The sequence below is a fragment of the Delphinus delphis genome, chromosome 15 (assembly GCF_949987515.2).
Source record: "Delphinus delphis chromosome 15, mDelDel1.2, whole genome shotgun sequence".
NCBI lineage: Eukaryota > Metazoa > Chordata > Mammalia > Artiodactyla > Delphinidae > Delphinus > Delphinus delphis.
This window is the reverse complement of record NC_082697.1, coordinates 61,537,923-61,777,723: the sequence shown is the minus strand read 5'-3', so window position 1 is coordinate 61,777,723 and position 239,801 is coordinate 61,537,923. Positions and strand designations below refer to the sequence as shown.

Below are 239,801 nucleotides of genomic sequence, written 5' to 3'. Positions count from 1 at the left end.
GCATTAGCTAATTTGTAGCCAACATCCCAGGAAGTGGGTATGATTAGTCTCCTTTTGATGGATGGGAAAATCAAGGCTCAGAGAAGTAGAGCAATTTGTTCAAAGCCATGTAACTATCCAGCATTCACCCCCAGTGCTGCATTTTAATAGAGCTGTGTAGATAACCAGGATCCTGCAATGCTGTCCTAGGTGGGAAATCAGAGTTGCAAGGGTACCACAGATGCATTTGTAAGAATGTTATCAAGAACCAGTACAGCAGGGTGATGGATAGAGATGTCACCTTGCCTGGCTGAGCTTTTGCTTTGCTTTCTCAGATTCTCTTTGGGAATGAACTTCCTGGATTTTGTGAAAGCTACTTCTTTTCTCTCTCCTTGGGAATACCTCTTGAATCCACAATGAAGCCATAAAAAGGCTTATTGGGTTGGGTGGCTGTTAAGAAACCCTTACTCTCCAGACAATGGATCCTTTGAATTGGAAAAACTTCTAAACTGACAATTTTCTCAGCTTCAAACAATTGTCTCACTGGTACCCATGAAAAGACCAAACTAAAAAGTGGATACAAAGAAATATAACACCCAGCCTTTGGGACTCTCTTAATAAGATGGAAGAACAGAAATTAAATTTAGAACAAAATTAAAAACCAAATGTAGCATAAATTGCCCCTTTCTCTCCCTCTTATACACCTCTTATCCCCAACAGCCTGTCCTTGATCCTCTAGAAGACCTTTTGGATCTACGGATCCCTGGTCTAAACCCCCATCCCCTTTCACGAAGGAAACAGGTGGCCAGAACTTTTCCCAGGCCCTCCTGCAAATGACCAGGAAGTAGCTCAGCTGGAGGCTAATAGTCAAGATTTGATAGGTATGATATTAGAGGCTGTCTCTTCTAGAGTGAATTGGCCTAAAGTTGAATTACGCACTCAGAAGGAAGGAAAAAAATTAACATCAATTACTGTAGACTTCTGATAATAGACAAATACACTCCAAAACTCTTAGGAGAAAACTTGCATTCTCTCTATGTCCCTTGAACACCTTACCTTGTCCTTGAAATGTAAATACTCCAGGAGGTATCTAAAACCATGCCCACTGGGCTTCCCTGGTGGCGCAGTGGTTGAGAGTCCACCTGCCGATACAGGGGACATGGGTTCGTGCCTCGGTCCGGGAGGATCCCACATGCCGCGAAGTGGCTGGGCCTGTGAGCCTGTGCGTCCGGAGCCTGTGCTCCGCAACGGGAGAGGCCACAGCAGTGAGAGGCCCGTGTACTGAAAAAAAAAAAAAATAATAAAACCATGCCCACACTTGCTTGAGACTAAAGAAAGAGGATATTTTATTTATTTATTTATTTTTCTTTCTTTTTTTTTTTTCTTTTTCCCCTCGCGGCTTGCAGGATCTTAGTTCCCTGACTAGGGATTGAACCCGGGTCCACAACAGTGAAAGCGCTGAGTCTAGCCACTGGATCACCAGGGAATTCCCTAGTTTATTTTATTTTTGAGGGCTTTTAAAAATACAGACTGCTGGGGACTTGCCTGGTGGCGCAGTGGTTAAGAATCCGCCTGCCAATGCAGGGGACACGGGTTCGAGCCCTGATCCGGGAAGATCCCATATGCCGCGGAGCAACTAAGCCTATGCACTACGACTACTGAGCCCGCCCTCTAGAGCCTGAGAGCCACAGCTACTGAAGCCCACGCGCCTAGAGACTGTGCTCCACAACAAGAGAAGCCACCGCAACGAGAAGCCCAAGCATCGCAATGAAGAGTAGCCCCCACTCGCCGCAACTAGAGAAAGCCCTCACGCGCAGCAACGAAGACCCAATGCAGCCAAAAATAAATAAAATTTTTAAAAATTTAAATTAAAAAAAATAAAAATACAAACTGCTAAAAGGGCTCTCTTGCCCAAACTCTAAATCACAGCCTCCTTAAGATTACAGCTGACCCTTGAACAACATGGGGATTAGGAGCACCAACTCTCCAAGAAATCAAAAATCCATTTATAATTTTACACTCATCCCTCGGTATCTGCAGTTCCACATCCACGGATTCAACCAACCATAGATCATGTGGTTCCTGTGCAGGACGTGCAGGCCCATGTCTAAGTGGACCTGTGAATTTCAAACCTGTGTTGCTCGAAGGTCAATGTACTTGTCAAGAGCAAATACAAATCTTCAAAACCTTCTCCACAAATATTACCAAAAAGCTTTAAAGCAGGTAACCTTCACTTGTTACTTTGTCTAAAAGAGTCTATAAACAGCCTGCTTTGGTCATTTCTTAGGTCCTATACCTGTGTGACCTCTGTATGTACAAAATTAGATTTGTTTATCTCTCTCATGTCAATTTCATTATTAGACCAGTCAAAATAACCCAAAGGGGTAAAGGAGAAATTTTCCTCTCCCAAACAGCTGTGTGACCTCTGTGACCCTGAACAAGGTCCTTGACCCTTCTCTGCTTCGGTTTTACTGTGTATAGTCTCATGATGATTGGAGCTCAGAGAGGACACGGACGCCCTAACTGAGATAAAGACTAGGAAAGCTGGGAGAGATTTTGGACAAGACAGCATCTTTATCCTACATTCTTTTCCAGCATGAAAACGTCCTTATTGTGTGGATCTGTAAGTTCATTATAACAACCACACATCATAGGTTTGTCTAGCCCATCTGGAATATCAAATAGTCTGTCCACTTGTTGTATGAATGAAACATACATTGTGAAACCGAGCAGGACCCTGTGGGGCTCCCGGCTACAAATCCTTTCTGTGTCTCCCGTTTCTTGTTTGTAGGAAATAAGCTTCATTCAGTCTCCTTGACCTTCCCTGAGTTCCAAAAGGGCAGATATGGGAAGGGAGGGAAGGCAGGAACAAGGGAGGAGCAGTCAAGAAACAATAGTGCAGCCTTGGGGCAGCGTCCTGGTTCCCCCTCAAGGAGTATATATATAACAATATCTTTGAGTTCTTCTGCAGAATTATGGCCCCCACATGGGTAGAGGATGGTAAATTCAGGCTGAGCATGAGATCCCTGGAGTACCACCCTGTTGCCTCACCAGCAACCAATCAATAGAAAGTCACACACCCTGCAGCCCTCATGCCAAATTTTGCCTATAAAAACTTCTCCCCCCAAACAATTGGGGAGTTTGAAGTTTTTGAGCACAAGCCACCTGTTCTCCTTGCTTGGCCCTGCAGTAAACCTTTCTCTGCTCCAAACTCTGACGTTTTTGGTTTGTTTGGCCTTACTATGCTTCAGGCACACAAACTTTGTTTGGCAACACTTAGACTTGGCATCAGACTGAATGGTCAGGTCTCAGTCCAGCTGTCTGACCTGGGCAGGTCACTTTGCCTCCTGAAGCCTTGTTTCCTCATCTCATCTTTAAAGCAGGATAACAGTATACTTACCTCCTGGGGTAAAGTGAGGATTCAATTACATAATACATGCAAAATGTCTCACAGTGTCTAGTAAGAGGCAAGTATTTAAAAAATAAGTCACTTCTATTTTTAGCACTGTGCTCAGTGCAACAATATTGCAAAAAAAAAAAAGACAGTAGCTGTTTTCCTCCTTAGTGAATCAGAAGGAATTTGAATTCCCCTGGGATTCAGACCCATCCCTTTGACTCAGCAGCTTAGATGCCATAGTCTCGGGGGCTGTGAATGACTTACGTGCAGGCATGTCGTATTTTCAAAAGATGCCTTGACTTTTCTGTTGAGGATAACGTTTCTAAAAAGTAGCTGTCTCCAATTTGTAAAATTCCATCTGCACTCCCCACCTCACCCCCATTCTCCACACAGCCTTTCCTGCAGCTCCTAAGAAAAGGGACCCTACCAGGAGGGAGGCGACTAAATCTTGGTAAGGGACTTAACTCTTTTGATCTCAACCAGCAGCTTTGGTCCAGCTGGGATTCTCTGATAGAATACATCAGCAAGAGTTACCTCAAGAATTCCTTAATCCTTAGCCCTCTTGGTAAACAAAGCATTTGATGAATTTATTGCTCATCCATCCCTCCAAAAATGTCCTGTTGGCAGTGGCTTGAGAATGTCATTTTACCTGGCAGATTCATTTTACTTCCTCTAAAGGACTTACATTAATTGCCACTGCCTCTTCCTACCCCCCAACATTCCACTCTAAAATCTCCTACATGGCAACGTTCCAATGTGCGAACTATGTATATGCCACAGTGCAGAAATCAGGACCTATGATCTCCGTGGGTTCCATTTTCTTAGTCCCTCTGGAGGAGAAGGGCTGGGCTGCAATCCCCACTCCACAACTTATGTTGTGGGTCATTTACATCTCTGAGTCTCAGTTTCATTTGTAAGATGAGCCACCTTTCAGGACTTCATTCATTCAGTCATTCTACAAATACTTGTTTTACCAGAGAAGAGCAAGGTAGGCAAGGTTTCTGTCCTTCAAAGCAGTCCAGTGTGGGCACCGGACGTGAAACAGAGTCTCCGTCCAGCCTATGTAGGTGGCTCTGCCATGGTGCTGGTGCAGGGTGGGGGAATTCTGGGGCGTTCTGAGGATGACTGTGACTTTACATTCCTGCCGCTCTCCAGGTGCAATGCAGGAAATGCCCTAAACTCTGGAATTGCTGAGTGATGAGTCATCAGAGAACCGGGGGAAGGTAGGGGACCAAGGGCAATTGGAGCTATCCCTGGTCTCTGGGATTGAGTGGCAGGTTCCCAGAGAAGCTGACTCGGAGAGTGAGGTTATTAGGAAGTGAGATTATTATTAGAGAGGGCTCTTGGGTTCAACACCTAGGGAGGGGGATCAGGAGAGGGGAGGAGGAAGCTGGGTCCCAGAAAGGCCTCAACCTACCACAGGAAGCTCTGAAGTTGAGGGGTCCCCACTGAATTGTCCCAAGCTGTGGTGCGAAGTCTGGACCTTTATACTCCAGCATGGGCCAGGCACTGGAAGTGGTCTGCCCTCAAGAAGGGGCATGACCTTGAGCCTTGGTTGGGGAACCAGGTGAGGTACATCTCTATTTGGAAGCCTTCTCCTATCTCTATATTCCTCCCTTTTCTCAGCCCCTCCCAGCTCCCAAAATAGATGAGAAGAGAAACCTATTCTAGCCAGATACCACTTAGTAAGAAATGAGATATAAAATGAGATCTGAAGAATGAGTGGAAATCAACTAGGAGGGAGAGGAGAGAGCAGGAAGAAGTTTTCAGGCTGAGGGAAGGGCATATGCAAAGGTCCAGTGGTAAGAGCCGGAGGTGGGGGGCAATGGGAGGGGCAGGGAAGAAGTGCCTCTGGTTCAGGATAACTGAAATAGCTGACCAGGGGTCAGTGGACTTGAGGTCGTCCTGACTCTGCCATTTACCTGAAAGTTACATAAACTCTCTAAACCCCAGTTTCTTTATGAAAGGGGATGATATACCTGCCTCCCAGTTTTTTTTGTTTTGTTTTGGTTTTGGTTTTTGGCTGCATTGGGTCTTCACTGCCATGTGAGGGCTTTCTCTAGTTGCGGCGAGCGGGGGCTACTTTTTGTTGCGGTGCACAGGCTTCTCATTGTGGTGTCTTCTCTTGCTGCGGAGCACGGGCTCTAGGGGCTTAGGCTTCAGTAGTTGCAGCACGTGGGTTCAATAGTTGCGGCACGTGGGCCCTAGGGCGTGCGGTTTCAGTAGTTGTGGCTCACAGGCTTAATTGCTCTGAGGCATGTGGGATCTTCGCAGACCAGGGATAGAACCCGTGTCCCCTGCATTAGCAGGAGGATTCTTAACCACTGAGCCATCAGGGAAGTCCCAGTATTTTTAGGATGACGTGAAATAACATGCACACAGTAAGGGCTTATAAATGTTGGTTGCTCTGTTTATTATTAATGGATATTGCTCTGAAAATAATAATGGTCCATTTGTTAATAATATACTCTTTGCCTAGAAAAATCATAGAACAAGAAGTCAGGACAACTCAAGAACAAACTTTTTATTAAAGGATCAGATTGAGTATTTTATGCTTGTGGGCCCCATTACAAGTGGTCTCTTACAACTACTCAACTCTTGTAGCATGAAAGCAGCCACAGACCCTACATTAGAAAGTGGCGATGGCTGTGTCCTAATTGGACTTTGTTTACAGAAAGAGGCAGCCAACCCTGGAAACCAGATTATTAAAACCCCAAAGCAAGTCTCTGTGGTTCGAGAAGACATTTCAGGTCCTTCCTCTATGTACCCTTCCTTCCCTCGTTTGGAATGCTCTCTGTACACATCAGTTACATATATTGGGTTGGCCAAAAAGTTTGTTCGGCTTCTCTGAACGAACTTTTGGCCAACTGAATATTTGCATCAGCGTACAATATCACATAATGATAACATACAAAAAAGTGAGCTGCAACAATAAAATTCCCATTTTGTCATCATAAGAGCTCGTGAATTCAGATTGAAGTTTATGAGCTGCCATTTATTGCACTTGAGGTGGTCAGTTGCAATGATCCTGTGTCAAGAAGCTGAAACTCCTCATTGCGATGATGAAGAATCGTTCAAGAACTCTGCATTTCCTTCAATTGTCCTAGCTTGGTTTAACCCAAAAAGCAAAATCTGAGACAAGGAGTTATTGTGGAAATAGCTTTTTGCAGGGAAGAATTCTGAGAAACTGGAGTGGGGGAACAGTGACAGTGAACTTGGGAAGAAGGTGAAATCAGTGCAGTGGTGACTTACTGCTCTGGGCAACTAGGGCTTAATCCCACTGGAGACCTTCTAGGGAACTATGTAGAATATGTCTCATAAATGTCCACCTGAGACGTGGAGTATTCACTGGCTCCCATTGGTCAAGGGAGGTGTTACTTACCCCCCCACACTTCAAGAATTGAGCATGTCAAGACCCTTAATGTGGTCAAAAGCAGGGCTATCAAGTTTCACCTGCACACAGCTGCTTGTGCACAGTAATGTAAACACATAATTAAAACTTTAAATCAAAATTACTCTACGGATTAAAGAATGTCTCTCTCTGACCACTGACCCCTAGCTATCCAGTCTTCCCCAGGGGCAATTTTTGTTTGTACTTCCTTGTATATCTTTTCAGATGTGTGCTATGTATAGCTATTGCTGAACCAGGTTTGTTTGCCTGATGTGCCACAAGCCAAAATGCTGAGGTGCCAAGGTTTGCAGCAGAAAAAGGGTTTATTTACAAGGTAGTCAAGTGAAGAGACAGGAGAACAAATCTCAGATCCACTTCTCTGCAGGCGAGGGGCTTGAGATATTTATGGGATAAAGAAGAAGGATGGGGCTTCCCTGGTGGCACACTGGTTAAGAATCCGCCTGCCAGTACAGGGGACATGGGTTTGAGCCCTGGTCGGGGAAGATCCCACATGCCGCAGAGCAACTAAGTCTGTGCGCCACAACTACTGAGCCCACACACCACAACTACTGAAGCCTGCGCACCTAGAGCCCGTGCTTCTGCAACAAGAGAAGCCACCACAATGAGAAACCCGCACACTGCAATGAAGAGTAACCCCCGCTCGCTGCAACTAGAGAAAGCTCGCGTGCAGCGACGGAGACCCAACGCAGCCAAAAATAAATAAATTAATTAGTTAATTAAAAAAAAGAAGGTTGGTCTTAGATATGGGGAAAGGTGATTGGAGGTAGGGAAAATGTGAGGTAATCACTGTTCTACACAGACGTATTTGAGTTACACGCTTTTTCATGGGATGTATGTTCAAAAATGGAGGCACTTAGCACGATCCGAGGGTGGCATTTTTGGCCCTCTGACATCAAAAGGTTATTCATCAGACACCCACACAGGCCCAGTTTTAGGGTTGGTGGTCCCAACCAGTCTTAGCCTGATTGAGCTTGAATAAGACACAGCTGACTCCAAGTTCCTGGAAAACAACTCAGGCAAACATCTTATTGTTTAGGCTTCATGAAGCTTGCTGCCTATGCAATTTGAACAAAATAATTAAGGCAAGCTTGCCTAGTGAAGGTGGGCTACAAGCAGAGGGGTTTTTAAGCAAGCTGTTAGACAACCTCAAGAATTTCTATTAGTGACCAGTTTCTGTTAATCATATGAGGCACAGGATGTTTCAGGATGAGTTGGGTTTTTGGGGGTTTTTTTGCCCCAAGCTTCTCTCTCTTTATTTTTAGGTATTAATTTTTTTTATTGGAGTAAAATTGCCTTACAATGTTGTGTTAGTTTCTGGTGCACAATGGAATGAGTCAGCTCTATGCATACCTATATCCCCTCCCTCCTGGACCTCCCTCCTCCTCTCCCCCCCCATCTAGGTCATCACAGAGAAGGATGAGTTTTTTAATTATATGAAGAATGGTTTCATAGGTAAACAAATAGTATTTTCCCTTTTTTAAGACCATCGGTGACATACTACACACAGTCTCCTGTACCGTGCTTTTAAAAATTTCTATCTATTCATCTTTCTGATAATTACATATATATGTTTAGAGCTCCCTCTTCTTTGGAATGACTGCATAGTATTTCATTTACCTTAATTTACTTAACCAATCCCCCTACTGATGATATTGTTATTTCCAGTTATTTTTTAAAAGTCAAGATGATTGAGGTATACATGCGGTAGTGTACAGCTCTATGAATTTTGATAAACATATACAATCATGTAGTCACAACCACGATGCAGAACAATTTCATCACTCCAAAAGTCTCCCTAGTGCATCTTTATACATAGTCATCCCCTTCATTCATCCCCAGCCCCTGGCAACCACTGATCTGCTCTCTGTACCCCGCCCAAAAGGACTTTCCCTTTTCCAAAATGCCATATAAATGGAATCATACAGGATGCAGCCTTTGAGCCTTGTTGCTTTCACTAGGCACAATGCATTTGAGATTCATCCATATTGTTGTGTGTATGAGTGTTTGGTTCCTCTTTATTTCTGAGTTATATTCCATGGTACAGATATACCACAGCTAGTTTATATCCATTCACCAGCTGGAAAACATTGGGTCATTTCCAGTTGGGGCAATCACGAATAAATCTGCTATCATTGCATACTAGTTTTTGTGTGGACATAAGTTTTTATTTCTCTTGGGTAAACATCTAGGAGTGGGATTACTGGGCTGTATGGTAAGTGCATGTTTGACTTAATAAGTACTTGCCAAACTGATTTCCAAAGTGACTGTACCACTTTGTCTTTCTACCAGCAATATATGCTAATTCACCCGCATTTGGTATTGTCATTGTCAGTTGTTTTTATTTCAGCCATTCCCATAGGTATATATAGAATTTTGTCTACCGCAAACAGTGCTACAATGAATATTCTTATACACATATCCTTTAAAATCGGGTATGAGTATAACTGTAAGATATAGTCTTAGAACTAGAATTGATGGGCCAAGGATGTGAAAGGTTGTTTAGGTATGCTAAACAGCCTTCTGAGAAGGTGGGGCCAGTCTCGTTGCCTACGAGCTAGGTATGGCATTGTGTTGGCCAAAAAGTTCATTCTGGTGTTTCCGTAACATCTTAATAATACCTGTTTCACCACATCATCACCAACACAGTGTATTACCCAATATCACTACAATTTTAAATGAGATTTCACTTTAGACGACTGCTCTATGCGTATCTATCTCATAGGGCTGTTGGTGAGGACTTAAAGTAGAGTTTTAAGAGCAGGGCCTGCCACACACAGAGTGGCAATGGAGGTTAATAGTTATTGTATGATTACCACTATTAATCATTATTATTTGCCTCTCTCTCTCTGAGTTCCTCATCAGTATATTCACAAACGCTTTTTCCAAAGAGCTCAAACGTTCTGCCTACGGAATTTAGTTAATCCTCATAAATCTCTTCAGATGCTGGCTAGGATTTCAGGCACTGTGGGCTTTACAGAATAGGGAAGTGCAACAGGATAGCACTGTTCTAAGGTTACAGAACAGATCTGTGTCCCACGAGGTCAAAATGAGTCGAGTTTGGAATAGGAATGGGTTCCTCTAGGTTACAATGGCTGTGAAGCTTTTTTTCACTGCCATCCACTTTAAGAAATACACCAGGAACCAGAACACACATATAGACCTGAAACAAAAGTTTCAAAAACAATACTTCTATGTTTTCTATTTGTTCCATTCCATTTTATTGAAAATATGTTCATTGGGATATGCTAATAGATTTCAAAATCTACTATTGGGTTAAGACTAGTAGTTTAAAAGGCAGTGTTCTAGGTCAAAAATGTTGACCTTTCTGGGAATACAACTGGAATCATAGAACCTCACACTCAGTTTTGGGTACATTATTCCCTTGTTCCTTTTTCTTCATTTCCTTGGGACGCTAGAGCTTATTCGTTCATCAATCTTCACAAATAGCTCTTGGATTCCTTATGTGCACTGCCCAGTATTAAGCGCCAGTGGAGAAAACAGGCTTTGAAGAGCAAGAGGCCTGGATTCAAATCTCACCTCCACCATTTGCTGGTGATCTTGGTTACGCCTCTGCAGTCTTAAAACACTCAGTTTCCTCCTTTGTGAAACGTAGTAGTAATAGAGAAATTAATGTCAACGCATGTAAAGCACTTATAAGAGTGTCAGGCTCATTCATAGTAAGCCCTTAATACACTGGTTCTCAAGGAGTTATCCCCAAGATCAGCAGCATCAGCATCATTTAGTAACTTGTTAGAATGGAATTCTCGGACCTCACCCCAGATTTACTGAATCAGAAACTCCAGGGGTGGGGCCCAGAAATCGGTTTTAACAAGTTCTCCAGGTGATTCTGATGCATTCTCAAGTTTAATACCTGGTAACTATTAACAATTAGTACTTGAGGCTGCTGAGGTGAGCAGTGGGCAAATTATGAAGGCTAAAGTTAAGCCCTACGGTGCCAGCAAGGCTCCTGGTAAGGTTCCAACCTGCCTCAGCCCGGGCTTACCCTCCCTCCTCCCTCAGCAGGGCCCGCCTAGTGCACTCGCTGATTGGTGGGGTCTCTCTGGACCGTCACCCCATCCAACCACGGAGAACGTAAACGAAGAGGGGCGGGACTAGGCGCGGCGAGAGCGGCGAGCCTGTTGGCTACAGGCCACGCCGCGGGGCGGGGCGGGGCTGCGCGTGCGCACGGCCTAGGCGCGCCCGTGTGGGCCGTTGAAAAATGGCGACTGTTGCTGAGCTGAAGGCGGGTGAGTGCGAATGGGAAGCTTGCCGGCTGAACTTTGTCGGCCTTCAGCCTGTGAAAAGGATGGGACGAAATGAGGGTGCGCGGAACACTAGTCAGCCTTTTCGCGGGTCGTTCTGTGGCGTCAGGGCCTGCGGAGCGTCCAGAGGGTGTGGCGGCCGCCGCGCGGGGGCCCTGAGGGGATGTGGTTGCATAGGGACAATGTTTAAACCGGCTTTGAGCTGGAGGAGGAGTCCCAGGATCCCCAGGTACCTGAGAGGTCTATAGTTCTGCACCTTGGGGCTCTGGCGCATCCTTCTGGACCTCGACGGGGGCGAGGCCGTGGGCCGGGCCTTTTCCTCCGGGCTGATGATTCCAATGTCTAAACCACCATTGTTGGTGTTCCGCACAATCCTAAACCATTTGCTTGCTTATGTCATTGCGTCCATACAACCACCTGCGAGGTGGGTCGCGATTTTCCAAGGGGAAAAAGTGGAGGTAGAAAGGTGTCTGGCTTGGCCATTCTCCTGTGTTTTTAGGAAAAGTTCCACAAAGGTTCGAGCCCTTAAGCTGAGAACGTTTGTACACCGTTAGTTTTGACGCAAATGTCCAAACAAGTAATAGTAATTATAGTTATTAGCCATCGAGCCTTATGTGTCAGGCACAGCCCAGCGCCTGTGTTATCTAATTTATTCTGTGTATGAACCTTATGCCCATTTCATAGATTAGGAAATTGAGGCGCTGAGAGGTGAAATAGATCGACTAAAGTAATTTAGCTATAAAGAGGCAGAGTGAGAACCTAGAGATGCTGCACCAGGCCTGCAGGTCTTAGTTACTGAGTGATACTGCTGCCTGCCTAGTAAAACCAGTTACATTTTTCAGGGAATTTAGGCTCTAAATCAGTGATTCTTAGAGATTTGGTGGGGAGAGTATGATTTGAGAATATGATTCAGGAATTATTGATCTAAATGTATATTTGCGGCCCAGGACTGATGAACAATCATTACAAAGGCATACCTCTATCCACAAGGACAGACTTGACATGAATTGGTGAACTCTCTCCCCAGGAAACACATATCACCTGTACTATTGCATGCAACTTCTGAGGATTTAAAGATACGTTGGAATATAAACCAGGTTAAGAAGCTCTTTCCAAAGAAATTGTCATGGTACAGTGTTTTAATAACCATGATAATAGAGGGCAGATCAGGATGATACGGAACCCTAGAACTCTCTAGACAAGGGATGTCCTACACAGATGTAGGGAGCCCTTTATGCTTTTCCTGCATTTGTCAGCTCTGAATATAATTAGTGTTCAAGAGAAACCCATTGAAAATGCTTGCCAATCAATTATCTTATATGGGCTTTCACCTTTTTAAAGCACTTTCCCCTCACATTTTTCCACCTTACTTGGTTCTACCTCTGAGACATAGAACGCATGTTGGAGAAGACAAGTGAGGCAGGAGTTAGTGATCTACCGCTGAGGTAGTGATGGGACATGCTGGGTTTCCTAACTCCAGCTTCATTAATTCTCATTTCTTTGCTGAGTACAAGGCTGTGCTGTGTGCAAATACAGAGTAATTGGGGGGAAAAAATCTCTCCGTCTAATTTCTAAAGATGGAATTGGAGAACAGGGGTTCAGTTATGATCCCAACATGATAAAGCTGTACCTGCCTTTTATGGGCCTGTTGCACAGTCTGACTGGGTGATAACTACTCTTAACACACCTGCAAAAAAGGTTGAGGGGATGAATCTACATATAAGGGCCAAGAAAGGTTAAAGTCTAGTCCAGATTGTATCTCTTTAATCAACAAAACCTGACTCAGGTTTTTGTTGTTTATCAAAGCTTAAAAAAATTTCATGTCCATGCCTACTTGGATACACTCCCTGGGCTCCTTTTATTTTATTTTATTTTTGGCTGCATTGGATCTTCGTTGCTGCACGTGGGCTTTCTCTAGTTGCTGCGAGCGGGGGCTACTCTTCGTTGCAGTGCGGGGACTTCTCATTGCGGTGGCTTCTCTTGTTGCGGAGCATGGGCTCTAGGTGCATGGGCTTCAGTACTTGTGGCTTGCGGACTCTAGAGTGCAGGCTCAGTAGTTGTGGCACATGGGCTTAGTTGCGCCGTGGCCTGTGGGATCTTCCCGGACCAGGACTCGAACCCGTGTCCCGTGTGTTGGCAGGCGGATTCTTAACCACTGCGCCGCCAGGGAAGTCCCTGGGCTCCCTTTCTGAATTGTCATTATTGGGGTGTACTTATTTATAGCATAATACAGTATTAAACTATATTTATTACACCAATAGTATACAGCACAGTATTATAATGCCTCTAGGCAGCTCTCTATTCTAGGCACTATGGGTGAAATGTGTTAATTCTCTGGAGTTGTTATTTAGCTATTAAGGACAATGTGAGAGAAAAAAAAAAAAAAGGTTCCAGACCACTGCAAGGGATGATGCCAATTCAGCCCTATCCATATTAGTATTTATAGCTAAATCTCATTATCATAACTACTGATATTTGTAATAATGACCCTTGCTTATCAAGAAGTTAGATTACATTCAGCATATATATCCCTGATTCCTTGAGATGACATTGATAAAGTTACATGTTAGATTTCTAAGTAGGCTTACAATTTCAAAATCTTACTGTTTTAAGGAATTAACTCATAATTGCCTTTAAAAAACAAACCCCCCAGAACAAAAGCCCACCTTTTTGTTCAGAATGGGCCATTTCCCAAGGTTTCGGGGTATCAGTTTTTATACAAAGGGCACGACATAGTCCTTCCTTTTTGGAGTGTACTTGTTATCTTTAATCATCTACTTTCTGGACCAGAGGGTTTTAGTGACATACAGAACCTGTCTGCAGTGACAACCATTCTTGAAAAGATATGAGACACTGGGAGATAAGTTCAGGTCCCAGTAAGCTGAGTATATTTCTCTCCCCCTTTTCTTCTTCACTAAAGAATGTGTATCAGTCTGTAGCCTCTGACAGTGATGATGTTGGAAGGATAAATTTGCATTTGCTTAAATATATTAAAATAGTAAATCATCGCAACTCAGGAACTTTATTTTTTATTACAAATGTGGCTTGTGGTAGCTAATGTGATGATTGTTCAGTTTGTCATAGAGTATAGGTTGAAAGTGCATGTTATGCCATTTACCTTTTAAGCATTTTTCTTCAGAGTTTGGCTAAGAATGACAAAATTCCTTCTGTAACTGAAGCATTAATATTTTATATTTAACAGTTTTAAAGGACACCTTGGAAAAAAGAGGAGTATTAGGGCATTTAAAAGCAAGGATTCGAGCTGAAGTTTTCAATGCTCTTGATGATGAAAGTGAACCTCGACCATTATTGTCTCATGAAAACCTTCTAATTAATGAATTAATTCGGGAGTATTTGGAATTCAACAAATATAAGTATACAGCATCTGTCCTCATAGCAGGTAAGAGGTTATTTATTGTTAGTTACCTGATATGAAATCTGCCTCTTCCCTTCTCCCAATTCTCAGAAAGTGTTTAGCCTAGAAATCTAATTCCATTACCAAACAGTATCATCTGGGACATGACTGGAACATAAAACCTCCCATGGGCTCTTTCCATAGCTTGAACAAGTGCTTGTGAGGTTTATTGTATTATAGGGGGAAATAACTCAATAAACACTTAAACTAGGTGCATACTTTGAAAAATCATCCATAATTCCTGGCACTGACAATAAATACTTGTTTACTGGTATTGAGAATAAACAATTCTTTACATTTTACCCTATGTGCTGTCCGTCTTTTTTCTATGTATATGCTTTAAAAATACACACACACAGATTTAATATATATTCTTTATTAAAAAATATAAAACATTGGGAGATAAAGCCTCAAAATATTGCTACCATGTATTGATCAGGCACTGTATACAAATGTATGTGAAAGCATGATATCTAAAAAGGATTAGATAATCTATAGAAATTTCAAATAACTGTGTTGTACACCTGAAACTAATATAATATAATATTGTGAACCAACTATACTTAAATAAAAAAAGAAATAAGAGGTCAACTATACTTCAATTAAAAAGAAGAAGAAAAAAAAAAGAAAAGGATTAGGAAGGTAAACTCCAAACTCATTCTAGTGATGGGAGGGAGAGAAATGGTATTGGGGGGAGGGAGTCAACAGTTAAAAAGAAATTTATTTTATCTGTTAAATTTTATTTCTTAAGAAAGCAAAAGAACTGGAAGAATATGCACAATAGTCAGGATCAGCATTGCCTCTGGACTGGGGGAGATGAGGTTGGGAGGATGATCAAAAACACCTTGCATGTACATAACTTGATTCCCTTGTTCAAGGTGTAATCTGTGCTTTAAGACTGTTTGGTGCCTTGGAGATATGCCTCATCAAAGAAAAGAGATCATGAAGTGGATTTTGGAAGAGAGAATGGATTCCTTATTTGTGATGCTGGAACTTTCCATTCGATAGATCTTTTGTTAATATTCTAGATCTTTTATTTAATGTTAACTGAATGTTAATACCTTAACTGAATAAAGACTGATGATCTTTATTGGTTTAAGGATCTTCAATATCAGTATCTTCACTTTCTTCAGTTTGTTATAGATGGCTATATAATACATTAATAATCAGAAAAGAAGAATATGAAAATATCATCAATTAGATGTCTTGGACTTGTGCTTACCTAGAATGGAATATAATGACATAGTCAAGTTTCTACAGTGTCTTGGCTTTTTAAAACAAAAAATGAGGTAAAATTAACATATAAGATTCTTTACCATTTTTAGTATATAGTTCTATGGATTTTACCAAATTCATACAGTTGTGTAACTACCACCACAATCACAATCACGATATAGAACGTTTCCATCACCTCAAAAAATTGTGTCCCTTTGTAGACAACCTCTTCTACCCTCAAACCCCTAGCAACCTCTGATCTGTTGTTTTCTGTACCTATCATTTGCCTTTTCCAGAACATCATATAAGTGAAACCATGCAGGATGTAGCATTTTGAATCTTTTTCCTTTCACTCAGCATAACACATTTGAGACCATGCTGTTATTTTTCCACTCCGAATAGCATTCCATTGTATGGTTGTATTGATGTATCTATTATCAGTTGATAGACATTTGGGTTGCTTCTAGTTTTTGGCAATTATGAGTCAAGCTGCTATAAAACATTCATTTACAAGTTTGGCCGAACGTTGTTTTCATGTCTCTTGGGTAAAGAGCTAAGAGTGGGATTGCTGGGTTGTGTGTGGTAAGTGTATGCTTACCTTTATAAGTGGATGCAACATTTTGTTCTCCTACCGGCAGAGTATGAGGGTTCCAGTTGCCCTGTGTCCTTGCCAGCACTTCATATTAGTGTTTATTGTACTTTTAGATTTATTGCCACCAAATGGATATCAGCACTGTCATGTATTTAATTTACAGGCTTCTTAGAAAATAGGACTTCTGAAGTCTAGTATATAGAAACAGTATTTTCCCAACTCAAAATTGGGGGATTTAAAAAATAAATTTATGTTAAACTGTATTAAAATATGCATTTAACAAAGTGGCTATTCTGAAAGTCATAAAATCACACACAGTTGCATCTGCCTTGGCGTGTGCCATCATTCTTCTAAAATCTGAAAAATGTGTATACCTCGTAAGTGTGGTTTTCATCAAAATCCTATTTACTTTTTACATTAATAAAGACTCAGTGTTTTATGATTTTCCCCCCAGAATCTGGTCAACCCATAGTTCCATTGGACAGACAGTTTCTCATCCGTGAACTAAATGCATTTGAAGAATCAAAGGATAATACAATGTAAGAAGTTTTTTAAAAAAATAAGTTTTCAGATACTGTTGTATTGGAGTCATAATTGCATAGCAGTGGTTTTATTTCATTTTAATTCAGGAGGTATTTATTTGGGCCCAGTGTGTATCTAGCACACGTCTACGGTGTGCAGCTGTGTGTAGGTGCTAAATGCCTGTGGTTTCAGAGGACTGAGCACCCCTGCTTTATCCTAAGGGTCACGTCTCTTGGCTTCTTCATCCATCCTTTTGTTTTTTACCTGAGGCTTTGCTCTATCAGTTGTTTTCTTCCTCACATTTAACTCTTCCTCCTCACTGCTTCCTTCACTTCAACTTGGGAATGTACTCAAATCTCTCCTCTCCAAAAAAACCTCTTAACTCCTTTTTATCCCTGAACTTAGTGAAGATCAACCCCCTGTTTTCATTTTGTTATTACCCCCTCTTTTGCCTTCTCTGCATTTTAAGTTCTCCCCTCACCATTTGTACTGAAACTATGCTCTTGAAAAAGAGTGACCACTTTCTAGTAGTTTCTTAGTTTTTTTCCTACTTTAGTGTTTCTTAAACTTTTTCTAGAGGATCCCTGAATGGCAGAAAAAATTGTACCTAGGATGCCTGGGAACATAGATCAAAGCACCTTTCCCCTGGTAAGAAATTTCTTTGAAGTCTCATGTTTTCTCTTTCTAAAAGGTTTATTGAATTTTTTCATTCTACTTCATGATATAATTATTTTTACCATTAAAATGTTTTAAATGACATGCCAATTAAATTGAACTCTCCCTCAAATCTTTGTGTAAAATTAGTGTTCTGGGATCATATGGCACCTGTACTTTGTACCAGGCCCCTAGCACTAAGAGTGGATATATATCTATTTCCAATTTGAGAAGCTCAGCTTTACTTGAGTTTCTGCAGTGTTTTGTAATATTGACAACTCTTCCTTAAAACACTTCTGTCATTTGTCTTTTATGACCCTTTACTGTCTTGGTTTTTCTGTCTCCCTAATGGTCGTCACAGTTTCTTCATTGGCTCCTTTAAGGTTCCTTTAAATTGTGGGCATTCTCCCCCAAGTTTTGTCCTTAACTTTCTTTTCCTCTTGTCCCCCTGCCCACTTTTCTGTGTAGTCTTGAGTCTTTAATGATGTCTCCACGCTGGTGACTGTGCTTTAAATCTTACAGAGCTCGTGAATTACGGGCCCACATTTCTGCTGGCATCTCAAACTCTGTGTGTCCAAAAATCAAGTCCATTATTTTCATCTCTTCAAGCCCCCCTCATAGCTTCCTCATACAGCCATTCAGGTCTTCACCTGAGAGCTCACTTGCACTTCCGGCTCCTTACTTCTCCACCAGTCATTTTGCGAGTCTCATCAATTTGGCCTGTGCAGTAGCACCTGTCTGTCCTCACGACCTGTGCCAGGCAGTTCAGGAGGCGTCTGTCCTGTTTCTCTCCAGTCACTTTCTTTTCTAACTCATGTCACGCTGCCAATAGTTTGCTTTCTGAAAGCAAATGTTGCTTTAAAGCATTTCCATTGAAAAGTTTTCAGATTTCAAAAAGTAATGTGGTCCATATATGGTGTAGGCTCCAGTGGAAGTCTGAAGTAGCATTAATAGTCACATTAATATTTTTCAGTGAAACTTAAGAATTTTCACAAAAAGTAGATAAAGTGTATAATAACCTTATATTAGGTCAAGCCATGCCACCAAATGAGTTTGTGCCAAATTTATGAAGAAAATTAGTTTTCAGAGTTTTTGTTTTTCAGAATTGCAAATAAGGCATTGTGAAGCTGTACTTTAAAAACATTAAGTAGGATTTTTGAAAAAAGAAACCTTAATATTCATGAAGCTGCAGGTTAAATGTGGTAGTTTTATATTTTCTAATATGTCTTAAAAATTTTAAATCTTAAGTAAATTTTATTGTAAATTTGGAAAACAGAATTTTTTTAATTTAAAAATCTTCTTTGACCAGTTAACACTTTGGGAAACAATGGTTTAAAGTAGACGAAGAGACCTATTTTATATTCCTGTATGAAGCTTTTATAAGAGCTGAGGCATCTTATTAAATAGAGAAACTCACTCTCTTGGTTTCTTTGTGGTATGGAAAAATTGCTTTTGTGTGTAGTTGGTTATTTATTGCTGTATAACAGATTACCCCAGAAGTTGGTGGTTTAAAACAACAGACATTTATTATCAGTGGAGAGGAATCTGGGCGTGGCTTCTGTGGCTGGTCTCACTCAGGAGATTGCAGTTAAGATGTTGACCAGAGATACAGTCATCTGAAGGCTTGGCTGGAGCTGGAGGATCCATTTCCATGTGGCACATTCACATGGCTGCTTGTCGGAGGCCTCAGTTCTTCACTACATGAACCTTTCCACGGGACAGCTTGAGTGTCCTCATGACATGGCAACTGACTTACCCTAGGGAGAATGACCAAGAGAGAAGGCAAGGAGGAGGCCGCAATGCCATTTATGACCTAGACTCTAAAGTTGCAAGTGCTGTCACTTAATGCCTTACTCAGTTCCTGAGAAGTGAGTTCAGCTCACACTCAAGAGGACAGCAGTTAGACTCCACCTTTTGAAGGGAAAGGATGTCATACTTTGAACCATCACACCTGCTAATAAGTAGATAGATTATCTCAAAAAGACAGTCCATTAAATTGATATTTTCAACAGTGATATTGGAAACAAGGGAAAACCACTCTTTATTGTCATCAGAGCAGCCTCCATTGGTGCAAGGGCACTAATGTAAATCTCTAGGCAGCATGCTGTAAGGAAAAGAATATGGGACTTGGGGTTCAAGTGTAAAGTTTGTTGACTATCTAAGCAATCTCTAGCAAATCCTCAGTGAGCTGTGGTTTTCTTATTTATAAATTGGAGATGATGATTATGATATCACAAGGTAAAGATAAAATGAAGAGAGAGAAGAGTGTTTTGTAAACTGTAAAGTAGCTTTTAAAATACTAGTTCTTGCCCGACTCCTGTATAGCTTGCATTTATATACCATTTAATATGTGCCAGGTATGGTTCTAAGCACTTGATATTTATTAACTAATTTTGTCCATAACTGCCCTATGAGGTAGAGACTATGCTTATCCTCATTTATAGAGGAAGAAACATTTATGAGGCTGGGGACGTTAAGAATCTTGCTGAGGTCAAGTGGCAGGGCCAGGATTTGAACCCAGGCAAGGATTTATTAATCCAATAAATATATATTGAATAGTTGTTTTGTATCAGACCATGTTAGGTAGTGGGAAATCTTATACTGGACTTCGGAGTTTAAAAAAAAAATGCTGATTCCTGTGCATTGATTGAAATTGTATTTCAGCTTAGGTGAGGTTTAACTTGTTAGTGTTTTCTCTGGATTTTAAAATTGTCTTTAGAGTTAAATGGTACACTTAAATTTGAAAAGGCATGAACAAGTTTGCAATTTGGATAATAACCATGCATCTTTTTTCTTTTAAGTCTGGTGAATTACTTGGCTATTTTCGTGTCAGAGGCTACCTTTTAAAGAGTAGATATTTTTAAGCTTTTCCTATTTATTCAAATTGAATTGATTTTGATTTTCTTCCTGCTATAGACCTCTTTTATATGGAATTTTAGCTCATTTCTTGCATGGAACTAAGGATGACATCCAAAATACATTTCTGAAAGGGTCTTCACTTCAGCCTCCAAACCCAAATCTTGGCAGACAACCTAATGGAAGAAAGCAAATGGGTATGAGTTTTCTGAGACTTATCATTTAGCTATCAGCAAGTATGTTTTCTTCCTATCTGTTTTTATCTTTGGAACAGTTTTTCCTAAGATTTTGAGTCAAAGTTTAATTCCATTTATATCCAATATAGTTAGCCCGTGTTATTTATCCTCAAAAAAACAATGCTTTTCAGAATGAGAATCTTGTGAGGGGTGGGGAGATGACTAGACAAAATTCTTAGATATAATTTCTATAAAGAAGTGTTGAAAAACTTGATTTTCACATAGATTTTGTACTCTTTGGAGTAGCTTAGATCCTTAGCGTACTGAAGAAGGAGCTTTTTATCACATTATCAATTTTTTCCCCTCTAAGACTGAAAAAAGGCAAGATTGCTGAATATAGATAGAGCAGTCAGAGGTTTATGTGTTGTCCTTTGCATTTTCAGGATTCCTTTCTTTTGAGGGGGTGGGGGGAATACTCTTTGTGGTAGTGTTGTAGTTATCTATAAATAAATTCTTAGGAGAACAGCTCATATTTCTTTTAAGAATGCTCACTCTTCCAATGAGGTTTCAGTTGTTTTGATTATATCAGCAGTAGAACCTCAGTTTGATAATCTAAATTGAATGGTTTATAGCTCAGTGTTTCCAACTGTGGTTGAGAGTTGATCTCTCTTTTTAAGGATAGTCATAGGTGGGGCTCAGGCAGCTGATTATCAGAACAAATATAAATCTTTTTTTTTTGAACCTGCACCCTTGGCAGTGAAAGCGTGGAGTCCTAACCACTGGACTGCCAGGGAATTCCCAGAACAAATATAAATCTTGACTGTTGAAGTAAACTTTTAAGAAACATCTAAAGTGCAAATTGTCTTTTGCAGTTTTCCTGAACTGCCATGAGCAATATTGATCATGTTGGGCTTCCCTGGTGGCGCAGTGGTTAAGAATCCACCTGCCAATGCAGGGGACACAGGTTCGAGCCCTGGTCCGGGAAGATCCCACATGCTGCAGAGCAATTAAGCCCGTGCACCACAACTACTGAGCCTGCACTCTAGAGCTTGCGAGCCACAAATACTGAGCCCACGTATCACAACTACTGAAGCCTGCGTGCCTAGAGCCCGTGCTCTGCAACAAGAGAAGCCACCACAGTGAGAAGCCTGTGTACCTCAATGAAGAGCAGCCCCTGCTCGCTGCAACTAGAGAAAGCCTGTGAACAGCAACGAGGACCCAACACAGCCAAAAACAAATAAATAAATTTTAAAAAAAGAAAGTATTTAATTGCCTTTTGAGATAATTGCGAATATTTAAAAAAATATATTGATCATGTTAAATACTTACTCTGTCTCTTAGATCTGAAAGCAAAATATTTGTGAATCACGGTGATCTCTTGAAGGTTAGTTCTGACTTTACTAGGAGTTATCCTTCTATATATCTTAGAATTCTAAGTCCATGGAACATTGGAAAAGAAATCATTCCCGTCTTCTTATTTTAGTTGAGAAAACCAAGACTAAGAGGTTCATTGACTCATCTAAAGCCTGTAGCTGATCATTTTTAGCAGAATCAACACCCTTGATTGCCATTCCTGTACACTTTCCACTTAAAGAATATGGAGAAGTTTTCTTAGTTCCTTTTTCAGGTATTGGTAAGGAACTGTCATTATTGCCTACTATTTGGCAAGAACTTAAAAAACAAAACAAAACACACAGTACAAGAGTAAATGTCTAAACATCAGTAGTATAATGTGAAATTCCCTCTAACCTCCTCCCTCCTTGCCTCTCCCTAACGCCTTGATTTCCCTCCCCTCCACAGAAGGTAGTGCTGTTAGCAGCTTGGTGGGTGTCCTTCAGGAGTCATTTCTACATATTTAAATTTATATGCACTGTTCCTGTGCATATTATTCCTACAGTTTGCTTTTTTCACTTGTTTTATCAATTTATGTAGATCTGCTTCTACCTCGTTCTTTCTGTAGTATTCCATAGTACTATTGTTAATCACTCTTTACTGATCTACTTTTGTATCTTTTTTTTTTTTTTTTTTTTTTTTGGCTGCATTGGGTCTTCATTGATGCGCATGAGCTTTCTCTAGTTGTGGTGAGCGGGGGCTACTCTTAGTTGTGTTGTGCGGGCTTCTCACTGTGGTGGTTTCTCGTTGCAGAGCACAGGCTATAGGCGTGTGGGCTTCAGTAGTTGCAGCACGCGGGCCCTAGAGCTCTCAGGCTTCAGTGATTGTGGAGCACAGGCTTAGTTGCTCCGTGGCATGTGGGATCTTCCCGGACCAGGGATTGAACCCGTGTCCCCTGCGTTGGCAGGTGGATTGTTAACCACAGCACCACCAGGGAAGTCCTACTTTTGTATGTTTTAAATTTTTTGCTTTTACAGTATTGCAGGGTAGCATTAGTATTTTTCTTATGTGGATGCCTAGAAGTAGAATTGCTGGTTCAAAATATATGCATATTAAAAAATGTAGTAGATATTGTTTAATTCCCCTCCAAAAAGGCTTTACCACTTTACATGCTTGCCAAGAATATATGATAATGCCAGTTTCTCTTTAATTGTCACCGGTGGATATTGTACACATTAACACATGTTAACACAGCAAACCCATGACGTTGGTATTTTTAGTTCCAGTTGGGTGGGTGGGGGCAGGGTGTGCTAGAGAGGATGCAAGAGTCCTTGGGTTACCTTGGCTCCTGTCTGTATAAAGTGCCAGAGACATCAAAGATTCGAGTTCAGCAAAGCTTTGGGTACCTATTCTGTGGAAGACTCAGAAAGGAGAATGAGTGCACTAATAGGAGAACAGTGATATTGCAAATTATTTTTCTTGATCATCAAAAATGTTACTGACACAACAGGAACCTCGTGCAATGAATTGTGAAGAATTGTTAGCCCCAAATTGCATTATGTTTCAGTAACACATTTAGGCATTTAGGCATTCCATTTACTTTCTCAACTCCAACTTATTGTGTGAAAGATACATAAGTTTTATTTGACAACATCGAGACGTTATAAAGGTATTAAAATAATTATTCTTCAGATTATATACCTTCTATCTACACAAAGTCATCCAGCTGAAATATAAAACACTAAAATTAAATTCTCTTTTATTTGAAGATAAGTCCAAAGCCTGCCATCATGAAAGCACTTCTTTTATTAAAGCTTTCAGAGTACAAAAAAAAAATGAAGAGGGTTTATATAACAGGCACACTCACCTTTGAAATGGTAGCCAGTTCATTAATGCTGCTGATATTAGTGCTTGTAATATTGAAAGCAAGGTAGTTTTTGCTATAAATAAAAGCCCAGATATTTTATAATAGAGAAAATCATTATCAGCTCAACATTATTGCACATCTATGAAGTACATGAGTGACATACTTAACTCTTTTATAACACTTCTCTAGAAAACCTAAAATGGTTTTGCCTTAAGGATATTGTTGATCTTGTTCTTCCAGCAAAGTTGCCTAACACTGAGGGGGATGAATTTTCCAGACCTGTGGTAGTGTTAGCACTCTGCACTGCCTCTGAGGATGAGGGGCTGCTCTGGACCAGCAAGACTGTGTGTACAGCAACTTGTCCTCAGAATTAGCAAATCTAGTGTGCATTTTTGGTGCTACAATTGTATATTTCTAACAACTTGTCTAAATTTGTATTTTTTTGTCTCCTGTTATCAAAATGGTCATTAAAAAGGTTTTGTATTTTTACTTGTAAAGAGTGTTTGGGGAATTGGGGGTTAGGATTGGGGGGGTTCATGTTTTCTTAGGAATTTAGTTTGTGCATCACATTTTTTTCTTTCTTTTTTTTTTTTTTTTTTTGGCTGCGCTGGGTCTTCATTGTGGTGCGTGGGCTCTCTAGTTGTGGCACGCAGGCTTAGTTGCCCCATGGCATGTGGGATCTTAGTTCCCTGGTTGGGATCTTAGTTCCCTGACCAGGGATCAAACCCATGTCCCCAGCATTGGAAGGTGGATTCTTAACCACTGGACTACCAGGGAAGTCCCTGTGCATTGCATTTTTGTCGCATTGGATGTTAAGTCTCTTTAGGTTCTTTTAATCAAGAATACTTCTGCCTGCTCCCCTCTCGCCCAGGACAAAAGAAATGGAGCATACATACCTAGGGCCCTTTCTTTACTATTCTGGAGCACAGTGTGTGGTCACAGAGGCTCTGGGCTCCTCTGAACCTGCATGGAACTTTCTTGTTTTGGGCTGAAGAACATTTTCTACAATTTCTCGGGGGGTTTTCTGATTTTGGTAGGAAGTTGTAAACCATGCTAGTTTTCTTCTTGCCGCAAGAGGGTGCTGCTGGGAGGATTTCTATTTGAAGAAAAGTTTTTTGTTTTTTGTTGTTTTTCTTTTTAGTTGAGCTTTGGCATCCCTCAAAATACTAATTGAATACACAGTCCTTTCTTGTGAATTCCATTCCTTACATACAGTGTAAGTTTGTAAGTACTTATCCATGGGTTTACTCCAGGGTGTACTCTATTCACTTACAAAAAAATAGTCAGGAAACACTTGTGAAAAATTAGAGTGAGTCCCTAGTACTAAACATTTCTGATTTCTTCAATAGGGTTTTTTAAAAAAAACCCTTTTATTGTCCTAAGCCATCTAAAGAACTCAAACAATATTAAATATATAACATCCTATAATGTATGTAGATAAGTCTGCCTGCTGCCCATTTTTACTTGGGATGAGTACTGACCTTTGCTTCTGTTCATTGCAGAGGACCACCTACAGAAGGAGCAGGGGAGGAGCGCTAACACTGAAAACCTGCACACTTCTCCCGCAATGAAGAGATGACATTTCCATGTGGGGCATTTTTTATAAACTTGTATGCATTAAATAACTTATTTATCCTCCTAATGTTACCAGAATTCATCACTAATATTTGTACTTTGTGGAAATGTGAGTTTCTGCAAAACCTTTAGCCCCTTGTGTTTTACTGCATTTGTGAATAAAAGCTAACTCTGTCATCTAGCTTACCAGATTTGACTTGAAAGAAAATGTGTTGTTTTTAGGAAGATTTTAAAGGCCCCTAAAGTTTTGAGAAATGAAAGGGTTTTTTAGTTCCCTATAAATTCTTCTAAAAAAAAATCAGGTCTTTATAGCCATACGCTCTGTTCTTTGTTTGGCTGCACCACATGGCTTCCAGGATCTTAGTACCCCAACCAGAGACTGAGCCCAGGCCCCCGCAGTGAAAGCACTGAGTCCTGACCACTGGACTGCCAGGGAATTCCCTGCTCTGTTCTTTACCATGGCACATTAATGAAATTTCCTTCAGGCTGGAATTATGTGGATTTATAGGAAAATTCATTCATGTTTAAAAAAAAAAAAATTTAAAAGAACACCAAAACCAGAAAAAACTATAATTCCTATAAAGTTTGATTGTTTTTGGGGGTGGAGCTAGCTATTTTTCAGATAACCATTTATAATTAGGTTTAAGTATCTGAATTACTACCTAAATTTGAACATTGAAACTTGGTAACGACGTACTTTTTCTTTCCTTAGACAGTTTGGTTTCTCCTAGAAGATTTAATTAAAAGGTGTGTGGGGGGGAATAATTCTTTTAATTCTGCTGTAAGTAAACCAAGAGTTTATTACGTGAAGAATGTGGAATAAACATGAAGAGACAGGCTTTATGAGAAATACCAGAAAGTACCTTTTAAAAGATGGCATTGTTTAACCTCCATGTGGCCTTCAGTTGTGCAATTACAAGATGAGCTATGAAAGGGCCAACTCTTACTTGTATGGGCTCTGAGTGTCTTATTAAATGTCGATTTTTATTCTTGGGGTAGAAAAATAGTAAGAGCTCTTATAGTGCCATCTCTAAAATGCTACTTTGATATTCATTGACATTTTTATAATATGGAGTCTTCAGACTGATTTCACTGAAAACAACAAACTATTATAGTAGACACCTGATTGGCACAAATCATAAGGTGTATTCAGAACAAAACTGCATGGGCGCCTGTACACTGACAACATTTAGCTTAAACATTTTCCACAGGGAAGGTGATAAGCGCTGTAGTTGACAGAATTGGCGTTCTTTTCAGGGTATAGATTCTGTGCTGCTTTTGGAAATTATTGAAACTTGATTTTATTTTTGGTGCTAGTCAGGGTTCAGTCCTTACAGATTAACCAAGAACTTTTATCTGAATGCAGAAAATTATTTAAAAAATTGCCTTAAACCATACTTTACAAGTCAAAGGATTTTGAGAGGCCCTATTGGTGGGCTAAAATTACATATACAGATGTAGAAGTATTATAAGGGCTCATTTCCATTTTTTAAATGAAATCTATAGTACCTGATTACACTTATGAATTCCATTGTATTGTATGGGGAGTATAAATATCTGAATTATTCTCAGAGGATTTAGTTTACATGCAGGGCTGTTGGTAGTGGACACTGTTTACCTCAGGAATTGCAATCATGCAGGACTGGGTTAAGAAAAAATGCTGGAGTTTGTCATTTTGGATACTGATATAAAATCATCAAAATAGAAGCTAAACAGAATTGTCACATGTAGTCTATAGCACATTTGTATGCATTATTCTATAACTGGTTTGTACCTAGGCAACTTTTATACTTTCAGTGTATCATTTAATAAAAAAAAAAAAAAATTCAAGCAACTCACCTTTGTGCAAAGGGCTTTCCTCTGACTGTTCTGTCATCAAGAGGTGTCCACTGGAACCAGAAGAAGGCTTGGCGATGGCTCCCTAGGCCTTCATTCGGGATCTCCAGGAACCTAGTTGTTGGAGGGTGCATAGTAAGGTTGAGGGTACTTGGCATCAGCCATATCACCCCGGGACAGTTATTCTTCATAGGTGGAAGTGGTAGGGGCTGGTGGTGGTATTCTCTGAGGGGACAGTATCATAATGTGTGGGGCCACATATGGCTTGAAAAAGTGCATTTAGTAGTAGTTTTTTTTTTTGGCCATGCCACGTGCCTTGTGGGATCTTAGTTCCCTGACCAGGGATTGAACCCGGGCCCTGGCAGTGAAAGCTCCGAGTCCTAACCACTGGACCGCCAGGGAATTCCCATATGTTCTAGTAGTTTAAATAGGTTCCTGAGCTGAGACACTTAAATTCAAGGAAGGAAAAGACAAAAATAAACAGAGGACCCATCAAACTCTTCTCACGAACTCATAAATTAAATTAGTACATCATTTCTGGTGGTTTTCATGAGGTTGTTGGGAGAAGTTATCCTCCAGACATGCTCCAAACTCCAGGAGAAGCTTCAGGAGAAAACTTATACAAAAATAGGATGGGAATTGGACTTGAAGAGGGATTTAGGAAAAGTAGACATTTAAAACTTTGGCAATGTAAAAACTCGGCAAGAGCAGAGGTGGCGTTTGAAGATGATAAATTTAAGCATAGCATATATGCTTGCTTAGAATAAACTAATAGCTTTATAATTATGTGCAAGAACACATTTATATATGACTCACATGCCTGTATGATTATGTAAAATTTGATGTGTTCTTTTAACCTGAAGCCAAGTGTACGTGAATGATTAACATTTTGTGAAAATATGCCTTTAAAGGCATTTAGGGCAATGCTTCCCAGCCACTTGGCATTTCATTTTTGTAACAACCATTCTGCAAGGATTGTGTGGTCTTCATTAATTTTTGTTTAAATGAAAGTGGGGTAAAATTATCTTAAAAAAATAGACAATTTTGTAAAGCAGTTTTAGGTTCACAGCAAAATTGAGTGTGAAGTACAGAGTTCTCACATACCCTCTGTCCCCACACACTCACAGGCTCCCCTGTTATCAACATGACCCCCGAAAGTGGTACATTTGTTACAATCAGTGAACCTACATTGACCCATCATTATTACTCAAAGTCTGTAGTTGACCTCAGGGTTCACTCTTGGTGCTGTACAGCCTATGGGTTTGAACAAATGTATAGTGACATGTATCCACCCACCATTACAGTATCAGTAGTTTCACGGCCCTAAAAATTTTCTGTGCTCTATTCATCGCTCCTTTCTCCTCTAGCTCCTGGCAACCACTGATCTGTTTACTGTCTCCATAGTTTTGCCTTTTCCAGAATGTCATATAGTTGGACTCATACAGTGTGTGGCCTTTCATATTGTTTTCCTTCACTTAGTAATATGCTTTTGTTTCCTCCATGTCTGCTCATGGCTTGATAGCCCATTTCTTTTTAGTGCTGAGTAATATTCTGTCATCTGAATGTACCACAGTTTATCCATTCACTTACTTAGAAGAACGTCTTGGTTGCTTCCAAGTCTTGGCAATTAATGAAGAAAGCTGCTCTAAATAACTGTGTACAGGTTTTAGTACAGACATAGGTTTTCAGCTCATTTGAGTAAATCCCAAGGAGTGTGACTTGCTGGGTCATATGGTAAGAATATGTTTACTTCTGTAAGAAACTATAAAACTATTTTTATTGAGAATTTTAGGACTTTCCTGATAGAGAATCCGGAGTTACCAAGACACCGGAGCTGGAAACTGGTGATAAAGGAAAGAGCACTGCAAGTTACTGTGTGATTCGGTCTTGAGCCTGGAGAAACGTGGGGGCCATGATGAGTGAAACCAAGTGCTTCTGCACAGGAGAGTTGGAGCGGAACCGTGCTTGTAGTCGGGAAAGATGGCCCTTTATTCGCAAGGAGGCAGAGTCCTGTGCAGATCTTGAGCTGGATGACTCGAGTGCTGATGCACTTTTAAATAATTGTGAAGGACAAGCCATGCTTGGACCCAGTTTTTTTTTTTTTTGCAGTATGCGGGCCTCTCACTGCTGTGGCCTCTCCCGTTGCGGAGCACAGGCTTCGGACATGCAGGCTCAGCGGGCATGGCTCATGGGCCTAGCCACTCCGCGGCATGTGGGATCTTCCCGGACTGGGACACGAACCCGTGTCCCCTGCATCGGCAGGCAGACTCTCAACCACTGCGCCACCAGGGAAGCCCCCCAGTTTTTGATGTTATTAGAAACTGGAGGGAATCATACTTTGGAAGTTTTTGAACCTAGTAGCAAAATCAAAGCTATTTGATTAAAAAAAAAAAAAAAAAGACGCTGAGAGTGGAATTTCCCCACTGCTATCTTGTTCCATGAGTTCATGGAAACTCCCAGTACCCAGCGCCTCACAGAAGACATGCCAGGGAAACTTACTTGACAGTCACAGTAATGTTTTTTTGTTTTTTTTTGTTTTTTTTTTTTGTGGTACGCGGGCCTCTCACTGTTGTGGCCTCTCCCGTTGCGGAGCACAGGCTCCGGACGCGCAGGCTCAGCGGCCATGGCTCACGGGCCTAGCCGCTCCGCGGCATGTGGGATCTTCACAGACCAGGGCACGAACCCGTGTCCCCTGCATCAGCAAGCGGACTCTCAACCACTGCGCCACCAGGGAAGCCCCACAGTAATGTTTTTTGAAGGTAACTTTCCCCCTCTATCTTTAACCGGCTTTTTGAGCCATGAGAAATAAAATGGAGGCATCTGATTTTGAAGATTCAAACATCTGAGCTTCTGCATTGGACAGATATTTATTGAATGACTATTATGTGCACACACTGTCCCTAAGTACTTCTAGAGTATACCAGAAGGGTATGAAACACTTTCCATGTTGAGGCAAAGATTCTGACCATCTGTGCTTTGAGAAAACACAGGCTCAGAGAGGTTCACTGACAATCCTGTGGCTGCCTGGCTGGTGCTTAGCAGATCATGAGTTAAAAACCTCAAGAGTTCTCACCTACTTACCCTAGACTCCATCACAAAGGCAAGGTTGGGATCCCTGCTCTACCATTAACTAGCTGTGCTAAATTGGCTGATTATTTCACTCACTGAACCTGGTTTCTCCACAGCAAAATGGGAAAAAAAAGTTTAAGTACTTTATAGGGTTGTTATAAGGATTAGGTTCGATAATGTAGTACAATTCAGTGTCTGTTATAAAGCCTTCATTTATTGATAATTTATTATAATTATTTTCTTTTAAAAGTTACCAAATTCTTTAAAGAATCAAATGCACCCCTTTGGAATATCGTTAACGCCTCCAGAAAAGTGCCTGTTTTTACTCTGAGGCCAGCAAGTTAAGACTGATGGCCTGCTCTGGGTTATCTTTCCAGGATGGGAAGGGGATGATCAACTTCAGTTTTTCCCCCTTCCTATTCTCTGCTCCACATCAGCTCTGTACTAACGCAGAGAGGATTTCCACTCCTTTTACAGTGCAGACATTAAAAGGCACGTGGGGAAGCAGTGCATTCATCACTTTCTGAAGAACTTAACCCCTAACGTCCCAGCCAACTGAATGTTGGCTGTTTTTGACTCTCTGACTTAGGCCCATTGTTGGGTAGAGAGCTGGGCCTGCGTGTTTTCAGGGGTGAAAAGCAGACAAGATGTTGGAGGGATGAAGGGACCGAGAGGGTCTGAGATGCAGAACTCTACAGAGGAGACTGGTAGCCTGCAGGAAACAGAGGGCAGGACAGGCCCTCACCATTATGACGTCCCCCAGGCCTGGTGCAACTCTGCTTGGTTTCATGTTTGTTTTGAATAATAGCAGCTAACATGAAGCAGTGTACTATGTTCATTTTACATGGATCATCTCAAGGACTGTTTACAAACAGCTGGGAAGTGAAGAAGTGACTGATGTTCCTCCCATTTTACAGGTAGGGAAACTGAGGCACAGGGCCAAATAGCTAGAAAATGGCACTGGCAGATTCAAACTTAGTTATCTAACCTCAGAGAGGAGTCTTTAGCCTCAAGGCTAATTGTCCTGGGCATTTCCCCTTAAAGTCTCTCTTGGAAGTGAATCATGGCAACAGTGGGCTCTGGACCCAGTAAGGGCTCAGGCAAATCCCTTCACTCCTCCAGGGCCTCAGTTTTCTCACCTGCAAAATGGGGGTATTAATAAAGGCCCCCACCATCACCCGGCCTCGTGGCTGGGGGAGGGTTTGTTGGATAAGACTGGGGCGAGTGCCAAGCACAGAGCCTGGTAAGGGTCTTCCAACATCTTTAACCCTGTCTGTAAACCCTCTGGCTGGAAGCAGCTGGGACCCACGGGGGACTGGGGGCTGCCCCCTTCTGGCTCTGCCGGGAGCAGAAGGGTCCCCTTCCCACCCCGCTGGTCTCGGATGCCACCCCCTCAACCTCCGCGGGGCGCCGGGAGGCCGCTCGGCACCATATTTAGTCAGGGGGAGCGGCAGCCCCGGGCTGGTTTGCGGCGCTGGGAATTCCTGCAGGAAGGAGCCTGAGCCTGCCCTTTTTGGGTTGTCTCCCGCCCGCCCGGGTAGGGAGGACCGGCCGGGAACCTCGGAGCCGGGCCAGGCGGGGAGCGGGGCGACCGGCTGCCCGCAGGTCCCCGGCCTGGCGCGGGGCCAGCCCACCGCCGCGGCTTCCTTTTATGGCCTGTGTGCGTGCATATGACAGAGTGGAGAGAGATGGAGAGAGATGGAGAGAGCGAGAGAGGGAGGGAGATCTGGAGCCAGAGACACAGAGACCAGAGACAGAGTGAGACAGAGGGACAGAAGGAGACAGCGGTGGGCAGAGTGACGGAGACATAGAGAGAGAAAAAAGGCAGAACAAGACAGAAACGGTGATGGAGAGACACGGTGTCAGACACACAGGAGGGGGTGGGGCGGACACGGGGTAAGGGAGTGGTACTAAGAGGGAGGGAGAGAGAGAAAACTTTCAGGCAGCTTCATTTTCAAGAATTTCTTCGGGCGGGGAGGAGCAGGTGAAGAGAACTTTCAAGAGTGCCTGGCACCCACATTCTGTTTGGATCCTGACATGCACCTTGCAAATTACGTAATTATACACAAACACACACACACACACACACACACACACACACACTTTTCAGCTTCGGACACTGAGGCTCAGAGAAGGGAAATGACTTGCCTGAGGTCACACAGCCAGCGAATGGCACACCAGGACCTGAAGTCACAACAATTGGGCCTCTTTTTTTTTTTTTGCTTGTGGGTGGAGGTGGGGATGCCAAGTTGGGAAAAGTAAAAACTTCCCCTTTCTGCACAATTCCCAGCAGAGTTGGGGGGTCTTGCCTTGTACTTTGCAAAGTTCAAAAAATCCCCTTTCCCCACCCTTCACGCAGCACGGCCAGGCCCTTTCCAGGTAGTGGGGGACGAAGAAAAATGGCGAGCGGGGAGAGGAGGTGTCAACTCGGGCCCCCCACAGTTCCCGCCACGCGGAGGAAGCGGTTAAAGCCCGTGAGGCTAGAGCTGACTCAAGGGAGAAATTCTCAAGCATCCCCTATAGACGCCGGCCGCTCAACCCCTTTCTTTAGGGACCCGGAGTCTCGGTGACTGTCCCAGAACCCGGGTCAGACACTGGCCCCGAACGCTTCTGCCCACTGCGCCTTTCCCGGGAGCCCTGCGGCCCCCCGCTCCCCCCTGCGCCGCCGCCTGGGTGCGCCCCTCTACGGGCGCCGCGACAGGTGCGCGCGAGACCTGGACCAAAGCCGCGCTTTTCGGACCCTGCAGGTGGCGCTGCGGAGGGAGCAGCGCGAGACTCACACCCACTCCGCCCCCTCCACCGCCTCCCCTTTCCCTCCCGCGGGCAGCTCCGTGTCTATAAAGAGAGGCGTCCCAGGCGAGCGAGAAGGTTTGGACGCCCCTGCCTGGGAGGTGTGCCAGATAGGAGCTCTCCATCCAGTTTCTTCTCCGCTCTCCCCCAAGTTGGAGATCTGTAAGTATGTGGTCCTGGTGGGGGAAGGGAAATTGAGTAGAGGGTTTAAGGATCCTAGAAGACATCCTACAGGGGCTGGGGAGCAGTGAGGAGCATCTGTTGACCTCTTCTTAAGGACTATGGGGCTGGGGGTTCACAATTTTCATTTCTCTCTGCCCCATCATCCTAGATTTCCCCCAAACCAGCATCTCCCAAGGTAACCAATGATAAGTACCACCTTGGGGGTACTTATTAAAAATAATGCCCGGGCCCAGCTTCGGTTACACTAGAATCTTCAGAAAAACTGTTCCCTATATATATATGAGTCCCAGATGATTCTTGTTATGAGGCAAATCTGAGAGATGTGCTCCCTTAGAAATCACAGAGGTCTGGCTTGAACAGCCAGGCTTCTTTTATTCTGGCCACAAAAAGGGTGCAGCTGAGCTTCACTGAAAAGTTACTTCCTATCACATAGGCAGGCAAAGTATGGCTTCCAGTGGAGCTTGCTTAGTTCTGTTAATTATATCAGTTAAAAACACATGGGCAGAAAGGGGAGTGTTTTTTCCTCACTCTAGAGGATGCCTGCTGATAACCCTTGGGTGATAAGCTGGTTATGATCCAGTTTATTTATTACAGCTTGATTTTCTTCCAGACACCCCCCCCCCCAGATTTTTAAAAATCTCATCCAGGTTGACCACAAGGGCCTCAAATACTCAGAAGGGTGCCAGAGTCCACATTTTCTTACAAAGTCTGCAGGTGCATTAGCAAAGATTGGGCTGGGATTTCCTGCAGAGCATCCAGTACACATGTTACTCTCATGTCCTACTAAGTGGGCAAAGTGAGAGAAAGTGGCTACTGCCTGTTGTATGTTCTCTCTCTGCACTGAGAGCTGGTGGGGATTTGGCTGCTTGAGGAAAGGCACCATTCAAAGCCATACTTATCAAGAAGTAAAAGTAAATATTTAGAAACCCCAAGAAAGGGAGCATTTACTACAGTATTAAGAATAGATAGATTAAATTGCAAAGTGGCCATTTTATACAGAGAAGGAGCTTAAAGAAGCAGAACTGAAAGTCGTTAGATAGCAGTGTGTGAAATAGGATATTGAAGATCCATGGAAGGAAATGCAGTCTTTCCTTGGTGCTTTCGCATTGAGATAAACTACCATTGACAGAGCACTTACGTGCCATGCACTGTAGCACCGTTTGACTTAATTGATCTCATTTAATCATTGCAACAACCTTTTAAGGGAGTCATCATGATGCCTGTTTAGTATACAAGGTAGCTGAGGCTCAGAGAGGTTAAGTAATTTGCCCAGTGTCTCACAGCTAACAAGTGGTGGATCCCATTCCTGTGTCTGTCTGATGCTAATTCTATACCCCTGACCCCGCCATCTTTTTTCTTTACCATGAACAAAAACTCTGTTGGAATCAGGTTTCTGATGGGACCAGATGTGTCCAGTAAGGCAAGTGCTTATCATCTCTTTGAAGAAAACATAAACTGACTTTTTGCAAATTTAAAATAAAATGCACTGTTTGTCCCCTGTGGCGGGGTCATCTAGTTGGCCCGATGACTAGATTAGGTGGGCTGCCATCCCAAGAGTCCAAAACGTGAACTAGCCGGGCCTTCCTCGAGAAGCTTCTAGGGCTCGTAAACACTGTGTATCTTATTATCATGTCTGAATTAGACGTGTTATTCCGTACAAGGTATTTGTTATGGATTTGTTATCCTTACTTTTCTGTGTGAGGGCTGAGATTGAGGCAAACATGCCCATTTATGGTAGCGTTTTCCATGAGGCCATCCTCGGGCCCCCTCACAAATTAGCCTTGTATTGCAGCTTTGTTGGTCATGCCTCTGGAGATTTCTTTGCCCTTGTCCTTCCCCTTTGGGAACAAGTGGGGGAGTCCAGAGGAGAAAACATTTGGGAGGAAAGGGGGATTACCTTTCCCTACTCTCTCTTATTTGGAAGTTTTATTTTTGGGGTGGGAAAGTTGTCTTCTCCTTTCCTCGGTGTATTGAATCCAAACAGGTGGATTTTATGCTGTTAGGCACAACCATGTACTTCTAAAATTGGGTACACATTAGATTTTTCTGGAAAACCACATCCAATTTTAAGTCCACTGGAATCCGAGAACATCACAAGCAAATTTAGAAATCATGCAGGTTGACCTTCCCAAACCTCAGTTTTCCCATCTATAAAATGGGGCTCGTGAGAATAGCTAATGTTAGTTGATCACTTTTGCTGGACAACACACTGAATCCTTTACAGGCATCATGTTTCTAAGTCTTTACAACAGCCCTTTGGAATGGATGCTATTATTATTGGCCCTGTTTTACAAATGTGGAGTCTGAATAACTTGCTCAAGATAGCTCGACTAGCCAATGAGGAAGACAAGATTCTATAGACCTAGCTCTTTCTAACTGCAGAGCCTAAGGGATTGCCCTTTTGGGAGGATTCAAGGGGATCATGCATATGAAGGATTTAGCAGTGTCTGGCCCCTGGTGAACTTCTGTGGATGGTTATTTATAACATACATGACCAGAGACCTTAAGGATCTTGCTCAGTGTAACCCATCTGGTACTTGGCAGAACCAGGAACCCTATGGTATAGTCTTTCCGTAAAAGAGAAACTTGCCCTTAATTTTCTTTTTGTGTAATGTCTTTTCATAAACTCAGTTCCTATTCTTCTTCCACTCGAACATAGACCCACTTCCTCACCTGTGTCAGGAACATGACTGATACGAGGTTTATTGGCCCTTTTTTAATTCATTTAGGGTCTCGAGGGCATCCTTTAAGAGCTCACCTGTGAGTGGGAGGAGCCTGTCTGGCTTCCACGGTGACTCTTTTGCTACCAGGGGTCTCTTCCCTCTACCCCTGACCTTTAAACACAGTTAACTATGGCCACACCATGGGGGAAAGGCTGAGTTTGGAAAAGGCCAAGTCGGAATTTGAAGGAAATTTTTGTTTTGTTCTGTTTTGAATAGTTGCCTTTGAAGAAACTTTTGTAAGGGATCAGATGATGGAGGAAGAAGCTAGCGCTGCCCGTTGTTCCTGCAGGGGGAAGTTGGGTGTCTCTGAGTTGCATCAGTGATTTGGGGGTTAAGGAGGAACAGCCCTCATCCAAGTCCCTGAGAAAGGACCATAGTGCTCGCCTCCTGCTCACCCATGCAGGCTTGAACTTCCTTCCCTCTGCTGGTGAAGCATGCAGCAAACGATACAGAATCACAGAAGGGGCCAGTGTCTGAGACCCCTGTGGGTCATTATAGCCATTCCCTGGTCTCCAGGTAGAATTCCTGACCCTCTTTCTCCTTCCCCACCTCTCCGCTCTTCCCCATCTTTGGATATTGATATAAACATGGTTAATGTATTCTTGCACATCTTTCCAAAACTTTTCTATGTCAAATCTTCCTCTTTTGCACGAATATTGGCATTGTAAATTAGGTGTTTTTTTTCACTTGATTACATATCTTCATCTTTCTATATCAGCACATTGTGATGTTTCTTTTTATCATCTGCATAATATTCTATTATGTGGAAGGATAGCATCTTACTGAAACAACCTCTTATTGAAACATACCAGCTTCACTCCACCATATAAACAGGACTTCAGGGACAATCTTTGTGTATCTATTTATGTCTAATTACATGAGTTATCTGTAGGATAAATTCCCAGCAATGTGATTTGCTAAGTTACAGAGCATGCACATTGAAAATAGATAGATATTGCTAAACAGTCCTCTAAAGACATTGTAAATTTAAACTTCAAATGGGCATATAGGAGACTACATTTCTTTTAAGTTGTGGTAAGCCAGAGTTGCAAGACACAAGACACAGTAGGGCTTTTAGGGCCAGAAATGGCTAGTTCTCTCTAATCCTCAAAGCATCCTCCGTGAGAGCCACCAGACCTCTTGTTAACCAAGTTCTCTTGGGGAGGTAAAAATAATTTAGCTTTACTGATTATAAGAACTTCCTTCTGGAGGTACTTTAAAAACAGTATTCTAATGAGCTAGGCAGATATCAGAAGCGGGTGCAGCTGGTGGGGGAGTGGCACGGGGACCAGTCCATGCAAGGAAGTTCAAGCAAGGAAGAGACTTTTTGCTAAGAGTAGATCAGGTGTCAGATCTGGGTTCAGATCTTGGCTCCAACTTTTACAAGCAAAAGACTTTACTTTCACTTACCTTCCAGGACCTCCATAGCCTTATAGGAATAATAAATAATGCCCACCTTGCTGGACGCTTAGGAGACATAGCAAGATGGTGTATATAATAGATTGCCTGGCCCGATATCCCATGAATAGAAAGAGCACAGTGATAATTGTGCCTATTATTAATGACAGATTTAGAGCCCCGATTACTCGTGGGGACAGTTTGGGGCTTGGAGATCCGGTGCATCTGGGGGGCCCACCCCCTCCCTGCTTCCCTCTCCACTTTGGCTCCTCCCACACCTGGGCCAGACCTTGAAATAGTTGCTCCTCTGCAGAGGTCCCGCCAGCTGGTGGTTCGTGTTCTAGATCAAGCCCAGAGGGTTTTCATTTTGCCTGCATGGCATTCAAAATGTGCAGTGATTTAACTTTAGGGGTGGGTATTTCATTCCTAAATGCAGACTTCGGGGTCTGTTGGAAATCTGGCAATGCAGGGCCCACATTCTCACTCACCCCAACGGGAGTTGAGAAGCTGCCACGCTCTTTGGGCAGGACCAGAGGGCTCTGTCCAGCCACCTCCAGCCTGGGTCACCTTGCATTGCTCACCTGACCCCAGGGACATTTGGGTTGGTGTCTCTGGTCTAAAATCTTGGCAGTAAAATACTGAGGGAAGCTGTTAACTAGGCCTGATGATGTGCAAATCCTGTTACTGTTTGGGCTCTGGGGTATTTTATTCATTTTCCTTTAATACAGAAGCAGAAGGGGCAAGATCTTTTACCCCTGAGTTCCCCTGGGGAAAATAAAACCGACGCTAAAACAAGCTAAAATAGTTAAACATTCTCAGTTGGTTCAACTTCAACACTTTGATCTGGAATCACAGTTATCATAAAATGTTACAGCTAGGGGCTTCCCTGGTGGCGCAGTGGTTGAGAGTCCGCCTGCCGATGCAGGGGACACGGGTTCGTGCCCCGGTCCAGGAAGATCCCACGTGCCGCGGAGCGGCTGGGCCTATGAGCCACGGCCGCAGAGCCTGTGCGTCCGGAGCCTGTGCTCCGCGACGGGAGAGGCCACAACAGTGAGAGGCCCGCGTACCACACACACACACACACACACACAAATGTTACAGCTAGCCAGCCCTCCACATTTCTGTCCCCAAATGAAAAGCACAAGGCCCAGAGAGGGAGAGTAACTTGCCCAGATTCACCCAGCAGGTTCGGCGCAGAACGGGGACTTGTAACCCTGTGGTCTTACAGAGGCTAACGAACAGCTTGTCTGCGCTCAAGGAACGAAGCTGGGTGTTGTTGGTGAGGAATACAGGACTGTGTATGGAGCCGACGCACTCGGCAGTGTCAGGCGTTGCTAAGGCCATTGATCATGAACTGTAGGTAGTATCCGTCAGTCCTGTATAATGATCCTGAAGGTGTCCTTTCAGCTCTCAGAGCTGATGCAGGACATTGGACGGGGGGTGGTGGGGGAGGAAGGCTTGAGAGGAAGAAACCAGGTCGGTGGGGAGTCTCCTTGAGGTTCGGCTGTCTGGGTGTCTGTCTCTTTTCTGCTCTCATGTGCCCACACTCCACCCATGTGACCTTCTACACTTGGCATTCCAGGTTGGTTGGGACAATTTTTTCCCCCAGGGGACATGTGGCAATATCTGGAGACATTTTTGCTTGTCATGACTGGGGTGGGGAGGGTGTGCTACTAGCATCTATTGGGTAGAGACCAGAGATGCTACTAATGGCCTTAAACTACACACGACAGTCCCCCTCCCCCCCCCACTCTCGGCCTGCCCACCACTCCCCCTCTGCTACATGGCTTCTGCCCACCATTCATCCCACCAACAAAGAATTATCCAGCCCCAAATGTCAACAGCCCCAAATGTCAGCGTGCCGAAGTTGAGAGAAGCCCTGCTCTAGCAGCAGGGAGGTGCAGACCAAGTTTTCCTTCCATTCAGTGCATGGAGAATTGTGCTCTCTGATCACTGCTGCCGTCTTGCAAACTGCTTTGCGTTCCCCCCTGTGCCTCACCTAATGTCTGACCTGACACTTTTTGCCTGATTGTCCACTACCCCAAATTTTAAAAACTCAAGGCTCTGGGTGCACGCTGAGGCAAGTCCTTGCGGCAATAAAACCAAGTTATCTGGAGACTTCAAGGTGCCGCAGACCGATGCGGGGTGTGTCCCGTGTGTGTCTGTATTTCTTTCAGTCCTCAAGTTCTCTCCCTATTTCAAAGAAGGTAGACAAAGCAGAAAAGATCACTTTGAAAGTATATCTTTATTCAGATTCCACCATAACTAGCTGTGCCATGATGGGCAAGTTACTTAACCTCTCTGTGCCTCAGTTTCCTCATCTGTAAACCAGAGGTAATGGTGCTTCTCGTAGCCTTTTCGAGGGGATTAAATGAGTTAATAGCTGGCATTCAATAAGATAGAGCAGCAGCTATGATTACTAATATTAATAATATTAATTTGCTAGGCTCACCACATTTTCTCAAGGACAAATCTATGGGATTTAATCAGTGTTTGGTGGGAAAAGAGGTCTGTGGCTAAATGTTTTTGAGAGCCATGGGCTCAAAGGAGTGAAATAGCTTTCAGATGTCAAGACCTCGGATATCCCGATGGGAGTTCTCCCTCTTAATGATGGGGTAGGTAGATGTGTAGCGCTTTTCAAATGGATTTGACCACAGAATCGATTTCTTTCTCTTTTTTTTGGCCGTGCCTCAAGGCATGTGGGATCTTAGTTCCCTGACCAGGGATCAAACCCACGTCCCCTGCATTGGAAGCACAGAGTCTTAACCACTGGACCACCAGGGAAGTCCCCAGAATTGATTTCTGAAGAGTGTCTCAACCTCTCTGAATCCTGCCCCACCCCACCCCAAATATTTTGAGGGATTAGGGTTCCAAGGAACACACTCTGAGAAATGCCATTCTAGGGTGAAGCCAAGCTCCTCTTCCCTTTTCCTTCTTTCTTTTGACCAAAACAGATTTCACACATCGTGACTGTCAGGCTTCAAAGACATGAGAAGCAACCCAGCCTCTCTCCTTTTTCTGGACAGAGACTGAATCTTTGTGCTTGATCTTCTTTGCATTTTTGAGTCCTAGATTAGGCAGGGTTCGTGGCAGTGAGGATTCCTCTGTCCTTTTATTTTTCTGTTGTAGTTTTTGCTTTTTTTTCTGATTTGTAAGGCAACTCAGCAACATCGTAATTAGAAAGAGCCCACTTAGCTGTCATGCTGCCCTAAACAAATAAAACATGTCTCCCCACCCTCCTGAGTATACTCGGCTACCATTCAAAAACTTTTCGTTGATTGTACTTATACTACAGAACTGCACAATTAAGTGCTTAAGGTGGTGAATTTTATTATGTGTATTTTACCGTAATTAAAGATAAAAAGAAAAAAAATTTTTTTTCATTGAAGTGTACTTTATATCAGAACAGTACACCTCCCTGTGGGTATGCAGCCCGGTGAATTTCCACAAAGTGGGCACACCCATGTAACTGGCACTCAGATCAAGAAACAGAACATCAACCCCACACACCCCCATCACGTCCTACACTTCCAGTTACAACATCTGACATCTACCACCTTAGGTTAGATTTGCCTGGTTTTGAACCTCATATACAGGCACACCTCATGTTATTGCCCTTCACAGATACTGTGTTTTTTTTTTTTTTTTTTTTTTTTACAAATTAAAGGCTTATGGCAAATCTGTGTCGAGCAAGTCTATCAGTGCCATTTTTCCAACAGCATTTGCTCACTTTGTGTCTCTGTGACACATTTTGGTAATTCTTGCTATATTTAAGGCTTTTTCATTACAATATTTGTTATGGTGACCTGTGATCAGTGGTTTTGTTGTTGCTACTATGACTCGCTGAAGGCTCAGATGATGGTTAGCATTTTTTCGCAATCAAGTATTTTTAATTAAGGTGCGTATGTTGATATAATTAGACAGTCGACATAATGCTGTTGTACACTTAATAGATGACAGCATAGTGTAAACATAACCTTTATAAGCACTGGGAAACCAAGATATCCATGTGACTTGCTTTATTGTGATATTTGCTTTATTGAGATGGTCTGGAACTGAGCTCGCAGCATCTTCACGTCCTGCCTGCAAACAGAATCACACAGTATGTCCTTCTTGGGTTTGCCTTCTTTCACACAAGTGTTTGTGAGGTTTGTTCTCATCGCGGTGTGGAGTTATAGTTCACTTTATCTGATTTGGGTCCCATTTTGAATGTTTATTATGTGCCGGTCACTGTGCTAGGTGCCTTAAAGGGTCGGTTCATTGATTGCAAATACTCCACTGAGCTTCTGACAAGCCCATCAAGCTTGTGTAGGAGACAGAAGAGCACAGGCTTCGAATCAGACCTGGGTTCGGATCCCAGCTCTGTCACTTTTTTTTTTTTTTTTGCGGTACGCGGGGCTCTCACTGTTGTGGCCTCTCCCGTTGCGGAGCACAGGCTCGGGACGCGCAGGCTCAGCGGCCATGGCTCACGGGCCCCGCTGCTCCGCGGCATGTGGGATCTTCCCGGACCGGGGCACGAACCCGTGTCCCCTGCGTCGGCAGGCGGACTCTCCACCACTGCGCCACCAGGGAAGCCCAGCTCTGCCACTTTTTAGCTGTGTGACCTCAGGCAGATTCCTTCACCTCTTTGAGCCCCAGTTTCCATGTCTGTAAGGTGGAGCTGACCGTCAAACGGAACTCCTAAGGCTGTGGTGGTGTCGCTCGATGATCCTGCATGTGAAGGATTTAGCCCAGGGCCTGTGAGGAGGCCAGGGGTGTTAAGTATCACTGTTCGGTGTTCAAAAAACTCTGTCCTGGGTATGACATACAGCCAAGTGGGAGGTGGTGTGATATTGGCATTGCTTACATGTAGAAGATAGTTTTATAAATTTTGCGTAGTAATATCTTTCCTTTTAAGGAAAATGTCAGTCATGAAATAGTAGACAGAAGAGTTTAACCCTCCTGCAGGTACTCCATCATGAGGCTCCAGCAATTACACTGGGCCGATCCTGGCTCCACCCAAATTTCCTCCCTGCCCTGATTATTTTGAGGTAAACCCCAGGTTTATCATTTCATCTATAAATACTATATGATTTTCTTTTTTTTTTAATTTATTTATGGCTGCGTTGGGTCTTCGTTGCTGCCCACGGGCTTTCTCTAGTTGCAGCGAGCGGGGGCTACTCTTCGTTGTGATGCGTGGGCTTCTCATTGTGGTGGCTTCTCTTGTTGCAGAGCATGGGCTCTAGGCACGCGGGCTTCAGTAGTTGTGGCACACAGGCTCAGTAGTTGTGGCTCGCAGGCTCTAGAGCTCAGGCTCAGTAGTTGTGGCCCACGGGCTTAGTTGCTCCACGGCATGTGGGACCTTCCCAGGCCAGGGCTCAAACCCGTGTCCCCTGCATTGGCAGGTGGATTCTTAACCACTGGGCCACCAGGGAAGTCCCTTCACGATCTTCTAAAAGGAAATACTTCTCTAAAAGGAAAGGACTCTCTAAATAGGTGAAATCACAGTACCATTTTCACACCAAAGAATTTAACCAATTCCCTAGGATAAAACATATTGAGTCAGTGTTCAAATTTCCCTGATTAGCTCATCCATTTTTCTTTTCGGAGGGGTTGTCAAGTAAACTTTTATTTTTCTGACAATTACATTCAGTTGCTCAAAGATTTTCATTTAAAGGGTGGCTTTTTTTAAAAAAATTATTTAATTATTTACTTATTTGGCTGCGTTGGGTCTTCCTTGTGGTGCGCAGGCTTTTCTCTAGTTGCAGCGAGCAGGGGCTACTCTTTGTTGTGGTGCGCGGGCTTCTCAATGCGGTGGCTTCTCGGAGCATGGGCTCTAGGCATGCAGGCTCAGTAGTTGTGGCTCACGGACTCTAGAGCGCAGGCTCAGTAGTTGTGGCGCACAGGCTTAGTTGCTCCACTGCATGTGGGATCTTCCCGGACCAGGGCTCGAACCCGTGTCCCCTGCATTGGCAGGCGGATTCTTAACCACTGCGCCACCAGGAAAGTCCCTAAAGCGTGGCTTTTTAAGACAGCAAAATGTACCTTTATTTCTGATTTGCTCCGTGTGTGGATGTGCATGTTGACAGGATAGGGGAGTTCTTTCTCTGCCTCTACCAGTGTTTGTCTTTTATTGTACTTGTTAGACTTTTTCATTACGAAAATTTTCAAACATATGCAAAAGTGGAGAGAACAGTATGACGTACCCCTTGGTTCCTGTCACTCACCTTCCATATGAGGCCAATCATTTCACCCCCACCCTCCTCCCATTTCTTTTGTGGGTCCCAAAGTCCTTTCTAATCTATAGGTTACCCTTTTTAAAAATAATTTACCTGTTAAAGAAACTGAGTCATTTGTCCTATGCTTTCCCACCTTGTGGGCTTTGTCACATGCCCGTGACCTTGTTTGGCATGTTCCCTGTGCCCCGCATTTCCCTTAAATAGGTGTTAGATCCAGAGGCTTTGTTGGCTTCGGTCCCCCACCCCACCCCATTTTCCTTTTTGTAAGAATATTTCATTGGTGGTGGTGGCACTTCCTAGAGCAACCCCTCTGGAGGCAGGTAACCTCTGATCGACTTTGTTTTTGCAATGTTAAGGTTAATGAGTAGGTATAGGTGGTGCCAGCCTGATCCATCCATTATAAAGTTTGCCATCTGCTTTTCATCTAATACAGTGGGTCTGAAAGTGTGGACCCCAGGCCAGCATCCTCAGCATCACCTGGGAACCGGTTAGAAATGCAGGTCTTGGGCTCATCCCAGACCTACTGACTCGGAAGCTCTGGGGTGGGCCCAGCCATCTGTGATTCCACAACTGCCCAGGTGAAGCTGATGCACAAGAAAGTTTGAGAATCAATGGTCTGATGTTTTAGCAACATTGTGCCTTTGTGCCTCATGGCGGTCAGTGGCCTCCCCAGCCTCTGGCAACCAGTGATCTGCTTTCTGTCACCATAGTTTTGCCTTTTCTAGACTTAACACATTAGTGGAATAATAGAGCATGTAGACTGGGTCTTGCTTCTTTCACCGAGCTTGCTTTTGAGATTCGTCTATTTTATGTGTAGTTTGTTCCTTTTTATTGCTGAGTATTCCATTTATTCATATTGTTTTTAACCTAAAAAGATATCGGAAATATCTTTGCATGGTCCAAAGTCATCTATTGTGTTATTCCGTTTATATGCAATGCCCCGAAAAGGCAAATCTATAGAGACAGATAATAGATTAGTGGTTGCCGAGGGTGGTGGGTAGGAACAGAGAGTGACTACAGACCAGCATGAGGAAACCCTTTTGAGATGATGGGAATGGTCCAAAATTTAGCATCATGATAAATGCACAGCTCTGTAAATTTACTAAAAATCATTGAATTGTGCATTTACAATGAGAGGATTTTAAAGCATGTAAATGACAAATAAATATGTTAAGATGAAAGGGAAAAATCTTTTTGTTAACAGTGAGGCCCCTCACTGTTGTGGCCTCTCCCGTTGTGGAGCACAGTCTCCGAACGTGCAGGCTCAGCGGCCATGGCTCACTGGCCCAGCCGCTCCACGGCACGTGGGATCTTCCGGGACCGGGGCACAAACCTGTGTCCCCTCCATCAGCAGGCGGACTCTCAACCACTGCGCCACCAGGGAAGCCCAATTTATAGTCTTTTGATGTTCAAAAATTGTGTGCAAATCTGTAACCAACATTAACTCTATGAATTATCACTTTTATTATTTCTTCTTTTTTTAACATTCTTTTTTTAAATATTCTTTTCCACTATGGTTTATCACAGGATATTGAATATAGTTCCCTGTGCTACACATTAGGACCTTGTTGTTTATCCATTCTACATGTAATAATTTGCATCTACCAACCCCAAGCTCCTAGTCCATCCCTCTCCCTCCCCCTCTCCCCCGTGGCAACCACAAGTCTGATCGCTATGTCTGTGAGTCTGTTTCTGTTTTGTAGATAGGTTCATTTGTCCATATTTTAGATTCCACATGTAAGTGATATCATATGGTATTTGTCTTTCTCTTTCTGACTTACTTCACTTAGTATGATAATCTCTAGCTGCATCCATGTTGCTGAAAATGGCATTATTTCGTTCTTTTTTATGGCCAAGTAGTATTCCGTTGTATATATGTACCACATCTTCTTTACCCATTCATCTGTCAATGGACATTTAGGTTGTTTCCATGTTTTGGCTATTGTGAACAGTGCTGCTATGAACATAGGGGTGCATGTATCTTTCTGAATTATAGTTTTGTCTAGGTATATTCCCAGGAGTGGGATTACTGGATCATATGGTAATTCTGTTTTTAGTTTTCTGAGGAACCTCCATACTGTTTTCTATAGTGGCTGTACCAACTTCCATTCCCACCAACAGTGTAGGAGGGTTCAAAAGGGAAAAATCTTTGCGTGGCATAAATAAGTCTACATCTTGAATTTTGGGTGGAATTATAGGATTCTGTTGCCTGGATGCTCTGTAATTTAACAAGGCACTCACTGAAGGCCGTTTGGATTGCTTGCAGGTTTTGCTGTTCCAAATAGCACTGCAATGTACATTTTTATACATCTGTTAGCACTTCTCAGTTTCCTTAAACTAAATTGCTAGAAATCGAATTGCAGGTCAGGGGGTGTGCATGAATTTTAGGAACTTTCCATCTGTAAGCATGATGTATGCAGAGGCCCGGACCCTACACTCTTGACAACACTGGATATTATCAGTGGTTCTCACCTTAGCCAAGCTATGGGTGAAAAGCAATATCTCACTGCTTCAACTTGTATTTCTTCATTTACTAGTGAGGCTGAACATCTTTTTCTTATGTGGATTGGCTATTTGAAGGTGTTTTTAAAGTATCTATTTTTGTTGATCATAAATTTAATAAAAGTTATAAAACTGTAAGTATGGCAAAAATACGTAATAGAAAGTATACCCATGTTCAGAGTAGCATTATTCACGATAGAGAAAATGTGGAAGTAACTCAAATGTCCATCAACAGATGAATGGGTAAACAAAATGTCATATATCCATACAATGGAATATTATTCAGCCTTAAAAAAGGAAGGAAATTCTGATTCATGCTGCAACATGGTTGAACCTTGAGGACATTATGCTAAGTGACATATGCCAGTGACAAAAGGACAAATACTGTATGATTCCACTGACATGAGGTTCCTAGAGTAGTGAAATTCATAGAGATAGAAAGTAGAGGGCTTCCCTGGTGGTGCGGTGGTTAAGAATCTGCCTGCCAATGCAGGGGACACAGGTTCGAGCCCTGGTCCGGGAAGATCCCACATGCTACGGAGCAACTCAGCCCATGCATCGCAACTACTGGGCCCGTGTGCCACAACTACTGCCTAGAGCCCGTGCTCCACAACAAGAGAAGCCACCACAATAAGAAGGCTGCACCCTGCAACAAAGAGTAGCCCCCGCTCGCCACAACTAGAGAAAGCCCACGTGCAGCAATGAAGACCCAACACAGCCAAAAATAAATAAATAATAATAATAAAAGATAAATTTTAAAAAACAAAACAAAAAAGAAAAGAAAGTAGAATGGTGGTTGCCAGTGGCTGGAGGGAAGAGGCAATGGGGAATTAGTCTTTAATGGGTGTGGAGTCTCAGTTTTGCAAGATGAAAAGAGTTCTGGAGCTGGATGGTGGTGATACTTGCACAACAATATGAATGTACTTAATGTCACTGAACTTAGTGTCATAAAATGAGTAAGATAGTATACTTATGTATATTTTACCACAATAAAAAATTGGCAAAAAAGCCCATAAAAAGTAAAAATCCCTTCATAACTATATTGATAAGTGCATATTTCTCCAGTCATTCTGTCTATATGGATTCTAAATATTTTTAAATAAAATGGGTTATTATACCTACTATTTTACAATATTCCCTATATTTCATTTTTAAACAGTTTTATTGAGATATAATTTAAATACCATACAATTCACCCATTTAAACTGTACAATTGAATGGCTTTTAGCATATTCACAGAATTGTGCATCCATCATTGCAGTACATTCTAGAACATTTTCATCACCCCCAAAAGAAACCCTGCACCCCTTCGCTGTCACCCTCTAATTCTCTCCCAGCTGTTGGCAACCACTAATCTACTTTCTATCTCTATGGATTGCCTATTCTGGACATTTTGGGTAAGTGGAATCATATAATATGTGGTCCTCTGTGACTAGATTCTTTTACTTAGTATAGTGTTTTCAAGATTCGTTAATGCTCAGTGTATATCGGTACCCCATTCCTTTTTATGGCTGAATAATATTCCATTATATGGAGAGGCCCCATTTTATTTATCCATTCATCTGTTGATGGACATTTGGGTTTTTTTTTTTGACACTTCTTGGCTATTAGAAATAATGCTTCTATGAACATTCACTTATGAGTTTTGTGTGGAGGTATGTTTTCATTTCTCTTGGGTATATACCCAGGAATGGGATTGTTGGATCATATGATAACTCTCTGTTTAACCATTTGAGGACCCCCCTTTTATTTTCACAGTAAACTATCAGACTTGGATATCTTCCTGTGTCAACACACCTTGACATACTTCTTGCATCTTAACCCCTGGATAGCATTTCATTGTATGAAAATATAATGGTTTATGTACCCATGCCATGTTGATGGACAACAGGCAATGATGGAGATCCTTTTCTTTTTTTTAAAAATAAATTTATTTATTTATTTGTTTTTATTTTTGGCTGCGTTTGGTCTTCTTTGCTGCACGGGCTTTCTCTAGTTGCGGTGAGTGGGGGCTACTCTTTGTTGCAGTGCTTGGGCTTCTCATTGTGGTGGCTTCTCTTGTTGTGGAGCACGGGCTCTAGGCACGCAGACTTCAGTAGCTGTGGCACGTGGGCTCAGTAGTTGTGGCACGTGGGCTCAGTAGTTGTGGCACGCAGGCTCAGTAGTTGTGGCTCGTGGGCTCTTGAGCATAGGCTCAGTAGTTGTGGTGCACGGGCTTAGTTGCTCTGTGGCATGTGGGATCTTCCTGGAGCAGGGCTCGAACCCGTGTCCCTTGCATTGGCAGGTAGATTCTTTTTTTTTTTTTTTGAAGATGTTGGGGGTAGGAGTTTATTAATTAATTAATTTTTGTTGTGTTGGGTCTTCATTTCTGTGCGAGGGCTTTCTCTAGTTGTGGCAAGCGGGGGCCATTCTTCATCGCCGTGTGCGGGCCTCTCACTATCGCGGCCTCTCTTGTTGCGGAGCACAGGCTCCAGACGCGCAGGCTCAGTAGTTGTGGCTCACGGACCTAGTTGCTCCACGGCATGTGGGATCCTCCCAGACCAGGGCTCGAACCCGTGTCCCCTGCCTTAGCAGGCAGATTCTCAACCACTGGCAGGGAAATTCTTAACCAGTGCACCACCAGGGAAGCCCCTGGAGATCCTTTACTGAAGGGCCTTTGGGTTGTTTCCATTTTTTGACAACATAAGCCATCCTACAGGGAACACCTTTGTACTCTATGGAATGTTTCTGCAGACTGCATTCCCAGACATGATGAGGTGAGGGCTTTATCTGTCTTTAGGGCTTGGTTCTGGTCTAATTCTGACCCTGTGGCCTTATTCCCCAGGAGATCAACCAGGCACCATGGCACAGAAGGGCCAGCTCAGTGATGACGAGAAGTTCCTCTTTGTAGACAAAAACTTCATCAACAGCCCAGTGGCCCAGGCTGACTGGGCTGCCAAGAAGCTGGTATGGGTCCCTTCGGAGAAGCAGGGCTTCGAGGCGGCCAGCATCAAGGAGGAGAAGGGGGATGAGGTGATCGTGGAGCTAGTGGAGAATGGCAAGAAGGTCACGGTCGGCAAAGATGATATCCAGAAGATGAACCCGCCCAAGTTCTCCAAGGTGGAGGACATGGCAGAGCTGACGTGTCTCAATGAAGCCTCCGTGCTGCACAACCTGAGGGAGAGGTACTTCTCAGGACTCATATACGTGAGTATCTTGGGGCAGCCAGTCACTTCTTGCTGGCCTCCTGCACCCCTGAGGGAAGGGAGAGGCTTGGAGATGTCTTCGGGGTGCAGGTTGGGAGGCTGAAGTTTTCGATGAGAGAGGCTGCATGGTGGGATGGAATCGTCCAGACCTGGGTTCCCATTCACCTTGCCCTACCTAGTTCTGTGACATTGAACAGGTTATTTCACCTCTTGAAGCCTCAGTTTTCCCATCTGCAAAATGAGAACAATCACCCTCCCCACGTAAAGGAGATCCAAAGATTCCATGTAATCCCATAGGCGCTTGGTCAGTGCTCAACGGATTTCAGTGAAGTAGTTCCCTGCTCTTCCTCCATCTTGGAAATAAAGAAGAGCTCTTAACCTCCTTGGGAAGGCTGGTCAATCCTGGCAGTCAAGTAGGTAGGAGACATGAGGATCTTGGTGAGGTTTGGTGGAGGCCTTCCCTGTCCCAAATGGGAACGCCTAGATTGACCTGGACTCCTCTGGGTTGACTGTGCAGATCAGAGTGCACTAGAGCTGCACTGTCCAATATGGTAGCCACCGGCCACATGTGGCTAACTAAATTTAGATGTAAACTAATTAAGCATCAATTCTTAAAAGTTCACTTCTTCACTTGTACTGGGCTTCATGTTAAATGCCCAACAGCCACCTGTGTCTAGTGGCTGCTGTATACCTGTGACAGCACAAGTGTAGAACATTCCTATCACTACAGAAAGCTCTGTGGGACAGTCTGGACCAGATGATGTGTGACTCAGGGGTACAGGTTCCTTGTGGGGTGGGCCAGCTCCCCAGGATATAGAAGGACATGGTAACCCCATTAAGCCAAACTGGTGGGCAGAGGGTCCCCCAGTCCAGCCTTTGTCTATCTTGCCTCTCAGAAAGGGTATGTTAATCCCTTGGGCAAGTTATCTAATTTCTCTGAAATTTTGTTTCCTTCTCTATAAAATGAACACAAGAATAGTACTAGCCTCATAGACTGGGTTACTCTGAAAAGAAAGCACTTGGCATGCTTCTTGGCATGTTGTAGGCACTCAACATGCTAGGTGTTGTTTTTGTTAGTTTTGTTGCTGTTATGGTAATTTTTGTTATTACCAGACAGATGTTCTTGGATTCTCTGCAAACTTATGGAAACAGTCACCTCCATCTTTAGGCCCTCTGGTCCTGCCCTTTGTGTTTTACCATGTGAAAATTACAAAACTCCCTTGTCATCTCTAAAATTGTCCTGCAGACGTTTTTCCTAATTAGGAAAATAAGGCACATTTGTTCCAAAAGATTTGGAAAATTCATAAAAGCACAGTAAACACAAAAATCAGTCCTCCCCCAGAGATAACAGCTGATAAGATGTTGGTGCATTCCCGGTGTTTCTATGTGAGAATAGTGCGTGTTTACATATTGAAAAGCCTGTGCACCTAGGCTGGGGACCTGCTCTTCTTTCTACATATAAGTCAGTGATGAGCATCCCCATTGCTCATTCATAACGCCAGAATGTCCCTTTATGGGCTTTGTGACCTATCCTATGGATGTACCATAATTAATGATCTATTCTTCTTATGGATTGTTCAGAGGGGGTTACAATGGGTTTTTTCTTTTTAAAGAGCCAAGGGGGAATGGGGGAGCAACTCATAATTCTATAAATGCCTCCTCTTTATCTCATTTAATTAGTACAACTCCACTGAATGAAGTATGCTAGTCTGTAAGATGGGACGAGCATACTTCATTCAGTGGATGTTGTGCTAATTCAAGCTGAGGCTCAGAGTACTAAAGTCCCTCCAAGGATAGTCTAAGATGCTCTCTAAGCAGGGAAAGTCCCTTTTGTCGAACTCCTTGTTTGGAAGCATTATCAACCTGGGGCTCTTGGCACAGAGTGGATATTTCTAAGGACACCAATCTGCAGGGAGTAAGAGGGGAGCGGGTCTCCCGTCCAAGATGAGTCGTCTTCATCCAAGGAGGTCAAGGATGGGCCTGGATATGAATCTTGCCTGCTATGCTCTGACACAGATGTTTGAGCCCCAAATAGAAATCAGGAAAAATGAGGGGCTTATGAAGGTCCCAAGACCCAGACTATCTTCCGACAGCAGATTAAAACATGAATCAAATCTTCAAATTCCTGCTACGCTTCTCTGGACAGATTAGATGAAAAGCCTTTCAGTCTTGTGACCACACGTCCACTCCTGTCTCGTTCCTTTCTGGTCAGTTTAATCACTTAAATAGAAACTGTTGTCCGTGACAGAGGAGATAAAGGAGGACGGGGGTGGAGATGGGGGGCACAGCAAGTTATTCACCCGGCGCGTGATAGCGGAAGGCGCAGCAGCCCTTATTACGGGTGGGTGGCAGGTGATGCTCAGGCAGCTGGCCGTGGCCGACTTTGCCCTTGATAAAGAAGAGAACGTTCCCTTCCATTCTGCAAGGCTCATTTCGAACAAGGCACTTTTGCTCAGGTCCTGGCTGATGTCTTGTCCTCTCGGGTCTAGAAGAGGTAGAAGCCAGAGGGTCCCGTCTCCTAATCTTAGAGATGCAGGTTCTTGCCTGAGCTGCCAAGGATCATTGGCACATGTGGGGCGTGCATGTGGCTCTGATCCCTGGTCCAGCACTCTCTTGCTATCTTGGCTGTTGCTGTTGGCTGGCTTCTCTCTGCCTGGGATTTTTCATGACTGCTTAGCAGTCGGCTCTGTCCCTGGTGTTGGGCTGGGAGATGAGACAAGGGTTTCAGGCACAGGGAACTCAGTGAAGAGGTGGGCCTTGCTTGTACTGGCTACCGTCCCAAGTCCCAGCTCTCTGGCGAGAGTGAAGCTCACATCCCACCCTGCGCACGAGGTGACCGAGGCAGAGAGGTGACGAGACTTGCCTGGGGAGGGACCGGATCAGACTCCCCTGCTTCCCTCTCTGTGGGATGCTGAGAGTCACAGGGCCCAGTCCTCTCCCTGAGGCTGATTGATAACTGAGGGGAGGAAGATAAGGCACACTTGAGCTGGATGCAGGTGTGTAACATAGATTCTACAACGATGAATGGATGAAGGAAAGGTGGTAGATACACCGTACGATGTAATAACCCTGCTTTAAAACAGAAGGAGATCCTGCCATTTGTAACAACATGGATGAACCTGGAGGACATTATGCTGAGTAAAATAAGCCAGAGAGAGGGGGAAAATCCCGCAGGATCCCATTTACATGAGAACCTAAAATAGTCAAACTCAGAGAATCAGAGAGTAGAGTGGTGGTTGTCAGGGTCTGGCGGGGAGGGGGAGATGGGGAATTTCTTATTTATGTATTTATTTGTGGCTTTTTCTTGTGTCTGTTCACAACTATCTAACCACTCAGACTTAAAACATTTTTTTTGAATAGACAACGCATGCAAATAGTAAATAAAATAGTATATAAGGGTATTTTAGAACTTTTCCTTTCAACCCCATTCCTTACCTTCTGGTTCCCCTCCTTAGAGAAACCGTGGTCACCAGTTCCTTATGTAGCGTTCCAGCAATATTTTATACATATAGAGGCAAATATATGTATATTTGTATACATACATATGTATTCCTTTAAAGGGCAGTGAGCCATAGTTATTGAGCCAGTCTCCCACTGATGGGCATTTAAGTTGTTTCTAGTCTTTTTTGCCCTTTAAAATCAAGGCTGTAGCAGATCACATTCTTGATGGACCAGGTCTTTCTCTAGGATACATGTTCAGAAAGTCATGACATTGCACTACAACCTGGTAAAGAAAGTATTGTTATCCATTATTTTATAGATGGGGAAGAAGAGGCTCAGGGGTTTGGCCTCTTGCTCAAGTCACACAGGCAATGAGGGCAAGGCTGAGGTTCAACCAGGCCTCTGTGACCTAAAGCCTGCATCTCTTCCACCTTCCCCCACTGTTCCTCATTTCTGCCGGAGGCCTTGGGAGCTCAGGGCTCCACGGCTGACCATATAAAGTGTTAGGGAAAAAGTGGACTCACTTCCTAATACGGTCACAAGAGGGAAACCCTTGGCCTGCAGCTGGGACCTGCTGTGGCACCGGGCCCTGAGATGCCGGCTGGGACATGGGAAGCGGGGATGTTGAAACCTGAACTTGACCAGCTGGAAAGGGGCCGGTGGGGATGGGGAAGCAGAAGCACAATCAAGTGCAGGTGGGCTGGGTCAGGTGAGACCAACCAAGTTGGAGCAATGGAGACTGAGACTCCAGATTCTGAAGCCCAGCTTCTGTGTGGGGTGTGCTGCTGCCTTCCTAGTCCTTCCTGTAGGGCCACTGTGCCCCGGAAAGATGTGCTGAACTGGACAGAGATTCAGATCTGTCTGGAAGCATGGATTAAGTGCTTGCTGTGTACATAGCACCAGGAGGTGTCCTAGGCAGACAGGAGGAAGGTGATATTTCTCCTTCAGAAGCTGATGATGGAGTTGGGAGAGCCATGCCTTCCTTCCTTCCTCCTTCCCTCACTCCCTCCCTTCTTTCTTCTATTCATTGTATTCAGCAAATATTTACTGAGTGTCTGCTATGTGCCTGGCCCTGTGCTGGGTGTCAGATATATGCTGGTGTGCAGCTTGCAGTCCAGGAGGGACATTTAGACTGAGCCCTGAAAGAGCAGATGGAAATGGCTCTGGGAAGATCAGGGAGAAGTGTTCCAGGGAGAGAGAACATTCCATGTGAAGTTTCCAAGGTGGCAAGGTTTTCATCATCATGAAACAAAGGGAGCACTGGGTGGTCACTAACATTTATTGAGCCCCTATTACATACCAGGTACTGAGCTAAATGCTTCACGAGGGCTATCTCACAGCAAACCAATGAAGGAGCTCCTATTACACCTGCCCATTTTGCAGATGAGGATAACTGAGGCTCAGAGAGGCTAAGAGACTTGCCCAGGGACACACAGCCAAGAAGTAGCAGAATGAGAGCTCCAACAATTCCTTGGTAGTCAATCCTATACTCTTAACCACTGCCCTTTACTGCCTCCAGGTCCCTGGAGGGGTGGTTAGGGTTGTAAATGATACATTCTGGAAAGGACATGGCAGTGGCAGTGGGCATGGCCTGAGAGGAGCTGGAGGTGGAGTTGAGGCCTGAAGAGGAGGTAGGGCTTGGTTGACCTTCATTCAAACGATCGATTGTTTGTTGGGCACTTACTCCATGGAGGCCCCAAGCTGGGGAGCAGGACACAGATGAACAAGACACACAGGCCCTGCCCTGGAACAGCTTTGCCACCTGTTCAACGAATGTCTATTGAGCACCTACTATGTGCGGACCAGTGCAAGGCCCCGGGTCACAGAGACGAAGGCAGCACTGCCCCTGCTCCAGGGAAGCTTTGTAATTAACTGACCCCTCAGGCATTCATTTAGCAGGCATTTAGTGAGCACCCACTGTATACCTGAGCTGGTTAGCACCTTATCTGTTAAGTCTCAGTGCTGGGAGTACCTCCCCACTGAAGTTTCTCTGAGCACCCCCATGTGGGTTAGGGCCCTCCCTTCCTTGCTCCCATAATACGCTGGGCTCCATCCTTGTTGTTATGATGTTAGTTTTGAACATCCTTGTCTCCCTTTTGATCTGGGGGCTTTTTGAGGGCAGGAATGATCATTGATTTATTTGTCTCCAGCATCTAACACAGACCTGGTATACAGTAGGTGCTCAATAAGTGGCTGATGGATGTTTAGATAAGCCTTATGTTGACCTCACTCTTGCCCTTTTTGGGGAGTGGTGAGAACCTGGGGGATTACTCCCTCCCTCCCCCACCAGTCCTGTACCTTTTCAGGAACATCATTCTCCCTGTGCCTGGGCCCAACGCTCATCATCATTGTCCCTTAGCAAATGGTGCCCTGGAGGGAGGCTCCCACTCTTCAACCAGTTGCCAGCATGACTGAAAGCCCTTTGTGGGCAGGACCTTGTGTGTTTTGTCTTCCAGTATAACCCCAGAGCCTTGCACAGTGTGAGGGCACACACAGAATGAATGAATGAGTAAATGAATGAACAAATGATCTATTGTTTCTGTAGGACAGGGATAGGTCTACAGCCTTATGGACAGTGTCCACTCCTCGGAGTGGGCCAAGTTGGAGCTCAGTGCTGCCAGGGTCTTGCTGGGTGACTTTGGTCAAGTGAAAGTGACTTTGATCACTGCTCTGAGTGAAACCCAGTGATGGAATATCTGTTCCTCCTCCTTTAGTCACTTCTCGGGGGAGTTGGAGGGAAGACATGCTTCCTGGCCATTGGAGCCTTGGGCTGCACTGATGTTATTGTTTGGAAAAGCAGTTCCTGTGGGACAGGTTGGTGCCTCCCTCCTGGGCTGTGACCTCAGCCCATGGGAAAGGCCAGCGTACAGTAAGAACCAGGACAGCGCCTCCCCCAGGCACAGCACGGCAGGGTGTGCGAGCCTCTTCACGCCCGTTCCCTGTTCTGTTCATTTTCACACGCTCCTCTGCGCTTGGTAGGGCAGGACAATTTTTTTTTGTTTTTTACATCTTTATTGGAGTATAATTGCTTTACAATAGTGTGTTAGTTTCTGCTTTATAACAAAGTGAATCAGCTATGCATATAGGACAATTTTTTAAGATTAATTAATTTATTTTTTTGGCTGAGCCGTGTGGCTTGCGGGATCTTAGTTCCCCGACCAGGGATTGAACCCGGGCCCCGAGCAGTGGAAGCCCCGAGTCCTAACCACTGGACTGCCAGGGAATTCCTGACTTTTTTTAAAAAAATTGTGATAAAATCCATATGATATGGATTCACCGTATTCATCAGTTTAAAGGAAGCAATTCAGTGGCAGTAATACACTCACTCACAGTGTAGTGCTACTATCACCACTGTCTGGTTCCAGAACATTTTTATAACCCCCCAAAGAAACCCATTCCAGCTAGCAGTCACTCCAGTTCCCCCGTTTCTGCCGTCCCTGGAAACCAGAGATCTGCTTTCTGTTTCTGTGGATTTGCCTGTTCTGGGCATTTCATATAAATGGAACCATGTGATACGTGACCTTCTGAGTCTGACTTCTTTCATTCAGTGTAATGTTTCCAAGGTTCATCTGTGTTGTAACGTGTCAGGAGCATTCCTATTTAAGGGCAGCTGTGTTCATCACCATTTTAGAGACAAGGGAGTGTGTGCTTTGTTCATGGTCGAGAGTATGAGCTCTGGGGTTAGCAGTCGCGATTTTAGTTCCGAATTCCCCAGCAGCTGTGTGACCTGGTGACCTCACGGAGCCTCAGTTTCCTCATCTGTCAAACGGGCAGCAGGGAAATCATAGTATCCCTGTCACAGGGTGGATGTGAGGATTAAAGAAGAAGACGACTGTGAAGTGCTTAGCTCAGTGGCCGGCGCACAGTAGATGCTCCGGAAGTGGTAGATGTTATTTAAGCCCACGAGGCTCAGGGAGGTGAAGCAACAGTGGTGAGAGTGGAGCTGGGATCTGAACGCAGAACTTATAAACTATAACACAGGTGCCCTAGAAATCCAGTCTTGCCCCTTGCTCCTCTTCCCCTATATCCAGAGACAGTGATGCCAAGAGGTTCCCACTAGGACTCTGAGCCTCAGTTTCCCCCTCTCTAAAATGAGACTCTGAGCGCATCTGTCTAAGGCTGCCACTGTGAGGATGAAGTGAGAAAATGCACACGGTGGTGCTCAGACAATGCAGGTCGTGGTGGGTGTTCTCATGGCCGGACCCCCACGGGCTGTTTGTCCCTGCTGGGTTCTGGAAATAAGATGGGTTCTCTGTTTGGCAGACGTACTCGGGCCTCTTCTGCGTGGTGGTGAACCCCTACAAGCAGCTGCCCATCTACTCGGAGAAGATCATCGACATGTACAAGGGCAAGAAGCGGCACGAGATGCCCCCCCACATCTATGCAATCGCTGACACGGCCTACCGGAGCATGCTGCAAGGTGAGCTGCCCGTGGGTGCATGGAGCTCCTCCTCCTCCAGGGAGCCCACCAGGGCTGCTTACAGTCACGCCCCGGGCCCCTCCTGTCCTGCCTGACTGCAGTTCTCGCCAAGAATGCGGAGTTTGGCAGGCAGCACTGGGCCTCAGGAGGGCTGTGACTGAAAAAGGGAAAAAGCAAACTGAACATCTGTGTTTGCGGCCCGGGAGGGCAAAGGAGGGCAGATAGCTTGGGCAAATATGGGCATGGGCCCGCTCTGGCTTCCGCTCCAGAGCTCGCTGTCCCTCCCGGGCTGCCCGAGGCCCTGGGCAGGCCAGCTGTCTGGAAAATGGTAGGATGCTCTCACCTGGGAAGGGAAGTTGGTGGGGAACAGCCCTGGGGCTGAGCCAACCAGATGTGGATTTGCAACCAGCTGTCACTCACACCCTGCGGTATCCTATGCAAATGTCTTTTCATCTCCAGCCTTAGTTTCCTCATCTGTGAAAAGAGAGTGATAGGATCCATCTCTCAGCTTGTGGTGAAGATTGTAAAACAGGCTTTTCCACACTGAAGACCTTTGCGTATTACCTCCATGTTTATGTATTATTACTATCATTAATAACTTTTACTGAGGTAGAACATACATACAGTAGAATGCAAAAAGTGTACAAATTCAGTGTCCAGCATAAAATTAATTTTTACATGTCTACAGTTGTATAATCACCACCCAGACCAAGATGGGAAATAGTTCCAGAAAGTTCCCTCATGCCTCTTCCCATAAATGGAATACCTCCTCGTATAAATGGATCTGGTCTTGAGATACAGGAGTTCTGCCCTCCTTACACTTGGGAAAGGGCAACAGAAAAGAGCTTTGGCAGTTTTAAAGCTGTGCACAATTGTTATGTGATTTTTAGGTGCGAGTAGTCTAGAGGTTGTAAGCCGGCAACTGGTAGGCTGGATCCAGCCCTCAGATAAGTTTGGTTTGGTCCACGTGGAGTTTTTTATTTTTATTTTTTTTTAACATCTTTATTGGAGTATAATTGCTTTATAATGGTGTGTTAGTTTCTGCTTTATAACAAAGTGAATCAGTTATACATATACATATGTTCCCATATCTTTTCCCTCTTGCGTCTCCCTCCCTCCCACCCTCCCTATCCCACCCCTCTAGGTGGTCACAAAGCACTGAGCTGATCTCCCTGTGCTATGCGGCTGCTTCCCACTAGCTATCTATTTTACATTTGGTAGTGTATGTATATATGTTCATGCCACTCTCTCACTTTGTCACAGCTTACCCTTCCCTCTCCCCATATCCTCAAGTCCGTTCTCTAGTAGGTCTGTGTCTTTATTCCCCTCTTACCCCTAAGTTCTTCATGACCTTTTTTTTTTTCTTAGATTCCATATATATGTGTTAGCATACGGTATTTGTTTTTCTCTTTCTGACTTACTTCACTCGGTATGACAGACTCTAGGTCCATCCACCTCACTACAAATATCTCAATTTCGTTTCTTTTTATGGCTGAGTAATATTCCATTGTATATATGTGCCACATCTTCTTTATCCATTCATCTGATGATGGACACTTAGGTTGCTTCCATGTCCTGGCTATTGTAAATAGTGCTGCAATGAACATTGTGGTACATGACTCTTTTTGAATTATGGTTTTCTCAGGGTATATGCCCAGTAGTGGGATTGTTGGGTCGTATGGTAGTTCTATTTTTAGTTTTTTAAGGAACCTCCATACTGTTCTCCACCACATGGAGTTTTAAGGATACCTAAATTAGTTGCCAACTTTTAAAAATTTGGAGATTTTACATAAAAAGCCAGATTTCTAGGTTGTTTTGAAAGTATTGGAACGTCTGGCAACATGTGATCCCACCTGTCAGCTGCCCCTTTAGAAGGGGTATGAGTTCTCCAGTTCCCCAGTTCTCACCTGGCCTGATGCACTTGTTTGTGTTAACTGCCTGGCCCCTGTGTTTGACTTTGCAACCCCTGGAATATCTTCCTCCAGGAATGTTCTGAGTTGGGAATTGAAAGGAGCCCAGTTTTGGAAGCTCCTGAGGGCAGAGATCCAGATATGCCTAGGAGATATAACCCCCCCAAGGTAGAGGGGCTCAGATATAGTTCCCCAAAGGTTACTGACAGGGTTAGCCAAACCCCACAGGTGCGACTCAAGCTGGACCACTCCAGACGAGAGACTACCATTACCTCCAAAGGCCAGAATATGGAGCCTTGCAAAGAGGGTTGTGGAGATAAAATCTCAGGTTTTAAAGTGATGACTCTTGGAGTTAGGTATGTGTTTTTGTGAAAAAAAATCATTTGTGGTCTCCCTTAATGGAAAAGTATAAAATGGTGGTTCACACAGCTCTTTGCAAAGCTGAACATCACAAAGTTACAGTGCTTATATCATTTGGGGTGCTTTTGCTTGCGAGAAACATAGCAACCAATTAAAGTGGCTTAAACAACGGGAATTTATTACCTCACATAGCAAATAGTCTGAAGGTTGATGATTTCAGGCTTAGCTAATTCAACAGCTCAAAACCAGACTTTTTTGGGATTTTCTTGGCTACTTCCTCATGGTCACAAGATGGCAGCCATAGCTCCAGACATCACATCCTCATGTGATAATATCCAAAAGCATGAAGGACGTGGAGGGTTAGGTTTTTTCCTATGCCTCTTTTTTATCAGAGAGGAAAACCTTTTCCAGAACCTTCTCAGAGCAGGCATCCCTTATGCCTGATTGGCTAAAACTTGTTCACAGGCCAACCTCTAAACCAATCATTGGCAAAGAGGACTGTAACATTTATGATTGGTTTGGACTATTCCTGGTTCTTTTCTGGAGCTGAGGGAGCTCCCACTAAGCACATTTTATATGAATACCAGAATGAAAGAAAATTTCATTAGCAAAGAGGAAGCGGGGAGTGACAGTGAAGCACTGCCATAGTGCTCTTAAAATATATATGTGTAACTTTTAAAAAAACTTGAATCTTTTATATTGATTCTAGAAAAAGTAAAACATATATTTAAGCAAAAGAGAATATACCAGCACCCATAATTCTATCACCCAGAGATCACCACCATTAACCTTTTGCTATGAAATCTTCATACACTAACTGAGCTGGATGGCATGAAATGAAGGACGTTTTGACTATCTGAAAATAATTGGTTCCAGAAAAAAATCACTTAAAACAGGCACTGTAGATTAAAGGGGAAGGGGGCTTGAGGGGCTTGAAAAATGACACTGCAAATTATGAAAACAGGCTTATTTATTTTACATGTAATAGGAATTTGGTGGTAATTTCAACTAGATGCTAATTCTTAGATTGAGTATAAAATTAATTCATTTTTTTGCCTTAACTTTTTTTTGGACGGAACCATGTGAGAGCATAAGACACCATTCTTCATGTCATGCTTGCTTTCTGCAGTGTAGGGTAAGAGGGTAATTTTTGCAGACTTATTGGAGAGATCACCACTTTTGCCACGGGCTTTTACTTATTTGGCGTTTAACACAGCGCCTCAAAGCCCCTGTTATGTTCCCTTTCCCGATGACTCTCTGATATTTGGTTGTGAATTGATCTGACTTTCTGTGGCCTTTCAGAGGGCATGGACATGTGACATTGCACCTTCAGGGAAATCAACAGTTTTGCGGAGCTGCCACTTCGTTGTGTTTGTATCAAGACAATGGATGTTGGCACCCAGTAGTTGGCAAGGTGAAGCCTTTGAGTCGGAGGGCAACAGTGATGCAGACCAGAGAAAGATGTTTCAGTGGGTTCTGATTTCCTAAATAGTCGTCTCATTGAAGAATATTTTTGTGTTGTGATAACTTTCATCTCCCTAGACAACTTCCCATCCATGGGGCAATGTTATACTCTATACCGGGACCCCTGGGGCTGATAACATTTCATTCCTTTTAGGCCCTATATTTTAACACAGAATTATATAGTGAAATATAAAATTACTTAGAAATTTCAGGGTCTTCCCTGGTGGCACAGTGGTTAAGAATCCGCCTGCCAATGCAGGGGACACGGGTTCATTCCCTGGTCCAGGAAGGTCCCACATGCCACGGAGCAACTAAGCCCGTGCACCACAACTACTGAGCCTGCGCTCTAGAGCCTGCGAGCCACTACTAAGCCCTCGTGCCACAGCTACTGAAGCCTGCACGCCTAGGGCCCCTGCTCCGCAACAAGGAGAAGCCACCACAATGAGGAGCCCGCACACCACAACGAAGAGCAGCCCGCACTCGCCGCAACTAGAGAAAGCCCACGCACGGCAACGAAGACCCAACGCAGCCAAAAATAAATTAATTAATTAATTTTTAAAAATAAAATTACTTTGAAATTTCAAACCTCAAGAGAAAATGACAGCCATGAGCGCACAGAACCATAAAAGATAAACTCTTTTTAGATTAAATGTTAATCAACAGCTGCTACGTATGTATTCCTTTTGGCCTTACCTGGTGCTTCCTGGCAAATTAGTGATGATAGACTGCAATGGAAAAAAATCCCTCCCCCCCAAGAAAAAATCAAGGAGAAAAATATAGGCTTGGGAAAAATAATTTTTTTTCTCTAGAAAGTGGGAATTTGGTTTTTGTGAAGGAACATGTGGGCTCAGTTTGTGACTCTATTGGTGAATGTTGCTATTCCAGGCTGTACAGTCATTTGGCTTGAATCATGCTGAACTTTCTATCTTGGAGGTGTCAAGCTAGCAGCTGTGGCTTCCTCCTCAAGTCCTCTGTGGAACTGGCTGGAGTGTGAAGAGATGGGGTTGGGAAGGGGTGGAGAACACGTTCACTGAATACAGAATGAAATGTTTAAAATATGTGACGTAGATGCTTAAGTTCCCGAGGACCCCTAAACTCCATAAAACCCACAAACTCCATCCTTGTCTGCCTGCTCATCACTGGATCTCTGGCATGTTTGCTGGTGCCTGTCGTGGAGTAGCTGCTCCGTTAATATTTGTGATGAATGAAGGAAGAACTCTCAGAGTTGTTTAAAGAAAAGAACCAACCAGGGTCAGGATGGGGGGGTTTGTCTTAGAGGGGTGGGGAGTTACAAGCCTTGATGGCTTACTAAGAGGGGAAAGGGGATCAGGGGTGGCGTTCTGGCTGAGAATAGTAACAGGGGAGTTGGGAATATGGTAGGGGATTTCTAAGACATAATTTACTGACTACCCCCTCCTCAAAGGAAGCCAAGCCCCTGGGGAAGAAGAGGATGGGAGAAGTAGGCATTTAAAGATGCAGCTTATATATGTGTATGTGTACATGATGTCGTGTTTACTTTTTACATTCCCAATTTTTTTCTTTTTTTTGGAGAGATGATAGATTAAATTCAAAAGCTGAAAATTCTCACCTTTCAACCCTTGTGCACTAGACGCCTAATTTCCCTCCCCAGAGATAACCGTGGTTTCTAGTTTATTAGATATTCTCCTAGAGATATTTTCTGCACATGTGTGCAGATACATATCTATTTCCCTCTCCCCAAGATTTCCCCACAAATAGTAACATTCCATATGCACTGTTCTATAGGCTGCTAGAGTATTACATGCCTAAAGGGATTCTTTGTTCCTTTTTCCCATTTTTAGTTTTTATTTTTAGTGAAGGTATATGTGAAGATGATTCAGAGTCAATTCCTCAAGGTTTATTAAGGAAAATAGCCCTCCTTTGTTGCTTCTCTACTTTCCCCTTCTCCAGGGGTATCCATTATCAACCCTTTAACTGATTTTTGGATAGTTACCTCTGTAATCACTAAAAAACTTGAGTATATTGCTCATATCTTAATTTTTCCCCTGTTTTAGTCAATAGCCTATTGACTTTTCTTTCTTTCTTTTTTTTTTTTGCGGTACGCGGGCCTCTCACTGTTGTGGCCTCTCCCGTTGCGGAGCACAGGCTCGGACGCGCAGGCTCAGCAGCCATGGCTCACGGGCCCAGCCGCTCCGCGGCATGTGGGATCTTCCCGGACCGGGGCACGAACCCGTGTTCCCTGCATCGGCAGGCGGACTCTCAATCATTGCGCCACCAGGGAAGCCCTAGCCTATTGACTTTTCATCATGGAACATGAGGATTTAGCTCAGTCACTCCTTTGCTTTGCGCCTCCTGTCTCCTCCCAGCACACATGCATTTGCGCCCTATCTCATAGAATCCCAACATAGTTTTGTATTAACATTGATGAAAACTATATTCAGAGTTTACATTATTATGACTGTGTAGATGCTATTCACAGCTGAGCTCTGCACTGTCTTGTGAATGCTTTTCCGATACAATTATTCTTTTCCCTGGAGTTAGTAATTGCCTTTTTTTTCCCAACTTGATTATCTATGTACTTAATCACTAATTCTACCCCAAATTTTCCTTCAGAATATGTTAATCTCCTTCTAATATGTCTAGCTATGTGTTCAAGATCCTATTGATAGCTTCTCCATGAAGGTGATCGCTACTGGAGTCTTCTGACCTGCCCTGGCTACCTTCTATGACTGGTAGCTGACATTTGGGATCTTCTTTTATCATTCTTGGAATACCCTTCAATGCTCTCATGGTGGATTCCTTGTTTCCTAGTTTCCAGGTCTCCTTCCTTGATTTACTCCCTGTTTAAATGGAACACTTTCTCTAGCAGCTTCTCAAGAAAGGATGTATGTGAGGCAAATTGAGATCTTGCATATCTGAAAGTCTTGATGCTTCTCTAATATTTAAGGGCAGTTTAGCTGGTTCTAAATTTTTAAGCAAGAAATAGTCTTCTTTCAGAATTTTTAAGGCATTGCTTCATTAGCTTTGAGATTCAGTTTCATTTTTGAGGAGATAAAAGCCAATCTGGGGCTTCCCTGGTGGCGCAGTGGTTGAGAGTCCGCCTGCCGATGCAGGGGACATGGGTTCGTGCCCCGGTCCGGGAAGATCCCACATGCCGCGGAGCGGCTGGGCCCGTGAGCCATGGCCGCTGAGCCTGCGCGTCCGGAGTCTGTGCTCCGCAACGGGAGAGGCCCACAACAGTGAGAGGCCCGCGTACAGCAAAAAAAAAAAAAAAAAAAAAAAAACCAATCTGATTCTTGATCCTTTGTGTATGACCAGTTTTTTCTCCCTCTCTGGAAGCTTTTTTTTTTTTTTTCCTGACTCTTCTTTATCCCCCTGTTTATGATGGTGGAATCTGGCATGTGTCTGTTTTCAACCATTGCGCTGGAGACTGAGTGGACCCTCATAATCTATAAACTCACATCCTTAAATTCTGGGAAATTTTTGTGAATTACATCCTTAATGATTTCTTTCTCTTTGTATTCTCTCTCCTGTTTTTTTTCTAGATGTTTTCTTATTTCCATAATGGAATTCCTAGATTGTTTTTATGATTTTCATCTTTCTCGTCTCATTTATTTTCTGGGCAGTTACCTCAACTTTATCTTATGAACCTTCCATTGAGTTCTCAATGACTGCTTTCATTAAAAAAAAAAAATTCCAAGAGCTTTGTTTTGTTTCCTGAATGTTTCTTTCTTATAACATTCTTTTTTCCATGTATGTCCCTTTTCTTGGAGGGTACTTTTCCACAGGTAGGTCTCTGTTTCCTCCAAGAGGCATATTTTCTGTTTTATTTGTTTTAATTTATGTTTGTCTTATTAGTGGCTTTCTTCGGATGCTCAGTGAATTGTTGGCTGTCCATTCATCTGGGATGCTTTAGTGCATGGGCACCAAAAGGTTGATGGCAGCTCCGTGCTTGCAGGAGGAGGTTGCTCGTGATGAGCCTGGCTATGGGCGGGTGAAGCTGGGCTGCTCCATCGGGGCACTTCTGCTGTATCTTTCAGTCTCTTTTCTTGGGCTGATGAGATTCTTCAGAGAAGACTTGTGCAATCTTCTGCCTGGAGGAGAAATATCTGTCTAACATCATTTTGAGGGTCTAGTTGAGAAGAGGCTGAGGGTTTCAAACTGTGGGATCAAACTTGTGTGTTACTCTCCTGCTGTCAGTAGGGTCCCTGGTGTCCCCCAAGACAGAGACCCTCTATTTCTTCCTCTCCAGAGAATAAATCTGCCCCCCTTCTGTGGGTTGTGGGAAGGGCAGTCACTTGGCTGCAGGAGTGTAGAAGGTATCTGGAGTATCTAGCAGCTTCTCAAACAGACATTCAATCAGTCCTTGTGGGTTTTTTTTCCCTCTACCCCTTTCCCAAGGCCCCGGGGGCTGCCAGTTACTGAGGTTTGGGGCTGGAGGCAGGGGGCTCTGCTTCTCCACTTTCCCCACCGCCAGCTTAGACTTCTCTCCTGGGACTGTCATCACTCATCCTGTTTGCTGGCTTCCCAGGTTGTGCTGCTGTTCTCTCCTCTCCTGTTCATTTGAACGGCTTCATGTGTTTTTGAAAAACCCCTTTACTGTCACTTTAGTAAGGTTTGGGGAGGAAGAAGCGCTAAATACCTGTGTTCAACCCACTATCTTTTTTTTTTTTTTAGCATCTTTATTGGAGTATACTTGCTTTACAATGGTGTGTTAATTTCTGCTGTATCACAGAGTGAATCAGCTATACATATACATATATTCCCATATCCCCTCCCTCTTGCATCTCCCTCCCACCCTCCCTATCCCACCCCTCTAGGTGGTCACAAAGCACAGAGCTGATCTCCCTGTGCTATGCGGCTGCTTCCCACTAGCTATCTGTTTTACATTTGGTAGTGTATGTATGTCCACGCCACTCTCTCACTTTGTCCCAGCTTACCCTTCCCCCTCCCCATGTCAAGTCCATTCTCTACGTCTGCATCTTTATTCCTGTCCTGCCCCTAGGTTCTTCAGAACCATTTTTCTTAGATTCCATATATATGTGTTAGCATACGGTATTTGTTTTTCTCTTTCTGACTTACTTTACTCTGTGTGACAGACTCTAGGTCCATCCACTTCACTACAAATAACTCAGTTTTGTTTCTTTTTATGGCTGAGTAACAGTCCATTGTATAGATGTACCACATCTTCTTTATCCATTCATCTATCGATAGACACTTAGGTTGCTTCCATGTCCTGGCTATTGTAAATAGTGCTGCAATGAATATTGTGATACATGACTCTTTTTGAATTATGGTTTTCTCAGGGTATATGCTCAGTACTGGAATTGCTGGGTCATAGGGTAGTTCTATTTTTAGTTTTTTAAGGAACCTCCATACTGTTCTCCATAGTGGCTGTATCAATTTACATTCCCATCAACAGTGCAAGAGGGTTCCCTTTTCTCCACACCCTCTCCAGCATTTATTGTTTGTAGATTTTGTGATGATGGCCATTCTGGCTGGTGTGAGATGATACCTCATTGTAGTTTTGATTTGCATTTCTCTAATGCTTAGTGATGTTGAGCATCCTTTCATGTGTTTGTTAGCAATCTGTCTGTCTTCTTTGGAGAAATGTCTATTTAGGTCTTCTGCCCATTTTTGGATTGGATTGTTTGTTTTTTTGATACTGAGCTGCATGAGCTGCTTGTATATTTTGGAGATTAATCCTTTGTCAGTTGCTTCATTTGCAAATATTTTCTCCCATTCTGAGGGTTGTCTTTTCATCTTGTTTATGGTTTCCTTTGCTGTGGAAGAGCTTTTAAGTTTCATTAGGTCCCATTTGTTTATTTCTGTTTTTATTCCCTGTCTCTAGGAGGTGGGTCAAAAAGGATCTTGCTGTGATTTATGTCATAGAGTGTTCTGCCTATGTTTTTCTCTGAGAGTTTAATAGTGTCTGGCCTTACATTTAGGTCTTTAATCCATTTTTGGTTTATTTTTGTGTATGGTGTTAGGGAGTGTTCTAATTTCATTCTTTTACATGTAGCTGTCCAGTTTTCCCAGCACCACTTATTGAAGAGGCTGTCTTTTCTCCATTGTATATTCTTGCCTCCTTTATCAAAGATAAGGTGACCATATGTGTGTGGGTTTATCTCTGGGCTTTCTATCCTGTTCCATTGATCTATATTTCTGTTTTTGTGCCAGTACCATGCTGTCTTGATTACTGTAGCTTTGTAGTATAGTCTGAAGTCCAGGAGCCTGATTCCTCCAGCTCCGTTTTTCTTTCTCAAGATTGCTTTGGCTATTCAGGGTCTTTTGTGTTTCCATACAAATTGTGAAATTTTTTGTTCTAGTTCTGTGAAAAATGCCAGTGGTATTTTGATAGGGATTGCATTGAATCTGTAGATTGCTTTGGGTAGTATAGTCATTTTCACAATTCAACCCACTATCTTTTGATGGAAATTCTCTCACACCTTTTCCAAAGAAGCAATAATGGTGATAGTGGATTTTTATTGTGTGCTTCCTATATGCACAGGGCTTTCCAGAAATAATCTCCATTCATCCTTCCCACAAACCCACAAGGGAGACAGGATCAGATTAGAACCTTTAAATTAAGCCCTGAAACTATTACGGTGCCCACACATGTAATCCAGAATAAAAAGAACACTAAACTATAAAGTAATGAAAGCCAACAAAGTTTTAAATTTTCCCATGACATTTACTATGATAGTTTTTAAGACGTAGCAAATATTGACTCCTTTGAAATGTTCTTTATTTTTACCTCCCTCCCTTCCTTTGCTTGTGGACCTATGTTTACATGACTGGTCAGATAATCCAACCCTGGAGGCAGGTGCTATTTTTAGCCCCATTTTATTGCTGGGGAAACTGAGGCTCAGGGAGGTGAAGAACTTGACACATGAGTATCAGAGTGGATTTGGACTTGCTTTATCAAACTGCAAAGCCCAGGGCTTGCTGGACAAGTGGGTGATGCTGAGCTGCTGCACAGGCCCCTCCTGCCCCATGGAAGGCTGTTTGCTCCTGCAGGACTGTCTCCTTACATCTCAGGGGGTTAGTGTTGAGGGCCCAGCACTTGGGAAGCTGACGTTAGTGACTTCAGCAAATTAGCATGATGAGTGTGGGGAAAGCATCACCAAAGCTTTCCCGACAAAATCCACTTTGGATCTCCCACCGCCCCTCTGTGTGTCCCTGGGGTGAGGGATGGTGTGAAAGGCAGATGAGATTTCATTCTGAGGATGAGAGGAACCGTCAGGATCTGTCACTGGAAGTGTTGTGTCCTCACCTAATTAGCACCCAATGGCCACTCTCAGGGGATTAAAGAAAAAAACAACAGCTACAGACTTTTATCAGCCCAGGCTCTTGGCTGAAGCCTCTTCAGGCTGCAGAGAGGTCTGTGGGAGTGGAGTGATCCAAACTGCACTCTCTGCTTTGCAAGTTCCCACACTCAGTCTGAACCCTCTGTCCATGGCCGGCAGGCACTGGGGGGCTGGCTCGTGCTCCCCCAACTCCCAAGGGGCTCCCCTGTAAGCTCAGCAGAGACAGGAAGGGCAGCGATGCGCATTGGGCTCTCTGCCCCGTAGATCCTGCCTCCCTTGGCCGTTGCCGGTCCCCTGCAGGACAGCCTCCCCATTTGACAGACTGAAGAAACTGAGGCTCAGAGCACTGAATGGCTTGGCCCCCGAGCTGAGTGTCAAACCTGGCAACGTCACCTTTTGCCACCCTGGAAACATTCTCTGAGGCAGTATGGTAGATAGTGTAGTGCTATTACCCCCATTTAACAGATGAGGAAACTGAGGCCCCAAAAGGCTAAGGGACTGGCTTAGGCCTTATAATTAGAAAGGGTTGAACTTGGCCTGATACCCTGTCCTCCTGGGACAGAATCACTGCCGTCTGTAACCACGTCACTGGCTCACTGTTGTAGAGGACTGAGAGGATGGAGTGGTAATGATAAAAAAGCTAATAGTAATAGCACTTATTATGCTTTTGAATGGGCCTTGGGTATTTTTAAGCTCTTTGTGTGTCCAGTCTCATTTCATTTTCACATCCCTTCCTGGTGAGGAAACTGATGCTCTGAGTTGCCTAAGAGGTGGAGCTGGGAAGTAATTCCAAGTCATTTTGCTCTTGAGACTGTGTTCCTGTGACACATCCCCAGGGAGGGGACCGGTTGCATGCTTCTCTGCCTCTTGGAGACTTTGCTGCAGCTCTCTGCTCAGCATCTGGCCTGGCGGTGTGAGGGATGCTGGCAGCTCCATCTGTCTGGCCCCATCTGGTTGGCCCTCTGAGGTATCATGAGAAGATCACGTTCTTAGGTAGGAAATGAGGAAGAAGGATCATCTGATTCTGATGAGCATTTTACGGACTGCCCATGGTGTCTCACACAGATGGGAAAGAGCTAAGGAGAATTAAATTTTTAAAATAAGCAGTAAATATTGAGTTGGAGAAGCAGATATGCTTAAGGGAGTGGATTTGGGAAGTTCTGGCTGCCACTTGGTGATGGTGTGTTCCTCTTGGGCTATGCAGGCTCCAGCCTCCTGGCTCTGTGTCCTCCCAGCCTCAGAGAGAATCTAGCTCCATGTTCCCTTTTTTGTCCAAAAGTATTGATTGAGGCCTCACTGTGGGGAGGCTTGTGGTGGAGGACACAGTCTACTGAGGGTTGCAGATGTTAATCAAATCCAACCACAAGTACATGTGTTGTCGGGAAGCTCAAGGGAGCTGTGAGGTGGACCCTGGGACCTGTCCCAGGCTGGGAGGGCAGAGGAGACCTCCTTACGAGGTGACATGTGGGCCTAAGGGAGCTGATGGGACACACGAGGCTGTGGGGCTGGAGCAGAGAGGAGGACACAGAAAGTGAGAAAGTGGAGGTGGGAGCTGTGGCCCAGGAGGCCACCGGGAGGATATCCATCTTTGGGTACCCATGCCCCCTTAGCTGGCCAGTTCCACTATTAAAGATGCCAGAGCTCCATGCGGGTCTGGAAGAGTCCTGCTGGGGTCCAGCACAAGGTCTCAGAGTACCTCTGCCCACCCAGAATCTCTTCCTCCCCACGCTGCTGGGGGGAGGAGGGTGGAGAGAGGAAAGCCTGGACTTACAGAGCAGAGGTTTAGGGAGTCGCTTTGGAGCGGGTTCAAATCCCAGCTTTGCCAAGGCGCCCACTTCTCTGTGCCTCAGTTTCCTCATTTGTCCCATGAGGAGACCCCTATCCAGGTGGTTGTGAGGGTTGATTTGGACAGTGCCTGGGGAGTACAGCACCAGGCAGGCAAGTGCAGGGCCTGAGCTGTCACCTGGCTGGGCCCAGGGTGGAGGCCCAGCACTGACCTTGGGTCTGGAACCCTCCGCATCCACCTTTGTGGGTGGGATTAGGGAGGGAGCCACCTTTCTGCACTTGGTGGAGGCCAGATCCTTCCCTGGTCGGGGGGGGAGCGGTGACCCTGCAGGGACCTGGGCTTGGCCACCTCCCTCTCCACGGGTCCCACAGCAGCCTGGCGCGGGAGGGAGGAAGGGAAGCTGCCAGCCCGGGCTGCTCTCAGGCCCAGCTCGGTTTTGTCCTTTTATGGTCAGCCTGCAGGCCTCTGGCTCCCCAGCCAGAAACCACGAGCTGGTGTCGGGATCAGGCCGAAATAGCTGGTCTGTGGGGAGCTGGACGTCTCCTGGGAGACTCAGGCCTGGTGCGGGGGAGAGAGCAGGGAGCCCTTTCTGTGCTTGGAAAGCTCCCCCGCACACCTGCTCATCAAGGCCAGACCCCCGGCCCGGGAGAAGGAGGGAAGACAGGCACGTTTGGGGCTGGGGTGTGAGGTGAGGCAGACTCCAGGGCTCCGGGCCCGGCAGCTCAGCCAGACGCAGGCGGTGCTGGGATGCGGGCTCCAGCCCTGCCATCTCTGCTCTCGTGCTGTGCTCTTTCCCATCTCTGACTTCCTGTGGCCTGGGCCCTCTGCTTGGGATGCTCTGCCTCCTTGGTGCCGTTTCCCCTGCGGATTCCTACACCTCCTCCTCTGTGTGGCTCAGTTGTCCCCTCAGCTGCTAAGAGGTCCTGTCTGTCTCTTGGGGAGCGTTAAAACAGCCCTTCTGTAGCACTTCTGGCATATACCCATTGTGGCATTTGCCCACATCTTGCAGTCCGTTCTTTGCCCATCTGACCCCCACACTGGATCATAAGCCTCTCAAAAGCAAAGACTAAGTAGGTCTTAGTAAACTTTGTGTTTCCAGTGCCTGACGCATAGTATGGGCCCTGGACTTGTTTGCTGAGTGAATATGTGAATAAAGGAAGAAGCGCTGACTGTGGCTTCAATCTGAATTGCCTTTCTGAGAGAGAGAGAGAGAGAGAGACAGATTGAGAGAGAGAAAAAAATGATTGGTTGAGACTGATTCAAATCAACAAGCATTTCCTGAGTACCTACTATGTGTCAAACATGGTCCCTGCCCCCCTGGATCAGACACAGCCCTTGGACCTCAGGAATTCATGGGCCAGTAGGAGAAGCATTAAAGCAGTTTTGTCAAGTAAGCAAATAAATAAATAAATAATTTCAGGCGATGAAATTATACAGTTATTTTTCCCCCCTAAGGAGAAGATAAAACAGGATGATGGGATCAAGAGAAACTGAGGGGGCTTCCCTGGTGGCGCAGTGGTTGGGAGTCTGCCTGCCGATGCAGGGGACACGGGTTCGTGCTCCAGTCCGGGAAGATCCCACATGCCGCGGAGCGGCTGGGCCTGTGGGCCATGGCCGCTGGGCCTGCGCGTCCGGAGCCTGTGCTCCGCAGCAGGAGAGGCCACAACACTGAGAGGCCCGTGTACCACAAAAAAAAAAAAAAAGAGAGAGAGAAACTGAGGGAGTGGCTCTGAATGCATGGTGGTCAGAGCTGACTCCATCTGAGGATGTGATATTTGAACTTGGATATGAAAGGTGAGAAGGAGCTGTGGCCACATCAAGAACCAGGGAAGAGCTTTAGAGCAGAAGAAGGAGGCAGTGCAAAGGCCCTGAGGCAGGAATGGGCACAATGTGCTAGGGAAGTGCCAAGAAGGCTGGTGTGGCTGGGATGTAAGTGGGGGAGGGAAGTAACCAGATGAGGTTGAGAAGCAGCAGGAGCCTCCCCATAGACTATTACAAGCCCATTTAATATCAGCAACAAAGACTGTATGACATGGTCAACGCTTATAGTCAAATGTTAAATGAAAAGGACTAGAAAATCACGCCAACGAATGGCATCCATTGTGTAAATCACTCTAAACCTCTATAAAAAATGATGAAAAGGAGATATATCCAAATATTAACCATCACAGGGTAGGGGGATTTTGTCTTTGCCAAGCTTTCTGCAGTTGTTGTGTACTAATTTTGTAATCCAAATAAAAAATTAATACCTTATTTAAGAAAAAAAAGCAGTTTTGTAACTTGAAAAATGAATAGATCTGTATGATGTTTAAGGAACCAGATCTCTTGATTTAGAGGTGGTGTAAAAGTAACATTGTTTTGTAAAAAACTTTTATTGTGGTGTCATTTATATACCATAAATCAATCCATTTTGATATGGAATTCACCAGTTATTGGTGAATTTACAAGGTTATACAGCCATCACCACAATCTAAGTTTATCTTTCTATCATCCCAGAAAGAAATCTTGTGCCCACTTGTGGCCTCTTATAGTGACTCCCCCATTCCCACTCCCAGTTCCACCCCGTCACTACCTACTTTCTGTCTCCATAGATTTACCTCTTCTGGATATTTAGTAGAAATGGAGTGAATGATACAACATGTGGTATTTTGTGACTGACTTCTTTTCCCTAGCATAATGTCTTCAAGGTTCATCCCTGTTGTAGCCTGTATCAGTGCTTCATTCCTTTTTATGGCTGAGTAATACTCTATTGTAGAGATAGACCACATTTTGTTTATCCATTTACCAGTTGGACATTTGTATTGTTTCTACTCTTTGGTAAAGTAGCATAATTTTTACTAAGATGAAAAAGAAATATTCTGCCTGTCATATTAAGGGAAAATGGTCCATTACCATTCCAAATAATCCTTTTCTCCTAAAAAGTATTGAGGTGAAACAATGATCATGGTGAGGTTAAGTGCTACGATGGAGGGAATCTTTGGACTATGGGAGCCAGGGTCACCACTAGAACAGGTGGTACATTTATAGAATTAGAAAAAGGTACCCTTTTCTCAAGGCATCTTTCTTCCGTCTGCTGAAAGATGGTTGTAATAAATATACAAATCTACAGTGACCAGTGTGAATGGTTCTCCCTTAGAGTTATGCAGTGTACAACTCATACCACTGTCCATGGCAGCCCTGGGGGTGATGTAGAGTACAAAGGCCCCCAACTTAGCTCTAGGGAGGTATGGAGTCAGAGAAAGTATCATAGAGGAGATGACTCTCAGGGTGACATTTCAAGAATGGATTAGGGTATATACCCCAAAGAATTGAAAACAGGTGCTCAAAAACTTGTACTTGAATGTTCATAGCAGCACTGTTCACAATAGCCAAAAGCTAGGAACAACCCAAACACCCATCAACAGATGAGTGGAACCATAAATGTGGTCTGTCTATACATTGGAGTACTACTCAGCCATAAAAAAGAATGACGTTCTGATACATGTTACAGCGGGGGTGAACCTCAAAAACATCATGCTAAGTGGAAGAAGCCAGACACAAAAGGCCACATATTGTACGATTGTATTTGTGTGAGATGTCCACAGTAGGCAAATCCATAGAGGCAGACAGCGGGTTGGTGGTTGCCAGGGGTTACGGGGAGTGGGGGATGGAGAGTGACTGCTTAAGGGATATGAGGTTTCATTTGGGACTGATAAAAATGTTTTGGAACTAGACAGAAGTGTGAGTTGCACGACATTGTGAACGTACTACATGCCACTGAATTGTTCACTTTTCCACGGTTAAATTTATGTGGTGTGAATTTCACCTAAAAGGGAAAAAAAAGAGAAAAAGAGAATGGATTAGGCGGGTAGAAAAGTGATGAAGATGGTGCTCCGGGCAGAAGGAACAGTGTGTGATAAGCTTGAGGGGGAAACTGCTTTGCACATTGAGAGACCTCTGCTCTCTCGCGTCAGACACGATCTCAAGCTCAGGGAAGGAATCAGCTAGGAAGCCCGGGGAAGCCCGGGGAATCAGCTAGGAGCCCTCCTGCCCATAACCAACCAGGGCACAGTTAGCTTCCCACGCTTGGAGCCGGTGTGTTTCCGATGGGAATGTCCCAGGCCGGAGGTCTCCTGGCAGCGCCCAGTGTGGATCCGCCCCGGCAGCTGCCCAGCCTTTCCCTGGAGCCCGCTCCCTCTCCTGGGGACCTGGGAGGACAGGCCTCAGGACAGGCATCTGACCCTATAAATCTCTCGTCCTCTGGATGTAGGTTTCCCAAGGCTGCTGGGAAAGACTGCCTGTCTCCCTGTAGCGGATAGATGGAGATAGCCCGTCCGTCTGTCCATCTCAAAATCATTCCTTAAAATAGTACAGGCTCTGGGCCAGCCCCAGCGGGTTCTCTCTCTGCTTGGGTGCTGATCACAGGGTGCTGGTTCCTGCATGTCTTGCCTTTCTGCCCCTTCCTGAATCCGTTTTGAACTGGTTTCCTAGTTTGCTCTGGTCCTCAGCAGACTTCTCCCTCCAGGTGGAAGGTGGAGGCACAGGCATCCACATTCCCTCGATTCCAGTCCAAGGAGCTGGGTGTTGTACCAGCACAGGGTACCTCCCTCCACAAATTTCTTGTGATGCTGACCTCTGTCTCTCTCCAGAGTGTACTGGGGAGATGAAAGTTTTACTGTTTTTATCTTGGAAGGAAATGCCGCCAGCGCATGGTTGTGGGTTATCTGAGGAAGACAGAACAAAGCCGTGGGCTGGAAGCAAGGCCTCGGGGATCATGCACCTCAGTTTGAGTCCCCGCCTGCCACTTCCTAGCCGTGTGACCGTGTTCATTATCTAGGGCTGCCGTACAAATGGCTGCAAACTTGGTGGCTTCAAACAACAGGAGTTTGTTCCCTCATAGTTCTGGATGCCAGAGGTCTGAAATCAAGGTGTCATCAGGGTTGGTTCCTTCCAGAGGCCCTGAGGGAGAATCCAGTCCAGGCCCTTCTCCTCTTCTGGCTTCAGGCGGCTGCCAGGTCCTCGGCATCCTCACCTTGAAGCTGCATCCCTCCAACCTGCCTCCTCCTTCACGTGGCTTCTCCCTCTGCCTCTAATTCCCCTCTCCTTTCTCTTATAAATAAGGACACTGGTCATTGATTTAGGTCCCATCCTAAATCCAAGATGATCTCATCTGGAGATCCCTAATTAATTACATCTGTAAGACCCCTCTTCTAGATAGGGTCACCTTCTGAGTTTCCGAGTGGACATTTCTTTGGGGGCCACAGGTCAGCCCACTGCAGTGACCTCGGGCAAGTCGCCTCACTCCACCATACTGCCCTCATCTGTAAAGTGGCCGTGGTGCCAGTGCCCAGCTCAGGGGTTGCTGTGAGGGTGGAATGGGTCACCTTGCACAGAAGGAGCTCAGGGGGCCCCGCGGCACAGTGCCTACTCTGGAGGTGGGCGCTGCTGGGGACGCTGCAGGCAGGCAGCTGTTTCTTTCCTCTCTTTCCTAAGTTTCATGGTCATAATGGGCTCCTTGAGAGCAATAAAGACTATTTTTACATTACCCATTTTTGGTGAGATGCGGGTACGGTCATACATACTCATAGCATAAACACGAGCGGGACAGAAGGAGATGGAGTTGAAGGGAAGTCTCCCTCCTGTGCTGGTTCTCAGTCCCTCAGACCCTCTCCTCAGGGACAACCATCGTTGGGGTGTCGAGTAGCTTCACGATATATCCAACATATACAAGTATTTGAAGGTGTGTGTGTGTGTGTGTGTGTGTGTGTACACCTTAGGTATGTATATGTGTGTGTGTGAACGTATATCCCTCTTTTTAAAACATAAAAGGTGTAATGCTATGTCACCTAGTCTTTTATTTTTTAGCTTACTATGTCTTGGAGATTGTTCTGCGTCAGTCCATGACGATCTGCCTGGTTCTTTTCAGTGGCTGCCCAATGTGCTGCTGTGTGGCCCTACCAGATTTTTTTTTTTAATATCTTCTATTTCTTTCTTTATTTTTGGCTGTGTTGGGTCTCCGTTGCTGTGCACGGGCTTTCTCTAGTTGCAGCGAGCGGGGGCTACTCTTCGTTGCAGTGTGCGGGTTTTTCATTGCGGTGGCTTCTCTTGTTGTGGAGCACGGGCTCTAGGCATGCAGGCTTCAGTAGTTGTGGCACGCGGGCTGTAGAGCGCAGGTTCAGTAGCTGTGGTGCACGGGCTTAGTTGCTCCGTGGCATGTGGGATCTTCCTGGACCAGGGCTCCAACCTGTGTCCCCTGCATTGGCAGGCAGATTCTTAACCACTGCACCACCAGGGAAGTCCCCAGATTTTTCTCTAAGTTAATTTTTAGTTTATATTGGAATATAGTTGATTTACAAAGTTATGTTAGTTTCAGGTGTACAGCAAAGTGATTCAATTATACATATGCATATATCCATTCGTTTTCAGATTCTTTTCCCATTTAGGTTATTACAGAGTATTGAATAGAGGTCCCTGTGCTGTACAGTAGGTCCTTGTTGATTATCTATTTTATATATAGTAGTGTGTATATGTTAATCCCAGTCACCCAATTTATCCCCCCCACCCATGCCCTACCAGATTTTAAATACCAAAATGTATTTTGCTAGTCTGCAGTTGATAGACTGGTTGAATGGTTTCTTTCCGGTCCTTTGCTTTCGCTGATATTCTTGCAGTGACCAACTTAAACGTCTGTCCTTGGGCACACGTGTGGGAGTTTCCGATGTGGCTCTCTTGAGGTTTGTGGAGCAGCCCATGAGTCGTAGCAGGAGGCAGGGATGTAGGCCTGATCGGAATCAGCACAGCTGGACCGGAAGACGGGACTTCGTGGTCATGGAGAGTCCTGATGCCAAAGGAGGGGCCGCCTCTTTCCTGTGGCCCTTCTCCCTGCGAGGGCTGCCCCTGGCCCTCGGCTCAGAGGTCAGACTTGCCTGAGGGGAGCCTCTCCAGACCCCCTGAACGTGGCCCCTGCGGGCAGCTGTGGCCCTTGCTACCAGCTCAAGGTGGAAAAAATGAGAGTCAGAAAGAAGAATGAAATAGCCTTTTGGCTCTTCTGCCTTTTGTCCTGAGGATTGGGCCCTGCCAGGCCACCAGAATGTCCATCTGTTATCTGAGGGGATAGAGGGCAGGTTGTTTGGAGATGGGCATAGGGTCCATGGAGCTTGCACAGTCATCTCATTCATCTGACCCTGGAGTGGACCAGATCTTCTTTATGTGATGTAAATCTGCCTCCCTCTCCCAGATATGGTCATGACTATCCTCTCTGGTCCCCAGTGATGCATAGGCATGGGCTATTCCAGTCCCATCCATCCTCCCATCCTTCCTTCCTTCCTTCCTTCCATCCATCCATCCATCCATCCATCCATCCATCCATCCTCCCATCCTCCCATCCTTCCATCTAACAAATATAATTGAGCACCTGCTATATGCCAGGTACTTGCGATACAGTGTTAAACAAAACAGACAAGCCCCCTCTTCCCCAGTAAAGCTTGCTTTTCAGCACAGCGAGATAGACAAACACAAGAGGTCACTGCAGATGGCTCTAAGTGATGTGAAGGAAATAAACAGGTTAATTGCCTGAGTGCCCTGAGGCAACTGCCTGCATCCCTGTGGACAGAGACTTAAAAAAGGCCTCTTGGAGAGTGGAAGCCCTCAAGATGATGGGAAGGCATCACCCATGGCAAAAATTGGGGAGAGAGCATTCCAGACAAAGGCCCTGGAAGGGAAGAGTGTGTTCTCTGTGAGGAGCAGGTGGCTGTTTAGGAGCTGCGCAGGGGTAAGGAGAGAAAGGTGCCAGTGAGGCAGCTGGGTGGGGACACATCAGGCCAGACTTCGTAGGCCATGGTGGGGAGACTGGGGGCCACTGGGACTAGCCAGCTGGTTTTGACCAGGCCGTGGCTGATCTGACTTTTTTTTTTTTTTTGCGGTACACGGGCCTCTCACTGTTGTGGCCTCTCCCGTTGCAGAGCGCAGGCTCTGGACGCGCAGTCTCAGTAGCCATGGCTCACGGGCCCAGCCGCTCTGCAACATGTGGTATCTTCCCAGACCAGGGCACGAACCCATGTCCCCTGCATCGGCAGGCGGACTCTCAACCACTGCGCCACCAGGAAAGCCCCTGATCTGACTCTTTTAAGAAGATTTTTCTACTATAATGCAATAGCACCTCACACCTGTCAGGATGGCTGTTATCAAAAACCAGACAGTAGTTAAGTGTTGATGTGGGTGTGGAGAAACTGGAATGTTGGTGCATTGCTGGTGGGAAAGTAAACTGGTGCAACCACTACGGAAAACAGTATGGTGACTCCTTGAAAAGTTCAGCAGAATTGGCACATAATCCAGCCATTCTGCTTCTGAGCATATACCCCAAAGACGTGAAAGCAGGGACACCAACAGATATGTGTACACCCATGGTCATAGCAACACTATTCACAGTAGCCAAGAAATGGAAGCAACCCAGGTGTCCATCAACAGATGAATAGATAAACAAAATGGGGTGTATCCAATGGACATTTTGACATGTGCTGCAACATGGATGAACCTTGAGGAAACGATGCTAAATGAAATAAGCCAAACACAGAAAGACAAATTCTGTGCGATTCCACTTACATGAGACACTTAGAGTAGTCAAACATCGTAAAGACAGAAAGTAGAATGGTGGCTGCCCGGGGCTGGAGGGAGGAGGCACTGAGGAGTTACTATTTAATGGGGATGGAGTTTGCTTGGGAAAATGAAAAGGATGGATGGTGGTGATGCTTGCACAACAATGTGGACATGCTTCATGCTGCTGAACTGGACACTTTAAAATGGTCTCCATGGTACATTTTATGTATGTTTTACCAAAATTTTAAAAGTTTATAAGAGAAAAAAGAAGACTCCTCCGGCTGCCCTGTGAGAACGGCAGGGGCGTGGGCAGAAGCAGGGAGATGGGAGGGGAGGATCTGGGCCTGAAGTGATGGTTCTCAGACCAGGTGTGGCAGCAGTGATGGGACGGATCTACGCTGATTCATGGGAAGCAGATCCTTCCATCCCCGAGGCCACTTCATGCCCCGGTTTCCTTCTTGTCACCTTAGACCTTAGGTGGTAAGGCTGCTTCTCTGGCCTGGGAAAGAGGCCTCACTCCTTCCCTTGACTGGTCCCTGCTGGTCTCTCCAAGCTGCCTTGTCTCCCAACGCCTTCCCTAATCCAGCAGAAGCCTTGGCCGCTAGGGATCCCCGTTCCATTTCCTGTGCCCCATCCTGTATTTGGAACAGCAGAAAGTGCCCAGACTCTGATGCATGATGCTTCAACCCCCAGGTTGGTCCCTGAAGTGGCTGCGTGACTTTGGGTTACCTGACCTCAGTTTCCTTAAACTTAAAAGGGTTAGGATCAAAGACCACACAGGGAAAGTGCCAGAAAAGTGTATCTGGCCCATAATAGGTATTCAATAAGTAGTAGGTGTTGGGTTCAAATCCTGCCTCATCCACTTACTGGCTGTGTAACTGTGGGCAAGTTTTAAAATGTCTCTGTGCCTCAGTTTATTAATCTGTGAAATGGGGATAAAATTGGTCTGTCTCATAGGATGTACGGGGGTTGAATAAGTTAATACAGGCAAATGATTGAAATAATGCATGACACAGAGAAGGTGCTAAGTAGTAGATACTATTATGTAGTATTTTCAGGGTCTAGCATGGGGAAGAATACCTGGTAGATGCCCTAAATGCATTTGTTGAATGAATGAATGAGTGACTCAGTTTCTTGTGTGTATATTGAACTTCCCCATCAAGAAACTCATGTCTTCCAGGTTTGGAGTTGGCTCTTTTCAGTGCTCACCAAGCTACACCTTCTCTGTGTCAGGGACTTAGGGTTCAGGGGCTGGGGATCCAGAAACTGAGGGAAGCGGGGTCCAGAACTGGATACTTCTGCCTATGAGCGGTTCATGGTTCTGTGGGGGCAGAGACACAAACAAAGAGAAAAAAACCAGCCTGGGACAGGGCGCTCGGGCAGCACAGGGGCTGTGGCAGTGGAGACATCTGTCTTGGGGATGGGCAGGAGCCAGCGACAGCTCCAGGATTTCTGTCTGGGAGGGTCTTAGAGGCAGCAGTCAGGTTATCTGATGGAGGCTGGGGGCTTTTCTTAGGGCTTCTTCTCTCTAACAAGGTTGACTATTTGTGATAGCTTAGGAGCGTTGACAGAGATTTACAGCCAAGCCTCCCCCTGGCTCCATCACTGTGTGGAAGGCTTCTTAGAAGAGGTGTCATCTTTGAGACGGAGGGAAATGGGCAGGAAAGGAGAAGAGAAAGGCCTGCTAGGCAGCAGGAGTAGCCTGAACAAAGGCACAGAGTGCGTTTGGGGGTTGATCCGGGTGGGGTTGCTGGGGAATTAACAGTGATGGACATAGAAGTACCAAGGCTGGGGAGGCAGGCAGGCAGGGCCGCTCACGGGAGGCCTCGGATGCCCCTTCTGGGCCTCATCTGAGGACACTGGGGGCCGTGGACAGCTTTTCAAAACTGCTTTATTAAGATAAAACTTGCAAACCAAAAATCCTCCCAAGATAAGTGTAAAATTCAGTGATTTTCAATAAATTGAGTTACGTAAGCATCACCGCAGTCCAGCTGACAAACCCCAGAATGATCCTTCATGCCTGTTTGCAGTCACCCCAGCCCAGCCCCTGGCAACCACTAATCTACCTTCCCTCTTTTATGCATTTACCTATTCTGCACATTTCTTATAACTGGAATCACACAATATGTAGCCTTCTGTGTCTGACTTTTCCTTAGCATCATGTTTTGAGGGTCATCCATGTAGCCTGTATCGGTACTGCATTGTTTCTATGACTGAATAATGTTCCATTGTATAGATTGACCACATTTTATTTATCCATCCACCAGCAGATGGACATTTGGGTTGTTTCTACTTTTTAGCTATTATGATAACGCTGCTGTGAACATTTGTGTGCAAGTCTTGTAGAGACACATGTTTCTGTTCTCTTGGGTAGATTCCTAGGAGCGGAATAGCTGGGTCATATGATGAATTTATGTTTAACATTTTAAGAAACTTCCAAAGTGGAAGAGGGTTAAGAGGCAGAGGGATCAGGCAGTTCAGCGTGTCAGAAAGATTACTCTGAGAAGGGGTTTGGAGGGGGATGTCACAAGATCCCGGGAGATCTTTGATCATAAGAGGCTGAGGGTTGTGATGGTGGGAATGGAGCAGGGAATGGAGTTAAGAAATGCCTGCCGCTTCACCATTGCCCGGCAGAAGATGTGATGCTCTGCTTTCTCAGTTATGGTTAACTGGCTGATGACTAAGGTGTTTAACCTTCCCCGTGTCCCTCATAGGGGATCTTGACTCCACCCGCTAAGGCCACTTTAAGAGCAGTAGGTGATCAGTAATGTCTGCTTAATCACGTTTAACCTCACGATGCCCTGTGCACCCACCAGGGTTCTCTGGTGGTTAGCGACAGAGACCTTATCTAGAAAAGGAATTTCTGGAGGAGTATTGGGGAGCTCACAGATGGGGTGGGAAGAGTGGGGAGCCAGCCTCAGAAAATGTTAGAAAACGGGGCTGTTTGGGCTCTGGGGGCAGGAAGTGAGGCCCCCTCAGGGCCTCCGTTGTGCTTCTCCATCCTTGATCCAGCTCGGAGTTTGAGCTCAGAGATTCTGATTGCCATAGCCTAGGAAACGTTGTTGCCTCTTGGCTGGGGTAGCTTGTGCGTCAGTCCCACCAAGACTGTACATGATGGCGGGTTGGGGGGGTTGGGGGGCAGGGAACATGGATCCTTAAGGACCATAGGATGCTCTTCTTGGAAGAAGAGGAAATGGATACTGGATTTTCAAACCAAAAATGTCCACTACCCCATATTCCAGATAAAAAAAACTGAACCATGGAGAGGTTAAGAATATTTGCCCAAAGTCATAGAGGTGGGAAGTGGCCAAGTTGGAATGCCAGTCTGTCTGGATCCAAAGTCAGTGTTCTGTCTGTGACCTAATCTGGGCAGAGTGGGTCTCCTGGGACCCTCCAGAGCTAGTGGGGCAGGGATTCTCACTGCCTCCTGAACGCGTCAGTCTCCGATATCTTTCTGGGGCTGCCTCCAGGACTTCAGGGGGTCGGGAAAAGTATCTAAAAGAGCCCTGCTGCCCTCTTGGCTTTGGTCTTATCCCCTATGACCTGGGCAATGAGCCCAGCTGGCCCCTTGTCGCCCCCAGGGGGGCCAGCATGTAGGAGCTTAAATGGGAGGCCTGGGAGGCACCATATCCAGGCGCTCAGCTCAGAGCAAATTCTAACTCATGGCTCTTTTTTTCTTTCTGTTCTCAGATCGAGAGGACCAGTCCATTCTCTGCACGTAAGTGGAGCTGCTTTTTCTTTTATTTTTCTAGAATCAAGATCCAACCTATTAAAGAAAAAGGTCCATGAGAACAGGGCTCTTTGATGTGTTTGCTGTTCCACGCACCCCTAAACTGCCAGGGGTACCTGGTGCCGTCTTGTTCTGCGCCACCCCCTTTTAAAAACCAGCATTTATTGAGCACTTACTGTGTGCCAGGTCCTGAACTAAATATTTTACAGACAGAATTGCTTCTAATTCCATAACAGCTCTGTGAAGGTAGATGCCATTTCCGTTGGTGAGGAAGTCTTGGCTTGTGTTAAACAGTCACCCTCAAATTTCACAATTAGTAACCACATTGTGCCATATTTGGTGGCTGGTGTCATTATTTCTTTGAAGACCTGGATACATAGTCAGAAGATACTAACTCAATTTAGAATCATTCAGAGGGTTTTCAGTGTTCAGGAAAATCTCTCCTGTGGTGGGCAGAATACAGGTATCCCTTGGAAAATTTGTGGACTTAGTTCAGACCACTGCAACGAAGTGAATATCACAGTAAAGCGAGTCAGGCAGATTTTTTGGTTTCCTAGTACATATAAAAGTTATGTTTATACTATACTGTAGTCTATTAAGTGTTCAATAGCATTATATCTAAATAAACAACTGTACACACCTTAATTAAAACATACCCGTTGTTAAAAAATCTTAACTATCATCTGAGCCTTCAGGGAGTTGCAATCTTTTTGCAGTAGTGACATCAGAGATCACTGATCACAGATCACCATGACAAATAGAATAGTAATGAAAAAGTTTGAAATATTACGAGAATTACCAAAACATGACACAGAGACATGAAGTGAACAAATGCTGTTGGAAAAATGCTTGACACAGTGTTGCCACAAATCTTTAATTTGTAACCAAACACAATATCTGCAAATTGCAATAAAGCAAAGTGCAATACAAGTGCCTGTGATGGTCCCGCCAAGGTCTCCACCTCCTAATCACCAGAACCTGTGAATGTGTCAGGTGACATGGCAAAGGGGAATGAAGGTTGCCACGGCATTACAGTTGCTAATCAGCTGACCTTAGAATAGGGAAGGGATCGTAGATTATCCAGGTGGGCCTAATGTAATCACAAGGTCCTTACAAGTAGAAGAGGGAGGCAGGGGAGGAGTCAGAGGGAGATGCAGTGTGAGAAGGACTTCACCCACCATCCTGGCTTTGAAGATGGAGGAAGCCCAGGATGAGAACAGCTTCTAGAAGCTGGAAAAGGCAAGGAAACGGGCTCTCCCCTAGTGCTCCCAGAAAGAAACACAACCCTGCTGACATCTTGGTTTTAGCCCAGTACAATCCATGTCAGACTTCTGCCCTCCAGAACTGTAATATAATCAGTTTGTGTTGTTTTAAGTCGCTACGTTTGTATAATTTGTTACAGCAGCAATGGGAAACTAATACACCCTCCTTCCTTCTTCACCTCTACACCCACTCCTGTCTCACTCACTATTCAACAGATTGAATGGGTCTGTCCCACTGGTGAGTACTTGGCGTATAGGAATGAACCAAAAATAAATGACTTCTCAAGAGGGAAGACAGACACTAAAACAATAATTACACACTTCCCTTTGGTACTGCTTGAATTTACTGTTTGGTCCTGTGAAGGTACTACCTTTTCAGGAACTAAAAAAAAAATACATACACATTTTAAAAATCACTTAAAGAAATGTGTAATTACAAACTGAAAATTATGAAGAATGAGACATGTAAGGAACTAGGAGAATGTGTAAATCAGAGAAGTTCTAACTGGGGAGAACACTAAAGGTTTCCCAAAGAAGTGATGCAGAGATGATGAAGAAAAGAGAGGAATAGTTTACAGCATATGCAAAGACCCTGAGGTCAGATAGAGCGTGTTCTATCGGAGAAACTGAGAGATCAGTTTGGCCAGAGTGTGTCTCCCAACAAAAGCCCTCTGTCTGAGAAGAGGCATTACAGGACATTTAGGACTGTGGTTGCAAACTCAAAGGCCAATCAAAGTCAACCAAGTACTGTTAATGTGTGAAAAGTCCTGGGTGTAGCACAGTAGGGAATGGTGGGGAGTGTGGTGAACAGGAGAAAATGGCCCATCTGAAGGGGGGAGCTGCTACCCATCTCCTGTCTACTGTTGCCAGGGGAGAATGCAGGTCCAATGTTGCCAGACTTTCCTACATTTCAGTAGAAGCTGGAAATCTAGGTTTCTATGTGAAATATCAAATTTTTAAACATTGGCACCTAATTTACATGAACACATATACACAGATCTCCAGCCAAATAAAGTCCATTTGTGGGCTGGCTTTGCCAATGGGCCACCTGTTTACAACCTCTGTCCCAGAACTTTGGGCCAGGAAGGGTCCTCAGAGATAACTGAGACTGCACTTCCTGCCCCCCCCAACACACACACCTGGTCAGTTACGAGCGTTGCAGGAAATTTTCATAGAGCATCAAAATCGGGAATGATTCATATTATTTAATATGAAAGTGGATTCAAGTTGGTCTCTGTAATAATATCTCCCTTTCATTCACTTGTATTCCAAATATTGCTTTGAGGGGGTGGGGCGGCGGCAGGGTGATAATTATGGTGGAGAATTGGGTCAATAGCACACAGACAGGCTGGTTATGGCCAGCGTGAGTTGTACGTGTCAGGGGTGGTCATGGCTGTTGGCGCTGGGGTCTCATACTGTGCACGTAGCTTAGAGAAACCAACCACGCCCTTCGGGAGGAAAACTAGCACTGGCGGATCTAGTGCAGGTGAGGTCACCACCATCCACCCAATGGATGTGTTCCAGAGTGAGGGTGAGAATAGACATGGGACTCTGCCGATCCCTCCACTGGTCTCGTTCCCCTGTGGCCCTGACGGTGTGAGCATCTCGCCTTGCCGAGCCCATTCTCTCCCCTGCATTGTCCGTATTGCACACTCGGAATCCCTGCATCTAGTTGGCATTTATACACAGAGGCTGCTTTAGAGGGGCATTGCATACCAAGTCACAGATGCATTGCTTTGAGGATGTTTTAAGGGATTTTTCAATTTTACCTTTCTGTGGTTGATTGTGTTGACTTACAGGCTGTTGGTCCCCAGCCTCCATATCAAATGTGACTCCACTTCTCTGCAGGTCTCATTAGAATCTAGGGTCATCCATGGAAGGGACTGTCCACCGAGTTATGTCATTGAAAGCCTCCTTAGAGTGAGGGTTACAAGCCAGACCACCCGGGTTTCGATCCTGGCTCTGCCTCTCACTAGCTTGTAGCTTCAGGTACAAATTTAACCTCTCCAGGGCTCCGTGTTCTCACTATAAAGTGGGGAAGTAAGAATGATGATAATGGTACTTAATGGTACTTAATAGGGTTGTTGTGAGTGTTACATATATATGTGTATGTATATGAATATGTATATGTATATCTATATATACAGACACACATACTCATATATATGACTACTATGTATATAGCTGACTAAGAACCAAGCAAGCCCTGTAAGCTAGATATTCATATGTCATGACTAACATGTGTGTCCTGGCAGAGCAGAGAACCCACTGCTCAAGTCCAGTTACCTCATTTTTATAGAGGAGGAAATCAGAGAGGTCATGAGATTTGCCCAGAGGCACACAGCGAGTTTTTGTCAATAGTGAGACTTGGACCTAAATTTCTTGAGGCCGTTGGAGGGCCCAACCCTCATTCGCTGGCCTTCACTGATGAGCCAGCCACAGCCCCACCATCCCCTGCCCCACCACAGACTGTGGCATCGGGGCTGAGGAATGGCTGGCATCTTTCGTATTTAGCGCATCTATCTGGAGGAAAAGAGCTGCAGCCTGTCCGCCCTGGCTCAACCACTCGGGGTATGAGCTGAGACCCGAGTGAGGAGAGGAAGCAAGCCCCGAGGAGGACTTGGGGGAGGAGTTTCGGGTGGGGAACAGCAAGGGCAAAGGTCCTAAGGTGGGAACCACTTGTGTTTTGAGGGTCGGAGATGGTCTGAGTGGGTGGGGCGCAGGGAGGAAGGAGAAGGGTAAGAGGATGTGGTCGGGGACATGGTCATGCAGGGCCTTGCAGGCTGGGGCGAGCGTATGGACAAGAGGTTAGAGCAGATCTTTCTGATCATTCAAGGAGGCCAGAGTGCCGCTTGGGGATAAGCACTGATGCCCTAGGGTCTGGGGGACTGGGACTCAGTGGCAGGAGATGCTGTTGTCAGGTGACTCTCCCATTCAGGGGAGGCAACTCAGGCCAGCAGGTGCCTCTGTCACTCTCCCTGGGGCCAGTGCTGACTCTTGGAAAACTGCAGGCTTCCCAGGGGTTTGCCTTGGTTGCTTCACCCACAGCCTGCCTTCGCTCCCAACCAGGCTTCCTACTTTGACCCCACCTGCCCTCATCCCTTCCACCCTGTTTCTGAAGAAGAGGGAGAAACACTTTCTGGCAGAGGCCCACAGGGTTTTTAAAGGTGTTTTTGATAACACAGTGTAGTGTTGAAGGGGCGCAGATGCCTCAGGAGAGTGGCCGCTGTGCTTAGCTGGCGAGGCTGTGGAGGCACAGATCTAGGTTTGCTTTCCCGCTGTGCTGCACGCCAGCAATTTGTTCTTGGGCAGGTTGGTTAAGCCTCCCAGCCTCAGTCTCCTCATCTGTGGAATGGGGGTATCAGTTGTGCCCACCTCCCAGGGTTGCTGAGAGAATTGAAGGAGCTGTGTAGGGGGCAGCTGAGCACGATGTTGGCACAGTGCAGGTGCCCGTGATTGCAGCTGGGGTTCTGATGCAGCGCCGTGGTTAGTATCAACCAGAGTTCTGCTGAGCCCTGCTTGCTTGACCATGAACTGCGTAAAACCACCTCAAATACGTCCAGTGTGGGCTCTGTTAGACCTCTCTCCACAAACGTGGCTGCACGTCAGTTCTTGGGCCATTAGTTCAAGAGACGGATGGCCTGGCTTCACCCCCAGCAGCTCTTGACTCAGTGGATCTGGGGTAGAGCTGGGGAAACCTGTGTTTTTATCTAGTGTCTTGGGCGACTGTGAAGCTGCAGGGCTGGTCAGCAAGCTGGCAGGGATTGGAAACACTTGTCAAGGGTCGTCTACACAGGGGACTCTGAAGGGGTGGCTGTGTCTGAGCTGTGCACCCCCGTCTGCTCTGGGTGGGGGTCTAGAAGTAAGCCAGAAAGAGAAAAACAAATATCGTATATTAATGCATATATGTGGAATCTAGAAAAATGGTACAGATGAACCTATTTGTAGGGCAAGAATGGAGACACAGATGTAGAGAACGGATATGTGGACACAGAGGGGGAAGGGGAGAGTGGGACAAATTGGGAGATTAGGTTTGACATAGATACACTACCATGTGTAAAATAGCTAGCTGGTGGGAACCTGCCGTATAGCATAGGGAGCTCAGCTCGGTGCTCTGTGATGACCTAGATGGGGGGGTGGGAGAGAGGGAGGTCTAAGAGGGAGGGGATATAGGTATACTTATAGCTGATTCACTTCATTGTACAGCAGAAACTAACAAAATATTGTAAAGCAGTTTTACTCCAATAAAAAAAAATTAATTAAAAAATTATTTAGAAATTCAAGATCGCAACATCAGACCATTAAATCAAGCACAGGGCCCTCCTCAGTATTGTCCCTGTGGGACTGCACAGGTCACACACCCATGAATCCAGCCTGGCTGGGGGCTGAGGGGTTAAGCTGCCATTGGGTACCTCCTTCCAGCCACTGAGGCTGGACTGATTAAAAGGACTTGGCGGGGCTTCCCTGGTGGCGCAGTGGTTGGGAGTGCGCCTGCCGATGCAGGGGACACAGGTTCGTGCCCCGGTCCGGGAAGATCCCACATGCCGCGGAGCGGCTGGGCCCGTGAGCCATGGCCACTGAGCCTGCGCGTCCGGAGCCTGTGCTCCGCAACGGGAGAGGCCACAACAGTGAGAGGCCCGCGTACCGCAAAAAAAAAAAAAAGATCAATTTCCAACTTTTCATGCCAATTTATTGACAAATTAGAATGAATACATGGCAGTCATTCACGAGTAAATTGATTTGAAAAGAAGATCTAAATGGATTATTATTAGTCTTTAAGAACTTTAACTCAGCAACTTAATTTCCAAGGATAAGCTACACGGATAGTTTGTTCCTATAACAGCTTAGTGTCCACCGTCTTTCACTTAAATATATCAAGACTGTTTTCAAGGTTTGATGACAACCTCTAGTCATATAAACTATATGCCACAAGAGTTTGTCTATTTCAAACCACTCTCCTTTTTGCTTTCTTGCAGAGCTAGACATTCCGAATAATCAATGCTGACCAAACCTTCATACGGATAGCTGCAATATAGCATTTCATTCCAAACACCTGTTAGAGCATAATTAAAATATCCTTTAAAAATCAATCTTTTCTGAAACTATGCCACTCAAAAATCGGTGTTTATGAAGCAAGGCTTGTATGATTTCAGTTGCTTCAAACTGTGCCCTCATGCTGGCAGTGAGGTTTTTTGCCTTTTGTTGCCAATAACAAATTATAGTCCTGAAGTTATAAAATATCTAACTTCCTCCACAACTAATGTGATATATTTGTAAGACTTGTGTTAAATAATGTTTGAAAATAATTTCATGTGTAAAAAAAGAAAAAAAAAGTGTAGTGGGCAGAACATGGGCTCTGGTATCAAGCAGACCTGCATTCAAATCTCACTCCTCTATTCCCTATCTGTGTGATAGCAGGAGCAGTTATGACCTAGAACACTACTTCAACCTCTCTGAGCCTCAGTTTCCCCAGGTGGGTGATGGGGATAATCAATGACTCCTTCATTAGGTTGTTGGATTAAATAAAAAGATTTCTGAGCCCAATAACATAGAGTAGGTTTTCAAGAAATATCAATTCCTATTCCCCATTCCCTTCCTCTGACCTTAGAAAGCAAGTTCCTAGAGGGTTAATCCTGTGTCATGGAATGACTTTGTGAAATGTCATAGAAAGAGTCCTGACTGCATTGGAACCAGAGACCTGATTTCAATGCTGTGTGTGCTCTTGCCTTGCTGTGTGATCTAGGGCAAGTTGCTTACCCACTCTGGCCCAAAGTTCCTCTTCTGTAATAACATGAAAGTGATATGTCCTACCTTCAGGACTGTGGGAGGGGAGGTAAAGGAGATAATACATGTGAAACAATTAACATAGGACCTCCACTCCCCTTGAAAAGTCAATTCTCTCCTTAAAATTAAAGAAAAAAAAATTTTTTGGACTCAATTGTCCTCCTCAAGAAAATAAAGATAATGCCTCCATGGCTCCCATTTCACAAAGTGCCTCTGAGGCCATATGAAATAATGTGACCATTGGGAATAAAGGCCATTAGGAAAGGGGAGAGGACAGTGTTAATATCGTCGTGAGACGTGGAGACATGTTTCAACCTTCCTGGAGATCAGACACTTGATTTCCGGATGGTGACCCATGGGGTTGCGTCTGACAATTCAGGGCACATGTTTCTTTCTCTGCCTCCCTCCTTCCCTCCTCCCTCCCTCCCTCCCTTCCTTCCTCTTTCTCTCTTTCTTCCGTTTAGCCATGTGCAAAGTGGGCCCTTGGCAGAGCAAGTTAATTTCTTTATTTCCTAATTAGGAAAAAGGGCAAGCACTGCACTAGCGCTGGTGGCAGTGGTTCAGTGTGGAGAACCTTGAACCGACCTTGGGGTAGACAAATTCAGACTTAAAAAAAATTAGTGTGTTTCAGAATATTCAGTGACCTCAGCAAATGAGAGTCTAGGCAAAGGAAGGAAAAACAAAAAACAAAAGAAAATCAGAGGAGAGGACAAGAAGGGAGGAAAGATTTGGTTGAAGTCATCTTTCCCTTTCACTGAGAATAGTGGGAGTCAGAGGCAGTGTCTGGAATCCTTGGATGAAACAATTCCACCACCATGATCTCCAGTGGCCAAGAGAGGTAGCTGGGTCGAGAAGGCCATTTAATCCACTGCTCATATTCTAGGAGTACTCTTTTGATAAGACAGACAACACCCTGCTGATCTAAACTTATCAGTCATTTACACTTTAGCATGAATTACTTCAACCAGGTTTATTCTTTGATACTTGACTGAGATCATTAGCTAGCCACCTGACCATTAGAATGGGGTTCTCCAGAGGATGAAGGGGCTTATGTCTGTCCAGTGGCTGATGGGATAACCAGTTCTTCTCCTTTGTCCCCTTCTTCTTCTTCTTCCCCTTCTTCTTCTCCTTCTCCCTCTCCCCACTCCCCCTCCCTCTTCTTCTCCTTTTTCTCCTTTTTTGTAAGGGGACCTTCAAAAAATTGTAACTTATATCCTGTACTCTGAGAGGTACTTATGTCCTTCCTGGAAGGCAGTCTCTTGCCTGATCATTCCATCTCTAACAAGGCTAATATTGTCTTTTTTTTTTCTTTATAAAATTTATTTATTTTGGGCTGCATTGGGTCTTTGTTGCTATGTGCAGGCTTCCTCTGGTTGCAGGAGCAGGGGCTACTCTTCGTTGCGGTGCATGGGCTTCTCATTGCAGTGGCTTCTCTTGGTTGCACAGCGTGGGCTCTAGGTGCGTGGGCTTCAGTAGTTGTGGCAGGTGGGCTCAGTAGTTGTGGCTCGTGGGCTCTAGAGCACAGGCTCAGTAGTTGTGGTGCACGGGCTTAGTTGCTCCGCGGCATGAGGGATCTTCCCAGACCAGGGCTCGAACCTGTGTCCCCTGCATTGGCAGACAGATTCTTAACCACTGCACCACCAGGGAAGTCCCTAATAATGTCTTTAAAATAGATAATTTGCAGTAAAACTATTCTGTATGATACTGTAATAGTGGATACATTTCATTATACAGCTGTCAAAACCCATAGAATGTACAACACCAAGAGTGAACCCTGATGTAAACTACGGACTTTGGGTGATAATGATGCATCAGCGTGGGTTCATTGATCGTTGCAAGGGTACCACTCTGGTGGGGGATGTTGATGGTTGAGGAGGCTGTGTATGTCAAGGGGCAGGGACAGGGGCGTATAGGACCTTTGTACCTCTGCTCAATTTTGCTGTGAACCTAAAACTGCTCTAGAAAACGAAGTATTTATTTTTTAAAGTAGACAGTTCCAAATAAACCTAAGGTTGGACCTTGTTAGGAAAACTCAGTTTTCTCTTTTACTCTTTTCATCTACATCCTTTCCTGCATCCTCTCGGGAGGAGTGGATTGAGATATGGAGCGGGGTTTGAAAACCCAGCCCAGCTCTCTGCCAGTGGTGGGCAAGTCTCCTCCCCTCTGGGAGCCTCAGTTTCCCCATCTGGCAAATGGCACGGAGCTGTGGAAAAGTACCCACAGAACACCTGTGTGGGGCTGTTTCCGGTGGGTCACTTTTCCCGTATCTTTCAGAGGCGAGTCTGGAGCTGGAAAAACTGAAAACACCAAGAAAGTCATCCAGTACCTGGCCGTGGTGGCCTCCTCCCACAAGGGCAAGAAGGACACAAGTATCACGGTGAGTGGTAGTTCCTGCCCTGTGGCCACGACTTAGCAGATGGGCCCCCAGGCTCGTGGGCTGACCGAGGGAGAGACAGCACCGTTAAGAAGGCCAGGACTTGGCGTTGTAAGGACTCAGGGCTGTGCTTCACTGCCCCTCCCCAGACAGCTCACCAGAGGGCTGCTTTTCCTCCTGGGTGGGCCCGTTTGGGTCTAGGTGATTTCTCGCTTTAGCCAGGATCATCTCCTGAGGGGTCCTGTCCTGTGAAATGAGAGGAGGAGTCTTGATTGACGTCAAAGCTTCTCAACCGTGGCACCGAAGTCATTTTGGACTGAGTAATTGTGGGGCTGTCTTATGCCTCGGAGGGTTTTAGCAGCATCCCTGGCCTCTCCCCACCGGAGGCTGGTAGCAACCCCTGCCCTCAGTTATGCAACCAAGAATGTCTCTAGGGACATTGCCAGGTGCCCTCTGGGGGGCACGGTCACCCCTGCTGGAGAACTACTGCCTGAACTGAATCTCTGGAAATTCCCTAGTGTTGAGGGACACCTGTCATTCCTCCATGTGTCCCTCAGATGGGAACCCCAGGGGATGGGAACATTGGTGTCACTCAGCATATGGGCTTTGGTCCAGTGCCCTTGACCGAGCATCTACTGTATGCCGGGCGCTGCCAGGATGGGGTCCAGCGATGAGGCTGCGAGGCACTGTTATTCTAGCTACTGAGCTTTTGGACTCGTGGGAAAGAGAGACAGTCATCAAATAATCATACAGATCAACCCGTGGTGATGCAGTTTGATTAAGGCCTTAGAAGGAAAGAAGAGGCTGTTTCTAGAATCATCCCTTCTTGGGTCCATCCCTCTCTTCCTCCTCCGTCTTAGCCCTGCCTCGTCTGTCCCAGAGGAGGCGACAAGCAATGGGGCTGCTTGAAGGACCTGCCAGTGCCTCTGTGTGAAGGTTTGGGGTGGGGGCAGGGGAACGGCAGAGCGGAGGCCTGAAGAAGGCTTGGGGTGTCACTGGTTCCTGCCACTCTGGATCTTGCTTCTGGGGCTCAGAGGCAACACTGGAGCAGCCACAGCGGCCAGTTTGTCTGGAGGCCCTCGGAGATCTCGGGTGGGCTCTGGTTGTAGCCTGGGGAACCTTCCTCCCTCAAACAGACGCAGGAAACCCACACTGTCTCTGGCACCGTGTATGGGAACAAATAGCGCCAAAGTTCACGTGGCAGTTAAACACCACTTCCCACCGCCTTTCCTTTTCCTAGAATAGTGATGATAAGTAATAGTAATACTTAATAATAGTAACTGATCTTTATCAAGCAGCTGCTATGTGCCAGATACCTTTTTCTCTGTGTGTGAGAACACATCTCAGACAGCATCTCATGAGACACAGTTTTAAAGACTGCACCTTGGCCCCAGCAATTAAAAAACTTTGAAATGTCTGAATCTCTAAGAAATTAGAAAAGACAGCGGCAAAACAGAAAGGAAATTGAATCCAAGAAAAGTTGCTGCTTTCCTAGTTGGAGAATCTTGGAGAATCCAGGCTGTCTGAGCGGGGGGGAGATTGAAATCGTATATTCTCCAGACCCTGATGTACGTGTGATGGAAATAACACTGACATTTGTTTTATACTGTATTGTTCAACCACAGCAAGGCCCATCTTTTGCCTACGTGAGTAACTGGGAGTGTTTTCCTGGTGTGTACGGGAGGCACGGAGTGTGTTTAGATGTGCATGCTCCTGTCGCACCCACTGAGCCCCATAGCTGATGGTAGAATGGGCTAGATCCCCGAGTTTCACAACCCAAACCTACAAACTCACTGAAACACCGTCCTGCGGGCGTCCAATGTCAGTGTGGGGCGTGGGGCGCGTTGCCACCCGCAGGACCCATTGGACTTCCCAGGGTTGACCTCCAGCCGGGAATGGATTTCCCCAGTTCAGAATGGATCTCATTACCCTTCCCACCAATGTGTCCGCCACCGGTAACCCTGACTGGAAGGCCCTGGAGACGTCTGTTCCATCTGGTTGAGCCTTGAAGGACCTTCTGGCCCTAAAGCTTCCCTGGCTTGATTGACAGTCAGTTAATGGCACTGCTGTGGCATGCCTCTCTCCCCACTCCCTGCCATCATCCCTAAATATCTCCCCTGAGCCCTGTCCCCTGTGCACTGGTGTGTCCCTGTGCATGTGTGTGCAGTGCGTGTCTGTCTTTGCATGCCGGTTGCTTGACCCAGGGCTCCAGAAATGGGAGTCTTGGTGTTCACGAGGCACTAGCTTTGGTGGCATGGTAAGGCCCCAGCTATTGCGACACACAACCGGGTCCTGCTCAAACCTCTGCATGTGTAAACTCATCTCTAACTCAGAGCTTGGGGGCTGGCATACGGGTCCCAGCCTGGGAGAGACCCTCAGATCAAGAGATCCTAGCGTGTGCTAGGATCACGCTCAATCCATCTTAGTTAGACCTGGGCGGCAGTGTCATGGGTGAATCAGAAGGAGAATCAGGCTTCTCATATAGGATCTGCTCCTGTGTGACTTTGGCCAAGTCACTTAACTTCTCTGGGCCACTGTCTCATCATCCGTAAAATGAGTGGTTTGGACCAGATCTTCATGTTCAGAGCTCTCCAGAGAAGGATCTTTTGGCCCCAGCAGCTGGAACTCCCATTCTAGGAAGGGAACTTTTTTCTGGGGATATTGGGACCCCAAGTTTGTGTTGACAGAAGTGACCCCATTAGTCTTCTTCCTGCTAGTCAAGCAAAGCCCTTTGCTCTCATTGTAAATTTCCACAAGTCCCAATTATGGGGATTCTACTGTGGCTGGGATTTTCACAGAGATGACACTTTTTTTTTTTTTTTTTTTTTTGCGGTACGCGGGCCTCTCACTGTTGTGGCCTCTCCCGTTGCGGAGCACAGGCTCCAGACGCGCAGGCTCAGTGGCCATGGCTCACGGGCCCAGCCGCTCCGCGGCATGTGGGATCTTCCTGGACCGGGACACAAACCCGTGTCCCCTGCATCGGCAGGCGGACTCAACCACTGCGCCACCAGGGAAGCCCAGAGATGACACTTTTATCTTCTTTGAGAGCTGTGAAGGAGGAGGGCATGTGAATAAATAGACACGTAAATTAGTAGCTTCCTGTTCTGTTCCTTTAGGGACAGCCACCCATGATGCCCTCCTGGTGTATAGAGGAGCAGGAAGAAAGCTGTGCGCTGCCTTTTCCCTTCTAGAACCTTTCCCAGGTTCTTTTTAGCCCAGCCCAACTGCCCTGAAAAAGAGGACAGGGGAACCAGCAGAGAAAACAGGAGAAAACCCTCAGGACCCGTACTTCCCAGGGTCGGCCTGGAGGAGGAGCTGGGTAGGAGAGCCGCTGAGCCAGTCTGCAGCCGCCGTGTCGTGGGGATAGGCAGAGAGCAGCTCGATGCTTCCTGGCATGATTTACCTTGTTGGCCCTTTCCTGCAACAATTAATCACGTGACCGCGTTTGTGCACAAGAGCCCCTCAGAGGGGGCCGATGGGCTGTGTACAGTCTCAGCTGCATTTAACCTGATGAATGGAGCTCAAGCAACCTGCTTTGAAGCTTTGTTCTGCAGTCGGTTTGAAGTATTCCCGGTGGGTTTTGCGCATTCCTTACTTGTCTTCCATAGGAGACTTCAGAAAACTGGTCCTGAGAAAGGAAAAATTGCAACTATAAAAAGAGGCACTAAAACCATCAGAAGAAGGGTTGTAGTGATTTAGCTTGAAGAAAGCTGCTTGTCAAACATAAGCAGCAGCAAGACTGTCGTGTACAGCAGGGCAGGCTGTGCACTGCACAACTCCATGGATTCACTATGATGTAAATGACATCCTGGTGTTGTACAGTGTGGCAGTTCTCAGTGGCAATGATGTCACATAGATGAGCAGGCCCTATCTAGGAAAAAGTGGCCTTCCTAGGTGATGTCCTTACAGATGTCCCAGCTATAAGAGAGCTCAGACATTTGTTTCTCTTCTGAAATCCTTGAGTAAATCTGGACATTAGCATTGGGGGTCTCAGATGGGTAGGTGATAGGATAGGAGAGAACCCGTGGGTTAAGGGCAGAATTTTGTGACAACATCTGTCTATGGCAGAGCTGTCAGTGTCTACGTCACTTTCTCCAATAACTAGATGTGAATGAATTTTAGGGTGAGCTGGAAAAGCAGCTTCTACAAGCAAACCCCATCCTGGAGGCTTTCGGCAATGCCAAAACTGTCAAGAACGACAACTCCTCACGATTTGTAAGTAGGAAAGCCACATGGGTTTTCTGGAAAAGGCTTGGGTGCCCTGGTTTCCCCTCCTGCCTGAGAATGCAGAGTATGTGTGTGCAGGGACGTCTGAGGCTGAAGGGATGGAGGTGTGCATTGCAACAGCATTTTGCTCTGCATCTCCAGTCCTGTCTTGACCTTACCACCCTGCAAGTGCTCCAGCCACTCACTCCCTCATTCATTCACTCACTATTCATTCAACAAATATTCTTTCAGCATCTGCTTGCTAGGCTCCCTGTTAGAATTTGACATTCATAATTCATTCAGTAAATATTTACTGAGCACCTAGTAAGTGCTAGACACTTACACCCAATACTCATTTATTTATTCAGCAAAACATGCATTGAGTACCTACTATGTACCAAGCACATGCAAATTTCAATAAACATTTATTATATACCCACTGTCTACAATCATTCTGGCAGGCATTTTTACACACACCATTCTCTCTCTCTCTCTCTCTCCGTTTGGCTCATTTTCATTAAGCGCCTACTGTATAGCATACCCTGAACTAGACAGCAAACAATTCAGACATGGTTCCAGGCTTCACAAGGCTTGTGGCCTAGTTGGGGAGCCAATAGTCAATGATGCAGGACTTCCCACACAGGCTTTCCCAGGTTCCAAGGCCCCCCCCCCCACTTTCTCACCTGAGCCTAATGGGGGAAGGAGAACTCTGAACACAGGTGGTTGATGACACTTACACAAAAATTATCTTGTTGTACAAAAGAAGTGGGGGCCTCCACTCCATAGGAGAGTCAGAAAGATACTTTTTTTTTTTAAGAGGAATGATGCTTTTTTAAAAAATTATTTTGTTTATTTATTTTTGGCTGTGTTGGGGTTTTGTTGCTGTGCGTGGGCTTCCTCTAGTTGAGGCGAGCAGGGGCTCATCTTTGTTGCGGGGCTTGGGCTTCTCATTGCGGTGGCTTTTCTTGTTGTGGAGCGTGGGCTCTAGGCGCACGGGCTTCAGTAGTTGTGGCATAAGGGCTCAGTATTTATGGCTTGCGGGTTCTAGAGTGCAGGCTCAGTAGTTGTGGCACATGGGCCTCGTTTTGCTCCGCAGCATGTGGGATCTTCCCAGACTAGGGCTTGAACCCGTGTCCCCTGCATTGGCAGATGGATTCTTAACCACTGCACCACCTAGGAAGCCCAGAAAGATACTTTGATGAGGAAATTTGGAGGAAAGACTGCATCTGAATTCCACTAGTGAGGAGGCCCCTGCTGATTTGTGGGTGCCCCTCTGAACTGTCAGTCACCAGATGGGACCCTGTGAAAAACTCTTTGTAGAAACCTCTGCCCCGCCCACGTAGAGCTGCTCTGTGGGTATCTCTGTGTCCTGCATATTCACACGCATGGGCCCCAGCCTTGTCAACCCCAAGACCCACTTCTTATTACAAGTAATTATGCGGTGTTCCCTTTCCTTCCCTGAAAAATTAGAGTCATAGATAACATCACCTACTACACACATCAGATTAAAAAAAAAAAATAGCACAATGCCCTTGCTATAATATGAAGGAGAAATAAAACAATTCATAATTAAAATGTGCATTTCAGCATATCAGACCACATATGAAGACACAATGAGCTAGTCCGACACTTGCATTTATATCCAGAATCACTGTGACCTTGACAGCTACAAATGCAGGCTGAGACGAGGGGGAGTTCGTCCGGGGACTGAAGCCATGGGATGGGATTTTCCAGAATGATGACATACTCTTTGGAAAGCTCTGAACCAAAGAACAATTTGCTCTCGAGTTACATGGATATGACATTCCTACATGAGAACAACATTAACATTTTTTGTGTGTTTTTACCTAAAACACCATTAGGGTCTAGGCTCAGCTAATTATAAACAGGTTTTTCACCTCCGCGAGTGTCAGGTGGGACATTTGGAAGTCATAGGGTAGGTGGCTAATGCTTGGTGTCTGGGACTCTCTCGGTCATTGCAGGATGCCCAGCATCCTTGGCCCCTGTCCACTAAGAGCAGTAGCTGCCACCGTCATGTAACAATTCCAGTCCCTCCCCCAGATTTCCAAAATCCCCGTGGCGTTTGTGTTGGCTGCACCAAGAAGCACTGCATTTGTGCGTTGTAACCCAGTGCAGTTCCTAGGATGTCAGTAAATGAGAGCAAATTCAAAGTGAATCCCTGCCATGTCCCCACTCACTGGTGCCCCAGGTCTTCTCGGGAGGAAGGCAAGATGGCTCCAGGACCAGCAGGCTCCTCTGTTACGGTTGCAATAGCGTTCATTGTCCTGAATCATTCTACTGTCTGTCTCGCTTCCTGATGGAGAAAGAGTGAGGGTTTTGTCGAGGCCCAAGCAAGCCTAGGGGACGGTGCCTCCCACCACGTAATCACGGGTGGGTGAGGGCGGTAAGGATACGATCCTTTGTCAGCTGTTAAGAAAGCAGGAAAAGGGCCGGTGCTGCCAGAGGCGGGACCTGGCTGTCCTGGGTTCTGTGGTTCGGCTGAGGCAGAAGGCAGGTGGATTGGCATCTTTTCCAAGTGGAGAGATCTGATGGGCTGCGGGGCTGGGGGCATGGCCGAGCCCTGCCTACAGAGCCTCCTATGCAGGGCCTGCTCAGATAGCGCGGCTCCCTGGCATCACTGTTCATGCTCACCTGCCCCAAAGAAGCGGTTTAATTCGCAGCTGGATGAACTTGGGCTTGATTGATCATGGAGGCCCAGCGTGTTTCTGGGCAGTGGGGCAGCAGGGGAGGCCTCCAGCCACTGGGTGTGGCAAATGTGCCTTCTACTCATGCCTCTACCTCTTAGGAGCACTACCACACTGGGCAGGTCCCACTAGCTTTCTTGGCCTCAGTTTCCCCACCTTTAAAATGGGGAGAGCTATGATGGGCTGAGGGTCATTGCAAGAGCAAGTGAAATTGATTTGAGAAAGTGTTTTCTAAGTTCCTCTGTCGCCATAAGGCCCTCGATCTTCCCAGCTCAGGAGATGCTGACCTGTGAGATTCTTGAGTGTTTGCAAGAAGCTCTCTCTGGTTTTCTTCTTTTTCCCTTGAATCCTCCCTGACTCCTCTCTCCCCACTTGCCTGCAGCATGAGGGTGAGGGGCTGAGGCTGGGGAACCCACCGTGAACTGTGTTTTCCTGTTGGCAGGGTAAATTTATCCGCATCAACTTCGACGTCACGGGTTACATCGTGGGAGCCAACATTGAGACATGTATCCTTTGCTGAGCCTGGGCCACCTGGGACTCCCACCCTTGGTCCCACCAACCTCCTGCCCAGAGCCTGAGGGGGGCACAAGAGCCACCCCTCTCTCCCCAGGCGCTTGGGTACCATCCAGAACGAATCTCCCCTGGGGTTGTTTTCCCCTAACAGCAAGCCTTGTAGTGTGGTGGTCCCCAGGTTTGGGGACCTCAAGCAGCCTGTGTTTGATTCTGAGTGGACCTCTCCCTAGCTGAGCGACCTTGGGCTAGTTACTCAACCTCTCTGTGCCTCGTCAGTGAAATGGCGATGATAATAATACCTGCCTCATAGAGGTGTCGTGAGAATCAAGTGAATTCATTCATGTAAAGCTCTTAGAACCGTGACAGAATAAGGGCTGGTTGAGCATCGGCTATCGTGAGAACTTCGCTTCATCCTTTTCGAGCCAGGGTCCAAGGCTAAACCCGGATCCCTTGTCCTTCTTAGGAACAGGGCGGCTTCAGCCCACAGACAGGACATCAATGGAAACAGGACTTTCCCAGAGGAACAGCCTGCTTCTGGCAAAGCAAGCAGGAAGCTGTTTCTGTAAATCTAAGGAATCAGAATCCCACCAGCCCACCAGTGCCACCTGTGCTCCTTAGCACCCCAGAGGGGGCTCAGGGCGTGGCTGGGGTCAACTGACCAGGCCCCATCCCCACCTCCCAGAGCTGGGCAGGGATTAAATGAGATACAGCCAAAGACACCCATATTCTCCTACGGGGGGATAAGGAGACCATAAATAGCCTCGTGTGGGCTCAGAACGGGTATGGCCACCAGCTGAGTTCTGGTTTTCAGAAGTTTCTGGATTTGGGAATTGCAGATGAGAGTTTGTGACCCTGTATAATAAGAGGCGTTGGGAGGAGAAATTAGTCTACATGACCTGACATGACAGAGCGGGGGTGGGGGACACAGTCTAATCCAATGGATTTGGGAGCACAGAGAAGTGATCATTCATTCTTCAGTGGTTAGGGTTTTGCAGATTTTGTCATAGTCAAGTAGAGCCTGGTTCTTACATGGGGAAATCCACCTGGTACAAGAGCCCAACCACCCATGGGCCTCCCTACCATCCCCTCCCCCCATGGCAGAACAGCTCTCCTTAGATTGATTAGTGGGTCATGTTTACAGTCTCCTGAGGCTAGACAGCTAGGCAGCTGGGTCACGGTCACACAGCCAGCCAGAACTGGTACCCAGCTCTCGAAGCCCAGCCCCTTGTCTGGGGTGGTTTTGGCTACCGCAGACACTTGGCGTTGTCACTTCCTAGCTCTGTGCTCCTGGGAAATTGAGCCTTCCCCGAGCTTCCCTGGGCCTCAGTTTCCCTATATTGAAAATGCAAATAATATTCGCACTTAGCTTCTAGGATAGTTTGTGAGGTGTAAATGAGAAAATGCACGTCAAACATTTAGCACAGGGATTAACGAATCATAGAGGGTGTAATTATTTTTACTCTGTAATATCTAAAGACAGCTCACTCTGCAGAAGAGGAGTTGGTGACGGCTGCTGGGGAAACATCTCATTTCATGCCCCTCCCATAAGTCTTTCATCCTGGAGTCCTTTGACTCCTGTCTTTTTATGCTTTTTTTCCCCCACTCTGTTCCCCTCACTTCTCCCCGGCACTGGGGCCTGCCAGCAGCACCCAGTGGTCTCTTTTGGATCTGTGAGCCAGAACTGGAAGGTCAACTCATGTGGACCAGGCGTGGATGGCTTGACTCTGCCCCAGCAATCAGACTCTTCAGAACACTCCAGGGAACCTCTCCCGGGTCCTGGAGATTTCCCCTCCAGCAGCTGGTGTGACAAGGATTGGGGAGGAAGGTCATGTTCCCACAAGAGGTACACGTGGTATCCCTGGGATTCTTAACTCCTCCCAAACCAGATCTGCTAGAAAAGTCACGGGCGATTCGCCAAGCCAGAGACGAGAGGACGTTCCACATCTTTTACTATCTGATTGCTGGAGCCAAGGAGAAGATGAGAAGTAAGTGATGAGCAAGGACGTGTGTTGGGAGATCTCAGCCCTCCCTTTCATCATGATCCAGGGTTAATCGATCAGCTGTTAACACAGAGTCTGAGATCCTGCCAGGGAAAGAGCTACACATCTCTGGGCAGCATCTCCTTTGTGTGAGTGAGTGTGGCTTCTGTTCAGTCATTCTCATTTACTGAGCACCTACTATATGACATAGTAGATGTCCATTTCAGTTAGGCATTAAATAATTCATTAATCAAGCCCAGTTAGACTGGACGACATCAAGTCCAAATAGACACAATCTGTGCCTTCCAGGAAGGGAGAAAGACAATTGCCATATTTGCACGTTTACAAAAGTTGCAGGTATTTAAGAGGCATTCTGATTGTATAAGGAATTTGGAAGGGCAGTGGAACCAAGCACTTTTCATTATTCCTGTTTTGAAAATAACTTTGAATTGACCTTTTTGTAGGGCAGGGGTCACCTATATTTTTCTGTAAGGAACCAGATAGTAAATCTCTTAGGTTCTGTAGGCCACACGGTTTTTGTCACAACTACTCAGCTCTGATGTTGTAATGCAGAAGCAGCCATAGGCAATGCCTAAACCAATGGGCAAAGCTATGCAATAGAATTTTATTTACAAAAACAGGAATGTGCTGTAGTTTGCTGCCCTCTGTTGTAAGGAAAATATTTTTCACATAAAAACTATATACTGTATACCAGACTCCAATAGGAAATTATACATTCTAGGCGTGTAGAAGAGTTAATCTACTAACTGCAAAGAATATATAAATCACAGCTGAATAAAGGAGTATACCAGTCAATACAAGTACATAGTATGGTCTACATTCTAGTAATAAGTTTAAGTCCTAAATTTTAGGAGAACAGTACAAATTTTGCTTCCCATCAGTTTTGTGACCCGGGGTTAGTTATTTTGCTTAGAAAATTACCAAAAGGATGTGTGGGCTGGTACCTTTGCTGTGATGAGGTGTATTGCAATGTTCCACCACTAGGGGGAGCAGCGTTCCTTATTTAATCTTGTTGCTTGGCATCTGGAGCAATTTTGGATAAAAGAGGGGAGGCGGAATGGATGTTAGTGGCACATAGTTAAATTAGCAGATATAGTGCAGACACGATGGCGTGGCCCAGAGGGAAGCGTTTATATTTTTCTTCCACCTCTTTGGCACCAAAGTCAACAATTTTGTTGTTTGGTAACCTGGGTTCCAGTTTTGTGCTCTGCCTCCAGTCTCCCAGAAATCAAGAGAGGATAAAATCAACAACTGAGATCCCTAGGAACCACTTGTATGCTTGATGATAGATCTGGGAAGAGGTTAGGCTTTTAGGGGGAGTCAAATATTTCCACATGTATCCATGGTCTGGATAATGAAATCTTGGCAAAGACTCAAATCCTTGTGACTTTAATCAGGCATTTCAGTTAATCCAAAGGCTTAATTGGTGTCTCGGGTCAACTTAACCTCAGCTTTATCAAGTAGCTTCCTAGTGACTTGACCCAGGAAAACCCTTTGTTTAAAAAGAAGAGCATCTTGCTGAATTCCCTCCAAAAGTATAATCAAATCCAGCCTAATTAAAGATTGATCTGGAAGAGGACACTTGATATATTGGACAGTGTCATAAAAGCAAATAGTATAAGAAAAAAAGAAGGAATTATAAATTTGGGAGAGAAAGGGATGAATAACAACAAAGGAATGTAACTACAGAGTATGACTTTTCAGAGAATAATATTTGATAGATGTCATAAACAAGGAGTTGACAAATGTTTTTACTAAAGGGCCAGATAGTCCATATCTTAGGCTTTGGGGATCATTTTTGATTTGGTTTTTCTTGCAACTACTCAACTCTGGCTGCTATTGTAGCATGAAAGCAGCCATAGAAAATAGACAAGGAGATGGGAGCAGCTGTGTTTCAATAAAACTTTTTTTTACAAATAAGAACCTGCTGTATAAAAAAATAAAAATAAAATTCAAAAAAAAGAACCTGCTATTTAAAAATATAAATAAAATAAAATTCAAAATAAAAAGAGCCTGCTGTGTTAAAAAAAATTAAATTTAAAAAAAACTTTATTTACAAAGATAACCAGCAGACCAGATTTGCCAATCCCTAACATAAGCCTTATCTACTGATTCAGCTAGAAATAATTTGAGAAGAGGGAGGCTAAATGGTAAGAGCAATTGTAAGAGCACCAAAGCTTTTTTCCACCATAGCAGGAAGTCAATGGATAATATCTAATTTTGACATATCCAGAAATAGCCATTAATATGATATATAAAAGTAATATATAGTAAGCCTATTACATAGAGAGATAATGATAACTACCAGAAAAAAAACAGTTAAAAGAGATAAAAGCAGTTATTGTAGGGTAAGGTAGGAGTTGGAGAAAAGATGGAACAAGCAATTGGTATTTTTATTATAAACCTTTAGATAGTAATTAATTTTTTCTCATAAATATATTTATTAAGCTTAACATGTTTGGTGAAGATAGGACAAAATCAACTATTACACAACATATATAGAACAAAAATCACAGTGTTAATTAGATATTAGATGTCCACATATGTGGTAAAATCATATACAGCTAAAGAATTATTTGATTATTAAAGAAGGAAAAAGTGGGGTGATTCAGGGACAAATGCTGATGAAGGTTGTAAAACGAGGGTGCCTTTTTCCTCCCTCGGGATGCTCGTCAAGTTCACATTAAATTCTGTTTGATCAGTGTTGACTAGAAGCTGCAAGTTTCATTTCTCAGGCTCTTAGTACGAGCATCATATCAATAGCTCAGTCATTGATTTTAAAAATCCATGTGTATGTGTGATTTTGATAAAAGTTTAATAGATGGATGGATAAAGATTAATCTAGCTTTTCAGAGCTTTGTTTCTGAAGGCAGGGTACTTTTGGGCAACTGAGATAAAGGTGTCTCTTCCTCTGGGTAGATGCAATGTTCTGTCAGGGGTCATGGCTTAGCAAGTGGAGCCAACAATGGATTTCAGCTGCCAGGCACTCTGGGGCAGTGCACAACCTGCACCACTGTATGAGGTGGATGATGGCTTCTATGCAATGAAGCAGAAGGAAGGTTTAAACTGTCCAAGTCTTGGGAAAGGGAAAGAAATTATGATGGGCCAGACCCTTTACCAGGTTCCTGTCTCCTGTTCAAAATAGAAGTGTGCCTTCCTGACCACCACCCCGTCTTCCTCTCCTTCTAGATGACTTGCTTTTGGAGGGCTTCAACAACTACACATTCCTCTCCAATGGATTTGTGCCCATCCCGGCAGCCCAGGACGATGAGATGTTCCAAGAAACCTTGGAGGCCATGGGGATCATGGGCTTCAATGAAGAGGAGCAGCTGTGTAAGTCTTCCCACCTCGAGGCGGGGTGCTGGTGAGGAGAGCGAGGTTCCTGCTCTCGATACTGATACCAGGAAAGCTTTACCAGAAGTCCAGGCTCTTGTTCAACTCGTCCAAAAGAGTTTGGGCAAGGAACACAAGGCACTAAGGAAAAAAATAAACACACACCGACATACACACACACACACACACACACACACACACACATACACACACACACAGACACACACGTGCACACACACATACTGAGGCTGAGTAGCAAGAGAACAAAGAAGTTTATTTAGTGCAGAAGTGAAAATTACATACTTAAAGAAGAGTGTGGGCATCCTCGTGAGTGAGGGGTGCCCCGCAGGGTTGTTGATCCCCCTTTTATCTTATTTTTAGCCCTTTGAATGGGTGGGTGTTTTTGATTAGGGGTGGAATGTTCATTGAGGGGGAAGGTTGAGGTGTGGCCTGGATTACACCAGGTTGCATCAGCCCCCAGTCTTGTGCATTTTTCTGCAGAAACCACTGTACCTGTGCTCTAAGAGATGTTTTCCCTTACATTTTCCTTCACTAGTCAAGCGCCACGGGTGAAAAGTCTTATAGGGTCATCAGCAACCTGTGCATTTTTATTTGCATGCTCTACAGTTTTATTGGTCAGTTTCTTGTTCAGATGTTACAAAATTTCTGTGTTGGATACCATTCCTCCATGCGTCATGGCCTCGTTAAATGCAAAACAAGGAGGTGGCTTTGCCTTCTGCCTAATGCCTATACATGAGGAGGCTGTCCTTGGGCCCGGCCCTGTCTTTCCTGCCTCAGTACCACTGGAATTAGTTAGGGACTTTTCTCTGGTCAGGACAGATTTCTGCTCTCTGAATTCCCCACTCCCTCAAAAAAAAAAGGAGAAGGAGAAAAATTAATATTACTTTAGGTGGTTTATTGGTGTTTTAGAAAGGTGGCTGCATGAGTTATGGCTCTTTTGGTTACAAGTGACCAAATTGGCTTAAGCAAAAAGGAAAATGATTCACTCATAGAGCTGAAAAATTCAGGGATAGTGGTTTCAGGAACAGCAAATTCTAGGGACTCAAAGAATGTCTTTAGAACTTGGTCTCTCAACAACATTGTCTTTAAGTAGGAAGTAGTTTCTTGGCAACAAAATGGCTGCTGTGGCTCCAGCCCTTACATCCATTGGTTTTATGTCCAGCAGAAATGAGCAGAGTGGATTCCCTGCCTGCACCCCTGAATGGAGTCATATTGCCTAGGTTGACATGCATATTCCTGAGCTACTCACAATGAGCCAGGGTTGTTGAAAGCTCTGTTATGTCTCTTTGTTATGGTCTCGATTCCATTCTTGGAGCTGGAGGTAGAGAGGTTGTTGGCCTCATTGAGAACATGTAGGTGGAGGGGAGGGTGAGTAATTGAGGCAGTCGGTGTACTTGGGTTCTTCCTGGAAAGGCAGTTCTGGTGATGGACCAATATTGATCAATATCATCAACCAATGACCAAGAAACACATTTCGTCCTGAGAATAGGAAAGCTCATAGAGATATTTCTGGTTTCCATACTGTGCAAGAAACACTTTTTCTTCTGGGTTAGATATGCCTCAGTACTCAAGGTTAATCTCTTTTGGGAACACCAGGACAAGATTGTGGAAATTTTCGCTTTCTTCCCACACCCACACCCCTTTGGAGCCCCAGAATAATGGCTACAGTTGCAAAAATGAAACTTATAAGGAAGGGCAGCTCCTTCAGAGATAACTTGGGGCCCAGAAAAAAGAAGACTCCATGAATGAGATAACAAATGGGTGGTGTTTGTGGATTTTGGCTAGGATCCTACTTCAGAATCCAGTGCTTACAGCATCCCTTCCTTAATGACATCAGCTCTCCAAGAATGATTCATTTTATTTGGAACATGAGTCAGTTTTTACTTCTAATCTTTGCTTTAAAAAAAGAAAATACAACTGATGATTAAGTACTTGCTGTAGGCCAGATATTTGCTAAATACCCTCCCCCTTTTTTTTTCGGGACTTCCCTGGTGGTCCAGTGATTGGGACTTCGCCTTCCAGTGAAGGGGGCGAGGGTTCGATCCCTGGTCGGGGAGCTAAGATCCCACATGCCTCATGGCCAAAAAATCAAGGCATAAAACAGAATAAATATTGTAACAAATTCAGACTTTTTAAAGACTTTAAAAATGGTCCACATCAAAAAAAAATCTTAAAAAAAAGGAAATTAATGGGGTGGAAAGGGCCATATACACAAATAAACAGATAGCGACATCATGACAGGTACCTGAAAAGAGATACAAATTACACTCAGAAGTCCAGAGACTGTAACAAGTAGCAGAAATATCATTTACATAATTGTGACTTTAAGTACAACGCTCCATGGGAAAGCAATGGCATAAGAATTTCAGATCCACTGTAATGAGAAACACAAGTTTGTAGGTGACCTTTTTTGTCCCACAATGAAAGGTCTTAAATGTCAGGGTTATATTTCCTTTTTTTTTAAATTTAATTTAATTTATTTTTTTATACAGCAAGTTCTTATTAGTCATCAATTTTATACACATCAGTGTATATATGTCAATCCCAACCGCCCAATTCATCATACCACCATCCCCACCCCACCGCGGCTTCCCCCCCTTGGTATCCATACATTTGTCTTTACATCTGTGTCTCAACTTTTGCCCTGCAAACTGGTTCATCTGTACCATTTTTCTAGGTTCCACACACATGCGTTAATATATGATATTTGTTTTTCTCTTTCTGACTTACTTCACTCTGTATGACAGCCTCTAGATCCATCCACGTCTCAACAAATGACCCAATTTCATTCCTTTTTATGGCTGAGTAATATTCCATTGTATATATGTACCACAACTTCTTTATCCATTCGTCTGTCGATGGGCATTTAGGTTGCTTCCATGACCTGGCTATTGTAAATAGTGCTGCAATGAACATTGGGGTGCATGTGTCTTTTTGAATTACGGTTTTCTCTGGATATATGCCCAGTAGTGGGATTGCTGGATCATATGGTAATTCTATTTTTAGTTTTTTAAGGAACCTCCATACTGTTCTCCATAGTGGCTGTATCAATTTACATTCCCACCAACAGTGCAAGAGGATTTTCTTTCCTCCACACCCTCTTCAGCATTTGTTGTTTGTAGATTTTCTGATGATGCCCATTCTAACTGGTGTGAAGTGATACCTCATTGTAGTTTTGATTTGCATTTCTCTAATGGTTAGTGATGTTGAGCATCCTTTCATGTGTTTGTTGGCAATCTGTATATCTTCTTTGGAGAAATGTCTATATAGGTCTTCTGCCCATTTTTGGATTGGGTTGTTTGTTCTTTAATATTGAGCTGCATGAGCTGTTTATATATTTTGGAGATTAATCCTTTGTCCGTTGATTCGTTTGCAAATATTTTCTCCCATTCTGAGGGTTGTCTTATCGTCTTGTTTATGGTTTCCTTTGCTGTGCAAGAGCTTTTAAGTTTCATTAGGTCCCATTTGTTTATTTTTGTTTTTATTTCCATTACTCTAGGAGATGGACCAAAAAATATCTTGCTGTGATTTATATCAAAGAGTGTTCTTCCTATGTTTTCCTCTAAGAGTGCTAAATCCCCTTTTTAAAAGAATGTACCAGAATGTTCAGTTTTATTTAAATACTAAAAAACTGGAACAAACCAAAATATTGATTGATTGAAGGCTTATTTAATTATTTGTTGACCTTATGAAAGAAAGCAACGGGACCTTTTAAATGGTCTTAGAAAGACATTGCCTTACGTGGAAATGCTTCTAATATATTTAAAGTGAAGACATCAGGGAACAAAGCAATGTGCTAAATGCTTTATATGCATTACTTAATGTCAAAACAACCCTAAGGGGTGGCCATTATTACCTCAATTTGCAGGTGAGGAAACTGAGGTACAGAGAAGTAAAGGAAATTACCCAAGCACACACTGTTGGAGCTGGGACTCACTCAGGTCTCATGAATCCCAAGCCCCACTTTATGATTCACTGTGCTCTGTTTTTGTCTGTGGGAAGGTGGGTTTTGTCCTTTAAACTTAAAAAAAAAAATCTGTGTCAGAACCAAGGTATTGAAACCAAGGTTAAGAGGGGCCCAGAATGTTCTACAATGTGGACTCGCTTTGCTGGGTGATAAGTGATACAGAAGCCCACCATGAGATGGTGGTCTCTTCTCTAGTCCCTTTCAGTTCTTCTGATGACTTTCAAAGAGAGGAGCAGTTTGGCACCTACTAGGTCTTCAGCCCCTCCCTGACACTTGCTAATCACCCTTTTAACCCTGGAGAGTAGACCCCAGGCCCAGCACCTTGGGCAGGCCCTAGCCTCTTGCTAGCATTTGATAGTATGGTTTATCTTTCCTGTATTTATTTTTATAGGTGTCATCTATTTATGGCAAGGGAAGCTGATTTTTCACTTAAGATAAAGTTTTCTACTTAAGTGAATCATAGGAAAGAGAAGTGAATGTAAAGAAAAATGTTAAGTAAATAGTAGAACAGATGGTATGCCTGTAGAACAAGCATTAGGATGAGGGTGTACAAATGACTGACACCCATGGGACACGGACTTAGACCAGTGTGTATACCAACCTTGATTATAAATCTAGGGCTACTCCCAACCCTCCCCAAAGAAGCCAAAGGAAAATGGGGAGCTGACGGTAGTGTCAGGCCTGACCCCTGGAGCTGCATGAGGTTCCAGGTGACCAGTCTCCTCTGGTTCCTGGACTTCAGCAAGGGAGAATTACTTGCCCTAGATTGCACAGGGAGCTAGGAACAGTGTAAGACCATCATAATCATTGTGACATCATAGCAACTACTGTTTATTGAGCACTGCCTGGGTTTAGGTGCTATGCATTTAATCCTCATGACAAGCCTATGAAGCAGGTGGTTTTATGGGCCTTCAGATGGTGAAATGGGCCCAGAGAGGCTAATACCTGACTTGAAGTCACACAGCTGCTACCAACATGGCCAAGATGCGAACCCCCGGCAGCTAACTCCAGCATTGTCCTCATATCGTCCCAGGGACTGTCTAGGTCCATTTCCAGGTGTCAGTCATTCACAATTGATGCCGCTTCTGGGTTTCATCTGTATCATCATTGTTTGAATATTTTTATGCCTAGGGTGGATTTCTATAGCCCCATCCACTCTGGGCTTTGTCTAAACAACAGTTCCGTACAATCACTAAGTATGTGTCCTGGTTATACAATTTGAAATAAATTAGAATAAGTACCTAACTATTGAAATGTTTTAAAAGTTTCACATACCACCTATAATCATCCACCCTGTGTACATGTGGTACGTCTGCCACATGTTGGGAAAGCCTATTTCCTGTTCCTCAGTAATAAGGGTGGCGTATTAGTTTCCTGAGGCTGCTGTAACAAATTACCACAAACTTGGTGGCTTAAAACAACAGGAATTTATTCTCTCATGGTTCTGGAGGCCAGAAGTCTGAAACCAAGGTGTGGGCAGGGTTGGTTTCTTCTGGGGGCTCTGAGGGAAAATCCATCCCAGGCCCCTCTCCCGGCTTCTGTGGCTGCCGGCAGTCCTTGGCTTGTAGACGCATCACTACAACCTGCCTCCTTCTTTACGTTTCCTTCTGCCCTGTGCATCTTCTCTTCTCTCTGTCATCAGGTCACTTGTCATTGGATTTAGGGCCCACCAGATCTCATTTAATTGCATCTGCAGGGATCTTTTTTCCAAATAAGGTCGCATTCACAGGTTCTGGATGGTCATGTCTTTGGGCGGCCACCAGTCAACCCACTACAGGTGGCTACTTCTATTTAGCACCTACTGGGCCAGGCCCCTGGTTTGCAGCATCTCTCCTGATATAAACGTTATGAAGCAGGTACTGCTGTTACCCTCTCCATTTTGCAGATGGGGAAACTAAGGCTCAGCAAGGTGAGGCTGGACTTCCTAACACTAGAGTGCATGCTTTCAACCACTGCCCCAGACTGCCAGCCCTTGGCACCCTTGCTATCTGGGCAGCCCTCTCCACTTTGCTGTCCACCAGCTCTTGTGACCTGGGAGTGGTGACAATTCTTTTGTTATTTCTGTGACAGTGCTATCTATACCACAAAGTGCAAACCAGCAGTGCCTGAGCCCTCAAGAGAGATTGGCCTCCACAGCCATTAAAGTTGTCAATTTTAAACCTGGGTAGATTTCACATAAAAATCTGGGTTTCCATCATCTTTGGAAAAATCAGAAGCCTGGCAGCTCTGGGCTTGCCTCCCCCGCAGCCATGATTGGAGTAGCAACTCTCCCCTTTCATGCAGGGTTGTGGCCCCCGTGAGTCCCCACAGTCCCCATCAATCTGCCTTGCTCATTTAGACCAGTGGTTCTCAGCTAGGGGTGAGTCGGCCCCCGGGGGATACTTGGCAATGTCTGGAGACATTTTTGGTTGTCCCAACTTGGGAGAGGGTAGCACTACTGACATCTAGTGGTTAGAGACCAGGGATGTGGCTAAATAGCCTATAAGGATGATAGGATATCCCCACAACAAATTATCTGGGCCAAAATTTCACTAGTGCCCAGGTTGAGTGCCGAAATTCACTGCTTACCCAGGCTCTGCGGGCATTCCAGCAATCCTAATTTAGACCTGCAGTTTAAGAACTGTGAGTATTGGTCTTGACAGTTTACTGACCCCCTTTCATAGATGGTAGTAAAGAAACTGCCTCAGCTGTGCCCTATAAGCAGAAGCTCTGTTCATCTTTTGGGTGTGGATTTTTGCAGTGGTGAATGGGAGCATATGGGTGGCTGATCTAGGCCTTTCTCCTCCTGAGCTGGGCCAGGTGTGAGGACAGCTGTTGTAAAAGGTGGTCACCGCTCGTTTGGCCTAAGGAACCGGAGGAGGCTGGAATCTCTAGGTTTTGTTCTTGGAACACAGTGATTTCTTCTTGGAAATCCTGGGCGATTTGCACCTGAGTTAATCTAAAGCCACGCATCTGCATTAATCAATCCTCCCTCTATCCATCCAACCAACCAACCATCCATCCATCCATCCATCCATCCATCCATCCATCCATCCATCCATCCATCTTCCTCCATCTATCTATTCATCAATCCATTGATTGATCCATCTATTATCTATCCATTCATTGATCCATCTATCATCCGGTTTCCTTCCTTTCATCCATCCATCAATTCATCTTCCATCCATCCATCTTCCATCCCTTCCCATGTGTCTGAACACACCTGTGTAACTAGTACCTGTTATAACTAAGAGAACATGAATACCACCAGACCCCATGAAGCTCCATCTTGTAGCGTCCCCCAGTCAAGGATGACCACCATGCTAACTTCTAACAGCATAGTTTTGCCCGTTCTTGAATGTTCTATAAATGGGACTTATATGATATGTTCTTGTTTACATTTGGAGTCCTTTGTTCAGCATTAGTATTTGTGAGATAATACAGCAATCTTGTTGTTTGTAGTCATAAATCATTCAGTCTCCTTGCTGTATAGAAGAGGTTGACAAACATTTTCTGTAAAGGGCCAGAGGGTAAGTATTTTAGCCTTGGTGGGCCATACGATCTCCATGGCAACGGTTGAACTCTGCCAGTAAGCATGCAAACCGCTATAGACAATATGTAAGTGAATGAGTGTGGCTGGGTTCCAATAAAACTTTATTTACAATGGCAGGCATTGGGCCGGATTTGGTCCACTGGCTATAGATTGCCATCCCCTGCTGCATAGTATTCCACTGTAGGGCACGGTTTTTAGCAACCATCCAAAAATATTCTGCTCCTCCCAACGGTTTTTAGCAACCATCCAAAAATATTCTGCTCCTCCCAGCCAGGTTTTCTCCCCTCTTAGCAGGGAATTGGGGTGCTTTGGCTTTCTCCTAAAAGCTCAGAACTGAGTCTTTTTAGGGGAAAGATGTAGGCTGGCTCTGGGTCTTCAATGACCTTTAGACTCCAAACCTTGGTATTGGCATTTGTGTCTTATCTGTACTTCTCTCCTCACTTCAGCCATATTGAAGGTGGTGTCATCCGTCCTGCAACTTGGGAATATTGTCTTCAAGAAGGAAAGAAACACAGACCAGGCGTCCATGCCGGATAACACAGGTGCTTGCCGCTTTTTCATAATAACTGATGACTTTGGTGATGGAAGGGAAGGTCACATTGTCTTTGGTTATTTTTCTGGATGAGGTTATCTGGGGCCTTAACAAGAACTAGACTAGATTATTATCACTTAGTTCTCTCTTTTTTCAAACTTTTCACTGCTTAAGATCCTACGTGGAAAGTTCTTGAGTCAGAGAGTGGGGGGAAAAACTAAGTTTTGGATCAGACAGGATCCTTAGGGAGTGCCTCTTCTAAAAACCCCACACTCATTTGTTTTATTAAACAAATATTTTTGAGCACCTGCTATATGCCGGGCACTGGGATACAGCAGGAAATGAGACAGGGACCACCCCATTTCTTATGGCATATATGGTCTTGTTGGGGAGACAGACCTCACGTTTCCCTGCAGTTGGGATTGTTGGATAAAATAAAGGATGCCCAGTGAAATTTGAATTTCAGATAAACACTTTTGATAGTAAGTATGTTCTAGGCAATATTGGGGACATAATTATACTAAAAAGTGTTCATTGTTTATCTGAAATTCAAGTTTCACTGGGCTTCCTATATATTTTTCCTAAATCTTGACAGCCCTACCTGCAAATAAGCAGTGTTTCGTGTTTTGAAAAGATGGCCTGGCTACCACCATGCTTGTTGGCGGCTGATGTAAAAGGATGACATAAGTTCCCAACGTGCTCACCTGTGGCCTCACATCGCCGTCTCAGGCTGTATATTGGGTTGCTTTTCCAAGCTCCCAGTTTGACTGCCAGTTGTTTCTTACGTGTTACACGCCCAGATATAGCAAGTTAAAGGAATCCTCGCTCTGAGGAGAGACCCTCAGGGAAAGAGAAACCAAAAGAGCACCCTTGAAAAGAGATGGTAAAAAATCCTAAAACTACACTATTTATCGTCCACCTCACACATCCAAACTATCGTGTATCACTAGTCTTCACGTTAAGGAAGCAGCTAATGGACCTTTTTTTTTTTTTTGGAGAAAAAGTTTTTATGCAGAACTACATGAATACAGCAAGAACCCACATGTTCACCATTCAGAATTGACATTTGTGAATATTTTCAAATACATCTTTGTCTTTAGAATGAAGCAAAACACAGTATAGAGAAGACTGACATCTCTTATTCTCCCAACTGAGTCCCTGAACCTCCTGGCAACCACAGTTGTACTGTACCACATACCCTTCTGGTTTTATGTTTATAATTTCACACACATGTATCTGAACAGTATACAGTGTTTCTTTGTGAGTGTGTTTTTAATTTACATGAATGATGTCACTCTGTAGGCATCATTCTGCAACTTTTTTTTTTTTACTCTGTACTCACAACTGTCTAGATCAGGGTTTCCTAACAGTAGCATCCCCTAGTGTGACAACCAAAAATGTCTCCAGATATTGCCAATGTCCCATGGGAGCAAAATCATTCCCAGCTGAGAACCACTGGTCTAGAGAGAAAGAAAAAGCCAGGTCATTGCTTTAACTGCTATTTGGTATTCCATCTTATAAAAATACTGTGATATATTTGTTTGCTCCCTTATGAATAGACATTTAAATTGTTTCCAATATTTTTTCCACTACATACACTGCAACATATATCTTGGAATGGTGGAACAAATGCTTATTGAATTTAACTATATATCATGTTCATACCTACCTCATTTAATCCCATTGACAACCTAACAAGGTACCAGATAGCTGATCCTTTTTGTAAGCAAGAGCCTGGGAAGCTAAGTAGATTTTCCAAAATCACATGGCTAGGAAGTGGGAAAGGAGCAAGGATTTGAACCTAGTTCTGACCCTAAGCCCCCAATTGGGGCCCACCTCCAACGCAGCCCCATCATTGCCTCTTGTAGCCAAACACTGGGGGTGAGGTCACGAATGACAGCAGTTTTTAGGACTCTTTCATGCTATGTTCACTATCATGCTCCATCTCACCAAGGAAAAACCAAGGTATCCACAGATCACAAATCTCCCATGTTATGTGCCTTCTTTCCAAGCCTGCACTTTTGTGATACACTTAATATGCTTCTTTTCTCCATCCAGCTGCTCAGAAAGTTTGCCACCTCATGGGAATTAATGTGACGGATTTCACCAGATCCATCCTGACCCCACGTATCAAAGTCGGGCGGGATGTGGTACAGAAAGCTCAGACAAAAGAACAGGTAAATGATGCCTTTGCCATTTATTCCTGCACTTGTCATTTATTCCTGCAGAATCTTCCATCCGTCCAGCCCTCTAGCCATCCATCCATCCATCCACCCATCCATCTGTCCATCCATCCATTCATCTGTTACCTAACAAAACTTGGGTCCACTCACCAGCCACACAGCAAAGCCAATTTGCTGACACTGAGTTGTGGTGAAGGAAAGTACAGAGTTTATTGCAGGTGCCCAATGAGGAGAATGGGTGGCTCATGCTCAAAAGACCTAAACTCCCTGGTGGCTGTCAGGGAAGGGCTTTTATTGTTTTTGTTTTTGTTTTTTTTCTTTCTGCGGTACGCGGGCCTCTCACTGTTGTGGCCTCTCCCATTGCGGAGCACAGGCTCCGGACGCGCAGGCTCAGCGGCCATGGCTCACGGGCCCAGCTGCTCCGCGGCATGTGGGATCTTCCTGGACCGGGGCACGAACCTGTGTCCCCTGCATCAGCAGGCGGACTCTTAACCACTGCGCCACCAGGGAAGCCCAGGGAAGGGCTTTTAAAGGCAACATTTGGGGTCAGTGTTGCAGGGGGCATGACTTTCTTCAGATTGGTTTGTGGTGAGGTAACAGGGTGGTGTTCCAGGAATCTTAATCATCGACCTTCTGCTTCCGACCAGTCTGGGTTCTATGCACTTGTGTATGTAGTCACCATCCTCCACCTGGGTAGGAGTCTTAGTTCCTGCAGAACAACTCAAAGACTGTATCCCATTCAGATTGTTATGTGTATCCCTTGAGGAGGAACTAGGACTCTGTTTTATCCCTGCACTATTGTTTCTTGACGGCTTTTCCTTTGTTTCTGCATTCCCTCACTTCCCTAATGAGTAACTCCTTGAATCTGCTCTTTGGAAATCAGGGAAGGCTTAGGAGCCCTTTTTCTACAAAGAAACAGGGGACATGGAGGGGCTTTTGTACCTGTCAAGGCCCCACAGGGTCCTGCTCAGTTTTGGCCCCCATCCCCGCTCCAATCCTGAGTGGAACAGGTACAGTACGAGAAAGGGAATAAAATTTTGGATAGAGAGATTAATCATAAACTTGGCAGAGGAACTCGGTTTTAGGGGGACTTGGTTTCACATCCATCCATCCACCCATCCATCTTTGTATCCCTCATCTATCCAATACTAGAATAATCAAAGTCCTATGTCAGGTTTTGAAGATACAACACTGACTGCATAAGAACAGCAGAGTTCCTCACTCCTGACCTCATCTTGAGCTCTTAATTGAAGGTACGAGGTCTGAACTAAGTTTTGGAAAAGACTGTATACCCTTTCTAGAGGCAGGACTGACCGCCTCTAAATGATCACTGGGATGGAGCAGACTCCACTTTGTTCCAGGTCCCTCTGACAGGAAGTGATTATTATTCACATTGTCATTCCTAGGTCTGACCACTCCGTCCCTCATTGCTGGTTGTAGAGATGGTATAGTTTCCTTTTCTTTGTTTATTTTTTAAGGACTGATTATAGGTAGAGGGAAAATAAAAATCCAGGGCCACCAGCCAGGCCCATGTGAAAACACAGCCCATTGGGAGTAACCACGTCCTCTCGCCCCCCTGTAGGCAGACTTTGCAATAGAGGCTCTGGCCAAGGCCACTTATGAGCGCCTTTTCCGCTGGATACTCTCCCGCGTGAACAAAGCCCTGGACAAGACTCACCGGCAAGGGGCTTCGTTCCTGGGGATCCTGGACATCGCTGGATTTGAGATCTTTGAGGTACAGCTTGGCAGGCTCATGACAGACATGGTCTCGGTTCTCTGGAAATTAGCTTCCACTTGGAGAAATCACTATTTTGGAGAAAGGCAGGTGGCTACTATAGGGTGGGAGGCTGTCTAGTTACGGTTAAATCCTTAAGGGTGTAAGAGACAGAAATCCAATGGGGATTGTATTGGTTTCTGAAACTGAGGCCAGAGGTACAGCTGGATCCAACAGGCAGGACCTGAACTCCTGCCATCTCCCTCTCTCCGCCATCCTCCACCTTGGCTCTATTCTCAAGCAGGCTCTCCCCTCATGGTGGCAAGATGGCTGCCACCGCTCCAGACTGCCTCTCAGTTCCAACCAGTTCCAATTCTTTCCAACAGTTCCACCCAAAGTCTTGGAATTGAGTCTCATTGACTCCTACCTGAGTTGGGCCACATGTCACCTCAGAGCCAAGCACTGTTTTTCGGGTCTTTCAGTACTTCATGGAATGTAACATGCCTCCTGGATCCCACTCCCATGGGTTGGAGGGAAGTTCTCAGTGAAAGGGAAGATGTTGAGATTGACAGATATTCCAGAACATATCTACTATGGAATTACTCCCTCTCTGAGCCTCAGTTTCCACATCTGCAAAATGGGGTGATGAAATACCTTACACGGTTATTCTATCCATAAATTATTGTGCAGATGGAGATAAGCATCCTTAAAACCACGTGTGTCCGTAAAACCATGTGACATGAGAATAAGTAACTTTTGCCAGCCCTCATGAACCCTGGGCAGCCTTCATTGGGGCCTGAGACCTCTCTGGGTGCTGAAATGGCACAGCAGGCTTGTGGAAGGTGTGTCCGGCGTGGGGCTTTCTCCAGCACGGAGCTTCTCCAGGGCCCCAAGTCCTCTGACTTGTACCGTGATGCTCACGGGGCCTCCCCTGGTGTCATGTGCTCAGGTGAACTCGTTCGAGCAGCTGTGCATCAACTACACCAACGAGAAGCTGCAGCAGCTCTTCAACCACACCATGTTCGTCCTGGAGCAGGAGGAGTACCAGCGCGAGGGCATCGAATGGAACTTCATCGACTTCGGACTGGACCTGCAGCCATGCATTGAGCTCATCGAGAGGCCGGTAAGGTCCCACCTCACACTCGCACGCAGCCGGCACGCGGACCCTGCACACTCTCCATGGGGCACGGCTTCCCCCATCACTGAGTCCCAAAAGCCTGTACACTGAATCTTTGTGAACTAAGTCACATTGTCCCTTGACTCACATTTTCATATCAGCGGTATTTCTTTTTTTATTCCTCCCCTCTCCTCCCCTCCCCACCACGCCCATCCCTCCCCTTCCCATCTCTCCCAGTCATTCATTCCCAAAGTCAAGAATCTTGGTTTTTTTCACTGACCCATCCCAAACTCCTAGAACCATGCACATAATAGGTACACAAGAAATAATTATTGAATGACCATTTACTGAGCACCTACTATGTGCTGGGCCCTCTCTTTAGGGGCTGGGGATGTAACAATGAATGAGATGGATGCAGTCCCTGCCCTCCTGGAAGAGCGGATAATGAAACCAAACAAAAGAAGCAACTAAAACCCCTGATAAGGCCAACGGGGAGAGTGGTTTAGGAGTGCCTGCTTTGGACAGAATAGTCAGGAAAGGCTTCTCTGATCTGAGTCCAAAAAGTGAGGGCCATTCCAGCAGAGAAAATGGCATGTGCAGATCTGGTAGTGCTCTTGACACCTTAGTTTAAAGTGTCTCAGCCACAGAGAAGCACTTTACTCAAAGGAACCCTTAGGTGAATTTATACGTAAAGGAATGCATTCCTTTGCTAGAACTCTTTGTGATGTTGTGTGTGTACTGCCCACGAGGGGGCAGCAGCAAGCATGTTCTGTTGGGGCTAGCCCTTCCCTAGTGCTGGTCCACTGGGCACATCATTCTTTGAGGATAGATTGGGGGAGCTGGGGTCAAGGGCATAAATCCACCTTTATATGTAGGTAGATACAGTAATGGAGCCTATGCATGTGTTTGGGTGACCAGCTCTTCCTGGCAAGCCTGAGGTTTGGGCATCCTTGCTATGGTCTGCCCTGCTTGTCTTCCACAGAACAACCCTCCAGGTGTGCTGGCCCTGCTGGACGAGGAGTGCTGGTTCCCCAAAGCCACAGACAAGTCCTTTGTGGAGAAGTTGTGCTCGGAGCAGGGCAACCACCCCAAGTTTCAGAAGCCCAAGCAACTCAAGGACAAAACTGAATTCTCTATCATCCACTATGCCGGGAAGGTACCAGCTGAATGTCCCAGGGGTCTCTCTGTCCCAGGGGACCCAGGCAGGATGCTCAGAGTAGGAGCAACTTGTGAATTGCAGAACCCAAAGACATCTGGTATAAATCAAATCCCAACCAAGTCTTATACATGATTTGTCTAAGCAACAGTAAGGGACAAGATATAGAGATATAACATATAATAGAAAGGCTAAGGTATATATAATACACGTATATTAGAGATATAGAATATATAATGTAGTGGAGAGGCTAATATATATGTTGTATATTATATACATATATGAGATATATAATATAATATATTAGAGAGGCTACTGTATACAGCTATTATATTAGCCTCTCTAATATACTCCAACCTCGGTGGCCAGGCAATTCTTTCTTGTATAGACTCTAAATCCTTCCTGCTACAAGTTAAACCCAACAGGAAGGGCCAACTGGAATGGGGTGACCAATAAACCCACTTTTGAGTCCAACAGGAGTCTCCTTTATCATGCCCTTGGGTTTGCCATTGCCAGCCTGTGCCACCCAGGGAAATCTGCGATGGCTGTCTTCTTCTTCCTTCTTCCTCCTTCCTCCTCCTCCACCTCTGTCATCACTGTCATCATGTCATAGCTCTTGATGTACAGGACATTCCCCTATGGCTCCTGAGGGTCCTGGATAATGTAGAAAAGACAGAGCTCAGTCTGACTTGAAGAATCTTAAGAGTATTTTATTGACTCCCCAGTATCTTCACTGGGGACAAGCAATGCCCTAAACCAGGGATTGGCGAACTACAGCTCAGGTGCCAAACCCAGCCCACAGCCTATTTTTGTAAATAAAGTTTTATTGGCACACAGTTTAGCTCAGGCCTGGCCATCGCAGTTAAAACCTACATCCTGTAAGAGCCCACCAGAGCTATTTTATGAGGTCCTTTCCATTTCATAGTCAAAATAATAAAATTAAAAAGAGGTCCCCAAATTTAATTTAAAAACCAGATTGTTGTCAAGCCTTCACTGGATGAGAGGGGAACTTTGGGTGTGAGGGGAGGGTATTCACCACCAGCAAAGCTCCACACCTTTTGGAAATCACAGGCATCGTGCTGGGCTCTGGAAAAGGGAGGCTGCCAGAGGAGGCTTACTAGGAGAAGGCAAGGATAGAGACGAGGCCTTCCTAGCAAAGGCTACCATGGCTGATGCCCTACTGTGCGCAGAGTCCTTTAAAGTTCTGACCTATTGGTCTCTTCATTGATGTTTGTGGATTCCCATCATGGCAACCACTAATGTTTCCTCTCTGACCTCGGAAGATCCGGGAGGGAAACAGGAGGACTGGAGCCCTGCCCTTAGTTCATAACTGAAGCAGGAGCACCTGACCAGTGGGGTGGTCCTTGGCAGGTGGACTACAATGCAAACGCCTGGCTGACCAAGAATATGGACCCGCTGAATGACAATGTGACTTCCCTCCTCAATGCCTCCTCGGACAAGTTTGTGGCCGACCTGTGGAAGGACGGTAAGGCCCTGCCTGCTGAAGCAGGAGGACTGAACTCCCTCCAGCCCCTTCCAGCTGCCCCTGATTCCCACACCTGCTCCCAGGAGGGGCGGGCCTTTGTGCGGTGGGGGAGAGGGCAGTGTTGGCAGGTGCTAATGATGTCTGATTGACACATTCAGCAAATTCCTGAGGCCCTCAACCCCACGCCTGGACCCCAGGGAGAAGGTCCTGAGTCAGGGCTCAGGCACTGATGGAGGAAATATCCTAGAAGGCATGTTGGGACAGAAGGCCCCTCTGGAGTCAGAAAGGCTTAACTGAATTCTCTTCTCTGCCATGTACCAGCTGTGTGATCTTGGACAAGTCACTTGACTTCCTTAAGCTTCCCTGTCCTCATTGCTAAAGCCAGAAAAAAAAAAAAAAATCCCCTACCTCCCCTAAGATTATTGTGAGGGTGAAATGAGATCAGTGGGGCCAAGCTTGACCATGCATCAGGATCTCCTGGAAGGCTTGTTAAAACTCAGACGATCGCTGGGCCTCCTCACAGGGATGGGGCCTGAGAATTTGCATTTCTAACAAGTTCCTGGGTGGTGCTGATGCTGCTGGTTTGGGGACCACACTTCGGTTCCCTTTAAGAATTAGAGAATGGACAATCCAGGTGAAGTACTTAGCATCTGCTGGCCCATAGTAGGGACTTAGTATATATCGGCTGCTGCAATGACTACTAGGGGTGGTGGGCTTTACTGCTTTTGTTCCTGGACCTCGGTGCCCACAGCAGATTTCACTCTTGACACACAGCCTGTGGGCCTAGGGCCTACAGGACTGGCTGCCCTTGCTTTAGGCATGGGGTTCAGTTCTGCCAACATTTCCTGGGTGTCAAGGCCCTGGGATGGGGTAACAGCATCTCAACCTGGGTCATACCTCACACCTAGGACTCATGATGAACTCAGCAAGTCCTTCCTTCAAGGAGCCACAGTCTTGTGGGAGAGGCAGACAAACAAAGACATTATTACATGAAGCCTAGTTGAGCACAAGGAGCAGAAATGGTGGGATCTAATGCCAGTGGGGTTGAACCCCACAACACCATCAACCAACTGGATATAATTGACTATACCTGTAGTCTGTGTTGTCCAACAGCAGAACACATGTTCTTCTCAAGCTCATGTGGAACATTCACCAAGATGGACCACACTCTGGACCCTAAAACACACCTTAACAAATTGAAAAGAATAGAAATCATATAATGTCTGCTCTTAGACCACAGTGGAATTGAACTAGAAATAACAGAAAGAGGGCTTCCCTGGTGGCGCAGTGGTTGAGAGTCCGCCTGCCGATGCAGGGGACATGGGTTCATGCCCCAGTATGGGAGGATCCCACATGCCACGGAGCGGCTGGGCCCGTGAGCCATGGCCGCTGAGCCTGCGTGTCCAGAGCCCGTGCTCCACAACGGGAGAGGCCACAACAGTGAGAGGCCCGCGTACCGCAAAAAAAAAAAAAAAGAAAACTGAAAAATCTGAAAATATGTGGAGCTTAAACAACACACTTCTAAATAATACAACGGGTCAAAGAACAAATTTCTTTGACCCATGTGTTATTAGAAGTGTGTTGTCATTTGTTAATTTTCTCAAGGGAAATTTTAAAATGTTGAACCAAATGAAAATGAAAACACTACTTATTAAAATTTGTGGGATACAGCAAAAGCTGTGCTTTGAGGGAAATTTATAGCAATGCCAGGATTGGGCTTGGTATGTGCAGTACCTGCTGGGCCAGTAGGAGTCTCTCATTCTGTTCTGAAAGAAAAAGAGTCTTGGTGGTGATGATAGTAATAATAATGATAATAATACCACCACCCACTCTTTGTTGCTTTGTTGAGCCCTTACCAAAGTGCCAGATTCCTATGTTGGAGTGTTTGCTATGCCTTCTACCCAGAATATTCCTTCTCTTGATATCTGCCTGACTACTTTCTGGTCTCTACTCAAAAATATCAGTTTATCAGAGAGACACCCCCATCATGCTAAGAGATCACCCCCATCACTCCCAACCCACCTTAACCCTGCTTTATCTTTCTAAGCACACCTTCACCACCCAAAATATTATATACCTACATGTGTGATCATTGTCTTCTCCTTCCATTAAAATATCCATAGGATATGAGCTGGGGTCAGGGGGACACAGGGTCTGTGTTTTGTTCACGTCTGTATGCCCAGGGCCTGACACACAGTAGGCTCTCAATAAATATTTGTTGGTGGATGAAGGATTGAAGGCAGGCAGGGAAGTAAGCACTTCACATGCCTTATTCGCTTATTCCTGCCCTGGGAGGTAGATGCTGTCATCAACTCCATTTCATAGAAGGAGAAACTGAGGCACAAAATGACGCTAGGCCAAGGCAGTGGCAAAAGCAGGATTTACTCCCACGTCTCTGTGACAATGTCAGAGAGAATTTGTTCTTTCTGTCACTTAGGAGCTCTCGGGGTCTCAGAAATAGATAATATAGTACTTGGAAAGCAAAGGCCCCTATGCCTCCATTTACCTGCCTCTAGAGGGAAGGTGTTGGCTGGCAGAGGAAAGAATGGGGAATGGTGCCCACAAGGGAGCAGGGGACCTGAGGCCTCAACCTTCCAGGCTGGTCCCCTGGCCTGCTGTGGAGGTTCAGGTTCCCTGGGTGGGCCGACATCACCCTTCATGTGCCCACAGTGGACCGCATCGTGGGCCTGGACCAGATGGCCAAGATGACGGAGAGCTCGCTGCCCAGCGCCTCCAAGACCAAGAAGGGCATGTTCCGCACCGTGGGGCAGCTCTACAAGGAGCAGCTGGGGAAGCTGATGACCACGCTGCGCAATACCACCCCCAACTTCGTGCGCTGCATCATCCCCAACCATGAGAAGAGGGTGAGGCTACCACCCGGCTCCTGGGGGGTCAGAAGGTCCCCCCGGGACATCATCAGGGTCTGTGGGGAAAGGGAAGGCAGACCAGGGTACAAGCGCTGGAGGAAAGCTTGACCACCACCCCACCACCCCCAGGGCTCCATCTGACATGGGTAAGAGGCGCTCATTTCCCAGCCTGGAGGCGAAAGAAAGCAAGGGAGGAAAGGAGAATGCACCCGGGGACCTTGGGCCCTGGAGTGGCTGCACAGGGTATCAGATCACTCATTCGTCCATTATTCCAGCTAATAATTACTGAGCTCCACTTGTGCCAGGAGCTGGGGATACGGTGCTGGATGAATTATTGTCCTTGCCTGCAGGTTTCTTATAATCTAGGGCAGGGGTGCTTTAGCTGGGGGCAATTGTGTGCCCTCCCTCCGCCGCAGGGGAGATTTGGCCACGTCCGGAGACATTTTTAACGGGGAGGGGGCAGTTACTGGCATCCAGTGCATAGAAGCCGGGGATGCTGCTAAACATCCTTCAGTGTGCAGGGCAGTCCCCCACCACAGAGGATTATCCAGCCCAAGATGTCAGTATTGCTGAGGTTGTGGGAGAGGTAGACAGCTGACACCCATGATGTTATCTGGGTAAATTACGAGAACACCAAAGAGCTGGGGCTCCCACTTGAGACTGGGGGCTCCGAGAAAGCTTCTTAGAGAATGGGAAGTTGGTGATGTTGAGAGCAGCGTGGGAAGGGCACCCTAGGCAGAGGGACCAGAATAAGCAAAAGCGTGGAGGTGAGAAATGAAGGGTCTGGGCAAGGAAACGCTAGGTGGGTCATTTTGTGTTGACGTGTGACGGTGTGAGGAAGGGATTGGGAAGAGCTGAGGCTGGAACTGTGGGTGGGGCTAGATTGTGGAGTTCCTGTGGGTGGACCAGAGCTTGGCCTTCCTTCTGTAGGATGCCATCAGGGGCTTTTAAAAGCAGGGGTATGTCATGATCAGATTCACATTTTAGAAACCAAATAAGGGGATAAGAGAGTCAGGACAGGGTAGGACGATAGTATGAAACTGTTGTGATCATTGGGACAGGAGAAGATGGGGGTGAGTAGATGGCAGTGACAATGGTAGTGGAGAGAAGTGTATAGATGGGGAGATATTTGGGAGGTAGGAGTCATAGAACTGGTGATGGACAGGAAGTGAGGGAGGGAGAAGTGACGAGGAGGAAGCCCCAGGTGATGCTAGTGCCACCAAGTACGAGAGGTGGCACCAGAGCCCTCAGCTGAGCTCTCACCTGGTGCCCCGTGATCCCCCATGGCCTGGCGAGGTGGGTCACCAGGCCTGAGATTTGGGGCTTGCTGCTCCCCGCGGCCCCGGCGGCCCACTGCCCTTTGCGTCTTTGCAGTCCGGAAAGCTGGACGCCTTTCTGGTGCTGGAGCAGCTGCGGTGCAACGGGGTCTTGGAAGGCATCCGAATCTGCCGCCAGGGATTCCCTAACAGGATCGTCTTCCAGGAGTTCCGCCAACGGTGAGCCCACCGGGGCCGGGCACGGGTGGGGCAGCGGGTGGGACGGGGGTGAGCAGGCTGGGTGGAGGGACAGACGGACGACAGAGATTCACTCGGTCGGTGACTCCTGCCCTGTGTCTCAAGCTATGAGATCCTGGCCGCAAACGCCATTCCCAAAGGCTTCATGGACGGGAAGCAGGCCTGCATTCTGATGGTGAGCCCAGCCCCAACCCCACCCCAAATATCCAACTGCAGACCTCCCAGCCTCTGGCGGTACTTCCCGCAGCTGCTCCGGGTGGGACCCTCCTTAAACACACTTAACCCCTGGCCAAGTGGCATAGCCGAGAACGGGAACTCTCATCCTCCTTCCTTCTGCAGATCAAAGCCCTAGAACTCGACCCCAACTTGTACAGGATTGGGCAGAGCAAAATATTCTTCCGAACTGGCGTCCTGGCCCACCTAGAAGAGGAGCGGGACTTAAAGATCACCGACATCATCATGGCTTTCCAGGCGATGTGTCGCGGCTACCTGGCCAGAAAGTAAAGACCCACGCGCTATCGCCTCCCTGCAAACACAGACCAGAAATACAAAATTTCGGGGGCTTTCTGGCCTCATGTTCTGATTTTCTGATTCTAAGAGGCCATCTGCTCTAAGATGCATCATTGATTGAATGGCAGCCTTTTCTTGGGGGAGAGAAATGCTACCACTTTAAATATATGCACTAGTTGTAAGGGCAGGGCAGGAAGGAGTTAAGACCATGGGCTCTGGAGAGTTAGACGTGGGTTCTAACCCTGGCTCCCCTACTTATTTGCTGAAGAACCTTGAGAAGGTTACTCTACCTCTGAGCCTCAGGAAAATGAACATAATCATTCCTGCCTCATAAACTTCTTTTAATGAGGGATCAATGAAATACTGCATGAAAAGGGTTGAGAACAGTGGCTGGCTATCATTTCAGAAATGTGAGAATATGATAAAGTGTCTGAGGAAAGAGTATTTGTGTCTATACCCCTATGTCCAAGTGGGACTCATAAGGCAAAGTCTTAGAAGGCCTGATGCCCCCTCTGTTTTGGGAATCCTGGGGGCTGGGTGAGGGCTGCAGTTCCTCCATGAAACTCACACCCCAAACAGGACACAGGGGCTGGCAGAGTAGCTCTTGTCCAGGGCATATGTCTTCAGGAGGTACGGACCATGCACTCATCTGCAGAGCCCTGACTGTGTCAAGCTGATTCATTGTCAAGTAGACCCAGGATGGTCAAGGCCAGATCTGGGGAGCTCTTGGTCCAGGGACAGACCTAAACTGTTAACTTTCATAACTAAATTCTCTGTTGCCACCCCTCCCACCTCCAGACTAACTGGGGCAATTTTATTCTTCAAATTCACCCACATCCAAGATGGCAGCCACAATGGCAGCCACACAGAGGCGAGAGGATGGTGCTCACTGTTCTGTGGTTTCTCAAACCCAGTAGCCCTTAAGTAGGAAGAGTGCTGGTTCTGTGTCAGGTCTGGGATTTTAAATTATCTGAGGAACGGATAGGTTTGTCAGACACTCAGCTTTGGGGAAGATGTGGCACAGCTGAGGGTGTAGGACACCCCTTAGGAATGGTGTAGCATAGATCAGTTTCCTAGGTGTTGTCAGGACCACAGATCTGAATCCAGGGCATTTTGTGGGCCTTGGGTCTTCCTTGTCCACTGAGAAAGGCTCTGGTCTCCAGATGGTATACTTTTGCTGATGCTCAGAGCTTCCTGGAGAATCTGGGCTGGAGAGAATGGGGGACGTCCTTGTACAAGTCACTAAATCACAGGCCAAAGAGAAGCATCCTGCCTTCGGGATGCCGTGACAACACAGTGAGGTGTGTGTGGAGCCAAGCAGGTCTTCTCACAGCTCCCCTTCCCTCTCCCCAGGGCTTTTGCCAAGAGGCAGCAGCAGCTGACGGCCATGAAGGTGATTCAGAGGAACTGCGCTGCCTACCTCAAGCTGCGGAACTGGCAGTGGTGGCGGCTCTTCACCAAAGTGAGTGCCTCCTTCTCCCACCCCCCACCCCCCTCCCAGTCCTTGGTCTTCACTTGGACGCTGTCCATGTGGAACTGGAGGTGATTGACAGCAGGTGTGCAACTGAGGGCTCGAAACCAAACCTTGCCCTTTGGCGATTCTCCGGGCCTGAGAAAGGCCCCCTCTTTGGCACATGGGTTACAGCCATGACCTTAACCCAGATGCAGAGCCTTTCAGTCACCGCGAGGATCGCCTATTGCGCCTTTAGAGCCCTACCCACTTCCCTCCATAGCCCCAGCAAGCACGAATCTGTTCTCCCTTTCTATAATTTTGTCATCTCAAGGATGTTATATAAACGGGGTCCTTCAGTATGTCACCTTTTGAGATGGGCTTTTGTCACGCAGCATCATTCCCTGGAGATCCCTCCATCCAGCTTGCTGTGTATATCCATTGTTTGTTTCTCTGGGTACAACTTGGTCTTGCAGCATCGCTGGCTGTCATGAGCCAGTCGTGCAAAGACTTGCTCTGCAGGGACAGACATGGCTTTCTCTTTGGTGCCCTTGAGTGTGTAAATGGGCACTGAGCAAGTATGTATTGAGGAACTACTGTGCACCAGACACATGCAAGGTGCTAGGGGTGTCCTGGCCTCATGAATATTCTAGTCAAGTGGGGAAGCAGACGGGGTCAGCACAGGAACCAATGCCCATGGCAGACTGGGGTCATTGCAGGAAGGAAGCCACAGTGTGTCTGACAGGGGCTCCCCTAGTCCCAGTCAGGGCTTGAACACAGGAGTTAGGAGTCAGCTTGGTGAAGAGCAGTGAGGGGAAGCTGCTTTTGGAAATGTTCATCCCCACTGACCCAACTTCTAGAAAACTCTTCTCAGAAAACCATCTGAAATAAAGAAAATCAAGAATGAAGGGCATTCATTTTCAAGAGCAAAATTTCCGTGCCCAGCCCTGGCAGACTGACTCACACCAGCTCATCCATCAATGGGATATTTTTCAACCATTAAAAATGATGGTTATCTAAAAGTCAAGTTGTAAAGCTGATGGGACAGCATGGGGTGATAATTATCTTATAGCTTTTAGTAATCAAAGCAGCAAGTAGGGAATTCCCTGGCGGTCTAGTGGTTAGGACTCCACGCTTTCACTGCCAGGCACCTGGGTTCAATCCCTGGTGGGTGAACTGAGATCCCACAAGCCGTGCAGTGCAGCCAAAAAAAAAAAAAAAAGCAGCATGTAACACTGGGCAGCGTGATCTCAGGTGTTTTTTTTTCATGTGCAGGACAATGCTGAGAATGGGAGGTCGGATGTAGGGGATTTTTCTTTCCTTTTCTCTCTGGAGGGAAACATATCAGTTTGTCAGCAGCAGTTCTCTCAGGATGGGACTAAATGGGGGGAGGGGAGACTTTCTCCTTTCACTTTGCACCTCTTCCCATTGCTCTAATTTAGGATTTTTCGATCTCAGCACTGCTGATATCTTGGGATGGATAATTCTGTGTTGGGGGGGGGGGCTGTCCTGAGCATTCTAGAATGTTGGGCAGCATCCCTGGCCTATATCCACTAGATGCCAGTAGCATTCCCCACCCCAGTTGTGACAGCTGAAACTGTCCCCAGAGATTTCCAAATATCCCGTTAGGATCTGAGAGTGGAGTAAAATTGTCCTTCGCTGAGAACCACTGATTTATTTATTATGAGAGTGTTTCCCTTGTGCCACGAAAGCAAGTGACGGGCTGACCCTCTGTGCGCAGGTGAAGCCCCTGCTGCAGGTGACGAGGCAGGAGGAGGAGATGCAGGCCAAGGAGGATGAGCTGCAGAAGACCAAGGAGCGGCAGCAGAAGGCAGAAAGCGAGCTCAAGGAGCTGGGGCAGAAACACGCGCAGGTACCGGGCCGGGAGCCTGGCCGGGGCTGTGGAGGGCAGGACGCCTGCTCCTGTGGGGCTCACGGGCCGTCTCCCCACCCTCTGCATGCAGCTGACTGAGGAGAAGAACCTGCTTCAGGAGCAGCTGCAGGCAGAGACGGAGCTGTACGCGGAGGCCGAGGAGATGCGGGTCCGGCTGGCAGCCAAGAAGCAGGAGCTGGAGGAGATCCTGCATGAGATGGAGGCCCGCCTGGAGGAGGAGGAAGACAGGGGCCAGCAGCTGCAGGCAGAGCGGAAGAAGATGGCCCAGCAGATGCTGGTAAGGCACTGCAGGGGCAGCCCTCGGTGGGTACGAAATCCCTTGACCCTCACGGCAGGCCTGTGAGGTGCATCTGACGTTGTATGTCCCCTTTGGACAGAGAAAGAGACTAAGGCTCGGAGAGAAACCGCCATCTGCCCACACAGGTCTCCTTGGAAGCCTGCTCAGTTCTACTGCCCTGCCTTTCATGTGCAAACGCCTTTCTTCCTAATAGCAACCCTGGATGAGGGGTAATTGTGTCAGTAAGCTATTGTTGCAGAACCAAAACACCCCAAAACTTAGCAGCTTGGAAATAGCAAACATTTATCTCACACAGTCGTGACTCTTGAGAGTGGCTTAGCTGGGTGATTCTGGCTTAGAGCCCCGTACAAGGTTGCAGTCAGGATGTCAGCCTGGGCTGCAGCATCTGAAGGCTGGACTGGGGCTGGAGGACTCACTTGCACATGGCTCACTCACACGACTGTAGGCAGGAGGCCTCCGTTCCTCACTATGTGGGCTTCTCCATAGGGCTGCTTGAGTGCCCTCACAACGTGGCGGCTGGCTTTCCCCAGATGGAGTGAATGAAGAGACAACAGGGAGGAAGGTGCAAAGCCTTTTATAGCCTAATCTCTGACTTATACACTCCATCACTTCCTCTTGATATTATTTGTTAGAAGCAAGTCACTAAGTCCAGCTGACACTCAAGGGGAGGAGAATTAGGCTCCACCTCTTGAAGGGAAGAGTATCAAAGAATTTATGGACGTATTTTTAAACCACCATGGTATCTACTATCCCCATTTTACAGAGGAGGAGACTGAGGCTCCACAAAGAAAAGTGGCTTACCCAAACCTTTTCTTTGTGATGAAAGGAGATGGCAGAGCACTGCAGGGGGCCATCAGGCTAAACCTCTGTATCCATGAGTCCCCAGAGCTCCGGGAGAGTGACTTTGTTTTAAGCAAGGCTGTGATTCTTTTCCTTCCCCCACAAAGGACCTGGAAGAACAGCTGGAGGAAGAGGAAGCTGCCAGGCAGAAGCTACAACTTGAGAAGGTCACGGCTGAGGCCAAGATCAAGAAACTGGAGGATGATATTCTGGTCATGGATGATCAGAACAATAAACTGTCAAAAGTGAGTGGGGTTGAGCGTCTTTGTTAAAATGACAGGCTCGTGAGGGCTGAGGACTCCAGATGCCTTCCCTTTTTAGTCAGAGACAAGGTATTGAAGGCTGAGCAAGTAGTTACGTCCAGCATTGACGTGGCGGCCTTGTGACTGCCGTCTGGATGCAGGTGTGCCATGGATGGGGTCCCACCAGCACCAGGGCTGCCACGGAGCAAGTCTCAGAAACACCACGACCGATGGAACCCCCAAGTTATACAAGGGTGGGAGGGCAATGTGCCTGGGATTCAGGGGCCCCTCTCACATTCTCACCGTCCATTTGCAGTTGGTAATAGGGGAACCAGCTGTCCTGGGACTGAAGGGTTTCTGGGATGCGGGACTTTCAGCCCCTAAGACGGAAATGTCCCAGTGTAAACCAGGATGACTAGGTCACCCTAGTCAGTAACCACTAAGCAGCCCCACTGAGGCGGACTACCTTTAGTCCTTTGAGCTGGGCACCGACTGCGAGCCAGTCCATGTCAGGTGCAGGGCACACACAGTGGAGGAGGACCCTGTCCTCGTAGGGCTTATATCCTAGTGAGGCAGCAAGTAGATAATCATACACGCAAACGTTAATTGCCGTTGTGATCAGGACTCTGAAGGAGGTGTTCACCATCTTATAAGACCAGAGCACTAGGGGATGGGGGGTGGGATTCAGGGGAGGCTTCCTGGAGGAAGTGACATTTAAGTGGAAACCTGAATAGCGAGAAGCAGTTAGAAGGAGAGGGGGTGGAGGCACATCCCAGGCAGATGGTCCCGTCTGTGCAAGAGCCCTGAGGCTGGGAGGAGCTGGCCTGTGGTAGGAAAGGAAAGAGGGGCCCCCTGGCTGGGACATGAAGTTGAGGGGTGGAGGGGCCTGAGATGAGGAGTAGTCAATCTTTGGAAATTATTATTGTAAAGGAACTTCTCTTTCCCCGTTGAAAACTCTAGGTTGCATTTGGTTATAATGTGGGCTTTCCTTTCAACTGTTTATCTGGAAATTACTAACAGTGAAATGTAGACCCTGGAGAAAAGGAAAAAACGATATTTCTTTTTCTTTCCCCCCAAAGGAGCGAAAACTCCTTGAAGAGAGGATTAGTGACTTAACAACAAATCTTGCAGAAGAGGAAGAAAAAGCCAAGAATCTTACCAAGCTGAAAAATAAGCACGAATCTATGATTTCAGAACTGGAAGGTAAAACGGCTACCCAGTGATATTTTTTTTTGTTTTTTAAAAAATTATATATATATTTATTTATGGCTGCATTGGGTCTTCGTTGCTGCACGCGGGCTTTCTCTAGTTGCGGCGAGTGGAGGCTACTCTTCGTTGTGGTGCGCGGGCTTCTCATTGTGGTGGCTTCCCTTGTTGTGGAGCATGGGCTCTAGGCACGCGGGCTTCAGTAGTTGTGGCGTGCGGGCTCAGTAGTTGTGGCTCGCGGGCTCTAGAGCGCAGGCTCAGTAGTTGTGGCACACGGGCTTAGTTGCTCAGCGGCATGTGGGATCTTCCCGGACCAGGGCTCGAACCCGCGTCCCCTGCATTGGCAGGCGGATTCTTAACCATCACGCCACCAGGGAAGTCCCCCAGTGGTGTTTTGAATGGACATTTTAAAAGTAGGAATATCAGACAGGAAATTTGAGAATGGAAGATTATTGCAGGAAGGGGACAACCCTATCCAGCTGCCTGCTCACCCTTAGTGAACACACACGTTAATTCCAGAAAGTGCTTGTCACCAGGACTGGCTTTCCTTCCACAAGACAGTGGTGCCGGCGGGACAGTTACCAGTGAGGGGGATGTGTGAGTGTGAATTTCCTCCATGTGAAATGCCTGAGCAGAAAGGCTCGTCCTCCAGGGGTCTCTCTGGTAGTGTCCACCTCCTGAGGGGCCCTGGCTTTGTTGTAGTGCGGCTGAAGAAGGAGGAGAAGAGCCGGCAGGAGCTGGAGAAGCTGAAGAGGAAGCTGGAGGGCGAGGCCAGCGACTTCCACGAGCAGATAGCCGACCTGCAGGCGCAGATCGCTGAGCTCAAGATGCAGCTGGCCAAGAAGGAGGAGGAGCTGCAGGCAGCCCTGGGCAGGTAGCGAGGCTGGCGGGGCAGGTCCAGTGTGTGCTGGTGCCCTGAGGGCCACTGCCGATCTGCGGGGGCCTCGGTCTTCCTCCTCCTCCTCCAGGCAGGCTTCCACCTCATGCTAGGTGGCCCAGGCCAGGCCTCCCGGGTGCCTCCCAGTCCTGCTGGCACCTTCAGAACTTTCCCTTTGAATTTCTTCTCTTCCTCCCAAACTCATCCTCTCTTCTCCCACTGTGTCTGCCTCTTGGGTGCCCAGCCTTTGTCGTCTACACCCCAGCTCTGGATTTCTGGTTGTGCACGGAGTCTGTTCTGTTGGCACCTCAAACACCACGGGTCTGAGGCTGAGAGGACCCTCCTGTCCCCCGCCCCCTCCTTCTGAGGTCCTTCTTTTTGCGAATGTGTCTCCTCCCTAGCTTTTACCCTCCTTCTTGTCCCACACACAGCATGCAGCAGTCCTCAGAGTCTGCCCGTCCCCTGAGGTGTGTCCCACACCCTTTCCTCTGTGCCCCCTTCTCCCAGCTCTGAGCTGGATTCACTCTGACGGCTTCCCCCCGGGGGTATTACAGCAGCAACAACTAATGGGTATTAGCCTGCTCACCGTACGCTAAGTTCTGCTCAAGCAGTGTCTTTGCAGACACTTGGCCAGGTATGCAGCTGTTACCTCCATTCACTGAGGAGGAAGCTGAGCCAGGGGAGGTGAAGGGACAAGTGACAGTCACCCAGCTTTTGAGAGACAGGCTGGGATCCATTCTCTGATTAATCCCCTGGCCAGCTCTCCCTCAGCCCGTTTGTGCCATGTGACAGTACAAGGGTGATGGGCCATCTTGTGCCTTCCCTCCTGAGGGTCCCTTTCCATCCATCGTGGGCAAAACCAGAGGCAGCTCCACAGTGGTCAGGAGGGAGCTCCCTTCCGTGCCATTCAGACAAGGCTCCCCATGTCCCACACTGACCCCCAGTCACTGCCTCCCCCGGTTTTAACATCCCCCCGCCCCACCCCCAAGCAGTGCCTGGCTAAGAGCTTTGCATGTAGCAGAACTCAGATGCTGAGCAGATGGAAGAAAGAATAAACCAGTAGTTGCCAGGGAGGAATAATTGTCTAACATTCAGAAAGCATCTATTAGGCTCCTAATGTAGACAAGGCACCTTGCTAGTCTGGGACAGCGCTTTGTATTGTCTATATCTCTCTGTCTCTGCCTCTCTCTCTCTCTCTCTCTCTCTCTCTCTCTCTCTCTCTCTCTCTCTCGCTCACTCGCTCGCTCACACACACACACACACACACACACACACACGTGCAGCATGACCTGTTTTTTTACATCAGCCCTTGGAAACCACGTTTCTGCATAAGCCTCCAAACCGTCCAGCGTGGCAAGAAGTGGTCTGCTGTGTCTCGGGACATGAGCGAAACATGTTTTGATATGTATGGAACCCAAATGGCTGGTTCCATAAAGCCATTTTTGGCCACATTGTGGGATGGATAGCAGGGGGCTCAGGACCCCAGGGTCTTAATTCTGGGGATCCGTCCCCGGCAGGCTTGATGATGAAATCGCTCAGAAGAACAATGCCCTGAAGAAGATCCGGGAGCTAGAGGGTCACATCTCAGACCTCCAGGAGGACCTGGACTCAGAACGGGCTGCGAGGAGCAAAGCTGAGAAGCAGAAGCGGGACCTCGGGGAGGAGCTGGAGGCGCTGAAGACGGAGCTGGAGGACACGCTAGACAGCACGGCCACCCAACAGGAGCTTAGGTGAGGGGCCCCCGCCCCACTGGCCCGCCACGCTGATGCGACGGTGGAGAGGGGCAAACCCGAGCAGATCCTGGGTCATGGGGTTCCTCAGGCCCTACGTTTATCGGCCTGATTGTACTTTGCTTTAACTAATATAAGCATGCTTACTTTTAATCTTATTTTGCATGACAGTCAGAGGATATACTCAATTAGAGAATGATTTGAAAACTGTAGGAAAGTAGATACCAAAAGCATCACCCCCAGTCCCACCACAGTTAACATTTTGGGGGATTTCATTCCTGTCTTTTCCTGTGTGTGTTAAATTTTCAAAATAATATTTATTAGATTGGTGTCTGATTAAAGAGTCACTGCAGGCTAACAGCCAACAACAACCAAAAAACACAAAAACAAAACCCACCATAAGAACGGGTCACCTGCCAGATAATGAAAGTTACTGCCTGACTTTAGTGAAACTAGATCGCTTATTCATTCAACAAATACACAAATGTGCTTTGAGTGCACCCTGTATCAAGCGCTAACATGGAGAATTATTTCCCACATTTTGGGTTTTGTGCTACATCACTTACCTGGGCCTAGAAGCCAGCACAGTGTTCTTCTCCATTCCCACTGGCCCAGTGCAATGGCTCAGAGCATGGGCACAGAGTCAGACTGTTTGGGTTCAAATTCTCGCCCTATCACAATGGTTTCAACAGCTTGGGCAAGCTGCTTACTTTCTTAGCTTTAGGTTCCTCATCTATAAAATAGAAACGATGATATTCTTGCCTCTTAGGGTCACTCTGAATATTATATGAGATGAACTTAGGTCAGGGCCTGGCATATTGTGCATGCTCAGTAAATAAGAGCTAATGTTAATATTTACGGTACAGTTTGCAATTCACTTTGCATTCTTCCAACAATATCATGTGCTGTATTTTGTGTATTTGTTTGCCAGCCCTGGGAGATTCTGGGCAGGTAGCATGCTCCTTGTTTTGAGGAAATTCCAGGTCCAGAGAGGTTAGGTGACTCCCCCAAGGTCACTCGGGAGAGCGCTCGTTCTTCTGCACAGTACTGTCTGAGGTGAACCGCTGTCTCCTCCACCGCCAGCCACTGTATTCTTCCTGTCCAGGGCCAAGAGGGAGCAGGAGGTGTCGATGCTGAAGAAGGCCCTGGACGAGGAGACTCGGTCCCACGAGGCCCAGGTGCAGGAGATGAGGCAGAAGCACACACAGGCCGTGGAGGAGCTCACTGAGCAGCTGGAGCAGTTCAAGAGGGTGAGTTGTGATGCTTTTTTTGTGACAACAAAATATCAAGAACAATATGTCAACAGCTTCAAATAACTACATACCAGTGTCTATACTGAGACCAATAACAAGCTACAACAATTCGAATGAGAGTGATGACAGCCAGCATTTATTAAGTGCTTACTGTATATTCTGCTGATTAATCTTCACAACCACCCACTGGGATAGGTACAATGAAGCTCAGTTTACACATGAAGGAACTGAGGTCCAGAGCACCTAGAGGTGCTAGTCAGCGAGCGCCCAAGCAGTCTGGCTCTAGGCCCACTTCTTAGCCTCTCCAGGGTAGGGTCTACTATACGCTGCTCTTATGGATAAGCAAAGTTTAGCACAACTTCTGGGAAGGTAGCAACACTGAGAACCTTCTAGCCATCTTCATTTCTCTGCAGATCAGAAGAAGACTATCATTATTTGATTTGAGTAGCAAGACAGCTCTCCCTGCTGTAGTTTTTTTTTTTAATTATTTATTTTGGCTGTGTTGGGTTTTTGTTGCTGTGCGCGGGCTTTCTCTAGTTGCGGCAGGCGGGGGCTTCTCCTCGTTGCGGTGCGCGGGCTTCTCATTAGGGTGGCTTCTCTTGTTGCAGAGCATGGGCTTTAGGCTCACGGGCTCTAGAGCGCAGGCTCAGTAGTTGCGGTGCACGGGCTTAGTTGCTCCATGGCATGTGGGATCTTCCCGGACCAGGGCTCCAACACGTGCCCCCTGCATTGGCAGGCAGATTCTTAACCAGTGCACCACCAGGGAAGTCCGCAGGTGTAGTTTGAGAATGGCTAGATCTAATCTTTCTTTCTCCCATGGTTGGCTACTTGGGGTATATGGGACTTGAGACAGTTAAATAGCTCTACTCTGAATGCTTCGTATCGGGAACTTTCTCTCCCTTTGGAGAATTTCCTTGTATTTCCTTCCCAGGAGGGAATTTTTTTAGCTTACGACATCCTGCCAGGTTGCTTCCCTAAGAGTCTGAATTATACCATCCTCAGCGCTACGGCTTCCCCCCTGCACTTTCTAGATTAAATGGCTGTTGCGTTACCTAAAAATTGTTGGAGTTTGCATTTGTTTCTATCGCCAATCAAAGTAAATGTTCTTCTATGAGCTGGTTCACCACCGGTTCTATCAGAATCTCAGAATTTTCCCGTACATTTAAATAACGCCAGCAATCCCTCATACGGCACTGTTTATATGCCACTGTTCCAAAGTTTTACGGACACTGACTCATTTAATTTCACTTGTGACCTTTGCTAAAATGCAAATCTCCAGGCCCCACGCTGAAACGTGCTGTGCCAGACTGAACACCCCTCATGCTCCAAATGGAGAAGAGGACGCCTGTTCATGTCCCCTTGTCACTTGTCACATGGGGTCTGAATATGAATCTTCAGCATTCTGTCCGTTCTCTATATGTGTTGGATAAATAAGACCTTGCTAATTTTATCTACAACATGTATTTCCCCTTTTAATTGTCTTCCCTTTTTTATGTTCATAAGTTATTTTTTATTGTGATAGAATCTGAACCCAAATGGGCTCTTCCCACCTTCTGAAATAGTAAGGCCTCCAGACAGTGGTAAGGTGTGTGTGTCCCTCTTACTCTGTGTTTGGAAGAGTGGGGCCTGGAAAGGTAACTGACCAGCACCGAGCCAGGTGGCTGTCAGAGGTGAGCAGGGGCTGGAAGCCACACCCCGGATTCACAGCCTGGCCTCTTTGGAAAGACTCAGTTGTTCACGCCACCAGCAGACAGCATCCACGTCTGACCTGTATAAGAAAGAAGAGGCTGGGAACGCCTGTCCACCATCTCAGGAGCGTTGAAAAAGAGGACTATTTGACCTCTAGCAACTTTTCAGATTGTTGGGAAAAAGTTGTAACATCATTCCTATCTTGAATCCCCTTACATGTGTATAGCGTTGCCACCATTCTGGGAAAAAGGTTTTTGGGGAGCCCAGATCCCGTGAGGTCCCCCAGGGTCCTTGCTCATCAATCTGCACTATTACCCTAAGAGGCACTTTGTCCCTGTCTGAGGTCCCAGCAGCTCTTAGTCACACCTGGAACAGAGGAATGGCTTCTGAGGCTGCCTGGACACTGCACAGCACCTTCCTGGGGCTGAGGATGAGCCCACTGTTGCTTCCTCTGCTCTTGAGACCCACACTTCTCTCTTGCTTCTTTCCTCCTCCCTACAGCCCTGGGAGAAGGCTCCTCCCTTCTTCTGCTTTTTCCCAAAATACTTTTTTTCTTGGAGAAACTCATGCACCTACATGAGCTAGTTAGATAAAATAACTTTCTCTAAACTTTCACAGAAATGGCAGTGTACATTTAATGATAAATCTGATGGACAATAGGGAATGGTGGGGACTGGGGCCAAGTGGAGTGTGATTGCCCTATTTACAGGGCTGGCTGCTATGTAGATCCAGCTGACTGTTACCTTGGAGGAAGGCAAGACCTCTGTTTCCAGATCTTTAGTTTGTTTTTTTGAAAGTCAGACTTACAGAGGTATATGCAGCAAAATTCACCAATTTTAAATGTATAGTTCAATAATTTTGACAAATGTATTCATTAGTGTAACCACCACCTAGCCATGAAATAGAACATTTGATTTTTAAAAAGAGAAGCTGGGAATCCAGATTTTTATGTGGTATTTCTTAATTAAAATGTTAAAAGGTACTGCATGGATTAAACAGGACAGGATGGCAGGGTTGATGCAGCCCAGGGGATGCCAGTTTGCAACCTCTGAGCTTTAGGAAAATGGAATCCAAAAAGTCTTACTGGTGATTGTGTGTTCTTCACTGTGTCGTGTCCCTCCCCTGAGGCAGGGGGCACAGGTCCCTGGACTTACTGAGGGAGGGGAAAGGAAAGAGAAAGAACCCCCGACAGCACAGGTCCCTATCTTAAATGCTCACTCAGCCACGGCTGTAACACCTTCCCTCCCCTCTGCCTCTCTGGCCAGGCCAAGGCCAACCTGGACAAGAACAAGCAGGCGCTGGAGAAAGAGAACGCAGACCTGGCTGGAGAGCTGCGTGTCCTGAGCCAAGCCAAGCAGGAGGTGGAGCACAAGAAGAAGAAGCTGGAGGTGCAGCTGCAGGAGCTGCAGTCCAAGTGCAGCGATGGGGAACGGGCCCGGGCCGAGCTCAATGACAAGGTCCACAAACTGCAGGTGAGGCAGGCTTCGCTGGGACCGACCCTTGAGGAATGAGGCTCTTCCGGGTAACAAAGCCTCTCTCGTGGCAAAGCAAGTCCGTTTCCTCTAGTTACATTCCTTGGGGAGATGAGATGGTCGCCCTATTCAATTTAATGTTTAAAAACTCTCTTCCACTCATTCAGTGAGTATTTATTGAGTGCCTGCTGTATGCCAGGCACCATGTTTAATCCTGAGATACAAGAGCAAGGAAGCAGACAGACACTGTCCCTGCCCCAGGAGAACTGCAGACTAGTGGAGGGTAAGACGTTAATAACCACATAAATGAATGTAAAATGATGCTGGAAAGCAGAGGCATATAATGCAATAAGTGTAAATAATATGGGTGCCTGGGCTGCAGGAGGAGGGGTCAGGAAAGGCTTCCCTAAGATGTATAGTCTGACAGGTAAGAAGTCTATCTACTTATAGGCAGAGGGAGCAGCATGTGTAAAGGCCCGGCAGCAAGTGGGAAATTAGAAGAGATCACGTAAGGCCAGTAGAGCTAGATGCCGAATGGAAGGGGAAATGTGGCACAAAATAGGATTGGAGAGGTAGGTTGTGGCCGGAGGACACAGGGCCTTCAAGGCCCCATTATATGTATGTTGGTCTTTACTCTGAGTGATGGGAAACCACTGATGGGTTTTAAGCTGAAGAATGACATGGTCTGGTTTTCTTTGGTCTTAATTAGCTTTGAATAGACATTTGGCCTGACCTGCCATTCGTGGGATATGGCCCCACCTCTGATAAAGATTTAATGCACCTAGAGCCTGGGATGAGGGTGCAGGGCAGCGTTAAGTATGAATTTTTCCACATGCAGTTGGGCACAGGGGTTTTGCTATCCTAAGACAAGCAACGTCCTGAAGGAGTGGAGTCAAGATCATTTACATCCTTACTGTAAATGGGAAGAGAACAGATGGTGTGCAGGTATCTCCGAAAGGACTTGCTCAGAGATACCAGCTCCTGGAGTAAAAGGCAGAGGAAAGTTAGAAGGCTTTTACCTTTAGTGTCTGCGTCTTTGGTTTTGCCACAAGGGTCAGTGAAAGGGCAAAGAGCAGGGGTGAAGAAGAGGGGTGGTAGGGACAGGACCCCTGGAAGTGTAAGTGCCACCTGCAGTCCCTTCCCCCACTTTAGGGAGTGAGTGAGCCCAGAACATTGTTCAGTGTCTGGAGCCTCAGACCTGCTGCTTCATCTTTGCCAACCTTGGCAAGGATCCAGGATCCATTTAGAGGGATCAGGGCCCAGTCAGCACAGTCTAACTACAGTCTAACAGGGCTCTAACAGGGTCCTAGAACCAGAGTCTACAGCCAGAGATTGCAACTTGTACGTGATGTGCTTCCCTGGGGGGGCATGGAGTGACCATGACCAGGCCGCCTAGCTCATGGGTATTTTGCAGTGGATACCCCAAGGCCTATCACTGAGTACAAAGGGCTCCTCTTAATGAGGATCCTGTTCTAGAGGTTCCGACTAACCAGTCTCTCGGCACCCTCAGAATGAAGTTGAGAGTGTCACGGGGCTGCTCAACGAGGCAGAGGGGAAGGCCATCAAACTGGCCAAGGACGTGGCATCCCTTGGGTCCCAGCTCCAGGACACCCAGGTGGGTATCGTGCCACATCAGCCAGAGGCACCTGGGGTACGACCTTCCTGGGGGTGGGCCGCTAGACTTCCATGTGTCATTTCCATAGGAGCTGCTTCAAGAAGAAACCCGGCAGAAGCTCAATGTGTCCACCAAGCTGCGCCAGCTGGAGGATGAGAAGAACAGCCTACAGGACCAGCTGGATGAGGAGATGGAGGCCAAGCAGAACCTAGAGCGCCACATCTCCACTCTGAACATCCAGGTGCCCCTGCATGTCCTTGCGTTTCTGGGCCTGAGCCCTTAAGGGTAGATCAGTGGCTCCGATGTGATTGTGGTAGAATGGTGGCGCCATTTTGATTGGCTCGCTGGCTCCCCCTGCTGTTGCGTTTCTTCAATGAGTCGGTGGTCTTTGCTTCTCAGGGGCGCAGGGATGGGAATCCCTCACCACCCTCCTCTCACCCCACCCTGGACACTGCCATTTCAGCTCTCCGATTCGAAGAAGAAACTGCAGGACTTTGCCAGCACCGTGGAATCCCTGGAAGAGGGCAAGAAGAGGTTCCAGAAGGAAATTGAAGGCCTCACCCAGCAGTACGAAGAGAAGGCAGCTGCTTATGACAAACTGGAAAAGACCAAGAACAGGCTTCAGCAAGAGCTGGACGACCTGGTCGTTGATTTGGACAACCAGCGGCAACTGGTGTCCAACCTGGAAAAGAAGCAGAAGAAGTTTGATCAGGTAGGGGCTAGAGGGCCCTCCACTCTGCTCATGGACCCTGGCTGGGGGGAATCGGGTCTGCAAAGTATCCAGTGTGGCTGCTGCGTGTGTGTCAGCATCCCATCCAGGCTTTGCTGGATGCGAATGGAAGCCTAGCCTGCTCTGTGTGAAACAGTAGTTAGGGCTTCTTGGTCAGAGGGAGGAGAGTGGCAAAGCCTCAGTGACTGTGACTTTCCGGGTCCCACCACCATAAGGGCCATCTAGAAACCCAGTCATGCCTTGGGCTCTAGCCCTGATAAGGAACGAGGTTTACTGATTTTATTACTAAGCGAGTATTTACTGAGTGCCTGCTGAGATTTCCAAGTAATTTAAAGGATCTACCCTTGAAATACCACTGTTCCCTAACATTTCATCACAGAGAGTCTTGAGCACACAGCAAAGCGGAAAGCACTATACCGTGAACACCTGTACACCACCACCTGGCTTCAATCATTAATGCTTCACCACGCAGACTTTATCACACACTATTTATAAGGGTGTATTGCATCTGTCATTTATATCTTTTGGATGCATTTCAAAGCAAATTACAGACATCTGTACATCTCCCCTTGATACCTCAGCATTGCATATAAAAACTAGGGTTCATTTTTTAAAGTATCTTTTCTTCCCTTGAATACATACAATGAAATGTGTAAATCTTAAGCATACACTCACTGAGTTCTGATAAATGCATACACCTGTATGACCCAAACCCCGAAATACCAACTTTTAATATATGTTACTCAGATTTAGTAAATATGATTTGGTTTACAAGTGACTTGGGATTTATTCCAAAATTCAGTTTTGGGATTGTACTTTGGGATTCTTCCCTCTTCTACCAACCATCCCTTCCCTGTGCTGACAGCTTGTCCTCATTGCTTCTAATCTGCGGTCTCATTACCTGGCCCAGGGTCTGAGGCTGCTTTATTATTTTCCTGTCGCAAACAGTGGAGAGTTTTTGTGTTGACTGCTGTTTGGGAGTCCCTGTTACTTGCCTGTCTTTGTGGAATTCTGGCAGTCTGGGTTTTGGATGTTACGGCGTGTACTGCTCTCTCTTTCAAAAGCTGAGATTAACGTCAGTATGGTGTGTTCTTGGAACTGCTTCTCCAGGCAGAGGGGGAACTATGTGCAGATCCATCCACCACTCACCATTGCCCTACCGCGGCTCATAGGCTACTCTTGTGAGCGAGCGACTGTGGCCATGAAACAAAAGAATAATTGGACTCTGGGAGGATTAAATGTCACCCTGACCTCGGTCACAGCACATTCTAACCAACATGGGCAGCGTCAGTGACTTCCAAGCACAGAGATTCAGCGGATGCTGGCTCTGCAGAAGGTTGACCTCGAAGTCGGGGAGCAGTCTTATTATAAACTGTTTGCTTAGACACCTGACTTCCTTCCACCTGCACCAGGACACAAGGCTTCTTCCCCATATTTGCAGTTCAATGCAGCCGACCCTCAGGCATGCCTAGAGCTCACCTCTGGGTCTTCTGCTGTGTTGCAGTTGTTGGCTGAGGAGAAAAACATCTCTTCCAAATATGCGGATGAAAGGGACAGAGCCGAGGCAGAAGCCAGGGAGAAGGAAACCAAGGCCCTGTCGCTGGCACGGGCCCTTGAGGAGGCCTTAGAAGCCAAAGAGGAGCTTGAGAGGACCAACAAAATGCTCAAAGCTGAGATGGAGGATCTGGTTAGCTCCAAGGACGACGTGGGCAAGAACGTAAGTGGCTCTTCATCATCTTTGCTTGTCTACGTTTCACCCACCCACTCTCTGTGCTATTTATCAGTCCACGGGGGAAGGAGGGGGCTCCATGCCTCCTTCATGCTAAGGAATACTCAGGAATTGGAAGGAGTCCCTCAGGCTGATGCAAAGAAGGGGCCTGGTTGAGAACTGCATTTGGGGGTGGGTTCTGAGTCAAGGGTTCCGAGAGGATGGCTCTGGTCTGGACTCCTGGTCATGCATCTTGAGAGTGGCAAAAGCCATCTCCCTGACCTGGATGAGCTGTCCCTGGGGGCTGCCCGACCATCTTCATGACGTCAACCCTTACGTAAAAGGTCCATGAGCTGGAGAAGTCCAAGCGAGCCCTGGAAACCCAGATGGAGGAGATGAAGACCCAGCTGGAAGAGCTCGAGGATGAGCTGCAGGCGACAGAAGATGCCAAGCTGAGGCTGGAGGTCAACATGCAGGCCCTGAAGGGCCAGTTCGAGCGTGATCTCCAGGCCCGGGATGAGCAGAATGAAGAAAAGAGGAGGCAGCTCCAGAGGCAGGTAATCTGTGAGGAGGAAGGAAAGGGGGGAAGGGGAGGTGGGGCGGCCTGCTTCCTTCCTCCCACCTCCACTTCCTGGCTTCATGGAGACTCTGATCTCTCACCTTTGACCTGGGGATGAGAAACCCACCTTGCAGGTGGTTATGCAAACCTGGGCGCTGGGAAGGGATCCTAGGGGCGGCCTTGCCCGGCAGCGCACGTCTCTCTCCTTGCTCAGCTTCACGAGTACGAGACGGAACTGGAAGACGAGAGAAAGCAACGTGCCCTGGCGGTGGCGGCCAAGAAGAAGCTGGAAGGGGACCTGAAGGACCTGGAGCTGCAGGCCGACTCGGCCATCAAGGGGAGAGAGGAAGCTATCAAGCAGCTGCGAAAACTGCAGGTGGGTGACGCCCCAAGGGCCGGGCGCGCGGGGGAAGCCAGGTCAGCAGCAGTGGGAGGACACAGGCCTCCCTCTGTCGCCAGTGCCTGGTCACCTGGTGCTTTTCCATCACCCTTTAGCTTTGGGGGCTGTTTCCTGCCCTGGGGAAACATCAAGGGGGGGCAACATTTGGGGGGGCAACATCAGGCATTTGGCTGCGGCCCCCAGATCTCAGCACCGCTTCTTAGGTCTGCGGAGCCCATCCAGAACCGTGCCCCAGGCAGCCACCTGGCCACGTGAGGCTGAGGGCTCTGCAGTCAATCGTGGGAAATCCTAGGGTCGGCACAGAAAGGTAATTTGGGCAGCAGGACTCGGTGAGTAAGGACCTCTTAGCTGGTCCCGCCTGTTGACCACGCAGGCTCAGATGAAGGACTTCCAGAGAGAGCTGGAAGACGCCCGCAACGCCCGGGATGAGATCTTTGCCACGGCCAAAGAGAATGAGAAGAAGGCCAAGAGCTTGGAGGCAGACCTCATGCAGCTACAGGAGGTAAAGGCTTCTTCTCGCTGCGAGAGCCCTGATGGGGATGCCGTGATAGCAGCCCCGGGCACCCCCAGCTTGTGCACCCTCGTCCAGCATTCCACACGGGTGGGCCCCATAGCGAGGGTGGGGAAAGACACAGGGTTTCCTCCCTGATGGATCTGCAGGCCTCCCCCTGAACTCAGAGGAGGCCGAGCCATTTTAGAGACGGCTGGGGGCCAGGTGACAGGAACGGGGTGGATTCTCGGGTGGGCTCAGCCCTTTCCGGGCAGACAGCAGGTTTCCTTGCTCCCCACCTGCCACCGTCCAGGATCTAGCCGCGGCCGAGAGGGCTCGCAAGCAGGCAGACCTGGAGAAGGAGGAGCTGGCTGAGGAACTGGCCAGCAGCGTGTCTGGAAGGTATGAGCCTCATGGGGAGAAGGGGGTCCCTAGACTCAGATGATGAGGGAGAGGCAGTCAGAGGAGAGTCTCCTGGACCCCATTTAATGCTGAAAATGATAGAACGTTCAGCTGAGCTTATGACAGGGGTCATGGGGTTCTCCACCCTATTTGAGGGTGTAGCCAGTTTCACTCATTCGGCATGGCGGGGACAGGGAATCTGGGGACGTCGGGGAGGAGGGAATTGATCCTCATCCCAGGCCTGGCTTTGCTGACACCAATTGGCTCTCCACTTCCTGCTATGTACCTTTGGACAAGCCTCTAAGCCTCTCTGAACCTCAGTTATAAAATGCGGCAACCCTGAGGCATCGCTTCTCCAAGAGAGGAAGCTCTCTAAGCCTCTGAGTGGAGGCTGGAGGCCCCAGAGCGGCTGCCTTTCCCTTAGGAACGCGCTGCAGGACGAGAAGCGCCGCCTGGAAGCCCGCATCTCGCAGCTGGAGGAGGAGCTGGAGGAAGAGCAAGGCAACATGGAGGCCATGAGTGACCGAGTCCGGAAGGCCACACAGCAGGTGAGGCCGGGGCGGCCAGGAGCAGGGCAGCACATGCCTCAGATCCGCCCCGTCCCAAGCCTCACACGGCTTCAGGACAGGCTCCTGTGTGCCAGGCCCCGGTGGGGGTGGACGAGAATGCGAAGGCGGGAGAGTAGGGACCCAGCACGTCTGCTCCCGAGCGTCCACTCCCTCCCCTTCCGGTCACACCAGCACCCCGCCTGCAGCACCTCCTTTGGTGGCTCCCTCCAGTAGACGATGCTCACCCACAAGGGCCTTGGCGGTCTCCTTCCTGCTCTTTCCTCAGCCCCCACCTTACAACAGTGAGCACTCAGTGACGTCACTGAGCGCCAGCTCCATGATGGGCGCTGGGGGCCCATCGTGTGACCTGGGCGCCTGGGTGGCACCGGGATGCTTTTCCTGGAAGAGCTGCCTCTTGAGCTGGGTCTTCAAGGATGGCCAAGAAAGAGCTGGCTGCTGGAGGGGAAGGAGGAGGGCTTCTGGGTGCTCCAGCTCCAGGGACCTGCGCAGAGGCCAACGAAGGCTGGGGGCTGCGAGGCGGGGGGAGCCGTTCATCTCAGTGCACCGTCTGGCACTTCCCAAGCCCTCCACCTGGTGACCTTCACCCTCCTCCCCAGGCCGAGCAGCTCAACAATGAGCTGGCCACGGAGCGCAGCACGGCCCAGAAGAATGAAAGTGCGCGGCAGCAGCTTGAGCGCCAGAACAAGGAGCTGCGGAGCAAGCTGCAGGAGATGGAGGGGGCAGTCAAGTCCAAGTTCAAGTCCACCATTGCGGCTCTGGAGGCCAAGATCGCACAACTAGAGGAGCAGGTCGAGCAGGAGGCCAGGTACGGTGGGACCAGTGCCCGAACGACAGCCGGCTTGCCAGTGAGTGGCGGGGATGTCGGGGGTCAGTCAGCCTCTCTGGGCATCATTTCTGGCTGAGAAATCAGCTCAGTGGTACCTGCGCTGCAGCTGTGTTGGGAGAACTGAGTGAGAACATAGGAAGGTGCTGTGCCCTAGCCTGGCCTGGAGTAAGCCTCTGAGACATTAGCTGCTCTAAGCAGCATGACTCTTCAGTGATGTCAGCCAGACTTCCCAGGAGCTCATGTCACTTTGCCTAACGTTGTGTCTGCAGGATGTCACATTAATGGGTACACAAAACATCCAAATCATCAGCCCACAGACACATGGGAAGGCTTCTCACTTAAGTACGGTCCCTGAGCTGTAAGGTCACAGCACATTCATGACCATCAGATAGGGTCGGGATCCTTGCACTGTTTTTGCTTTCGGTGGTGGCTTTACGGATAACTCACATACCACACAGTTCACACATTTAAAGTGTACAGTTCAGTGGCTTTCAGTGTACAATTCATAGGCGCACGCTCACCGTCAACTGCAGAACGCTGTCATCACCAATAAGCAGCCCTGTATCCTTAACCATCACCGTCTATTTCCCATCCCCAGCCAACCACTGATTTAATTTCTGTCTCTGTTGTCTATTCTGGACATTTCGTCAAGTGGGATCATACATCACGAGGCCTTTTGTGACGGGCTTCTTTCACGGAGCATGTTTGCAAGGCTCCCCCATGCTGTAGCCGACGTCAGCACTTCATTCCTTTTCATGGACGAACATTATTCTCAGGATGAGCCCTGATTTGGGCTCAGGAAAAGTGCCCACCGTGGGCCATGCTGGTCTGGTTTACACACCGACTGCTAGGGAGGCCCTCCCCATCCGAAACATCCCCACTCCCCCTGTGTGTGCAGAGAGAAACAGGCGGCCACCAAGTCGCTGAAGCAGAAGGACAAGAAGCTGAAGGAGGCCCTGCTGCAGGTGGAAGACGAGCGCAAAATGGCAGAGCAGTACAAGGAGCAGGTAACCCTGCCCCGCCCCCTCCCAGCCCCACAAGCCCTGCCACAGACCCCCCTGACCCTCGGGCCTCTCCTTGACAGGCTGAGAAAGGAAACACGAGGGTCAAGCAACTCAAGAGGCAGCTGGAGGAGGCGGAGGAAGAGTCCCAGCGCATCAACGCCAACCGCAGGAAGCTGCAGCGGGAGCTGGATGAGGCCACAGAGAGCAACGAGGCCATGGGCCGCGAGGTGACGGCGCTCAAGAGCAAGCTCAGGTGAGGGACCAGCCCCGGGGGCCTCATCTCATGGGCTGGCTGCACGGGTCGGCCTGAAGCCTCCACAGTGGCTCAGAGCCCCTTTCCCCAAAGCCCTCGTGGCTTTCCGGCTCAGCATCACGTATGCAGCACCATCGTGTGCTGGACGTGGGCGGGGCCCAGATCACAGGGGCCCTCCCTCTGAGCAGCACCCCTTCTGTCCTAACAACCGCTCCCATCCCATCCTCCAGGTGAGGAGGAGGAGGCGGCAGTACCTCCATCTCCTGAGACCTTTCTTCGCTGTGTCATCAACAGCTGCAGAATCCCTTCTCCCTTAACCTCTTTTCTGGACTTTCTCTTCCCCACCTTTCCCTGACTCGGCGTTTCTCTGCACTACTGCCATTCAGGGCTGAATAATTCTTTATCATGGGCTGCCCTGTGCACTGTAGGATGTTAAGCAGCATCCTTGGCCTCCAGCCACTAGATGCAGTGGCACTTCCCCCAGCGTCCCCCGGGGGGGCCAGCACCCACAGTTGAGACCCTCTGCCGTAAGTGGACTGCGGTTGTTTTCTCTCCCACACCCCTGAACCTCCGAGCCTGAAGGGGGTGGATGCTCCCCCGCTCCTCAGGGCTCCTTCCCATCCCCTTGTCCACCTGGTTCCCTGAAGGTTTGAGCTCCGTGCTTCCTATCACACTCGCTCACACCCCACAGCAGGTGGGTGATCCAGCCTCTCAAGTCCACGACCTTCTCTCCTCCAGGACCCTGCCACTCCCCGGGCATTCCCAGTAACTCTCAGCCCTAATGTGACCATCAAGCACCCATCATCTGCCTGCCACCACGTTTCTTTAGCTCACTCCCTCTGTCTCCGCCGGGGTCTCCAACCCCTCAGCTCATCCTCTCATCCTCTCGCAGCCCCACCGACTCCATGGTTATGGTCGGCCTCTCCCACATCCTCCACACTCTGGTCTCCCCTCCTGCTGTGTTGTGCTGACTTGGTTAAAACACAAGCCAAATTAAGCCCAACTGCCAACCTTCTGCAGCTCAAAGCAGTGTGGAAAAGCAAACAGGTGTGCTGCCACTTCCGCTGGAAACTCTAAGTGGCGGAACCAAGCCGACCTCACTTAGTGCTGCCTGGACTTTGGCCTCCCCTTCCTCTCAGTCCCCGCCTCCTCTCACCCTCCCCCATCCTCTCAGCCCTCCCCACTTAGGCATCTGCTTTTCACTCTCCCTAAACTTACTATCCCTGTCATCCTCACTCAGCTGATGACTTTACTTCCTGTTTAATGGAAAAATGGAAACTATCATGAAGTATAGACAAGCCCCCACTTCCCTATCGACACACCTCCCTACATCTATGCTCATTTCCTCTGTTTTTTCCCATTTCTGTGCTCAACTGTCCAGCACCAACTGAGGTCCACCCCACCATCAGACCCACCCCCCATCTTGTTTAACTGAGGACGTTGTTCCTGAAAGTCCTACCCTTCTCCCTTGTGATATGTTCTCTCTCACTGAGTCATTCCATTAGGTGAACAAACCTAATCCCCCTTCCCTGCTGTTACCACAAAACTCTAACTCAGTGGTCAGTCCTCAGTCCTCACCTGACTCAGCAGCATATGCTATAGCCCATCGCTCCTCTTTACTGGGCCTCCCAGATACCACCCTCACCTGGTATCCTTCCTACCTTTCTGGCCGTGTTTCACCTCTTCTGCTGGTACCTCATCTCAAAGCCCAGTTGCTGTTGGTCTGCCCAGGGCGCCATCCCGGTCCTCTCTCCACCCCTACTGCTGCTCATTCCTTAGGTGATCTGAACCAGCCTGGTGGCTTCAAAGTTCCATCTGTAGCTAGTGACTTCATAGTTTATCTCCAGCCCAGACTTCCTGGGATTCCAGACTTCCTTGACATTCCCATTCAATGCCTAACAGGCAGTTCACACCTAAACATACCCCAACCTGGGCCCTGACTGAACCCCTTCACACCAAAACCAGCTCTTCTCACAATCCTCCGCAGCTGAAAGTTGCCATTAATCCAGGCCACAAACCTTGTGCTCATTCTTTATTCTTCTCTCTCCTTTACACCCTGCATCCACTCTGTTGGGAAATCTGGTCAACTCTCCCTTAAAAAATACTCTACATCCAGAATCGAACCACTGCTTGCCACCCTGGTCCAAGCTACCCTCTCCTCCCACCTAGACAACTTTCTCAGCCTCCTTGTGGGCCTCTCTGCATCCATGCTGGCCCCTTATAGTCTGTTCTCAACACAGAAATGGAGCTGGATCACGTCCCTCCTTTGCTTGAAGCCCTCTATGGGGGCTCCACCTCACTCACAGCCAAAGTAACATCTTCACAATGGTTAGTTCCACTAGGCCCTACGTGATCTCTGTACTCTGCCTCCTAAATTACCCCTCCACCTCCACCGCTTCCTACACTGCCTCAAGGCCCTTGCACTGGCTGCTCTCTCTGCCTGGAATGCCCCTCCCCCGGCTTGCTGCACTAGCTGGCCCCTCCTTCCCTGCCTGCAGGTGTTCACTCACCCATGTTACTAGAATTTCCTACCTTACTCTTTACCGTTCTCCTCTCTCTTACCCACTTGTCATCATGGAACTTGCTATTTCTTTTACTTATCTCGTACACAGTCTGTCCTCACTCTTGGCCTGCGAGCCCATGAACACAGAGGCTTTGTCTGCTTACTCGTCCCCAGTGTCTGGGATAGTGCTGGGCACAGAATAAACCTTCAATTGTTGAGTCAGAGGTGATGTTTCTCCAACCTCAGGCATTCTTGTACCACCTTTGCCATTTTGCCTTACCACCTGTACTTCTGTTGACTTGATGTTTTCTTTGAAATTAACTATTTAATCATACATATGTCTATTTACAAATGAAACCTACCACCCCTGTACTGTTAAACCAGCATGCCGTGCATCAACAGGTCACAATGAAGTTGAAACAGTGAAAACTAAACAATAGTGAATTCTAGCTATTGTGGCCACAAATTGATGACTATGACCTGAAGGCAGACTTCTCAGTTAGAAAGGGAATGACAAGACATTAGGACCAAACAGATTTTCTGACATAATCAGATGTATTTAAGAGTGGAAAAGGGAATACCTTTCTCACTGTGCACTTCAGCAGTCCAAGGGCATACCTAGGAACCCTCTGCAATCACCCAGCATCTCGACTCCAGACTCTGAGAACCACTGCACGAGACAAGGGGAAAGCCCAAACCCCTTTCAGGAGGGGAAAGAGAGCAACTGGCTCGGAGCACAGGGATTTGGGAAGGAGCCCCCTGCCCGTGCAAGGTGAGGGGTGGTGCGTCCCCACGGCTGGACCCCCCAGCACTTGCTCGGCTGCTGACTGGATGCTGCCCTTCCTCGGAGGCGGGCTGAGCAGTGGGAGAGCAGTCAGCCACCCCAGCTCTCTCACCCTTTTGTTGTCCCCGCTCCCTTTCTTGGGACCGATGATTCTTGCAGCACATGCCGACCACCCTCTTTGGGTTCTGCCCCAGACAACGACCCTTCTTGGGCTGTACAGGCTGGCATCGGACTAACCATTTTTTACAGTTAATATGAACACGCACACAACATACAAGTGGAAGACGGGTCCTACCTTTTCCACCTTCTCTGAGTCCTCTAGATGTACAAAAGCACAAAATCAAGCACTAGAGCCTTGAGTGAGGTGGGCAAGCCTAGCCAGCTCCTCAGCGAGCAAGAAATTATAGAGCAAGTTTCACACAGTTTTACCAGGCAGGTAAATCTCAACACAAGCCCTGCTTAGAGCCCGAACAACGCACCTATCACTCCTGACACCACCAGGCATCTCCACAGGAGCCGCCCAGGGTGCCCACCTCTACTGTCTTGCTATGGGCATAAAAGGCAACGGACGGAGTAATGATACTAAAACGCGAGGCTGCTGCGGGCTCCTTGCCCAGGTCTGTTCAGGTTCTGTTCCCACAAGGATATTTTGGACTAGCTTACTCAGATTCCTTTACGTTCCTGAACAGATATGCAGAATGGGAGGAAGCCACCTGAGTTCTTCAGAGAAGTTCTGAAGGACAGAAATTTGCTTTTTAATTGGGGGAAAAAAAGGCTCGTCCTTTTGTGTGCCAGGCTCTCTGAGATCTCGTGGCTTCAGGTGCTCCACCGTAAGGGTGACTTAAAGGTGCCTTTAATTATTTAATTGAAGCAAATGCATTGATGATTAAAATTGCACTTGAAAAAAAAATGAAAAAAAAAAAAAAATTGCACTTGAATGGGAGGATGGTAACCACCGGGGACTCTCTCTCTCTGTTTCAGAGGCCCCCTCCCCCAGGAAACTCCGCAATGACTCACCAGGTATCATGCCTGCAGCTTCGCGGCTCATGTCTGTGGCTCTTGGTTTCCATTTCCTTTCTGCCAGCCTGCCCCCCCCCCGCCCCCCTTTTGTGGCCCTCGCAAATTCCCGGGATTCCTACAAAATCTGAAGGCCTAGATATCTTAGTTCAAAACTTTAGTCTTTTAGTCTTTCTTCAAAACCAACATCGACACAAGAAGACCTCATCGCTTTACCCATTTTCCTTCCTTCCTTCCTCCCTCCCGCTTTGGCGTGTGACGTGGCACTGATGTGGCCTGTCGCCGCGTGCTGAGGGTTTAGAGGCTGCGTGTGGCTTGGATGGCTCTTACCTGTGTGACAGGCCCCTAATAATGAAGAGGCCATGGCTGTGCCGTACTCCCTCGTCTGGCTCAGACACCACGCTGAGCAGATATGCCAGCTCCACTGTCTGGGTACCATCCTGGAGAACGGCTTCCATCCAGCTGGTCTGGTTCACAAGTCAGAATTAGCAAAGCACAGGGTCACGGTGGCCGCAGCCCAGCAATGTGCCCCCCAAGGTGGGGTTTCCACACACGCGTGCGAGGGAAACGAGCTCTCACCCCGATGTCTCACTGGGGTTGCGTGGGGCTTGAGCAAGGGCCAGCTGCTAACTGCATCTTCAGTGCACGAGGGCCACAGCGGCCACCACAGGGCCGGGCGCGGTCCAGGCAGATCCTTTATTGGAGGTCTCATGGGCACATGTTCACGGACTGGGGATGGACACCCAAGACTCAGGGAGCGCACAGGGCCTTCAAAAGACAGGGTTGAAAGGCCGCGACTTCTCTGGGATCCTGACAGTGTCCTCACACATGAAGTGAGGCACCTGGGGCCTGGCTTTCACCTCCTCCTCGAGAGACCCAGCCAGCCCTGCCGTGTGTCTGTCTTCTCTCTTGGAGAATCCCGCCTTGCTGTCGCTACCCAAATACTTAAAGCTGGATGAGGTCTTGGCAGGAGTTTTAGGCGGGAGCATCACACCTCCAAGACACGGCTTTTGAGTAGTTTTTCTGCCAGCGCATCCCGATCACGGGATAAGCTGGAGTCTAGGGTTGGCTGGGGTGTAGGACCCACCCGTTGATGGAAACTGAGTCCTTGCAAAGCAGCAGGTGCTCACGCTCTTGTGCCGATCCCTGGGATGCCAAGAGTACCTTAGATACGTTTCTGAGTCCATGAATAGAATCCAAGTTCTCCAGGATCAAACCCTTTAAGAAAATTTTAGAGGGGTCCTTTACTTCCTGTGACAGATATAGCCAGTGTCAACCTTTGCCTAGGATTTGAAGCCAGTTCCTTCAAGAAAGGCCCCTGAACCAGAACAGACCGGCTTCGGGACTGGTGCCCACGCAGGGGGCTTACAGGGACCCAGGCGCGATTGATTTACTTCTTAGATCAAGGGAGCGCATTAATCAGTTAAACTCCTCTAGTTAGCAAATGCAGACTCTTCGGAGACACAAAGGGAGCCTGAGCCGCTGTTTCCAGCTCCAGGCCATCCCATCCAGTTTTGAACCTGGAGGGTTAGACACGGAGGAGAGCTGTGTGGATGGCTGCTGAGCCCTGCACGCCGGGACCCTACTTTGTCCCGAGTTCTTGGAGAACACAGTGCTAAAGAAGGAAGAGACTTTCAAAGAACCTCTAGAGACTGAGTGATAGAAAGTTAGTTCCAAAGGAGCTGGAGGACTTCCCTGGTGGTCCAGTGGTTAGGACTCTGTGCTTCCACTGCAGGGGGCACAAGTTCAATCCCTGGTTGGGGAAGTTCTGCCTTTGAGGTGCGGCCAAGAAGAAATAAATAAATAAAAGGGGCTGGAGGCCTAGAAGCTTCCCTCTGATGGGAGTGAGGCTGACCCAGGTCTTTAGTCAGCAGTAGCTACTAAGTATTTATTCTTGATCGCTGCCCCTTGGGAAGTACCATCCACCGTCCCCAGAGGGTTTTACCAGCCCGGGTTCCTCCCACCCTTGGACTCCAGAAGGCTCGTGCTGGGAAGCCCCATGTCAGCGATCAGGAAATCTCTGGGCCTTGCTTATGCCTCCTGTCTTACCTGAGTTGCCCCCTTTGACTAAAGAACTGACGGGCTGGGTTCACTGGGATGGGCTCACCCTCGTGGCTTTTCTGTCCATACTTCGTGTGGCGAAGCAGGTCGTTTTTGTTGCAAAAAACTTGCTTTCTTCTTAGACATCCTAAAATGAGTGAAGACCTGTCAAACAGGGTCAGATGGCTGGAGCCCAACACACAACATTATTTGTTGTGGTCGCTGAAAAGAAGGCAAACTTTCCTTCCAAACAGTGGAGGTTAAGTACAGGCGGGTCTGATTTTTCCTCCTCCTGCCTGCCCTGCCCTCCTATGCAAAGCCTTACTTCAGGTGACCAGGGCAGGCCCTGTGGGAAAAGGGCATCCAGAGCACGGAGGAGAGGAGATGGGAGCAGAAAGGACAGAGAGAAAGGGGTGTCCCACCAGCTAGGGCTAAAAGACACCCTGGATTAACATGTCTAATGTTTTTCTGACAAATATTCATTGAGCACCCGTTCTATGCCTTGCACAGTGCCTGCCATGGGGCGCCCCAAACAGGCGAGATCCCTGCCCTGGAGGAACTCAGAACAAGAATTCTGCTCCATAAAAGCAGAGCAATGCAGTGCCTTTAACCAGACAGCACCCTTGGCATCCATGCAGGGACCTCCTTCCCTCTCAAGGGTTGGTGGTCATTCTCACCTTCCTACAATTCAAAACCTAAACCCCTGCCCCCTTTTCCTTCTGAAAGCAAGGAGGTACAGACACAACAGGTCCCCCTCATCCCTGCTCCACAGTGTAGGAATAATCCCATGAGGCCATCACCCCCACTTGCCTTTTTTCCTTCTTTTCTAAACAGAAATCCACAGCCAACCAGAATCCTGTGGGTCAGCAAATGACCAAGCCAGATACTTTTTAAAGCAGATGGTCCTGCTTTGAAAAACCTACTTTGCCCCCATTCCAGCTGATTAAATGCACCCATATGGGTCAGGATTTGTTCACTTCAACCTGAATATTTGCGTCTCATTCGAGTTTGTTTGTGTTTGTTTTTTGCCCCGTCTGAAAATCTCTTCCAAGCTCGAGGGAGATTTCTGTACTAAAGAAACATGCGTTTTCTTAACACCCACAGGCGAGGGAACGAGACCTCTTTTGTTCCCTCGAGAAGGTCTGGAGGACGTAGAGTTATTGAAAACGCGGACGGTTCTGAAGAGGATATGGACGCTCGCGATGCAGACTTCAACGGAACCAAAGCCAGTGAATGAACAACTTGCTCAAAACAGGACAGAACCAAACCCAGTGGACTCCTCTTAGCACCGTCTAAATCCATTTTCAAACTCCAAACATCACAGACACCCCTCACGATGAATATAAAGACCACTACCCTGCATTCAGGGCATCAACTTAAGTTTGGAACGATGTACCGAAGGAGAAAAACCCAACAAGAGACACAGACACACCCACTCCCTCTGCCGAGAACTGTGCAGAGATTTTGAATTTTTAGAAAAATATATCCATGGTAACTAATCACTGGCAACTTAGTTTACATGAATTGGGGAGAAAGTCACCACGATGGGTGCCACTGTCCCCACCCCCAGCCCTTCCTGCCCTGTGGACTCTTCCATCGTCCCGGTGGGCCCTGGTTTGAAAATTCTTCTTCCCTCCGGTTCCCGCACATCAGATGCACACAGTTCACCGAGACCAAGTGCCTTCTGTAGTCACGTGAATTAAAAAGGAGACGCCGCTCAAACGGCTAAGAGCAGGAATGTCACACTGTTTTATATGCACCCCAGCTGTACTTAAGGACACCCTCACTAATAAAAGGTTATAAATCACTAGAATAGAGTTGACTTTTCTGTTGTTTTCTAGAGAAAGAGGACGGGGTGGGGGGGTGGCCTCATTTAATCCTCATGACAACCCTATCAAGTCAGGGTTATTATTTCATTAAATGGGGAAACTGAGGCCCAGGGAGGTGAGATGAATCGTCTGAGACCCCACAACTGGCCAAGAGCAGAGCAGAGACACAGAGTGAGTGTGAGTGAGGGGCTCCTCCACACAGGAGGTGGGTGGCTCGAGGCCCAGGGAGTAGGACCATGCCCGGGAAGAACATATTTATAAATCAAAACAGCACGTATTTAATGTGAAGAATGTGAGTTCCTTGAATGTTTGAGTTAAAACACAAGACTTCGCCCAGCAGGGCTCGACAAACTTTTCCTATAAAGGCCCAGAAACTTGAGTATTTTAGCCTCCATCATGGTCTCTGTCACATTTTTGTCTTTTTTTAAAAAAATTAAACCACCCTTTAAAAATGTAAAAACCGTTCTTGGCGTGAGGGCCATAAAACCCAGGCCTGGGCCCGTCCCTTCCTTGGCCTGCATGTCCTAGACAGAGGTCCCTGGCGAAGTTTCCACTCAATACATATGATTCCATACACCAACTCCATGGGATCAAACAGACTGAAAAGAGGGGAATTACAGAAACCAAGGACGCACTGAATGACCAAATGCGAATACACCCTGAACAGGACATGCACGTGTCCCAATACAATTCTAAGAAGCTGACTCGAAAGGAAATCTTTAAAAAAGTAGTTTTTTTCATAGTCACTTGGTTAAAAAAACAAAAGTTTTTCATCACCAGATAGCAAACACAGAAGCACAAAGGCAGCAGCATTTACTGACCACCACAAACTAGCTGAAAATCAGTTTCTCTTGATTTTATTGTTCTTTTAAAAAAATAGAAGTACATCTTTTACCAATATAGGTTAGAATGTTGCCAGGGCAACGAAGTGGGCACTCAAGTTTAATTCTCTGCTGAATTTCAGTAGCATTTGAAAAGTTCTGTTTTCAACTCAAGGATATTTTTGCTGTTCTTTTGGAAAAATAACTTAGTAACAGAAGGCCGTTAAGCTGCACGCACGCGCTGGAATTCATGTGTTCTTTTTACTTGCGTCCAAATTGTGAGACTGCCGTTCACAACCAGCAGGGATGAGCTGCATGCCATCTGTGTGGAAATCCTGGGTTCGTTTCTTCTTTAGTAAGGAACCTCCCACCGACAGTCTTGGTGGTTTAATCTTATCCGAAGGTCACCCCAATTATTTCACCAAGGCTTTGAATGAAGTCCTGTTCTTAGGGGCTGCATTACCAAGGTCATCACACCCCAGAGACCCTAAGGGTCCTGAAGCAGAGGTCACCCCCAGGCCAGGACAGAGGGGCTCAGGACAACTTACAGCCAGGATTGGTCTAAAGAGGACACAGAGTTTCCACTGACCTGGTCCCACAAAACGTACTCTGAAACTCAAGCATGCCTCTAAAAGACTCAGTGAGAGGCAGATTAAAACGTCTCAGAGGTACACCACACCACAGTTTAAATAAAAGGTACATGCCTGTTCTGTTCTTCACCCCTAGATGTGATTTCAGTGCACTGATCCCTGCTGTGCCAAAGAGCACCGGAGATTTTGTTCTGGAAGAAGCTCCAGCAAAGTGGGGGCCGGAGTGAGCCTGAGATGGGCTCAGACCCCACTTTATAGGTGTCCCCGGTCATGAAAAACACCTCTCAAGACCAATCAGGACTCAGGTCTGCTGAAAATGATGGAGCAGCCTCAGCACCCACGTCGCCATTTCCAGAGGGTCCGCTTTGTCCCTTCCATTGGCAACACCCCGACAAGGAGGCCAGGGGTTATGAGATGGCATTTCCTGGGGACGACCACCCGGGGCCACAGGCGATCCCCACTCCCCACCGTCACTGGCTAGTGCGACTGCTTGCTCGTATATCTCAAACTAACTTAAAAAAAAACAAAAACCTAGTTTAAAGAGGGAAGGAGGATAAAATGACTCCTGCACAGACACCGGGGCCTTGGCTTCCGTGGATTTCCTAAAGCAACATCTTGACTACACCCTGGGCTGACGGCAGCGATGGTGAGGAAATATTTGAAGGCGGCTTCCCAAATTCCAGGCGTTTTCCCAACCTTCAGACAGAGCAAACCAAATTAGGCGGACATTACAGCTGCTATAGACTGGCTAGCACGGGGCCCCACAAAGTTATAAGAGTGAATATCAAGGTCGGGAGCAGTGTCTCACTGGGTCTCAATTTTCTCTCCTGTGGAATGAAGAAAAGGACACTGGCTATCTAGGGCTCACATGCCCAAGGCCACGCAAAAAGCCCAGTCGCAGAAGACGCTCCAAAAAAACACCCACATCTAAAGGTCCGGAAGTTATGTGCATGCTGGGGAGAACGATTCTTCATTTCCTGTCCTCTGTCTGCCACTGATCGCTCCCAAATTTACGTGGCCTGGGGTCCAGTGAGATAGTGGCGCATCTTACAGAATTCTAGAATCTGGAAGCTGCACTGATTTTCTTCAGGCAAGAAAATAAATGAAGCTGTTAGAGGTCAGATTTGTGTTTTCCAATCAGGTGACTGGCTTCAGGAATCTAGTCTGGCTGATTCAGTTTCCTGAAGGTTCTAAAGGTTAAAAAAAAAAATCCTCTTTTGGGGGAAGCAGAGCAGTGTTTGAAGCTTGAGTCTTAAACAAGGGAGTGATTTATACAAAGGACATTCTCACAGCATGACCAGAAGCTGGGGCTGCAGAATCAAGTAATAAAAATGACCCTCTCCTTGGCCATTTGCCTAAACCAGCACACACACCACCTAACTCTGTCTTAAGGGATGGAGTAGAGGATAATACCTCATTGACATAATCCTGCGACTTTGAAAAATGGCTATGGGTCAGGGGTCAGAGGCTCCCGGCTGGAGAGGATGGGTTCTCCCAACACTGAGGAGGAACAGTAGAAGGTACTGACCCTTTGTCACCCAGAGGCACGCTGGTGCTGCCTGGCCGTCTGTCGCCGCCGTCTCTGTTCTTGCTCCCCCACCCTGAGGCTGGGCCACTGGGTCGGTTTGGGGACTGATCATACACGAAGTTCCGGCAGGAAGCAAGTTTGGACTCCAGAGCCTGGAGAGAAATACGCTTTCTTGTCTCAAGCTGAAGACAAGAACTCTTGCCTCTCACCAGAGACCATACACATAATAATAGCTTAAGACAGTGGTTGTCAAACTGGGTTGTGTGTTAGAATCCCAAAGCGTGCTCCACCCCATCACCAAATTCAATGTATGTCCAACTCGTAGAACTGGTAGTCTAAGATATTTAGGAGCTTCCAGAAGAGTCCCCAACCCGACCTATGATTTAAGTCTGCCTACAAGAAATATGAAATCAACTTTTGGAATCATTCACTCTCTCCGCTACCTTGTAAAACATGCACCACGTGGCAGGAGGTTTGAAGGACTTGCCTCGCTGTAAACAGACCCTCTGGAAACCAAATGGGTACTGAGATCACCCTGAGCTTCTGTATACTCTAACTAAACATAAAAACCTGCTTATATAACAGCGATCCAAAAAAAACAAAAGCCAAAAGGAAAAACATAGAAAACGAGCTGCAAGCTTCTATTAACTCTGAATGCATACATTCTGGTCAATGACAGACTGGCAGGACTTAAACTCTGTGGCTTTCCAGGCATCACTTTTAAAACTAAGAAAAATAACTACAGAGAATATCTATGTGATTTCTTAAGCACAAAAGACTCCTTCCCTGGAATTAACATAAAACCTATAAGGTCATGTTCTCTGCCCTAGCCTTTCAAGATTTTCCCTTTAACTCCCTGAGAAATTAAAAAAAGGGAAGGCAGTTTTCAAATGTCTCTCAGTTTTTTCAAATTAAGAAAAAATATCATAGATACCATCCGAATCTCCCAAATTGCCAGGGAAAATGGTACAGGGAAAGAAAGATATAGCCGGGGGTCAAAGGGTGACTCAGGGTCACAGCCCGGGTGTTTGTCAGAAACAACACCCATAGAAGCACAGCGACTGTAAGGGACACGAGAGCCAGGGTGACACCTGCACCTAATGAAGCCTCTGCCAGAGGGGAAGCAATAGGTAAGGTCACCCCTCAAGTCTCCTGAAGACAGAAGACACCACACGGACCCTGGGGAAGCGCCGTCTTACCCCCACTTTCCGCAGCAGGTCTCCCACAATGTTGAGGGCAGATATCCGGGCCGCTGGCGTGAGGGGGGTCCCCCCAGTGGAGTCGTCCAGACCTGCGTGTGCAAAAGGACGCACACATGACACCAACACACACTCAAAAGTCTGCACTAACGTCTCTGAACGTGAAACCTGGGGGTGGGCAAGCAAGCCCCTCTGATCCCAACGCTGCCCTGTTTCGGTCAATGGTTTGTTGCCTAACATAACAAGAGCATATCTGATGACCAACTTCTTGCAGCCTTATAATGACTATACTTAATATTTATCTTTACCTGCTATTCTTTTTAAACAAAATCAAAACAGGCCCTCTTAAACTTCTAGGAATTCCATACAGTTAATTAACATTAACAGCATCTGAACAAGCCCCACTGGTAAGGGTTCTGCTCCTCAGAGCCTCCTCTCTCTTCAAAGCAGGGCTCACGGAGCAGCAGGACCAGCATCACCTGGGCGCTTGTTAGAAACGCAGGATCTCAGGCCCTGCCCAGACCTGCTAAATCTGAGGCCCAGCTGAGTCGTGTGCTTATTCAAGTGTGGTCTAGCCTGGGATTGTGGAAACCTCACACTCTCTTCATCCTGGGCACAAGCTGAGGGACAGGGAGCATGTGGTGGTGTAACCCCAGGAGCTGGCCTGCCATTTGCCAGCTGCGTGATGTCAGGCCAGCTCCTTAACTCAGGGCCTCAGTCTCCTCACCCATCACATGGGGACAGCACTTGCATTACTTGCGTCTTGGGCCATGGTGCGAATCCAGTGAGGTCATATGTAAGTACAAAGCACAGTAAGCAGAGGGACTGGCATATCCCACGTGCTCAATAATTGTCTATTTTTATTATTTACTATTAAGTGGCCCAATCAGAGCCTCACAGTTAATCAGTCAGCAGAGGGGCTGGGGAAGAACTCAAATTTCTTGGTTTTTACTGCATAGCACAGGTTATGCTGGGTCCAGTTCTAGATGATGTATTGCTGGACCCACAGAATCCTTTTTAAATTTTTTATTTGGTTACTGAAACTTTTAATTTGGGAGATTTCATATTAGACAAGAGGATTTCTGGCTTCTGGTGAAGAGTGGAGTGTCTGCTGAGCCCACACCTCTTGCGGTAGAAGCAGAGTGGCAGCTGCCCCTCTGGATGAGGCTTCCATTCTCTACTTTGCCGCAGACTCCACTACTCCCTATCGTCTTACATCCAAGAGGCTCCTCCCACGCACCACAATGGTCTGCCCCTGTGAGCACCCCAGTTTTCTCCCTGCTGTACAGCCTGGTCCTGCTTCTCTCTCACCCAGGACCCGCCCCAGTTCTCACCCAGGAAAGCTTTGTGAAGCCAAGAGAACCCTCCTGATTCCCATCCTCCTTACCACGTCTGAATGTCCCAGGTGTGTTTAAGCTAGAGCTGGGTCCTCGATGAGCTATGGGGGTGGATGGCACGGAACCAGTGGCCTGTACAGCTGTGTCTGTCCTTTCAGCTTCCACAGAGCTGGGCATGGGGGTCCTGGGTTTCTCCTGCTTTTGCTGCACAGCCAATTCTTGCCGCAAATCTGGGCCAGGAAAAGGATTCAGATTTAAGTCTCTGCTTTGAGTGATGAGGCAAGGGGAGGGTCAACAGGAGACACTGGTCAGCAAGAAGAACCATCAGAGTGAAAAACTCCAGGTGGAAACCCTGAATGAAGCAAACCCCACAGGACCTTGCCTGGAAGGCTTGGTTTTTCTTTTGAGTAAAAACAAAAAGGTTTAAAATTTTTTTCAAATCATGGCAGTGATACACTACTGCTTTTACTGTTTTAAGAGAATTCAAATGTATCAAGGTATACACAGAATACTCAGTGAAAATGTGCTTTCCCAACCCGTCCTCAAATGCCCCTTCTCACTCCTAATCAACTGTAACATGAGGGAGAGCTTCTCAATCCTTTTTCCCTGCATTTCACACATAGAGTTTATATGTGTATCTATTAAGCATATAAGATGAATAACTTTTATTAAGCGTAAATAGAAACATACATCTACTATCTATGTGTTTTCCCCCCTTCAATGGTATGTCCTAATAGGCTTTTTTATTTATTTAATTTTTTTGGCCAAGCGGCATGCAGGATCTTGGTTCTCCAACCAGGGATCGAACCCGTACCCCCTGCAGTGTAAGCACGGAGTCTTAACCACTGGACTGCCAGGGAAGTCCCTTAACAAGTTTTCTATGACTACATTTATATCTATACCGTATTTGTTTGAACAACTGTTTAACTAACATTCCACAAAATAAATCTATGTAATTTACTTAAGCACTTCATTACTGATGGGCATTTAGGAACAACTACCTTTTAAACTTAAAAGAGTTTTTCTTTCTAAACCCCCTTCTACTGGCTAAACATTAGAAACGAAATGAATGTCATAAACAATTAATTGGGACTTTAACAAAATCTCTTATGGACCCAACTTGGATGACTTGCTAATGTCTAAGAGTTAGAAAGCTCTACCTTTGGAAGTGCTACCTCCAAAGAGCAAACGCTGATGAGATTCTGGAGGTCCAAGCCACGTGTATCAGCAGCCATCAAGTCACAAAAGAAATGGGCTGGCTAGCAATTCCATCAACAGGCATTTTCTCCCCACAAAACTCCTGTGCTCCTGCTGGGCATAAAGTGGGTGCTGGGCTTAAATACCCACAAAGGGTCTCTACAGGGTTGGACATCGGACAATTCTTAGCACAGGGTGGGGACCAAGGCTCAGCCTGCCCGGTGTGTTCCCTGCCCTCGGAACACAGGTAATGCTGGGTGATGCTGTGGGACAGGACACCCTCAGACCCGGAGAGGGCACAACGGTGGTGAAACACACAGAGCAAAGCCAAGGCCTCCTGACCTCTGGCTTCATCCTTCAGTCGCTGAACAGATTCTAGGAGATTCTCCTTCTCGTCCAGTTCGCTCTCCAGGAAGGCATTTCTTTCAATGGCTTGATTCAAGCGCTGTTCAAAGTCCTCAAGAGACATGATCGTGGCCCTGGGTGAGAGACAAGCAAAGCTGCCCAAGACCGCAGACGGCATATCCGTCTGGCACCTACAGCCCCGGGGAGCAAGAAGGGTCATGCACACATGGTGCAAGTCCCCGCTCTGGCACGTCCTAATCCCACAGAGCTGAGCAGGCCCCTCAACCTTCCTGGACACAGCTCTTCACCTGCACAGTGGGAACCTCTCAGCTCACGAGATGCACACAGCTGTCCCAGGGGGTTAAATAAGATCATGTCCATAAAGCACTTAGCAACGAGCCAGGACCTAATTAGGGCCATAGACAGGCTCCGGTCAGATGCCACGATGTGGCATGTTCCATCTTGTCTCGGAGACTCACGATGCAGTCAGCGTTCAGAACATTCCACTAAAACGCACATGCAATGTAATAACACGCATTTAAACAGCTAAGGGAGGCCATCTTCATCCCTCAGTTACCTTAAAAAGTTAAAAAAAGTTCACAACGCCCAGCCCCAGCCCAGCTGCCCTAACAACTGCTTCTTTTGGACAGTGTAGATAGCCACTGGAATGCCGTGTTAAAGGCACTGGCAGGGCTCCCTGGTGGCGCAGTGGATAAGAATCTGCCTGCCAATGCAGGGTACACAGGTTCGAGCCCTGGTCTGGGAAGATCCCACATGCTACGGAGCAACTAAGCCCGCGCGCCTAGAGCCCGTGCTCTGCAACAAGAGAAGCCACTGCAATGAGAAGACCGTGCACTGCAACGAAGAGTAGCCCCCGCTTGCCGCAATAGAAAAAGCCCGCACACAGCAATGAAGACTCAATGCAGCAAAAAAAAAAAAAAAAAAAGGGTACTGACAAGTGCTGCAATAAGGAAATCTGTTTAACTGTCCGGAAAAGCTACCTTCTCTGGGCCTCAGTTTCCTCACATGCAAAGCAGGGGTAATAACTTCCGCATGGGGTGGGAGGCTGGGGAGTGCAGCAACACACAAAACACACAACAGATGTTTCACACATAAGTGCTCAATAAATGTCAGCAACTTTTCTCACTGATCCCGTGTTTGTCTCCAGAAGAACCTTTAACATCCCCGTAACTGTATCTCATGGTGATCAGAAGCATCTGTTTGGAGTGGAACCCATGAGTTAACACCTTGCTCTAACGTGTAAGACTAGCCAAGTGTCCCTGGGGAACTTAACCTCTCAGGGCCTCTGGGCCTCCAACGTCAAAGTGAGGATCAATCATTCATTTATTCACCACTTTCTACTATGTCAAGATTGAGTCATATTAGTTCCTACCTCAAAGGGTCTTTAGAGGTAAAGAAGATAAAGTTACCAAAAGTGCCTGATTTAAATATCATCCCTTGGGACTTCCCTGGTGGCACAGTGGTTAAGAATCCACCTGCCAATGCAGGAGACATGGGTTCGAGCCCTGGTCTGGGAAGATCCCACATGCCGCTGGAGCGACGAAGCCCGTGCACCAGAACTACTGAGCTTACGCTCTAGAGCCCACAAGCCACAACTACTGAGCCCGCGTGCCACAACTACTGAGTCCAAGTGCTGCAACTACTGAGGCTGAGCTCTAGAGCCTGCAAGCCACAACTACTGAGCCCGCGTGCCGCAGCTACTGAGGCCTGGGTGCCTAGAGTCCGTGTTCCACAACAAGAGAAGCCACCGCGATGAGAGCCCGTGCACCGCAGCGAAGAGTAGCCCCTGCTCACTGCAAATAGAGAAAGCTCGCACGCAGCAACAAAGACCCAACACAGCCAAAAATAAATTAATAAATTTAATAAATAAATATCATCCTTTGTTGTTTTTAGAGTACAAGACTGGAACCAGTTAAAGTGACCCTAAGGCTGGCATGTCAAATAACAACAAAAGAAGATGAAACTGCTAGGAATTCATGTAGGAGCAAACATGTAAGACTTCATTGTAGGGCACAGAGGCTTGTCAAAATGCAGACATATGGTATTTATGAGGAGGAAGACCCCAAATCATAAAGAAATCAATTCTCCATAAGTTACCTAATAAGTTTAACACCATCTAATAAAAATATGAACGGGGGCTTCCCTGGTGGGGCAGTGGTTGAGAGTCTGCCTGCCGATGCAGGGGACGCGGGTTTGTGCCCTGGTCCGGGAGGATCCCACGTGCCGCGGAGCGGCTGGGCCCGTGAGCCATGGCCGCTGAGCCTGCGCGTCCGGAGCCTGTACTTCGCAGCGGGAGAGGCCACAACAGTGAGAGGCCCGCGTACCGCAAAAATAAATAAATAAATAAATGAACAGGTTTTTTACTGGGGGACACAGGCACCAGGGACTGATTTGAAATATGATGTGATAATGAAACAAGAATGGCCAGGAGAGGAATGTTGGCTACAAAAAAGAATGAGATCTCACCATCTGCAACAACATGGATGGACCTAGAGGGTATTATACTAAGTGAAATAAGTCAGACAGAGAAAGACAAATACCATATATTTCACTTATATGTGGAATCTAAAAAATAAAACAAATGGGGACTTCCCCGGTGGCACAGTGGGTAAGACTCCGTGCTCCCAATGCAAGGGACCCAGGTTCGATCCCTGGTCAGGGAACGAGATCCCACATGCATGCTGCAACTAAGGGTTCAGATGCCACAACCAAGGAGCCCGCCTGCCACAACTAAGACCCGGCGCAACCAACCAAACAAATAAATCTTAAAAAAAAAAAAAAAAATTGGCCAAACCAGCATTAAAAAAAATAAAAACAAAACAAATGAACAAATACAACAAAACAGACACAGAGTTATAGATACAGAGAATAAACAGGTAGTTGCCAGAGGGGAGGAGGTTAGGGAGAGGAGAGAAATACGTGAGGAAGACCAAGAGGTACAAACTTCCAGTAGCAAAATAAATGAGTCACAGGTATGAAAAATACAGTGTGGGGAGTACAGTCAATAACTATGTAACATCTTTGTATGGTGACATCTTAGACTTACTGTGGCCATCAGTTTGAAATGTATAGAAATACTGAATGACTATATCGTATAATAGGAACTAACACAGTAGGTCAATTATGCTTCAAAACAAACTCATAAAAAAAGAGATCAACGGGGACCCGGCCTGAGGAGCAGTGGCGGGAGCTTCGAGACTAGGGCGGCACGAAAGCTCAATGGAAATGGCATTGCTTACCCACAAGAGGCCTCCCATCTCCACATAATATCAAACGGCGAAAATCTCCCAGAGATCTCCATCTCAACAACAGCACCCAGCTTCACTCAACGACCAGCAAGCTACAGTGCTGGACATCCTATGCCAAACAACTAGCAAGACAGGAACACAACCCCACCCATTAGCAGAGAGGCTGCCTAAAATCATAATAATTCCACAGACACCCCAAAACACACCACCAGACGTGGACCTGCCCACCAGAGAGACAAGATCCAGCCTCATCCACCAGAACACAAGCACTAGTCCCCTCCACCAGGAAGCCTACACAACCCACTGAACCAACCTTAGCCACTGGGGACAGACACAAAAAACAACAGGAACTACGAACCTTCAGCCTGCAAAAAGGAGACCCCAAACACAGTAAGATAAGCAAACTGAAAAGACAGAAAAACACACAGCAGATGAAGGAGCAAGATAAAAACCCACCAGACCTAACGAATGAAGAGGAAATAGGCAGTCTACCTGAATAATGATAGTGAAGATGATCCAAAATCTTGGAAATAGAATGGACAAAATACAAGAAACATTTAGCAAAGACCTAGAAGAACTAAAGATGAAACAAACCACGATGAACAACACAATAAATGAAGTGAAAAATACTCTAGATGGGATCAATAGCAGAATAACTGAGGCAGAAGAACGGATAAGTGACCTGGAAGATAAAATAGTGGAAATAACTACTGCAGAGCAGAATAAAGAAAAAAGAATGAAAAGAACTGAGGACAGTCTCAGAGACCTCTGGGACAACATTAAACGCACCAACATTCGAATTATAGGGGTTCCAGAAGAAGAAGAGAAAAAGAAAGGGACTGAGAAAATATTTGAAGAGATTATAGTTGAAAACTTCCCTAATATGGGAAAGGAAATAGTTAACCAAGTCCAGGAAGCACAGAGAGTCCCATACAGGATAAATCCAAGGAGAAATACGCCAAGACACATATTAATCAAACTGTCAAAAATTAAATACAAAGAAAGCATATTAAAAGCAGCAAGGGAAAAGCAACAAATAACACACAAGGGAATCCCCATAAGGTTAACAGCTGATCTTTCAGCAGAAACTCTGCAAGCCAGAAGGGACTGGCAGGACATATTTAAAGTGATGAAGGAGAAAAACCTGCAACCAAGATTACTCTACCCAGCAAGGATCTCATTCAGATTTGATGGAGAAATTAAAACCTTTACAGACAAGCAAAAGCTGAGAGAGTTCAGCACCACCAAACCAGCTTTACAACAAATGCTAAAGGAACTTCTCTAGGCAAGAAACACAAGAGAAGGAAAAGACCTACAATAACGAACCCAAAACAATTTAGAAAATGGGAATAGGAACATAAATATCGATAATTACCTTAAATGTAAATGGACTAAATGCTCCCACCAAAAGACACAGATTGGCTGAATGGATCCAAAAACAAGACCCATTTATTTGCTGTCTACAAGAGACCCACTTCAGACCTAGAGACACATACAGACTGAAAGTAAGGGGATGGAAAAAGATATTCCATGCAAATGGAAACCAAAAGAAAGCTGGAGTAGCAATTCTCATATCAGACAAAATAGTCTTTAAAATAAAGACCATTACAAGAGACAAAGAAGGACACTACATAATGATCAAGGGATCAATCCAAGAAGAAGGTATAACAATTGTAAATATTTATGCACCCAACATAGGAGCACCTCAATACATAAGGCAAATACTAACAGCCATAAAAGGGGAAATCGACAGTAACACATTCATAGTATGGGACTTTAACACCCCCCACTTTCACCAATGGACAGATCATCCAAAATGAAAATAAATAAGGAAACACAAGCTTTAAATGATACATTAAACAAGATGGACTTAATTGATATTTATAGGACACTCCCAAAAACAACAGAATACACATTTTTCTCAAGTGCTCATGGAACATTCTCCAAGATAGATCATATCTTGGGTCACAAATCAAGTCTTGGTAAATTTAAGAAAACTGAAATTGTATCAAGTATCTTTTCCGACCACAATGCTATGAGACTAGATATCAATTACAGGAAAAAATCTGTAAAAAATACAAACACATGGAGGCTAAACAATACACTACTTAATAACGAAGTGATCACTGAAGAAATCAAAGAGGAAATCAAAAAATACCTAGAAACAAATGACAATGGAGACACGACGACCCAAAATCTATGGGATGCAGCAAAAGCAGTTCTAAGAGGGAAGTTTATAGCAGTACAAGCCCACCTTAAGAAACAGGAAACATCTCGAATAAACAACCTAACCTTGCACCTAAAGCAATTACAGAAAGAAGAACAAAAACACCCCAAAGTTAGCAAAAGGAAAGAAATCATAAAAATCAGATCAGAAATAAATGAAAAAGAAATGAAGGAAACGATAGCAAAGATCAATAAAACTAAAAGCTGGTTCTTTGAGAAGATAAACAAAATTGATAAACCATTAGCCAGACTCATCAAAAAAAAGGGAGAAGACTCAAATCAATAGAATTAGAAATGAAAAAGGAGAAGTAACAACTGACACTGCAGAAATACAAAAGATCATGAGAGATTACTACAAGCAACTCTATGCCAATAAAATGGACAACCTGGAAGAAATGGACAAATTCTTAGAAAGGCACAACCTGCCAAGACTGAATCAGGAAGAAATAGAAAATATGAACAGACCAATCACAAGCACTGAAATTGAAACTGTGATTAAAAATCTGCCAACAAACAAAAGCCCAGGACCAGATGACTTCACAGGCGAATTCTATCAAACATTTAGAGAAGAGCTAACACCCATCCTTCTCAAACTCTTCCAAAATATAGCAGAGGGAGGAACACTCCCAAACTCCTTCTACGAGGCCACCATCACCTTGATACCAAAACCAGACAAGGATGTCACAAAGAAAGAAAACTACAGGCCAATACCACTGATGAACACAGATGCAAAAATCCTCAACAAAATACTAGCAAACAGAATCCAACAGCACATTAAAAGGAACATACACCATGATCAAGTGGGGTTTATTCCAGGAATGCAAGGATTCTTCAATATACGCAAATCAATCAATGTGATAAACCATATTAACAAATTGAAGGAGAAAAACCATATGATCATCTCAATAGATGCAGAGAAAACTTTTGACAAAATTCAACACCCATTTCTGATAAAAACCCTGCAGAAAGTAGGCATAGAGGGAACTTTCCTCAACATAATAAAGGCCATATATGACAAACCCACAGCCAACATCGTCCCCAATGGTGAAAAACTGAAAGCATTTCCATTAAGATCAGGAACAAGACAAGGTTGCCCACTCTCACTGCTCTTATTCAACATAGTTTTGGAAGTTTTAGTCACAGCAATCAGAGAAGAAAAGGAAATAAAAGGAATCCAAATCGGAAAAGAAGAAGTAAAGCTGTCACTGTTTGCAGATGACATGATACTATACATAGAGAATCCTAAAGATGCTACCAGAAAACTACTAGAGCTAATCAATGAATTTGGTAAAGTTGCAGGATACAAAATTAATGCACAGAAATCTCTGGCATTCCTATACACTAATGATGAAAAATCTGAAAGTGAAATCAAGAAAACACTCCCATTTACCATTGCAACAAAAAGAATAAAATATCTAGGAATAAACCTACCTAAGGAGACAAAAGACCTGTATGCAGAAAATTATAAGACACTGATGAAAGAAATTAAAGATGATACAAATAGATGGAGAGATATACCATGTTCTTGGATTGGAAGAATCAACACTGTGAAAATGACTCTACTACCCAAAGCAATCTACAGATTCAATGCAATCCCTATCAAACTACCAATGGCATTTTTCACAGAACTAGAACAAAAAATTTCACAATTTGTATGGAAACACAAAAGACTCTGAATAGCCAAAGCAATCTTGAGAACGAAAAACGGAGCTGGAGGAATCAGGCTCCTGGACTTCAGACTATACTACAAAGCTACAGTAATCAAGACAGTATGGTACTGGCACAAAAACAGAAACATAGATCAATGGAACAGGATAGAAAGTCCAGAGATAAATCCACGCACATATGGTCATCTTATCTTTGATAAAGGAGGCAGGAATATACAGTGGAGAAAGGACAGCCTCTTCAATAAGTGGTGGTGGGAAAACTGGACAGGTACATGTAAAAGTATGAGATTAGATCACTCCCTAACACCATACACAAAAATAAGCTCAAAATGGATTAAAGACCTAAATGTAAGGCCAGAAACTATCAAACTCTTAGAGGAAAACATAGGCAGAACACTCTATGACATAAATCACAGCAAGATCCTTTTTGACCCACCTCCTACAGAAATGGAAATAAAAACAAAAATAAACAAACGGGACCTAATGAAACTTCAAAGCTTTTGCACAGCAAAGGAAACCATAAACAAGACCAAAAGACAACCCTTAGAATGGGAGAAAATATTTGCAAATGAAGCAACTGACAAAGGATTAATTTCCAAAATTTACAAGCAGCTCATGCAGCTCAGTATCAAAAAAACAATCCAATCCAAAAATGGGCAGAAGACCTAAATAGACATTTCTCCAAAGAAGATATACAGACTGCCAACAAACACATGAAAGAATGCTCAACATCATTAATCATTAGAGAAATGAAAATCAAGACTACAATGAGATATCATCTCACACCAGTCATGGCCATCATCAAAAAAAAGCACTGCTGGTGGGAATGTGAATTGGTACAGCCACTATGGAGAACAGTATGGAGGTTCCTTAAAAAACTACAAATAGAACTACCATATGACCCAGCAATCCCACTACTGGGCATATACCCTGAGAAAACCGTAATTCAAAAAGAGTCATGTACCAAAATGTTCATTGCAGCTCTATTTACAATAGCCCGGAGGTGGAAACAACCTAAGTGCCCATCTTCGGATGAATGGATAAAGATGTGGCACATATATACAATGGAATATTACTCAGCCATAAAAAGAAACGAAATTGAGCTATTTGTAATGAGGTGGATAGACCTAGAGTCTGTCATACAGAGTGAAGTAAGTCAGAAAGAGAAAGACAAATACCATATGCTAACACATATATATGGAATTTAAGGAAAAAAATGTCATGAAGAACCTAGGGGTACGACAGGAATAAAGCCACAGACCTACTAGAGAACGGACTTGAGGATATGGGGAGGGGGAAGGGTGAGCTGTGACAAAGCGAGAGAGAGGCATGGACATATATACACTACTAAACATAAGGTAGATAGCTAGTGGGACGCAGCCGCATAGCACAGGGAGATCAGCTCGGTGCTTTGTGACCGCCTGGAGGGGTGGGATGGGGAGCGTGGGAGGGAGGGAGACGCAAGAGGGAGGAAATATGGGAACATATGCATATGTATAACTGATTCACTTTGTTATAAAGCAGAAACTAACATACCATTGTAAAGCAATTATACCCCAATAAAGACGTTAAAAAAAAAAGAGATCAGATTTGTGGTTACAGACGTGGGGGGATAGGAGGAAGGGGAACTGGATGAAGATGGTCAAAAGGTACAAACTTCTAGCTAAAAGATAAACAAGTACTAGGGATGCAATGCACAACATGATAATTATAATGAACACTGCTCTATGTTATGTATGAAAGTTGCTAAGAGAGTAAATCCTAAGAGTTCTCATCACAAGGAAAACAGTTTTTTCCATTTTTTAATATTGTGTCTATATGAGGTGATGCACGTTCACGAAACTTATTGTAATAATCAGTTTATGATGCATATAAGTCAAATCATTGTGCTATTCACTTAAACGTATACAGTACTATATGTCAATTATATCTCAATAAAACTGGAAGAAAAAATTGGCCAGAACTCTGAAAAAGAAGAGGACAGGGGCACTAGCTCCCCTAGATACAAAGAACATGCTCTTTAAAGCCTCAGCAATGAACAGTGTGCTGCAGAGTGAAACAGTTATAAGACCAGACAGACCAAGGAGAGCCAAAGGTCCAGAAATAGATCCAAATAAATATGAGAATTTAATTTATGATAAAGGTGGCATCACGAATCATTGATGAAAAGATGGTTGGTTCAGTTCTAGGTCTGGGGACTACCAGGTAGCCACCTGGAAAAAATCAATGTTGGATCCACACCTCATGCTACACCCAAAGATGAATTCCAACTAGATCAAAAATTTAAACTCGGTATTTGGTCAAAATCTACTACTGGCTTCTGGAATGCCAGAGAACCAACTTCAGCAGCATTTCTGGCATTCCTGAACCTGTGTGGATGAACGACACCTCCCCCCCCACCCCACCCCCGACTGTATACAATCAGGCAGAGTCAGTAATACCAGCAGGGCACAGCACAGAGACTTATTGTTACTATGTGACTATTTGCTTTCAAATAAAGGTAAGCATCCTAGTTGTCCCCTGAGTGGAAAAAGCTTTATGTCCTTTATATGGTGAAATTCTGCCAACTGATGTATTTGCATATTTATTATCATAAGAGTAAAATGCTGCAATACATAAAAACTGTGAAAGCTGTTAATCTCATGGACAGTTATGAGGACCTGAAAATAGTTAAGCAGGAAAAGAGATTTTCAGTAAATATGAATATTAAGAGATACATCTGTTAGATAACTAAGAACATATCCTTTTTGAGCCAATAAATACTTAAAAGTCTATGTATCACCTCACACCCATCAGAACGGCCTCCATCCCAAGAACAGAAAATAACAAGTGATGGTGAGGATGTGGTGGGAATGTAAAATGGTGTGTCATTATGAAAACTGTATGGAGGTTCTGTAAAAAATTAAAAGTGGAATTACTGTATGACCCAGCAGTCCCACTTCTGGGTACATATCCAAAAGAACTGAAAGCAGGATCTCAAAGAGGTATCCGTACACCCTTGTTCACTGCAGCATTATTCACAAGAGCCAACAGGTGGAAGCAACCCAAGTGTCCACTGACAGATAAATGGATAAAGAAAATGCAGTACATACATGCAAAAAAATATTACGCAGCCTTAAAAAAGGGAAATCCTATCACATGCTACAACACGGACGAATCTCAAGGACATTATGCTAAGAGAAGAAGCCAGTCACAAAAGGACACATCCTATTTGATTCCATTCATATGGAGTTTCTAATGTAGTCAAAATCATAGAAACAGAAAGTAGAAAAGTGATTACCAAGGGCTGAAGGGAACAGGGAGCGGAATGAATGTTTAGTGGGTATAGAGTTTCAATGTTGCAAGATGAAAAAGTTCTGAAGAGCTGTTGGCCAATAATGTGAATACATATAATACTACTGAACTGCACACTTAAAAATGGTTAAGGTGTGGGCTTCCCTGGTGGCATAGTGGTTGAGAGTCCGCCTGCCAATGCAGGGGACACGGGTTCGTGCCCCGGTCCGGGAAGATCCCACATGCCGTGGAGCGGCTGGGCCTGTGAGCCATGGCCGCTGAGCCTGCGCATCCGGAGCCTGTGCTCCACAACGGGAGAGGCCACAATAGTGAGAGGCCCGTGTACCGCAAAAAAAAAAAAAAAAAGGTTAAGGTGTAAATTTGATGTCAAATTTTTTACCACAAAAAATTAAAAATAAAGTCTATGTAGGGAATTCCCTGGCAGTCCACTGTTTAGGACTCTGTGCTTCCACCGCAGGGGCCTGGATTCGATCCCTGGTTGGTGAACTAGGATCACACAAGCCATGTGGCAGAGACAAAAAAAAAAGTGTCTATGTAATAACACATAGACACTTTTTTTTTTTTTTTTTTTTTTTGCGGTACGCGGGCCTGTCACTGTTATGGCCCCTCCCGTTACGGAGCACAGCCTCCGGACGCGCAGGCTCAGCGGCCATGGCTCACAGGCCTAGCCGCTCCGCGGCATGTGGGATCTTCCCAGACTGGGGCACGAACCTGCGTCCCCTGCATCGGCAGGCGGACTCTCAACCTCTGCGCCACCAGGGAAGCCCACATAGACACTTTTTTAAAAAATTAGATTAAATCAATTTTAATCTTCGTTGAACTTTTTGGCATCTTGGCATTCACATATTAAACAAAATACCCTTTAAGGAATATACTTACTTTTTAGTTAATTCAGTTAGGCCTGGAGTCTTTCAAGGTTATCCTTTCACAAGGTCATCTCCTTCCTCAGTTAAAAGTGAGTCATTTGGTTTTACGGATGTACAGTTGGAGAGACCAAAATAAGCAAATAGCTGATGGTGCTGAGAAATTACCATTCTTGCTGGAGACTGTCAAATTTTCCATATATAACTATTAAAATTTTATAATGAAATTGTAATGTTATAAAGTTTTTTTTAATATAACTTCAGTATTCCAGAACTTTATTTGTTCTATAATGATGATTTGGGTCTCTATCACATCTGATTTTAATATTCAACTATTCAGCATCTGGCTAAAATGTGAATCCAATGCATCTTCAGGAGAGAGGAAGAAAGAAAGGAAACATAAAAATACAAGACGAAAACATAGGCTAATTGCTTTATAAACCTGGGACTGCAGATAAATTTGCCTACACAGAAATCCAAATAACTTTCAATAGTAACATATGCAATAGACAAAGATGGAAGACAAATGACAAATTCCTAACATTTTCAATTTGTATCATAAACAAATATATAAACATCTCCTAGAAACTGATGAGAAAAAACAACCAGCAATCCAGTATGAAAACAGGCAAGAAGATACAGTTCACAGAAAAAGAAATAAAACAGTTATTAAATATATGAAAAGGAACTCAAGATCACTCATACTTCAGAAATGTACCTCTTTTCACCTATTAAATTGGCAGAAATCCAAAGTCTAAAAAACACTGTTTAGTGAAGCTATTTGGAAAATGGAGACTTACTCACATAGGTGCTGGGAATGGAAATTGGTACAAGTGTAGAGAACAATTGGGCAAAAACTATGAAAAAACATATGCATACATCCTTTGACCCAAGAATTCCACTTCTGGGAATTTATTCTACAGATATCCATCTATGCAAGCAATGCATATCATTCACTACAGCAACCCTTATCACTGCACAAGAAAGGAAATGCAGATAATATCCAGCCGTGGGGGGGATGGATAAATAATTATGTATGATACAATACCAACCATACAATAAAATATTATGCACTTGGAAAAAACCAACAACAAAGAATCCTCTGTGTCCTACTACAGAATGACCTCCAAAACCTATTACGTGACAAAGCAAGATGTACAATAGTACATATATTCTGTATACAGAATGCTCTTTTGTGGGAAAAAGAACGGGGCGGGGGAAATAATACAAATTTCTATTTGAATTTGAATCTTAAAACTCTACCCCTTTGTATATTATTTTTGAATCACATGAATGTACTATCTCCTTGTGATAGACTGCATTATTGGTCCCAATTCTTCATCCTCCCTGTAGCCACACCCTTGCTTTGGCCTCATTGTGGGTGGAATGTACCTTCCCACCCCTTGACAGGGCTTGGCCGTGTGACTTGCTTTCATCAATGATATATGGGTAGAAATGATCGTAAGCCAGTGGCTTGCCAAAAATCAGAAAATACTACAAAGGCACAGGAACCAAGTCATTATGGTGTTGGTAGTAATTCACAAATTGCACGTTAGACAAAAAAGAAAGAAGAATCCTGAATTAGATTCCAGAATATACAGTCAGTCCTCCATATCTGTAGGTTGCATATCAACCTGTAGGTTGGACTCAACCAACTACAAATCAAAATTATTCAGGAAAAAAAAATCCAGAAAGTTTCAAAAAGCAAAACTTGAATTTGCCACTCACTGGCAACTATTTATACAGATTTTAGATTGTATTAGGTATTATAATTAGACATAATTTAAAGTGTATGGGAAGATGCACATAGGTTATATGCAAATGCTACACCATTTCATACAAGGGATTTGAGCATCCACAAATTTTAGTATCCTCAAGGGTTCTGGAACCAATCCCCCATGGATACCAAGGAACAACTGTATGGCAGGTTAACAAATGACAGAGATGCGTTCAATTCAGTGGAAAAAAGATGGAGTGTTTAACACATAGTACTGGCACAAGTGGCTATCTACCTAATGAAAATAAAATGGGACACGTATACTAGGTACAAAAATAAATTCCAGGTAGATTAAAAGCATAAGTTAAAACAATTAATTAAAAAATCTTGCAAAAAAATTAAGAGAATACATGCATAATCAAACGATCAAGGAGATGTCCCTAGTGAAGTCTGGAAACCTAGAAGCTATAAAAGACATAATTGAAAAAAAAAAAAAGACATAATTGATGACCCCAAAATGAAAAATATTTGTATGAAAATTGATACCACAAAGTCAACAGACAAAAGATTATTTGTAAAAAATATTTTTCAATGTGGGACAAAAGATGAGCAGCAAAAATACACAAAGAACTCTTACAAACTGATTTAAAAAAAAAAAAAGGAGGTCCCACTTCTGGTAATAATAAGGTAGCTTGTATCAGACCAAACATCCTATAGATTACAACTACAAACTCTGGGTGAAACGAGAAAAACAATGATCTGAAGGCACTGGCAAAAACCGGAAGGGAGACACCACTTGGAAGAGAGACAACACTTGGAAGAAGGAACAGCAGTGGCTGAATTCTGCATCTTATAAGCTTTGTGTCTATAGCTCCAGTGATAAAAATCCACCACCTTGGCAGAATGCCAAATTCTGCATATATAACTCTTCCCACACCTCTGGCTGACCCCTGAACCATGCATGTGCATGGCAGACTTGAAGCAGCCTCGTTAAAAGCGTCAAACGGATTTCACCTACTACTCATCAAAGGGAGACAGAGTTTGGAGTTTGAGTTCAGCCTACTTAACAAACAAATTAGAAACATAACAGAATCCATAGTTTCTGCAACACATCATTCATAATGTCCAGAATATAATCCAAAATTACTAGACATGTGAAAAGCAAGAAAATGTGACCCAAACTCAGTAGAAAAGGCAATCACTGGAACATCTAACATCTGAGATAACCCAGATGTTAGAATTAGCAGAAAAGGATCTTAAAGAAAGTTGTTATAACTATCTCAAGGATGCAAACAAAGAAATATCAGTAGAGGACTAGGAAATTCTAGATCTTAAATATCTAAAATAAAACATTATTGGAACTGGCTTAACAGCAGATTGGAGGAGGGAAGAAGGAGTCAGTGAACTTGAAACCAGATCAATAGAAATGATCTAATTTGAGGAACCAAGACAAACAAAATTAGGAAAAGATATGAACAGAGCCTAAGAGACCTGTGTGACAATATCAAAAGGACATGGGACACAACATGTGTGTAGTTGGTGTCCCAGAAGGGCAGGAAAGAAAGAATAGCGCAGCAAAAATCTTTGAGGAAATAATGACCAAAGTTAAATTTGGCGAAAGACAAATTTACAGACCAAAATGCCCAGCAAACCCCTAACAGGATAAATACATACAAAATCTAGGCACATCACAAACTGCTAAAAACCAAAAATAAAGAGAAATTCTGAGAGCAGTCAGAGAAAAACACCATATTATATACAGGGGAGTGACTATTCAAATGACCACTAACTTCTGACCTCCAGCAAGGAGACCAGAAGACAGCAGAACATCTTTAACGTGCTGAAAGAAAAAAAACACCTGTCAACCTGGAATTCCACATCCAGTGGAAATATCCTTTAAGAATGAAGGCAAAAGAAAGACATTTTCAGATAAACTAAAGCGAGAAGAATTCGCCATCAGCAGACCTGCACCACAAGAAACCCTAAGGGAAGTTCTTCAAGCTGAAGGGAAATGATAACCAGAGGGAAACTTCAAGAAGGAATGAACCAGAAACTGTAAATCTGTGGGTAAATATAAAAGGCTATCTTTTTACTCTCTTACCTTCTCGCATTACGGCTATCACATAAAGTTCAAGGATGGTATGTGAAACTCTTAAGGTTGCAAGGCCGTTGTATTTGGTACATTATTAATGAAGTAGACTGAAAAGTTGAGCGTGTGTATTGGGGTCCCTAAAGCAACTGCAAAAAAGAATGCAAGGAGCTGTGGGTGCAGTGCCAAGGGCCCGTGTCTCAACAGGAGTGTGGGGCATGTGCACAGTTGTCCACACTGATGAAACTGTATACTTCTTAAGATCTGTGTGTATCGCTGTATGTAATTTATATCTAAATCTTTAAAAAAAAGTTTTCTTAAGAAAAAAATAAGTGCCTGGCTCAGAGTAGATATTCAATAATTTATTTATTATTGTTAGTATTCTGCTAAACTTCAGAACATCAGTTTAAGAAATACTGTCCTATCTTAGGGCCTATTTACTGAGCACATGCTTGTCCTTCTGCTTGGAATGTTCTCACTCCACACTCTTCCCCTAGGAAGAGTGAAAATGCCTAGGCATCCCTCGGTCTCAGCCTAAATGGCATTTCCTTTGGGAAGCCTTGCCTAATATTCTCCCAGCAATGGACAAATTAATACAATCAATTACATGCTCCCACAGCACCCTGGACTTGCAGCACTTGCTGCCTGTTGCCCATTTCCTATGAGGCTGTAGGACCCACAAGGGCACTGGCTCTGCTCAGTGCTGAATTCTCTACCCTCAGCACAGTGCCTGGTACCCAGAGACAAAAGGCTCCCAAACCTCTTTTCTCCTTCCCAACGTACCGTTTGGCTCTTTCCAGGTCATCATTGGCTTGCTCCAGCTCTCTGATGTATTTCTGAAGTTGATCTTTAATGGCTTTTGTCTGGGCAAGGTCATCCTCTAAGGCTGAGATCTGCCGGTAGCCTTCAGAATGCTGCGTTTCAAACTTCTCCTGAAGGACAGAATCAACACTGAGTGAATGATTTAAGACTCCCGACGAGGATGTTTATCTCCCTTCCCTGTCATCTCCTTAGGACATCGAAGGTTAATCCTGGGACATAACCCTCTCCGCTGCAGTGAATGTGTGTTGTCCCTAGCTGCTGAGCATCCATTCCTCCCCCTCTGCACAGCCCCACCGGCACGCCAATTTCTTTACAATTAATTTATTTTTATTATTTATTTTTGGCTGTTGGGTCTTCGTTGCTGCGTGTGGGCTTTCTCTAGTTGCGGCGAGCAGGGGCTACTCTTCGTTGCAGTGCGCGGGCTTCAGTAGTTGTGGCTCGCGGGCTCTAGAGCGCAGGCTCAGTAGCTGTGGCTCACAGGCTTAGGTGCTCCACAGCATGTGGGATTCTTTCCGGACCAGGGCTCGAACCCGTGTCCCCTGCACCGGCAGGCGGATTCTTAACCACTGCACCACCAGGGAAGTCCCACGCCAATTTCTTTAGGGGATTTCTCTCTCCCTTATTCTAGGATCTTTGTGGGACCAGCCTTCCCATCACACTCACTCAGGATGCCAGAGGACAAGCCTAAGCTCAGTCAGGAGAACCTTCTGTCCACAGACATGGACTCTTAAGCAAATGAGGGATGATGGGGGGAACAGGGGGCCATCAAGCTGTCAAGTCCCGCGTGCTTCCTGAGCATCTTATACCCTGCCCCCTCCCACACTGGTCCCTGCAGCCTCTGGCATCAAGCAGCCCCCAACTATCTTCAAAGGAATCATTTTGTGCAAGGTGTCCACAGCCACAGAAAGCCTCATAAACCTCTCCAAGCCTGATCCACAAGGGCAAAACCGATGCACTTCACATGATATCCCTGGATTACAGACAGAATAGCAGGAATCACAATGACTTCGTTGCCTGTGCCTCACAGTCAGATCAGGACATCATGGACTCAGTTTGACAACTGTTCTGACTTTGTGACCCAGGACACTCTCCCTGTGGCATGGGGGAGTTAGGAACTTCTGGGCCTCTGAGGAGGGAGAGAGAGAAGGGAGGGAGGGAAAGGGAGGCAGGAGGGAAGGGAAGAAGGAAAAAAACAAAACTGTTGTTTTTACCAAAAAAAGTTTAGTGTGATCTAGCTGGTGCTTTCCAAGGCAAGGCACAGCCCAGATGACGCCTCAACAACCTGCTGCTGCCCAGCTATGGCAGCTAACATTTGCTGCAGGTCTACTCTGCACCAGCCTCTGGGCTCAGGACGCTGTTTTTGTTGCCTCATTTAACGCCATTTCAGAGACATGGGAACTGAGGCTCAGTCACTTCATCAGCCCAAAGTCAACTGGAAGCACGTGACCGGGCCAAGATCCACCCCGGCCACCTGGGCTTGCGCTCTTAGAACTACTATGCTAAACTGCCCTCAACCACTTCCATCCAGGTCACACGGGAACTGATCACATGTACGCGTGCGCGCACGCACGCACACATGCACGCACGCACACACACACACACACACACACACACTCACTCACTCACTCACTCCGGCTCTGGCTCCTCTCTCTAATTACTTTCCATCATCAAACACCCTTACCACCTTTCCTTCATCTACAAACATGAAAGAAAACACTCACTTCCCACAGGAAAGGCCCAAGTCTAATTAGAAAGTTAGAAAAACAGGCCAACTCCTCTTCTTGAGTCAGTCGAGTAAACAAAGCTGTTGCTAGAAACAGTCTGGAGGCGCTGGGGAGAGTGATGTAATGGTGACCAGGCCAGAGAGGCGTGGCCAGAGCCATGGTGAAAGAAGAAGGTCCACAGAACAGGCAGATTATTTACAAGGCGAGGACAGGGAGGGGTGTCACATCCTTACGCTGCTCTGTCTCCTCTGATACTGTTTCCTGGCTACGAGCACAGGAAGTGTCTTGGCTCAGACAAGCAGGGGCAGACCAGGCCCAGGCACGGGCGAATTCCCAGGCGTGGCTCTGACGGCTTCCCACCCTTGATTTGGGTGCCTCCCCAAATAAAACAGGAGGGTACAGGATCCTAGGTCACTAACCTAAGTTCCAACACAGGTTCCAAGAAGACGCAGTTACTGGGCTTGTCCACCAGCATAAGGATTCAAATGTTGTCCTTTGAACTTGGGGACATGAAAAGCTGTTGCGCTTTCATTTGGGGCTAATTATAATAAACTGTCAGCTGATGGAGGCATCAATAGATGCTCTGTTGGATCCCTTACAAGCGTTTTTATTCAACTTGCAATGAATAAGCCACTGTCAAGGAGTCTGACTCAGTTGAAGACTTTCCTCTTAGGTGACAGAAATATGTGCTGGGGGCAGTTCTTCACTCCAAGGTAGTTCTGTTTCCTCGCCTGCTCCACACACTGTGTCTCATGAACCTACCATGTGGTTGTAATGAAGAGGTCTTCTGCCGGTTCAATGGCTCAGTTTTCAAGTGGTTAATTACTTAGCAACTGCATGATATTTAGTCAGCACATCCTCCTACCCCCTCCAAACGATGGTTCATACCACTAGTCTTCCCATCCCTGAGCCCCCTTCAGTGTAAGGGCTGTAAAGATTCCCCAGTGCCTAGGGCAGGGGCCAGGCTGTTAACAAAATGAGTGACGTGGGCCACGTGTAAGCAGCAAAAGACACTCAGTCCCCGGTGTCAAGAGTTGGGGGGGAAAGGACAGAAGTGGGGACTGGGGCAAACTGGAGAAGCCTTGCTCTGTCTAAGCAACCACAACTCAGCTTTTTGCCGGTGTGGAAGAAGGCCGGCCTGGGGTAGCCAGGTCCACCAAAGGAAGATCAAAGGAAGTCGGAAATCTAAGTTTTTACAAGAAGCCTCACAACTCTGAATGTTGATACTAAAGATATAAATTTTACTATCAAAAGAACAAACTGTAAGCAAACCCTCACCTCTAGTTAACAGCCTACTGCAGTATTTACAGGGAAGTGTAGAGATGTTGGTGACTCACCTTGAAATGCATTGGGAAGATAGATTGATGGATGGACAGATATATAATAAAGTATGTAAGTACGGCAAAGGTCATCGGTAGAGCCCAGGTGGTGGATACAGGTGTTCACTGGAAAATTCTTTCAACCCTACTGTGTGCTTGAAAACTTTCATGATACAATGTTAAGTGAAAACCACTAAAGGCTTAAGCAAACAACATCTATGGGCCAGACTGACCTGTGGGTGGCCAGCTTGGGCTCTGTGGTCTATGCCATAAAAGCTTAAGAGTCCACTGCTCAGTTTCTACGGTCTGTGTGGTCCTTCCTCCGCTACTCCTCACCCCTTGATCCCCAATCCATGTGCTGGCCCCGCTTTCTCCCATGTGCTAGTAAAGCCAGATTCCCAAGGTCCACTTGACAGTCATTCTGGCCCGTGTCTGTGGCAGTTCCATATTAACTCTTCATCAAACCCTTGTACGCCAAGTTGCTGGCTAGACAGACACACACACACACACACACACACACACACCTTCAAACACCAGCTCAAGTCCCTCCCACCTCTTCCATGATGCTGTCTACAACCCGTGCAAATCTCTCTCAGGAGGATCTCATGGTCAGTACCACATAACTGAGCATCTTTTCACTAAGTGTTTCTGGCTGTCAGGTTTGTCTTCCCTGCAAAGCTTCCAGAGGGCAAGGGACACATCTCCTTCCACCGTGCATCACACCTAGCCCTGGACTCACACTGCAGGGCCTTGGCTAGTTCTCCCAGTGGCTCATCAAAATATACGAGGAGCTTTGTTTTAAAAAGAAAAAAAAACAAGACATGCAGACATGCTGGGGCCCCACCTAGACTTCCTGAGAATGGGAATCTCAGGGCGGGGTGGGTCCAGGCCTGTCTGACATTTATGAAGCTGGCCAGGTGACCCTGCCTGGCAGTGAGGGCTGAGAGCTGTCCCTAGGCCACAGAGTTATACTTTGTGATCATCTGCTAAGCTCTACAGAAAGGCATTCTTTACCCTGCAGAGAAGTGGTTCTCCAGATACTTGGCAATGTCTGCAGATATTTTTGGTTGTCACAACCTGGGGGAGGGGGTGCTACTGGTATCTAGTGGGTGGAGACCAGGATGCTGTTAAACAGCCCACAGTGTGAAACTCGGCCCCCACAAGAGAATCATGTAGCTACCTTCAAATGTCAATAGTGCCCAGGTTGAGGAATCTGCTCTGTCCAACAGGACTTTCCATAATGATGGAGACATTCTACAGCCTCTCTGTCCCACAATGACACCCACTAGAGATGTGTGGCCTTTGAGCACTTGAAATATTGGCTAGTATGATTGAGGAATTAAATTTCTAGTTATTTTAATTAACTTAAATGTCAGCAGCCGCACGTGGCTAGGGGCGACAATTCTGGACAGCATAACCCTAGGCCTTATCACAATCAGCAATTCCAGAGACACTCCATACTCTAGAAGGGTCTACCTTCCATGTGCCTTGCAGGATTGTCACCAACAGCCAAGAATGGCCGTGGGACATGTGTGAGACCTGCCTCTCACAGAGCGCCTCCATCAGGGGCATAAAGAGTTCAAGTGTCACACACGCCCGGCAGGCCTGGGGGTGGGAGTGAGCCCGGGGCCAAGTCTGCAGGCTCCCTTTTCCAGTCACAACACTGGGCACCATCCACACCTGCATGCGTCTCCTCTCACCCCCTCACCTTGATGGTTTCCAGCTCCATGCGAAGGCGGTTGTTTTCTGACAGCAGGTCCCTGTTCCTGCTTTCAATTTGTTGCAGCTGCGTCTCCAATTCAGCTTCATATTCTCGGCTTCCCTCCTGGAATTCTCGGAGTTCCTCTTGCGTGTTCTCTGCCCTACAGAATTCCCAGATGTTAGCTGATCATTTACTGAGCGCTTACATGCTGCTGTTATACATGTATCAGCTCTTTATTCAACTGCCTTTTGAGGCAGAAACTGTCATTGTCCTCATTATACAGATGAGAAGATGAGGTGACTTGTCTCGAGGTCAAACAAGTCAGAAACAGAGCTTGGGCCTGCCCCCAGGTGTGCCTGACTCCATAGCCCTTTCTTAACCAATTCACTCTCCACGCATTCATTCCACTTGTACTTTTTGGAGCCCAACATGTAGTAAGCACACTTTGGATTGTGTATTCTCTGATTTATTTGCAAGTAGAAACTGGACATAATACAAATGCTCACTCATCACACCACTATCATGGGTCCCTGCCCCATATCCCAAACACCCAATTCTACCTTCTCAATCCTTAAAAGTCAAGGGATATCTTTTTTTTTTTTTAACACCAAGCCTAAATTCTCTTTAAATCAAACTAAGCATAAAGAAATTAGAGGAGCCGGAATAAGACCTCCCTGGGTAGATTACAAGAGTCCATGAGAAATAAAAAGAAACAACGTTAAACACACACACACACACACACACACACACACACACACACAGCTCCCAGATATGGGCACTGAAACACTGGTTTCAAATTTAAAGATCTGTAACAACCCATTTTGCTAGGCATAGGGAGTTCTTTCCCCACACACGAAGGGCAGACCAGATACAGCACCCAGGAGCTGATAAAACCCTGCCAGAAAATAAGCTGGGAAGTAGCACAGCCGTTTGATTAGGACCCTAGGCTTTGGGGTTCAAATTCCAGCTCTGCTATTCCCCTGGCTGTCTGACCTTGGGCAAGTTGACTTGCTTTCACTGAGGCTCAGTTTCCTCATTTGTAAAATGGGGTGAGAATGGTTTCTCCATGGAACAGTGTTGAGATTTAACTGAGATGATGTATGTTAAGCCCTTCACAGTGCCTGGCACATAGTAGGCCCACAATAAATGGTTGCTGCCATCACTATGGGAAGAAAAAGCAAGGTGAACTTTGGAGAACTGACCTCTGCTTGTAGGTCATAGCCAGGTTTTTCCAATAGTTAGCTTCTTCCTCCTCGGAGCTGAAAGTCTTTCCCGAGTCCTCCATTGTGAAAACAGGGGAAAAGATTACTATTCTTGTCTCATGATGTCTAGAAGAGAAAGTTTTAAAATTATTACCCACATCTGGTTAAACAGCTGATCTTTAATGGGGAAAAAAAATTCCTAGACTTTATGTTGGATTAAATGTGGCAAAAAACATTGCCAAAAAACTCAAACTAAACCCAGACAAAATACAGCCCACCTGCACATTACATTCCATGGATAAACCTACCAGTGGGCTTCCCTGGTGGCGCAGTGGTTAAGAATCTGCCTGCCAATGCAGGGGATGCGGGTTCAAGCCCTGGTCCGGGAAGATCCCACATGCTGCAGAACAAATAAGCCCGTGCGCCACAACTACTGAGCCTGCATTCTACAGCCCATGAGCCACAACTACTGAAGCCCGCGCGCCTAGAGCCCGTGCTCCGCAACAAGAGAAGCCACCCCAATGAGAAGCCCACGCACGGGAACTAAGCTCGCCACAACTAGAGAAAGCCCGCATGCAGCAAAGAAGACCCAACGCAGCCAAAAATAAAATAAATAAATGTACTAAAAAAAAAAAAACCTACCAGGACTTGCTGATTTATTACATTTGGGGGGGGAGGGGAGGAGAGGGGAGGATGTCTCACGGGTTCTAACTTAGGCAACCAGGTGCCACCACCATCCCCATCACCAGAGACAGAGAATCAGAAGGAAAAGTCTTTAGGGTGAGGGGATACTGAACCCAGCTTGGGACATTTTTAATTGGACGTGCCTGTGATACACCGAGATGCAACACTGGATCTGAAACTCGGGGTGAAGTCCAGGCTAACAATACAAATTTAAGAATCATGAGTTTGTAGCTGGTTCTTCCTTTTTTCTTGTGACAGAACCACGAGATAATTGACTGAGAACTATTTATGGATCTCTGAGGAGTGCCAGTGTCTGAAAGCTGGGAAGAGAAACAGTGATCAGAGACAGAGGAGAAACAAGTGAGAGAGATGAGAACCAAAAGAGTGAGCTGTCCCGGGAGTAGACGGTTTCAAGGGGAAAAAAGAGAACGTTCCACAATATCCAAGATGCAACAGAGAAGCTGGTAAGGTAAGGACTGGGAAATATCCACCCACAAGACTTGGCAAAATGTCGGTCACTGGTGATGTGAGCAAGAATGGTTTCAACACAGGGAGGAGGGATAAACAGGGTGGAGGAGTAATTAGGAGGTGAGGAAGAGGAAGTAGGTGGCATTTTGGAGAACTGGGTATGAGAAGAAAAGGAGACACATTAGACAGTAGCCAGAGGGAAGTGATGATAAGGGCCTGGACTCAGGATTCTGAGCTATCCAGAGCAGAGGTTAGGGAACAAATTTCTATTAACAGTTATCAGTCTATGGACTCCCGGCTGATAAAGCCTCTCAATGTAACAGCTTATTTTCTCAATTTATTTAAGACTCTGAGCTTCTCAAAAGGTCATTAGGAATCCAAATGAGATCTCTCCGAAGTCCCTTCTTCCCCTCAAGCTAGCTCATGGTTCTGTCTCTGGGGACAACAGAATGAACACAACCCCTCAATCTGCAAGACATAACTAACAAGCTGTGTATCTGGCTAAATATACAAATAATTCCACTAAATATGTCAGTGCTGACATGGACACAATCACCAACTTCTTTATCCCTGGTAGAAACTGAACAATGATACCTACATCCGAGCACAGTACTTACTGATAACTCTACATTTGTTAGGACCTGTATTCACACCTCTTCCTCCAAATTTCTCTCCCTTCCCTAATTCAGAGAAAACATGCCACGTCCCCACCCACTCCCTTCTGGGGAACAGAGCTTCTCCGAAAGCTTGACTAAAGCAGAGAAGCTGGATGGAGTAGAAAATTGTTAATTTGATTTTTTTTTTCCAGTCCATCATTCCTTCTTCCATCTTTCTGTAACAGCACCCCAACATTCCCTTGGGGAAATCAATTCTACACTCCTTCCATGGGGCTCAGATGGACTTGACATCATCTTCTGCATCTGGGAGAAGGCATGTGACTACTCATGCCTCCAGCATCATCGGTAATGGGCTCAGAGGTGGGCCTAACCCAAGCTGAACCAATGACAAGGATCAGCCTAATCCAAACTGAGCCAATGATTGGCTCAGGGGTGCACGTAACCCAAGCTGAGCCAATGAGTGTCCAGGCCCAGGCCTTTCGCAGAGCTATCAAGAAAGAAACTCTCTGGAGTTGTTAACTGTAGTAATTATTTCACAAAATATACGGCTCAAACCATCACATGCTACACCTTAAACTTACACAACGTTATATGTCAATTATATCTCCATAAAGCGCGGGGGGGAGGGAGGAGAAGAAACTCTTTCCATTAGGGTTCGTGGTGGTCATCTTGCTATCACAAGGGAGGAGCCTGCCTGAGAATGAAGCCAAAACAAAGGAAAGCAGGGCCAAGAAGTGGAGAGACTGGGTCCTGACAGTATCATTGGGACACCTGGGTCCAGTCATTCCTGATTTAAGGTTAGGAGAGATAATCAACTCCCTTTCTTGGTTGGACCAGTTAGGTCTGGATTTCTGCTACAAGAGAAGCCTAATTAACGTTTGGAGTGAAAGATCTTGTTTGCTGAAAGTACAAAGGATAGAGCACCTAGAGTGTAAATAACAGTAATTACCATGGTGACAGGTAAGGGTAAACCTAATTCTGGTAATCCTTGCTCAAGCCGCAAGCTTTAATGAGCCCAGAGCTCATCTAGTATGGGGTCACCAAACCAATGTCTATAGCGTTAAGAGACCAGAGCCCATGCAACTGTAACTGAGTGCTGTGTGGCCATTAATGATCATATTGAGGACAGTCTCAAATGCACGGTATGGGAGGAATTCTGTGTACAGGAGGGTGAGAAAGTGAGGAACTAGGAAAAATGAATGTACACTGACTTTTCCTGATGTTTGGAAACAGATCACGTCCAAGTTCAAGGTAATGAGTCCCTGCCTACTTCTCTAAACATTTCCTACAGCCCTACCCCTCACTCGCTTACGCTGCAGCCACACTGCCTTCTTTCTGTTCCTTGAACACATCAAGCTTGCTCCCACTCAGGGTCTTTGAACTGGCTGTTTTCTCTGCCTGGAATGCTCTTCCCTCAGATCTCTGCTAGCAGATTTCCTTCTTGCTGTTCAGATCACAGCTGAACTGTCTTCCCCAGAGAGACCTTATCTGAACATCCCACCAAATACCTCCTCCAGCCCTTCACTGTCATATTAACCCCTGCTTTGTTTTATTTCATCACTTTATGAGTTTTGTTTTTGTTTTATCTTCCCCCACTGGAATGTCAGTTTTGAGCACAGGGACCTTCACCATCTTACTTTTTTATTCCCAATTCCTTGAACAGTGCCTGGCATATAACAGGCTTTCAATAAATGCCTGTGGAAGGAACGAACACAGGGAAAGATAGAGACTAGCCACTCGCTGGAAGGGGATGTGAGGTTAAGGAAAAAAAGCAAGAGACCCTCTGCAGGCTAGTTTATAGTTTACTTCTGTAAATCCCTAAGATACTTAACAGGATGGGGAAAACCTTTCTCCCTCGGCACCTGAGTGGCATCTCATTAATGGGAAGGGGCTGGAGGACAGGGTGCCATGTTGGAAACTACCCCCTCCCCAGGTGTACATGATAAGGAGTATCTGATACAGTTACTGGAGTTTAATAACCTTCAACCTGCAATCTTACGACAGATGAGTTTTAGAAAAGGGCTCTTTATCACAGCCAGTGAGGCTTATAACTTAAGCCTCAGTAAAGAAATGAAATTGAGATGTTTTAGGAGGCGCTTCCACTGTGGCTCTAATTACAGCCCCTGCATTTTAAAAACACCCCTAGGGAAGAGAAAAACTATGCTAGAGGCTAAGAGGAAAGAAGTAACAGCTGAACCTCACTTTCTTATGAAACAGCATACTTAAAAACCTGACTTTTTTTTTGGCCATTTGAAAATGTCTCAGAAAGTTCTAATGTGCATTACTCCCTGCCACAGATAGCAGGTAAGACAACTGGCAAAGGTTCCCCTTTTCCAGCATTATTTACTAAATTTTATCATCACCTTCTAGTTGTGGTGTGTTAGGCATTTAATACATTATTTCCAAACAACCTGACCCTCTTTAAGCTGCTTAACTGTAAGGGGTAGGTAGGCAAGGCAATCACCTGGTTTCTTAGGAAGCTAAAGCAGAAACATTGTATGCCTTGGCCATCTGCATAGGTGTGGCAAACGGAGTGGCAAACCAGACCCAAGTGCAAGGGAGTCTTTGAATTCAAATTCCAGATCTCCCTGGGGTTGCCAATAGACTGGAGGTCAGTTTCACTCCTTGGTCCATGCAGTCTTTTGAAAGGCACTGTGTCAGGCAGGTGTTAATGCTTGGTCACAGCATACACAACTTTGTACCCACTCTCTTAAAAGTGGATACTGCATTCATTTATTGCATCCGATCCACAGGGATATGTCTTCCTAACTTGCGTTCTCAATACACCACGATGCCGTCATGCCCCAGTAGCTCTGTGGACAAACCTGATGGGTACCTCAAATGTATGTGCTACAGCATGCAAAAACTGGGATCAAGTGGTCCAGTAAGTACTTATTTTCTATTTTGGATAACTTAGATCTATTACTCTTACAAAAGTGTTTCAGCAAGTTTTTGGGGGGCGGCTATTTTCCATGATCAAACCTAACAGGAAAGTCTGAAAACACACTTGAGACACACACCTTTGATTTCAAAACTCTAGAAAAAACAAAGCCTTTCTCAGCTCTCCTCTGAGTGAAGAAAGCCAGCACAGCTGGTCAGGAGCAACACACATATATAAACCATCAGGAATTAACGGCCCTTCTCCACCCCAACCCCAATCCCTCCCAATCAAAACACATGGAAGAGCAGAAGGGAAAGGGAGAAAAAGAAAGAAACTGCCAGAGACTGGCACATGCTCCCACGGCTTCTACGTTATGACGCAGGCTTTGCATTTTGCAGAAGTGACATTACTGGGGCAAAATCAGTCAAGAGTCAGCAGGTCTGACTTCTGTCTCGGTGCTTTCAAAGTCTTTAATGACCTACCTACCAGAATACCTCACTAGGCACGCAAGGACATATGCTCAAGGGTGTACACCATCATTGACTGAGGGGAAAACTGGAGGAACTTAACTGTTGACAGAGGACTGATCAGAAAATGGTGCAGTTAAGAAGTAAATATACTGGGCTTCCCTGGTGGCGCAGTGGTTGAGAGTCCGCCTGCCGATGCAGGGGACACGGATTCGTTCCCCGGTCTGGGAAGATCCCACACGCCACGGAGCGGCTAGGCCCGTGAGCCATGGCCGCTGAACCTGTGCGTCCGGAGCCTGTGCTCCGCAACGGGAGAGGCCACAACAATAAGAGGCCCGCGTACCACAAAAAAAAAAAAAAAAAAAGTAGTAGTAAATGTACTGATATGGAAGAAAGTTTATGATATGTTAAGAAAGTGTCATTTTTGTTTGCAAATGTATCTCCCTCTGAGTATACAAATAGAAGAGTCTGTAAGGATATACCAGTATGGGGGTAAGGCAGACACTGAGATTCGAACATGTACCTGACGCTTCTCTAAGATATATACTGTTTTTTGCAGTAAGCACATATTGCTTTTGAAATTTTAAGAAGCTTAAACTTGGACGAAAAGAAAACAAATTATCCTGTCCAAGGATAATTTTTACTTTCTTGAACCAAGAGGCCAAGGAAGGAGCTTTTCCTACTGAGGCGTTCCCCTCCTCCATTCCTTTTCAAACATTTCCCAACACCTACTAAGTGCTGGGCACTGCTGAGCGAGGCAGACACAAAGCACCTGTGTCAGGATTAGGTACAAACATAGTACCAGTTGCAGGCACAAACTTTCCACATGCAGGCATGCTCGTGTTAGGGAATTACCTTGTGAGGAAGCAGAGTGTAATCTCTCTGGGCTCACACGTTCTAAAGCAAAAGAACACACTCTGGAAACAAAAATCACATCCTAACAGAATAAGCCAAGTTAAGAAACTATTAACCAAATGGGATGAAATATACCAATCAGAGGCCTCTGACACTTCAGGAGCATAGATCATCTACATTTTTAAGTTTCAAAAATGGTTAAATACCAACGCTGGGGTCAGATAACAAGGGGCTCTGGGAGTCGCTGGGATCCAATTACTCTTCAAAGTACCTTACCCATGTCCTAAAATGCCATCCTATCCTAGAATACATGAACAAAACTCGCACAGAAAATGAGAAATTTCTGTCCGGCGCGTGTTGCAAAGGTCGTTTCTTTAGAAAGGAAGTTAAAAGGGGCCTAAAGGTAGAGAGGGGCACAACATGATAAAACCCTGGACAAAGAAATCCGGGAAGGTCGAGCCCTCGGGAGACAGCGAACTTGAGATGACTGGAGAAGATAATGTAGCTTCCCCAAAAAGCAATATCAAGGTGATGGCGGGGTTTCCTATGACCTCAGAGGCAGGTGAGCCCAGCCACCGCATTCAAGCTGTAAAATAAGCGTTTTCATCCTTTATCCAATCCTTCCCCAAAGTGCTGTCAGGGGAAATCTGAACCGTCCTGCAACAGAGATCTGAGGAAAGCGGAGGGAGGAAGACCGTTCCAAACACGTTCCCAAAGGGAGGGAAGTGCTAAGGAGGAGGGAGGTTTTTGGAAAGAGGCCTGCACCGAGGGTGGAGGTGGGTGGGGACGTGGGCGGGAGGGGGGCTACGAGGAATGAGGGGCGGTGGGGGGCAGCAGAAGGCAATGACGAGGACTGAAGGGCAGAAAACTGAGCGAGAAGGGAGACCAGGGGAGTCGGGGTGGGAGGGAACAGGAGGGCAGAGCGGCCGGGCTGCGGGGACCCGGGACGTGGAGAGCAGAAGGACCGAGGAAGTCTAGGACGGAGGGGGAGGGCAGCGGGGTCGGAGAGAGGCGAGCGCAGAAAGAGAAAGCAAGCTGGCAAGGGTGAGGAACCAGGCGCGAGGGACTCGAGGGTGTGAAGGCACAAAGTTAAGAAGGCAGGCTCCAGGGAAGCGCAATTTTCGAGCCCAGCACCCGGGAAGCGACGCGCAAGTGAGGGGCGCGCCAGGGCCCCTGCACGGCGGCGGCCCGGGGTCCCGAGAGCGTGGCGGGCGCCGGGGCGGGCAGAAGAGTTTCCCGGCGGCCGTGGCGGTGGCGGTGGCGCTGGCAGTCCCCAGGAAGTCCCCACCCCGGGGGCCGCAGCTCCGCACTTACCCGGCTCCGGCTGTGAGGAACCGCGACGGCGACGGCTGCGGCAGCGGCTGGGGGCGGTGCGCCCCGGGCCTCCAGCCCCCGCCCCCGCGCCCGCCCCCGCGCCCGCGCCCGCGGCCGGCGCCGCCCATTGGCTGCCGCGCTACGGGACCGCGTCTGCCTCGGCCAATCAGCGCCGAGCAGCGCCTTTTGGAAACTTTTTTCCCAGGGCCCGGGCGCGGCATGGCCACGCGGCGGCCCTGGGCGGGCTGGCGGGAGGGGCCCTGGGAGGCTCCCGCTGCTGGGCAGGGTTCTGGCCCGCCTTGGAGGCTAAAGGGTGCTCCCTGGACACCGGGGGGACGGGCTGGGATTTGCGGGCCACGCACTTCAAGAAAATATGACTCCCTCCCCTTGACACCGGTTGCATTTTCCTGTTCTTGGCTTTTCCCCAAAGCAGATAGGACAAAGATCTAGGTCCAGTTGAGGATAAGCAATGCCCCAGGTCCTCCCCACAACTTTACAACCAATATAAAATTTTCTTTTTTTTTAAGACCTTTTGATGTGGACCATTTTTAACATCTTTATTGAATTTGTTATAATATTGCTTCTATGTTATGTTCGGTTTTTTGGCTGGGAGGCATGTGGGAATCTTAGCTGCCCCACCAGGGATGGAACCCCAACCCGGAACCCACACGCCCCCTGCATTGGAAGGCAAAGTCTTAACCACTGGACTGCCAGGGAAGTCCCACAACCAATATAACAATTTTCACATCATTATCTTCTTCAAAGGCAGCAAAACTCCTTTACAGGAGATTGTTTTCGAGCCTGGCTTTGAATCCTTGCTCTGTCCCTTAGTAGCTGTGTGATCTTGGGCAAGTTATTCTCTCTGTGACTTACTTTCCTCATCTATAAAATGGGGTTATGCAGAGACGAAATGAGTCAACTTGGCATTTGCAAAACGTTTAGGACAGTGCCTAAGCACATAGTTAAGTACAATCTATGTACTGATCATGATTTTTCAATTGGTTATCTAGGTCAGGCATAATGCTAACTTCTTGATGTTCACCAACGAATATTTATTGAGCACTCACTTATATCAAAATAAATGTCAAACAAGACACCTGTCCTCAAAGGGCTTATAGTACTAAGAAAGGACACTAAATCAGCAAACAGAAACAGTGAAATAATGTCAGATGCTAATAAGTGCTATGACTAAAGCAAGGTCATATGATAGAAAGGGGCTGGGGAGGGGTCCCTGCAGATAGAATGTCAGGGAAAGCCACTCTACCAGGTGACAATGGAGCTGAGACCCAGATGATGAGAACCACAGGAAAGCACTTTTATGGTCCTCATTTTAAAGCTGAGAAAAGGGTGCAGGAAGTTAAATGCATTGCCCAAGGTTTCACAATTAATAACAAATCAGACTTCAAAGCTGGGTCTGTTTGACTCCTACACTGGTGTTCTTCAGCACAATGCTACAGGCAGAGATCTTAGCTGCTTTGAGGCCTCCAACCAGTCATAGAATCCCTCCTGCATCCCTGCCATGGTTAAGAATGACCTTTAATTCTACTTCGACTCCTTGCTACTTCCTGAAAGAAGCTCAGAGATGCAAAAAGGAACTACCACTTACATCAACGGGGTTAAGTATCAAAGTGTCTTTTAGGAAACTTCCATCCTGGCCCCAAATGCTAATAAATCATTTGCACCCCCTTGACACTTTCCAGAGCCTCACCATTCTGTGAGGTTTCTGGGCAGAGAATAATCACCCCAGTTTAAAGATTAGCTGAACCACAAGTTGATGAGCTATCAGTACTGACTACATGACATTAAATCATTTAAACCAGTTGATTTTCAATTTCCTTCATTTTTCCATTAAAAATAAAAGGGAGAAGATATTGAAATGATTATCATTAAACTCCTCTTCAGGAACAGGTGTTTAGGTAAATGGGTTTGTTATTGGATAAAACCTTAAAAAAATGAAAGGGAAATTTTGGTATACTTTAATTAAAACTTTTTTCTCTCTATTCAATGTTTTCCTTGTAGCTTTCAGATATTAATGAGCAGAAAGCTGGGTTTCTCTTGCTTAAATTCTACCATCATAATTTATTATTTCAAAACACTAAACTTTTCATTAGCCTTCCATTTAGTATGATTGATAACATTTTTATTTACTGCATTTACTTATTGACACCAGGCACAGCTCTGGACTTGAAAGAATGCCAAGCAATGTCAAACAAAATGTGTCTGATCTTTATTTTATTTTATTTTCTCTTTATTATAAAAGATATTATCTTTATTATAAAAAGCAATTTTAAAATCCACTATTATTTTGTTTCCTTTTTATATTTTTAGTTAGTACTGTGTTCAGAGATACTCAACTAGAATGAAAAGGAGAGAAAAAAATCTCTAAAGAGAAGCATATTTTTTGGTACTGTGAAAAAAACAAAACGCTAGAAACAGGGTTGTTTTTCATCTGTTCTAATTCCCACTTGGAGAATACTACCACACACAGACACAATGAAGATTTACTCAGCAGTAATAAATACCTAAGCAGGCAGATGATGTGTGGACTTGTCATCTGCCTTCTGGAAATGGAATACAAGCACGAAGGGTTCTTCAGCTATGTGTTTGATCTTGCCCTCCACAATACCTGTCTACAAGGACGTCTACAGGGATGTATCAGCTTCCCCTGAAATCTCCCCCACTTACTGTGGATTGCCTAATGAAGTTGCCTCACAGTACAGACTTCAGGGGGAAAAAAGTTCTCTTTCGGCAATTTTTACTTGCTGATCCTTATGCAAAGTTAACCTGTTTCTCAGCAAACTTCAGAAATAATCTTTTACGTAGCATTCGGCTATTGCATCGTAAACTATGTCTAGATTTAAAATATATATGCTTTGTTTTTCTCCCAATTTGCAACAGGAAATAGTGAGCAGCTGGTAGTTTCAGAAATGTCCGTTGTGCCTACTTAAAAACAATTTTTCAAAAATTTCAAATATAAGTAAAGAATCTGAAGCAAAAAAACCCAAAACAAAACCCAAAAAAAACCAAAAAACCCCAAACATGGCAAATCTAGCCACCAACAACACAAGCTGTTATTGGCTTCACATGGCTTTTGCAACTATAAAGTCTCCTTTTTGCTCACCTAAGTGGGCACTGGAAAAGTTGTATTCATTTGCAACGAGCTTTGGACCAGGACTTAAAAAAATCACGTTTTCTTACTTAAGTCACGAGGACCTCTTAATTGCTGGTGACAAAATCCAGCCTAGTCTTGGCACAGGCTTTCTTTTTGCCAGCTGGATCACAACTTCTCGAGGCGCCCTGCCGGCCCGAAGGACCTCGCGGGCAGCCCAGTTGGCAGTTATTTTTTTCTCCACTCGCCGCTAGGTTGCACTAGATAAAGGATGCTGTAGCAAATATGCGTCATTTAATTTAAAAAAAAAAAAAAAAAGTAGGGTCATCACGTGACAAGAGTAAGAGAGAAAAAAAGCCAAAACGATCAGGTTTTTCATCAAAATCCCTTTTAAGTCGCCTTCCCTCAAAAGCCCGAAAGAGCTGAACGGTGACAAATCCCGGTTGGCAGATTTTTTCCCCGGGTTCCACCTCACAAGCACCCTAAATCTCCGCTTTCAGGTTCCTTCCCACGCCACAACGATAAGCCAGCGGCAAGCCTTTCTTAAACTGGGGGTTTTCGCCAAAAAAGCCGGGGTCGGTCCCCGGGAAGGTCCCTATTTAGGGGTTTATCGGGAGGGGACTGAGCCTGACGAGGCTGCAGGGCCGCGAGGCCCCGCCCCCCCCGGGGTTCCCAGCACGCCCCGCGCGGGGAGGACGCGGCGGCGGGGGACGGGCGGAGGAAGGGGCGGAGGCAGGGAGGAGAGAAGGGCGTCGGTTTTGCGACAGGGGCGGTGCGGTACGGAAGCGGAAGTGGAGGGTGCGCTTGGCGGCGGCGGCGGGAGCTGCGGAGTCGGGAATCAAAACAAAGGGCCTGGGGGGGGTGGGGGGAAGGCGGTGGGGCCGGAATGTGAGCGGAGGTGGAGCCGGCGGCTGAGGTGAGTTTGCTGGCAGCGCTGGGAAGTAGTCCCCGACGCGTCCAGTGCTCTGGGGCCACCAGGCTGGAGAGGGGGAGAGCGTCCCCTCCTTTTGCCTGTTGCCGGCGGGGGTGGGGGAGGTTGGCTGGTATGAGGGGAAGGAATGGGACCCACCGGGCAAGCCCCCGCTACAGGTTCGAGTTGTCTCCCTTTCGGGTCAATTCACGACTGTCATTGCAGCGCCTCTGCTGCCCTTTGGGGGTGTTTGGCTCCCTGCCCACACTTGTCTCCTTTCTCCCTTTGGGGCCCTCCAGGTGTGGAGAGCAACCCTTCTTGTTGGAAGTTTAAGAGAGGAAGAGAACAGCTGGTGTTTTTGCAACCCTCCCGCCCCCCAGCGTTTTGCACCCTCCTCGGTCTATCAGCACTCCCTAGGGTGTAGCCTCTGGCTTGACTGAGCGTTGAGTCGTCTTAGGACTTGAACCACTCCCAATAATTGTACTGCGACACTGTGATACACCTTTTAGAGTTTCCCTGGCACCTTTCTGTTATTACCTAGAGCTTTCAAGTTACATCTTTTGCACTTTCTAACATCTCTGAGCATAAATATTCTGTTTTGCATACAGGGAAACTGAAACCTAAATGGGCTTCTGAGGCATTTATTGAACTTTGCATTCATTCAGCAGTTGTTGGTGGGTGCCAGACACTGTGCTAGGTGCAGGAGATACAATAATGAATAAGAAAACATGATCCATATGTACTACCGTGGAGTTTATATTTACGTGGGGGAGACAGATAATAAAAAAGCAAGCAACTAAGATAATTTTAGGAAGAAGAACTGTGAAAAACAACAGAAATACCCAGGAATGGGATGCGGTGATGTGGGGTGTTGAGGACTAGATTGGGTGTTGAGAGAAGGCCACTGCTAAATTTTCTACTTTGTCTCATTTAATACAAACAACAACCTATGAAGGTGCTACTATTATCATCAGGCCCATTTTACAGATGGGATCTGAGGTTCAGAGAGGTTGCGTGTTGTCCAAAGCTGCACAGATAGGAAGCGGCAGAATTGGGGATTGATAGGAGGACAGTCTGATGTCACAGTCTGGGCTCTCAACCACTATCTGAATTGCTCAAAGACTGAGAGATAATGGCGGAAGTGAGACTTCCACTCAAATCAAACAGAACTTGCTTTGACTACCTGAATTACATCACATCATTCCCAGGAATATTTAGGAAAATTTCCGGGTGCAGGCCACTAACAAGCTAATACGTATATACTTTCTATTGCTCGTGTTGAGCGATACCAGAGGTGCCTTGGTGTGATAGAAAGAGGTGGACAAGCCTGGTTCTTTTCCCTTTCTATTGTGTGATCTTGGGCAAGTTACATAATTTCATTTAACTTCTGTTTCTCCTCTGTAAAAATGTGGCTAATTTCTCCCTTGTCTTTCTCACAGATTTACTGTGGGAAAAAAGATGACATAAATGGATCGCAGTGTCTGGTTGTTTCCTTCATTGTATCCCTTGTGCCAAGCACAGGCTTACTACATAGTAGATACTAAGTAAATATTTGCTGAATGAGGAAATAAATAATGTTAAACAAAAAAGCTTTGTAAACTGTATTTTACTTGACACCTTAGCTCACTTTCAGGATTGGCCTTGAAGGGGCTTGAGAGAGCATGTTGAAGTTGTGTATGTCGTGAACATCACAAATTCTTAGGCTCTAGAGAGAAGATAGGGTATATGAGGTCTGTATTTAATAGGAAGAACAAGTACCATAATTTACTATCATTGTGGCAGTTAACTCCATCTCTGTCTCCAGATTAGCTCCAGTTTTTGTAGGTAAATAGCTGCTTTATTCATTCTCTCATTCAACAAATATTTCCTTAGTATATACTATGTAGGAGCCCCGTGCTTGGCACAAGCCATACAGCGGTGAAGACAAACAGATGGTGGCATCTTTTATCTGATTTTTTTCCCCCATAGTAATGCTTTGAGGTGGGCAGGGGAGAAATTAGGCACACTTGGCTGAGGAAGAAACTGAAACTTAATAAAGTTTTGTAGCTTCTACATAAGGGCCAAATAGTAAATATTTTTGGCTCTGTAGGTATATGATCTACAGTCTCTTGCAAATAATTAACTCTGCAGTTGTAGTGCAGATATAGCCATAGGACTTCAATAAGCTTGGCTGTGTCTCAAATACAACTAGTCGTAGACACCGAAATCTGAATTTCATGTAGCTTTGTCACAAAATATTGTTTTGATTTCTCCCAAGAATTAAAAAATGTGAAACACATTCTTAGTTCGCAGGCCATTTAAATACAAGCAGTGGGCCGGTTTTGGCTATAGTTTTAGGCAGTAGTTTGCCTACCCCTGCTTTTTGTGATTGGTTTTCCTATATTTTAGACATAGTGCTTATATAGTCATCTCTCCCCTCACTGGACTATGTAGATGTTAAAATCTCTTGAAAAGAGCATCTTATCAGGGAGATAGCTAAAAGAAATTCTTCTCTATATGCCCAGAAATTTCTGAAAGATAAATTAATAACCTTAAAATGGCCATTGTCGGTAAGAGTAGGAGGTGGTTGGGGCATGGTGGTGAGGGCTTGGAAATGAGACTTCCTTGTCCTTACCACTGGCAGGCCGCCTGTGTGCCCAATGGCTACTACTGATTGGATCTGCTTTTATCGTATCATTTAAGACTTGTAGAGTGTTGTTGCTCTGGAGTAGATAAGAGCACATCTGGGACTTGAGATTTCTCTGTTAGATTTTTGGTGGTATAGCAGATTCCACTTTCATAATAAGTAAACTAAGAGGTTGGTTCGACTTGTTTTGTAGCTGAATCAAATTCAAAGTCCACAGAGGTCACTTAATTTGGACCTTCAATACTCATATCAAAGACACAGTGGGATAGGTTGCTCTGAAATCAATTTCACGATCTTACATAATTGGGAATGAGGACATGTGGTTGTTCTTTTACTCAAATTATATGCTGTCTTCTGTTAACTTTTTGAATCTCCCAAGTAGAGTGTTTAGTGAGGGATAGTCGAGAAGAATTAAGAAATATTATATAGAAAACATCTGCTGTGGGCTGGAGGAGCTTGGCTCCAGCCAAGTGAAGAGGAGAGGTTTCTCTCCCGGTTATGCAGGTGTCCAAGATGTGGCTACTTCTCTCAAGCATGGCTGAAAAGAAATAGGGCTCGTCCAGAGTTCATTTTTGTTTGAAGACCTATGAAACGTAAGGAATGGAAGATGATAGACTTTTTAAAACATCAAGTTGATGTAGTTAGGGTTCAAGCATAAATAGTCAACCAAGTTTACCAATTTTAGTAAGCTGTAATATGTTTTGATAGCGATTCTACTTGTGTTCCAAGATCTGACTTGTTGGGAGCCATTGCACCATAATTTTTTTTTCTTAACTTGGAAGACATTTACATTTATTTTTACTTTCCCACATCACTAATCCTGGATATGAGTGGCTAAATCTTGTATCTCCATCAGGAAAACATAGCACCACTGAGTGGCTGTTACATCCTATGGAAAACTCAGTCTTTGGTCACAGCATTAAGAGTTTCTGGATTTGGTCCCATCAGCCCTCTTTGCAATGACCTATACACCATAAATATAGTTGTAGTCTCAGATTTCAGTAATAAAATTTGTATTTATGCAAATAAATAATATTGAAATCTCATTCTTAACAGGGTGGAAGAATGAAAGAAAAGAAAGATGAAAGAATGTTGAACCACTTTGTATGGCTGTATGATGGAAGGAAACGGAACTGAGAACTCCTGCAGTAGAACACTTGGATGGCTTCAACAAGATAATGATGCTAAGCCATGGCTTTGGAAATTCTCTAATTGCTTTTCTCGTCCTGAGCAAACATTGCCACTTAGTCCCCAAACGGTAACTATGTGCAAGACTAAGGACATGGCAAATTCTTAATGCAAATAGATGAGAGATCCATTTGGTCTGGGGCAGTCTCTCTCCCTGGAGTCTGTGCTAAATTTTCTCTTGCATCCTGCTTATATTACTCCTTGTAGCACATTATTGTAATTCCTGACTCAATGAAGGCACAATTTTTTAACTCCTGTACTTACACATTAAGCAACAATAGATGCTTTAAATATTTGATGTTAAAATTTTGGAAAGATTTGTTTCTCATTAACGTCACAGATTCCAAAGACAAAATCCACATTGTAGAGTAAGACCGGAGGAAAGTACAAAATAGATATTGTTTTATGGTAGCCTGCTGAGTTTTGTGTCTTAAAATCAAGGAAAGATTGATAGGATTTGTTGATAGTCTTTTTCTGTTCAAGATTTCTCTTGAATATTTAAATATGTCTAGAACTTTTGTCTTTTCGTAGTGATTTTGACGTTTTCTGATTTTATTTCCTTCATCGTTATCACTTTTTTTTTTGCTATTGTACTTGGGATTTAAATGAGACTTCACTATGAATTTATATAAGGGTATTGATAATGACTTTTAAAAAAAATCTATTCCCTGTCTTCTCCAGTTTTTCATTATATAGTTACCTTTGTCGCATGGCATCAGTAATTGGAGTTATTTCAGAAGTATTTTACCTCAGGGACAGTTTGCACTGAGGGCTGGCAGCTCAAGCAGGGTCCTGGGGTGGCAGATCTAGCCCTAACAGAGTCACAGGACACGGAATTGCACTGTCACCTTTACAGATCCAGAATCTCGATTTTGTCAGTGGTACCCAGAATTGAGTACGTTCAGGAAGACCACCTCACAGTAACCCTGCCCATAAGAGCCAGATCTATATAAATCATAATGCCAGTGAGTTAATTTCCAGCCTGAATTGTAATTACCAAGAGGGCAGAACACACTGCTTGTTGGCTGGTGAGACCATTGCTATTACCTCCCTTTTAGGAAAAGTAACTGAAAATCCAAGTTTCTCCCATATTAGTATACCCTCCCATAGCAGAAGGAGTGAAATCATAGCAGTCAGATGGACCTTTCTATGCTCTAAGGGATGAGCATGTCTCAATCACTATATCAGGGCATCCCCTTCATCTTAATAGTGCCTGCATTCAGCCAATAAATGTTGTTGATTTGTCGAATCCCCTTTCAGTGGCCAGGTACTCTGCTGAGTGCTTTATGTTTACTATTTCATTTTATCCTTCTAACAAATGTAGTAGGTACATTCTGTTGTTCCCAGTTGAAGGATGGTAAAATTGAAGCATAAAGAGGTTAGGTTAAGTCACTTACCCAAGGTCATAAAACTATTTAGTATCACATTCAAACCCAGGTCTCTGACACCAATGCAATGCTATAACCTTTATAAGCATACCAGCCTCATGTGTCTATGTTACAGGCATATGACAAACTATTTCTCTTTTATCTTTTCCCCAGATAGTTTTCTAATTACTCTAATTCTTTCCACTGGTTACAAAATAATTGTTGGCATTATGGCTTTAGGTCATGATACCCCAGGGTTTGCTAAATGTCATCAGCAACACGTTTAAGACCTATTCATGGATGGGCCACTTGGGCAGATGGCTGATCTCATCCATAGTGCTTGATACCTTCTCCCCTGGAGGACCTTACTAAAACCACCTAGCTCTGACTGCACAAACTATTAAGTATTTTCCTCAAGGCGCTTTGCTTGTAAGCCATCTTTAGTGAATACTGTTATGACTGTGTTGTTTTTCATACCACCTGTTTTGTCTTCAGAAGACACTGAGAGGCAAGGGGAAGTTATCAAAGGGAAGACACTGAGACATGGTTGGTTAATCAGGCTTGTTGAATATGTAAACAGACCCCCTCCCCAAGTCTCTTAAAATTCAGGAAGGACACAGTTGTAATTTTAGTTGTCTGTTTCAATGTTCACCTCCTGCTGAAGAATGCTCCTGGTTTTAGCTGCCATTCCATTTTTGTGGTTGTGATTTTGTGTGGTTATGACGGAGTGATGTAGATAGGTTTGAACACTGTTTCCATTTTTTAATGCAATCAGTTGTGAGTATCCCCAAGTCACTAGCCTCATAAAATTAATTTGTGTTCTGGTTTTCTTTTCTCAGAAAGATTACATGGAGAACAAGAAAGTTGCTGTGGAATTAAAGGATGTACCATCTCCCCTTCATGCTGGCTCTAAACTTTTTCCAGCAGTCCCACTTCCAGATATCCATTCTCTTCAGCAACCTAAAATACAGCTTTCAACTGTCCCCAAAGTAAGCTGCTGTGCCCATTGCCCTAATGACCCCTCCACTTCGCCAATGCGTTTTGGTGGTGGCGGTGGCGGAGGGACTGGTAGCTTGATTCCCCCAGGCGCACTGTTAGACTCGCAAAGCACCAGGACAGTCACGTGTCAGGTGGGGTCAGGGTTTGCTTTCCAGTCTGCATCTTCACTCCAGAGTGCCTCAGCTAGGAACAGTTTGGCCAGCGTTGCAAGTGACTTTCCCAGCATGTGTCTAGAAAGTAATCTCTCTCCCTGCAAACACCTGCCCTGTTGTGGAAAGCTCCATTTCCAGTCATGTCATGGTAATGTGCACAAGCTGCATCAGTTTCCAGCTCTCCAGGGCTGCACCTCCTCCGCTGGCTATTTCCCCTGTTCTGATTTCACAAGTGGGGCTCCCGGGCACTTGGAAGAGCACATTTCACAGTCGGAGCTAACGCCTCACTTATGCACCAACTCTTTGCACCTAAATGTGGTACCTCCGGTTTGTTTAAAGGGCTCACTTTACTGCGAAGACTGCCTCAACAAGGTTTGTATCTTTTTATTTGTTATGTTGGGTGCAGCTAAGGTTTGAGGAATGACTTTTTAAAAATACTAATGGATATATCTTGAAAAATATCTTTCTTGTGAGTGGGGTCAAAGACTTTCGTGATGTGGCTTTCTCCCCATCAGCATAACTCCTTCTGGTCCTGAAAGAAAGCAAAGGGTAAAATGGGAGGGACCATTCAAAAAAGTACAGAGTAATTATTTATTTTATGCTCTTAGAGTCTCCTGTAATAAATCTACTTCTTACATGTGAACCTAGCTTGGCAAAGCCTCGTGTTCTGTTCAGTCTTTAAAGGCTAGAGCACAATTGTGATTTCTTATAGCTAACACTCACTTGATACATGGACCCATTCTTGTAAAACTGCATGTTGTCCCTTTGTAATAATTTGGGGAACTTGGTCTCAGTCACACCCAGTGTTCAGGTAAAGACGTTACTTCCTTTTATGTAAAGTGTGTCTGAGGGTCTCCACCGTAGCAGACACATGGCCCAGAATGTAAAGGTCTGATCATGTGAATATCTTCCCTGATCATTTCAAGTCACTTTGGAAGTGAGTTTATGCATTGGTAGCTGATAGTTCTGGGAAAGGTGATTTGAAAATACGTTTTATCAGAGGTTAGCAGGTGGAAAGGAGAAACACTTAGAATGTGTTTTCAGTTGTTATGTGTAACTCTAGGTTCTGAAATAATGTATCTGAAACCTCCTCCTCTTTTTAAAAAAATTTTAAAACAGCCGGCAAGAAATAGTATAATTGATGCTGCTAAAGTCTGGCCAAATATACCACCTCCAAATACTCAAACTGCACCTGTTACTATTCCTCTGTGTAATGGCTGTGGAACCAAAGGAACAGGGAAGGAGACCACGTTGTTATTGGCGACCAGTCTAGGCAAAGCTGCTTCGAAATTTGGTAAATGACAGTATGGTGTAAAATGTGCATATTAGTTTTCAATACCTGATACTAACACTGCATTTAATCACCTTTAAAAAGATTCCTGTGGTTCTAAAGCTACTGTGTATGAGTCTCCATTTCCATCTCTTGGTAAAGATCTTTTTATCCTTATAGACCAATAGGTCAGTTGCCATTAATGTTGGGCTGATGCTATTTGAGACCAGAAGCTGTGTATAGAAAAATAAGGAGTATATTAGGAGAAATAAGTGCTGGAAGGGACTTGGTGTCAACTTAGGTTCATAATCACACTTGTTGGTTGTATGCTCCTAGAGGTACTTAGTATTTAGAAAGATTTAGCAATGGCTGATGAAAAACAGTATTTGAAAACCTAAGATCATTTCCCCAAAAAGTAATTGATATATTTTATCTTTAAAAAACATTTTTTAAAAACTTGAATCAGATACGAATGCAGTGTTAAAAATCATTTAAAATCAAGGACAAGGGAATTCCCTGGCGGTCCAGTGGTTAGGACTCTGAGCTTCTACTGCAGTGGGCACGGGTTGGATCCCTGGGTAGGGAACTAAGATCCAGCAAGCCCTGCGATGCAACCAGAAACAAACAAACAAACAAATGTGCTTTAAAAATAAAATCAAATCAAGGATGATAACAACTTCATGGTCTGTCTCCTCTTCATTGTTCTCCCACACTGAGTCGGTAGACAAGTGCGGGTGGAGCATGAAGGTCAGGTCTCAGAGCTGCTGTGTCCATTCACCTATGTGTTAGTGTTCAGAGGAGCATAACTGGTCAGTGTGAGAACGCCTCATGCTTTGTCATGGATTTATTGTGGGCTTAAAGTGACTTGATCTTTAGATTTGTTCTCTCCTGAAAAATGGGAATAATCACTTAGAGATACTATGGCAACTTGGGGTTGTTTGTCTTATTAGACCAGCCATTGAGGTTGGTATCCTTAAATTTAACATCAGTCAATAATTTCATTTTCCTGCCCCTAAGAATGAGAGGTAGCTACCTGTTATTTTTATTTGAATATCTTACCTCTTTTTTACCATTGTAATTGAAAATGTTAACATTTCTTAAGGGTCACCAGAAGTTGCGCTAGCCGGACAGGTGCTAGAAAACTTACCCCCCATTGGAGTTTTTTGGGATATTGAAAATTGCTCAGTCCCCTCTGGCCGCTCAGCTACTGCAGTTGTACAAAGAATTCGTGAGAAGTTTTTTAAAGGCCACAGAGAAGCAGAATTCATTTGTGTGTGTGACATCAGTAAAGAAAACAAAGAAGTTATTCAAGAACTGAATAATTGCCAGGTAAAAAAAAAAGAATTTTTATCTATTTTGGTAGAAGAATAAGCATGTGTGATTTTTTTTAAGAATTCTAATTGAAAATTTGTTTAATAATATGCATTTGTGCTAAGTTTGTAAATAAAGGAAAATAGCAAAAGATTATTTCTTAATTAGGTACTAGAAATCATTTAATCATGTCTGATCTTTCAGCAAGGCTGCTTATATGTGACTAGTGCTTTCCTAGTATAGTGGTTACATATGTATCATTTCCTTTGATTTTCATAACTGCTTTGTGAACAAGGCTCATAGGATTTATTATTTGGAATTTACAAATGAAAGGGCCCAAGAGGTGAAGCAACTTTTTTAAGATCATATGGCCGTAAGTGGATGAGCTTAGATTTAAATCCAGATTGTCTGACCCCAAAGTCTGTTCTCTTCAGCTGGAACCAGAATCAAGTTCTTTTGACTTTCAGACAAGTAATTCCATTGATATGCCATATTCCTGCCTAAAGTTATATAGTTCTGTTCCTTGTAAAAACTAATAAATCCTATTTTGTATTGTATGTAGTTGAGGCACCTCTCAAACCTTTCCTTCCTTTGGAGACTTTAATATGAGCCTGATAGTTTTAACAAGAATAAACACATTTTAGCTCCCTTAGGGGCAGATGCCTCTCTTCTTCCACCACCTGATGGTGGAAGCCATAGATGACGAATAGAAATGACATCAAATACAGCCCCAAATTGTACCTTAATTATATATCATACCTCTGCCACCCACAAAACTGTTGGCAAAAGATACTAGAGAGAGCTAGTTTACTTCGCATTTCACTTTCTTTTCTTTATTTTCTGAAAGGGGGATGGATGAAGCAGAAAAGCAGAAGATTACAGATGAAACTAGGGATAATGATCCAGTTAATTCGTCTGGAGAACTGAAGTTGAAATTATTGAGATTTGACTGTAATTTTTTTCCGTTCCTAAGTGGCAGTAATAATAAAAGTTTCCTCAAGAACTGTCTATTAAGAGGCAGGCAGAATGTGTAGTGATTTTCTAACCTCAGCTCTTTCTCATTTGTCCTTATTATAAATTAATGCAGGTAACCGTTGCCCACATCAATGCTACTGCAAAGAACGCTGCTGACGACAAGCTCCGCCAGAGCCTCCGAAGGTTTGCAAATACTCACACTGCTCCTGCCACTGTGGTTCTTGTGTCAAGTAAGTGTAGAAACATCTGCTAATTTCAGCTAAACTCACTGTGTGTGAATTATCATAGAAACCAAAATATGTTAAAGTAAAATGTGCCCCCAGAGACGCTGAAATACATAGGACATTTTATGTTTATCTTTGAAAACTGTTTAGAAAAAAAATGGGTCTACGTGGATTTCTGTATTTTTCTCCTTGGAACTTGATTAAGGATTCTTGCAGGGCCAAGTTTATTAAAGAAAATGTAATTTTTTTAATCCTGGGGGCCCCTTATTGCTAATTTTAAAAATCTAAGATGAAGTTGGGGCTCCTCAGAGTATTAACATTTGCTCCTTTTTACTACTGGAAGTAACGTGTCTTGGGGTTCAGTATAAGTATATGTAAAATTGTCTTACCGTGTTAATCCTTCTGATACGAAATGCGTTCCTGTTCTAGAAAGGGGTGGGGGTGGCAACTTAGAATATAATCCTGCCATTCCTTCCTTCTCAGTAGATGTCATTAGAGTTACCTCTCTCTGTCAGGTGTTTCTAATGTTTGGGGATGGGGGTTGGGCTGTACCTTGTCTTTCAGCTGATGTCAATTTCGCATTGGAACTTAGTGACCTGAGACACAGGCATGGTTTCCACATAATTTTGGTCCATAAAAACCAGGCCTCAGAAGCACTGCTGCATCATGCTAATGAGCTGATCAGATTTGAAGAATTCATTTCCGACCTGCCCCCCAGGTTACCAGTAAAAATGCCAGTAAGTGGGTTTGTGTTCTTTCTGCCATATTCTAGTTGAGATTACAGAGGCTCAAGACAGCCCTTCATAAGGGGTCTCCAAGCCCAGGTGAGGCTGTTCTTTGTAGTAGGCTGGCCAGATTTTGAAACAGGCCTAGAAACTTTCTTCTCTTACAGATATTCAGAGAATTGATATATATGCATTTTGCTTTTATTATTTTCACAATGTCATAGGGAACTGACTTTCAGATTTACCTTACTGACAGCCACTTGCCAGTGTCTACAAAGCTAGCAATGTTTTGTGCCAGGGGGATGGAAGTAATGGAATGAGAGTTATTACTCTTTTTGCTTCCAGGTTTTAAGGGTAAAGAATATGATGATGGTTTGCACATACTGGTGTGGTTGGAGTCAAATAAGCAGTGATAGTACAGTTGTGGCACTTAATCCTGAAGCTCCAGCAGGCCTCTGAGCCTGTTTTCTATGGTTGTGGTCCCTGGCATGCATGGGCACAATGAGGAGTAGTGGTCGCTACACCTGTAGCCTGGTAAGCCACTTGACAGGAGAAAGTGCACATGTTTCCAGCAGGCTGAGCATTTCTCATAGTCTTGTTTAGGATAAGAATGTTTACTGCAACACTGAGCTTGTGTTTAAGCTGTCTGGAGACTATATGTGCAACTTTTAAACAGTAATAACAGAGAGGAGCTATAGTGTGGATGGTCCAGAAGGGTGGGCAATCCCATTCATGAAATGCAGTTTTAACGTATTTTAATAACTTTAGGATTACAGAAGCACTTTAGGAATGATCTCACCCAACCTCCTCATTTTAGAGAGGAGGAAGTCAGCACTTAGAAAAAGTAAGCAAGCCGCTGGAGGTCCCACAGCGTGATGGCAGCAGAACGGAGACTGCCCCCCCGCCCCGCCCCCAGATTCAGGCATTTGCATTGTTGGCCCCACTGCATTGCTTGATACCCAACAAGATCAGAGCCTGGCCAGAGATTAAACACGTGCTAAGGATAATCTGCAGTTGGGGATACCAGAGTCTGGCCCAAGAAGTAACATACACAGGCCCTACTTCAGGCTTTGGAGCTGCTCTGCTGATTCACTTTTGTTGTTCTTCATTATGTTTTTAAGTCTTTTGGCTATAGCTACATTTCCTCTATTTCGCTTGTGTTTGGCACTCACTTTTTTAATCCGGAAGGGCTTTAAGTCGATTGTAGTATTTTAGGTGAGAGATTGCCCACTGTAGAGATCCTTATTCCTTATGATTTACAAAAAAAAAAAAAAAGACCGATTATTCAGTACATTCAATCTTGCCACATATTTTTTTCTCATTCACCAGAGTGATAATTTTAGATACATTTCTCTTTTTCCATGTTTTTCAGTCTAAGTAAGTTTACCCTCTCCCGTGGAAATCTCTGTTATCTCCCCTTCAAGGTCGCTAGCTAAAGTTTGGAGATCACTCATTGTTCTTCTTGTTTGTAATTGAATGTGTGCCCTCGAGTCAACCCACTGTAACACTTTTCCTCTGTATCAACAGTGCCAGACTCTACTCTATGTTTATAACCTACCAGCAAATAAAGATGGCAAGAGCATCAGCAACAGGCTCAGACGCCTGTCCGATAATTGTGGCGGGAAAGTGCTAAATATCACAGGCTGCAGCGCAATCCTCCGCTTCATAAACCGAGATAGTGCAGAACGGGCTCTGAAGCGAATGGAAAATGAAGATGTCTTTGGTAATAGGATCATCGTGTCATTTACTCCAAAAAGTGGAGAACTCTGTGAAACAAAGAGTTCAAACGCAACTGCTGATAAAGCGAAGTCTCCCAAAAAACTTAAGAATCCAAAATTGTGCCTCATCAAAGATACAAGTGAACCATCTTCCAGTGCCAAAGCCGCACCTGGAAAAGGGTCGCAGGCAAATTCTGGATCTGCTACCAAAAATACCAATGTTAAAAGTTTACAGGTAATTGTGATACCTCTTGCTTTCTGAAGTTTATGGTAGGTTTGCTTTCTTGGTCTCTGTTTTATATGCTCACTTGCTTCGAGGATACTCAAAGTCAAGTGTTTTCTGTGCAAGGTCTGACACATCCTGGGGGCTAAACTGTTAAACTCCCTTGCTCTGTCTGTTTTAAGGAGCTATGCCGCATGGAGTCGAAGACTGGCACTCGAAGCAGTGAGCCCCAGCAAGGCCACCTGAGGCCGGTGGCACCGCCTCACAGAAATTCAAGTGCTGCAGCGCCCACACCTAAAACGTCGGGGGTGGCAGAATCTGTTTACAAAACCAATCCGAAGTAGGTTCCGTTATTCTCCCTTGTAGCTGCTTGTCATGATGTGAAGGAAAATAAGTGACCTCTTCCTTGCAATGTTTCCCTCCACTAGAAAAGAGAACCTCTGCACCCGCAGTGTTACCAGTTCTCCTGTAGATAAAAAAGATAAAGAGGAGACTCTGTTCCAAGTGAGTTACCCGTCTGCTTTTAGCAAGTTGATCGCATCCAGGCAAGTGGGTCCTCTGCTCACGCCTCAGTCTTGGTCTTCTCGGTGAGTGGTTCTTGATCCAAGGAGTGGTTGTGTGCAGTAGAAGGGGTTATGAAATAGTTTGTTTAACAGAATTCAAGCAATACACAAGTGCATATTTAAAAGAGAAATCTTCCACCCCTCCTCCACCAGTCCCCTTTTCCACTGGTAACGATAGCTAACATTTGGGGGCAGTGATTCTTGCTGTTTCTCCCTCCTCCACGTGGGAGTCTTGGTAAGCAGAGGTCAGAGAGAGAAACCTGTCCTGGAGTCCTTGGGCAATGATGGGAGGCACATTATGTTCTTACCATGTCCTCATGGCTTCATCATGGGCCTCATGCTGAGGAAGAGGCCCAAACGGACACGCATTGGTTATTCTTATTCGTGGGGTAATTACAGGAAGCTGTTTGAGGAACGAGGGTCTCTGTAAACAACCTTAACACCGACCTTATTTAAGCTTTCTAAACTCACTCCAAGTAATTCTGGAACCTTGGAAAACAGAAGGAGCTCATGCATCCCATGAGCTCCTTCTAGCATTGTATTTGTTCTTCTGAGTTGGTGAAGACTCACTATAGAACATGACTTTGGACCTGTCAAATGACATGTACAAACTCACGTAAAAGACTTCCTTACGTGGAGAAGGGCCGCAATATATGAGCAAGAATATCTGGCTTGGGATTTCCCTGGTGGTCAGGTGGTTAAGATTTGCGCTTCCACTGCAGGGGGCGTGGGTTCAGTCCCTGGTCAGGTAACTAAGATCCCACATGCTGTGTGGCACGGCCAAAAAATAAATCAAATAAAATGTCTTTATATTTTAAAAATATATTGGGAATTCCCTGGTGGTCCAGTGCTTAGGACTCCATGCTTTCATTGCCGAGGACCCGGGTTTGATCCCTGGTCGGGGAACTAACATCTCGTAAGCCACATGGCACAGCCAAAAAACACACACAGACACAGACACAGACACAGACACACACACACACACACACACACACACACACACACACACACACACACACACACACACACACACACAATCTGGCTTTTTCAGAGCCAGGGGGAGATAAATGATTTACATGGATATCGCAAGCTAATTTCCTAAGAAGAAATGCTCAGTGTCCTAAGAATAAATGCACAAAGTGGAAAACTAATTCATTAGGCCTGCCTGTAATTTCTGCCGTTAGCTTTAAATAATCCAATAAAAGGATATTGAGTATTTTTTTTTTTGTGGTACGGGGGCCTCTCGCTGCTGTGGCCTCTCCCGTTGCGGAGCACAGGCTCCAGACGCGCAGGCTCAGCGGCCATGGCTCACGGGCCTAGCTGCTCCGTGGCATGTGGGATCTTCCCAGACCGGGGCATGAACCCATGTCCCCTGCATTGGCAGGCGGACTCTCAACCACTGTGCCACCAGGGAAGCCTGATATTGAGTAATTTATTTGCTGTTAATAAGGTAGTCAACAGGTCGTATTTTTGACAATGAGTCTAAATCAGTGCATGTTTAAGATAAAAAAAAAAATTGAAAATCAAATTGTATTGCGGGAAGCTGTTTTTATATAGCTTCAAACAAAATCTAAATGGCATAAGCTGAATAAATAGAATAACAGTTTTTAAAAATAACCTATGTATGTTTTAAGCAGGAGTATGTCTCCAAACCTCTTAAACAGAGCATCCCCGCTTGCTTTCAACGCTGCAAATTCGAGCGTTGGTGCCGACTGCCCAGACCCATTTGCAAATGGTGCTGATATCCAGATCAGCAACCTAGACTACAGATTGTCCCGGAAGGAGCTGCAGCAGCTCATGCAGGAAGCGTTTTCTAGACACGGCAAGGTAACCTTTTCACTCTTGTTCTTGCCTTTGTTTTACCCCTTGCTGGCATTCAAGTTGAGTGCACTTAACTCAACACATGTAACTACAGGCAGAGTGTAAGTGTCACTCAACGAGTTTGAACACCTTCCTTTTTCCTCTGGCCTGCTCATGGTGGTGCTGTGTATTCTGTTTTTAGGATACAGCCCAAGAGAGCAAGAAGCCTGGCATAGAAGCACTTGTGTTCATGGGCAGGGATTTCAGTGGCTCTTCGGGAAATAAAACACTGATGGGTTTTAGTTAGCTCTGGCTGCTAAAATATGGAAATAGGGTTCTAAAATGATATTGGCTGTTTTTGTTAATGTCTTACGGTATCTGATTCAGTTTTTAGGTGCAATTTGCTAAAAATGCACCTTTTACTGAAACTTAAGATGGCTATGCCCCAGGTTTTGGCAGGGTCTGGAGAAGACGCAAAAGACTCCTTACATGTGTTGGCCCCTAAGCCTGCCTTGGAGAGCATTGTGTGCCAGAGCACAAGGCAGGCTAGGCTGACGTCACATCCCTGAAGGTCACCCATCCTAGCTCACTTAGGTTCTGGTCAGCGGAAGTGCACAGTTCAGACAGGTTCCCTCACGGCAGCACTGAAGCCCACAAACCAGTTGCCTAGTGAGTCACCTTCAGTTTTAAGAGGACAGGGTTCTGGGTAGATCAGCATTCTGTTTTCCTTTTTACTGCTGCAGGTGAAGAATGTTGAGCTCAGCCCCCACACAGATTATCAGCTCAAAGCTGTTGTTCAGATGGAAAACTTACAAGAAGCAATCAGTGCGGTGAATAGCCTCCACAGATACAAGATTGGCAGCAAGAAGATCCTGGTCTCACTTGCCACGGGAGCTGCTAATAAATCACTCTCTTTACTGAGGTAAAGAACAAACAAGCCGTTTATTTCAGGAAATAACATTTTGGCCCGAAAACAATTTTAGAAATAATAAAAATAGATTTTATCCCATTCCCAACCCTCTTGTGATGATCACATATGCAATAAATGCTTTTTCTCCCTTGATAGAGTTAGAAATAAGGTAGAAGTTAGAAATAAGCTAGCTAGAATAGTTTACCCTTGTTCAAGTCATTAATCAAAGATGAAGTACAGCTTAAACTTGGCAGGCACTTAGGAGTAAAATAATATGCCACATATCTAGAACAGGTTCTAAAAATAGTAGGCCTCTACAATAAAAGTTTATAAGCCTAGAAAGTCTGAAATATTACCTTCCAATCTTAGTAGAAGGTGGATTTGTCTATAACACGTAGATCTACAAAGCTGTAAGCTCTCAACTTGCAGATATATCTTTAACGTCACATAGACACCCAGCCCCGTAAGTCTGCATTACGACTAGACTAATCTTAGGAATCTAGTGATGGTTTTATTCATAATATGCTTTTGACACACAGCACTCTGTAAGTTTAAGGTGTACAGACAGTATAATGATTTGTGCACCAGGAACTAACATACTGTTTATAGGTCAATTATACTTCAAAAAACAAGCCAACAGACTCATAGAAAAAGAGATCAGATTTGTGGTTACTAGAGGTGGGGTATGGGGGAAGGAGGAATTGGATGAAGGCAGTCAAGAGGTACAAACTTCCAGTTATAAGATAACTAAGCACTAGGGGAGTGATGTACAACATGATTAATATAATGAACACTGCTGTGTGTTACGTATGAAAGTTGTTAAGAGAGTAAATCCTAAGAGTTTTCATCACAAGGAAAATAATTCTTTTATTTTGTGTCTATATGAGATGATGGACGTTCACTTACTGTGATGATCATTTCATAACATACACAAGTCAAACTTCACCATCATTTTAAGTTATTTTTTAATTTCCTAGAATAAAGATAATACTCATTAAATATAATTTTAAAATTTCAGAAACATAAAAGAAGCAGGAGACAAAAAAATCATCCATAATCCTATGGCTTAAAGCCAGTCACTCTTAACCAGTGTATTCAGTTGTGTATCTTCAACTGTGGGGATTCCTCGCCCATCTGTCTGTTAGAACTGCGCTGTGGCAGGAGACAGTCAAGCTCTTGTGCCCTTTGCTCTGAATTAATAAAGTGTCTCAGTGAGTAGTCAGTGTCTTTCTGATAAACAGGTGTGCAAAGCCCTATGCTTGAGTCTGATAAAAATCCCAGTATATGTGACTAAATATTGTTTAATTGCCTTGTTCCTGAAGTCCGTTCTTTAAGTTTTTCTGGAAGATCAACTGAGATATAAATGGGTATGTTTATTTTGCATACACATGATGGTAATCAATTTTATGAACTCTGTTTTTAAAATACAACTTGGAACGGAGAGGAAGTCGTCTGTTCTCTAATGGACTAAACTTTTTTCTTGCAGTGCAGAAACGATGTCCATTCTTCAGGATGCTCCTGCCTGTTGTCTGCCTCTTTTTAAATTTACAGATATTTATGAAAAAAAGTAAGTAAGGGTTACTTTTTTCATTGATCCAGCCAGTACTGATGGGTGACTTCCATGCATAAAACTGGTAGCAACTCTTAAGGAACTAGCAGAGGAAATAAGACCAAGACAGTGGTGTTCAGATTGAAATTCCAGTTTTAACACACATTTGAAGAACGTCTTTCATTTTTAGCAAATTTAGACCTCAGTCCCCAAAGCTGTACTTTCATCTTTTCCACTTGGCTGATGAGTTTTGTTATTCATTGTGTGAACATTTTCAAGCACCTTCTAGACTGTAAGCTCCAGGACAGCAGGCACTGTGTCTGACCTAGCACCATGTCTTCAATGCCCAGTGCTCAGTAGACGCTCAGCAAGTACTAGTGGAACGAAAGGCTCTGTGGAGGGTGCAGAGCTGGAAAGACAGCCCTTGTCTTTGGGGCTGTTATGTCTGGAAGGGAAAAGACACTCGCCATATATTGTATAGAACAAAGAAAACTATCATTACAAAGGAGGAGTAGGAAGGAGAAAAGGCCTTGAGGTTACAGAGGGTGGAAGGAACCAGGAGCTTGGCCATTATCCCGTGGATAGTGGGAGCCACTGAAGTATCGGAGGAAGGAGGGGAGGGGAGAGGTGTGGTGGTGGGAAGACTTCAGGCAGTGGTGGTGTTTGAGCTGGAGTGAATGGGGAAGGGAGAGAGACACGGGGGAGTGTGTGCACCAGTCCCGGCTCTGAGTAGACGCTGTCGGAACAGAGGGAACTAGACACCACAGAAGTTTCAAATGTCAGTGAAATTGGACTTAGTAACTAGTTTTATGTAGCAGGCAAGGTAAAAAGTAGAGGTCAGTTTGATTCTGAGTTTTCTGCCCTAGGTGACAGGGAGGAAGTTTGTATGGTTAAACTGGAAATAGGGAAGAAATAAAGAAAGCTTGTTTAGGAGTTACAGTGCGTTTTTTTTTAATTCATTTATTTAATTTTGGCTGTGTTGGGTCTTCGTTGCTGTGCGAGGGCTTTCTCTAGTTGCAGTGAGCGGGGCTACTCTTCATTGCGGTGCACGGGCTTCTCATTGAGGTGACTGCCCTTGTTGCAGAGCGTGGGCTCTAGGTGCGCGGGCTTCAGTAGTTGTGGCATGTGGACTCTAGAGCGCAGGCTTAGTAGTTGTGGCGCACAGGCTTAGTTGCTCCATGGCATGTGGGATCTTCCTGGACCAGGGCTCGAACCCATGTCCCTTGCATTGGCAGGTGGATTCTTAACCACTGTGCCACCAGGGAAGCCCTACAATGAGTTTTTGATCTTGGCTTTGGGCATATGAGTTTTAGGGGGCTATTGGAATATCTGGGCAGAGAGTTCAGGTGGTCTTCTGCACATTTGGAGTCCCTCAGTAAAGAAGTCAGCTCTGAAGATACGGCAGTTATTTGCCTAAAGATGATCTTGAAAGACCTGGGAGCAGATGAACTTAGAGGAGAGGGAGAACTAGAGAAAGGGCAGAACTGGGTGGAATGCAACCAGGGACAGGAAGCCGGTGAGAACCCGGAGGCCAGAGTGTTATCAGGAGGGTGTGGATGGCCTGAGAACATGGTGTGAGGTTTGGGGTGGAGGAGGAGGAGGCCACTGGTGACTTGAGAGCCAACTCTGAAGAGTCCTGTGGAGACAATCCTGGAGGGAAGGGGATGGCAGACTGGATGGTGAAACAGCAGAGGCAACTCCTGAGAGACCAGCTGTTTCCATTATAGGGAAGACGCGAGAGCTCCAGACTGAGTGAAAGCACAGAGAAGACTGGACATAAGTGGAGTGGGGCAGTGTAGGGGGTGGGGGCTGGAATTTGAGACTGGTGTTGGTCATGGGGCGATCTGAGCGTGTAGGCAGGGCACTGGGAAGAGACCATTGGAGCAGCTAACATTTAATGAGCACTTACTCTGTGCTAAGCTGTCTCCATACATGCCACATTTAATTCTCACGTCAGCCCTGTGAGGTAGGGATTGTCACCCCATTTTACAGATGGGAAAACTGAGGCCTAGATTGGTTATATAACTTGACCAAGGTCACATAGGTTGAGTCAGAATTTGAACTCAAATCTGTCTTCAGATCCTGTGCCTTTAAGCTCCAAGTATGAAAGACACAAGTCAAGGTGGTGACTGGGGAGTCCAGTCTAGTGTAGGTCGGGGGCTGAAGCATAGGGTTAGCTGAAAAGGGGTATACCTCGTCTGGGGAGAGGAGCAGAGATGGTGAGAAGTATTACAGAGGGATTTGGAAGTGAAGGGGAGGCCAAGGTGAAATGGGTCATGGCTGATAGTTTTCCATCTCAGAAAATTAGGTGAGGCATTTACAGAGACTTGTGGGGTCGGAGGCTAGGTACCAAATGATATATATAATCACTGTAATGGGCAATGGGCCAGGGATGACTGGAAGGGAGTGCCAAGCATCACTGGTTTGATGGTGAATAAATTTATAGTAGAATTATCCCAGTTTTACTTTTCAAAGAGACAGGGGAACCATTCTTGGTTATAGAGCTTTATCTAAACAGGTCAGGAATTTCTGTACAAAGAAAAACGTTCTCTTTAAGTCAGCATCTCTCTCTTTCCTTGCTTTTAGGTTTGGACACAGGTTGAATGTGTCAGATTTGTATAAACTAACAGACACAGTCGCAATCCGTGAACAAGGAAATGGCAGACTGGTGTGTCTCTTACCCAGCAGTCAGGCCCGCCAGAGCCCCTTGGGGTCTTCCCAGTCACATGACGGCTCCTCAACAAACTGCAGCCCAATTATATTTGAAGAGTTAGAATATCACGAGCCTGTCTGCAGGCAGCACTGTCCCAATAAGGATTTCAGGTAGATTGCCCGTTTCCCTTGAGAAGTAATCCTTTTGTAAAAGGTCGTGGAGCATCTGTTAGAATTACCTTGGGAACGTCTTAGACCACTGAGAAATGTCATCTGTTTTGTTCTCTTTTCGGCAGTGAACATGAATTTGATCCAGACTCTTACAAGATTCCTTTTGTGATTCTCTCGCTGAAGACGTTCGCGCCCCAGGTTCATAGTCTTCTGCAGACACACGAGGGCACCGTGCCTTTATTAAGGTGACCGTGTCAAAGCCATTGTGACACCTTAGTCCTCCTCTTTATAGAAAGTCCGCCACCTGCCTGCACCTCTCCCCAAGCACGCACTGTACCAGGCTTCAGCCTGACGTTTTTAGGTACCACTTGTAGTCGAAGTGTATCTGAAATGGGATCCATTCACTCTATATTTCAACAAGAAATTGTGTTTGTGCTGAATTTTAGAAACATCAGCATGAATAGGGCAGATTCTTCTCCACAGAGAAAAGATTATTAGAAGTGCTCTGCACAAGTACTGCGAGAGAGTGCACGGTCTCAAATAGTTGTAGATTTCAACATTTGTAGGAGAAAAGTATTCAGAAGTCCTTTCAGCCACACCATGGGCCACGTGGTAGGCTTAATAGAGGGGCCAACACAGAACCAAGTTGCCTTAAAACCACCGAACTGATATGTTAGAGGAGGTTGAACTTGCAACCCTGTTGCCTTATTTTTAACCCCCTCTGCTAGAAAATTGCCCAGGAATTTTTGATACCATCAGAATGCATCAAAGAGAGAAATGCCACAGTGATTGCCTCTCTGGGACCTTAATTTAACTTTGAAACCCAGATCATGGGCATCTTAACAGAAATTATTTATTAATGGATGTGTTAAAATAAAGGCAGGCGTCTGTTTGGCAAGTGCTTTGCTTTTCCATTATTTTAATTAACCTGTTTCTCCCCCAACTTCAGTTTTCCAGATTGTTATGCCGCAGAGTTTGGTGAACTAGAAGTAGTACAGGAAAACCGAGGAGGGGGTGTTCCCTTGGAACACCTCATCACCTGCGTGCCAGGTGTGAACATCGCCACTGCACAGAATGGCATCAAAGTAGTTAAGTGGATTCACAACAAGCCCCCGCCTCCAAACACAGGTAGGTTTCAGGTATTTGGTCCAGGCTGTTGGCTTTTCTCTTAAAGAGCAGCACTGTTTGCCTGTCATAAAACACCATGGGTGTCTCCTTTGATCTTTTAAAAACTCCAGAGTGCTAAAGGTTTGGCAGAGCTAGACTTTTGGAAAGTACCAGCATAAATTATTAAAAAATTTAAAATCCAAATTCCATAGTTACAAGTCTCTCTAGTTATCTAATTTTGTAAAGGTTTTTTGGCTTGCCCTTTAAAAATAGTTTTAGCTATTTGAAGGAAATATCTCTGAGTATTTACTTTGGAAATTTATTTTGATCAAAATTTATGACTTTGATCAATGTGAAAATAGATTTAACTCTAAATGTAAGGGACTGGGATATTTGAACCGAGATTTGGATGAGTTTCTGAGCTCTGGCACCCCCTGAGTTGCAGGTGTCTAATCCTGCTACCTGTGCACAGCACTGTGAATTGTTGCCTTCATATCTACTCTCACTTCTCTTTGGCCCCCAACACTTCCTCCTTTTCTCCTCATCCTCTTCTCCTCCCACCTCCCCCTTCCCTGTAGGAAGAAAGGTAAGGATAACAAGCGAGCTCTGTTTGTACCAAAGCTTCTTCCTACCTTTCCCCTCAGGCCTACACCCTCCCCATCCTGTCTTGTTATGCTGCTCCCTCCTTTCCCCTGTGTCATTAGCCCACTATCCCCTTATAAAGGTTTCCATCTGATTATTTACACTTGTATAAATAAAATAATTAAAACTTCTTAATTAGATGAACATTCAAGATAATTGCAAAAACCTGTTTCTTAGTTTTATCTCATGCTAGTTTTACATCACTGCTTTCCATAGTTTCCTAGACAACATTTGCAGCCCCTCTCTGGGTTAATTAGGCCCTTCTGGGCTACCTGCATGATGACCATTTATAACTTTGTTTCTATGGGAAAGTATGTTAGTGACCAAGTTACAAATTGATCTTTGACATACAACCAGTTTATAAGCTGGAAACTACCTGTGTATCTGCACTTCCCTTTTAAGTTCACACTATGGTGAACCATGCTTTGCTTTGGCAACTTGACTTCGAGAAGTAGTGGGGAAGCATTTGCCAGCCTGTAAAGAAGTTGGGCTAGCCTGTTGGTTATAGAGGACCTGGGTTTAGCAGCTGAGAAGTAAAGCGACTGTTTGGTCTTGTGTGCTCGGTCATTATTGAGGTCAAGCATGGGAATGCAAGGTTAGTTACTTTTCTTTCATCGGCTGCAGTCATGCTTTATCTCTTGTGCCTGTTCCTTTTTTTTCCCCCCATATTTAGATCCTTGGCTTCTTCGTTCTAAAAGTCCTGTGGGTAACCCCCAGCTGATCCAGTTCAGTAGAGAAGTGATCGATTTACTGAAGAGCCAGCCATCCTGTGTCATACCGATTAGTAATTTCATCCCATCTTACCACCATCATTTTGCAAAGCAATGCCGGGTATCAGACTATGGATATTCCAAGCTGATCGAATTGTTAGAAGCAGTGCCTCATGTGTTGCAGGTAAGGAGTGCTAAGAGCTTATTTGTTGAACAGTGGAAATGTTCCTCCGTGGCTTTGGCTATCTCCACCAAAGAAACAGGGTAGCTGGTAACTTAATCCCTAAGAAGTCAGCTCAGAGCAAACATCCTGTAAAAACTTCCTTTATACACATGTTTTATACACGATGTGGCTTCTCAGTTTTTCAGAAAGCTGTGAGTTTCCAAAGGAACTTCCTAAGTGCACCGAGGAGTACTTTCCTTCTCATCTCTATAGACTGCCCTCCTTCCTCCTAGCAGAGTCCTCTCCAGAATTGTTCCCTGTTACACAGGAGCTGCTGTAACGCGGGCTTACCTTTCTTATGAAGGAGTTCAAGACCAGTTACTGGGCTGGAGCCTGACAGTGCTTCCTAAGGAGTCTTTGCCTGTTAACTTAAGGTGTTATAATAGCTTCCCACTTGTAAAAATGGCCTGCAAAACTTGAGCTGTCTTTTAAAGACAAAATTAGTTGCCCAGGCTGATAACATACTTTTTATTTCTGTATTCATGACTATTTAGGAAAGAGTGTGCAAGGAAAAAAGGGTCCCAGGCACGTGAGCAGTTGTTCATTCTGACACCTACGTTTTGTTGGTCTGTGTGTTTCAAAATGCAGATATCATACGTAAAAGGATTTGTTCTCTGAGAGTGGTAACAGAGAGAGAGAGAGAGAGAGCACCATCAAAAAGAAAGTCAGAATCTGCCAGGGTCTCATGAGTATAAATAACCAAAGTGTTTGGTTTGCAGATTCTTGGAATGGGCTCCAAACGCTTGCTGACCCTTACCCACAGGGCCCAGGTGAAGCGCTTTACTCAGGATTTACTAAAACTACTCAAATCCCAAGCCAGCAAACAAGTCATTGTGAGAGAATTCACGCAGGCTTATCATTGGTGAGTTGATGAGAAGGGAAAAAAATGAAAGCAAATTTTATTTTATGTTTAGTTTCTGCTTTATGACAAAGTGAATCAGCTATACATATACATATATCCCCATATCTCCTCCTTATTTTTGTCTCCCTCCCTATCCCACCCCTCTAGGTGGTCACAAAGCACTGAGCTGATCTCCCTGTGCTATGCGGCTGCTTCCCACTAGCTATCTGTTTTACATTTGGTAGTGTATATATGTCCATGCCACTCTCTCACTTTGTCCCAGCTTACCCTTCCCCCTCCCCGTATCCTCAAGTCCATTCTCTAGTAGGTCTGTGTCTTTTTTCCCATCTTGCCCCTAGGTTTTTCATGACCATTATTAGTTTTTTTTGGACTCCATATATATGTGTTAGCATATGGTATTTGTTTTAAAAATGATAGCAAATATTTTAAAACACTTGTTCTCCCAAATTTAAAATAATCATCTAACTTCTCCATTTAGCATTCTTTTGGAAAACTTATAAATTATTTTAGCAAATGCTACTTCTCATTCTTCATCCATTTCCATGGTTAAAACCTAGGTGTTTCTCAAAGGACTGGGATGTCACCGAATATGGTGTTTGTGAGTTGATTGATATCGTATCAGAGATTCCAGACACAACCATCTGCTTGTCCCAACAAGATAATGAAATGGTGATTTGTATCCCCAAAAGAGGTATGTGACTTAAATTTGCTGAAAGAAAGTTGTCTGTCTCAGTGGTCATTTTAACATGGAATCATACAAGGGATGCACTTTCCCACTCCTTCTCTGTGATTCCTGAAGATTCCATGGAAAGTGCAGCATGAAAACTGCTCTGCCAGGCAGTGGATCCTAGCGTCCTCAGAGTGGGGAAGCCACTTGTCAAGAAGAAAACCAGGCTATTTTTTCAGAATTCACTCTAAGGGGAAAATAGGGCGTAACGGGCACTTTCTGAAAATGTCTCCTTCAGCCTGTCTCTGGCTGTTTATGCTGTAATTATCCACTTGAGTCAGTTACCGTGGCTGTTGCTTGTCTCTTCTTTTTAACTCTGAGATAACACACTTGAGAAGGAAAGAAGACTCAAATGGATGTTTCATCTTCCACGTTTTAGTAGTTCCAGTTGAGGTCTCGGGTGGGAACTAGGACAGAAAAATTAAATCTACACACAGTCGTGTTCTCCCGCCCTTATCAGTCAGTGGGTCTTAAAATGTGCTCTTGCAGAACACTGATGTCCATGAAATCATAGTATTCCAAAGCTAAAATGACTAATGCCAGTCTTTTCATAATTCTAATTTAAAATTTAATAGAAACAGAAATCTAAGTTTAAACTTTTCTCTCCTGTGTTCTTGTTAAACTTTTGGTGCCTGATACTCTTTGCTGCTAGCAATTTTAATGAAGATCAGATGAATAAACAAAGCATGTTAATATCCAGAAGTGTGGTTTAGTAAAATAATTCCTAGATTAGTTTTTTAAGTACAGAGACATGTATGTGTGTCATGTTCATATATGTGGAGTGGGTGTGGGGAGGTGGAGGGGCTAGAGGAATTATTTCTAGTTTGTAAGCTGAAATTATATAGGTGTGTATTTGTGCGTATGTGTATCATGACTTCCTGGTGTTCTGCCCTTGATTGAATTTGAAAACCATCTGGAAAGAGAAGAGTGTGTTTGTTTTAGGTTGTGTGTGTTTGGAAGGCAAAGATGGTATCTCTTGTAACCAGTGCATAGGACTAACTACACTAATAATGTTAAGCACAAATGGATAGAAGAAGATTGTGGTTTATGGGGTTTTTTTTTTTTTAAAGAACGTACCCAGGATGAAATAGAAAGGACAAAACAGTTCTCCAAGGATGTTGTAGATTTGCTGCGACACCAACCCCATTTCCGGATGCCCTTTAATAAATTTATCCCCTCTTACCATCACCACTTTGGCCGGCAGTGCAAACTCGCATACTATGGGTTTACCAAACTACTCGAACTTTTTGAAGCCATACCTGATATTTTACAAGTAAGTGAAGAAATTCTAATTATATCTTTCAGAAAAATATAAGGGGGAATTAAAAAAAAATTTTTTCAGACCTGTTTGCCTGGGCAGTAGGGAGTTATGAAATAGGATGAAAATTTGAAATACTTCAGTCAGAGAAGCTGTGTTGTTGGCTTCTTAGTATTTTTAGGTAAATGTGGTTTTTCCTTCAATAAAGAAATCATTCTTCAGGTTAGTTTTAGGTTATCTGTTGAGAAAAGGATTACATAGTTTGTTTCATAAACTGAATCTTCTCTCATGAGCCCCGTGTTTTTCAGATCTCTTCTGTTGGAGGTGGGCATGAGTGCACGAGGTGATGCAAATGCTTGGCTGTTAAGTCATCGCTAAGTTAAACCAGATTTCTGTTGTTGATTTTTATTACTATTACCATCTTTGACCCCTGCAGTGCTTAAAAATTTTTTTTGTGTGTGGTAAAATACCTACCTGCCCATTTTTAAGTGTACAGTTCAGCAGTGTTAAATATGTTCATATTGTTGGGCAGCTAATTTCCAGAACTTCCTAATCTTGCAAAACTGAAATTTGACATCCCTTAAAGAACACTGAAGTGCTTCTTAGTTCCTAATTGTATATATTTTATGCCATTTAATCCCGTGAACAGTCATAACTGGTTCTCCCTTTCCTCCTCCTGTGTGTTTTCCAAGGTATTGGAATGTGGAGAAGAAAAAATCCTTACTTTGACAGAGGTCGAACGGTTCAAAGCTCTAGCTGCCCAGTTTGTTAAACTCCTTCGGTCCCAAAAAGATAACTGCCTTATGATGACAGATCTGCTTACAGAATATGCTAAGACTTTTGGTTACACATTTCGTCTCCAAGACTACGATGTCAGTTCAGTTTCGGCTCTAACACAGAAACTCTGCCATGTTGTAAAGGTAACATTTTTTTTTTCCCACGTAGTAAGACTTGCAGTGGCATAATCCTCATTGGGATGTTTGTGTGTGATTTAGCATTTCTGTATTTACACCTTGCACTGCTTACTGTTGTTTCACAACTTGTGTTTTTAATCCGTTTTTGGGTAATAGGAGATGACTTGGGTTTGGCAGTTTAGATTTTTGGTCTTGCTTTTGTGTGTCTTTTAGTGGCCTCGCCAAAATAATGTCTTTGTGAACATTTGCGAAGTCGCCAGTTTATCCCAGGGTGTTTATTCTTGGGTGTCTCAGTCTCAGTCCTGCTGACCTGAAGTTGGATCCTTGTACACAGATCTTTGTCTCCGAAGTTTTGGGGAGACTGAAATCACAGCTCTCCTTTCCGGATTCTGACTCACTTATGGAGTAGGTTTAGGAGCAGGCTGGGGCTCAGAGTTGCCTTGGTTGCTGGAGAGGCCGGACTGGAGAGGGTGACTGCCTCTTCTTCCCCAGCCTGTGCTGAGCTGACCCTTGCAGTCCTGGGCAGCGCAGCTGAACAGTGTGCAGGCTGCGTCCACCACAGGACCAAGAAAACTCACTACAAGGAGGAAGAAGTGGAAGGAAAATGTACGAAGTGGTGGCATCGCCAGTCACAGGTCTGGAAGGAGCCTGTTTCTATGCTGGGCAGTTAGAGGAGGAGGACCCTTCGTGGGAGGCAGGGATGCAGAGGCCGGAGAGCAGGAAGAACACTAGGAGTGGGGAACGTCCAAGGCCAAGGACGAGGAGCGGTCGGCAGCACCAGGTGCTACTGAGAGGGCAGGTGAGACAGGACTTAGTGACCGCGGGGCCAAGCTGAGTGCAGGTACGTGGTGCTGCCGGCCGGAGCAGGATCGGCGCCAGTGATACGGGACCGCAGCCGCACTGAGTGGGCTGAGAAACGAGGAGACGGCGGGGGCAAGACATTGGCAGCTGGTGACTAGACAGCTGTTCGGTTTGTTTGCTTGTGAAGGAGAAGAGCAGGAGACTGCGGGTCTGAGCCAGCGAGTGCTCGCTGGCTGTTCTTTCCAGTCGGGGAGCCTGGGCGTGTCTGAGAGCTGCGGAGAAGGCTCTCTTTGAGAGAGATTGATACACAAAGGCCAGAAAGGGTGGTGGGGTGAGGGTCCTGAGGGAGCCAGAGGCGTGGGAATTGGCATTCAGTGGAAGGAGGGACAGCTCAGACGTTAGTATTTTGACAAAAGGGAAGCGGGTAGGGTGGAGGCGGATGTAGGGGAGTTTGATGTGTGTCACCAGGAAAAGAGGGAATTACCTTCCCAGAGCTGTTCCTCTGTCAGTACAAGGTGAGAGCAACTGCTTAGAGAGAGGGAGAGAGAGACGGGATTCCAGACTGAAGAGTTGAGAAGGTCTGAATTGTCAGTGGTGAGCAGGAGAGGGGCCTGATCAGGGAGGCCGTAGGGGTGCTGGGAGCGTGGAGCTCCCCGGGGCTGAGTGCACGTAGGTTTCCTGTGGAGACAGTGGAGATGTGGCTGCTTGGGTACAGACTCAGGGAAAGCAGAGCGTTGGGTTCAAGGTGGGATTTTGCCAGATGGGTGCAATGAAAAGACATAGGGAAAAGGAGTGTAGCTAAGAGTATTGACAGGAATGTTCATGAATTAATGGCCTATCAGTGCCAAGATGGATAAAAGAGGAAAAGTGAAGAAAAGAGAGGGCTCGTGAATCGGGAGGAAGTAGGAGTCCATGCTGGCAAAGTTGAAGAAACATAAGAATTGAGCGTTCGGATCGCCTTCTTGTCTCCAACCCTGGCATCTGCTTCAGGCAGGACGTGTGGGAGGTTCGAATGAGTGATTCTGGAAGTGGGCCGTGACAAGGTCCCCAGTGTGGCCTGGGGTGGGGTCTGGAGTGGAACTGAGTAGAAGAGAATGTCATTGGAGATGAGAACTTAGAGGAGCTGAAGGCCCTGGTGTGGGACAGGCCCCCTGGATGTTCATTTGCTCAGGGTGATGGCAGTTGGAGGGCTTCGGTGGATCGGAAGACTAAGCCATGACCGCCAACTGTGATGAATAAGGGCCGATGACCGGGACGTTCGGATGTGAGCATTAAAGTGGGAAAAGATGGGAGCGGCTCCAGCTTGCTACCCTGGTTGCACATTGCGTGCGGTCTCCCGGGGAGCTTCTGGGAAATACTGAGGCCTCTGTGATTCTTATAGAATGAGGCCAGGTGTGCTCTGAGCCTCAGAGCACAGATAAGCTCGTGAGGTGATTCTAATGTGTAGCCTGGGTCGAGAATCAAGAGATGTATCTAAGTAGCATCAAGCAGGTTTTTATTTTTTCTTCTTAATAATAGTCTGGGCATCTAAGAAGATGACGCGGACTCCCCTGGGCTTGTATCTGTTGATTGATTAAACCCCAGGTCTGTGAGGAAATCCGTATTGTGAATCTTCACAGATCAATAACCACGATGAGTGGAGTCAGGGTTGACCCACCAGCCTCCTGCCCTGGCTCTGGGTGGGCGTCGGCTCCAAAGACAAACTGGTACTGAGCTGGCTCCTCCAATGCCACCCACCCTCTGCCTCCAAGGGTCCAAAGCCCCTGAGCTTGACCTGTGGTCCTGGCTGGAAATCAGATAAAGGGGAAAACAGCCGTGATAGTGAGCAGTGGTTCACCTGCCCAGGCCTGAGCAGCCTGTGTCCTGAAGCTCTGCCTGTTTTCACTCCCATGATGGCTCACTTCACAGACACGGCCCCCCTCCCACCCACACCATGCCCAAGGCCTGCAGGTCTCAGCCACCAAATGTTTGTTTCTTCACATGCTTCACATGCTGTTTGGTCCCCAAATGATAAGCTGTGTCTCTTTCACAAGGTTTCCCTCCCAATGCACTTAATCAGTTAAACCCTTTATCTCCTTGAGAATCTGAAAAAAATCGAGAAGTAGACATATAGTCAGACATGAAATACCAGCTTTTTTTCAAGTGCTTATGGGTTATAAGAATGCGGCTTGCCCTTGGACAGAGAAGGCCTTGTGTCTAGCCCCTGGGACACACACGTGGGGCAAGTCGACTGCAGAGCAGCTCTGTGGAGGGTCGCCTGCAATCTAACCATCTCCTGCTTTCGGAGAACACCAACCCTTAATTCACAAGCTTGGGCCAATGGATGTCAGCTGGCTGGTCTTATCTCCTTCTCTTGGGAGAGCAGTGGTGTTGATGGAAGTTTCTGGTTATGGACCAGCAGGGAGGGAGGGAGAGAATGACTTCTGCTGCAGTTGCTCTGAAGTGTTGATCTGGGGTCCCAAAGAAGCTACAGCAAACCCACTCACTTTACTTCAGTTTAAGAGAAAAACTTAGAGATTTTCCTCTTTTGGTCTCGTTTGCCAAAGTGAAACTAGATGAACCAGGTATGACCCAGGCTGTCTCTCTTGAGTTCTGAAAAGTTTGCATTCTTGTTCTTCCCAGGTTGCTGATATGGAATCTGGCAAACAGATTCAGCTGATCAACCGCAAGTCTCTGCGTGCTCTCACTGCCCAACTGCTGGTATTGCTGATGTCTTGGGAGGGAACTGCCCATCTTTCTGTTGATGAGCTCAAGAGACACTATGAAACCACCCACAGTACTCCTCTCAACCCCTGTGAATATGGGTTCATGACTTTGACCGAACTTCTGAAGAGTCTGCCTTACTTAGTTGAGGTATGAATGGTAATGGTTCTGGAACCACCATAATGAAAACTGTCGTATTGGGTATTTATAGATCACTAAATGGTCTAGATTAGACTGATTGGTCCTTTTATAGACAGACAGAGGCATTGGCAGGTGCAGGCACCCTGCCCAAACAAGTGACAAGCCAGGATGAAAGCCCTGGCCTCCAGATTCTTAGACTGGGGTGCCTTTTTCCTGTACCAGGCTAGATTCTGCTGCTGTTACCTCTTTCTGAAGGAGATCGCTTATGTGGTGGTCTGTCAGTCAGATGCAGGGCAGAAAGGAAGGTTGACTGGCTGGTCACCAGGTGGCCTTTCAAGAATCACAGTTCGGGGGGACTTTCCTGGTAGTGCAGTGGTTAAGAATCCACCTGCCAATGCAGGGGACATGGGTTTGATCCCTGGTCTGGGAAGATCCCACATGCCGCGGAGCAAATAAGCCCATGCGCCACGACTACCGAGCCCACACGCCTAGAGCCCATGCTCCGCAACAAGAGAAGCCCGCGCACCACCACGAAGAGTAGCCCTGGCTCGCCGCAACTAGAAAAAGCCCGTGCTCAGGAACGAAGACCCAACGCAGCCGCCATAAATAAATAGATAAATAGATAAATAAATAAATCTTAAAAAAAAAAAAAAAAAGAATTGCAGTTCGGGAATTCCCTGGCAGTCCAGTGGTTGGGACTCCATGCTTCCACTGCAGGGGGCCCAGGTTCGATCCTTGGTCAGGGAACTAGGATCCCACAAGCCGCGTGGTGCAGTTTAAAAAAAAAAAAAGGATGATACTTCAAGATTAGAAGAATAGTAAGAGAATACTGTGTGCAATTGTGGGACAACAAATATAAAAACCTAGAGGAAATAGGTAAGATCCTGAGGAAAAAAGTTAAATTGACTCCAGATTTTTAAGAAGTTAAAAATTAGACCAATTAACACAAAAAAGACTGAACGTTATTGAAATTTTACCACTGACAAAAGGCACAAGGACCAGATGGTTAAGAACTGGGTTTTAACTCACCTAAAAAATAACTCCAACTTTTTAAAAACCACTTCTAGATCACTTGGAAAAAAAAGAAAAGATGGGAAGCACACCACTTCTTTTATGAAGCCAAAGTAACTTTAATACCAGTCCTCCAAAAGAAAATGATTCTAAATAGAATATTAACTAAATAAATCCCGCAATGTAAGAAAACAATGATTATACCATTGTTATCATATAACCACGTGACCAATAATTAAATAATTTTAAAACTCTCTCCTTGGCCAAACAGTCTCCCCTGAGCCACTTTCTAGACTACACTTTGTCTTTGGGCCCTGCCCTTATCCTTGATGGGCCCACATGGCCCAGTTTTAGAGAGAATCTCCTACCCTTGGTATCTGATCACCCTGGCTTACCTTCTGCAAGAATCCTGTTAGGTCAGTTTAACAAGAATTCCCCCTACCCTGGATGTCCCTCTCCCCAGCCCCCCTTGGCTATAAGTCCTCACTTTTCCTTGTATCTGAAAAGGACACCTACACGTATACCCTGTTGCAATAGTCCTGAAGAAAATCTGTTTTTTCCACTTTAACTACTATCCAGCTCTGGTTTTCTTTCACAGTATCAAATCGAACATTTTCTAAACTCTGTTAATTATATATTATATGAACACTAGTTCTAGGCAATATTAGTGGATGTTCCTGGACCAAAGGCTTTCCATGGCCAGCTAAGGCTGGGAAAGATCTGTTCTCTAGGAGATCTCAGTGAGGGCATGTTAGACTGAAAGGCTTATGGTAAACAGATTTGCTTACTTGAGGACAAAAGGTTTTTGTGGGGTTTTTTCCCTTTATTGCTTTTGTTGTTGTTAAGAATAGTGATGTTGTTGTCCTGCATCATGGTGTTCCTTGGGGAGATGACGTTTAGTGGCTTCGGTCCCCACTGTCTTGGTGCCCCTTTGTCCACCTAGGGGTTTGCCTTCTCTCTTCACTGCCTCCTTTCGTTTGAGATCTCAGTTTACCAGTTTCCTTCCTTTCTGACACACTATTTCGTCAGACCTCTGCTGCCTTACACCTACAAATAGAACCCGAGTTGGCTCAAGGCTATAGGCCTCTCTTGGAGGAGATCCTTGAATCAATCTCTCCTCCTTCCTGGCTTTTTGCACGTTTTCAAGTTGACTTGGCATCTTTTCACTCTCTGAGAGACCCTCACTTCTAGGATGCAGGACCAGTCACTCTGGAAGTTTCTAATGCTGCTGTTTTCTCCTGGACCAGGTTTTTACTAATGATAAGACAGAGGAGTGTGTGAAGCTCACAAGTCTGTATTTGTTTGCCAAGAACGTGCGGTCTTTGCTTCATACTTACCACTACCAGCAGCTTTTCCTTCATGAATTTTCCATGGCCTATACCAAGTATGTCGGAGAAACACTGCAACCCAAGACGTATGGCTACAGTAGTGTTGAGGAGCTCTTGGGAGCGATCCCACAGGTGGGTATTTTCTCAGTTTCTTGGAGGGTGTCCTCCTGGAGAGCCACAGGCTCACTCTCGGACAGAATAATGAAACTGCAGCATTTTGAACTGATCCTTTCAAAACATACATACCGTTGGAGAAAAATGAATGATTTTAGCATTTCTCCTTCATTCTGCAAACCTTCATTAAATTCCTAGGTGCGAGGTGGGTGAGTCCCAGACGCTGCCCTCAGAAAGGTATGGGGTAATGGAGAGTCAAGACATCTGAGCAGGTGACAGTGTGGTCAGTGCAGCCGTCGGTGGGCACTGAGGAGGACAGGTGCGGGGGATCCCAGAGCAGAGTCCTCACGATGTGTAGAAGTTAATCAACCACGTGACAAAGAGGGGAGAGGGCAGACAGTGTAAGCAGATGCAGAGCAGTGAGAAGTAGTGTGGGGCTCCCGAGCTGGAGCCTCTCAGCGAAATAAGAGCTCAGTTATGGAGGCCAAGACTGGAGAGAGGGGAGGAGCCTCGGGGCTGCTGTCCATGGTAGAGTTGAGAGAACCAGGAGGAGAGGAGGAGCCTGGCAAGGGGCCTGCCACTGCGGAGGCCCAGGTGAGCGCTACGCTGGGCTTGAGCCTGAGTGAAGGAAGTAGGAAGAGACACGAGGGTAGGACAGCTTGGGAGCCGAGATGAGGGACTTGGTGTCAGATGCACATGGGGGGCTCTGGGAGCCAAGGGCCACTGCTGCCTCTCTCTTGGTGGAGGTGGGGGCAGCGTTATTAGGTCGGGGCCCTTGTTTTATGGTCAGGGTAATGAGCTTAGCTTGAGGGGCGTGGGAGAGCCATTAATTCTTTTAAGGTGCATTTAGTATCTGGAAAAAATGGTAAGAGCTCCCACATGAGAACTAGCTTCATTTATATACCAGCTCTGGTGTTTGGGAGGTGATGTTTTTAAAGAGCCATAAAGAGTACTTTTTAAGCTGAGTCTCACAACTTCTAAGACTACAGCTTTTTATAAGCGGCATGTTTCTGCCAGCCTCTGTTGCTTTAAAACAAAGTGTAGAAGATTTTTTCTTGGCGTTAATTTGGTCTTTAAGTCCTAGTATGTTTAAGTATGTTACCAAACACAGTAGGTCACACTCTTCCTGAATTTTAGGGCTTATTTCCCCTCCTTTTCCACTGCTTAACCAGTAGTATGTCTTGTGTGCAGGTGGTCTGGATAAAAGGACATGGTCATAAGAGAATTGTAGTGTTAAAAAATGACATGAAAAGTAAGTAAGCCCCATCCCCTCCCCCTTCAGAAGCCGCAGTTCTCGCCCTGATCCCCCTTTGATGGGTGCTCTTTGTCTTCCAGGTCGTGTGAGTTCACTTGGTCTCCCCTCTGCCAGTCATGAAACCCGGCCCTCAGCTACCGAGCGCATCCTGGAGGTGCCCGAATCTCGCACAGCCTTGGAACTCAAACTCGGAGCAGGTGGTGACGGTAAGAGAGGAAAAACAAAGCAAAGCTGGTGAAATTTTCAGGAAATGGCTTGGGGTGGAGCTGGGGTGGTTTGAGGGGGAAGAACGACGCTGGGTCATTTTCATTCGTTAAAGGTAAGTATTCATGCATTTTCCAAAGGAGTCTGGTGTTTGGTTAAGAACAGAGAAAAACTGGCCTGCATTTGATGGCTGACCGGTTAATGTTCTTGAAGGATGTCGGCAGCCCCCATAATGACAATAAGCCAGCATAATTCAGATGTTAAAGGAAAAAGATTCTGACAGTTATTAGAATACTTCAAGATGATTGCAATGGAGTCAACTCTGCTGCCCTTGGAGAGAGAGATGGAGCTTAGCTATGAATGTGACAAGGACAAGTGGGGGCTTATAGTCAAGGAGCAGAGCAAGGGGGTCGGTGGCTGAGAAACTACCAAGAGGAGACATCAAGGTAGGGGGATTCCTGCCGACCTAAGAGGATTCTTGTTAAAGGCAGGCCAAGGACTTAGACATCAAAGGTTGGGGGTGGGGTGGGATGAGGAACTTGATCAGATATCAAAAGGCTGGGGGATTTTTGCTAAACTGACTTCTCAAGATTCTTGTCAAGACTGGACATGGCAAGGACACGAGACACAGAAGACCAAGGTCAAGGTCTGGTGGAGAAGAGGGCTTGGAGGAGCCTGACTCCTGACTAAAGTTGGGTTAGGGAGAGTCTTTGTCACAGGACATTCCTGGGAAAGACTTGATAGTAATGCATTAGTATTACTCAGAACAACATCGAGTCATCCCGATTTTATGTGGAATCTTCTGTGTACTAGATAGAAATCAACTCGCTTGAATTTTGAGTCCATTGCTAGATATAAGAATTTTATGTTCTTAAGACTCTGCAAGTTGTTAAATAGTTACAAGTGCTACTGTGCTCTCTGTTTATAGGATAATCAGCTATGTAGCATTTTACATTTTTACAAAGCACCTTAATGTAGCTCATCCTCTCAAGCTGTCAGCACAGCCTTCAGCAGTAGTTACCTCCATCCTACAAATGAAGGACTGAAATTCCGGGAGGTTAAGTAGCTTACCCAAGAGCACTCAGCGAGGAAGTGACAGAACTGGGACCCAAGTCTTCTAATTCGGACCTTTTGCTCACTTAACTGCTTTCTATGGGTTTTTTAATTTTTCTCAGCGTTTTTTAATTGCCCCTTTGTTCCTAAGAACACAAATCGGGAGATCCTGGCTGTGGCATCTCACCTACCGAGAGTGACCCAGACCTTTCTGTTAATGGCTTTTTTTTAAACCTTGAGTACTTCCTGACCTTAAGGAGAAGGCAGGCTTCAGGCACAGGCCGCGCAGTCCTGAGCGGAGCCCCGCTTGCCGTCTCCCCCAGAGCCCTGTCCGGTGGAGCAGGAGCTCCTCCGCCTGACCAGCGACTCCCCTGTGGACCTCTTGTGCGCGCCTGTCCCGTCGTGCCTGCCGTCCCCTCAGCTGAGACCGGATCCCGTCATCCTCCAGTCTGCTGACCTCATTCAGTTTGAGGAGCGCCCTCAGGAGCCTTCTGGTAGGAGGGCCTGTGTCACTGTGGGGTTTTCTCTGTGGATTTAATTAAACAGTAAACCCTTAATGCCAAGATGTTCACTGTTTGATGGGAGTGGGGAGAAACTCTACCTTTCCAGGCACAAATATACCTGTGAGGATTATTCAGAACCCCCTTTTCCTATCAGGGTTCCTGCTCACAGCCCGAGGTGGCTGAGGGAGCAGCAAGCACGGGAACGATGGTAGTCTTGAGGGGTGCCGCAGCTGCGCTGGGGGTGGGGACCCCACGGGAGAGCGTGCAGGGGCTTCCTGGGCTGTGCTCCCCACCTTTGGAAAGTGCAGCAACTCCAGCGGCAACCCCCGCCTGTCACCAGACATACACATCACCCTCGGTCTGGCCCAGGGTTGAACGACTCCAGAGGGTACTGGGGCTCCGTGGGACTGTGAATAGGGGAGGGAGGGCACCTGTGTCTCGCGCCGCAGCTTGTGCCACAGCTAGAGATGGCATGGGCTGCAGGCTGCTTGGCTAGGAAGAGGCAGAGCCAGGATTGGAGCCCCAGGCCTCTTGTCTTTCTGTCGTGTCCCTGGCCTCCTGAGAGGCCGGCCCACCTGCTCTGTCGAGGTCCTTCCCTTGTCGTCTCCTCTGTTGGGATGGTCCTTCCCCGCTTTGCTGACACTGCCGTCCAGGAGATGACCCTGCTGACCACAGGCCTCGGTCTTCTTAGCAGCCTTTGGCACCTTTGGCACCGTCACCCAGTGAAAGAGCTGAGGCTGTTTATCTGGAAGATAGTCAGTGAGGAGACGTATACCTACCTGGCTGTGGAGCTGGACCTGGGCTGTGGCAATGGCGGGGGTGGTTCCCCTAGAAGCATAGACTTGGTGGGAAATTGACGTTAGCTCTTCTGTGGGTGTAGCCTTGGTGTGTTTAGTGTACTGAGTTCAACCATCCCTGTGTGTCGGGAAGAGAAATAACCTGAGCGGTCCTGGCAGTTCTGTCCGTTATTCTCCCCAGCGAGTCAGCCTGAGAGCTGAGCTGAGGTTCTGCCTCCCCGCCGTCACCCTCAGCCTCTGTGTTCCTTTGGTGCGGGAGCCCCTTGCACATGCAGTGGCAGTCCAAGGTATAAGGACACATCACTTCCAAGCAGTGTCTCTGTACCTACAGCAGGCTAGTTACTTGTGGCTCAGCCAGAGAAAGAGCAGCCTGTGCACGCTCTGGGAAAAGTGGCTGCTTCACTTCCTGGATTTTTGAGGGTACTTCTGACTCTGTGCAGTTCTCCCCTTATCTCTGCTTGCCCTGCTCCCCACTCCCCCTCCCCAGCCCCACCTTGGGTGCACGAAGAGCACGGTACTCTGTCAGTGGAATAGGCCAGGGCCCCCTGGTACCAAGGCCCCTCCTGGTCTGAAGGTCTTTAGGTCACATGTGGCTTATGGGTCCTTAACTACCTGACAGAGAATGAATGGGCAGAGAAAGTGGAAAAAAATGTTAAACCACTGTGCATTGATTTGTAGCCAAAAACGAAGGTCTCTGAAGTTTTGTAATTCAAGGGAGACCTGAGATGAAGTTTATAAATGTTTGACTTATGTGACACATAATACTGGCCACAGAGCTAATAAGTAAATTATGGCATAGGTGTGACATTTGGGGATTATTTTTTTGAGAAATGAGGAAAACTGAAAACGAACACTTTTTGTAGGTCCTAGAACTGAATGTGTTTGCTTTCCTGTATTTACAGAAATTATGGTTTTAAACCAAGAAGAGAAAATGGAAATTCCAATACCAATGAAGAACGAAAACCTGCCCTCTGATTCCAGCTCATCTGGCATCTCAGCAGCTGTCCCAGTGCCTCCCTGCCTCTCCACGGAAACCCCAGAGTCGCTGCTCAGCAAGGACCCTGTGGAAAGCCCAGCCAAAAAGCAACCCAAAAATAGAGTAAAATTGGCAGCCAACTTTTCCTTTGCACCTATAACCAAGCTTTGAGTCTCGTTTTGAACATAGAATTAGGATGGGAAAGCACTGTCTGATTCTGCACACAAAAGTGGGTTCAAAAAAACCTTTTCTGTTTTAATGAAGACCCCCTAGAAACCAGTTACTTCATCTTTAGACATATTCCATAATGTTTTGTTTCTCTTACATTGACACAGCTTTAAGCTGAATTTTTTCTTTCAGTTTTTCCCCCACTTATTTGGAAAAAAAAAAAATTCTGTCATTTGTTAAAGAATCCTTAATACATTTTAACAAATTTTTGTTAGTTACTATGAAGTGTAATGGTGTTCTGTAAGAAGACAGCAGTGAGAACTCAGCAAGGAGGAAGTGGTTTTACTTCCATCAAGCCATGTCAGTGGTAAAATCTTACATGTAGCATAATATAGTCTCTAAGCCTTTGCTTACTGATGTTTTCAGACAGTATTAATCAAATGCATGAGGTGTCTTTGAAGCAAAGCCCGTTCTGTGATCCTGTGCAATCACAACACTGAAGGAGAATGGTGGGCGAGGCAGGAAGAATGTATTTTCTGGTTGGATGTGAAGGCTCCTGGCTTCCCTGTGACTTGTAAGCGTGCCTTGTTTTTTATTTAACTATGTCTGTAGTTGACAAATGTGGCTTCATCACAGATTTTTAAAAATGTTTCCACTTTGGGGTTCCATTTAGGAGCTTTCTAGAAAGTCAAGGATGTTTTAAGCTTCCCTTTTATGTTAAGTTCCAGTTTGATATGGGTTAGGTTAAGGAAAAGGAGATGGTCTTGGTGTCATGAATTTAAAGTCAGCATTTGAATTCCAACACACATTATTGTGTGTCGAGAGGCAATGTTGGGAAGAGAGTCTGATTTTCTAAAATATGCATCAAATGCATAAATTACAGATCAGAGCTGAGGAGGGAGGTGCTTTAACAGGAACGGTATCAATGCTCTTTCCACTAGGAAGAGACAGAAATTCTATCTATACATAGGAAGGCCAAGGTTGATCAACTTAACCTTGTATTCATAATTTTAAAGCTGGTTTTGGTAGCTGGGAAGCTTTGTGTGTGAGTATTTGTGTCTGTTAACTCAGTGTCTTTTAATAGTGTCTGCTTTTACTCTGTTACTTCTTGCTGTTGGAAGCATGTTTGGGTTTTTTTGTGGTGTCTGATGTTGGCATTTGGGAAAAGCCAGCTTTTGAGGGAGCACTGCCCTGTGGAATGACCTTCGCCTTGAGGTGGCTGAGGCATCCGGTGACAGGCAGCCTCTTACGCCTCCTGGAGAAACCTGACATTTACAATGGGTTGTATTTGTTGGGCAAAAAGGCGGATTCGTTCATAGAGCAGAAAAAACCTGTAGGCATAAGGTCTTCCACTAGTTAGATGGTTTCTTTTGGGGAAATGATTATATTTTGTAACTTCTAGAAAGCCAGAAAATGGGCTCTGATTTCATAGCCAGCATTTTGATAAAATGCCACAAAATAAGGGCTATTGAGAGATTTTTACAAGTAAGATTTTTTGTTCCCCAAATCTTTTAAATGAAGCCAGTGATTCCCAGTTCTCAGCACATGGCCCCAACCAAGATGGAACGGCCCTGGGAAAGCCTTCTAGGCATCATGGCACTCTTGAGTCCTCCCAAAGGCATTTCCTCTACCGACACAGTGTGACAGGAAGTAAAATGCAAAGGTGCACTTTTTTGTAAGAAGCTTTTAAACAGTGTGACAAAGTTGGTGTTGAGAACATCAGTGGCCTTATTCTGAGATTTCATAAGGCTGAGTTTGCACACGTGGACTTTAGTTTTGCTCGAAGGTAAAGAATGTGGACTCTAAAGATGTAAGAGGCACCATTACAAGTCACTAGGGACAGCCTCAAAGAGAAGCTTCTTTGGGCAACAGACAAAGAAGAGACTGGAGTTGTGCGCTGTGGTGTGGGTGTGGTTGAATTGTTCACTGGAGTCACCTGTCAGCCTGGGACGCGTGTGTGACTCCAACAATCGCTGTTTGAAGGTGTGAGAATACAGCGAAGCTCGTTGTGTTCGTAATGTACTCCACAATGGCCAGTCCAATTGCTATCTATTTTTTTTTAATCTAGAGGTTTAATTGAATGATGTGACAGAATGATGTATGAGAATTAAGACAACGAAATTCTTTATTTCTGGGTGGAAAGATGTACCAGATTAGATTTATCTGTTTAAAAAAAGACAAAAGTTATCATCAAAACCCCCTTTCCCATCTTGCACTGTTTGTTTTGGATTGAGCTTGGGGGAAGAGATGTTTTTCTTAACTGTCTACTTTGTTTGAACACTTTTTCTGTGGTTCAAGTGCTGTTTTGTGTGTTGGGACCAAACAGTTGTCAATAAACTTTAAAAGCAAGCATCAAATTTGAGTTTTGCAAGTGAGTGTTTTGTTTGTTTGAGGTGGGGGATTGTATACCAGTCCAGTTGTGTCAGCTTCTCATCCCTTCTGAGAATCTCTGAGATGGAAAACAAATTGGTCTGTCATCTTAGAGCCTCTTTAAATTTGGCATCTGGCCCTGGCAGGTGACTGGACTATTGGCCCTTCGTGGTCAGGACCCTCCAGGGTTTCCAGCCTCGCTCCAGCTCATAATTGTTTGGGGAAAATACAATAATCACAAATACCCTCCAGTTATAAAACTTGGGATAATTCCTAGGAACTCTCTCCCTGGGAAAGAAATCCATTTTGCAGGCCACCTTGGTTTTTGTCACTGCCAAGCGTGCTTTTTGAATAGCCTATTTGAAAGAGACTTCTTTCACAGATTCCATTGTGAAGCCCTTTTCCTGAGACCACTGTTACTCCCCACCCACTCTCCACTCCCGTCTCAGGATTTTGAAAGGACCCAGAAGAGACTTGAATGTTTGGGTAAATTGCTTCTTGATGAAGTGCAGTTTTTTTAAAGTTCAACATTAAAAGTCTCTTAAAAACCTCTGGCAATCCTTTCAAAACACCTTTCACGGTAGCCAGTTTTTGCCAGGAAACTTGAGCAGCCACTGTGCCCCTTTAGAGGGGGCAAGGGAATTTGGAAGGTCTAGACTGCAGGTTGAAACAGGGCGTCACATTTATCTTTGTGCAATTCCCATCCGGTCTGGAGATGGCAGCCTAGCAGACGTGGTCAGAGTGGAAGCAGACCTGTCCACACAGAGGAGATGGATGTGACCTTCTAGGATCTGACTTCAGATGTGCAGTTGACCTGTGTGTTCCCTTTACCATGAGGAGCCTCGTGCTTTGGGACTTAGCTTCTCTGGTTTCTAGCTGCTTCATATGGGCAGAGTCCGAGTCCTCAGAAGCACCCCTGTCCCTCCTGCAGCAGGGACCTGCTCTAGTCCCCGTTCGCGGGTGGGGACAGGTCACATATTGGCTCTAGGGCTGGGGAGGAGCAGGAATCCTGGCTCTGCCCCATAAACCAGCAGTCAGCAAGGTCTCCGTCACTGCTTTGCTTGACCTCACGCCCTCCTGCATGGCTATACTGCAGGCTCGTACCGTCGCTGGCCAATCTCCCAGCTGCTAATGTGATTCTACAGCATCAGCCTGGTCTAACTAATGCCACTCTTGGGGGAGACATGCAGTGGAGACTGATCTAATTTGCTTGCGTGGATTAATACTTTCAAGGCTGAGTGTCGAGTCTCTCTCCCAGGAGAGTTCTAGTCTCTCCCTGGGAGGTAGGCAGCCCTGCGGCACAGCTTAGGTTGGAATGTGAGGAAACCTAGTCGCCTTTGGGATGCAGTTGGCAAATTATAGAACTGGTGGGAAAGCAGGCCCCTCAGTTTTCAGGTGTGTGGGACAAGATCAGAGATTGAGGGCCAGAACCTTCCTCAGCAAGATGAAGAGAAGGATTCACATGTCCTGGGAAGGAAGGATTTGGAAATGGGGAGAATTTAGGGTCCAGAGGAGGAAAGGAGAAGAAGCATCTGTAGTTGAAGCTAAAGACCTGGCCGCTGGGCCCCTCATCCCACATTGGTGAACCAGCTAGGGGCGCTGCAGTGGTCAGGGTGGCCCTTCCATCTCTGCCCGAAAGCCTTCCCGATGCGGGGCCTGGTGTGAGAGAACCCCGCCCCTGCTCCCACCCCTTCTCCCTCGCAGACCTGAGTCACAGTGAGTGCAGACAGACCCACCCACAGGCTGTAGGGGCCCAGCCCTCGGTGTTAGCTGAGCCTAGTGTGTCTGGGCCAGACATGGAATCAGGAAAGAAGTTTCGGAAAAGAAAGCTCTGTTCTGAAGTGGAATCCCTGTTTCGTTTCTGTACGTGGGGAGACCAGTGATGTTTTGCACATGGACTCTGAGGCTTGGCCTCTGCTGACCCTCCCGCATCTCCCCCCACCCCAGCCCCCCTGAGGGCCCTGGGTTCTGCTGGCTGTCAGCTGGAAGCCACCTGCAGACCCTGGAGGCTGCCTACAGTTCCCGGCCACTTGGGCTTCCTCAGAATGGCAGCTCAGTTCATCAAGCCAGCAAGGAGAATTTCCAGTCCTCTAAGAGGGAGGCTTGTGTAATGTAACCTAATCAAAGAAATGACTTCCCATCACCTTTGCCAACTTCCATTAGTTAGAAGCAACTCCTAGTTTCAGCAGATGAATTTACATGGATGATACGTAAATTTATCCGTATTGATGAATTTGAGTGAGTGACTGACATCAGAGGCCTAAGACATCCCGTTTCCAGCTCCTGGTGCGGGAGGAAAGGGATCCCTGGGCTGGGCTCAACCTTCTGAGGGTCAACAACCAAGCTTCAAAGCTGCAAGGCCTTAAAGACTGACCAACCCAACCACTCTCCACCCCCATGGTGAGGTTACAGATGGGGACAGTGAAGCTGGAGAGGGTGAGCCATTGCCCAAGCCACTCTGTGGCACAGCTGGGCTGGAGTTCCTGTCTACACAGCTCCGAAGTCTAGTCTTTCTGGAGCCAGTGGGTGCCAGGCCCTGAGCCAGTTGTGGGGCCCCAGTGAGTAAGACACAGGCCTCCCCCATAGCAGCAGGACTCGGGGCTCAGACAGGGAGACCAGAGAGGGAGTCAGGATCACCAGAAAAACATGTTTAAGATGCAGATTGTCGGCTAAAACTGAGATAGGCTGGGACCTGGGACCCTCCACAGGAGTGCTTGTTCCTGCCCCTGGACAAATGTCTCCTTGAGCGACAGATACAAAGAAACTATACAAGGGACTAAAAATAACTGCATGCATGCGCAGTTGGAGCAATGATGAACAATAAGATACAAAATGGCCACAAGCGAACTGCCACTTGTGATGTGCCAGGAGCAAAAGCAGGGCACTGTACATGATTCCTGTGCACGGCACCACCGAGGGGGTGGGCAGGCCACCTAAGCCACCTTCCAGTGGACCCACCAGTCTGCCCCCAACCTCACCCTATTGAAGGAACCAGCTTGCCAGCCCTTGGAAAGCGAGCAAGGGCACCTGTTTCTTATTTTCGTTCCCTTGTGCTTGCAGCATGAGTCCCAGTAAAGCCTTGCCTGAATTTCTCGTCTGGCCTCTTATCAATTTCTATTGATTAAAGAGTTCAAGGGCCCAGGTCAGCAAAAAAAACCACCGGCCTAGGCTCTTCAAAGCTGTCAGGGTCATGAAAGACAAAACGATTGAAGAAGGTTAAAGAGACGGGGCAACACATAGCACACTTGCTCCTGGACCAGATTCTGTATAGCAGAGGAGGAGAATAATGGAAAATATTGGGACGATCAATAAAATGTAAATGCTAGATCATAGTGTCGTGTCGCTGGGCTTTGCAAATTGTTCTGTAATAGGAAAGAGAACCCTTGTTCTTTAATACGTGCTGAAGGATTTAAGGGTGAAGCAACATCATGTCTGCAGCTAAAGTCATTCTTGGAAAAAAACAAGCACGTAGAGAAAGGGAGTGATGAAGCAGAGGTAGCAAAACGCTAGCAATCACTGAATCTGAGTCAAAGGGTGTACAGGGATTCTTTGTACTGTTTTAAAGACAACTTCTATAAATTCAAAATTATTTCAAAATAGGGGAGTTCCCTGGTGGCCTAGTGACTAGGATTCTGGGCTTTCACTGCCGTGGCCCAGGTTCAATCCCTGGTCAGGGAACTGAGATCCTGCAAGCCGCGCAGCATGGCCAGAAAAAAAAATTTCAAAATAAAAAATTATCTTAATATTGTCGAATAGGCTCCCAGGCCTCTCTGGGGGTTGAGGACTGAAAGTGGGGCCCATAGGCTCGGAGCTGGCTGGCCCAGGGCCACGCTTTGTTCGAAGACTAAAGCCACAGAAATGCTTCCTCTGGGGTTTCTTCTCTCCAAATGCATAGATTGTGGTTCACATGGGTAAACAGTTGCTGTTCGAACCTGAACAAACAGCTCTTTGGTAAAGCAAGTCAAGAGCATGCTAGAGGCCCATGGGGGACTGACAGTCCCAGAACCACTGCATTCCTTTCAGGCCTGAGCAGCCCACGGGGCTGGGCCGGATGTCAGAGAGAGAAGGGGACACAGAGAACTGAGTCAGCCCAAGGGCTCTGAGTTCTGTCTTGGCTTCAGCAAGCTCACTGGTGACCTTAACAAACCCCTTCCCTGCTCTGAAAGCCTGTTTGTTATTCTCCTTTTTTTTTGTTTTGGCTGCGTTGTGCGGCATGTGGCATGTGGGATCTTATTTCCCCTACTAGGGATCGAACCCGCACCCCCTGCAGTGGAAGCGCGGAGTGTTAACCACTGCACGGCCAGGGAAGTCCTGTTTCTTAGTAAAAGGCAGCAGACACTTGTTTTTAACTTCCCAGCATCTCTTCTCTCCTCTTCTGGCACAACTGGGCTGACATCACACTCTGTCCCCAGAGTCAGCCTTTGGACCCCAGCTTGGCTGAGAGAGATCTGCACCCCATGGTCCAGCAAGTGATTCGGGGCTGGGCATGTGACCCTAGCCAGGCCTGGGAGACTCCAGGCTGGCATTCTTGTTGAAATCTCTGGATTGTTCCTCCAGAAGGCCCAGGGAATGGAAGCCAGGGGCTATAGCTGGAGCCATACAAGGACAAAGCTGGCACGAGGGAGGTGGGATGGAGAGGTAACAAAACATGGAAAACAGGCCCAGGTGACATCGTTTGAATCCCTGGACCTGCTGGTACCCTAGACC

General features: G+C 45.8%; 4 protein-coding genes and 1 non-coding gene across 16 annotated transcripts; 3 read left to right on the top strand and 2 right to left on the bottom strand.

Moving 5' to 3' along the window:
• Positions 1 to 10,956: 10,956 nt before the first annotated feature.
• CEP20 (centrosomal protein 20) lies at positions 10,957 to 25,435 on the top strand. Of its 5 annotated transcripts, XM_060031808.1 has the most exons (6): positions 10,957 to 11,035; positions 14,253 to 14,450; positions 16,727 to 16,811; positions 20,365 to 20,501; positions 21,822 to 21,864; positions 25,182 to 25,435. In XM_060031808.1, the coding sequence occupies exons 1-5, from the start codon at positions 11,008 to 11,010 to the stop codon at positions 21,842 to 21,844; spliced, it is 471 nt and encodes a 156-aa protein (XP_059887791.1). In that variant the 5' UTR covers positions 10,957 to 11,007; the 3' UTR covers positions 21,845 to 21,864; positions 25,182 to 25,435. The 5 variants fall into 5 exon arrangements, with proteins under 5 accessions (XP_059887791.1, XP_059887788.1, XP_059887790.1 ...); XM_060031805.1 differs by lacking the exon at positions 21,822 to 21,864; XM_060031807.1 differs by lacking the exons at positions 21,822 to 21,864; positions 25,182 to 25,435 and adding an exon at positions 21,353 to 21,739.
• Positions 25,436 to 33,034: 7,599 nt separating this feature from the next.
• On the top strand, positions 33,035 to 154,564 carry MYH11 (myosin heavy chain 11). 4 transcript variants are annotated; one of them, XM_060031799.1, is made up of 43 exons: positions 33,035 to 33,111; positions 48,798 to 49,159; positions 56,863 to 57,019; positions 82,093 to 82,120; positions 91,453 to 91,555; positions 93,178 to 93,198; positions 95,675 to 95,767; positions 98,906 to 98,969; positions 100,863 to 100,961; positions 104,166 to 104,309; positions 112,276 to 112,371; positions 114,420 to 114,538; positions 116,127 to 116,279; positions 117,208 to 117,381; positions 118,358 to 118,531; positions 119,903 to 120,017; positions 122,688 to 122,881; positions 124,259 to 124,380; positions 124,504 to 124,573; positions 124,738 to 124,898; positions 126,262 to 126,370; positions 128,100 to 128,231; positions 128,323 to 128,529; positions 129,498 to 129,635; positions 130,712 to 130,835; positions 131,541 to 131,712; positions 133,233 to 133,445; positions 134,551 to 134,695; positions 137,653 to 137,859; positions 139,370 to 139,474; positions 139,563 to 139,715; positions 139,938 to 140,186; positions 141,709 to 141,921; positions 142,257 to 142,469; positions 142,686 to 142,847; positions 143,245 to 143,373; positions 143,675 to 143,763; positions 144,188 to 144,311; positions 144,929 to 145,137; positions 146,057 to 146,165; positions 146,243 to 146,415; positions 150,684 to 150,722; positions 153,864 to 153,998. In XM_060031799.1, the coding sequence occupies exons 2-42, from the start codon at positions 48,815 to 48,817 to the stop codon at positions 150,712 to 150,714; spliced, it is 5,838 nt and encodes a 1,945-aa protein (XP_059887782.1). In that variant the 5' UTR covers positions 33,035 to 33,111; positions 48,798 to 48,814; the 3' UTR covers positions 150,715 to 150,722; positions 153,864 to 153,998. The 4 variants fall into 4 exon arrangements, with proteins under 4 accessions (XP_059887782.1, XP_059887780.1, XP_059887783.1 ...); XM_060031797.1 differs by lacking the exon at positions 150,684 to 150,722 and having other exon boundaries at positions 153,864 to 154,564; XM_060031800.1 differs by lacking the exon at positions 93,178 to 93,198.
• NDE1 (nudE neurodevelopment protein 1) lies at positions 152,727 to 190,858 on the bottom strand. Of its 4 annotated transcripts, none has more exons than XM_060031803.1 (9): positions 190,786 to 190,858; positions 183,500 to 183,625; positions 182,304 to 182,457; positions 177,514 to 177,662; positions 161,603 to 161,739; positions 160,114 to 160,293; positions 158,727 to 158,818; positions 157,528 to 157,679; positions 152,727 to 152,907 (listed from the first exon to the last, which is right to left on the bottom strand). In XM_060031803.1, exons 2-9 carry the CDS (start codon positions 183,580 to 183,582, stop codon positions 152,823 to 152,825), a joined length of 1,032 nt encoding a protein of 343 aa, XP_059887786.1. In that variant the 5' UTR covers positions 183,583 to 183,625; positions 190,786 to 190,858; the 3' UTR covers positions 152,727 to 152,822. The 4 variants fall into 4 exon arrangements, with proteins under 4 accessions (XP_059887786.1, XP_059887787.1, XP_059887784.1 ...); XM_060031804.1 differs by lacking the exon at positions 152,727 to 152,907 and adding an exon at positions 155,382 to 156,826; XM_060031801.1 differs by lacking the exon at positions 152,727 to 152,907 and adding an exon at positions 155,383 to 156,695.
• A 3,861-nt stretch (positions 190,859 to 194,719) lies between these two features.
• MARF1 (meiosis regulator and mRNA stability factor 1) lies at positions 194,720 to 235,081 on the top strand. Of its 2 annotated transcripts, none has more exons than XM_060031795.1 (27): positions 194,720 to 194,810; positions 198,487 to 198,688; positions 200,825 to 201,508; positions 202,256 to 202,430; positions 203,509 to 203,735; positions 204,805 to 204,922; positions 205,481 to 205,653; positions 207,169 to 207,594; positions 207,765 to 207,922; positions 208,011 to 208,169; positions 209,783 to 209,972; positions 210,689 to 210,867; positions 212,342 to 212,422; positions 214,991 to 215,227; positions 215,353 to 215,472; positions 216,177 to 216,355; positions 217,650 to 217,870; positions 218,629 to 218,771; positions 219,329 to 219,462; positions 220,569 to 220,771; positions 221,449 to 221,676; positions 225,094 to 225,324; positions 227,574 to 227,786; positions 228,960 to 229,020; positions 229,104 to 229,229; positions 230,604 to 230,774; positions 232,483 to 235,081. In XM_060031795.1, exons 2-27 carry the CDS (start codon positions 198,545 to 198,547, stop codon positions 232,725 to 232,727), a joined length of 5,226 nt encoding a protein of 1,741 aa, XP_059887778.1. In that variant the 5' UTR covers positions 194,720 to 194,810; positions 198,487 to 198,544; the 3' UTR covers positions 232,728 to 235,081. The 2 variants fall into 2 exon arrangements, with proteins under 2 accessions (XP_059887778.1, XP_059887777.1); XM_060031794.1 differs by having other exon boundaries at positions 209,780 to 209,972.
• Positions 198,270 to 198,396, bottom strand: LOC132439036 (small nucleolar RNA SNORA25). The gene has a single exon (XR_009522270.1). It is a non-coding gene; the product is annotated as a small nucleolar RNA SNORA25 (small nucleolar RNA).
• Positions 235,082 to 239,801: the final 4,720 nt, after the last annotated feature.

Coding starts and splice junctions, on each gene's coding strand:
- CEP20 (XM_060031805.1), top strand. CDS start 11,008: ATGGCGACTGTTGCTGAGCTGAAGGCGG. Junction 14,451..16,726: donor AGCATCTGTCCTCATAGCAG/GTAAGAGGTTAT, acceptor TTTTCCCCCCAG/AATCTGGTCAACCCATAGTT. Junction 16,812..20,364: donor GAATCAAAGGATAATACAAT/GTAAGAAGTTTT, acceptor TTCCTGCTATAG/ACCTCTTTTATATGGAATTT.
- MYH11 (XM_060031797.1), top strand. CDS start 48,815: ATGGCACAGAAGGGCCAGCTCAGTGATGACGAGAAGTTCCTCTTTGTA. Junction 82,121..91,452: donor GACCAGTCCATTCTCTGCAC/GTAAGTGGAGCT, acceptor CGTATCTTTCAG/AGGCGAGTCTGGAGCTGGAA. Junction 144,312..144,928: donor TCCGGAAGGCCACACAGCAG/GTGAGGCCGGGG, acceptor CCTCCTCCCCAG/GCCGAGCAGCTCAACAATGA.
- NDE1 (XM_060031801.1), bottom strand. CDS start 183,582: ATGGAGGACTCGGGAAAGACTTTCAGCTCCGAGGAGGAAGAAGCTAAC. Junction 182,458..183,499: donor GCTATGACCTACAAGCAGAG/GTCAGTTCTCCA, acceptor GGAATTCTGTAG/GGCAGAGAACACGCAAGAGG. Junction 158,819..160,113: donor ACCTGGGACATTCAGACGTG/GTAAGGAGGATG, acceptor TTGCACACGCAG/GTCTGGACGACTCCACTGGG.
- MARF1 (XM_060031794.1), top strand. CDS start 198,545: ATGATGGAAGGAAACGGAACTGAGAACTCCTGCAGTAGAACACTTGGA. Junction 203,736..204,804: donor AAGAACTGAATAATTGCCAG/GTAAAAAAAAAA, acceptor AAATTAATGCAG/GTAACCGTTGCCCACATCAA. Junction 207,923..208,010: donor GTTTACAAAACCAATCCGAA/GTAGGTTCCGTT, acceptor TCCCTCCACTAG/AAAAGAGAACCTCTGCACCC.